The sequence below is a fragment of the Lepeophtheirus salmonis genome, chromosome 14 (genome assembly GCF_016086655.4).
Source record: "Lepeophtheirus salmonis chromosome 14, UVic_Lsal_1.4, whole genome shotgun sequence".
Taxonomy (NCBI): Eukaryota; Metazoa; Arthropoda; class Copepoda; order Siphonostomatoida; family Caligidae; genus Lepeophtheirus; species Lepeophtheirus salmonis.
In genome coordinates, this window is record NC_052144.2 from 16,093,122 (window position 1) to 16,336,914 (window position 243,793).

Here is a 243,793-nt window from a genome sequence, read left to right on the forward strand (position 1 = left end):
TTTAAAATTCCTATTCTTGAAACTAATACAAGTAGTCGTTCTACTTTTTTTTTTTTTTTTTTTTTTTTCAATAAGATTTGGAATCCTTTTTCCATCCAATGAATAACATGGGGAACCCTACGTTGGATTGCTGTCTTAATATCAAAATTTAAAAAATATAAAAGTATATAAAATATATCAATTAACTATGCATTCTAAAGGTGGTGCTATTGTAAACTTTCGAATGGTTAGGGTGTTAGATTCCAAAATGTTGTTTTTGTCTAAAAATATAATTTGTAAATTTTGAACTGTTTTAAAAAATGAATATTAAATGATGATATTAAAACAAAATCACGTTTTTTTTACAAAAATATGTAAAATTTTGAAACTTTAGGGTCATTGAGCTGCCTCTAAATATTCATCAAAACTGTTCAAACTTTGCAAATTGTATTTTTTTTTAATCAAAAGGAACGTATTTGAATCCTCAATATTTTTTTTTTCACTAAATTTGATTTTTTTTTCAATTAAATATAACATTCACAATATATGTCAGTAACATGCCTATATTTCATATTAAATTAACGTGACCATTATTGGATCAAACAAACTATCTTCCAGAAAAAAACCCAGTAAAATAAGTATTAGTTGGCCAATTCTTCCTAACTAAGAAACTATTGTTGAATAAAGTTGGAAATTATTTATAGCTTACAAAGAGCTATTTCCTATTTAAACAATCAACGTATCTAAATACTGATTTGTAAAATCTCTCTATATATATATTGTATATTTTTTTAGAGATGTAATGCAATCTAATATTATAATTTAGGGAGTTGTGGACGATTTGAGGACACCATTTAAAAAACCTGTTTTTTTTATCAAGATTACAAAATGGTAGCTTATTAAAGATAGAGTAGTTTATCAAAAAAACTCGTTGGTTTGGTCTCTCACCTTATTTGAAAAACGTGATTTTTATGGAATCAAAAAAGTTATCTTAAAAAAAATTTATGACATGTTTAAATACTAGACTTAGTTGTATTTTTTATTCAATATGTCCTCCTGAATAAGCAATAATAGTCTTGACACGGTGGAGAACAGATTGACAGCTCTAGACGATGAAGGCCGTTTCTATGGCTTATCATGCTGTCATGAATATAAATTTGAAAAAAAGTGGCAGACATTTTTCTCCAATACCCTTCTAACTGTAAACTGCAGAGGGCTGAGGTCAGGGCTGGAGGAGGTCCTCATGGATGCAAACCAGAAGTCCGCTGTATTGTTGCTGGAGAAGTTTTGGTTATTCATGGCTGTATCAAACTGCAATGGAATTCTTTATGTTGTAGACAGTCTGCATTGATGAAAAAAGACTGCAGCGTTTTTGACAATGACTCTGGCGTGGAGGAGACATGAGTTGCCTTTTTTGTTGTTGCTCCGACATTTTTCAATGCAATAGATATTGTAATTTCAGAGGCTCTAGGGATCACTTTTTCGAGTGAAGGGGTAAAGGGCCTAATTTAAATAATTAATTCATAAAAAGAATAGACATCAACTATTTTTTAAAAATGGTCTTCTACACAAAAAGCTTAAGATTAAATATAATTAACTTTGTGTTCTTATGAACATATAAAAATCTTTGAATGAATATGAACTATAAATAGTTGAAAAAAAAAAACCTATAACTTTTCTTGGTGGTTCACTAAATTGTACAGAAACAGGAAAATTTAGGAACAAAATAGGGCAATAAGTAACAAGTTGTCTTTCATACTGAAATTTATAAATTTACATAAAATTGATCGAAGGATGAAGGAGCTCTTCAAATAAATGTGAAGAAAATTGAAAGACACAAACTGAAATAGTGAGGATATACCAGACCCAAATTTCGACGTTCCTTCTAGTGGTGGAATGGTATGATTTTACAAAGAAGGTCGACTCCGATTTTTTTTGAAAAGTTACATATTGATTAGATTTGTAAGTCCATATGTGTTCATGATTTATCACTTTTTAAAAATAATTAATTCTGTCAAGGATGTTGTGTGGCTAGTGCCTATCCAGATGTTAATTAACCTATGATCCTTCATACAAAAAAAATATATAAAAAAGTTTGCAAATTATGTCAATTTACTCAATTGTAGGAACTATCGAATAAATAAATTTAAGAGATACGTTCATGGAACCAAGTTCAATATTTGTATTATATACTAAATGACGTTTTTTCGCTAACATAACAATTTACACTGTATCCTTTCATCCCTGTTGATTTTTCAATTACTTATGCCCCTTATGAGTGTTCTAAACATTAAATATGTTCATTTTAACAAGTGAATTTTTAGAATTGTGCGAGAAAAGGAGTTTAATACGGGCAATGCACTTGAAAGAATATATACTCCTGAAATGAGGGTGCAGAGTTCAAAATTAGGTAATTCTTTGAGAAAGATATATATTTCTGTTATGTGTAGAATGTCAAATAGTTTAATTACAAACTACAATGTCTACTTAAATCTAATTTATAAACTCTATCTGACCAATGAAGGGGGAAAAGAACAACAAATGGATAGTTGGTAAAAATTGATAAATTGTAAGTGCCAAGTGATGTTCGTCCTTTTATTTCCTTATCCTTTTGGAAAAAAGGTTAATGGATATGATAAATATGACGTCGCGACAAATGTAATCAACAGCTTACACAAAAAATAAAAATATTTTTATAGTATTGGGAAAATGCAAGAAGTATGATTGGTTATCAAACTTTTGTGTGGAATTGGTATTATGGATAGAAATAAGTACATTTCTTGTGAGTCAACAGTAAAGGAATTTTGAACAAAAATCAAGAAATGAAGAATAATCCAATTTATTTTTTATTTCATATATACATACATCCCAACATTTCATAGGCCTATTGTAGTCAATTATAGGCATTTAAAAAAATTGTGGGATGAGTTAAGAAACTGAAGAGTTATAGATCCAGTTTAGAACTTTTATTTTATTTAAGATACTTATATTGGCCCCGATATGGCCTTTCCAATATAATCTGTCAACTTCTTCTTTATTAATTGTTGTGATCAATTTTGGCTATTTGAAGTTCAATTTACAGCGCCATCAACAAATAATTTGTTTATAGAAATATACAGAAAAATACAAACAAAATCAATTTCTATTTTGTTTTAATAAGAAAACTATAACACATAAAAAATATGGACTCATCATTTATTTGAATATTAAAAATTGGGCTTTAGACTTTAATTGGGTGATATCGTTAAAGGAGTTAACAAAACCCTTAAATTTCTCACATAAGGAAAAACTTTATATTTCAAAGAGGCTTTTCTTTTAAATAAGATGTGTGTTTCTTTATTCTAGCTTCTCATCTAATTTAATGATTATGTCTTTCTATTCTAAACATGGTCGGTTGAAAAATGTGAAGACATTCCTTAAAATAATTCCATTGATTTTCTTTCAGTTTTATTTCTTTCAATTGTTATATAACTATCTATACACAAAATAACATTTAATACTGAATTTTATCAATTTAGAGGATACACATTACACATATTCACAGTATTCTACATACATAGGATATTTAAAGGTGACAAATATTTATACGTTTAATTTATTACTATTTCAACTTTTTATATATCTAAGTTGCAATAAATTTCCTTGAAATATTTTATGCATTTTAAACTTTTATTTCTCCTTTATATCGATTTCTTTCTACTTTCTCACTAATTCCATGATCAATAAATATGACGTGGAATGGTGTTCAAGTCATTCAATGCATTCTAATCTTTTATTCTTCATCACTTTCATAATATATTTCCTTCAGTATGTAAATTAGTGATTTATTAAATATCAAAAGTGCATGTAGGCAATTATGCAAGCAAAAAGGCTTAGACATAGATATGGATGCATCACGACCCTATATTTTATATTTTTGTTATCCCAATATTCTATTTGCGTATCCATTCGTGTTATAAAGTTTGTATCGGTGTTTCAATACTTTTTTGACTAGAAATATATGTACAGTAAGAATTTCCTTAAGGAAAATTCTTATTCACTATTTGGGTTTTTGTTTGAGGTGGGGAAAGTGTGTATGTGGAAATTATGACGTCTTCTTTTATAAGAAATGATTTTTATTCTTGCTTCTTATATGTGGTGGGTTGAATAGAAATGAAGAAAAGGAAACAATCGTAATTAATTTTTTATTTTAAAAATAAACAGAGCCAAATATTTCATAGACATACTTTAGTTTATTATAGGGCTTGTATTCAAATTTGTTGGATGAGTTAAGATACCCTAGAGTTTATACATAGTTTTGAACCTTTATTTGATTTGAGAGACTTATATTGGCCCCGAAATTGTACTTCAAATAAAATTCATCAATTTCTTCTTCTTTTATTGTGACGATCAATTTTGGCTACTGTTTTTTTTCTTTGAATTGGTAAGATAGAGTTGTGCTGATTAAGTAAATATAAATGTTACAGTATATTAAATTTACTCCATCTGACCTAAAAATCGTCTATGAATTCCGTATACATTGAGTTCAAGAGAATAATTTATCCCTAGAGTGCTGTCCATTCTTCTATATTTGGCTACTTTCAGTTCAATTTGCAACACACACAAAGGGTAAAATAAAATAATTTGTTGGTGGAAATCGACAAATGAACTGTTCCGAGAAATGTACTGTTGTAACTGACTTTGTTTTTAATAATCATATATAAATTGTATAATTTTCTTAAGGTTACAACTTATCTCCCAAGATTTTGAAACAACTTATTTTTTTCTTTTTTTAAATTTTTATACTGGAAATTCCTTGTTGTAGTGTGCTCAAAATTTAAGCAAATATCTATATAATTGTAAATAATATATTTATGCATAGTTTTCAAAAAAAAAAATTCAAATTTTAAGAGATATTCAAAACTAGTTTTAGAATATATTATCAAATATTTAGATTGAGGGAAAAAAGGGGATCAACAAAAAGAAGGTATCAGATTTGCTGTTGTTTTTTGTAGCACCATTGTAATGACATCCTTAAAAAGGGATAGAGTACCAAAGTCTATTAAGCTTCTATCTTGCAAAAGTAAATAAGCATAGGATATTAAAATATTCTTTGCCCATCGTCAAAAGTTTATTTTCAAGTTCTTTTATAAATGGATTCTAAATTTGTTGATTACACAAATAATGTCATACCGTAAAATTTTAAAAATAGATTTAAAACTTTATAAATCAGTTAAATTTCTTATCTAACACAAATTAGATCATGGGATAGTATATTCACATGATCTAATTTGTGATAAATATAATCTTTTTTTTTCTTCAAAATGTTGTATATGCCAAAAATGAAATTGAGAAAACTCAATTGATAATGAGTAAAGCAACTGATTAAAGTAAAACTGCTTAGGTATAAATTAGGAAATAAATATTCCTTCATCCCCCCGCCCCATATTCCCATTGGTTAATATACTTTATCATCTAGATTAAATTTAAAAAACAAAGAAACAAAAAAACCCCAGAAAAATCAAATAAATGCCTTTAGGTAAAATGTATTATTCAATTCTGTTTTTTAGGTATGAAGTATAATCAACTGTTATCGCTCATAGCTTAATATCTTATTAATATATAATATATTCTCAGAGTTATCTCCATATTAATATATAATTTTTCTCACATTTCGAATGTACCGATAAGAAATTTGAACAACTACTGACTAGTTGGCTTATTATTTACTAATTCTTAGTAAACGTCATTTCATTTCAACAGTTCATAATTTTTTTTAAATCTTGTAACCATATTTCATACATTTTGTTCATTTTTAAACCATTAGTTTAAATTAATAAGAATAGATTCTGTGCAAAACTTCTACCGAATATCTGTATTAAAAAAGAAGGTATAATCCCTTCAAAATTAGAAAATTTTAGTCTAGAATCAAAATAAAAATCTTCTCTTCCAAACTCCCTCTTTTCTTCAAATCCCTATAATCCTAACTTTTCAAGAAGGAATCATTTTTATTTTATAGAATTTAATTAACAATGTCAAATATAACAATGGGTATTTAAACAAATGACAAATGATAACGAATTAATATAATTGTCAATACAAAATAGCATGAGACAACTAAGATATTGATTACTCCATTATGATTTCTATTTGTGAGGCTACAATATTGTAGTTCTTGCACTGAAAGGCATAATACAACGCTAATAACAATTTAGTCAAATGTTGAAGTAACCAACACATTTTCGGTAGATAAATTCTGGATGGCTCTGTTCGTTATCTTATACTATATGTTAACTTTTGTTAATATCTGTTGGGTCTAAATTTGTTGAAAATTACATTCTTATTTATTTTAATTCTGACTTTAAAGCTTTGTTTTATTGGGTGTAATGATGAAAAATAGTCCTTATATTTGATTTAATTACAAGAAATTCTTTTTAATTTACGATATTACCGGCCTGTTTAATATATATAAAACAAAATATACAATTTATAGTACCTTCGAGGGTGTTCTTTTTATGATATATTATTTGTTAAATTAAATACATGATATCATTGCCAAATTTTGCTCTTAAGAAGTGATGCCACACATTTTTTAATAGTACACCTCAAGCGATTTTTAGTTAATTCTTTTTTTGTGGGACATGTGTATATATATATTCCTTAAATTTTTGGTATTCTATGTAACGTTGGTTTTTTTTTCTTTTTACTGTCACGTTATTTTAAAAATTTTAATATTTGTATTTTAAATGATTAACTTTTATTAAGAATGATAATTTTTATATTTTACAAGCATTAAATATAAGTCAACCTCTATAGGCTTTGTTTATCGCAACTGGTTGAAATAAATGAATTTATATGGCAAGAATAATCATCAAAATCACGAACCAAATTCACTGATATGATATTTTATGTCTCATAAACTAAAATATAAATTAATAATGTTTACTTATTTCAAATTTGAAGATTATAAAAATAAGGACTTTATAGGGATTTAAAGTAACAGTTCGTTTTTTGGAGGGGATTCTCTAATTTTCCAATCTTTAAACACACATATCTTAATTATTAATAAATATATTGGCTTGAAATTTTATTCGTTAGGTGCAAAAATAAATTAAATCAATGAGATAAATACTAAATACAGTTAAAACAAGCCCAGTAAATGGTAGTAATACCTTTAAAATGATAAAAACGTACTGATTGTACACCCTTCTAGTGTTGAATAATTTCTCACTTAGTTAATTTCTAGCTATTGAAAGATAGCTACTACACATTCTGCCTGATCCTTAACTTGCATCTATAGCGTACATTTTTTTATGTAGTTGGATATCTAACCTTTGTTTTTACTTTTAAGACTTAATTAACGGAATTTACCGCACACCAATGAAGGCCTCAATAGATTTTAGACGGATATTCTGATTACAATTTCTATTTTTTTTTTTTTTTTTGTGCAGCAGACGCTTAAAGGGGAAAATTAACTAATATAGAGGATGAAAAATTTCAGCAATCCTATACTGGGATTTGAGAGAAACATTTGTTATAGATTGAATTGAAATAAAGAGTCCTTAATACGTCAAGTTGACTAATTAGATAAGGCCGGGGCTATGAAGTGAAAGGGAGTTCATAAACTTCAGGGGCGCTTTAATCAATGATCTATGACCAGGATAATTTCCACAGGTATAAACAAAAGGTATTCTTAAATTGATTTAAAGAAGTAGCCTTCCAAGAGGATCGATAATTGAACCAAGATCCATATGTCTTCGAATTCATCAGGATTCTTCTCTCGCAGTAGATTGATGGTGAGTGATGACTCATCTTCTCACACAAAATTCAAAATTCGACAGCTGATATACTGTCTGTCAGTAATAAGGGTTACCATTTTTATTTCTTATTATCTTATTTCTATATATTTAAAAAAAAGGAGTTATTTTTTTAATTTATTTCCCCAAGAAATTGATATGTTTTTGAAAAATAGATCAATCATTAATGAGGCCGGTTACCGATTAGTTGCTAATCAATGGTTGCATAATTTGTTAGAATCAAACAATTACTTCTTTGATCTTTTAGAGCATATCACAGACGTCATAAATTCCACCATAATTGAATTAGACGCTATCATGTTGGTATCTGAGATAATCTTTTTATTAATCGAAATGAGCCAATTTAATTCAAACCAAATATAAATATAAAAGAAAAACCATCAAATGGTTTTAAAAAAGAGAAGAAAAAAACAACAACTACTGAACGCCTATATATGTAGAATACAGTTTGATACCAAAAATAAAAAGTGATAACCAGGTTATTTGGTACAAATCCCTACAAAATGACTAGATTTTGTACTGTTCATTTTGTCTCAGAACGATTAAGGACTAGGAAAGTTGGATAGTTAATCAGAAATTGATATATTTCTATGCAATATTTAAAAAAAAATTCTATGTAAATGTAAAATGATGTAATAAATTTAAAAAAAAATACATTTTGGGTTTGATATATTGTACTCAAACTAAACGTTAGAGGGACATATTGTTGATAGACGTTAAAATTTTAAGTTTTATTTTTATTTTCAGCCCAATTTTGTATCTAAATACGCAGTAGTTCATCATTTCCTTCATTCTAATGAAAAGTAATTCTATTCTATCAAACCTTGATTTTTTTAGTCCATCAAGAAGACCGGCATCAACAATACTGACGTCACGTGAAAACTAAGTGCAAGAATCTTTCCGTACATTTCAGCAACTTTTTTTATATAATTAGGATTGTATAGATAAGATCAATAACATCGTTATTATAAACAGGGTGCTCGGGGATTTCGTCCTAATTTTTTTAATGCAGTCATTTTCTTCTTGGTATTTTCGTCCCCTAATTTCTTCATCATGTAAATTAAATTCCCAAAATTTTATATTCATTTATCCAACACTTTAAAGTCAATTGGGCATTACTTTTCTATTTTACGTATGAGTATGGTCATTATACTTTAAAAGATCTTAAAGCTAAGTATAGGGAGGTTCTTGCAATTTCTTTTCTCTGAATAACACTATCTGATCCAAAGAACATTTTTACACAATAGTTATAAATTATAAAAAAAGTTGAAATAATCAAACATATTGAACAAACAAAACGGAAAATGTATAAATATTATACATAATATTTGCAATGTTCTCAGCTGTTTATATTTTGTACAATGAATTTTGTATATACAATTGTATTATTTTGTTAAATTTTTAATTATTTTATACTATAATACAAATTATAGTAAACTATAAAAAAATTCATAGGAAACATTTAACTATAGTCGGTGAATACATGTGTTGGATACAATATCCTCGTACGGGTAGTATGTATATATTTGAAAGCTATTTATTAATTATGAAGATGATTCCAAATGCTTTCAAATTATAATGATACTCAGATCTTCCAATGAAAGACTATTGAGTTAATAAGTCATTTATATTTTCTCCCTCACATAATCATGTAACAGTTCCCAAGAAATATTAAATGAATATAATAGCAAAATAAAATTTGCAAGAATGACTCCAGTATGGTTTTTCAATTATACTCTGAGTCGAACAAGTACTTACAATTATAACTACGAACCAAATCCTCAGGTACTTTCCGTCTTTTATGAACACATACAAATGCTCAATCCGGCTTCATATATATCAATAATAGTTGTTGTTTTTTTTTGTATAAAACGAAGTTTACTCCTCTTGAATTAAGTAATAATGAAAGCAGATTAGGAAAAGAAAATTCACTGTTTGGGTGAGAAAAAAAAACGGGTGATTTATTTAATACTACACTGTGCATACGAATATATCACTTGCATACTTGCAGAAGTATCTGGCATTGCTCAGAGTTATTTGTCAAATTATAACACTTTCATTGTAATGTCGATTGGAAAAATTTCACTTTTTTTAATAGGTCAAGTAAAAAGAAATCCATTATTTTTTCGATAGATAGTTTTAGTTGTATCGTGTTGTATAACTCTGATCTTATTACGCTAGATGGTATTAGAAAGATAAGATTTTGTATTAAAAGTACTTCTCAAACAATTTTATTATTGCTTGACTCCGTATTGTTTAATCGAGCATTAAAGATGGACACAAACAAATATAAAATCCGCTATATTTTCTGTTTTTCTTTGATAAAGGCAAAAACACAAGCCAGGTGGCTAAAAATGTAAATGATGTCTATGGTCCGTATACTGTAACGACCAATCACATTTAATTGATTGTTTTCTTCGATTCCGTTCCGGTAATGTTGATGTCAAAGATGCACCAGGCTCTGGAAGTCCAATTATCGAAAACATCGATAAATTTATGGAAATAGTCTAAGTCGACCGTCATGTAAGCATGTTTTCAATTGCTTAAGAGCTTATTATGTACAAAAACCGTTTACAACTACTTTAATTAGGCTGGATACAAAAAGAAGCTCGATGTATGGATACCACACGAGTTAATTCAAAAAACCTCATGGTCCAAATTTTCATATGTGAATCCCTTCTAATCGCAACAAATCGATCTATGTCTGAAGCATACATAATTTTGGTGAAAAGTGGGTCACTTATGACAAAATCAAGCGAAAACGGTCGTGGTTCAATCGCGGTGAGCCGATATAAACGGTGGCAAAGCCAAGATCAAGGGCCAGGAAGATTTTACTCTGTATTTGATGGGATTGGTAGGGAATCATCTAGTATGAGCTACTCCCCTGTGGCCAAAATCTTAATTCGGAGTTACAATTTCAACAGTTGGACCATCTGAAGAAATCAATATCCCTAAAGCGGCCATATTCGGTCAATCGGAGAGGAATTGTGTTCCATCAGGACAACACCAGGCCACAAGCATCGATATTGACTCGCCAGCAGCTCCAGGGGCTTGTTTGAGAGGTTCTTATGCATCCACCTTATAGCCTGGACCTGGTACCAAAGTGATTACCCCCTGTTCCTCTCTATGACGAATTATTATGTCGCTGAAAAATTAGTCTCAAAAGAAACTTGTAAATATTGAGTCTCCCAGTTTATTGCCGATATGAACGAGGGTTTCTGTGAAAGAGACAGGGTAAAATTACCTTCAAAATGGCAACAAGTTATAGAACAAAACAGTGCATATTTTACCTAAATCTTACTATTTCTTACAATGATAAATAAAACATTGAAATAAAAGAAAAAATAATTGATTTCTTTTACTAGACCTTATATGTATGAACAGCTATGCCAAGTTCTCATTTAAGCATGTAGTTAAAAATTACATTATTTTCAAGAAGATTAATAAATATTTCAAATAAAATTATTTAAAATTGACGACACAGTACTAAAGTCTTTCTTTTTAAACAATATTTTAGTGCTTCCATCTTGTACTAAAATATATAAGTCTATTTAGTTCATTACTCTGACCCCATTTTAATATATTTTTTACGGAAACTGCAAAACACGTGTCTTAATATCCTTTTTTCCTCCTTTCCTCTAACCATTTTTATCAAACAACCTTCAATTAATTATGTATGCTTTAACTCATTATTCTTAAAGGAACATTTATTATTTATTTATGAAATATTTATTTTATACATATTTTAATATCCTAGTTCGAATAGAAATCTTTTGCACAAAATGGAATGCCAAGTTACATAACGTATGGGTTTTAGACCTGTCAAGTATATCAAAATTTATTTTTTAAAATAACATAAAATATAGTGCATAACAAAAGTGAAAGCCTTTATATATGCTGACCGTTGCTATTAGCTCTAATTTGTACATTTACAATATTTTATTGAATATTTGTAGCTATTTTATATGTACCGGGAGTGGATATTCAATCTTTACAAATGAATTCATTAACTTCAACTAGATGTATTTCTGTGCTACAACATCTCCAAATTTAATAAAACTTTTTAAAATCATTATTTTCAGACATTGAAATAACAAATTTACTACATTTAATCTACCTCAGCCTCGATGTCAGCAGTTAGCCTCCTCCTGAATGAATGGCAGTACTTCTTTGTGAAGTTTACGTTCCTGGTACACCAACACTCATCAAGAGAGGCTCTCAAGGCGTCAAAATTGGGGTGACAAATTTTACAGGCTTTTGATTCAATGTGCAGACAGAAGCCAAAGTCCAACGGGCTCGGGTCTAGCCTGCATGAGGGTCACATCTCCTTAGGCCAGAAGTCCATCTTGAAAACATTCTTTCCACTTTTGCCGTGTGTACAGGGGCCTGTACTGCTGTATTACCACATTTATCTCTGTAAATGTTGTATTTACCTAAGGGATGAACTGTGTTCTTGGGATGTCTATATTGTCAGCCTCAGTGAAGTTGTAAGCGATGGTAAATAAAAGGAGGAGTCATTAGATGTCTCTAAGCCCCAAGACATTACGCTGCTGGCTGGTTTCTTGGTGGTTATAAGAATTCTCCTTTTGTCATTATCATTGCTTAATGCAAGGACCTGTCATTCCGCCTGTTCGTGTCTCTGTCACACTCATCCCTGCAAGATATAATGCTGACCTCTTAATCATATTGTCTTTATCAGTGCTCATCTTAAAATGAAGGGGAAAATGCTATTGTTAAAGCACTCTAGCTGATTCATTATGGAGTCCTATGTATTTCAGACTTTACGAAATAAATGTCTCAAAACACCTCAAGAAAGAAGGTTAACTTTTTATAAAGATTGAAAATTTGTACTACTTATTATCAAGTTATGACCTCATATTGTAAGGTATTTGGCTATATTAGATGTGAGCGAAACAATGAAAAACGTTTGGTGCATTCGATATTTTTTCTTTTTTGTTCATTCTTTAATTTATCATCGATCGAGGTATTAACATTTCTCTCTGAATGATGAATTTCTCCCTAGTTTTGTTCAATCTTAAAAATATCCATTATAAAATATTTTTTTAATAAATAAAAGTTTGCTTCGATTAAGTTATGTGCAAAAGGCTGCCCCAGATTACAAAAATATGCTTGAAACCCTCTCAGCTTTTGACAAAGGCTGTGCATAACCAATCTCATGAAAAAAAATTAATAATCTAATTGTATATCTTACGTGGTAACCATTTTTTATGATTATTCAGTCGCCACAACTAGTTGCCTGCTAAAACACTTTTTTATGCATGTATTGTACATGCATTGCTATCACTAAAAGAATTCTCAGCCTATTGTTTAGTATCATTTTCATAAAATTAAAAAAAAACTATCCCCATGCTCTTCTTTTATAAACAACTTTTTTCAAAATTATTTATCTTTCCAAAATCTAATTAGCTGTAAACTAAATATTTTAATTAAAAATCTCTCTCAAAGACAATATCTTTATTTGATTGACGTATCTGATATATATGACAATCTGCTATTTTCTTAAAGTGGTCCCTTCCATTCCATTCTTTTTAGAACCTATTTAGCTTATTTCCCATTAATTACTTCATTTTTTCCCCAGACTGGGCTTATATCCTTAGTTATCCGACAAATTAATTAATCATCCTACGACTAACACGATAATTACATCAATAATAATAATATTTAAATTACATTTATTAAGTTATTTGAAGAATATAAGGTTATCTATAAATGATAAACAACATTATTCAAGTTATATTAAAATAGTAACTCTTATAGGTTTGATAATTGTAAATAGAGTAGTAATTCTTGTGTATATCCCTACTTGATCCCACATCTCTATATTAATTGTGTCAATATATACGTAAATAATAACAATGATTATTCATATAATATTTCACATGCTGCAGTCGAAAAGGAAGAACCGTATTAATTAAAATTCAGAAAATTTGTATTAGTATTTAATTATAAGTGAAATAACAATAATAATAGTCCCAGAAGAAGTCAAAGATGGACGACCAAAGGTCCAAATCTATCAAGACTCTTCGTCGGAATATTGGGTAAGGATGTAATCAGATATCAATGTCCATAGCGAGTCTTAAAGAAACTAGTAGTGAAGTTACAAGTATCCCAATTACAGATCAGGGTATTCAAGCTAAATTAGCTGTTTATGAGCATGGATATAGTGAGGCTGACTCTAAATTAAATAAATGCAAGGATCTCATAGAGGAGCGTGCAGAATGGGAGAATATGTCAATAGAAGATCTTTGATAATCTCAAAATTACAAAAAGTGTGTTGAATTAGAAAAATCCATTCAAATTCATTGTGGAACGTTTTAAATCATACAGTTAAAAATAGGATGAATGATTTTCAACATATTACTACAGAGTCAAGTATAAGTACACAAATATATGTTTCATTAAAACCAGAACCTCTAGAAGTCAACGACAGTCTTATAGAATTCAAAAACTGGATGAAGGCGTTCTGGAGATTTTATTCTTTGAATTAATGTGAAAATTACCATTGGATGAGCAGTGAGGACATCTTTCTTGGTTTTGTCGGGGTAATCTCGAACAATTCTTAGATATGGGCAACCCTCAAAGTATTGATGCTTGTTTAGATGCGTTGAATGGGCATTACAAAGGAAAATACTCCGTCTTGAATCGGAGAGTTTACTTCAATACGCTTCAAACGCAGCAGAAGAAGACTAAGACTATATAATGGTATGCCAGTCATTACTAGAAGGAAAAGAGGTAAGGAAGTTAAATCTAAGCCATCCATTGTATCTTTACAAGAAAATGTGGAACCATTTACCTTTGAGAAAGAAGCTAGTGGAAAATTAATATTAATGGACAATTGTAGAATTATAGTGCAACGGAAATTATTCAAAAAATTCAGACTTCTGAAAAATGTCAACGATTTCGTCTCCTGAGACAATTATTGAGGAATTTGTAAAGAGACCATAGGATGAGATGTTGGCAGACATTTTCGATTATGGACGGAAATATTTTCAAGTTTATGTAGATCGATACAGTGGACGACCCTCCGTGATCTAATTTCACAAAGCTCCGAACAAAAAAGTGTAGTCCGTGACATAAAAGGCAACATATTGATATTTGGAATTTCAAACCGTTTGAGAACTGATGGGGAACTTCAATACAAATCTGTAGAATTCAAAGAATTTTGTAATGATTTTAAAATTCAACATGAAAAATCAAGTTCACACTATCCCCAAAGCAACAGACATGTTGAAGCAGCTGTTAAAGGAATGAAAGATCTGGTAAAAAAGTAAAACACCAAAGTGGCGTGGTCTATCACCTGCAGAGTGGTTATTTGGAAGAAAAATCCGAACTTTGATTCCTGCACATGAATCACAATAGCGAAGAATATCTTACTCTATAATTAAGATCGCGGAGAGAAAACGTTAGCAGATTGGAGATAAGAATTCTATGGGTGCTCGGGATTTACCAATACTTGAAGTTGGACAATAGGTCTGAGTCCTAAATCTTATTAAAAGAGAGTGGGATTCTATTGGGATTATCGATTCTATTGGCGAAAATTATCGGTCACATATTGTCAAAGGTGAAAGTGGACGTATGCATTTTATAAATTGGAGGATACTCAAACCCAAATACTGATCAAATCTAAAGGGATGATGTTATATGTTTCATAATTGTAAATCTCGAAATTAATTGTGTCAATACATATGTAAATAATAATAATGATTATTCAGAAAAAAAAATTGAATTACAGGTGCTGACGAGAGCTTAATATCAATTTGATACCTTGATCGCTACTTCAAATGAAGATTACACAAATATTAATTTTCATAAATACATTTCAACTCGTTTCACAATTAGCAAATATAGGTATGTCTGTTGTGTGAGAGTTTGGTTTGTCTAATTTGAAGTATCTCCAAGTAATTCATTTAAACGCGTTTCAACATGCCCTTGTCCATTTTACTCTGTATAAAGTGAAAAACTTTCAGCTTATCTTTCAGAATTGATAAATAATAGGACTATGTTTCATATACTTATTAGGATCATTTTTAATTAATAACACAATAAAATTATGTTTTAGGATATATTTTCTTTTAAGTGTCTTTATTTTAGTCGGAATATATATTTTTATGTACAAGAACGCAACGTAGTAGAAATGTTTTTTGTTCCTCATTTGCTGTAATTAAACCATGAAAGTCTTTCGTCAACTACTTGACGGTTCTAATCATTCAGAACTTTTTTGGGCTATATCTGTAAGCAGAATGACTATTCCATAAAGATGGAGCTTGACGGGAAAAGAATCATTTATTTTGAAACGGGAAAACGATGACATGCTTTTGTCCGATATGAAATCACATATTTTTTTATCCGAAATCAAATTTAATATAATGATAAATGATGAAACAATAATCTAAGTTATCACTAGATATAAACATTCACGTACCAAACAAAGAATCATCAAATATGCAATTTTATGCAACGTATCGTTTGCCATGTGTTTATTAGTCAAATTTACGACCATTTTTTGGTTAGTTTCTTGATCAATATCATCATCTAAGAATGAAGGGGCAGCAGCTTTATCAGTCAAATAATATAAATCTCTATAAAATCTATGTATCTTTAAAGCAGCTTTTGACATTGTTTTGTATATATTTTTTTTGGAAACTTTCAATGATTTTAACAAGTATAGGTAAATCATTATATAGTGCTTTGACTGCTAAAGTACATTGAAGCCAAGGCTTAACCTATAAAGTTACAATAAATAAATATATATATCTAATATCGTTTTTTTATCATTTTTATTTATTTTAAGCTGGGAACTTAAGAATGATATTTTTAGAGAGTATATTGCTCTTTCTATCCAACGAACTTGGTTCATAACAACAAAAGGTAGAATCTTTTTTATCATTGTATCCCTTAAAAATATGATACGCAGGTTTATGAGCTCCATATAATCATCTCTCACAAATTATTTTGATAATTCACTCCGATAATATTTTAATAAATCTTCAATTTCCGAATATGATGGGTTACTTTGTACTAATGATTGCAAGGAGTCTATTTGAAGGATTCTATTTTAAAATCAATTGATGAAAATGAATGAAGACAAGCAAATATAAGCATTTATCTTTTTAATTTTTGCTCCAACAGGATAACGGTACCATTAATACGACCAGTATTTAAAACTTTGATATGGCATCAGAGAACTTGCAAATTTTTCTTTGTTGTTTAATTTGATGGCATGTCACATGATTATTCGATCATAGCTGTTTGAAAATCTAAATGAAAATCATATTTTCTTCTACAAATGAATTTAATCCCAAAATATAATTTATTTTATATCAAATAGTTGATCAATTTTACAGTGCATATATATATATATATATGCACATACATTAAACAAATATTGTTTATTTGCAATAATATCACTAATTTTTATATATTGACTATAAAATGGAATAAAAATTACCTATATATATATATATGAATCTAGGTACGCAAAAAGTTCTATTGATGGTATATACTTTTTACGAATGGTTTCTGGTTCTAAAGACTTCCCAACAATATAATGAAATTGTGTATACTATGGTATCAGAGATAAGTGTATTTTTGATATTCTCAGAAGAGCAAAAGCGTTATTTTCCTCTATTAAGATAAGAACCTATCTATAAATGTATATATGATATGTGTAGTTAATTATTTTTAAATAGAAGTGACTTTAATAATGTGTATTTCGCATTATACAAGTGTTAATGGCTCATTCTAGTTAGTGTTAAAAAAATAAGATCTTGTACTAAAACAAAGTCTTTTCAGTTTTGTTACTGTTTACTTCAGTATTGTATGAGTACACCAGCAAAGACAACATAATACGCAATATTTAATAATTTTTCTTTGATAATCGAATAACGTAAAATAGGTGTTTTTAAATGTGAATAATGTTTATGGTTTTGATATTGTAACAGCCAATTACGAGCAATTTTGGTTTGTTGATTCTATTTTGGTAGTTTGGATATCCAAGATGCACTACACTCTGGAAGTCCAATTGTAGAAAATTTGGATCAATAATGGAAATAGTCTAGTTCGGCCGTCATTTAAGGCCTGTTTCGATAGTAAAGGAGATAAACTTTATTGGGAAAAAATAAATCCATTAATAATACTTTATTTGTACTCACTACATCGAATATATAGTTACAAGAATTAATAATATCAGGTGTCTTTCCTTTCATACATTTTATCTATCTTAAAAACATTTGGGTTTAAGTACCTATTCTAGGAACTACTTAGAAAAAAGTTTCTTTCAACATTAAAGACATACATACAATCTTTGCGTTATCTTTTTTTATATAACTACCATTTATTTAGGACCTATCTTTAACTTGATACAAAACAGTTATAACAAATTGACAATTGTAATGTAAGATAGAACAATTTTAATTATATTAAAAGTGGAAACATAATAATAATTTAATACATCATTACCTTAAAAACTTCAAAGACTCCTATCTGAGATAAAAATAAAAAAGAAGTAATAAACAACAGGTTTAACAGGCACGCGCGTGTGAATAAAATAAATATTATAAAATTAATCACAGGGTATAAAAAGTGATGTGCATCATAGAAGGGTCATTATGTTAATATAATTTGGTAATGAGTTTACTAAGAGTGGCGTGGGACAGCTTGTTTATGTTCATAAATTAAGTGTTTGTTATGATGCTCTCCAACTTCATATTTTCTTCCAATGCCGGCTTCATCATTATGAGTCAGTCGCTCTCTAAAAATCATAACTCTAAAAGCGCTGAACACTAAACATTCTCCTGCCTTACAGAAGGGGACCACCCTAAGGCAACTATAGAATAGATGGCTAGAGGACTCTACTTCAATTTTACAGAATGTACAATATTTCCCCAGTGGGTTCAAGGTCTTATTATTTGTAAATAATGACCCAGTAGCTAATTTATAGCGCGACCACTTTTGTTTTTAATCTGTGAAGGGATTTTGAAGAATGGATCCCCCATTATTTAGAATAGGGGGGTTTGGGGAGAAACCTTACTGTTTTTTATTAAATATATCTGGTTATTCTCGGTCCCAATTTCATGTAGTCCCCATGTTTGTTACTTCGTTGCTTAATGTTGTGGGATGTCAAGGAGGGCTTCCTACCCTTTAATTGTCCCTATAGTTTTTCATTACAATGTATCCTTATATTATAATTTAGGGGCTCGTATGATCTAATAAAGGAAGGACCGACGGGAAAACGGAATTCCAAGAGTGCACTATTTTGGCCAGAAGGAGTCGAAAGTCTTTATTGTTTTTGTAAGTTCTAATGGACCCATATGAGTTCTTTAGTTCAGCTGATATTTTGTCCTCATAAAGAAGTTATTTTTTATCCTTAGAGCCCAAATTTTAATCATTTTTCAACAGCCTTAAAAACCATGAGTAGTTGAAGGATTTTCATAGAGATTCAGCATTAAAACATCCTAACCCTCAATCGTGAATAGATGCATCAATTTTGCATTTTGATATGTACGGTCTTATTTTACTCCAGAAGAAGTCATCCCGACTACGATATATTTTTCGACAAGTGTCTTCGTTATATGGAATAAATCTTAGCAGATGTATAACTTTTGGAATAATAACTCTGCAACAAAAAACAAAAGAGTATTGGTCCTGTATACATCAGCTTTTGGCGTATTTTTCCTTTTTCAGGTAGTAAAAATGTAAAATATAGCGAATTTCTTCCTTTGAGACCTCCATACTTGACGCACGATAATTCACGACTATACCAGACAAGTGCAATACTATCCAAAAAACTTTGGAGTATACACTTACACCTTTACAACACCTTATCGTATGATCCCATGTGATCCATAATGAACAAGATATACTTAGTTAAAAAAACGGATAGGAATTACGCAATTACTTTTACCCCAACCTAATATATTGGGTTTAGATAGTATTCTGTGAGTTTTATATGATTGCAAAAAAGAATTCGGGAATTTTTACCGATTCTTCAATATATTTGAAAGCAGCATAGATGTTTTGACATTTTATTAGATTAGCTACAAACAACTACGAGAGGAGAAACTTAAGAAACTTAGGAAATAAACTAGCAAATCTAGCAAAGCCATATGCAGAAATTACTTTAATATCCGTCCTCAGTTCTATCATAAGTACAACAAGGACAAAACTTATAACTCCCCAAAAAATATGTCTTTCATAGGCACACACACTTGTTACTTGATTAGATTATTACTATAGTTTTAGTTCTATATTTATAAAGCATAAATAATTGGTCATACTATATTTTTTTAAGGAAAGGTTTTTTTTGATTTTGTTTTAAAACAATAAAGCTAGAATTTAATTTTTTGACCTTAAAATTTTCCAGGTAAGTAATTTCTGCTTTTTTAGAATTTTAACTGTCTAAAGATAGATCACGTATAAATCTTTAATTTAAAAAATAATCAAAAAGTACCAACACTGTTAAAACCTGGATATTTCATAAATAAAAAAATAATCAAAATGCATTTTTCTTCATATTTGAGACCTCAAAACTGAAGGTTGCATTGAGTTACAGATCAAATATTTTATTTCTTATTAGCACTATTGCCAATTATACCACATATCAAATTTGAGCAAAATCTGTGTACTTCAGATAATTTTTCGTTTAATAACAAAATGTTAAAAATTTCCAAATACTATTTCTCCAAGCGGTGATGTTTCTGCCGGTAAAAAAGCGCGATAAACTTTCTTGTAATCCTCTTTTTACTCCTTATTATCAAACACTAGTAATGGCTACGATAAAGCGAGTAAGGTAAAAAGAGCACGGTAACATTCATTTAATTAAAGACCAAAAATCTTTATATGAAAGTTCACATTAATCATAAAACTCTACTAACTTTTTTTTTTTTGCATATATCTAAATAAAGATGTTCCAATTTACATTTTATATTATGTTAACGAAACGGATGAAAAAAGTTTTTATAGCATTAATAATTGTTGAATAAAAAGAAAATTGAAGGTTGATTTAATTTGTTACTAAATATTGCCAATAAATTTATAGAAATTTAAATCATACTATTGAAAAAATCATAAAAATGACTGTAGTTTACGCCTCGAAATAAATTATGTGAATTAGAAAGACAAAAACCATATGCATTTGCAAATTTTTGACATAAATTTATGAACCTCAAAGAAAGCACTGTTGTACAGGGTGTAAAAATCAAATCAGCACTTGCATCTGTCTCATGGAGTCTCTTTTTTTTTTTTTTTTTGGCCAGCAGAAGCGTTGTCGTAGCAGCAAACTTGAATGAATTTTGGGGTATCATGGCGACAGCTACTACAGATATAAAAGAAGATTGATTTGGAAGTAATGATGATTTTTGTCCACAACAACATGGAGATCGGCCTTGGGTCTGGCAACAATACTCAGTACCTTTTCATGTCTCAGATATGTCGATGAAGTGGTTGAGTAAGCACTACTCTGGCTTCATTGGAAAAGACATATATCCCTCAGAAAGTCTGGATCTTGATCCGATGAATTATTTTTTTCTGGGGCTCTGTTCATATAATAAGATCAAGGACTTTCTTATTTCCTCTATCAAGGAGACATTGACCAACTTGCCAAAGAACTACCTGAACGCCTACTTCAGGTCCAGATCCAGGCTGTGATCGATACTAGAAACAAATATACCAAACGAGCTCTTTTTCGAAATTCATATGTACAATTTAAGCCAATTTTTAATTAAATACGCAGAAAAATGTGGCCTTATTTAAAAATTAAGATTTTTGAAAATTGATTCGATTTGATCTAAACACCCTGTATACAAAAATACATTTCGTAACTGACTGACATTTCCCATGTATTTTATGAATTATCACTTAAATATATGTAAATTACAAATAATTTCCAGGCAGAAAATATATAAACGATAACAATGAAATTTATGTCTTGCACATAGGACTCAATTTCTTCCTAGTTCTAAGATAATAGTAAAAACGAGAGAAGTAACAGCTATTTGATGCGTAAACCTAAAAACAATCTTGTACAAAAATCAAGAAAAAGAGAAATTTCCAAATTTTTTTTCTTCTTGTATACATACGGCCCAATATTTCATAAACATATTTGAGCCAAATGAGAGCTTTGTATTCAAATTTATGGTTTGAGCTAAGATACCTATTATTTTTATTTATCGTTTTAAGTGCAACTTGTTATACCTCCAAAGGACTAATAATTATAATCCACAATAAACACTGAGAAATAGAACGACGTAGCGCAATGTATATTTGCTCAGAAAAAACTATTCTCTTGAACTCAATTCGCATCTAGGTCATTCCTAGAAAAGGAAAGATATTTTTATGTATATGGACTTCAAAGACATTTCCTAGGTCAGACGGTAAAAAAATTTACTCTAGCTTACTTTTGTGTTAACGGGCCACATATATTTCTTTACAAATGATAATTAATTTCTTGTCAAATGAACCTGTATTATATTACATAAGTATAATGTCCACCAAAATATTTTTTTCAAACTTTTAACATAAATACGCCAATGAATAAAATAAGAAGTATATTATCATATTAAAAAAAAAACCGTCATATCCAGCCGTCATTATTGGTTTCTTTTCTTTGAAAAATAATACTTTTATTTAATATTAAATAAATTGGTGTAATAATAAGTATAAGTGATAATTAATTTAACACCTTTTGTAATTATGTTTAATACCAATTTGTAAGAAATACTGAGTAATCAATTATACAAGTCAGCAAACAAATAATTGTTTTTGCTGCTGAGCTAGACTTTTTACAATCTTTTGTAAACGAAACTCATATTATTCACGCTTCATATGAACCCCTTTGGCGTATAAACAATTGAAAAAGGTTTTTTTGGTTTTTTTTTTCCAAACAAAACCCATAAAATATCCTGGGTTTTTCATCTATAAAATCCAACTTTTTCAAAAATAAATAATCGTATTTTAAAAAATAGGTACATATTTGAAATAAGTATAGAATAATCAAATAATATGTTGGTTATTGATTTTTTTTCTACTTAGAATTTGTCTAAAATCTATAAAAAGGAGAAAAATAGAATGGAAAAATTCAAATCGAAAATTCTAGAAAAACAGATTGGATACGGAAAAATTGATTACAGATTCGTAACGCGACAAGTATTGTTAAAATTGAATATGAAATTTGAATTGATTTTAAAAAAAATAGTTTCACTTTTAATTATTAAATCTGTTTATTAGCTGTATACTCTGAAAATAAATTTTATTTAGACAGGAAGTGATAGAATAGTAACACTTGAAAAAAGAAAAATAAACTAATAAAATTTTCGAAAATTGGTAGATTAACCTTTTTTTAGGCTAGTGGTACTAAATTTTTTAATAGTGGGTACATCAAGAGAAAAAATAATTATCTCCAAGTACCATTATGACTCAGCTGAATTTACAAAAGCAAAAGCTTAAATTTTTTTTGAGAGGGGATGGGGGAAACTTTTGAAGGTCGTCAATTTTTGGCCCGGAATATTATTAAAAAAAATTGAATATCATTTTTTTTTAATATGAATATCTTTTTTTGTTAATCCCAAATAAAGATATAAAAAAGTTGGCAAGGACTCAGAATATAATTGGCCTATTAACAGTTGAGAGAAGACTGATAGGATAAAGCGGTTCCAGGGAGGACGTCAATGACCACAAACTGTTATGTGAAGCATTTTTTCAAACTCAAAACAAAGATGGTTTTGTTATTGGAAGTTGACTTCGAGCCTCTTAACTTACAAATCGAATCCATAAAGGGGTATTTAGAGTTGTTCATTTCTAAAGACTTCTACGACTACTCAAGGATACTCGGAATCTGTTCATTCTAGAAAAAACAGTTAAAGAAGACCAAATTCTGGGTGGATGTGAGTATACTAGACTGGATGATCACTATCTCTAGTTAACATACAACTCATCTAAAATAGTCTTTTTAACTACACGTGTCTTGAAGATAATTTACACTTTTAGATGTCAAGGCGGATGACTTTCTATTTGCTTCGAAACTTTTATTTAACTGAGTAATTTTTAGATGAGGATGTTTGACAATATATGTTAACAAAAATTTATTATTTTGTATTTTTTATATAATAACTATAATGAAACTTAAACAGAAAAATTCAATGCTGCAAAAATAGGTAAAACCTTTTACCTCAACAATCGTTACACTTTTCATAAGTATTTTTTGTTTAGTCTGTTTGAACTGTAGATGGTCCATCAAATTTCAAAATATCGTCATAACAAACATAACAACGCATACTTACATATTAATACTAAATAATTTATCTTGCAGTCGACATTGACTATTGAGATTCAGTATAGCACAATAAAATTTGGCCACTTAATAGATAAAAGACCAAAGTTTACCCAAGATATATTCAAATATTCTTCAGACCAACCAGTGAGACTCGGAATTCGAAAAATATAAAACATATCTGGTACACGAATTGGACAACTGGTCTTGCATTTGACATTATGTCTATTGAAAATCAGTATAGTATGATAAAATTTGGCTACTTAATGGATAAAAGACTATAGTTTACCTCAAATATTCCTCAAATCAGCCAACAAGACTCGGAAGTCGAAAAATATAAAATATATTAGATATAAGCAATACTTAAATAATAAAATATTCACTGAATAACTAGTTTGAAAAATAAACGTATGGTAGAGCTACTAAACCTAACTGTGAAATTTTTTGTAGTGGTGCCTTCTAAGTTTTTAACATATTAATGTAATACTTAGTTAACTTTACTAATGTTGTTGTTTGCTTCTTTCTTTCTTTTAATAATAATAGCACCGTAACTAATCAACAATTAATATCATATTAATATACGAGGATTGTTTGAAAAGTCAAAGCAAAGTTCAATAGATGACACTAATGGCGCGTAGTGAGGTTATGTTTAGCTATTAACATCTCTTGGAAGAACACTCACCAACTTTCAGCCAGATCGATTAATTTCTTTCTGTTTGGCATTCATTTGAATAGACAAATCGGCCGAAAATAACATTTTTTTGATGACGTTACACCAGATCCAAGTTCAGTGTTACTGACTTGTGTTAACTTATATTATTCCAAGAATTATATTAATTGTTAACAATTGGAATGATTGCATGAATACAAGTACTATTTACAACAAGCCAAAACTTTCATATGGATTCGGTTAACATTTTGAAGAACAACTCCATGCATTGAATAAAATATAAAGATTAGTTTTGGGAATGAATGTAATTGGTAATTCTTATCAGCTTCCATTTCAAAAGTGAATATTGATCTCAATTAGGTCAATAAGAGCATTGTTTCAATGCATGAAAAATGAAGGACTGAGCTTTATTTTAACACATCACTTAAATCAAGTCTGTTTAGAGAATATTTTCTCCCGAATTCGTGCCCTCACAGGAAGTAATGAGCACTCGTCTCCAGTTGAGGTCCTTAGAAGATTAAAAGTTATCATGATTGCCAAAAATCATAACTTAATCTTTCGAAATCTAGCAATTGAGGAAGAAGCTAATGAAAATCATCAAACAGCTTTCAGAGATGATGTCAAAGTTGTTACAAAATCTTTGACTCTTGACTTCTCTGTCTGTACAATTAATCATCTTTATGAATCATATTAAGAAATATTAGAAATAATTGAATGTTAGTAAGTTTTGGAACATTCTGAAAATTTAGAAAATAAAAAAATGTTCCAGCAAAAATGTTTCAAAGCTTCCAGAATTCAAAGTGATTTCTCAGACCAGGGCCTTGCCAACATTGCTGATTTTTTATCAAAAAAAAAAAAAAAAAAAAAAATTCTTTATATCCGCATCTTGGACAGAAGACAAGTAAAAAAGAAACTTACGTGTAAACATCTATTTTTTGGACTATGCTTGTTTCTTGGGGAGGACTGACCATTCCTTCGGAGGAATTATTGAAATTTTGACAACAATTAGAATGTAAATTCCAAGAATTTCACAATATTTATGAGGGCGGCATTGACAAAATAGCAAACGCTTTTTACAAGACTATCTGATCCTCTTGTTGTACTTTATCCTAGTTGGCCTAAGGTATTGATTGTCTTTTTTGTGAAAACTAGTGCAAGAATAAGAGTAAAGTACCTAAATTACAAACTTCAACTCAAAAATGCAAATGTTAATTTGAGAAGATTGAAACAAATTGGCAAATTTACAAATTAGTAATTACAAAGGTATTTAGTTCATGAATAGTATAAAAAATAATTTTAATGAGTGAAAGATTGTGTTTAAATATTATCATTATTAAATTTGGGATCTTTACAGAAATAAATCAATTACAATGTGCCATACGTGCTTGTGATAAGTTGTTTGATTGAAACCAATATTATATATGTATCAAAATTATATTAAGATTATTTGATTCATTCAGCATTATTTTGGACTTGCAAATGCTATTTCGTTATTAAATTCTTGCCAGGCGAGTAGTAACTTAAAAATAATTGTTATTATAAGTTTAATAACTATTATTGGTTTGTATTACTAACTAAATAATAGTGAGGATGCTTTAGAAAACATGATTTTCCTACTATTTATCTGTAGAGAGAAGAGTCAAAATCACAAATTAATATTTTCTTGTTAATTTATGTTTTTTAACTTATTCGCTGAACTATATTTAATGGAAAATGTATGTTCTGATCTATTTTTTAATTTTTTATTTCAAACAACTAAATTAATTTTAGAACTGTAATTGTCGGAGGGTAAAAATTTAACCTAATATAATTGTTTGATTAGAAAATAAAATACTATTATATTATTAATAGCCAGTACAGTTGTAAACAAAAGTTATCAAAACACCTTATATATAGTCACCTTGCAAAAAAGGAAAGAGGAGACAAAATGGTTCAAATAAAAAGTAAGTAAAAACTATGTATATGAATTATGTTCAAGATTCACGTAACCTCGATCAAGAACAAAATATATGTTATAAAGATAAGGACGCACTAATTTTCAAGTATATATTATATTATTTTTATAGGAGAAAAAAGTTTTACATTGATCAATAGAGATACTTATTTATGAAAAAAATGTACAAGTATTTAGTTTGTTGCAAATTAGATGGTGCAACTCCTCTTTACAGAAGTTCTTATAAATGCCTTATTGTCAAAAGTGATTTTAAAATGTTTCATCCAAATTATAAGAAATTGATTGTAAATTTTTTTTTTTCTTTGGGAGTGAAACTTTTTTTTATTTTTGACACTCAAGTTCCAATTTTGGGATATACTCTACAATTGATTATCCAAAAAAAGATAGAGAAAGTGATAAATTTTATTTGAAAGGCCATATTGTGACCAATATAAGTCTCTGAAACCAAATAAAGGTTTTAATTTATAGTTAAACGTCTTGGTTATCTTCACTTATCCAACAAATTTGAGTACATAGCCTTTAAGACTCAAATATGTCTATGAATATTTGTCTGTATCCATATATAAAATCAAAAATATATATTGGGACTTTCTCATTTTCTTGATTTATCTTTAAAATTGATTTTATGTTGACACACCACATATGTTCTATTCAATTCTACTTCCAAAAAGTAACAACAAAAATAAATGGAATGAATATCATTTGGTTGTGAAATTTATCCATTTTCATACAAATATATCTCTGGTACATCTCATTTGTCCAAACATTTAAATATTTAGAAAATAAATACTACTGTCAACTTATATTTGACGGATAAATTCAGGAATGTGTATGTATTAGAGTGGTCCTTAAAAATCAATCTTTTACTTTTACTTGTTTCTACTTTTTATTTTGTTCCCTTTAACATAAAACTTTGCCTTGCAAAATATTATTGGCTATAATTAGTATTTATTGGTGGTCCTCGCTTCTTAATTTTTTTCTCTATATTAAAAATTTAACGAAAAAAAATCGATATCTCTAATTTTTTCTAATAAGATAAAGTTACAATATCAACTTTGTCCTTATTGGCATAAAAATCATTTTATGCTAATACCAATAATTTTACTGGTTTCTGTTTATGTAGTTTCAATATTCAATCTACTTTAACATCAATTAGATGAATAATTGTGTATTTTATTACAAAGTATTTTATCTGCAAAACTAATCATTAATTGATGCACTCATTTATTCTCAGTATCGGTAAAATTTTAATTTATTCTACTTTTTATTATTATCAAGGTTAATATTTATATGTATTGGTATATATACTTGACATAATAGATAAATGAAGGAGGAAGGATCATGTAAAAAATATAACATAAATAAATATTTAAGTTTATAATTATCCCGCCCCTTAAAACCTGGCTTATCATTATGAACATACCACAAAGCAAAAACAACTCATTAATATCCGTCAATATACATAATTTGGAAGATAAATACAAGTATACAACAAGAAATGCACGAGCAAATAAGACTAAAATACACTAAGTAATTCACCATTAAAAATATAAATAGTTCCCACAATCCACTTTAAAGAGTCCAAATATTTTGATGACATTGAGGAGTAATACTTAATAGCAGTAGTAACATATTTCAATCCAGATCCTGATATGTCCAGAATCTTCAAAGAGAAGGGAGCATATATGGCAATAACTGATATGATAAATGCTCTTATACCCTCTGCAGCTAAGTGTTCATAAATGGTAATTTTGCTGGCAATAAAAAAGTTTGCAATTTTAAGAACGCTAATTCCAACACTGTCGTCTTTCTCCTTTTTGTCTCTTCGTTTTGAAAGTACCAACAAAACCATTCATGAATCAATATTCATTCCAGATCATCTATATATCTATATACTATATTTATGGCAATAAATTGTTTTAAAATTTGGACACTGGGACAATTCAAGAAAGCTTCTATAGAAGAGTTGTTTTTCCACAGTTCATTACATAGAGCGTTATAAAAAATAAACCCAGCTGAGATATGAAACTGTGCAGTAAATTATTTGTTGTCATAAATATATAGTAAGTACCACTCAATTTTTTATCCCAAGATTTTGGGAGATCTAAAATTTACAGATATCTCAATTATATTATCTTTACAAAACCCTATAATAAGTCAATTTCAAATGCCATGGTGTAAGAGAAAATGTGGTCTTAAGCACTATTTTTAAATGTAAATTAAAATTTATCCTCCACAAATACATAACCAGAATATTTTTGAAAGTAATGAACGGTCAAAACAGAACAACGTGTAGCCATTTCTTCTTGACAGCTCAGTCCCTAAGTAATGTTGAAGAAATATTTTCTTGCTCGATTTAATAAATTACATCTATGGTAGTGTTCGACTTATACGTTGATGTTCAATTTCATAAAACACGATGAATATTTTTATTTCAAAAAAAAAAAAATCTAATGTTTCAGAAACAAGGGTCACACCTCTGAATGTCGGTCAAATCATACAATTTTTGGAACTTGAATATGCTTTCCTTACTAGAACCATTGAGAGAGTGACAAAACAGAAATAAAATATTGGTTTTTAAAGTAGATAATGACAACTTCCTTGGTATGTATATTATATATTTACCAGTTGCAAGAAATTTTTTAAATAATTGACCATAAAATTCTAGACACATAGAATAATCACGCATGCAGATTAGCTTGTTTTTCTCTATTTTTCCTCTTCAAGAATTGAAATAAAATATGACGTTGACTCTTTTTTTTCAACAAATCACTTTTTTTATATTCCCCTTATGTGGGTATAAAAACTATATATGATTTTCCAGATTTCTAGAATTCCATGACTTGAAACATTAAAACTTCAACGATCATTACTTTTTTGTAATTTTATAAACACAACCTTACAGAAAATATATCTAAGCAATAATATCTTAACAAGTAAGAATAAGAGGGTTTGTGTAACCTCTCTTATCCAAATAACTCTAAAGGATAAAAAAACAATAATAACAAAAAAACTAAAAAAATCAAAATAAATCAAACATATTGAACAAACTAAACGGAGAGTGCATAAATATTAAATAATAACTGTGTAATGTTCTAAATTGAATCAAATTTGACCAATAAATAATAAAATAATTATATTATTTTATATTACCCAATATGATGTCTAGGCAGTTCCTGAATTTGTATGGGAAAATCACGTCTCAATTATTTATATAATCAGAATATATTTCCTCTCAGCATTTGATCAAAGTGTCTTTGAAAACTTCGATGTTAGGGGCTATCCACTAAGCCTTCCCAAGGCTTATAAAGGATACTTTTGCTTCTAAATCTGAAATGTATACACAAATATTCATTTTTTTCTCTCACTAGAACAAGGATAACAGATGCCGATTTGAAGCTAGAAGGAACAGGACATTTTATACATAAATACAAACATATGTTATTGAATTATAAACTTATTTTTAAAAAAAGAAGTTTGTTTATTTTTTGTGTAATAATTTAGTATTCTTATATGAAGAATCTCAGAGTAATTGAACAAAATATCTAGAGTTTCAACATTTCATGTATTATAAAGAAATTATAGTGAGTTTTTATTTTTATTTTTAATCATTCACTTTCATGATATTCCAAAAACATTTCAAGATAGTGAAGAAAACATTAGAATTAGTTCATTTTTAAGAAAATAAAATTTTATCAATTAATTAATTATTTTAAAATGTTTTTAAAACAGAAATAATGGAACCTTTGATACATATTTGATTTATATTCGAAAACACTTTTGAAAATCAATGTGTACAATGAATTCAACCTATTGTAATTACTTTTGTAGGCAAACGTCAAGTTATTTTTTTGTATTGAAGCTGGAAAAATCTACAGGAAAATAATAGCCATGAGCTCTTGGGAAGGTAATCTTAGAGTCAAAATACAAAACATTAATTTTCATTAAGCACATTTTTTAGCATTTGTTGAATTTATAAAACTATTTGTGAACTATTAGGCAGCTTCGTAAACGTGATAACAACAAGCCAATATCGCATTTCTCTTTCAAATTTCCCTTAAGCTTAACTAATTTCATAGATTGTTCCATATTTTGCGTCAGAATAATTCCAAATACCACGTGATGCAAAATCTGTAGTGATTAAAAACGTTTTTTGCATGGATTTCCTGTATGTTTCATAATAATATGTATAATCATAAATATTTTTAAAGGTTTTAAACTCCAGGATTAAAATAATTTTTCCTGTATTCTTTTTTTTCCTAATTACAATTTACTAAAAATGCTTTTTCATTTCTTTACTTCCTATGTTTTTCAAAATGATACTTTAACAATTGTGTATAACTCAGATTTTTGTACGATTAGTCCTAATAGATATATTACAATGGTTTTTTAGTATTATTGTTTTTCTTCCTTAACATTCTTCTAATTGAATTGAGTATATACAAGTGTTAAAACATCAACACTTTTGGGGATTAATTATTTTCATGAAAAAAACAAGGTTAGATAAGGTTGGAAGTTTTACTTATGATCATTTGAAAAATTGTAAAAAGTATTAAGTTTGATTCAAGCAAAAACCAAATAAGTTGAAGAAAAAATATTATTTTACTTTTTGTGTTTTTTGGTAGAGTTTTTTTGCTCATTCATTTTCCAACCCCTTATCATATAAGTATGAACTATGAAAATCAATTATTTGTCCATCAAAATATTATATATGTGTAATTCCATAAAATTATAACCACAAGGACACCCACTCAATACACACAGATTTAAATGAAATTAGAGATAGTGTTGAATATATGTATATCTAATTGTTTTAAGTTTATAATTTCAGGGCCTAATTTGATTCGAAACAAGAGTCATGAACAACGGAAATTTGACACAATTTTTTTTTGCTTTAAGACGGGGGATTTGATCTGTCTGTACAGAGAAACTTAGGAAATTCCACAAGAAGCATAACCAGGGAGCAGAGGTAACTTTGCATTTTGCGAGGAAGGTCGACCCAAAAGTTACGAATCAGCAATTGGAAAACTTCGTGAAGGATTGTAAGAAAGCATAGATCCACACTCAACTACTACATTCAGAGGGTATCTCGGTGTTCACAGGGACTGGAAACGTTTGGCTATTGACTTTACACATTATGAATGGAAGAATTTTCTCACTGTATTAATTGTGGTACGAGTCGTCTTGCCGTATAGAGGGAGGTAGTGAGAGAAAGTGAGGAGGAGATAACAAGAATGGTAAACCATATATTAAGTGAATTAAGCCCGCCTAACGAGATCATCTTTGATAACGGCTGCAGTTTCAGGTCGACAATGCTTAGAAATTTATGTTCAAAATGGTTGGTGAAAGTTCTTTGCTTATTGCCAGTTTTGTAATTAAATTATTAAGAGGTACCATCGATCCGTGAAAACAATGGCAGCGAGTATAATAACAACCATTGAGGAGTGTCTATTTTGGTACCATGAGATATCAACATGTAGGAACAGAGAGACGCCAGCAGAACCTATTCAAGAGGAAATGGAGTAACCCATACTTGGAGGAAAGTGTTCATGGAACCGGTGAAAGAGCACCCTATAACATCTATTTGAAAGGAGACAAAGTATAGTTTAAACCTACAGGGCTCGATTATCGACTAGTAGGAATAGAGGGATAATAACAAAAATAAATTCTAAGTTCAGTATATACGTAAACGGTGTACCAAGGTATATTTACGGCATGAGAAAAATGGTTGAGTCATCATCTCAAGTCCAATGAGCCACAGAAGTCTACAAGATCGGACAGAGGAGACTAAGCAAGGCCTTTCAAAGTAGGCCCAGCCGCTACCGAAGATTCCTGGTTATTTTAAGGTTTAATTACCATGACAAGTTATTATCGGTGTTTGATATTTTTTGTTTGTTTGTGAATTATTAGTTTCATTATTTGATGTTTCTTTTGATAGTATTTGTAAATATGATTTTAAATGTGATATTGAGATCACAGTGAGAACTCAAGAGAGGAAGATATACTAAATCAGTTGGTTAGAGCATATTTATTTAGAGCGCCACATTGTCCAAGATGAACAAAAATGAAGAAGATCATTCTGACTTGCTTGTTGTATATAATATACCTATATTTGTAGTTATAAGTCCCCTACACTTGTTTTTTTCTTTTGTAAAGATTAATTTCACTATTTATTATTGTATATATTTTATAGAATATATATATCCTTATATTGCTTTCAATATGGTGAAAAAGATGGTGTGTCCAATCTATGTAATAACAATATCTATCCTAAGGGAAATTGGTTTTTTGAAAGAGGGTTTTCATAAATCCCCTCTCTTTCGATCTAGCACTGATAGTGCATCTCAGACAGACATACTGGATACTGTTATCTTCTTCCTGTAAATGTTGTATCTGCTTATTTGGGTAAGAATTCAGTTTCTACTCTGAAACGATGTTCAGTAGCTGAAAAAATGCATAATGTTTGTTGTTCATTTTCCTGGAATTGTGAAAGAATACTATAAGAACACGGGGGGGGGGGCCTAATAGATATGCTTGTGTCTCTGTACAGAACAAAAATAGGTGTGAAAAGATTCCATCTCAGAATATTATATCATTTTTTGGATGCAGCAATGGTCAATATATGTTTTTTTGGAAAAAAATCAAAAAACATACTTTACTTCATGACATTCTACAAAAATTAACTATAAAATAATCTTTCCATATGTATAAGGTACAATAATATAACACTTTCTAGAAGAGGAATTAAAAGGAATTTACTGTTTTACATTTGTATTATTTGAATTATATTATTTGGAACTATAAATATTTTTTGCTTTATTTTGCCTTTCAATTATGCCATATCCTTTCCCAATAATGCCATATGGAATCATTCTAGTTTTGTTTTTTAAGCTCAAAATTTAACATAGAAATGTGTATATATGCGTTATATGATGTCATTCCAATAAGATTTTGTTGCTAAATATTTTTTTTCCACGCATAAATTAATTCGGGAAAGAAAGGGTTATTTGAATTTTGAAAGGTTTTGATTAATTTTATCCAAGGTGAACATCTTTAAAAAAAAACAGTTGGGTGGAAATTTGAAATTTACACTCTGTGACAAAAAAAAATCGGAGAATCGGGTTTTTTTCTGGAACTAAAATCGGGATCAGCATCAGGGGAAAAGAATGTTTAATTTGTTATTCTGTTTATTTATTACTGGTATTTAACTTTTTATTAGGTTTTTAAGTTATAAAAAAAATAGCCTCCCACAATTTAAGGAATTTTTGCTTTTTACTAGAAAAACTTAATATTTAAATCTTTTTTTTTTACATTTTATATTTGCAAATTTAATTTTTCAAATTTTTTTCCAAAAAATTTAATATTCGAAATTTTATTTAATTTTGCATTTTTTTTTTTTTTAATCCGAAAATAAAATTCTGTAATATATCCTGTGGACACCCTTGATAGTAAAATGGTATTTTTTAACTATTATTTAAAATATTAAATATTCAAAATTGGGAATGTTTATTAGAATCGCATGGGAATTGTGATATGGATTATTTTTTTAATCGTCCCATCACTAGTGTTCGTTGTGAAAAATATAGTTATTCACAGAAAATTAGTTTATTTGGAAAAGTAAATTTGCAAATATTGAATTATTTGAATAAAAAATTCAAATTCGAATTTTCTAGTAAAAAGCAAAAGTACCTTAATTTGGGAAGAGGGGGTGATATTTTTATCAAATGAGCTGAGATGCCAAAAACGCTATTCTAAAAGATTATTTTTCTAGTTGTTAACTGAATCCAGAAGTTCTTACTTTAATTCTTACGTTTTTTATTTAACAAAGCTGTCATTAATATCTTTTCTTATTCTCACTACGCCATTACAAAGTCAAAGAAGTCCTAAATTAACGTAGTGTTGTTAAAGGTTAAGAAAGAACTTGTGAGAAAGTATCTTTTTCTTACCTTAGACGAGGCTAAAGGTAGATCCGGACATTACTTATTTTTCCCAGAATCCGGAACATGATGACTTACACTCGGTACTAGAAAAACCCACGGCACATAGACTCGGAACCAGAAAGACCTGGATCATGAAAAGACGGACTCGAATACAGCTCTGAATATTTGACCTAATGGATTTTTCTCTTTCCTTTAATTATATTTAGAATGAGTATATCATCCATATCAAGATATGTTCGAATTCAGATTCCAAATTCTACGAGGAACGATGGTAGGATAGTTCATCCAAGGAAAAACACTACACCTCACAAAGGAGTAGAATGGACTCTTTCCTTGGGGATGAGATACCAGGATCGTAACAATTATACAATCAATTCATGATGAGTAGATAATTTTAATATTCCAAAAAAAAGAAAACCCTACCGAGATTGGCTACCTGGAGGATCTGGCGACCTGACAGATTGGTAGAACGCTAGTAGAGAGGAAAGTTTGAGGGGAGATCTTGTTTGAGTTAGCTTTCAGTAAGCTTTCCTCCATCTGAACGTGGGATGGGCGTCTGGAGACGTTTGTCAGTATAAAATCACCAGAACAAGATGGGATCAGGTCACTCATTGTAGCATTGACAATTTGGTATTTTCATTTCGGTCACATTTTTGTGAGAATTTTAGAAAATCTTGCAATCAGATCTGGAGAAGCTTGGGAGATGTGTCAGGGAGGGTTTTGGGTATGCTGAGACGAATAAAGAAAAACATTTTTTTTTTGTTTGACTTGCGTAACTCAAAAATGTAACCGTAACAGTCAACTTTAGGGTTAGGGTTGTCCCTTGTGGGGATGGAAAGGTTGTTGAAGTAATCTATAATCTCCAAGAACTAAAAAGCCGGATGGAACTTCCCTGCTCAGCCCACTTCCACAGGAAGAAACGGGATGAATTGCAGATCGAAGATGGAAGACAGTCGTGATGGTCCATGTAGCCACTGAAAATTAAATAATTTATCTTTAGCTTTTGCTCCTCTGAGAGAGGCCATAAGCTAGCTTTTCTCCAGTATGCCACAAAAACATTGGCACAATGTACCTTGTGATCTCCTTTTGAAGGCATCTTGTTTCTTAGTGCTTATTATATTCTTCTAAAAAAATCAAAAAACATGGCGTCTAATACACTTATTTACGTATTTTAAAATTGAGTTAGCTGGTTCTGTCACTTTCAGTGCGCATCTACTACGCTATAAGATGCCTGGAGATGACATTGTTAATTAATAAGTAATAATACAGGAACAAAGGATACTAAATATACACATTTAGTATCCTATATTTTGAATTGTTATAAAGCCCCACATGTGAGATTTTATAGCAATTCTGATAAAATCATAATACACCAAAAAATTTATAATCCTATGGCGACCAGAAGCTTCACTAGATTACAAAAGCCATTCTGTATGTTGGTTAAAATCATATTTTTAACCACATTTAGAAATTGAAAAGATGACAAGTATATTTCCTTACCAAGAATATTTTATTCTCGATATATTTTGAAAGCTAGATGTCACAGGGTATGAGTTTCTTGTGTCATTTTGATGATTAATTTTGGAGTAAGACAACCAACAATTCTCTTAGTTGGACTTAAAAGACAAAAACACAATTTTTTAATATACAAAACAAAAGAAATACATAATCTGACAACTAAATATTTTAATAGTAAAAAAAAATGAAACTATTATACAGCTCATCTTTTAAAAAAACTAAATTGATCTAGCTCACTGTGACGGGCAATGTTGAAAAATGGGAATTTGCATAATGCCCTGGCAATGCGCAAACAGGTTGTGCAGGTAGAAACCTGGTACCTAAGCTCGGTTGAAACCTATCGCCACCACTATCTTGAGTATCAAAATATTATCAAGGATTGTACAAGTGCCCTACTGGTCCGAAATTTGGATCATCATGCACCACCACCACTTCCCTCAGCATCAAAGACGCAGGATGACAATAGCAAATATAAAAGACCTAACAAAAATTTAATATCCTATAATACAGGGGTTCCCAAACTTTTCATCCTGCTACACTACACTGAAGGTAGCTTATAATAATGCACACAACCGAGCACATGTAAGAGTCCCATTTGTCAGCAGCACTGATTCTAGCTCACAGGTTAATTTATCTCCATGCCTGCCCGACTCATAGTTGTAGCAGCAGGTTCAATTAAGGTTTCACTATTTGTGTGGGGCTTTTTAGCCTGTGCAATTAAATATCCCACTTCATATTATGCCATTTCACCTTTGGCTAGAATTCTTGTTCGGTCGGTAAGGACTTGCTTTTGGCATTTGAACCTCTCGCTCCTATCTACAGAAAAAATCTGATGGCTTATCAGCAAGTGATCGATGCATGATATTCAAGTGTCGGAGCATTTTTGTCGGCTTGAGTCTCTCATGTGCCAGTATCTCAGTGCATATCAGACATCGGGAATTTTGTCGTTCGTTGATTATTAAGCATGTAAATTTATACTGAATAAATGCATCTCGATATTTTCGATCCTTGGTGTGTTGTTCAGACTAGAGATGGATATTGCCACGGAGGCCTCCACCTCTGCCGATGGTAGACGCACTTGAGGACGGGAAGCTTGTCTACTGTCTCTGCTGACCTCTCCTGCTCCGCTTGCATCTAAAGCTACACGGGCCTCTCCTTCTCTCTCATTTTGTCAAGCTCAGACAGAATCTCCTTCTCCGCTAGCCTCTCCTGTTCCTGTGGCCTCCTCGATTTTGTTTGTATTAGTTTTCAGTTGCTTCCAAAAGAGTTTTAGCCAACTGCCGTGAGACTAGTGCTGCTGTAATTTGAACTGTAAGTACCTGTGCCGTAAGATTAATTTTTTTTTTTTTTTTTTGTGGAGGAAAAAAGGGAAAAAAAAAGAAACTGATGGGAAATGTATATGTCTCATATGTCTTCTTTAGGCTGATGCCTTATTCAATACTACAACTACCGCTAGGCCACAATTGCATGATTTGATTCTAATATCAACTCATATGTATTTTATTATACAAAAAATTTTCTAAACATCTTTTTTAGAAAATAAATAAATAATTGTATTTGGTTATTGGAATGTATTTAGCTGCCCCACATCTATGTGTCACAATCCCCCCCCCTTTGGAGCCCCTCCTACAATACACCCCAATCACGAGTTATGCAATTGAACCGCTTGTCCACAAGCTATCCTGAGTATCAAGGACCCCTTCTAATATCCTAGGATACATCCCGGCCCACGGGTTGTAGAAGTGAACCTCTGGTCCAAAAGGTGAATAATTACCCACTGCTACTACTTCCTTGAGTATCAAGGACCCCTTTGGATATCGTATAATATACCCCACCCACGGGCTGTACAAGTGATCTGTAGGTTCAAGAAGTGGATGATTACACGACACTTCTGCTTCCCTGAACATCAAGGATCCCTTTCATTATCCTATAATACACCCCAGCCCATGGATTGGGCAAGTTAATTGATTGTCGAAAAGGTGGGTCATTAATTACCCACTGCTACCGCTTCATTGAGCATCAAGAACCTTGGTTATTATCACAACTCAAGGGATTTAACTTTTTTTGGTATATTACTTAGTGGGGTCAGTAAAGATATGTGTACTTGTGGTGGTAGCTAATGGCTGTCATGCGACTCCTCTGCAACTGGAGGGTTCAGGTGAGTAAGCGTAAGCAAAAACGGTGAGCAACTTGAAAGAACGTGATAAAATGTGGGCATTTCAGGATGACAATAGCAAATATAAAAGACCTAACAAAAATTTACACTAGAATTCTTGATCCTATTTAATAATATTCGACCAAAACGGTTGCATATTTATTATAAATTTTATTAGTTACTTCAAAATAGATTAAGCAAAAAACTTATTTAAATATAATTCAAATCAAAATAAAATGTAGTAATTTCAAAAAATCATCTTTTTGAACATATCTAACATACCTAAAATTACTTATTTTTTTACGTAAATATTTCTACCTAATATATTTTTAACATAAACAGATTCACCAAAAAAGATATTTTTGCATCAATTTGTGCTATTATGGTATTAGCTATTACCTAGGTGTCTCTTTTTTGCAGATTAACTTATTTGTTTTGAGTCTGTACAATTGCACCATTTAAGGCCTTGTTCATTTCCATCCGACTGAATTGATAAAATAAGTCGCAATGTACTTCTTTCTGAGAACTTCATGAAAACAGAAGAATGACTCATTGCAAGTTATATACTGGTTTCTTACATTGGACTATTTAAAGAAACCATTTTTTGGTCACTAATCTATAATATCTGTTGTTAACTACTTGATATCACAAAAGCCAAGACAAATTACATTGAAAATGGTCAATTTCTTCTAAATGATATGATGCGGTGCGGGCGAGCATTATAATTTGGCGTTTGTATAATATTGTATTTTTATATATGTAATGTGTTATAAATTTCAAATAATATAGTAACATATGCATGAAATAATTTGTCTAGATGAGAAGTGCATCTTTTATTTTTGTCAAAAATTGCCAAATAAGAAATTTGCCAAAAAAATGGAAAACACTGTTTTGCAAAATTTTGCCAAAAAAAATGGTAATAGTATTTATTGGCATTGTAAAGAAGAACACAAACCTACAAAGATTTTTTCGTAAATGCAGATCCAAAAATTTTATGGAGAATAATGTCGTCGAAAAAATAACCCTCGAAAACTGGTTCCTTTGTGCAAATATTGCAAAAATTATCGAATAATATTTTCTGGAAATTGCACATACTCTCTTGAACTGATGTGGTTAAAATTATTATTTCCAAAAAGCATCTTTTTGTGGCATTACTTCTTCAAAATTGAAAATTGACGTTTGATGAATAAAAGAGAAAAGAAATGGAAAAATTACAGATATTTCGTTGTAACATCAATTTCTATGAGTCAAATTTATATGCAAACAAATTTGAGGAGAAATTTTTAAAAACTTTTTTTTTATCTGAAAAAATAAAAGTTCATTTTCACCGATTTTATTTACGCATAACTTTTAAACGTACTTAGTCATTTTTTCTTTACACTATAGTCATTTTATGATTTTTAAATTAACGCCCTATCTAGTCTCTTTGAGCTCTAAAGAACACTTTTTGTGTTTTGGGTACAGAATAAGCCCCACTTATACATGACCCCCCCCGAAAATCAGCACCTGCATCTTGGCCAAACCAGGCTAAAAAAAGAACCCCATGCAAAGTTTCATACTTCTTAGCCCAACAGTGTGGACACACATAAACCATCACAAATTGTATTTTATATATGTTTACAGATTAAGGAAGACTTCAAGCAATACAGTTAATTAAATTTTTATTTTTTAAATTGGACATCTTTCTTATTTAATTTTAATAAAACATTGCTAACATCCATCACAATTGTACATTTAAACATTTTGGGTTGCCTTTTTTTGGTTATTGATGATGACAATGAAACTATTCTATGGCGTCCAACAGATATTGAATATGATTCTTGGTAATAACAACTTTTTTAATTAAGAAGCTTATATGATTTTAATTTTAAAAGGACATGGCAGTTTAATATTTTAATATCAAGGATCCATATCGTCAACTGTTCTCATGATTTGATTGAGAGCATTGCCATTTTAGGACGCAAATTTTAGGACTGGATCATTTCCTCAAATTTGAACATTTAGTGAGATATTCAACTTTGATAAAAACTAAGTAAGATAATGGATTAATATTGTAAGTGTTCTTGGCTATAAAACATTGGTTGAGAAGTTATGGTTGCAGTTGCGAAATAAAGTTCTTGTTGGAATAATTCCAAAGTTTAGGATCCGTTTCGAAGTAATTATGACAATACTTTTATTAGACAAGGAGTAATGTGTTTACTTTTTTACACATTCCTCTTAGGGCTGCTGTCAGCTAATTAAATAACACATCATGACAGTTGACTTGCTCTTCTTCAAAAAATTCTTCCAATTTTCAGGGTTACCACGCTAATTGTCAGTTTTTTTTAACATACCATTTAGCATTATTTCCATTTCTGATAATAGTTAATAAGAAAGATATAAAGTAGAGTGCCTCTTAGAGAAGTGAAGAGTCGCTTGGTGAGCAATTTTATGTGTTTCTGTTTTTCCTTGAATTTTGGGGATTTTTTGTTTTGTTTTAGTACAGCTTTGTAAGTATGCCTGCTAATTTCTCTTTAAATTAATATCTGAAAAGGAATGAATACTCAGATAGGTCTCCCCTCCCATCAATATCATTAAAAAAATATTTTAAAAAGGGATCTAGGAGCAAAAGTTATTAAAAGTAATGTTATAATACTAATACATATACTAAATGCTAATAAAGGTTACATATGTACTACTAAATTACGTTACGTTTTTTCACACTCAACATCCCTCAAAACAGGAGAATGGAAGAGGAAAGATAAAAAAAAAGCAAAGGAAGAGTTCCCACGTAGCAAAGATAATTTCAACTAACAACACAATTCCCATCATTTATTCATACTTTTATCCAATAATAAAAATACATTATTCGTAAATAAAAAATCAACATTAAGACATTAAAAATCCCGAACACTAAATTCCCATCGCACTAAATGAATTAAATGTCCGGTTATATTCCAGTTGATTTAAACACGTCAAGAGCCAACTCCACCAATCTTGATGAAGGGCGGATACCACTAAAACATACTGCAGAGATAAGAGTCTGGAGCATGTATATTACTTTCGACACCAAACAGAGTCCCTCGTTGGTTCCTTCAGAACCGTACAGAAGCTCATCTGGTTGAGGGTTTCTCCCTATTTTTTCTCTTCAACCCTTCCCAAACTTATCTATGATGTCACTCAGAGTTCTACAGTCCCAAGAAAATGTGAAAGGTTGTCTTTACTTGATTGAAAGCGAAATAGAGCGTCCGAGTGTCATTAAGTTGTATTAAGGAAATGATAAAAGGTGCTTCAGAAGTCTTCTCCTTTTACGTGAGTCCTAAAATTCTAAAAAGATTTCCAAAATATTTTTCAGTCGAGAGGAAGATTCAATGGAGCAGAGATCAAGGGAGAAGTTCAAGTTTATCTGAATAGCTATTATACAGTGGAAACAGGAGTTTTTATGTATTAGTGACTTTGTAATTACAATTATTTATACTTTTATCAGCTATGCAATATACATTTGAAAAAAAAAAAAAAAAAAAAAACAACACCACCAAGGCTTACTGAGTTCAAAGAAAGCTTAGGAATAGATCATATAGTTTCATCCGCGGGGGAAAGTTAATTAAAGTCAGACACACTCTTATGAAAAGACTAATTAATGACCATAAATCCAGATTTCATCAGTCTGCAGCATATTAGAAGTCTACTTTCCTCTGATAAGAATTTAGATTATCAGGATTTGGTTGTGGATAGGTGAAAAAGTTACTTATCCATTTTTTCAGTTTATCTTCGTTTATTCTTTTGAAAGTATTAAAGGTTTTATTTTCATCTTTCTCCTACGATCGAATTAGAAGTTATCTATCCCATTAGTTCTCATTGTTATATTTTTAGATTTGTCTCTTTATCTTTCCACTTCAGTGGTGTATTATCTCTTCAAATTTTCCATACGTACTTGACAGACTAACTTTTTATGTATCCAACGATGTAAAAACCATGTTATACAGCCTATGTCCAAAGGAAAATCCTTTGGACACTGGAGCGAAAAATAATTTTCTATATTTCTTGAAAACTATATAAGTCAATCCAGTTTGCAATACTTAACGGTAAGTCTACTTGGTATAAAAAATGACTTTGAATGATCAAATGAATAGCATTGAGTTAAATGGCATACTTATACTAGATGTTTTGAGATATATGGCTTTATATTTGAAAATTTCTGCGGTCATTACATCAAAGTTTGCCCGGTGGATATTGTACGGTATTTTCCGGATAACACTATAAAGTACATTAAAATTTTCAATCCCATTATCAGGGTCTTCAATAGGCATAAAAATAGGCCTATTCTAGTTCCCCATTTTTACATTTCTGACTTTTTGGGTAATTTATGATTTTTTTTTGTTTTTAGTATTTTTTTAATTAATAATTATAGACACATAAATTTATACAAGGTAACATTTTTAAATCAATAATTTTTGGCCGATTTAAGTGTGGATCATCCCTATTTTTATTTCAATACAAGCAGGTAATATTCCACACAACTCTTATTTATCGCTCAAATCATCAAAAACCGAAAAAGAAGCAAAATAAATTTAAAAATTCATAATTTTAAAGGCATATATTAAATTAAATTATTTTAATATTAAATTCAGGTTTATAATAAAAGAGATGCTCATAAAATTTGTGCAGTATAAAAATCAGAAAACATACTTTCTATCAAAATTAAATGAGATAAAAAGGTAAAACTTATTCAGTATGCATCAATTTGGAATATCTTGAAAATGGAAATAAAGTAACGTTGGGCTAATGACAATCGATATTTTACGTATAACAGAAGTATATTTTTAATATATAAATATTTTCTCGCGTCTTTGTAATGTACATATATATAACATATTCGTAAGCAACAATGGAAGTCTTACCATACTCTAATATTATATACTCATATATAAAGATTTTTCTATTTATGATACTTCGAGTTTCAAGCGTATCAACTCATATCCACTTCTCTTTCCATTAGAACCACATAAAATATATTTTTCCTACTCTTCTCTTTCAATATACACATTTCAAGGAGAAAGGAAATGCTTTCAAACATTGGATCAACAGTTGAGTACACTTGAGGGAATATTGTACATACAAATGTTCATACATATTTATGTAGAGACATCAAATAACATTTGTATTACTCATTCAGTTTTTTAAAAGTTCCCAGGGCTCAATAATCAATATATAACAATTCTTGTCTTAGTCTTTGTTGAAAAAACAAGAATGCATTCACTGCCACAGATTAATATAGTCGTTTGTATACTTTTTGGGAAAGTGATAAAACCATATCTTTCTTTGCAGTAAGAGTAAACCGTAAAGACATGTTTTTTTCTATAATTTTATATTCTGGTCTGCACGCCAATTACGACATTTTTCATCTATTTCAAATAAATAACCGGTGTTCAGCATTTCTCTCAAATAATAATATTGTAGCATACGTTTTAAATATGGTTTCATTACCTTCTTCACAATCGATTAAACTTAAGTACTCCAATATCTCACAATTCGACGCTCAAGATGAAATTTTCTCTTATTGTAACACTAAATTCAAGCTGAGTTTATTCAAAGTAGAATAAGTTTCTCCATTATGTTTTTATCCAACATTACTGGCCTCAATCCACGCCCAGTGGTCTCTTAGTCTTTAAAGACGACATTATTTAATCAAAATTATTACTAAAACTATGTATCGCATGATTTGAAGAAAAAAAAGAAGTTTTGAGTCCGCAAAACCCTAAATAAGTTAATTACTCTCACATAAGGATACATACATTTGCTGGGCTTCAGACGACCTCCAGGATTTTATATTCGACTAAACACTTCATTAAAATTTGAAAATGTTTCTCTTTACTTTTGGAGAATATGAGAATATCATAACAAAACAAGGGTTTCCTTTTCACCGATCTCCTACTAAAGGCAAAGTTATTTTCTGACAAACTTATTAAGGACTGTAAGAATGATGAAGTTATTGGAACGTGCATTTAGAGGACAGTTAGGGCTTCTTAAAAGATTTTTTTATAGGTAGGGTATGACATCATCAGCCAATCAGTCTTGGATATCTATGTTTGAAACAAAGGCTCTAAGAGCCTCACAGTACCGATTATAAAGTGGCTTACTTACGAACATTTGTAAAAGGACTGATAAAAGGTTTCCTCTTCTAAGTAACAGAAGGAACAATTTTTCATCACTGTCTCTTTCAAAGATTTATTTGTGAATATAAAGAGGTCACTACCCTGTAGGAAAACCAATTTTCCTCTTGATTTGTGAAGAGGTTACCAAAGAATTAGCTCGAGTCCTTTGCAACAGTTTCATTAGCAAGGGATCCAAAACGTTGGAGCCTCATCTTGACTAAGTTTACGGGAGTTTCCTTTATAAGGCAATCTCCAAATAATATACAAGGGAGTTGGATGAAAAAGGATGTATCCATTAAATCTTTTTTTAATCTAATTAATTCCGTTAAATTATAGAAATGTCTTGGAGCACCTCTTCACAGATTTTTGTATGGTTGGCCAAGAGAAATAAGCTACAGGTTGGCATAAACTTGTTTATTAATAATAATACATATATGGCTGTGCGCATGTTGCTTTGTATAATAATTTATCAATTTAACCAACATATGTAGCTAGAGTTGTATAAAATATGACCTTTATGCCCCAAGCATTTTCCTTGGAAAATGCATTATCCCCTGAGGGTGTCCATGGCACGGAATATGGCTATCGAAGTTACAACTTCAGCTTCATTATACTAATATTTCCTGATTATTTTCTTCCTGTTAATTTTGTTTTCCTTTTTTTGTTCTTTTTTGAAGATCTCTTTGTTGCTAGCGGGTTGTACTCTTTTTACTTCTATATTATTATTTGTGTGTGTTAAAGTTGACACGTAGTTACGTTATATAAAATCATAATTATAGTAAATTAATTATTTGTGTTGTGAATTTGATCTATCATTGCCTACGAAAGGAAAGAAAATGTTTGACAAAGGTTATAAACAGAAAACTGCACAAAAAGAAATACATTTTTACTGTTGAGAATAAAATGTTTATTAATTAAAGTTATACATTACGAATCGCATTATTATGTTATTTGTAATTAAAAGTATCTTTATTTTGTATTCTTTGGAGCGGAGATGAAAAAAAAATAATAATAAGGTTTTTGTACTTTTAAAAATGTATAACAAATAAATATATAAGGGGGAACTTGATAAACAATATACAATTTAAGACTTCCCAAATCATCTGCAAAACAAGAATCGTTAATTTTCAAAAACACTCGAAGGAAGAATAATATTATTGTTCTTCTTGTTTGTTTGTTTTTTCATTCATTTTTTCAATCAACTCAGTGTAAAAAAAATATTTAAAAAAAATACACAACAGATATATATGTTATAAACACAATTTTCAAAGTTTGAAATTGATCACTAAAAAATGAAAAGATATATACACGATGCAATATAATATACAACCACAAAGACGAAATAGATCAGTAACAAAAAAAGGAAAGAAAACACACGCAAAAGAGGGAGGGAGTATAAACTGGATTATTACTTACTTTTTTTTTTCGTAAACATTTTGTATCAGTATTTAGCATCGATGGAGAGGGAGTTTAAGATTATAATTGTATGAGTGAGGAAGGGAGCTCTTGGTTGTTGTGCTTCACTGAATATATTATGCATCTTAATTTGGAGATGAACCCCTCAATTTTCCACCTATCTTTATATCGTGAGGACGCTACAATGAGCCAATCCGAAGGACATAGTCTCGCCTCAAAGTTCCTCCAGATCTTTTTTTCCACCATCTTAAGGATTGGGGTAATTTGATGTAGAATAGATGAAACGAGGTCTCCAAATCATTTTGGCAAAAATAACAGTTTAGATTTTCAGGATATTCCCATGACTAATTTTTAAAAATATAGGACGTTCCTAATCTATATCTAAACCATTTTTGACGTGTATCAGTGGATAGATTCTTCAAAATAACTGATCCCAAATGTTAAATATATGCATATGTAAAGAAACTATATCAAGTAAGAAAATCAGCAAATTATATAAAAATTGGTTAACTCTTGCGGTTATTTTGACGGTGAATAAACTAGAAGCAAACTTTACTACTCTCATATTTTAATAAATATGTGCATCTATGATAGGTTTATTTTTACAAAAAGATATATAATCAGGAGATGACAGCACATAATGCTGAAAAGATAAAACGAATTACTTAACTATGAAAATCATCCAAATTTTTCTTACATTCTTTTTAGAAAAATATGTTTCTCAAGATGCCCTAAAGAGATACTAAACGGCTCCTGAAACGTTGCTTATTGGGTTTTCTTTAAAAATATGTTATTGTAAGAGGATAAATATCAAAGAATCTTCATAAATATGTGTTTTGGCAACACCCTGGAAAAAAGTTAAACACGTGATATATATAAATAATAAGCAAATTTAAATTTATTTATTTTAACTAAATGTTGCTAGATTATGCATAATAAAAAATATCTTTGCTTAATGGAATCGTATTTATTTCGATGTAATATTATATTGAGTGAACACCATAAATAAATGGTAGTACGGTAATTAGTATGAAACAACCAAAAACACATTACAGGCAGTTTTGTGTGGATCTAGCATCGTGTACAATGTCAAAGCGCACTATGACTTAGAAATGAACTTTTAGAGAGCGCAAAGAGAAGGAGGGAGCGAGATTTATGGTATTACTCAATAATTTTGTTAATATCATTGTTTATATGATTTTTGATGAGAAAATGAACATGAATTACTACTTTAAAGAAGAGAACCCTGTGAATTTAAAATACCAATTATATTTGAATTCATATATGTATATTTATTTTATAATATATTTTTTAATACAATGTAGACCAGGGTTTCCTAAACATTTTCTGACTGGCACTCCCCTTGACTTTAATTTAAACTTCTGATGCCCCCTCCCCCAATAAACACATACATGTTTATTTTTTTTCCAAAATGAACATATTTGGTGTATGGACAGTAATAATAGTTTCTCTTTATCAGGTTTAAACTTACTAAACAGAAAAAGTAGCGTTTGGTCATTCTAAGCTTGTTCATTTGATTGAAAAAAAGGGCTAAAAGAACTCTGCCCTAAAAAATTATCGCCTTTAAAGGGCTATTAACAAAAGTTATATAAAAAATATTATAATTGCAGGTTTTAATTAATTATTTGAGTAGAATTGGAGAGGAGGGTGGGGGTCATTGATAGGGATTTAAAATTGTTGAGCATGTTAGTATTAATTGGTAACCTCCAAGATATAAGTGATCGTATAGATTTTTTCTCTGTATTTTAAAAATGCAAACGTATTCGCAAACAAGGAGCACTAAAGTTTTAATAATGATCCTTTCAGCAGATATGTCGTCTATTAAAGTTCCTAACATATAATATTACTATTTCATTTATACTCACAAGGATATAGCCAACTTTCATATCCTTACTCATCGACTCTTAATTTATGTAAAAAATTTCTACAGTTTAAAATAAACTGCAGTGCAAAAAAAAAAAAGTGGAAAAATCTTTTTCTTAAAAAAGAAAAGGTTTCCTCCGAGAAGGAAAATGCTGGTGAATTTACTCCAATGGAATCAAAAGATTTGTACACCGGATTTGAATTTCCTTTCTTCTTGGGTGGTGAAGAACGTCCCAAACTTCTTTTCGACTTTGATGGAAAAGAGGCTCCGGAGGAACATCCTTCTTCAATATTGTAGTAGTCATCTTTCTCAGGGACATCATTATGATATGAATAAAACTCCTCCAAAACATGGAAACAAGAATGTTCGACTAGGTCTCCGAAACTGGGAAATAGCTCATTACAATTCGTACAGAAGAATTGATCGGAGTTCGACGAAGCTTTTTTGTTCCCTTCAAAATGTGTCTTTACACAATCAAAAAGATCGTAGGCTCCCTTGAAGGACCGGTTGCAGACGTTACAGATTAAAACATTATCCGAAGACTCCAAAAGATTATTCTTGTCATCTGACATAAGTTATATATATTTAAAAAGCAATATAATTAACTAAATATATAACTTTTTAAAGACTAGAACATGAATATATATATTTATAAACAATCAACACGTTTTATCGTCTTCAGTATAAATTTATGAATGACTTCATAGGAAAAGGGACATCAAGCAAACAAATATGAAAAATACTGAGTATAATATTTTCTCAACACATTCACTTCGTACGTACGCGCAGGCTGAATAAGGATGTGTGAGAGACAGAGAACGAAGAAGAAGTGGGGAGAGAAAAAAAAAGTGAATCTCCTTCGTACTTTAAATGTGAATTAGATTGTAATAATTTGTATAAAATTCACTCCAGTTCCATAGTGTGATGTGAATTTCCCAGCATTTATTTTGGCAGAAAATATACACACCAAAAATCTGCCCTGTATAAGGAAATCTTTTGATTGGCCCATTTATTTTTAGTCTCCAAAAAGAGTGCAGAAAATCTTGTTGTCTTTTTGGAACATAAAATTGGTAGGTCATTTTTGTAATGTCAGCTATAAAATGTGTTTGAGATCAAGTTGTATATCTGGACCTCCATGGAGATCATCAATAAGCGATTTACAATGATTCAATTTCATTGATGTGTCAAAAAACAATCTTTAATTTAGTTGTAGTAGATATTTCTTTAATCACACTTTGAAGTGGTAAATAACATACCATAATATCTTTGACTGCTACTTCATCATATGGTATCACTTCAAAGAAAAACAAATTGAAATTAATTTACATAGGATTCCGATATGCATTTCCAAATTCAGTTTTCCTACGAAATAATGACTGTAGTTTATTAGAGCTATATCTTTTGACTTCGACATGTCTAAAAAGTCATCCACCAAAAGTAAAGGAGCCTCAATGTGACCATTTTCTATCACTTTAACCTTAGAACGAAAAACTTGGTCAGATTTCAATTCATTTATCATACAATTTTCTTATTAGAGATAATAATAATTTATTCAAATTTCCAAAATAGGGAAACATCATTTGAAAAAAAAAAAAAATCGTATATTTTTTAAAGGATTCTCTTCTTTAAAGCAGTAATTCATGTTCATTATCTCACCCAATATCATATAAAAGATAGATGATATTAACAAAGTTCTTAATTAATTAATAACATAAGTTTCGCTTATGCGTTCTCCTTGCGATCTTTAAAAGTTCATTTCTAAGTCATAATGCGCTCTGGCATCGTACACGATGCTAGAGGCCGCATCAAAACTGCATGTAGTGTGTTTTTGGTGGTTTCATACTAATTAACGCAATACTATTTATTTATTGAGTTCACTCAATATAATATTACATCGAAATAAATGCGATTCCATTAAGCAAAATCAATTTTTTTTTATGAATAATCTAGCAACATTTGGTTAAAATAAATAAATTTCAATTTGTTCATTATTTATATACTTGCTCAACTTTTTTTACAGGGTGTTGCCAAACACATATTTAATAACAATCTTTGATATTTATTCTCTTACAATAAGATATTTTTTAAACAAAAATTGATAAACGACGGTTCAGGAGCCGTTTAGTATCTCTTTAGGGCATCTTGAGAAACATGTTTTTTTAAAAAAAAAAAGAAGGAAACCACCATCTGAGATGTAAGAAAAATTTCGATGATTTTCATAGTATAAGTAATTCATTTTATCTTTCAGCATTTTATGGTGTCATCTCCTGATTATATATTTTTTTTGAAAAAACAAAACAAAACCATCATAGATGCACATATTTATTTAAATATGAGAGTAGTATAGTTTACTTCTAGGCTATTCACCGTAAAAATAACCGCAAGAGTTCACCAATTTTTATATAATTTGCTGATTTTCTTACTTGATATAGTTTATTTACATATTCAAATACTAAATATTTTGGATCAGTACGTTACAAAAAGACACCGAGATAGCCTTATGTTCTATTTTTCACATCAATAGTTTGCTCAATGATGATCAAATTATGTTCAAAATTCGTGTGTTAATTAACTAAAGTAGATTTTTTCCACAAATTTAAGTATCATGCAAAGTCATAGGAGTATTTTATACGTATAATCTCTGAAATTAAGCTTGTAGTAATTTACAACAAAAAGTTCAATACTAATTTTAAGTATGTGGAGGAAAATCGTAAATAAAATTATATTTTCGTAAACTTCACAAACTTTTGTACTCAATGTTGAAAAATTATCTAAGGAATCCAACGTGTCCAGCACTTAGTCAAGTTGAAATAAAATTCATATTTGTATATAATACGCAACAAAAAATTTGTTTAATAAGTAACACATGTCACGTTATTTTAATATTCAATTTCTCATGTCTTTATAATGTATACATATATAACATATTCTTAAGCAACTATGAAAGGTCTTTCAATACTCTAATATTATATAAATAAAGATTTTCTATTTTATGATACTGGAAATTTCAAATATATCAACTCATATTCAGTTCTTTTTACATTAGAACCACATAAAATAAATTCTTCCTTTTCATCTCCCTCAATATACATATGTCAAGGAGAAAGGAAATGCTTTCAAAATTGGATCAACAGTTGAGTATACTTGAGGGAATATTGTACATACAAATTTTCATACATATTTATGTAGGAACATCAAATAAGATTAGTATTACCTATTCCAATTGTTTAAAAAGTTTTAAGGGCTTAATATATATTTGTTCACAAAACGTGAATACATTCACGCCCACAGATAAGTTTAATCGTTTATATGCCTTGTGGGAAATTGATAAAAACACATCTTTCTTATTTTTATCTATAGTTTTATATCCTGGTTTGCACGCCCTAATTAAATTTTTCCACTATTTCACAATACACTACAGGTATTCAGCACATATCTGGAAAAATACGTTCCAAACGTTTTAAAAATGATTTATATGTTTTCATTACCTTCTTCACAGACGATTAAAGTTAAATCTTTTTGTTCTTGCGCAATTCGAAACTCAAGATAAACTGTTTTCCAATTGTAATACTATATTTAGACTGAAATTATACGAGGTAGAATTTGTTTTTGCACAGAAACTCGTTAAATTTTTTTCCAAGTCCCTGCTCTGGCACATACGAACTGGACTTGAAAATTTGTGTTAGAAATTACTGGAAGCTATTAGATTTTGTAGAATTAAAATGCATTCATTAACTACGAGACAAATACTCATAGAAATTGAGTGAGTTATTGATATTGAAATGATAATCATGTAAAATTAATTTTTTGGGAAAGTATATTTAAGTTTGCTAACTTTGACTAATTAGTAAATTAATTTCAAATCTTCGGTATTGTTCACCTAAGTAGTATCTATATTTTTTAAAAATCAACAAACTCTTAAGAATTGTAACTATTTCCTTAAAATTTTTAATGCCTGAATATAAGGTTGTTTTTTATACCCGTAGATCATATCATTTACAATTAACTATACTACAAAAAATATCACTACAGGGTTATAACTTATGCTCTGTTATTGACTTGTAATTACCTAAAATGGGAAAAATTGATTAAATTATTATAATCATTTATGATAATAATCTTAAAAATTTTATATACAATAAAGTTTACAGATACAGAAATTATCTTCACAGGGCTTTGTTGGAATAGCCTTGATAAAGGCTAAACACTATTTCTTGATATTTCATTCGATTTTTTAAATGAATTCGTAAAAAAATTAAGGTTAGACAATAATGAAAAATAATTTAGACCATTTTTGTTTTTTTTAAATAATCTTTTTAATTCTTTTCAGAGCATGCTTGGTTATATATTTTTAATCTTGAAATATTTGTTGAACCCATAACAGTAAGTCATTCTAAACCCTCTTTGATTTTATACAACCTAAGGTATATAATAATACTTTTTATACCTTTGAATTTACATTTTATAGACAAAGCTCCTGTATGCTCTTAAAACGTTAACTCTAATTATGTACAATTTTGAACTTATCTTAATAATGCATTGGATGGGGTTTATTTGTATATTTAGCAGTTTCAAATTGAGACTTAGTTATTTTAATTGACTGTTTTCCCTTTTGATTTTTGGATTCTTTCTTTATATTTGATATGAAGGGTAAGGCGTATATCTGTACTTACATAAATCTAATATTGTATGCATTATTTTATATAATACACACTACCTCATCAAAACTTGCATAAAGTAATAAACATTTAAAGAATTTTGTATCCAAAATAAAAAAATTATGTTATTAAGATTATTTTAAAACCAGGATGTATTTAGATTGATATAAGAATGTTTAGGATTCAGTTAATATTTATGAGTGAAAAAAGGATTGAATAGTTAAAAAATGATACAAAATATTAATGAGGTAATTAGTATAATCGTCCAACAGGTTATCATGTAATAAAATACGTTATATTTTTGGGGTTTCTTTCTTACCCAGTTCACAAACTGCGTAATTAAATAGATGTTCAATAATGGTTGTTTTGTGTATTAGAGTTAAGTAAGAATCCTGTAGTAGGCAGTAAAATCATAATTAAACCTACTTATAAACCTAGAACATATGTAACTTTTAATCTTTTAAATGTATAAATATGATACGGATTATAAAAAAAATCTTTTAATCAAGAAACTTCTCAGAAATTAATATCATAGCGCATGTATATCTTTTTTTATTACTTATTAAATAAACATTAATAGTTGTAATTATCCCTCGAGTAAGTCTTTACATAAATTGAATTTAAAAGGATTCTCAGCTTACTTTCCTAGAAAGTCATACTTATATGACATATTATGTAAAAATAAAACGATTATCGCAGGAAAATGATTCTTTTTTGTCTTTTCAAACAAAAAGTATAGATTTCTGCAGGGTGATGGGAAAATCTATCGATTTGCGCACAACCTAATATATTGAAAAAAAGTTAGTTTTTCTGGGTAGGTAATTCATTAGTGGTCTCTTGAATGACAATTATCGTGATAAAAATCAGAAGTTAAGAAAATATCGAAACACAGTTCAAGATATGAGACGAGTGAATTTGACACTAATGAAGTGTTTAAGTACTATCAAGAATTGTACAGATGCCGCGACTGTGTGTTAGGTATTAAGTGAAAAAAAGTTTGAATTGAATAATGCCAGCTTTGCCTATTATATTCGTGTTGAACTTCCAGAATACATCAGGAAACTGAGAAACACTTCACGGAGGAAGAAATTGTAGGTGCAATAGGAAGGTGTGGCAAAGAAGGTAATCTCCTGGTTTATCAGGCTTTAGTTTTGAAATATATCAACTTTATGCAGATGAACTTACACCGATTCTAAAGGAATTACTTGAGTGGATACTGATGATGGGTCCCTTTCCATCATATACAAACGGTGGTCTACTTATTACAATACCCAAAAAAGGAAAAGAATTCATTAAGAATTTGAAGCCAATCACACTTCATAACACTTCGTACAAAGTATTTTCACATGTAATTGTGGAAAGACTTAAGAAGACACTGCAAGATACAGTACATAATTACTAGAGTGGATTTATAGCTGGTCCGAGAATGGAATACATTGTTGCACACTTACAGACTGCTTTAGGTAATTTTGCCAATTGTACTAAATTGACCATTGACTTGGACAAGACTTTTGACTATGTCTCGCATACTCACATTATAAGAACACTGAAAGGAAAAGGATTTGGAGAATTCATGTTAAGAGCCGTTGCTACAATGCTTGTAAACTACAATATAAGTTATGGGTCAGGAAACATATTAAGATCTTTCCAGGTAGAACGTGGATACAAGTAAGGAGATCCTATAGCAACAATTATTTTTATAGTTGCTCTGGATTATTGTTACAAATGAGGGATAACGAAGTATTGAAAAAAAAACAAGGATTAGTGGCTGTGGATTCATTTATGCTTATGCAGATGATACATCAGAAATCATAGCGGCTGGAAGAGTTTTAACGATAGCATCCATCATTGAAATATATAGGTTTCTGTCATGGATCAAATTAACTTGTCAGGTCTAACAATTAATATAAAAAAATACGACCTAATATTAAATAATAATGACATCAACTCAATATATTCCCCGCATGCCAAATCAAGAATTAAGGTACTTGGAGCTATTATTTGGAAGGATTCCATTGACTACAATAAGCAGAAAATTATTTCCCGAATAAAGAAAAATACAAATCTAATGAAATCATGGATGGGAGCGAGTTCAGATTTAGAACTCATATATAGTTCCAAAGGTAACTCATCTTCTACGTATATGTATGTATGACATCGAAATCTGCTCAGAGATAGATGATACATTGAGGAACTTCCTAGACCTTCGACGCAAACAGAATATAAAAAGAACCACTACTCCTAAAAGCCTTTGTGGGCTTGGAGCAATAGATTTAAGAAGCTTTTGGAAATCTCTTTTAGCTAAATGGATTCTGAAATATTTAAGAAGAGAGGACTTTTGGAAATCTACAGTATCTTCTGATTGTTTTAATCTCCATATTCCAACTATGAGGTACGTTAAATAATAAGTAATTTGTGTAAACTCAAATATTGGTGCTCCCTTCTTAACACAGTAAAGGATACTTTTTATACTCTTGAACTAGTCATGGATGGGTGGGTACGCTCCGTTAAAAGGTGCCTTGATTGAAATTCCCGTTTCTCTCCAGAAAATGCCAGGTTTTTTTATTGGATGCTCTTCTTGATTACAGGAATGATCTTATAGCTATGATGACGCATAAAAAAAGTTCTAAAATGCAGAAAATACGAAATGGGCATACTTATGATTTTAGTAAGGAGCTTTGTTTAAGGCAGCAGCTCGCTAAGATAAAAGTTGTAAGAAAAATGTGGTGTGGATCATCATTACTACTGATGAAAAGTGTTTTAAAGAGGAGAAGCATACAGTTAACTGAAGGACATAGTTTTCAGAACCATTTGCTGACTCCTTCTGAAAGATGGTTTTCTTACCGTGTGATTACTGGATCCCTGGAAGAGTCAGCTTTTTTAAGCAACGACAAACTTTGCTACTTTTGTAGGAAGAGCAAGAAACAACATCTCACATCTATATGAATGTAAAACAATGCGGCCAATATATGACACATTGGCAGAAGAACTAGAAGTGGTTTTTGGAAGCCCAAGAAAGCAACAGTATTTTTTTGTTCTAATATCAAAAAGTGACGTAAACTTGCATGCAGTAATCGTAAAATTACAATACTGTGAGTATGCAATCAAAGCAAAGAAAATGGAAATTGGTACATGTATTTTAAACATTGCAAGAAATTATTTAAAAAATTTAATGAACTTGGGTTTTTACTTATTTGGTTTCTTTTCTGTGTGTGTCGTTTTATTTTTCCTGGAAAGTTTATATGGTTTTTATATTTTTCTATGTACTTAGATACTTTTAGTGTTCTTGTATTGTTATTAGTTGAGCACCAGAATAAATTGATACAGGCTATAAAAAAAGTATTTTTACATCTGGAAAGAATGGAAGAATATAATACATTTATAAAAAAAGTATTCATAAGTAGATTTGTATGTTTAAATAAAATTGAATATTCTAAATGCAAATCGATCTTTAAGAGAGTTTTGATATTTAAATATTTATATTCTTCCATTCTTTCCAGATGTAAAAATACTTTTTTTATAGCCTGTATCAATTTATTCTGGTGATAATAAAACAATAAAATAAATATAATATTATATTTGTAAATTTTCTTCCCTGAAAAACGATTAAAAATGGAACTTTTGAGATAAACATATATACAATGGAATTATTTCTTTAGTTGTCATCATTTTCCCTTTTTCTAACTTAAAAAATAAAATGCTACAGATTATAACTCTTATTATATATTTTTCTCTTGCCCTATAGTCACAACTCAATATCTCACATATTTTCATTAAAAATCATTTCTCTTTTAAAAGTCAAAATTTCAAAAATCAAAAATCCCTCAGTGATAACAACAGAGGGTCGTCTCTTTTTGTCAAGAGAAGATTATTGATACTGGGCATGAAAAAATGTAAAGGTATTAAACACTAAAAAAACAACTAAACAGATTCCCTGTCAAAACTGTGATTAAACTGCAGTTTACTATTATTAATAACCGGTATTTTTTTTATTTATTTTTGTTCATCTTTTATTATTTTTTCATTATAGGATTTTAGAGGAACAGTTATTTTACCCAAAAAGACGAGAAGTTATTTTTACAAAAGCTTGTGTATAATTGTGGATCCGAAATTTCTAAAAATTTATAAGTCTTTAGCTTTTCCGGAACAAATCACATCAATTTATAACCCTTCCATGATAACAAATTTTTAGTTCTTGAGCATAATTATACGTTGAGCTATTTGCGCTCAAACATTATAAAAATTTCAAATTATGATAAATGAATTGTTGAGAATTGAAGCAGTAAACAGATAGAAAAAATTCAATTTATTTTTATTTTGAAAATATTCTGTCATACCCCTTCAAAGACAATATATTGATTTTCGATGGTAAATTCAAGTTTTTCAATACTCCAACACCTGATAGCAACTTACTGTATAATAGAAAAGAAAGTTATGTTGCTGCAGCCTGTATAAATGAAGTTTTATATAACACACCATTACTTCCAGTTCCATAACTTAACCCCTCAACAGTTAAAAAAAAAAAATTAAGTGTTGTATTTTCTTATGGTTAAAATTTCGAAAAAAATAAAATAATAATGACCACCAACATTACTATAATTAAGGCCAGAAACTTAAGATTATTGACCATAACAAAAATCAAAAAAATTGTAGGCTAGTTTTTTAAGCTATTTAATAGCTTTTAATAGTGTTTTAAAGGTATTTATCATTGCTTTGGTTTACGCTTTATAACTAATTAAAATGCTAATTTCTTCATCTTTATCACCTCAGAGTTGAATTGAGTTACGGATTCAATATCTTGTTACAGAGTAGGACTACTATCAATGGTTCCACGTATAAAATTTAGTCAAATCTGTTTCTTCGTCTTATGACCCATATATATTTTATATACACTAAGATTTTCTTGCTTAAAGGGGGGGGGGGCAGTGTTATGTATTTCATATTTCCTTTCTTGTTCTTATTTTCTTGTATGTTCTTTAGTGTATTAAAGTACTGTGTTTTACGTATTATAAATAGTCTCTTATTTTGTAAATAAAATAGAGTAGGGTTTTGTATTAATAAGAAGACAGTTGTTCTTGTAAAGGTGTTTACTCCTCCACGCATTTCATCATCTCATCTCTCCCGGTCATCCTGCATCTATTGGTTTAAAGAATTGGAACCTCCTTACCTTCGTCAAGACACAACACTGGCGACGAGGATGGGATCAGGATCACGTGACCTCCCTGCTGTGGGATCGTCGGCGAAGCTAGCCCTGTTGGAGTTGGGTAGCCCTTTTTCGTCGATAGGGAGAACGCTCGTTCGTCTGCGGAAGGCGGAGCAATATGGACTGTGCCTCAGTTTGGGCCTCGTGGAGAAAGGAAGAGAACCGTGGTCACTTACAAGAAGTGAAGTGTGTGTCCGTGTCAGGGACCACATCATTAAAAGTGGATATAATCCTTCGAAGTTTTGGTTCTCTGTTGTTCCTACTCTCCCATTCACATCATTGGTTAATGGATGTGCAACGGTCTCTCCTCTGGATCATCCCGAGTTGGATGAGGGTACATCGAGCAAGATGTCTCCCAGGGACGAGCAGGGTGCTCGTGTCTCTGAAACTTCGTTAAGGGTGAAGGTTATTTCTCCCAGGGACGAGCAGGGTGATCGGGTCCTTAAAACCTCAATAAGGGTGAACGGTATGTCTCCCAGGGACGAGCAGGGTGCTCGGGTCCTTAAAACCTCAATAAGGGTGAATGTTATTTCTCCCAGGGACGAGCAGGGTGCTCGGGTCCTTAAAACCTCTATGAGGAGTATTGTCCTCCTTTCTCCGGTGCGCGTGCTGAGAGCACGGCTCGTCTATGGAGATAAAAATTTTTATGTGCAAGGACAAACGGTTTGTCCGCGCCTGGACATGGATGGAGCGGATCTATAGGTTGCTGTTCATGGAGAGGAACTTGTGTAAGCACCGCCATGGATTTGGTGCTTGGGGGGTGATGTTATGTATTTCATATTTCCTTTCTTGTTCTTATTTTCTTGTATGTTCTTTAGTGTATTAAAGTACTATGTTTTACGTATTATAAATAGTCTCTCATTTTGTAAATAAATTACGAGTATTTTTTTGTATTATAAACAGTGTAGTCTTATTCCTCCACGCCATTTCTTCTTCTCATTTGTCTCTCGGTCATCCTGGATTTCTCCACCTTATAAATAAATTTGTGTCTCTCCCTCGTCAAGCGCAACAGGGAGTATTTGATTGAAAATTAATCAAATACAAAATTACAAGAAATTGTTTGTTTATTCTTTTAAAAAGTGATATTTTCAAGATTTAAAGCAGCACTGATAATTGATAACATCCATTTTGAATTTGTCTGTTCTTTGAACTTGATAGTTCTTATTTTGAACTAATTTATGTCCCATTTTCAATTAGTGATGGTATAGAAATACAAGTTCAATGGCTTACCATATTACATTATAATAGATTGTTTTTGTTATTAAAATAATATTTAATGTTAAATAGGTAGGTGAATAGAAAAAAATCATAGTAATGCCGTTGGTTATTTTATACGTCTACTTCTTAAATTTCAGACTGATTTTTTTGACCATTTTGGCTTCCACGAATAAAAAAATATATACTTATTATATGTAATATTTAATAAGAAAATTAAAAGTTAAAGAGAGGTTATGCTTTAGTTTTAGCTATAATATCAAGCAGTAGTTAAAATATTTGCTTTCAATTAAAAAATTTCATTTAATTGCAGTTTTGATTAGACACATTTAAAAAAAGTTAAAATCATGATAACATAATAAATCATTTATTTTGCATATAATAGAATGTTCTTTGTTTTTAATTGATTTTTTTAATAGTTATTTCATGTTTATATACATATTATATTTCTACCCTAAAAAACGTATTTAAAAAAAAGTATCTAAAGGCTATGTATCTATGTAGGTTAATGGTTTGAATAGACATTTTTGTGTTTTACGCCTTAGATAACAATAACCAAGCGGGTTTCAACCGGCAGGTAATAATGCTGTTGTATATATTCAATATTTATTTGCATCAATATTTAAGCCATATTGTATATTTCCAGGAGAAAAGTAAATGAATGTTTTTCTATTGAATAATAACTTATTAAGATTCAGTCTTAAAAAACCACAAAAATAAATATTCAAAAATAAATGACATAAGCTATTTAACTATAAATGAATAAAAATTATCTACTATATATGTATATATCCTATAAACCAATTGAATGGAAATTATATTTTACACATATTGAAAAATAAATATTATATAAACTGCCGTATTTATATTTATTTATTTTTGAAAAAATAAGCATTTAATATAGCTTTTCTCTTATAAAATGTGTGAATAAGGTATAACGAGGTGTTCAAATAGTATTGTAATGTTATTACAATGAAAATTTAATAAGTTTTGTAGGCAGATTTTTGTAAACACCTAGTTCAAACTAATTGGCAGAATTGTTACAATAGTGAAGCCAGCTGATCAGTCAGATTAAATAATCTTAAGTAGAAAATGGAAGCCAAAAGAAGGAGAATTACCCTTCTTTTCTGCACCGGTCAACAACTTGCTCTCAATTAGCAATCAGCCGGTCTAGAGGATCTGGAAACAACTTAAAGCTGGGAATAACATTGAAGACACGCCTCAAACTGGCTAACCAACCAAGTTAACTTCAAAAGCTTATATTGCTAACTCCACAATGTCAAGAGTCGTATAAATTACAATGGAAATTTACGAATTACTTTTACTTGGTCAGGTCAAAAAAAAAAAAAAATTGTCGTCTCAAGTACTGTAAACGCATCAACAATCATAAACATAATAAAAACGGGGGTTTTCCCGTAGTGATGAATAAGCCTGCACTCTTCAGACAAAATGATAGATATAACCCTTGAGAGAATCCCGTTTCCCTACCTTTCAGAATAAGTGTACTATATAAAAGGTCTGGCAATTAGAGATTTCTTTGCTTTTGTTTACAATTCTACTGGCTATTTTGAGGACATCACAGTAGTGTTAATATAGGAGGAAATTCAAATTTATAAAATTAAATGTATCAATAATAAAATAGTGTTTAATTTTCTTATCAGACAATGCTATTTGTATAAATTGTTACTATCAAGTCCAGAAATAGCTTGATCTGTACGAAATAAATATTTATCATTTGAAGAGAGAAACACATTGAGATCCGGAGATGTCTGTATTTTTGCTTTGTAGTGAGAAATGCAGTAAGATATTTACTGTTTTCATCATGAAATGTAAGAAAATTAACTTTCTATGCGTCAAATTTTGCAATACCTTCGATCCTGTAGGAACTGAAGATACGATGTCTGAAGCAGAGGGAAATGAATGTACAGGACATTCCACGACTTTAATCAGTTTAGTGTAGTCCATAATTATTCGTATTTTTCTTTCTATCTTGCTTGGGAATAAAAAAATCCTGAAGATATCCAATCCGTTACTTCTCCAATAACTCCTATCTTTTCATAACTGTACAAATCCTTAGTTTCCAGGTCCTCGTATTGGATCGGAATCTTGAGGGTAGTTAAACATTTGAAGGGTATGACTAGTTCATCTTTGAGTTGTATTTTCATCAAAGGACCCTGCCTTGCTTTCAAATCATTCGAATAATAATTTTAGCACTATATGAGTAGAGGTGAAGTTTTCCTTGAATTTGTAAATTTGGCACTAATATTTTTAACTTTTTGAGTGAATTGGGATTTGAAGTATTCAATGAAGAATATCCAATTTACCGAAGTTTCCCAATCATGTCAAATTTGAGATGTAGTTTTCCTCAAATTTTTAAATTTAGCACTTGTACTTTTAGAGTTAATTAGGATTGAAAATTCCCCGTGAAGAATGTCTAATTTACTTACGTCTTCCAAGCATGTAGTTTATCATTTTGTAAATGATCTATCACAGCTGCCTTGATGTGGTTCAGTAGATTTGTAACTGTTTACTCCAAGAGTTTTGTATTGAGGTTCTGGAGATTTGTACTAATGTTTTGGAACTAGATTTAGAGTAATAGTTAGGTGAATTATATCTATCAAATTATTCGAGTATTCGTTGACTTTTTCATGATAATTTTATCAGTAGAGGAGTGTTCAACTACCTTTTGACCAGTTTCTTCCAAATATACCAAACTTCTTTGGGCTTTTTCTATCCTATTTTTAATATTTTTGGTATCCTCATGGTTAGGTCGTTTATTAACAAAATCAATTAACCTTTTAATCCTTGTAATTCCTCTCGTTACAGTGCACTTGTGTGCATAAAAGCTCTTACTTATAAAATCTATACTCTTGGCCATTGTAGTAAATAAATAATAAGTAATCTCTCTTCTCGAAAAGAAGGGAGGTCACATCAAGAAGTATTTGTCGTGAAGGGAAAAGGGGAGGAACGTGAAGAAGTACTCATGTAGACGTAATGGAGGATATCACCAGGAATTTCAAATATATATAATTAACTCCAATTAATTATATATGCAATAAATATGATAGATAAGTGTAAAGGTAAGTTCACGAGTAGAAGTGTATAAAGAAAGAAGGATTTCAATATAGATCTTGTTATTTGTAAAGAGTATTGAAGAAAGAGAAGAAAAAAACCACTTTGGTTGTAATCGTTTTTTAATATCATTGCACTTAATATAATATTAGAAGTGTATGTAGAAGGTTCGTAGTTGTCCCGTATTAATGATATCACTCCTTCAACATTCATTACTCTTAAAACTCAAATCCTTGGAAATAGATTCTTTTCGACCACTGCGGCATATTGGATAGTGCAAAGAGTATTGAAGAACGTGTAGAATATAAAAATCCTGTGATCAAATCAGTAATAAACATAACTTCGTAATTTAATACTACTGTGTAGGTTCGAACCCAGCCGACTGTGTCATGTTGCATAGCGTATGTATAACTGAATGCATTACCATATGAAAAAGGAAATAAATATAAACAATAGCTATAAATACGTAAATATGGCGACCACAAGTTAATCACGAATCTGTAATTAATATATCGTATAAAAATTGATTTTAGATCATTGTCAATTATAATTTTTTTGTATCTTGACCCTTTTGTAGGTTTGAGCCAACTTTTGTATATGTAAAAATCAATAATTCATAAAAAAATATATTTATGCAAAATGTAATGATAATTTCAAAAATGCGTATTGTGTTTATATTTGATATACAGGGAGCGGGGATTAAATTCTCGCCAAAATATTTTTCTACAAAAAACAACACAAAATATACATTTTTTAACTTTTTTATTGAAAATCAAAACTATGACGAGCATATAGGTATAGAGTAGCCATTCATTCGATATAATCACCGTTGGCATCAATAAAGGCCTCAATACGGCCTCTGAACCGGCCACAGGCTCTTCTGACCATCTCATTGTCCATGTTGCCGAATACCTCCTTGATGGAGTCCATCAGGCTGGCCTTGGTGCTATGGGGATCTCTGTTGGTATGTCTCTCGACATAGCCCCAGACAAAATAGTCCAAAGGATTAAGATCGGGATAGTTAGGAGGCCACAAGTTCTTGGTTACGACGTCATAACAGTTCTCGGTTAACCACTGCATGGAGATTTTGGACACATGGCAGGGTGCTGAGTCCTGTTGCCACTCCCAGGGCCTGTCTCCGGCCACCCCTTAGATCCAGGGCAGAACCACCTTCTCCATAACATCCAGGTAGACCTCTGTATTGAACTTTAGACCTGTTTCAAACATGTGGGGAGGCATAACACGACCTTCACTACTGACCACCCCGAACACCATCACCGTTGCAGGGAACTTGGTCTTCATTACCTTCCTCACATGGCTGGTGCAGGTGGCTATCCACCTGTTGTTCTGCTTGTTGACCTTCTGATCTTGACAGAAATTCTTTTCATCAGAGAAAAACCACAGCATTCCGGGCTGCTTTGGGTGCTTGAGCTTGTTGAGCAATTTTGTTGACTTCATCAGCCTGTTGTCCTTTGCCTTCTGGGTCAAGATCTGGCCCACCTGCATCTTGTAGCTCCTGCAACTTAAATCCTCAGATACACAGTCCCTTTTTTTTTCTCATGGCAGCCCAGATCCCTCGCCATGGCCTTCATGGACCTGGTAGGGTCATCCTCAACCATCTTCTTCACCTTGTCGACAAAGTCGGTGTCCCTGACCTTCCTATCGGCGCCCTCCTCCTTGGGCGCCCTCTTTATGGTGGCATCAACATCCCAGGTGTCCTCTAGCTTCTTACGGATAAGCTCAAAAGTCCGTAAATTCACTCCTAAGGTTGAAGCAATCGTTGAATTGGAGATTTCACCTCCATTATTAACCAATGCCATGACTACGGCGGACCTCGAAAGCTCCTCGTTCCACTTATAGCTCTTTATCTCCTCATATGATGACAACATGATGCTAACTGAACTGCGTATCGTCAGCTGACCAAAATAGCTTTCCTATTTGGTAACCGGTTTTTTATTTGATAATGTCGTCTTCAAGTTATCAAGGTTTAAAGTAGGCAACAATTTGATCCCCAATCCCTGTAGATCATACAATCTTGAAAAAATCCAATTTAAAGGTTAAAATACCAATTTATATTGAGAGTTTTGATATAAAAGGAATAAAGCCAAGTTTTTCAAATGTTCTTACGTGAACATAATTCATTTTAAGAATAAATATTTTGTGTTTCATATAAAAAAGAGTTTATAAAAAGCCTAGTTTAGAAGTTTTTTGTTTTTTTCATTTTTATTGAGGGAAAAATCCTTTCAGGTTCATATAATAATATATAAAAACTCTAGTGCTTAACACTTCATATTTTTGCTTTTTTATTCAATATAAATAATTTTATCGGAATATTAAAACTCTAGCTCTAGAATCCGATCAGTTTTTGCTTCAAAAAAATTAAAATCATATTAATACTTCTACTGAACCAAATACTTAACCCTTATTATTTTATCCTTAACTAGAACTTTTTTAGCGCAAAAACAATATATATATAACAAAAACATAGCATTTTATCATAATTGTATAATTACAGATAAAATCAAAAAAGAACATATTTGAAATTCACACAAAATTTTGCACTAAATATACTAAATTTGATGTGGGTTTTTATTTTATTACTTACACAAAAAATTAAAAAAATCAAATAGAAAATTATCAAAAACCAGATTTACTGTGAAAAGAGTAATTACTAATTTTTTTAATTAATGCGCCAAGTACCATTGGAATTACATATAAAGTTTAAAAGATTTCTGGTGTTGTCATGTTTTATTGTGAACTAATAAGCTACACAGAAAAGTACATCAAAGATTATGATAATTGTTCAGAAAAAAAGTTTTCTTGACTAAATTTGTTTGATATATCTGTATTGTTACAATAAAAATGCTCAACTAAAGAAATCACATGACATGTGACAACATCCTTAGAGAAAGTTTTTTTTTCACTTCAATCATCTTATATCACGCTCAAATCAAATATCGAATATAGAACCTTAGAAGTGAATAAACTTGAACAATTTGTTCTATTAACAGGGTGTGCAAGTTCTCTTTTTTTTCTAATACAATTTTCTCTCCGACCAGTTATAAGATTTTTTTTTAAATTAGAAAATGTAAGCTTATTCAATAAAACCACTCTCAATTACAGTATCTATACGAGGTCGAAACCGCATACAAGCCTTCTCATCTTGGTCCCTGAAGAATATTTTTCATTCAGCAATGCTGCCATCATAACTTTTGAAGATAAAACAATAAGTATAAAGTAATCTCTAGTGCGTTAAAGACGAAAAGTATTGATGAGGATATATTATAGAGTTATCTTGATTAGAATTTTGATAAAATTGAGGAAAAACATCGGAGTAAATCCAATATAAATCATTACTAGATACAGATTAGAATTTGGGTTTAATTTGCTCCCATTTAACTTAATCAAACATTATGATAGCTGCTTTGCTCTCCTCCCCAGCATTCTTGAAATTGTCGAGGTGACCACTCTCATTTTTGTTTTCCTTTTTAACCTTATCGGTATTTTATTTCAGGGGAATTTACAATACATAAAAAAATAAAGGTTATTTAACATGAATGTATGCATCTTCAAAGTATTATAATAGCTATCTAAAAAAATATAAAGGAATATATTAGAGGATATAATGAGAAAATTCATTAAATGAAAAAAATATTTGCATCAGAATATATGTACATGTATATTCAACGATAAAAAAAAAGGTCTTTCATAGACGCGTTTGAATTTGAAAATCTGTAAAATGTCAAAAAAAAAAAAAAAAACGACATTTTATGTATTTTTTTTTTTTTTAATTATCGATTTGAATCTAGTTACAAGTTTTTTATTTTATTAAGTGTTATAGATGAAACATATATTTACAACAATATTTTAACAATTTTTATCTAACTTGTCTCGTGGTATGAGTATTTCAGTTCCAAATATGTTACAAATAAATATTTTTTTTGAAATTGCATATTAACCGCATATATTTTAAAACTTTTTTTCATTTTTACTATTCAAATCTAGTTTTTTGATATCAAGTGTTGTTCATTTATACCAAATAAGAGACCCTATATTATCAATTTATAATTTTAAACTACAAAAACTGTCAATTAAACTCTTAAAAATACTACCTTTTATATATTATTACTTAATATCTAGGGTTGATTTATTTTTATTTAATCATATTTCTATTTTTATATTCTATAAGTTTGATACTTTTTCAGTTATTATGAATATTTAATACCTTCTTATTTCGATAACCTTTCAAAAAGAAACTATGAATGAATAATTACTATTAATTATTTTTTGAAATGCTGTCAGCTACTACGAAAAGGTTATATATGACCTTTAAACAAGTACAATACTCCATCTATGATGACTGATTCCATTTGATTCATGAAAGTGAGCAAATGTTAATCTTATCACGATCATTATTGACACAATTAAATGATTGAAAGAGCAAAGTTTACATAGGATATTCTTAAAAAAATAAATAGCAAAATAGGGAGATATTATTAAAAAGCTTTGGAAAATTATTGCTATATTGGTTTGTTTTTTTTCGTTTTCAGTCAGTTGTCGAGATAGAGAAACACGATCACTCCTCGAGTAGTATTTTGCTAATTTGAAATTCTTAAAGTTATTTGAACACAAATAACTCAAAAATTGCGATAATTGATGCCATCTGAGCTCCCATTAATCAAAAATTTGAAATTGATACAGTTGGTCCCGATCAAGTTATTGGAAACAACTGTGGGACTGTTTATGGAAGATTCAGTTTTTTCTTTATAAAATAAAACGGTTTTGATCTTTTTTACTTTATAAATTCATATAAACGTAAATATTGACATGTAAGAGTTGAAATATTACAAAATTTCAGCAATACCAACTATTTTAAGTGATACCATACAACCAAATAAAGTTTTAGAATTTATATTTCTATAAAAGGATGCATTTCTTGAAATAGTGCGGCACAGAAAAAAATAAAAAGCTACTCCAGGTAATGTTAAAAACTGTGTATATAAAAAATATTTACTAATGCTAAAAACCATTAGTTGGCTGTAAAATAAATAATACAAACTCTGGAGCTGCTGATGCAAGATTAATATTTTTCTTTCTGTAGTGAAATTGTGATTTCGTGAGAAAACTGAATTAGTTGTTGAGGCCCACGGAGGTCGTATTAAAAATTAATATGTTATTGCTATCTATTGCACCATTGAGTAAATCCAAAAATTTGTCACAATTCATTTGTTCAGGATCTGGATAGGATCAAAGTTTGTTCCAATTGTTGTGCACGACCCCGTAAATTTAATTGTTGAATTAAAGCGGTCATAAAATTCCAATATGAGTAGGCTGTTAGGCACCTAAAGAACCGGCCTTTATTAAAACACTCTGGTGTTTCTGTAACTACTTTCATTTTTAAAATATACATAGAAAATCATTTAGTAAGATACACACATTATTAAATTTCGAATAAACATGTCTTGAGAAGGACTTCTTAAGTTTATTTATTAGCATCACCTCTTGTTATAAGAGATGATTGCAACTATTAATTATATTATTAATCTAACTTTTTAATTAAAAACTTGTACTTGAACCTTAATAACTTCATAATTTTTTACCTCATAAAGATATATCAACAAAGTTTAGTGTTCTAAACGTTTATTTGTTGAATTCCATCAAATTTCATTAATTAGGACACATGCCCCAACAGCTGAGGAGTAGATATAGGGCGAATAGGGCCTACTATTATGTGACTATGTGTCTTCTTTATTTATTTTTATAGAAAAGTAAAAATATATATTGAGCATTCCTTGTTCTTATCAGCTGCAGGATAAACGGCAGTCTGACTTGTAAACTAAGGGGACACTCCCCCAAATCATTAAATTTATTTTTAATGGTTACTTTAATAACTCAATTTAATGAACTCGTATCTTATGGATAAGTTGTATTTTACATTAGGACAGAATGGAAATTTGAATAATACATAAACATTAGAGCTCAAAACATAGCCATTTTGTCTTCTTATGATATAAATTTAATCAATCTATGTAGAATAATAATATTCTGGAGTTTTAATAGTTAGTTTATATTTTCTTTTATGACAAAAACACATAAATCGACATTTTAATCTTTATAGAAAGTTTTTGTGTTCTATATATGGATTTATTGGAAAAGTTATATTTATAATCGTTTTATAACTTAAAGAAAAGAAGAAAATAAAAAAAACCTTAAATAGGAGTGCCCTAGACAGTAGCAACAGTCCCTCTTCCTAGAACATAAAACAAACTCGCAGTCATATTTAAGTCAAAAATGGTATTTTTGTGGTTTGAATAGGAAAATAGCATATTCAAACCTCTAAGTTAGACTAAAGTCATTGAAATGTTAAAGGACCAGCTACTTGAAGTGATACATTTTTCGTGGTATGGACGATAATTATCTAGATGTACAGATTGATAATAAGAAGTATGATTTGAATCTACCTCATTTCGCAGAATGTACTTAATTGATTGGAAGAGTTCACAAATCAAATTATGCAGATGTCGTCTATGTATAAACATAATACATATCTCTCTTCAATAACATTTTTTTAATATTTTAAGCTTCAATGAATCCTATTATATTATTATTTAATATTTATTTAAAGTCTTATCAATTTCATTGATAAATTATATGTTTTTATAAATATTAAATTCCCAAAGGGAAATTTCTTTCTTCATAGGGATAGTACAAGATGAATAAATCGTTGATATTATTAATTAAAAAATCAGTAAACGACAAAAAAAAGTTGTAATAATTCCACTATACTTTTATCGATGCACTTAACAAATTTTATATCATGACTCCTTCAACCTTTGACTAAAGCGTTATTACGCCTTAAAAACCTACTGCTAAATAATTTTTTATGATTTTTACCTCAAAGATAATATAAAACAAATATAAGCTCATTCTCATATTTTATTAATTTAAATTCTCAAATAACATTAAAATATTTTATCATATTACCGGATAAGTCTTCCATTATCTTGTATGTAGTGCTTCATTTTAATCCGAATGACGTAATATAAATCCAGGCATGATAGATGTCAAAGAAAGACTTATTCACCCATAGAGACGAAAATTATTTGTGAGCTTGGCCAAAATGTGAGCCTCCATGTGATGCCAGGAGGCCGAGCACACATCTGAAATATGTTGCTATGGAGAACTCGGTATGCTTTTAAATCCATTTGCCACCTGATACTGTAATCCAATGTGTTAAGTTCCGGGCAATCGGGTTGTAAGAAATTATTAAGAAGACTCATATTTCCGTCCGTAGGGAACGGTTGATGCTTTTGGGTTAATATTAGCCTCTCAAAACTTAAAATTCTTTGACTAGCATACAACTTCAAGGATAATTCTAAAGCCGATCTCATCTTCGAGACGCTTGCAAATGTGGTAAGTGGTGTGGCTGTTAAACCCAAGCTGTTTGATGATATTCGAGATATCATTTCTGGCACTTTAATTTTGCAATCACTGATCTTTTTGTTTTCATCTGTATCCAGAAGTATTATATATTTGTTTGCAATTTCTAATATCCTTGTATATTGAATTTGTTCTTGATATTATGAGAATATACCTTATATTAATATATTTTATTCGTAACTTTTTTTAATGATTTAAGATTCAATAATTGCAATTATCTCAAGCACTTAAATTTGGCAAACGTTTGCCCATTTTGACTCCTTATATAAGAAGATTTAAACTATTATTCATTTAACTTTAAACTTAAGTAACACAACTCCATATTAGTCTCAAACACTAACAATATTTTCTAAAATAATAATAATTTGTTTATACTACCGAAATATAGATAAAGGATTGTATTACAGTCTCTTAAACAATAAGTAGATTTAATTTTTGAGTGCATACATCTACAGATTAGAATTATTTGATTGATTTAACAAACTATTTCCTAAGTGTAATACAACACTAACAACATTCCAGACAAAGTTGAAGTAGTCCTCACACTTTGGTTAGATAAATTCTTAATTGCTCTGTTGGTCATCATTCACTATATTTTTCTTTTACTTGGTATACGCCAATGAAATGAGACGTTCGGCTTTTGGTCCCTAGGTGTCACCAGTTAGACATTATAAGCCGGTCCAAAAATGTAAATGCTTATTTCAACATGTGTAAACAATATTTAATTCATTGTTTGGATAGTTTCATTCAACAATACACCTTTTTCACTCGTAAAGTTGTCTTATTTTGTGCCTACAAACTACGAGTTGCTGACATTTTCTATTATCAATTGAAGAAAAAGCTTCTCAAGCCCATCAAATACTTGTGGAAGCTTACGGTGAACATGCTTTAAGCAGAACACAGTACTTCAGGTGGTTTGAAAAATTCCTATATGGTGATTTTGACGTAAGAAATGAAGAGCGCAGCCGGCCACTGAAAAAGTTTGAAGACACCGAATTGCAAGCATAGTGCATTGATAAAAAATAATCATATTACTTCGTTTAATTATTCGAATTTTTTTGTGATATTATCTGTCTCTTTCATATTAAAAAAAAATCCCAATTACACTTTCTAATAGCTTAATTAAGTATAGGGCTAACCGTTATTGATTACTCATATCTATTATGCAAGTTTTCAAAAGTTGATCTTCAAGAAAAAACCGAATCCCCCAACTGCTAACAAGACTAAGAAGATGAACAATTCCCAATCAGTACTGTCCAGGGCTAAAAAAAGGCAAGAAGAATGCCATTGAATAATGATGACTAGTCAACGATTTACCAGTATTCTAAGTTTGAATATTGTACCTTGAAAAATAAGTATTTTATGGAGATTTCAAGTGGGAGTATGTTTTCAGAAGTTGACTTTCATTTTCATCCAGGACTAGAATTTTCCAATTTTGAACGCTTACATCTCTGTTGTTAATGAAGGTATTGTTTTCAATTTTTAAATTTAGTCTCGTCTTATTATTATAAAAAAAAAGTTATAAAATATAACCAAATTTGTAATATAGGATTACAAAATTGTGTGTAGGATTTTATGTTATTTGTCCACAAAAATACAAAAAATCGCAAAATTTTAAATCATGTAAAACTACTGTTCTAAACTTCATTTTTGCACTATTTGAATTTAAAGATAGAATATACGACGAATTGAATTAGTTAAACAATTATTCTTTAAAAATAATAATCCTTAATTAATTATCTTGTAATTATTTCACCTTTATACATGTCTTAAAAAAATACTATTCATTATCTATAAATAGTTTTTTTTTTCTCAAGCAAATGAAAAAATCAAATTAGAAGAACATGATTCCTCAAGCAAGTTCCACTATTTCAAAATAGATTCAATCAAAAATAACTCATGTATGTATATTGTTTGAATACTCAACTTAAAAATAAAATTTTAAATTATGCCACACTTAACTATTTTATTATTTATCTAAAACTTTTTTAAATCAATAATATATAAGTATTTACATAAAGGCATATTTGAAGAGTCGTGGGCAAGTATTTACATATTCCAAATTATTTTTGAATGGAGAATATAGCTCAAAACCAAAATGATTTTATACGGACGGTTCTATTTTTATCTCTTTTTTAAACATTTCCAATATTTATAAAAACACTTATATTAAAATAAATGGATTTTCGTATGTATTTAATCGTAAATTTGTAAATTTAGTATAAGAAAAGTAAAAATTTTTAAGTAGAAAATTCAATAGTTTCTATTATAAAAATATGAGCGAATTAATTTAAAAACAGACTCATTACAAAATGGTTTTTTATAAAATGTACTAAAAAAATCAATATTTAAAGTAACTAGAATATGAACTCAGCAGAGTGCAAACATTCGTTTGAAATATTGTATATAAACGATGGTTAATGATGTGTCTTTAATGTTTTTGGCAACTTTGACCTCTCAAAATTTCATAACCTTTTACTATTAATTTATTTATTCTACCTACAAAGTTTTACCATAATCTGTAAGTTACTTTTTCCCTAATCTTGGTTAGAGACAGACACACAAACAAACAAATGGGGCACTTACATAAACTTTGTTCAATGTCGTTGGTTGAAGTAATGAAAAAAAAGATCAAGGAGAAGGATACTTTGATATCAGCTCAATTATTTTTACTAAACAGCATCACTTTTGCCTTTATTATAAAGTAGAACTCTGCATCTTATTTTAAATGTATGAAAGTCAATTTTTTTGTTTAAATCGACATAACCCAAAAAATTTCATTCAATGGATTGATAAAAGATTATATAGAAAGTTTGTAAAAACGACATGCAAAGGAGGACAGTTGGTCACTCAAGACTAAAAAAAAGTTAAAGTTATTGCCCCCTTCACTTTCAAAAACAATGTGTATAATTTTTGTATGTGCATAACTTTGGCTTAATATTTTATCTCTATGTACAAACTCTTCTGCACTGGACAATAAAAACTAACTTTTGCAATGTTTAGGCCTCTACAGCCTTTTTTGGCGTAGTACAGGGCATATAGCTTGAAAAAAATATATGTTATTTTTGTATCATAATTGGCCATTTTTAGACCTCTTGCACCATCCCAAATATGATAATATGAAAAAAAATTGTACTTTTTATATTTTGAAGTATTTGGTCAAGAGTTAAAAATATTATCTTATGTTGGATAATAAAAGGCATAAAATGTACTTAATGAGTTGTGGTTTCTCTGTTTTATCTAACATAACATATCAGATTTTAATCCTAGTTGAAATTATGGTTGTTTAAACAAAAAGAGGAACATTATCTCGTGTTATTTTTGATAGAACAAGGAAACTGCAAACCATTGAGAACATCTTAGATGGTACAAGAGGACTAAAAATGGGCAATGTAATATTTTCTCTCGTTTATATTATTATAAAATTAGCAATTTGTTTACTTGATCCAATAAAAGATGGAAAATTGTACTTAATTCCTTAAATTTTGGAAGGAAAAAAATTCGGACCATCTATAATTAACACTATCTAACTAAATTAAACTTTTTTAAACACACATATGCTCAACTTAGTAGAGTTTTATCACTTGATTCCAAGTATGGCCTTATTTTTTCTCTGTTTGCCTCATTGCCTTCAGAAAAAGGCAATAAAGCTTGGTCTATTTTTTTCTAATTTTTAAGGTTCAAAGCTTTTTTAAACCCTTGGTGTTGAAGATAAAGATAAATCATGTGAATATATATTTAAAAACCTAATGTTGAAAAATCATGCTTATAACTCGAGTTTACTTAAGGTTGAAATTGGTAATTGTTATTCAGATTTTCATAGCTTTAAGACGAATATATTCAAAAAGTTTAAAAGTATCTCGTCTGATAAAAGTCTGAGCTTTAATTTTAAAAAACCGCTCTATATCTTTGTCAATTTAAGATAAGACCACGACGATATTTTAAGCATAAAACTCGTTTTTAAATTGATCCTATAAGGAAAGTCCATAAATTTAGACTTAGGAAGAAAGGGGACAACACCAAATAAAGGTAAAGAAATAGAAAGAGAGAAACTAAGCGATAAAGCTTTGAAATGTAATACTTCTTGGCTCTTGAGGTTAGGATAAATAATTCTATATTGTTGCTCATCAATGAAGATGAAAATGTACAGTATAGAATTCCTGGTAAACAGTCACTGGACACTAGGATTTTATTTTGTGGGGGTCTGCTCCAGACTCCATCGAATGTACGTCTCTTGCAACACCTCACTCACTACGAGTCATCTTGTGTCTATGGAGCTTGAAATAAGGATGCATGAACAGTATAACTTAAACTAAGGAATTTTATTATAAATATAAAATGAAAAAACTTTTTTCTAAGTTTAATCTTGGATCTGTGTTAATAGATAGGGGTGTGCTGCAGAAATTATAACGTAACTTTTCATTCAATTATCAATGTGGAGGCATCTAATCATAACCACAGAAGGAACCCTTGATACGTGATAACAAAATTTCCAGATAACGGCTCGTTCTTACTCAGATAAGAAAGTTGGAGGCACCTCTTCCATATCAACTTCTATTGAGCCTTTTTACTAACTTTATAATTTGGAGATGCCATTTTGAGGACGCAAAATTGATATTTTTATTAAATAGAATGGACAAATTTTCAATAAATCTTGATGAAATTCCTTCAAATCGGCTCTAAAAATAAAAATGCTTAATATCTGCATTGAATACTAATTGATATCAATGATAACAAGTTATATTTTAATTTATTATTATAATTATAAAATTTAGTTATTTCAGCCCCCAAATGGTTGATATTAACAATGTCAAAAGATTGACCATTTATTTTTTTCCTAAATTAGCCTCATACTTTCAAGGGTTTCTTTCATACCCAATGCATGCAAAAGAGGAACAGATGGAAGTATATTGCCGTTTGCAGTGGTAAATCTTTGAGGCATGTATCAGAAAAGTCAACAAATAAACACAACTACTTTATTTATATTTAAAACAATGCTCCTTCATTATGGAATTAATGTCATTACAGTAAACAATGCCTTCTTCAAGTGAGAATTTCTATTGGAAATCCAAATCTCATTTCCTCTAAAAACTGATTTTAGTCTCTTTTTTCATAAGATTCCTTTAATCTTAAAATTAAAATTTAGGAAGATTATTTTGTTAATGTAAATCTCGAATGAGATCATTTAGCTCTTCTTGTCCCAATAAATGAAGTTTGGTGAAACAGTTTCATGGAACTTTAATATATTGATCTTCCATGTCCTTACTGGGATGGTCAATTATTTCAATTTAATTTAATGGCGTAAAACGTTGTTTTAAACCATTAATCAATTCACTACAAATAAAACAAAAATTGTCCCAATTGTTTTAGCAGTCTCTTTGCTTGTTGAGTTTGTACTGAACAGAAATTATAAATACTTATTTTTCACCAGCATATAACCTAAGCGTCATTTTTGAAATTTTGAACTTATCACAATTTCAAAAATGGTAACATTTGATTTTAGTGTTACAGTAAAGTGCATATTTAATATATTTTGACTATGATATAAGGTGTTTAGGTATTTTTCTCAGCCGGACATGATCTTATAAGGATCAAAGTTTTGAAAAATAAAAGTAAATTTGTGCATCCTTGACTGTAAGGTTCATATTATAATCTTATGATCATATACACATGTCGTTCCGTTCAAATATAGGTGGATGTCAAAGTTACTTGGCAATTGATAATATTCATGTCAGACTGAATTATAATTGTTATTCGTAAATAGTATTTGATATCATTTAAACTCTTGTTGATTCGAATATTAATTTTTTTTTTGTTGTTTAAGAGTAACTTTCTCTCTGACAAACAAAAATATATTATTCTATAAACCAATTCAGAAGTAAGAAATTTGAAGTTAAATTATTCGAATTATAGCAACTATAACAAATTTATGAAGGTAGATACTAACTCATATCTTCTGAATAAAAATAATGAAAGATGATTGCCAAGAAATTTAGAACGACAAAATATTCAAAGGGTAAACTCTCAAGAAAAAGCTTATTATGATCAACACAATTCATGAATTAGGTATAACAATCCCTGTTGATGAAATTGATTAAAAAATGTCAAATTAATTTGTATTGGCAAAACTATATTAAATCGATATGCTATGAAATCAATAATATATTGACTTACTATATTATGGTGGTCTACGAAAAATAAGATTTTCTTGGCACTTTGGAAAATACATGTCTGGATCAAAGCAATAGTTTTGTTCGTATCAAAGAGATTCTTAAATCTGGATTTATTTATAAAGGTTAATAAATAAATAATATTTTAATTACAAATTATGTAAAATACCTTTATTTTCGCTTAAACTGTTACATACTATTTACAATTTATAGAAATTATGTTAAACATATTTCAAATTCAATGGCTTAAACATTGCACAATTATCACATTCGCCATAGGTAAACGCATATTTATCAATATTTGAAACTATGATAAGTGGTGATGCATCCAGATAATCAAAGACTTTTAAGCAAATTATAGAAGGAAGATCCAAAAGAAAAATTAACTTTTCTTCAGAAGTAAGAACATTCTTCGTCTAGACATTCATTTTGTCTTGATTTCAAAGAAAATATACCAAACACATTTCTAACTCAATGGCATGAAACATTTTATCATTTTCATCATTGGCTAAAAATATATTATTTGATTTATCAGTATCTGAAACTCTGGTGTTTCATCAGGATAAGTAAAGTCTATTAAGCAAATCATAGAATTAATATTCCAATGAATAATTAACTTTTTATTCTGTGCTATGAGGATCCCTTTTCTAGACATCCATAAATTATGACTTGATTTCATACATGCCTATTTTAAGCTCCCTCGAAAACCTAATTACTCGTTGCAGACCCGTAGTGATTGGGGGATTTCAAAAATCAGACGTTTAATGGAGTCCTCTTAGCAAATCCTCACAAAATCAAAATTCTTGTAGTTAGGGGCAGTTCAGCAGGGATTCCTCACTACAAATTCAATCTTCTCTATTGACGAAACCCGTACCAGAGTTCAGGATCCTCATCTTAAAAGGATATCATTTCAAAGCTTTGGGACTTAGTTTCTCTCTTTTTCCCTCTCTTTCCTTCTCTCTCTTTCAGCTAGGTCAGTCTAAATTTATGGATTTTTATCATGAGATCACTTCAAAAATGAGTTTTACCCATAAAATATTATGGTGGCCTGGTATCTCAAATTGACAACCATATAGAGCATTTTTGGGGAAGCTCTTTTTTTTTAATTAAAGCTCAGACTTCAGCGATCAAATGAGGTACTTTTAAACTTTTTAAATATGAGCATCTTAATAAAAATAATATATTTTTAACTTTAAACAATCACAAATCAAGTTATAAGAATGGTACAGACATTTCAAAAGTATTTTTATAATTTTTAAACATTAGGTTTTAAAACATATTCAGATAATTTATCTCTAATTTCAATTGCTTACAAAATCTTTCAACCTTAAAAATTAAAAAAAATGGATGGCTTTTTTCTTAAGGTCGAGCCTAGTAGAGAAAAATAAGGCCATATTTGGAGTCAGGGGATCAAACTCAATTAAACTGAGCATATAATGTTTTTGTACCATTTTTGGTGTTGGACAGTGTTAATTTAGGTAAATTAATATCCATGATTTCATGAGATCACAATATTGAAATTTTAAACATGAATAGTGTTTTCTTGATACCATCCAACAGAAAAGACAGGAATTATTATTTTTTGTAAAAATAGGACACTCTAATATACACATAAGGTGGGATCGCCGAAGCGCTTACGCACACATATACAGGCTGATAAAACGAAAAGAAGACTGTTTTTAACTGTTAAAAATGAGGATTTAAACCCAATGAACCTTGCAATATTGAGTATCTTGATTAAGCCTGTTCTTCAAATAATTCAAGTCTTGAAGTTCTGATGGTAATATTACTATAAGTCCCTCATGCAGTAAACTTCATGACAGATTAAGGTGTGAAGGCAATGGGAGGATATATTGAAAACTAAATTTAGTTTACTTTTCTCTGTATTTTTCTTTCAATGTTTCGTTTTTTTCTGATTGACTGTATTATTATTTATAATTATATCCCTACACTTGGTTTGATCACCCTATAGTATGCATATCTTCTTCCTTTTTATTATTAAGTAAGTGCAATGATAATAATAAAAAAGGAGAAATTATACGTACATAAGCAATTCTGTGAACCCACCTTTAATGTTATTGTTGAGGTTATATCTCATGTTTATTATCTAACCTTGGATAATGAACATTATTCATTTTCATTTATTGAAAGAAGACTGATGTAGAAGGCCTATTGTAGTTGTAATTTGATAATATTTGGAGACATCTGGTTGCAAATACACATATATTAGAAGGTTTCATATCAATAGAAAAAATGGTATACATAACTAATTAAATTGGTAAACTACAGATTATTTTTTATATAATTTTCCATTAACAAGAGATAAATGACACTGTTATGTAGAACGTCAAACGTACTATTAAGTGTTAACTACCTGAAAAAAAACTTTTAACAACTAGGCCGTCGGTTTGTTCTAAATTTTTGTTAATTATTTATTGTTTTCAAACAAAACTTTAGTGCCATTTATGAAATTCATGTAAATGCCATTGTAATTTTTATTTTAGTACTTTTTACATACTGCTCATGAATCTCTAATTAGTTACTCTGTATCATATCTTTTTTCGATAATTTACGATTTTCATGTTTTTGAGACTTTTGAGACATTTTCAGGTTCTATAGACGTTTTATCTAAGAGTCAAATCAATAATACAAATTAAAATATACCCTATATCTACACTAATTATGTACACTAATTTCTAATAGGGTTTTATATTAAAATTGGTAAGCCATGGCCTTTTTTAGAAATTAATGCATCAAACTCGAGTGATTTTGCGTTAATAAAATTTAAAACAAACCAATATTGCTGCTGAATACTCCTTTGTTAATGATAATAATGAAATGTGGTGTTATCAATAGAATTAAAAACAATATATTGGCTGACGGTTATAATAAGAAATTACTTTGATATAATATCCAATAAGTAAATATTTATAAAATGATGTTTTGTGAAGTGGTAGGAAACAAAAATATTTATCAATGTTATATAAGAAAGAAGTTTTTAAATTTCAAAGCAATTTTGGGATAATCCATAAGTTTCACAAGTTAATCAACTCTTCCTTATACTTTACTTTATCCTATTACATACTTACAATTGGTTATATTATATTACAATATCAAATCAAAATTATATAACCTTATCTCTTGTTCAATTTAATTTTGATTTCTCCAGGCTATTATTTCATTACATAAATGTATCAAAAAAGATTGATAAATCTATTTAAAAACCCCGTGACCACAAAGGTGGGTTAAGGCATAAAACCAAGTCAATCCTTGTTAGGGAGGAAAAGGAGATATTAACATAAAACCTTAGAGATTTAAACAATATGCCATATATGCTGTCATAAGGAAAAAAGGACAAACATTTAAAATAAAAAAGTAAGGCCTTTTTCCTGTATGGAAAAAGAGTGCCCTCTTCTAAAAAAGATAATTTTAGCATTTGAAAGAAATATTTCCTCCTTTCCAAAATAAGAGTCCTTAGATTAAATTAGTTCAAATAGGTCCCAAGAAGACTTTTCAACTATGTGGAGTTGAAAATAAAATTTAACATAATAAAAAAATAAGAACCTCATTTGGTTTTTTTTTTTTTTTGGGGGAGGTTATTTCAAAACACGTGGTTTGAGAGGGGTGGGGAATTAAAACACAGAACAATGTAAGTCAACTTAATAAAAATTACATTAAAATATCCAAAGTGTCTTATGAATGAACACCTCGATTTGACTTCTTTTCTTGGCCTTGTTTTTGAAAAAGTCATCATTTTATATATTTGAGACAGTTATAAACATAAAAAATTATACCTGAAAATCAGCCAAGCTTACTTAAAATCTATTATTACTAGTAGGTGTAGTTAAAGAAAATCCATCATTTTTTCCATAGATGCCTTTAGTTATTTGTATTTTGCATTATATAAGTGTGATTAGTGTATGCTAGATTGTGTTAGAAAGTTAAGAAGATATTGTAGTAATAAAACTTATAAGATAGTTTTCTGATGGTTTCACTTAGTATTGTTTGAGTGTACGTCAAAGGTGAACAACAGCAATGAGAACATATCCCAATTTTTTTTCTTCAATAAACTCTAAAATGCAAGCCAACGGCTGAAAATGTAAATAGAGGTTATAGTCCTCCTGATACTGTAAAATCCATAAATATGCAATTTTTGTTTCGTTTATTCTGGTCTGGTAATTTTGATGTCAAAGAACAAACACCAATTGCAGAAAATGTGGATAAAATAATGAAGTCTGACCGTCATGTATGCGCTTTTTTCAACGTGTGTGGATGGAAGTCGCAGAATAATGCATTTTAGTTCAAATTTGGCCTCTCTCTTCACCTGATCTTAGTCCTGTTGAATTATCACTGTAATATATCTAAAAAAAAAGGTCTATACTGAAGAGTCCACGTAGGTAAAATATTCCGAACTAATATTGAGCCTACTAGTTGCAGGTCAGTCGACTAAAAGATATTGTTCAATTGTAGGACAATACTAACCACGTAAAATATTGATACATATTTATCTACAAATCATAATCTATGAGTTATTTAACCATTTTGATGATTTGAATTCAAGATCACCCTGTATATGTAAATTTGACTTTTGATACGTAATAATTAATAATGTATTGGTTTTTGATGTATTTATAATTGCTGATAAATAAATATAATAACTGTTAATAAATCAATAATATTCCTTCTTGTAAATTTTATGTAGACCACAAAATGCATTTTCTTAGAAATTTAACATAAAATAATATAAATAATTATTTGTAAAGGACATTTTAACTGAAAGTTATTTTTTGTTTGAAGAAATTTTAAATGACTTTTTTATATAAACACAAATATAAAATTTCAATATACCGTGACTTTTTGACAAAATATTTTAAAGTTTGACAGAAACCGTAATGCTTCACGAAATCTATTTTAATATTAAGAAAGAAAAAAAGAAAAGATGTTTTTATCTAGGTATGCTTTTTTTTATAAATTTGTTTGTTTTAAAAGAAACATATGATATCATACCTGGACCTTTTTTTTTAAAGTAATTCGAAATGTAAATAAAATGTTCGTTAGCGTTTTTATTATAAAAAAATATTTCAACAATATTTATAAAAACATTAGTACTGTCATTTCCAATCTCGAGGAGAAGACTGAGACAATGGCCGTGACTTGTGACTCAGAAAACTATATTTCCGATATGTCCTACAACCCAAACACCAAATATCTAACAAAAAATCAAAAAACAAATGTAATTATAAAAACTGTGAATATTTGTATGTATCATGGTTTTGTTCTTTGGGTTAAAATAGAAAAGGAGAACACCGAGTAACCTAAAATTTGGTAATTGAATATTTGGCTACAACCCTGGTAATTTGGTTAAATATCATTTGCCATTCTTATTGCAATACACTCTAAGAATAGTAATATATAATTTTTGTTTTTTTTGACCTTTTATTTTTATTACAAGAGAGTCCAAAAATTTATTAAATTTAGAAAGAATAGGTAGAAAGTTTCAAAAATCCAATGACCTTCTTATAGATCTGAATTACGCAAGGGAAATTATTAGAGGCAAAAATATACGGAAAAGTTTGAAAAACTTGCATACAAAAGTCTTGAAGATTTCAAGGATTTTGTTTTTTATCATCACATAATTGGGAGTCTTTTATATCCTTTAAACGAGCCAAAAAATATATCTGAACAAATCGGTTCGTAAAATCTACTGTAAGTAAGGAACGACGTTGTAGCATTGAAGGTTATTGGTAATTGGTTATCTATACAATACCCAATATTTTTAACATTACATAATTTATATCATCGCAGCTAATGTATTCTACACCAAACCATTCTTGTCAGGGTGACTTGTTGGTTTCGTATATTTTTTCTAATAGACTAACGGGCTTTCATGTTATTTGAATTTCTGTCTGTTTTGTTTAGGGACTACATTACAACTTCTCTAACTACTGGAAGCGTATAAAAGGAACATCACAAATAGATTTTCATCATTAATCTTTTAAAAATGTTATAAAGACATTTTCCATTTCTTTTTTCCTTATTTACATATAACATCTTTATATGTAATATCTGTAGACCCATTATTGTGAACCCCTTTTTTTGCTCGTATATAATGATATATACATATCTCCGTTCCACCATTTATCTTTACTATCCTCCTTTTCTTTGTTATACAGTCTGATTACCATAACCAGATACAAATATAGAATGTGCGGTATTTTGATTATTTAATTAAGATCAAGGCTGGATTCAATTTTGACCTTGTAGTATAAATTGTCGGTAGAATAGTTAATCTTGAGTGGTCATGATTGGGCATTAAAAACACACTGCTGTTGAAATTAAGAACAAAGAAAATAAGCCTGCAGAAATTGCACGGTGTTTAGAGGGATTTATTACTTTATTTACTTGTATATACATTTTCAAAATATATTGAAGAACTGGAACCCCCCTTCTCAAATCCAAGGTAAAAAATAATTGGGAGGTTGGAACTCCAAGATAGGATAAAATTGCGTTACATTGAGAACGTCGCAGAATCCAGTAAGATCTATGGAAGCTCTCCAGTAGAATAACCGACATGAAATTTAGACTAAATACATCAATCACGTCCTGGGAGACAAAAAAGTGACAAGACGAGTCAAACCTCCTGCTTTAATAGTCTGAAATTAAATGAAATCAAAACATACATATATCGAAATGACTGACTTTGAAACAAAGACTCTGCAGCAAGAGACATGATGGCTCGGGATATTATATTCCAAATTAAAGAATGAGAAAGCAAAAACAATTAGTTGGTATTTAATAATTGATGAATTGTTTTTGTATTTATATGTGTAAATTAGTTACTAATTTAATTACAATTATAAAAATAATATACAGAAAATAACTAAAAGGAAAAACTATTATTATTTTTCTTTTTGTTTTCTCAACTGAAGTTTAATAATTTCTTCTATATTTAATAAATAGTATATGCGGGATTGGTTATTGTTTGGTACACTCAAGGAAAGTGAAGTGATAAAAGAAGATATGACACAAAATAATCTTTATTTGGTTATAAAAATATGTTATATTTCAACATGCTTCTTATAAAACCCATAATATTTTTTTTTCCTTCATACACGTTTAGAAATTGCAATTGTGCTAGAAGTAAACATTAACCAAATTTGCTAAAATATTTATTACACAGTTGTTATACTAAAATTAGGTTCAGCTGATTCTAATAATTTTGGGGCAACTGCATCACTCCAGCATATATATGACATAATACGTAGAGTCAACTGCTTTAAATCTTTCAAAAGTCAACTAATAAAAACAGCTGAAACGAAAATGCGTTGTATCTTTGTTTATTTTAAAAAGTGAGTTGTCTATATTAACAATATAATCCTAAATAGGCTCCCCAATAGGATGATCGAAGACAGCCTCTTTGTAAACTGAAGAGAAAAAAATAAATGATAATAAAGAATTTTTCGTAAATAATTACCTACAATTAAAACTCCTGTTTATTTTTAATAAAAGTTTTTCTACCATTATTGTTGTGTTAATAGAAAGTCCATACTCACTACATATATAAAATAGTTTAACTAGATATAAATTTGCCTGTGTTTACAAGTAATTAATATTGTCTGAGAACTCTTTCTCTAAAAGAAAAAGAAAAAATCAGATTTTACCACTTACAAATAAACAATAACATGCCATTGCCCTACATTGAGGGTCTTTTTGTACAAAATGTGAATCTATGAAATTAATGTTTTATATTTGACATCTCATTTACTGTTGTAATATGAAAAAAGATATTGACAACAGGAGTTCAATTGAATGTACATATATAATTGAAAATAGTACTTTATGATATATGGCATGTACATAGTAAATATGTACATATATACATTTAGTTGCTACAGCAACAATTTAAGGAGGATTTTTTTTATATATCTAAAATATTGAGTCAATTTAAAAATTGAAGGAGAATTTTCTTGTAATTTACCTATATTTTATAATTATTTTTCATTTTAGTTATATATTGGCTTGATAAGCACATAAAAAATCATTTTTGCTGAGCTTTTATAACAAAAAAAGGAAAACAATACCCTAAGAGATATGTAAAACGTAAAAACTTATTGAAAAATGTTTTACGTTTGTAGATATAGATAACTGAATAACCTTTAAAATTTACGTTTTTGTAACATTTTCAAAAAGAATGCCAAAACTATATCCCGTACAAATAAAATTATTTTTTAAGGTGTCTGAAGGTAACTTAATGGTAAATTTTGTCCAAATAAAAAAAAAACTCTTTACAAAATTCACACATATTAGCAATTGTTTCAATGTGGGATTATTTTGTTTTGCATGTACAATTTAAATACATCAAAAAAGCTCTACACCTTGTTTTTGGTTCTTCTTATGTTACAACTGGATTAAAAAAAGAGATTCACGGTGTCAGAAAGTTCTTAATTTACATATAATTACTAACAAAAACCCAGAAAGATCAAAAATGTAATCCTTTTTTCATTTAAATTATAAAATGTATATATATTTATATTTGTACCTTGGTTTCCCAAATTTAATATTAGAATTGTAAAAAAATCTTAATGTACATTTTTGAATTAGTTAATTTAGCAACATGAGCAAGTAAGGCTATTTTGGTATATAAATCATATAATTTTATATTAGTCATTTAATATACCAGATGGTTTTATATTAAAGTCCTAAAAAAAAAATGTACTAAAAACAGCTTATGTTTTGTATTGAAATATGTATGTATTTAATTTTTTTTTAAATTTAATACTGCCCTACAATTGACCTATATATCGGTCAATTTGCTTGCTTTTATTACGTATAAATTGGCTTAAACGCCTCGTCACTGACTCGCAACTAGTTAATACTGCGTTTTTTCTTAGTTATTCAGTCTTGTCTTATCTTAGATCCAACTTATCGGTCCTTGGAATTATCCCTAAAAATGTCGATGTTTTATTAACCTAAATAATATATATATATTAAATGCATTGTACATATCTTTCAAAAAAAATTATTTTTTATTAAATTGCTATAGTTATATATATATTATTCCATTTTATAACAGGAAATTAAAAAAAAAAGGAAATTAAAAAAAAAAAGGAAAAACACCCTCAATGCTGTCATAAATGATCAATTGGACTATCTTTCAGGACCAAAAAGTGGAATTGAACTAGATTGTAATACCGTCCTCAGTCCTAAATAAGGATTGAAGCAACACAACAAGTAATATCTTCCGGAATTTTTGCCCAAAACGCTTCCGCTCCTGCATCAATGAATTTTTGCTGAGCCTGGAAACTGCATTGCCCACCCCATCGATCATAACCTACATTGAAAAGTTAAAAGCTTAAGATCAAGTGAAGAGTAAAACTAAAAGAACACAAAATTATCTTTTTACTATTATTACACTTAATTTGAACTATTGATTTGGTTCCACACTGATATATTTCTTCTGACAAAACGTCATTGCAATACTTCTGAATTGGATAAGGAAATTTTTACACACAATATTATTAATTTAATTACGTTGAAGCTAATAGGACTCTATTTCTGTACCAGTTTGTACTTATATTTATAATGCCGGGGAAGTAGATCATTATGAATTTGTATATCTCAGATATATAATGTTCAAGATAAAAAAACTACATATCAATATAATTTTTTTTTAGTTATTTATAATCAAAAAATTAAAAAAGTATAACAGAAATTTGATACAATTTTTATTTGGGTAGCATTATCAAACAATGCATGATCAGGATTATCCTAAATATTAAAAAAATATTTATATTAACTTCTAACTTCATCTTTAACTTTTCTTGATTATGCATTAGGTACAAAATTATTTTTTGTAAAGGACATATTTGCAATTGACGTAAGTAAAAGTTTATTTCCTTAAACGATAAGTTAACTGCAAGCAATAAATAGGACAGCTGACTTAAAAAATACGGTTTAAAATTTGCTGTGAGAGAAAACGCCGTGATAATTAAATCTATATGTTTGAAAATAATTGATTATATACAATGAATATGTTTTAAACAGTATTCTGAAGTTTTTAAAAATAGTCCAAATGCCGAAATTTAAAAAAATACGATTCAAAAACCTTCTCATAGTTGTTCTATCAGTCACTATGTAATATGCATGTATTCACTGAATACTATTGATCATTGCATTTTTAAAAAGTAGATATTAATAACCAAATTTTATTTATGAAACATTCTATATACATTCAGGCATATACAAAAATATACCATTTAAGTTATACTGTTTTTTATTCTCAATTTATAAGTTATGACTCGAAAAAAAAAGTCTACTCGGTATATTTCAAATATCAACATAATATTTATTAACGCTTTATAAAGGACCTTATTTCATACTGCAAAATGTACTGTAGGTTCCCCTGGATTTTATCATTTTTCAAGAAATGGAAAGTTATATTAGTTTTGACAAACTACTCTCCTCTTACTGAAGTTGTATATAATAAATTAATCTATTTTAATTTATGTTATTTGTGAAGGTGTGTGTCTCTTCAACAGTGCATAAATAATTTGAAAAGTGTGTTTCAGATATTGTTTCTCAAACGGAAAATTATATATCTCAAATTGTAAGTTTCAGTGTTTATTTTAGTGTAATATAAGTGCTCTGGCTTTGTGCTAAATCTATAATTTGCTAATTTTCTTCATGGATTTTCAAAGTCTCATTACTTAATATAATCTTTTGTTTCTTCCTTTTGTCTGAAAAAGTGTCGACGCCTTCAATCGAGTGCACTTGCTCTTCTTCCTTATCAATATAATAAATACTTGAGTATATATATGGGTCATTCCACGTAAAGTGTACAAACCCTCACGGCATGACCATTGCCGATTTGTATGATTTTTTGTGAGCTGGATTTTCTATATGAAATAAGAGAGTGTGTGAAATATTAGGGTTCTGTGACTCACCTGGACCGTTCTAGGCCCGCTCAAATTTGGGCCTGATGCGTTGGATTTGTTGTGTAGAAGGCCACAATTCGGCTCGCAGATTTTAACACAAATTACGTCAAAATATGTAGAAGAACACAGTTTTTATATTGGGCCGCACACCCGTCGGAAAAGTAATATGTTTTTTTAATATGACTCAATTTTTCCTTTAAATGATCTACAAGTCATTTCTGGTAAAAATGCACGGCTACAACATCGTGATAGTTGTTATCGGATATAATAGTGCAAGAGTGGTGACATAGCTTACTATTATTCTTATAATAGTAAACCCAAGGATGTATTGTTGCCTGTGCTTTATTCCAATGAAATGCTTGAGCCACATCCTGGACAATAAAACTGTAACTTTCTGATAAGTCACCAATTACCACAACTTCTTCCTCCATAATTTCTTCTTTGTTAAGAAATTGCTTTGGGCCTTTGCATTTAAGTCGTGTTTTGCTAGCTTGACTGCTTTTTCAAAGAAACGCTCAACAAAATCTTGTATTGGAAGTACTGTAGAAGTTAATTCTCATCTATCAATGAATACCCACTGTTGAAATTGTACCTCGTCGATGTTGTTCTTTTCAAATTTGCTGAGTAATATATTTTCATGATCCTCAGTACTTTTGCAGGAATCACAAGTATGCATACAATAGATACAATAACATGACTGTACGTTTGGTAAGTTGTTATTTCGGTCATTCCCGATCCTTTTGATGAAAAGTGCAAGCACATACAGAGTGTGTACCACTAGTACCAGCAAGAACACATTCTGCTGGTCGAAGGAAAGCGAATTTTGAAAATTCAATGCTCAAATTTGGGCTAGTATCTTTATATCTCTGATAAAGTTATCTTAAATTGTTCATAATTAATCACTTTTGTATGTATTTCTTGCCAGTAGGCTCTCGTATTACAACATAATCTTTTTTTACAAGGTACTTGAACTCTACTTGAATCATCACAACGATAAAATTCGGCCACTTTTTTTTATTAAATCAGGTGCTAGTGGCTTGTCCTCCTTTAGATTAGGAGATGACAACATGCCTCTTTCATAGAGTAATTTATTTGTCTGAACTGCCATTCGTTGTGAGTAATTGAAATTCTGCATCATTAATCTGATGCTAAAGTCTTGGCGAAAATTGTCAAAATCTGAATTTTCTGTTTATTATTTTAAACTTCATAGTTTTATTTTAGGCCTTTAATCACTTCAGACATGCAGTATTCCTTACATATCGGAACATTCGATCTATTTTCTTCAGGAGAAATAATGACTAAGTCTAGTTTTCTTTTTATGGATTCCTGTACTTTTTTCGCTTTGATAATGCATAGGTTTTTGATTTATCAGCTTGTTGTTGGTCAAATGTTGGTCCTCTAAAAGAGTCAGTGACTGATTTAATGTATCCATTTCAATATTTTTCTCCAAAATTTCATCCTCAGTAAATATCTTATTAATTTCCGTTGCTATTGGAGAAACAATGATTTCTGTTTCTGTTGGTGATATAGGATAATCTGTTTTATTGAGTGTTTTCCTGCATTCACTGCAAAGTCTATCACCTGCCTTTAATAACGAAGAAAGCTTCATAAAAAGGGGATTTGAAACATCCCGTAATACTTCTTTTTGTGTGCTTTTATAGGATCTGCACAATACTTACGAAAATCCTTTTTATTTGTAGATGCCATTTTATCAGCTGGTTATATCAATTTTAGAATGTGTCTGACTTAATAGTTTTCGTCAAAATGCATCATCAATTAAAGTACAATAATACATTTTGATGTTCCAATTATTTAATGCACAATAAAACTATGTGGGGATTTAAAGTACTTTGAGTACGTAATTTCTTTGTTATGAGTACTAACTTATTGATTTTATCAATATCATAGTGTTATTTTATAAAATATATAAATTTTCAATTATATTATACTCAAATAAGAATGATATTTTATTTTATTAATCATCAGAAAATATGTATATTATATATAATAACAGTTTAAATATAGAACAATAATACCAATATGCTACATTTTCTAAATAATTCTCTTGTTGGAAGTGATCCCATTAAGATCCCACTCTGAATTTAGGATATATTTGAAAATATATACTGATACATTTTCAACAAAAATTAAAGCAAAATCAGTTTTTCTGCTTGGCAGGGGCGCCATTTTGAAGGCCACACCAGATCCCAAAACTTTTATTTTTGATTAAATAGGATTATGATTGAATATAAGTTAAAATTTGGGTGTTCTTGTGCATATTTTAACGTATTTTTTTTTTTAATTGAGCAATTCGAAGCGGAATTATGCCCTTCTAAACAACACTGATCCAACGCATTAGGTTCAACTTCGAGCGGCGCTAGAACGGCCCAGGTGAGTCACAAAACCCTAATATTTCACACACTATCTTATTTTATATAAGAGGCCAGTTCACCAAAAATCATCAAAATCAGAGATGATCATGCCATAAATTGCAAAAAGGTGTGTACACTTGACGTAAATATAATCATACATATAAATCTGGTGATCACGTTTTTCATTTAGTTATTCAAAGGTTATTTTCTATAACTGGTGTGATACTTTGGACTTCTAATAATGCCACTAATTACATGTTCAACACTCGTAAAAAGTAAAAAAATGTATATTTTTGAACAATAAAAAGTCCCTGTTTCTTCCCCGAGGTGGATAATTATCTACATTCTGTCAAAAAAAAGTAACGGGAACTGTTAAATAAAACTCAGATTTCACAGTTAATCATTGAAATTTATTTTGTCACCTTCAAAGTAATGTCCACTGGATGCAATACAAATATATCAAAGTTTTCCACTTCTCGGAACATATTTATTGGCATGACCTTTAATTCCTTACACGAATTTTGTTTTATCAATTCAATAGACACAAAACAGGTTCCACAAAGCGGCAATTTAAGTTTGAAGAACAAAAAAAAGTCACAAGGAGCTAAATCAGATGAATAGGATTACTGATCGATTGTATTTATTGGGTGTTTAGATTTGAATTCACTCACAATCGTGGCTCTGTGCGATGGTAAATTATCGTTTTGTAAAATCCACGAGTTGTTCTTCAATAATTGGCCGTTTTTGACGGATTTTCTCACGCAAATGCCTTACTAAACTGACATAGTACTCCTTATTGACCGTTTGTTCCTTTGGAACGAATTCATGATGTATCAGACCCCAGATATCAAATAAAATGTCGTACAGAACACGTCATGTCTTCGACAATATCCTTCAACGCTTTTCATCACTCATATGCACGGATTTTTCTCTATAAGACTGATTCACCAAAAGCTTTTTCTAACATTTTCAACGCGTCAGTATATGAAATTTTGTTCGCAATACAAAATTTAAGGCAAACTCTTTATGCAATAATTTCGTTCATTGTAAAAATTGTGGAGCACTAGTGAAGTAAACTGACATATCCAGCTATGGTAATAAAATTGTTCCACAGAATGTGCTCAAACTTAGCATAATAATGAAAGGCAGTGTTGCTGACCTAGAAAAAAAACATTTTTGAATCCCTTCAGCACCGCAATTTAAATTAACAAATTCACGATAATTTTTTGACAGAATGTACTTCATTGTCGTCATATGGATTTAAAATGTCAAATTTAGCTCCGAAACATCAAATGTATATCTTTCACTGTGGCTGAGGACATCCCCGTCCTTGTGGAAGAACTTTTATGAGAGGAAAAGAACATGTACCAAAGTGATACCTCATTAGTTAGAAAGGGAATTTCTGACTCCAGGATTAATAATAGGAAATGAGTTTTTTTTCATTTGCATAATACGAGGGATTGACCAAAGAATACATGTACTAATCACTAGAACATATATCTACGATATCGGAAATGTCAAGTACGGAGAGGTTTTGGAGGAAAAGTTATTAGCATAAGCTTGCTAGTTTAATATGAAATTTATTGCTGAAGAAAAAACATTGATATTATACTATAAGAATATTGACAATGATTTGAAATTAGCTTCAACTGTTCTGCTATAAACAAAATGCAGTCATTTTGTATTTCTTGCGCCAATCCATGCACAATAACAGTATAACTTCAAATAATTAATATCATATCTTTATTTGTATTATTTTCATATTTTGGAATAAAAAAAGCAAGAAAATTTAAGACTGAAGTATATGAACTAAATAAGAAGGTGAAAACTTCTTTTACAGGAACCTTCATATTTGATCAATAAATTTTCAATTAATTGATATGATCAAAATTGTCTAATGATTGGAGATCTTGAAAAAATTTAATAGAAGTCTATAATAAGCTAGATATTATTTAATATGATAGTGTAAAACTATTGATTGAATTGAAAAATGTCAAATGAGCTAAATAGCTTCCGATTCTTTTTTATACTTTCACTTTGATAATACAACTATTAAAAGCTTAATATAAATTTGAAACTTCTTGTTGGTTGTGTTTGACTTTTTATTATTGGATTTTTACTATTATTATATAAAACAAGACATAATGAATGTTTTCAATACTTTATGTGAATTGGTTATATTTATATCAATTTACATTTTTTTTTTATCCAACATATTCCAATTTATGACTGTTTAAGAATTCAAATACAGCTGTTTCTTTATATCCATGTTTTTATGAAGGACTACTAAAGAGATTATATAGTTGTCCTTTGTTATAATTAATAAAAAATGTGAGGTTCTGTTGAACTTAAATATTTCAGCTCATCCATATCATAAAAATTAGGATAAAAGGCTCTGAGCAACTAAATGCGACCAACATTAAAAATATAAAATTGAAGTGGTAAATAAAATTGGGAGAATCAAAGATAGCTACATGGCTATCTCAGTTCAGATAGGTTATGGACCATGATTGAATGATGTGCCCGCTTGGAGGGAGAATGTTGAGGGCTCTGACATCAGACTCAATCTCTTGTCAGGGGCATCCAACTGAATACCAAGAATGAAGTTGAACTAGAATGGTCCGTACAAACCGCTGAAGAGGTCTCAACAAACATAGAAAGTTGGATCTCAGTAGAAGGGTTAAAGGGTGTACAATACAATTCAAATATACAAGAGGAAGTTACATATTCCGTTTGTAAATCTACAAACGCTATGTGTCTTAGAGATGACAGGAAATAGTAGCGATAAATCTAAATGAGTAGGTTCAGTAACCTACCTTAAATCCAAAACCACTTAATATTGAAATATCAAAAAGACCATCAAGCTTGTGTGAAGAGTTAATGGAAAAGAGATAAAAAAAAAGCCTCTGAAGATGCATCCAGAAAGGGGCCCACACCCTGTTTTGTAAATAAAATGTATAGAACTGTGTTAGAACTAGGAAGTTGATTCACCTATATTTTAAAATTAAGCTTTGAGATAAAAAAAATGCAAACCAAAATGGCGTACTTCTGTCCTGTCAGAATTTACAATGAATTAAAAATAAATATGGGCATGAATCAAATATGTCTATAACTTAAACCAATATAAATATGTACAACCTCTATTTCATATCTAACATATGACCCCCCCGATGTTTACTACTCTTCTTTTATCTAGGCAAGGACTACTAGTAGTCCTTGACTACTAGAAGTAGTCCTTGATATTATATATGTATATTATAAATAACAAATGGAACAATTGAAATATTTATCACATTCACTTTTCCAAATTATACCATTGTATCTTTCAACTTGTTCGTTGGGGATGATAAGGAGTTGTTCTACTTATTGCGATTCATTTTTCTACTAAAAATTGTTTTAACTCTTTAGACATGAACAATACTCCTTGGCCACTATGAATGTAGGACTGCATTTCAAATAATAAAAATAATTCGGCAAGACAATTAATTACCGTAGATGAGGTCATTTCTCGACATGGAAAAACAAATGGGAAGCGTGAATATTCATCTATGATTGTCAAAATGTATCTGTTTGAAGATCTGGAAATAGGTAAAGGACCCTTAAAATCGATTCCAATCCGCTCCATAGGTTGAGTTGCTTTGACTAATGTCGAACTATGACCTTTATAAAAAATTGGTTTAAGTTCTAGACATACTTTACACCCATTTACTACTCCTCTTATCTCTTCTAGGGAATAGGGTAGATTCTAAGACCGGACAAAGTGAGCTAATCTACTTATTCTACGATGAGCTAAGCTTTCATGTAAGATTTTGAGGTCATCAATTGTTTGAGTTGAAACACATATTCTGGAAAATAAGTCTGCTGTAGCATTCATCTTGCCTGATCTGTATGTAATATCATCTGAAAAAAACGAAAGCTCGAGTCTCCATCGAAGACATTTATCATTTTTTATTCTACTTGAGGCTTTGAACATAAAAGAGACAGCTTCTTGACCAGTGATTACCATAAAGAGTTTTCCTATCAGAAAATGTCGCCACTTACAAATAGTCTCTACGATGGCATAGGCTTCTTTTTCTATAGATGAATCTCTAATTATCCTTTTATTTAAAGTTCGTGAATAGAAGGCTACAGGTTTTGATTTAGATCAGCTCCAATTGTGAGTTCAGAAGCATCAGTCTCGACTGTGATTAACTCTTCTGGGTATACTGTACCAAGAATAGAATTTGCCATTTCTTTTTTTTATTGTATTAAATGCTTCATAGGCTTTTCCCCCTATCGGAAAACGATTGATATTTATAAGTGGTCTTAGCTTTTCAGAAAAATTATGTACCCATTTGGAACGGTAAGCAAACATTCCTAGTACTGGTCTCTATTTAGAAATATCGGGATACGGCTGAACAGACTGATTTTCTATTAAATATCCCAGCAGAGTTATTTTCGATAGAATATATTTACTTTTTTTCTTCATTAATTACCAGAAAATACTTTTTAACGGCTTGTTTAAATTTGCTTAAGTTATTTTCATGTTCTTCTTCACAATTTCCACATACTGTAATATCATCTATGTATACATACGTTCATTCCAATTTTTCAGTAGAAAGGATATAACCTATAGCCCTTTGGAAACCAGACACTCCATTGGTAACGCCAAAAGGAATTCATGTGAGTTGATACAGTTTCCCACAAGCTTCAAAAGGTATGAAAATATTCTCTATTTTTTCAATGGCTATATGATGATATGCTCTTTTCAAGAGTCAATTGTGCTGAACACCGAATATGCATCTAATAAAGTATATTTATTTATAGTTTTTGAATAATCTATCACAAGTCGTTTTTTTTACGATCGTTTGTAGTAACAAGGACCTGAGTCCTCCATGGGTATTTAATTTCTTCGATATTTCCTTCAATTAACATTATTTCAATATCTGGGTCTATAAATATTTGATCAGGTTCTGAGAATCGCTGTGATTTGATAGTTTTCGGTCGACAATCAGGAGTTATGTTTCCGAAAAGCTTTCAACTGTTCTTTTCCAATGCGTCCATTCCTTGTCAGCACTTGAGGAGCTGGGATCAACATTGAAACGGTCGAACTTCAGGTATTTATCCAGTTTAAGAATAGTTGAATAAATTGTCTAAACCGAATGTAGGCTGTATTCAACTATATCTACAATGGTTTAATAATAATAACTATTAACAAACATAATTAATATAAATATGTACAGCCTCTATTTCATATCTGGCACATGACCCCCCTATGTTTACTACTCTTCTTTTATCTAGGAAATATTATATATGTATATTACAAATAAGAAACGGAACAATTGAAATATTGTTTATATTAACTTATTGTTGTGATAGAAGTTTTAAGTATATTTTTGGCTTCATCACCAAGATATGTGGTCATATTGCTAAAAATTCCAAAGATAGGAAGGGATACATTGTCCACAGCATCAGAAGTGATCAAGTATATTCTATCTATGTTATCCAATAAGAGAAGAATTTTTTTGCAGAATAATTAAGAATTTTAGAGCTTGTCATAGTATCTTATTTTATCATTTCACTTGCTTTTAATTTTGATATTTCAGTGAATTTGTTCTGCATGTATATTTGAGTAAATATGGTGCAACTCCTGGGCACTAAATTTAAAATATAATGTTTTTTTTTTAAATTTATCTACACGTTTATTTATACGTAATTACCCTGTAATTTATTATTATTTTATTTATATGATCTTTTTTGTATATATTTATATTAATATAAAGGAACTGAATAAAAAAGTAAAATATGCTCACATTGGCAATGTTGACAATATTTATGTGGCTTTGAATGACAGTTTTTCTAATGAATATCCGTTTTTTATGTATCCAAAATTAAGTTATATATTTTTATACTTATTAAAAAAATTGTATTGATCATTTTCCCTGGGAAAGGATTCCACTATTCACATACATAAATTCAAAATATGTATAGAACTTATCCTGCAGATAAGTGGGGAATCAGTGTTATGGGATAAAACGGCATCTACCTTTTTAAAAAAGAAGACACTAATATATTATATTACTAAAGATTCTAAAAAAAAAGTCGATATTTTTTTTTATAAAAATATATAAATAGTCTTATGAAATCCTTTCAAATCGACAGGACACTGGTGTCCCATACTTTGATTCCTTCTTCATTGCATTATTTTTCATTATAGTTAAGATATTTTTAAAATATTAGAAAGAATAATAGTAGATCTCTTAAATTAATAAAAAATATTTTATTATAGGACTTATGTTCGTGATATACAAATCTTCAAACTATTTCATTTTTTGGAATCCGATAAAATGCACTTCTTCCAATCAAATACTTTTCATGTATAGATTTAAATTTTTTATTGCTTATTAAATATTTGTCTAGTATATAAGGAATAATTGTTGAAAATTTCGCTCTGTTTTGAAGAAAAATACAAAAGTTTAAAATTGTGGGGACACTTGCACTCTGGATATGGAAATGGAAATAAAATAAAGAATCAGACATCTTAATATTTTTAGCAGCACTATGAGGGACCAAATTTATAGCATACGAATTAGACAGTGCTGATGAAGAGGACATAAGACAATTTATTAAATGACTCTAATACTGAATTTATAGGTGATGAAGCCAGTATTCACGTTATTACAAAGATAATAAGAGCGAAAAAGCATATAAAGTATGACTACTGATGGTCTATCTGAACAAAAGGTTAATAAATGTTTTGTCCTACAACTGTAATTCTCTACAAATACAGGCAAAGGGGAATAGATCTAATAGATTCAAGAAACACTTTATACCAATTAGATTGCAAGTATTCAATACGACTTTATCTAATAATCTTCTTTGATTTTCTAGATATAGGTATATTGTTTATAACTTTAAATATCCAAATAAATTATCACTTCTTGACTGCAAAGTTGTAATTGTGAAGAGTCTGATTGAATATTATGAAGGACATCAGAGGGCAATCCAATCACATAGAATAACTAAAAGAAAACAATTATCTGTAATAATGGACAATCATGGTGGACATTTACCAGATTTTGAACAAAAAATCAAAAATACTATGCAAGCAAAAATAAATATAATCGAACCTTGTGCATTTGTATAGCTTGTAATCTTGCTTTATCCTTTGTAAGAGATGGGAATTGCTTCGTAATGTTTCACATATAAATTAATATTAATCAATTTTCCATGGTAGAATTACTACTTGTTTGTATTAGAAATAAAATGTATATCAAAAGAATTAATAAATGTTAAGAATTCAACTTTATAGCCAACTAAGTATTTTTTTTATACAAAACAAAGAATTACCGTTCACACCCAGAGGAACACGAGTATCCTTTAAAATTTTGGCGAATCTATTAAAAGTTATTAAAAAAATATTTTTATTTAGTTCTAATATGATTAAAAAGATCAAGAATTGACTGTAGTTATCTTCGATATTTTTAACAATCCATTGGGTTATTAGAAAAACTCATTAAATTTCTGAGCAAAAAATATGGAACGGAATTGATTTATTGAGAATCTGAAATTAGGTAATTTAGGCAAAAAAGTTAACAACTGCTCTAGATACTTTCCCAGCAAATACTGTCCGTGAAAATTATCTAGTATTTTTCTTTTTTTAAACAAATTGTCTATAAAAGATATTCCAGATCAATGTATAGGGTGGGGATTTTCAATCTGGAACAAGTTTAGACCTCAATATCATAATAACCCTGAAATCAATATTTATAAAAGCGTTTACATTAGATTTTACTGACAAAACTGTATAAGAAAAAATAAGAAATCCTTGATATGTCTTCCGAATTCAAACGCTATGCTGCCATTATTGGGTACCGCCGTGCTAGGCACACACAAAAGAGTGCAAATAACTCCATAAATAATTATGCAATAGGTCTTAAATTAATATTAAAAGATCCGATATTACGTTAGAATTTTATATTGTTGCGGTTTGTTCAAATCGGTTAATTGAAATCGGATTATTCCAGTAAAACCAACATTTTTAATACCTTATAACTCGCCAAATCTGAACCCCTTGGACAACTATATGTGGGAAATCTTGGAAAGAGAGTCCAATAAACATGTACACAACATTATTGCCCCCTTGCAGGTTTCTATTCTCGAGGCAGTGGCTAACATGGACAAGGAATTCCTCATCAAGGCTTATGCCAGGGTCAAAACAAGGTTGAAGGTTGTGAAAGAAGCTGGTGGTGGTTGGTTTGAATGATTGACTTCAATATGGATCCTTACAATATGTGAGAGCAACAGGTTTGTAAAATGCTTAATTAAGTTTCGAAAATAAGTTGTTACATACATTATCTTTCAATTTTCTGGATTTAAATTCCCACCCTGTATGTGTATTGAAAAACATTGGGAACATTTCTTATGTTTTTATATCACATATTTTGATGAAAAAGGTTTCCACAAATTGTAACACCTTCAAATATGAACAATAATATTGAATACAATATTTAGGGTCTTTTTTTATGTTCTGTTAATTAGTTAGATGGAGTTGCACTGATAAAGTATAAGTAAACATGATAGTATTACATTTACTCCATCTAACCTAGGAATCTTTTGATGAAATCCATAAACATGAAGTATATTTCTTTCTCTAGGAATCACCTGAGCGCGAACTTACACACATTAAGTTCAAGAGAATAACTTCTCCCGAGTACGTTGTCGATGAGATACGGCGATTACATATGGTTTTTCTGATTAATTTAAGAGATTTTATTGTAATTGACTGAATTTTATCATACTCATGTTTTCGGATGGGGTGCCATTTAAGTGGTTAAAAAAAATATTCGAGAAAAGGGCATCCGAGCTGGGTTTATCCTCTTCTTTATTAGCGCTATAAACAGTGATTGGTTGAACTCGAATATAACTTTTTAACCCTTTGGGACGAACATCCTGTGTCATATGTTTAGAGGATGATCATAGTTATATTATATTTTTGTAATTTTTTACAAAATGGTGGTTTTATTTTATAAATATCTATCTCTATTATTATACCTAAAAAAAATGATAAATTGTATATAATCAATAATATTGATATTATAAAATAAAGATATATCACAGATATGATAGAATATAAATTTAGGCTTTTGGATCAAAATATACAAAAAAAATTTTTTTAAATATAAAAAGAAACACAACAAAACATAGGTGTATTGATACTTATAATAAAATTGTATACAATATCCCTATATATGTCAAAAAAGTATCTCATATATGTACGTATATATTTAGGATGGTTATACATTAAAAAAATTCTCCTACACCTTTTGGATGCATGTCGATGAGAAGGCTTGCAGTGTCCGTCATCCATACACCAAGGGCCTGAAAGCCAGAACTGGAACGCCATAACAGATGAATACATCTGCAGCGGGTTTCAGTCCCACCACCACCGCCTGGAAGCCATCATTGCCGCTGAGAGCCGTTTCTTTAATGATTAAGAGAGCTCAGAGACACATCTATTTTTTGTATTAATTTTTTTGAGTTTTTATTTTTAATTAAAAGATTATATCTTGTCGGAAGTTTAAATTCAAATTGTTCTGATTTTAATAAACCACTCGGTACTCACAAATTTGTTACCATAATAAAAAATAAAAAGATAATTTCTTGTTACAAATTCAATTCTCAAATTTATGTTTTATCATATTGGTACCAGTGTTAAAAATATTAAATTTTTTGTGAATAGCTATGGATTTTGGAAATTTTTTCAAAAAATTCCAAAAACCAAGCCCCCTCAAAATATAATCCTGCGGACACTCCTGAGTCATCATCAATAATGGGGGTCTCAGCCCTAGAAACGTTTAAGTGCAAATAGCACTTGTTGAAGTTAAAAAGTAAAATACGTTAAAAATTTTGTCTAGTTAGTAAATCATTCATGAATCTGTGAGAAAAAATATATTTTTTTTTTTACAGACATTATCATTCTTTGTGGCCAGTATTCCTTTTTATTTGTATTCGTAGTCGTAATAGACGAATATTTACATATTTAATTTGTTTGGTGTTCTATAATTTATTAATTACCAACAGCAAAAATGGTATAAAAACAGTATATGCTCAATTTAATTGAGTTTGATACCCTGATTCCTAATATGGCCTTATTTTTTCTCTCAGAGCCTCGTAGCCTTCAGAAAAAGGCCATAATTTTTATTTATTTTGGGCTCTTTTAATGTTCAAAGCTGTTTTAAGACCTCGGTGTGGAAGATAAGGATAAGTTATGTAAATATGTTTTACAACCAAATGTTAAAAAATTATAAAATCATTTTCAAAATGTCTGCATCATACTTATAGCTCGAATTATCATTGTTTAAAGTAGAAAACTTATTTTCACGATTTTATTCAGAGGCTCATAGTTTCAAGACAAATAGATTCAAAAAGTTTAAAAGTATATCATTGGATAGCTGAAAGTATGAACTTTAATTTTTAAAAACAAAGGATATCTCCAAAAATGCTCTTTATCGTTGTCAATTAGAGATAAGGCAATGACAATATTTCAAGGAAAAACCTCATTTTTGAATTGATCACATAATAAATATTTATTGAAATGCCCCAGCTAGAAGTGATAGAAAAAGAACAGAGATAGAAACAAAGAGAGGGAAAAAGAAATAAAATACAATTTATTTTAACATATGTTAACCTGTATAAATAAATTATTTCAAGCTCCATAGACACAAGATGACTCGTTACATAACCGTAGTGAGTGAGGAATTCCAAAAGGCGTACATTCAAGGGTGTCCTAGGAGTAAGCAAAAATACGACGCTTTGAAAGAAAAAATAAGGACATATTTGGAATTAGGGTATCAAACTGAACTAAGTTGAGCGTATGCTGTTCTAGTGCATAAAAAAAGTGTGATTTTGTTGGATAGTGTTAATTAAAATAGAGTACACTATCTTTTGAGATGTAATGATTTTACAAAAAAAGCGTACAGATAATAAAAATATCGGTGCCAGTGATCGGAAAAAACTTTGTAAGAAATATTCATTTCATTTTTCACCTGCTAATTACGAATTAATATGCAGTTTATTCAAAAACCATTACATACAAATTCATTGACTATCCTAGTTCACAATCTTCAAGTTCGAATCCATGAGGTGTATAATTTGAAAAAAAATACGTACAGATAAATATCATTCTAATTCATTATTGTTATATTCACGACTTTTTCTTCAGATTCCCCCTTCCAAAATAAGAAAAACGTTAAAGAGGTATTTAGTGCCTATTTACTGTAATGATAGATACCAGATGTACACTCATTACCAAATATTATCTAGTTAGTAATTCAAAATTATATGAGACCATTGTTATTAAACAATATTGCAAAACACCTGGGCCTTCAATGAATTAATTGAAATGAATTAAATACGTAAATATTCACGTATTACGACTACGAATACAAAGAAACGCGAATAAAGAATGTGAATGTTTGTAAGAAAAAAATTATTTTTCTCACAGAACCATGAATGATTCGCAAGGTACTAAAATTTATCAGATTTTGTATATTTTACTTTACAAATATAAAAAATGCTACTTTGCAATTTATAGTTATTGCTCTTAAATGTTTCTACGCCTGAGCCCCCCAATCTTGATGTTGACAGCCTTAGCATAAACAGCATGAAGTCAAATGGATCATATAAGTAAAATTTTTAGTTAAACTCTAGAGGTTATATCCAAAAGCAGTGAATTAGCGTTGGGTTATGAGCCCACTACATGCTCCGCTGGAAAAAGTAAATAGAGTCACGCATAAGGGGTTTATTCCCCAATTACAACGATTTGGCAGTGGGTTATGAAACTACTCCAGGTCATACTTATATATTGAACAACTTGTGGACTGATGAAATACATATGTTGCGGGCAATGTGGAAATTTGGGCATTTTGCTCATTGACCATGCCCGTTAGAGTAGGCAATATATAAAATTTCCAATAGTGTGGTCATTTTACGTTCATTAACATTGTCAGGTAAAATGAGTGTGGGTAATTTGATTATTAAACAATTCATTGCAACCAATTTGATAATTAAGGATATTATTATGGTACAACTTCATTGCAAGCAATTTAATAATCCAGTGCATTGCGGCCCGCCTAATGTTTAGTTGTTGCCCACTACTCATTCCCACATATCCAGAGAATCAAATTATAGTATGAAAAGAAAATATCAGAAGAGAATCAATTTTATTTTAAAAATATAACTATATTACCTACCTCTACCGCTTCCCTTAAAATAGATCCCCACTACGTCTTTGGTTGTTTGATCCATGTAGCAGATTATAGATGAGGGACAAAAAATGATGTATTAAAACAGTTCAATGTAAGAAAGAAGTCTGATCCTTGTAAAGAATCATCCCTCAGTGTTGATGGAAGTTCCAGAGACTGGAACTTACATTGCGACTGACCACATCAATTCTGTCGGATGAAAATGAACAAGGCTGTAACAGGTGGAATTGCACAGACTCTCAACAAATAAGTTCATCTGCAAAAAAAAGGGACACCTTTGTAATATCAAATGCTATAATAGCATAACATGGGGCAAAAGTAGTTTATTTGGTGAATGTGTTTATGTTTAAGATATATTTAGGTAACATTAGTTATGTTAGGTATGTTCAAAAAGATGATTTTTTGAAATTATTACATTTTATGTTGAAAAGTATATTTAAATAATTTATTTCTATTTTGAAAAAACTAATAATATTTATATGAAATATATAACTGGGTAGTTCAAATATTATGAAATAGGATCATCAATTCTAATGTAATTTTTATTAGATCTTTACTTGTTGCTATAGTCATCCTGATATGCCCAAATTTTATCACGTCCATTCAAATTGCTCATCTTTTTGGCTTGCATTTTAGTATTAAAAAATATCTGAACCTTTGGCTGCAGAAAAGCTGCATACCAGTCATAAACCACCAACAAAGTTACACATACCTTTACAGAGACCAGTAAGTATAATAACAAAAAAAGTTCAAGAGTTCAGCAAATAACCACCCACCTTTTTGACCAGCGTTAACTTGCCCAAACCATGAGCCGGGGTGGGGTGTATTATAGGATATTGAAAGGGATCCTTAATGCTCAGGGAAGCGGTGGCAGTGGGCAATGATCCACTTTTTGATCTGGCAATTATTTTGCACAACCCGTGGGTGGATTGTATAATAGGATATCAAAAGAGGTCCTTGATCCTCAGGGAAGTGGTGGGTAATGATCCGCTTTTTGGACCAGTAGTTCACTTGTACAACTGGGTTGCTTTATAATATATTATAAGGGGTACTTGACACTAAGGATAGTGATGGGGATAGGTTTTGATCCCTCTTAAGGACCAGCTGTCCACCTGCACAACATGTTGGCCTAGGTATATTTTACTAAATATAGATAAGTCTCGCGTGAAAATTTCTTATCTTGCAATTATGTAACACTATATCTATTTCAATGAAAATATACCGGAGTATCAAATTCATAGTAATCAAATTGTATCATAATCATTTGACCTGACAATGTAAATGAAGTAAATATGAGAATTGACCACACATTGCACAATGCCCACATTGATGCGAATTTTGCATATTGCCCACTCTGACGTACATTTTGCACATTGCCGGTAACACTTACATACAAATTACACAGAAACTTAATTATTAATTAAATTTAATACACTTTAAGAAAAGTTTTGTGTTATCAATTTGTATTAAGACCATGGGGCATGTTGCACGAACCATCAGCATCAGTAATTGCATTGGTATTTTTTTGGGTTCGTAATCGTAAGTCATTATATTTTGTGAGAGTTTTGCCAGTGTCATATATTGATTTTCGTCAGACATCCTCATGTTTCGTCGTAGATATCTTTTATTTGGTCTTTGTCTCCTCTTTGTCAGATTTTTGTCTTCGTCCGAATTTTGTCTTGGTCAGAATTTTATAGTATTGTGCTTTTCAAATTTAACTAACGAAAAAACTGGAACAAAATGATAATTTTTTTTAAAAAAAAGCAATACAAAAAAGAGTCCCTAGAAATAATTTATTTTTTAATTTTTTTTCAATACAAAAAATCGAAAAGCACACCACTAAACGTTTAACTTTTTTTCCTTAGTAAAAAACAATCTAAGAATCCAAACCTTCTGTACATGAAATTTGAAAATTGAATGATAATTGAATTTGAAATTAGTATAACTATTTTTTTTTATATCAAACCTAGACATATTGGTGTTGAAAGATGCTAAGGAAAACTTAAGGGCCTAGGTGGGGACGTATTGTGTTGTGTTGATCCTTATTTAGGACTGAAGACTGCTGTCTAGTCGAGTTCAGTCTCTGTCCATGATGACGACACTGAACTTTATTTTTTTATTCATTTCTAGTACTTGCAATGGAAGAATACAGTCCAAAAAACTGATAGGACTTGTTCTAAGGCTGGACTGGACAGAATTAAAAATGACCAACACAAAATTAGGAATGTATACAGAGTATCTAGGTGTCAACTTTAAGATGTACATTGATATTTAGCCAATAGCATCATTCTCTCCGCCTATTTCAATTATTTATATTGAATAGTCGAGATATATACATCTTAAGAAGATAGAATTCGAGATCAACAATCAATGTTGAAAATACTAATCTCAAATAGCTTATTTGAGATAAAGCAGCAAAATAATGACATTATCTTTTCCCTCCTCTCTTTTTTAAGATCCAAACGTCCTTAACTTATATACCTAGTAATGAGTCCGTAGTAGTGATCGTAAGAAAGATCTTATTTTGGTCAGCCTTGATCTCTCTAGCAAGGATGTCTGTTGACAAACTGTATTATATATTTATGTTTGCATCATAATTTCTAAATTCTCGTGGATGAATCATCTATTTAGCAAATATGTTTCGGTACTAAAATAATTTAAAAAAACTTTAATCATATCCTTCATAACAAAAAAATGCCAAATAATACATATTTTACATTATTTGGATTTTGCTTATTTTTGTGGCGATATGCTCAAATTTGTTAAAAATAATCTGCTTTAGGATAAAGAAGCAAAATAATAAAAGACTCTTTATACCTTCAGCTAACTATATAAACTATATTAGTTGATATGATGTCTCACCATATTATTGGACGTCATCTAACACATTGTTTTTACTAACGACGATAATTCTTCTTTTTTTAAATCTCTACATAAACATCACAAGATATTTGAAAATGGTTATAATCCTGTTGATTGTAAAAAAAGGGTAATATATTTATATATAGAAAAAAAAAATCTATGTTGATAACCTGCTGATAATTTGTGCTCTTATTAATTATTATTTCCTATTTTGAAGATACAAATTTCATCAGCAAACAATGAACTATCTTCCCGTGTACCATTTTTCTTGTGATTAGGGATTTGAAAATTACTGTAATCCGGGTGAGCGTTAAACCAATTTTAAGATATTTTGCATATAGTCATAGATGCATATATGGTCATATATGGTACTACGAAAAATGGGATTGGGAAAATTTCCAGTGGAATATTGCTATGGAGAAAATTGCCCTGGAGGAAAATTATCAGGGAGAAAATTGCCCGTATTTTGATCAAACTTCATGATGAATAATAACACATTATCAATTCGTTTAATATAATTTGTGACAAATATCTCAACATATTTGTTTGTTCCATCCCCCGAGGGATTACAATTTCATTGCATTTTTTGAAATTCAATTCAATCTTCTTATAAATGGATGGAGAGGAGTGGTAAGGGGAGGGGGGATAAACAGCTTAGGGCCTCTTGAAATCCTCGGCCAATGTCCCGGAGGAAGTGTGGGATTGTTAAAAACTACCGCAAATTCATCCAATACATCCAAGGAACCCCTCTAACGCCAGAAACTAGTTCAAAGCCCACGACTTGGAAGGGGTCCCGAGGGTAGTGTAGTATTGTTAAGAACCACCGCCAAAGCATCAAAGACATCCAAGGAACCCCTCTAATATCAAAAAATAGTTCCAAGCCTTCGGGTTGCGCAGGGTAATTGAGGGTACCTCTTGATTCCAAAAAAAAACACCGCCAAACCATCACATACATCCAAAGAACCCCTCTAATACCAAAAAATAGTTTAATTGAGTACACTTTATTTTAAATTATTTTTTTGTTTTTCTTTTTGGAAAGGCTAAAGTATCAAACTGATTTCTGTTGAAAATAATGTATCTAATTCTATGAGTAATGGTAAATGAAATAAAATTTTAATAATTATAATTTTATTCAAACAAATATCTATATTTTAAAAAATCCTACAAAAAAATTATACAATAAATCTCTTACAATAATTTTTGAAGACCTAAAATAAATGCAAATTATACGATAAATCTTTTAAGTATAAAATTTTATCATCATATTCGTCATATTTTCAAACAATATTGAGAATACGCATATTAATTTCTTTATATTTTTTAGTTTATTTAAAAATTTCACCTCTATCGTGTTGAATAAGCTTCGATCTGGACATATTCCTCTTTTTTAAATATTTCAATTAGATGCCAAAGATTAGGATGCGAAGATGTAACACACTTATTAATTGCATTATGGAATCCCTCCAACCCATTGTTCGTCCTGGGCTCACCATTCTTTGTTCGATCAAACACATTCCATAATTAGACGGGGTATCTTGGTGTATCTCTTCACATGTTGTTTCTTCTTCCTCTTAATTTTCAAAGTGTCCTCCAATTCGAAATATACAACAAATTCAATGGGGACTGTTTCATCTTCAGTTAGTTCTTCAAATATATCGATCATATTATTTGGTGGTAGAAATGCAGTGAAGAAAATTATCTAAATTTTAAACTGAAGTCACTTTCTCTTTGATAACGCTGTTTTTAGTCAAGATCGACAATTTTTTTGTTTAAATTTTGAGAGAAATGGAAAAAACAACCATTCAATTTACAATTAGCGAAAATAGTCTGAAGTGCATTGATAGGGGCCATTTCAAAATCAACTAAAACAGAGTCAAGAGATTCTGAAATCATTTCCTCTAATTTTTGATAAAATTTCAAGTATATCTCTTCTGTTTTACTTGGTAGGAGTGCAAATATTCTTGGGATAGAAGTGCTTTGAACAAGTGCATGAATTGTAACGATTTGTTAGTATATATCTTGTGCAATTTTAAAATTCCCATCTATTGCCAATTTTTTATGCATTGCAAGGTCTTCCAATCCTGGAATTATACAAAATATAAGAATCCGATTTTGGTCATTTACCCCAAAATTGTATAGTAGAAAATTTTCTCAATTCTCTTGCAATGCTGCAAACTGGGGTGGAATGAAATGTCCTGTCCGAGAGAGAGGATCAGATGTAAAATTGTGAGTCTCTTGTTTCCAGCTTCTAACACATCTGGATATGTTTTTTAATGCAAGTTCCCCGAGTAAAATTTGACATGTTCTTGGAGACAAGATAGCTTTTGGATTGATGAGGATTGGTTTTAGAATTTTCTTTCAGATCTCTTTTGAATTCAATAGTCTTCAATTTATCATTTCTCGCCTTATGACAGTGTTCATCAATAGATTTATGAAATTTGACATTTTCTAAGTCTGAATTAGTATGAACTCTGGCCTTGCAATGCTTAAACTTTCTTCGAGAGAATTTCCAATAAGTTTTTCCTTCATTCGAATTTTCGCCATTCTTGTAATAAATGTATTGAAATTCATCCACAAGGAACAAACTGTTTCTTTCACTTTTGCAATTTCGTAGAAATAAGTAATATGATAGTAGAGCAACCAAAAGAAAACTGAATATTAATTTGAATGATGCGTGGCAAATATAAAGAAGATTAATAACAGAATGCCCAATAAATTTATGCGTCAAACGTGCAACAAAGAAAGAATCCAGTGTTCAGATTTCACTCAAAAGTATTTCGATGTATTTACTTTGAAAAAATTCAGTGCTCAGATCGCACTGAAAAGTGCATTGAAGATATTATTTATGTGTATGTTAGAAACAAATATGTTTAGAAATTTATTATTACACAAGTTCTCGGATTTTGTGGGGGTACCATGAGAGTCAGGAGGTTGTAAAAGGACAGGTACTGAGGTAATGCCAGATCCATCTCATGGATTGGACAAAATATAGAATACGAAAGGGCCTCACGCTTTTAATCTTTAAAAAAATTGCATAGTGATTATATTGCATATGCCTTGAAGGAGGGTTGAATAAAATGTAACCAATATGTGCGTGCTGAAGTAATATTACAGAAGTATACATTGAACTAACATAGATTTAAAAAAAAAATAGCGAATGTGAGACATGCACCTTGTTGATTCGGGCCGTAATACTTGACTTTTAACAGTACCAAGACTTCCAAGCCCAGCCCGAGGTCTTGAAACTATTTTTTGGTATTAGAGGGGTTCTTCGGATGTATGGGATGCTATGGCGGTAGTTTTTAAGGATCCAGGCTTACCCTCAATTACCCCGCGCAACCCAACGTCTTGGCACTATTTTTTTGATATTAGAGGGGTTCCTTGGATGTATATGATGATTGGCGGTGGTATTTAACTATCCCAGACAACTCCGGGAGCCCCAGCCAACACGAGGGCTTTGAACTAGTTTGTAGTTTTAAAGGGGTTCCTTAGATGTATTGGATGAGTTGGCGGTAGTTTTTAACAATCCCACACTTCCTCCGGGACATTGGCCGAGGATTTCAAGAGGCCCTAAGCTGTTTATCCCCTCCCCCCTTACCAATCCTCTTGATCAATTTATTTCAAAAAATGCAATGAAATTGTATTGCAATAATATTATTCAAACTTGAAGGTACTCCCTTGGAGGATGGAACAAACCAATATGTTTATATATTTGTCATATATAATGTGTTGTTATTCATCATGAAGTTTGATCGAAATACGGGCAATTTTCCTACATGGAAATTTTCTCCGTACAATTTTCCCTAGAGCAGTTTTCCGCGGATGGTCATATATATATATATATATATAGAAGGGAATTTATCATAGTTCAAACAAATATATATATTTATATACAAATAAGTAAACTTATCTATAATTTCATTTTTGATAATTAATTGAAATAGATTATTACTATGGAGCAGTATATGTACATAAAACTCATGTTTATAATTTTTAATTATTTATACATTAATCAAAAAATAATTATTATACTGATAGATTTTCAAGTTTCATACCTCTTAAATACTATCTAGATTTTCTCATTAACAGTCATAAGCTTATCTAGATTAGAAGTATTCAAACATTTTTTAACATCAAATTAATAATAATAATTTGAGCTATATTACCTTAGGCTATAAGCAAATATATATTTGTAAATTATTTATTCGGAAAATCTATGACAAGGTCATTTTTTAAAATTGATAATTTATTACCTCTGCAACTAAGCATTTGTTTGTTTGTTACCAGGATTACGGAAAAATTTCAGATCTAAACTACCATTACTAAATATTTGTTAAGGTTGGTGAACCGAATGCAAAATTGAACAGCGTTCCATGGAACGTGCGTTCATTGAACGGACCGCAATTTTTTTTTTTTGAACGCTGAACGCTAAAAATGAGATTTTAGCGTTCCGTTCCAATATATAATAGTAATTTCGGAAGGGGTGTAGGTGTCCACGGGATAAGTATCCTAGAAACTATGCAAATTCAGGGGCAATTTTTGAAATGGGGAGGTATCTAAGGATTTCACCCCGGCAGACCCCTGATATTAATATTCGAGTAAATGTGAATTAACAATTCTAAAAAGTACATAATTATTATTTATATCCCTTTTATGCAGTAATAATTTAATTTCTCTTGTACTCAATGAAACGAATTCTCACGCTCTTACTTTTTTTTTTGTTTTTTTTTTTTTTTTTTTGTAATTTTTCGAAGGGATTTAAAGTACTTCACATTGAGTGGATATTTGAGTTAGATAATATGTTTAACGTTACTGGCTGCAATCCAGAGTAATATTATTTCTATTGCTCTTGGCTGCAATGTGTTTTTTCAATGTCGCCTAGTCGAAAAAACAGTGGTACTGATCGTTTGAGTATATGAAGTATTTTGTTGGGCTAAACTTTCTTTTTCTTCAAAATGAAAATTAAACTTTTCAAATTCAGCAACATAACTTTAACATTGCCAATTCTGAAGTTGAGCAACATAACTATAAAGTTGAAACTTCTGAATGACTATAATAGAAGACAAATAAGGCCTTTTGAAGACTGAAACTTAACAAACATAATTTTTTCATTAAAATACAACAAAAAATCGAATTAACATGTTACCCAAAAAATTGGACAGTTTCGTCCACACGAAAAAATAAATTTTATAAATAAGTTTACCTTTTTGTGATAACTGAACTTTTATACGATCTTAAAACTGTACTTTAAAAACTGAAAATGTTCTATAACTACACATATAACCGTAAAAAGGGTTTAATGAGCACGACATTCGAGAGTTTCTTCTTAATACTTTGAAAATAGATTTAAAAAATACACATTCATGGATGAAACAGTAATTAATTAAATTAATTTTAGCTGATTTTTTTTTTCCAATTGCACTCGAAAAGTTGAGCTTAAATTTATTTGCTCATTTCCATGAATTAACATCCCCCCCCCCCGTATTATTAATGGTAGTCATAGATTTGTTGTCTCACAAAAGACAATATCGTAGTGCATAAATATTGTTAGTATATACCAACTTAAAGATTTCGATTTTGTTATAAGTTTTAACTTGTAAAAGTAGATTAAAGAAGTTGCTAATATTTTATTTCATTATAACACCAACCGTTTTAATAAACTACTAAACATGGATCCTATCGTTTCATTTTTATACGTTAAAATTATTTATTTGGATGTAATTTGACTATCAGCATTTGTACAGAAATATAATGTGCTAGCGAGTAAATATCATCCAAAAACCTCAAATATTTTAATTACATATATTAATCATCTATTGAAACTTAAATACTATAATTGTCACAAGGGACTTTTATAAAATCTTGTAAAGATCTTAATGCAATTCCAGCTGATGACTCTTAATTGAAACCGAAATGAAGTATATTTAAATACACAAAGTCTGATACTAAATTCATTCTGTAGAGTTTAATAATGATGTCTATTTAATCTATCTTTGAAAATTTCAAAGAAAAATGTAATGACTGAGTATAGATTTATATTGCTCATAAAAGACGAAGAATAACCTTGAGGATTTGTTGCGGATTGTAGGTTCTTGTTGCGGATTGTAGGTTCTTGTTGGACTAAATATTGTGTCAAACCATTTTTTACCAATATTTATCTTCAATGTCAAACTAACGTTCCTGACTACTCAAACGTATGATAGCCACTGACTGTATTTTTAAGAAAACTTTAGAATCTTGCCTTAAGAATGAAACCACTTCCACTCTGATACCAGCCTGCACTGTGCCAAGCACTGTATAAAATAAATTTAATTTGTCGCACTATATAAATCGTTACTATGGTCGAATTTTGCCCAAAAAATATATGTGGGCCTCCTCAACATATTTTGTACCTCTCTAGCTAAAAATTGATTCCTACGATCCTGAAAATTTCTCACTATTTTCAGAAATTTTTAAATATTTACACCTAACTGGAAAAAGAACGTGCTGCAGCCATCAATAAGTACCTAGTAGAGTTGTAGAATATAGGAACTACTGATATGGTAAAACAGGGGCGTCCACAGGATTATATTTTTCTGTAAAAGGGAGTTGGATTTTGGATTTTTTTTTTGGAAAAAATTCAAAAATTCAAATTTGTTGGAAAAAAATAAATTTCACATATTCATTTTTTGTGGATAAAAATTTGAAAAATTCATTGTTTTTTATGAAAAAAATCGAAATATTAAATTTTTTGGGAAAAATTTCAAGAATCCATAGTTATTCACAAGAAATTGTATTTTTGATTTTTTTTTTCAAAAATCCACAGCTTTTCATAAAATTTTCTTATTTTTTTGAAAATTAAATCGGAAAATTTATTATTTTTTTAAGGGGAGGGGGAGTGCTACAGCCCTTCGAGCCCATCCCCTAAAGTAAACTAAACTAACTAAAAGTAGGATACTTGATACACCAGGAGGAAAACATGATACAGGGTACATCATTATACATGTTACAAGAGGACTGCATTTGTTATATTCAAGAATTTATTTTACTTTTTATTACAGTTTGTCAGCATAAAGCATAATTCCGTATACTTATAAGATAAACAAATAAGACATTTGCAGAAATATACCATAGTTAATAATAAAATTTAAAAGATAATTTTTTGCACTATTTACTGTGATTAATAATTAAAGTATAACATGAAATTACACAAAAACTAAACACCCTCCTCCCAGCTATTGTGGGCGAGAAGAAGAAAGAACAATGTTCAGCCATTTTGGAGGATATTATTTATATATATTATATTGGTGACCAGCCTGCAGGCTAGTTGCGGGACAAACTGCCTCCTTTTTTCTTTCACTTCACCACCTAGGAAGCATATCGCCGCCATTTTGACTGTGAAGAATATTTATTACTTTACGCACCACTGTGATAGTATGACATTGATCCTTTCCTCCTTTTCTCTGCTTCAATATCCACACGTCACACAACCAATAAGATTACATAGACGCTTCGTAGCTAATATGACTAGGATTCATCAGTAGTAATGTTTATAACGTGATTAATAGTTCTATGTTCAGGTACTTTGTTATAACCAGTGTCCATGGATTCGGAAGGTAGGGCTTTGATTTTAATATAGCTCACTAATTTTTAGGGTTATAAACTCACTAAATTTTATACTTGTATAATCTCTTTCTAAGACGGGATCCCTCGCATCTGTGTTAATACTAAATAGCATATGAATCGAATAGATAATTTATATTAAGATGTATTTATAAACTGTACCTAAACTACACGATCTGGTTAATACATAGCTCCTTTAGCACTAAGAATGATTTTTCAAATAGTACACCTGACCAATTATAAAGAATTTAATTTTGGAATCCGTAATTAGTTTGCTGAGCATTTCATTCTATACTTTTGCATTATATGTCTAGCATATCAGTTTTATGGTTGAGTCAAGGTCTTCCCTCCTTTAGTTACTATCATGTCTGGCTTCATTAGTACTCCATCGACCTCAAAAATAGCCTCAGAAATGGTAATGCTTTACATAACCAACTAATTGATCATGTCTTAATATCCGGAACCCATGCGTCGTGACACATGACTGTTGAATGTGGTCAATATTTTTAACCCTATCACTGCACCATTCACACTTGTTACCCCCCACGTCATCTCTGAACTTACTTTCTTTAGACTTGGTTAGAAGGTTACTAGCCATTACTTTACAAGAGCGTCTAAATTCATAATTCGACTTAGGAATTGTTATATCCGTGAACTATTTCCTAAGGCTATTGCTTGTGGAGAGTATTTATAAATTTTGGTGTCGACAGATCCAATAAGATTTTTATGTTCCTCCTTCTCATAATCATCTTTACTTGAGCCCCAAAAAAAAAGTCTTATAACTCCAGGGCTTTTGCAGGTATGGGCTGGAGTGGGTGTAGCCCCCTCCTCCGAAATTAAAGATTTATTTTATTATGCAAGATTTATTTTTCCCGAAAAATTTAATATTTGTATTTTTATTCAAAAAAATTTAATATTTGCATTTTTATTCCAAAAAATTTATTTTTCGTATTTAGTAATGAAGTCTATAATATCTTTTGTACAAAATTTAATTTTTCAAAATTTTTTTCAAAAAATTTTAATCTTTGAAAATATAACTTGATCTTTGAAATTTTTTCAAAAAATTTAATATTTGGAACAGTATTTTTGAAAAAATTAAAAAAAAAAAATGTTAATAGTTATACATTTTAGAATTTTTTTTCCAAAAAAATTATTCTTTGAAAATGGCACTTGATTTTTGAATTTAAAAAAAAATTATATTGGAACATTTTTCCAAAAATGTTATTTCATGTGAATAGCAATAAACTTGATTTTTTTTTTCCAAAAATTTTATATTTGAAATTTTTTGTGGGTGGCTATGGTTGTAGTAGCACCTCCTCCTAAATCAAGGATTTTTTTATTTTCTCGAAAAATTTTATATATGCATTTTTATTCAAAAAAATTATTTTTCTTCTTTTGAGATTTTATTCAAAAAAATTATCTTTATTCTTTAGAGATTTTTTCAAAAAATTATCTTTATTCTTTAGAGATTTTTTTCAAAAAAAATTTAATATTCAAATTTTTTTTCCAAAAATTTAATTCTTTGAAAATAGTACTTGATTTTTGAAATTTGATTTTGAATTTTGATACTTTGATAATAAGACATATAAAAAGTGTTATTCGAAAATGGTTATATTTTAGTCTAATGTTTTTTTTTCATAAAACGATGTGCTTTATCTATACTTTTTGTCCAAAAACTACGCAAAATTATAAAAAAAAAGCATTTGGGAAAATTTAAAGCAGGTTACATACATATTTAGATCTCTATATAATGATTTTCGAGCTTCCCACATCTTAAAGCATGTGAAAAAATGAACAAACTTATCAAAATTCTAAAAATTATATTTTTGAATAGGTCTACAGTGATAGGCAGTTAGTTGGGCTTTACAATTAATAATTAAAAAGTTGGGGTTCTTGTTACTTCAGAAGTTCCATTATTTTTCTTCCAAATTCCAAAAAGAACCAGACTTTTTACGATTGTTATCTTCCTATTTGTCAACCACTGCAGGTTGATGGGTTTCAAATTATTAAAGGATGGAGATGACAAGGCTGTTTACAAGCACATGAATATATAATATTATTATAGAGTCTTTGTGGGGCTAACTATTTAATACAATCTTTAGAGCTTTTTAAATGTACTGTGAATGTTTTGGCACTAAATAGATATCGAACGATAAAATGAACAACACTTCATCCCTCCTTTGCCTTTATTCACACTTTAATGGACTCATGTTCACATGACATTGTTGTTATTTATTTTTGTTAGTCCACAAAAAGAGTAACCCTTCAACAGAAAGAAGAAAAGTAAAGGAATATTTTCATTCCTTAAATAGGCCAAAGTATAAAATAAGGGCGGATTCCATGTAGTATAGTATTCCCTGTCTAATCCCACCCTAAGTTTGCTGATATTATCCCTCCTTTAAATTTGCTAATCCTTCCATCTAAGACTTGATATCAGGTCCGCCACAAAAAAAAAAGTAGAAATTGTAAAAAAGATATATCATGTAAAAATTCGTTAAATTGTTCAAGTACTCATTATAAGATTTTTTTATTTCTATTATCTATTTCATTTCATAAATATTCTAATACAACTAACTTAAAAATTGGCTGTAAGTGTTGAAAAAAAAAGGAAGAGGTAGAAAAAAAAGTATAGAGTTTATTCTACCTGTAATTTTCATATATTTTGAAAATTAAGCTATGGAACACATAAACTCAATTTTAGAATGATTTACTTAATTTATAGCATCTAAAAATATGTTGAGAGAAAGAGAATAAAAACTTTAAAATAACACAAACTTGATATGATATTAAAAAGAGCTCATACAAAAGATTTATTGTTGCTATGCAATTCTCATAAATTTAACCTTCAGTTCTTACGTAACTACAATTGACTAAGCTAACTTTTGAGTCGCATATGTAACAACTTCTTGATAGGTATGTACATATTTACCATTAGGCATTTTTTGTTCTCTAAGGAAATATTTAAAAAAAATAAAAATATTTTGCACATATCTCTCATGAGTTTAAAAAAATAATTTTAAAAGCTATATTTCTCATAATTTATTAATATTTGTGTATTTTTATTAATATTAATAAGAAATAATATAATTTTAAATATATGTATGTTGTTAGTTGTTTGTTGAAATTGATATTTAATAATAACGTCAGGTGTTGACTAAATGAAATAAATTATTTAAAAAAGAAAAAAAAAAGCTTAAAGCAATTTTGAAATAACTATGGATTTATTAAAAATACATTGCAATTTTTTCATCAATAGAAAGTTTACTGCGAGGCGAGGAAATAGATACAGTCTAATCTCAATTTAAGGGATTTTTTCGTCAGGGTATAAAAATTATTATATCAAAACAAAAAAAATATTGTCCAATACCTAGATAAAATAAATCTTATAATCCTCACTATAATCCCTAAATGTCTTACTATTTATGAAGCAACATTTTTTATCTTATTTTGTTCAAATATAGATACTAAAACTGCTATTATTCTTCTTAAAACACCTACCAGTTAAATAAATTCTAATACAATCTAATTAATCTATGATAAAAGCAAATTAACAAATAAACCCAAGTAGTTACTAAACTTGATATATGTATTAATAAAGTAACTTGATTCGGGGCATCTTAGCTGCTGGAAACCAAGATTTAAAGAGTAACTGAGCCCTTTAGGTACAAGTAACAAAAATAATCATAAACTATTGATAATAATCGTTTATTATTAGGGTGAATCCTCCAGCATTAGAAGAGTAACTCTTATTACAGTAACACACTAATAAATAATATTCAGAATTTTTGTAGCTCATCATAGTTTTATGTTTGTATTACTAGAAATAGTAAGATACTTTCTTAATCAACTTATATTAGTGTGGGATGAATAAGCATATTAAGCATTGTTAATAAAAAAAACTTCAATTAATTAAAATTAAAAATCCTTTAAATCGATATCTATCATGAAGTAAAAATTCGGCCAGTCTCAACTAATTCCTTCAATTGTATTCATCCATTAAATCGAGATTGTACTGATTAGAATTGAAAAAAAAAAATAGGGAAATGAAAATAACAGTTGCTACTACTTTAATAAATTAAATTGTGTAACAATTTGTTTAACAACACTCACGTTGAGAAACCTTGTTTGTCAAATGGGACAGGAAAAAATCCTACAACACATATTGTAGATACTGTTCTGATTTTGCTTATTTTCAACTGTTAATTATTATTAAGACATTGAATTGATCATTTTATCAATATAAAAATCAATGACTGAGTAGAAATGACTCGAGTTCTAAGTAGAGTGCTTTGATTTGTAAAAATTAAAATAAAGGAAAAAAAATCATATTCTTATAATATTCTTTTTGATTTCTTAATACGTAAAGTAAGCCACTTTAAATCAAACAAGAGTCAACTAATGAAAGGAGTGGGAGTCGTTGACATTTACAATTCTAGTCTTATTTGGGCATTTTATAGACTGACTCTGCAGCCTTATTTTTAACGAAAAGAAATGTTATTAGATTTTTGGTACCAAAATTGATTTCGGTATTTCAATACTTGCGACTTAAAATATAAAACAAAACGTCAGAAAATGCAATTGACATGCATTTACAAAAGTGTAAGAAGCATTCTCAAGAGTAGAAAATATATTAGAACTCTGCACTTTTAGCATTGGATGGAGTCTAGAATATTATAATAATTGGCTTGAAATTAACTCATAAGGGATCTAAGGACTCGATATTAATATTAAAGGACATGGATTTGTGGTATAAATACTTTTCCGTACCTCTGCTAATGACAAGCAAAATTTACAGCACAACAACTAACAAAACAATGAATATTTTTTATAATGTAGGTAGGTCGTTATGATATACATAATATGATTCCTGAAATTTATTAAGGCCCCGTGTACTTTGAATTTTAAATCGAGAAAAAATATATCTTTATTTTAAAATAGTCTAAAAAAAATTAGTTTGGAATATCATTAATATATAATTTCTAATTCTTATAGTAAAAATGAAATTTTGACTCCATGAAATACTCATTACTCTATGCAAATTTTGAGAATCATATAAGTACTCATTAGTTGTGATGAGGTTGTATGTATTATCTAAAATAACATTAACAATATGCCATTTTTTTAGATCAAGGCGTTGTACGCCTAAGTCCTGACATTGAAAAAAAGAAAAATCCAAGAAAAAAATAAAGGAACGACTTTTAAGCAAAATAGTCAATAAAATATACTAAAACTCAATTAAAAATGACTAAATCTACGAATGAATTCTAAATAAGCCATTATTAAGATTAATAAAGGATTGCATATATCTTAATTTCATCTTTGAGGAGCATGATAAAAAGTATCGATAAAAAATGTAGATTTAAGGGAATAAAAAACAGTTTTATAATCTCGAGTTGTATAATTGAGAGGTGTACTAAGGGAGAGTTGAAATAACCGTATTGTTTGAAGAATATAAAATATTTTATACAAGCATAGTAATAGGCATAAGTGAAACTATATTTACATATAGTTAAGGACTATTTAATAATGAAATTGAGAAGAATAATTTGTGATAAAAGTATCATTATTTTCAGAAAATATATATTTTTTGAAAAGGACATCTTTAAAAGATTTCAAACAAATACTGATTGGTCCATTGAAATCTGAACACTTTATAATTGAATAATTAATGTAGGTTGATTGGTTATAATTAATTCATATTTCAATATATTAAAGCATAAACAATTTGTTACAAAACAAAACAAACCTTAGCTCTTAGCTTACGTACAATTCGAGAAAAAGGAACTTTAATGTGATGGACTAGTTTCGATTCACACACTCCAAGCATTTGGCGTCTCGTAAGACAACCGTCTACGCCGTCAGAAAATCAGAAACGTTGGAGATGAAGGAGGGGTCTAAGTAAAAGGCCAAACTGTACCTGGAGGAGCTGAAGAAAACAGCCTAGCCAATCCTATCAAGTTCATGAGAGCCCATACATGAGATATCGGGGTTGCAAACCAGATTGTACAGAGGGCTATCAAAAAAGTGGACGAAAAGAGCCTTGTGAGGGAGGAACAGCAACATTTGGCACCAGTAATGGAAGAAACTCCTTTGCAAGATTCTTTTGAATAAGTCTTTGAAACTTATTTTTTATACTTTTGGCCCCCCACAGCCCTGATGCCAACCCCCTCGACTATATCTGTGTCCGTCATCCAAACACTGAAGCCCTCAAATCCATTGTCAGCTATCACTAAGACGCCATGACATATGACTACATACGCAGTGGTTGCCAGGTCTTCCGCCGCCGCTGCATTGAAGAAATCATTGCCCCTATGAGCGGTTAAAATAATGATTTAAAAGAACTCAGACACACATATATTTCGTAGTATTAATTTTCTTGAAATTGTATTACTAATGAATGGATTAAATCTTGATAAAGCTTAAAATTCAAAGTGTTCATATTTGAATGGTATTTCTGTACTTTCGTCCGTCTCTCTATTAGGTAAAAACTCAAAAACTACAGAATGTATTAAGCTAAACTTTGTAGTGTAACTTCTTTTAAGACATTTCACTTACCAAATATATATTTTATAAGCTACAAACTTTAGGACTCCTTTAAATTCAATTTTTGCTCCACTTTAAGCTATAATCTTGGTGTCAATGTATAAACTTATTTTTACAAAACCTATTGTTTAAGCTTTGGCCTGAGATTTGAGATTTATAAACTGATAATTGAGGTTTTTAATCTAAAGATGTAATTCCAAATAATGTAGGTATTCAAATTACTATTTTTTTTTTGGAAGGTAGTTTTGTTAAATTGGAGCAAGAAAAGAGGTAAAAATATGTGTTGTCCAGTCTATTGATTTATGAATCATTCTGTGCTAAATTTTAGTTGGTATATAGGAGGTATAAGTTAAAGTGCAGGACAATGTTGGCTATGGGGTTGCATGTTTTCACAGCGTTTTAAAGACTATATGCTAATGTTACTTTGTTATTAGTTATTATTTTTTTTGCAATGCTTTTGAAAGCTAGCATATAGTTAGTAGTTTTTTGCCAAGCATTTATAAGCTAGTATATAGTTCGTATTTTTTGTTTGTTTAGGGTTTAAACACTTGCGAATATGTATTAATACGCTACCTTTCAAAAACGTGTATGCTATATTAGTTACTTGTATAATGTTAGCTATGTTTCAGTGTTGGACATCTAGCAAAAAACAAAACATATATATATATATATATACTGTTAGCTGGAACTAAAAAAGCAACAAGAGGTTTACATGGTCGGTAATTTTTGATTAAATCTAATTTTTATTGAGACACCAAAAGGAAAATATCCCATTTTTTGCATTGTCAAATATGTGTTGGCTATACTTAATTTAAAAGCCATATTAATATTTTAATTTTTCCAATATATAAAAAAGTGTAGAATCCTATGTCTATAATTGATTTATTTTAGAGAACTATTTAAGTCTGAGTAAATATTAAAGAATAATTAACTAGTCTTTTGTTGATTTAAATAAAAAAAAAGATTCGGAAATTGAAATTATTCATCTAATATATGTTGAGAGAAGGTACACCGTTTGGTAAAATTATAGTTTATGTCAAAAAAAAAAAAGATGGAGAAAAGAAAAGAAGTAGGTATTGTATCATTTAAATAAAATATGTTCATTTGTGTTAGTTCGTAAAGCTGAAAGCATTTCACAATAAAAGAATAATTAAAAATTTACACCTACCTCTGTCGTAAATTTGGTAAAAAATACATCATAATGTATGTAATGTCTATGCTATGTTATACACATTGATTACATTATGCTATACTATTTAAAATGTAAAAGTATACCATTTTCCCTTTCAAAATCATAAAACAGAAAACTCAAAATGACTAAGGGTCTTTAATCAATAAAATAACAGTTATATACATACATTTTTAGAAAATATTACCTTTGATATACATGAAATTTTTTGTAGTTACAATCTAAACAGTGTTTTTTATTTTCCTAAGCTACCTCTTTTATTCTTGATAAGAAAACATCTAAGTATAAACCAATCACAAGTCTGTGTGCTGTGTGTGTGACGGAGAGTTAATGCCAAAGATTTGTTTGAGAGTTATTAAGTCCATTTATAATTAAAGTAGGATTAAGAATTAACAAGGGGGTAATTCCTGTCTATGCCTTTGAAAGATAAGGAGTGGGGTTCTTGTTTATTTTCTTCATCTTCTAGCTAATCGTAGCTAAACTACTGCAACGTCATGAAAACTAAGCTGCTCTTTTCCAAAGCATGCTTTAAATTGTCAGGATTACTATGTAAATGTTCCGTTTCATTTTTTAACATAACAGCAGGTCATATTTTCAATACTTCTATTGATGAATAGTCTTTCACATTTTTTCTCCTCATAATATGTACAAGTCCCATCAATCTAAATATGAATATGAAATATGGATCTAAATCTTCATGAAGATATGAACAAAGGTCAAATCCAGAGGAACTTACATTTAAAAAAAAAGTTTGTTGCAACATGTACAATATATTTTTTTTCAACAGAGCTTGTGTAATAATCATAATGATAAGTTAAAGGAAGAACATAACACAAAACACATTACACACCACAAAAATAAGCTAGAATTATTTTTATCAAAAAACACAATTGTATTTTTGACTAATTACTCTCCATTTTTATCAATGAATTAGAATTTTATCCCATACATGAGTTTTATAAAGATTGTTTTTTTGTTGACGCATTAAATATTGCAACTTAGGGCTTAATTTCGTTTTTTTAATAGTTTCAATATGCTACATAGAAAAGACTGCGAAAAAATACAAGAAGTAAATTAAATAGACACAAACTCGGATATTTGTACTCGTAATAAAAGTGTATTCAAATGAGTATGTATTTTTTTAGCGCGCCCATTTTTTTGAGTTAGTAAACTGAAGAGTACATTTACTCTTCCTAAACTGTTATAATTATTTTTTAATTTGCTATGAGTGAACGAACTTCCCTTTTTAATTCATAAAAATATATATAAATCCGTATAGAACATTGAAAATAGATAGAGAGTAATCTTGAGGTTCTCTTTGTGGAGTCATAAGTATAAGTCATAGTTGGACTCAGAGTAGAATTGGGATGGATATTGGAATAATTATTGACTATGTCGTTGTATATTTCCTTCTATCTTTTCCCCTCGTCAATTATGCTTGTTCTTATCTAATGAAGTTTCTTGTAATCTAAGCTGTTTTACTCCAAAATATTCGTCATATTGTTAAGGATACATTGTTGATTTTCAGTTTCTTTATTTTTGAAACCGTTCAAAATTCTCTCGATTTTAAACTATTAGCATAATTTTATGTTTTAGTAAAGATTAAACAACGTGGGTTTATTTTTTATTTTTTTAATCGACAATTAATATAATTAAAAATTGGTAATAACCATTTGTATTGAGAATTCAGCTCTCGTTCGTTTTATACTTGGCAAACTACAAAAATTAGAAAATATTTACGCACCATAGACATATGTATTGTATATGTAAATAAAGCTTCAAGTTCAAGTATCTAAAAGGATCACTGCATTTAGAAAATAAAATCTATAGAGGAAACTATACTAAGAATTTTTTTTCTCAATACAATTTCCAAACATTTTTTACACCCTCAATAAATAATTTTATTTATTTCTTTTATTTAAATTAAAGTGTGATAAAAGTTATACAAATAAAAGGCACAGAATATGAATTCAATCATTAAAGTTTGAAAAATAATTGTACGTACGTACATATATTGCAATAGAGAAAATGGTTTGCAGAGAGAAAGAGTAATAAAAAACTGTTGCTTCACCAACTCTCCATATATATTTCCATTGCAAACAACGAGTGTTCTTCATGTCCTCTCTTATGTATTCATGGAGTGGTATTCAAAAGCTTTCTATTTAACAAAATAACAAAAAAAGTTTTTTAATCATTTCAATTTTTCAATATACATTCATATGTACATACTTAACCAAACCTTCCCATCACTTTTATGTATGAATATAATTTTTTCCCTCTTTATTTCTCTGAGTGATGCTTTTTGGATATGTTCAGCATCATCATAAGAAAAAAGAAGAAAAAAAGAACTGCTACCGGAGTAAGAAAGAAGGACTCAAGAGGAAAGGTAATTTTTTGTGCGAGAATAGAGATGCGTCCCTGCTTTCTTCTCTTAAACCTTCTCCGCCAGAATGAATCCTACTCAAAGTACCCTCCTTCCCCCTTCAATCTATTTTTGTTCATCATCCGTGTGATAAGTCCAAATATCTTTTACAATTTTTTTAGTCCTTATTTGTAGGTCCAACCCTTTAAAAGATTTTTTACCTTTAAAAAAAAAATCAATTCAAAATACACCACTAGAAAATTTAACAACCTAAATATCACAAAGTGCCATTCCACGTGTTTCCAATTTCCTTCATGTACAAAATATAACATGATTTAAAAAAGGTAGGTTAGTTTATTAATCTATATATTTCTGCCTCTCAATATTTTTTGTCTTCAACCATGAAAACTAGAATCCAATCAACAAGTTACTTTTTTTCCTCTTTCATATAAAAAAGAGCATTTTTACCACCTTTTTGAGTTATTTTATCAAAAGAATTTTATAACCACTTTTCCCCTAAATTATATACCCAAAATAAATATATATCACCATTGATTAAAGGGACATCTATTTTTATATACATATTGCATAAAGAACAACTAATTTTAAAATGAAAATTAATGTATTTTTTTATGTCTTATAATGTTACGTTAAAAAACTGTTCATTCAAAATAAGTTTCTTCCCTCAATTATTGTTTATTTATGTTTGACATGAAAATACAATCTTCACAAAAATATTATGGAGAGGTCCCTAGCAAATTGAAGGGAAATATATTTTATGAATAGTAAGGGTTAGAGTATTATTTGTATAAATGTAGTATCGTATCTCTACCAAATTTTAGACCCCAAATCAATCACTTTTTGATTGAATAGTGTCCCTAAATAATAAAATATAACTTCATATAGAACCCGTATCTCATGTACGACTGATTATAGTGAACTAAAATTTGGCACAGATCTTTTCACATAAGTAAGAGCTTCCCTAATAGCAATCATAAAATTATTGATAATTCAGTTGTTGTAAATGTTTTGTGTAAAATACTGTTCTTTCTTTGTAAATACATACGTAGGATTACCCAGGGTCAAAAATGATTTTTTTCTATGAAAGTTCAAAGTTTATAGAGATTTATAGGGGTTACTTTTCAAGGGGATTTGTGTTGTCATATTATTGTTTCTAGCTCTCAATTTTCTAAAAGTGTTGTTTTTTCTGTATACATATATTCGTACTTAGATAATTAATATTCCTTGTTGTGAAACAAGTTATTTTTTAAAAGAAAGTTAACCACTTTTTCTTCGCATAAAGGAAGTATTTATTCTTAAGTGAATAAAGTTAAACAATTATTTTACCCAAGATTTCTGGCGAGGAGGATAAAAAGTATTTTAAGAAAAGTATACAATATAATTTCGTGAAAATACTTACATTAGGTTCAACAGATTTATTGACAACTTAATGCCAAGGGCCTTACTGAAGTTTATTTCTGGTCGAGGCTACTCTTCCACTTATAGGTGATAATGAGCAATAATTTTATCAGTGGAAACCATACTTTTGTAATGTGACGGATAAGAAATGTAAAAACGAGTAAAAGTCCACATATCCCTTTCTATATCACACTTGAAGCTCTCAAGGTGAGACTGATTAGCAAATAAATCGAAAAAATAGAGTCACAACCCTACGGTACTCTTAGTTTCCAATCCTCTCCGGATGCTTGGAAGGTACATTGAGAAATCAAGATGGAAATCAGTCAGGAGGAACCCGTTTACCAACTCCAGGGAGAAATGGTTGATATATCGCCTTGCAATATGTACTATCTTCACAAATAAATCTAAAGAAAATGAGTCTGATAAAGTTTAAGAAGCGCATCGAATCCTCCTTCCATTTGATAAATGAAAAGTTTAGATCTAAACCTTTCAGGAAAATTGGTGAAAAAAAGTAGAAGAAGAATATAATATATTAATTCAGGAGAAAGATTGACTTGTGACAATGCTCCCTACAGCTCCGGTTCACCTAAAAGCAGAATCAGTTATAACCAAAATTTTGTGCAATATATATTTCAACCGAACAAAATTTCCTTTATAAGAACATCTAGCCTCGATGGCTAACTTCCATTTGCTATTTTTAGTTATAGTAGCTAATCACTTTTATTATAGAAATTAAACTCGTAATTTCGAACTTATATTGATAACATTTAGTTGAAAAAATTTCACATTAAAATAAACAATTGTCTTTTAAAATTTATTTATTAGCCAATAATTCAATAATTGCATTCACACATTTTACATTTGCCAAAGTCTTAACTTTTTTCTTTAATAATCCCAATATTAAATCGTAGCGAAATAACACTAAATTTTTTGCATTAAATAACTTAAAGACATTAAAATAAAACTTATTTTTTATTTATGTTGTAGAACAATCGTATATGAAGAGCCAAAAGTTTATATTTATTTATCGTTTAATTTTTATCGACATTAAAGCTATAAGTTTTTGAACAAATGTTTCTTCACAGACAGTCAAGACAGAATAAAAAATATGAAAGGGTTCTATCAGTTGTTAATAATAAATTAGTCAGAAAGGTTGTCCCACTCCACACTAGGGTTAAAGGGGTCCTATTCGTCTCGGACTCCAAAACGACACAAACAGCATAATATGATGGATTAATGTTGGGCTATTATTAGGGGAGAAGTTTGGGCAAGAAATCAGCCATAAAGAAAAATATTCGACTTTTACTTTATCTACGATTCCTGACTGTGTTCTCTAACTTTAATCTTCATCAAAATAATTTCTGATGCTTAAGACATACCATCAATCTGAAGTCGTTTTTGGTTGCAGTTGTTCGCAGACATTTTTTTTTTTGTTTAGACGTTTTCAGTTTACGTGAACATTAAGTGCATCAACAAAAAATAAATATCTTTGTTGAAAATGTTTTTTTTTAAAATAACCTCTTAATATGAATATTAACAATAATCATAATATTTAAATTACATTCTAAGTTTTTGGTCCGCTCTCTGTACATACTTAATTTTACTTCAAAGCCTAACTTTGACCATCAAACTATTGATTTGTCAAAAGCTTTTAAAATTTATGACCATAATACTATAAGCAAAAAAATGTACAATTTTACAAAATTAAACATAATAAGTATATTTTATTCAATAATAAAACACCCAATGAATAAAATGTTGGTCATTGGGACGTTATTGGACCATCTTAGTAGCATTTAATACGACTTTAATCCTGGTAATGGAGGATATTCTTTTTTCTTTTAAATGAAGAACCTTCCAACTGATTATACGTATATATCTTGAGACCAACGCAAAGTGATCGCAATTAACAAAATTAAATAAATTGCTAATTCAAGGCAATAATAGGTAATTCTTTATAATTTTACAAAAAAAAGAAGAAAAAATCATTATCATTTAAGAAACAAAAACCCTTTTTTACTTGCCTAGAATAGTAAATCAGAAAACTATAACCAAAAGTTAATTTCATTTTTGTATCAAACACTATAAACACAATAATAAATCCAATGGTTTATCATATAAGTACTAGCTGATTCAATAAAGAAGAAAAAATCTATTACCTTTCCTAAACCTTTGTTTTTATTTTGTTTTATTAATAGAAAGTTTGTCAACAAAAATAATTGAAAAATCGTTTTTGTGTGTGTTTGTATAGGATAAAAGTAAAAAACAAAACAAAAAAATCTTCTTTTTTTTAATATAAAGTATATGAAACATTATATAAAATGAAATTTTGTTCAATTTTCTGACCATTTTGGTGAAAAATTTGAATAATCATAAATTATTGATAAAAAAAACGACATAAAACACAGATACATTCTTTTAGATCTTCATATATGACATAGTGATATCTTAATTAGGATTTGCCCGTTAGATTGGTAAGTCGATTAAATTGATCGATCATAGCAAGGTCTATATGATAAATTATGGACAGAAAAAAAGAAAACAATAGCTTTGTTTTTATAAAATGACGTCACTGGGGTATGAAGTGTGTAATATATTTAAAGTGTTAAGTATGAAGATAAAAATTGGCATAAATGTATTGATCTTCTCAAAATAATATTTTATTTATTATATTCTTTATCAATGGCCAGCTCAACTTAATTAATAATATATTTCAAAGTTCATAACCCAGCGACGTCATTATATAGTGACAGGACTAGAAATTATTATTTCCCAGTCTACTGCATACACTTTTTTATGAACCTCGTATTATAGACCCTTTGATAAAAATAGATAGATGACCAACTTTTTCATATTATTATCGATTTATTAATATTTCTGATTACTTACGTATACTAATCAGTAAAATTATTTTCAAAGGCCACAAATAGCTAATATTTTTGAACCAGTGTTGGATATGATTTTTCAGACCAAAAAAATCTATGAGAAAGTACAAAGTGTAATAAATTTATTACAATGATATTACATTTGATACATTGATCATGAGAGTCATTTTCAAATAATGGGCTGATTTTTGCACAGAATTGTTATTTGCTTACAATAAAAATCTGCATTGGTCAGCTTCGAGTATAATTGACTTTACCGAAGAATGAATAATTTTCGTCAATAAAATCGTATATTTTTAGAAATATCACTAATATAATGATTCTATAAATAATATTAATGCAGGAAAATATAAGAAAACTGAAAAGTGCTGTAGCTTATTTACATATTACACAAGGCAGTGCTTCTTTCCCCCTCCCCTCATTTCTATGAGAGTGTTTGATACAAGGGAGAACATGCATTAATATGCAAAAAGTTATTTTGTAGTTTAGCCAATATCTCTTACAGAAAAAAAAAGTTCTGGGTGGGTGACATGAAAAATGTTACTCGTATATAAATAAATATGAAAAACTTTTTCCGTAATATTTCATGTCAACAAAAAAATAATGTCCTTTTATTTATATATATTATTGTATTACTATAATAGTAAGACACCTCTCTTAATTTTCTGGCGTGTTTATTCACCCAAGAAATTGAAATATCTTTGAAATTTATTTTGTGCATCCAATTATTGCTAGACAATTTATTTTAATTCTTAACTTATGATATAATTCCGGTGTGAATTTATTTTTATTTTTTGAGTAATTAACCAATTTGGGAATTAATTATCGAGAATTGAAATAATTTTAATTAAGCCTTTCTATTATTTATCTATCGAAAATATGGTTATGGAAAAGGGGGATATAAGATGTCTAGTATCGGAGATGTCTTGTTTGATAATAATTTATTAATGTAGTAGTAAAATATTCTCTACAGTCTACAAACTTCATTTTCATTTTTTCTATAAATAATGGGGAAAGTTGAAGCATTTATAATGGCATTTGTAAAAACCATTTTATCCAAAAATGAAGTGCTTTACTTTTTACACAGACAATATTTATGTAACTACCTAAAACCTAATTTGTTCATCACTCACTAATTAATTTTTTAAACATCCGGCTCACTATAATTCATAACTATAGAAATGAACTAGAGGAGAATTGAGAATTTAAAATGTAATATTTCCTTATGAAATATGCTTAAATTATACTTTATTTATTGTTTAGTAACTGAATAATTAGAAAAATTACTTTTCCGGATCCCACTCTAAAAAAATTCACGGATTATTATATACCCTTACAGTTTATGAGCGAGAAATAAACTTAGACAAGGTTCAATCGTGAAATACAAAGTTTTAATTGAATTATATTCAAAATGATATAGGGGAAAAATTCTTGTAAAAACGATGTTCTATAATATTGACGATACATTTTTTTAGAAAAATAAATAAATACACAATTTAGCCATTTAAATTTTTCATTTAAAATAGTGGCACTGGATTAGAAGAATTTTCTAAGAACCCTTGTGAATAATATACCTAAGTACAATTAACTTAATGAAAACAAAAAAACTTTAAAAAAAATTTGTTTATTTAATAGTTTAAAAAAGTATGTTTTAGTTACTATTGGCTATTTTTTCTGGATATAGTCACCATTTGTCCAGACAAATTAGCTACAACTCCCATATTCATTATGTGTTTGAAGAAGTGTTTTTACAACAAAAGAACCAGATAATTGTTAAGTTGTACTGAATGACCAGACTACACTTCTTTGTTTTGTTAGAAAGATAGAAAAGTTTGCATTTTTATTGATGTGGATTATGTGACAATTTGCAGAAAAATAGTACAAATTGTTTTTTTACTCAATCGAGGCAACTAGGTTTATCCAATTCCTTCATTACTATGGGTAATATAATTTTCCATTTAGTAATGTTTATAAGTGAGTATTTTGGAACAAATATACTACGAAAAAAGAGTATAGACATAGCCTAGTAGACAAAACTCTTGAGAGAAATTATTATTTTTTGAAATTATGAGCTTAGGTTTACGGTCACTCCAAGATATATACTTATCTGACCAATAAAAGAAATATTTAAAAAAGTTAATAAAACATAGTTTGGAAGTTATTGGAACAAAATTTCATTTATTTATAGTTTGTAATTTTTTTCGTCCGATATTCATAGCCTTTTAAATGGTTTTTAGAAGGAAATTGGAGAAGATATAAAAATTGTTTGAAGATTAGTTTAAAAATGTGTATTCCTTGAAATCTATTAGATATGTGCATGTGTTTAGAATTTATGGGAATATAGAATCAAACTTTTATGCGTGTTCCTATATACAAATAATCTAAAATCAGTAAAAATTGAGCCTCCCATTCAAAATAAAAGAGTTTTTTTTCTTTCATCCTAAGATTCCTCAGTCTAAAATTACAATGAGTTTGGTGTTTTTCAATATTATGAAGATTCAAAGCTTATTAAACCGTTTGTTGTTGATATGAGCATATTTAAAGTCCAAATTAAAAAAAATCCAAATCCTTTTTTATAATGTATTTATCATGCTTAGAACTCGAGTAATCTTTATTTTAATAAGAAAATTAAAAAAAAATTTCTTCAGAAGTCCATTAACAATGAATTTAAAAAGTTTTCAAAATCACATTTGATAAATAACAGCTTGTATTTTAATTTTTAATAGATAAACAACTCTCAATTTAAGATAAAAAGTCATCAATGGACGATAAAATACAAACCCCGATTGCACTAACTTTATTTGAATTAAAGTCGACTTGGTGCAACAGAGGATTAAAGAAACAAAGTAAATCCCTAATAATAATAAAATCGTGAATATTATGAGGTTTTTAACTATTAAGACTACGCAACGCTAGATGTAAAAAAATAAAAATTCTTAACGATATGTCTAGTCGATATGTCTTTTTTCCTCAATGTAATCGTCTATATAGAAAAGTTGCAAGATGCAATTATTACTTCCATTTTTTTAAGATAAATAATATTTTTTTCCATAAACTTACAATTATTTGACCAATATCCTTTCATTCTAAAATAATTTTTGTTTAAATGCTTAACATTTTTTTTAAATCGTATTTTACTCATACATACTCAACTATACATTTTTCGTAACCACGGATTTTTTTTTCTAACAAAGAAATTTGGATATATATAAGTATTCATTTTTTTATTTAGAAGAATTATTTTCTTACACTCCTAAAAACCTTATCTTATTCCATTGTGTTCTCTCTTTCATTGTAAAGAAAAGTTTTTATTTTCATTATATGGTCATTAATGATGGAAATTTTTTTTTCATTTATATATAAATACCTATTAAATGTATACTCATTATAACTTCAAATTTTTGATGGGTAAATCTTTGTGTGTTCCTACATAAAATAAAATATTTTATGATTTGTAAAAATAGTGTAAGAAAAAATAGAACTAAATTTAATTTAACAAAGTTTACATAAACCATTACATTACATATTTGATGCAACATTCGAAGAATTTCTTGGTTAGTTCAATAATTATTTTTATAAAATATTTGTCAAAAACTCTAAATAATTATCTTCAACTCCTTCTCAATGAATAAAAATGTATACCTGAATCTTTTAAAGTTTCTGGATGATTTTTTTATCGGTTCATTAATTATTTACAGGAATAACAATCAAAAATTCTTCGTATAACTTTTCTCTTGAGAAAAGTGTCTGCAGTTACACCTTTTAGAGTTTTATTTTAAAAACTTAGGGATGTTGAAACTAAATTAAAGACAGAATTTTCTAAGTTCTGGTTATTTTTTTTTTTTTATAGCTGATATGTCGGTCCAGACCGTTATTTGAAACCGATAACTGAGGGAAAAAATGAAATTATCTTAAGAAAATTCCAAAAAATTCCAAAAATATATATATATTTATTTTTATCAAATTTATTATTTATACATTTGTATTTTGTGAGATCGATCAATAACGTTTTTTTTCTTCAGGGTAGACCTAATTTTACTACAAGACCAGTCTACATCTAAGTTATTCGGCCTTTCCAAAAATTATTAAGGTATCAGACAAGACCCGGATTGAAAAACCGAAACTCAACACTATATATTGCTTAGCAGGGTTGTTGCTAGTTTTCTTTCATCAAATAGGTGGGGAGGAGGGGTCTCACCCCCCAAAAAAATTCAACAACGTTATATAATTACTTATATAAATACTTTTATTTTATAAAACATTTTGGGGCTAGCAACGACTTTGTTCTTAGTTATGAAATTGTAATACTAATTTCAATCAGAAAGTCAATATATTTACATTCTAAACAGATCATACATTGGTTTATGAAGGTGAATACTTATCATAACTTAAAATATTGAAAAAATAATTTTGATAGGATATGCAAAATATTTTTGGACAACATAAAAATTAGACCTATGTAAATATAGTGTTTCTCAGGGAATCGTGAATTAAATTTTGATCATAAAAAACACTTTTACATGAGTTTATTAATACTATTTTTGATTTTGGGATTGTTTTAAGATTAAAAATGATAATAATTCCGAATTACTATAATCCAGATATTCAAAATTCAGGTGACTTAAGGAAAAACTAAGATCAGTTTTGGATTTTGCAAAAATAAATAAAATCAATTATTGTCTTAAATTAATTTGTACAAAATTCCCCCCCCCCTAATATTTTCCCTTTCCATCTCATTTTTCATACTAATAATAAGTATTTGGTTATACCCCATCTAATTCGTTCGTTATAAACCTTTGAAGATTTTCCCAATTTATCTGGAGTACCCTATGATTAAATAGTCACAACCAATATTTGAACTTATTGTCAATAATTTTGTACCTAAATGCATTTATTTACATACAATATACACCTTGCCAACATCTAATTATCATTATTCATACATACATACGAATTAAGATAATATTAAAAATGTAACCATTGCCAAATATTGTCATTTAAACAAGTTGTATGTATATCCCTCAAAAATATTTTTAATGATATGTACTCCTTTTAAAATATGTAAAGCAAAATCAAGAGACTTTATATTAAAGTTAATTGATATCAAACATAGGAACGAAAGTGAAACTATGGATGAATAGTCATTAATATATCCAAGGAATACGCTACATATATAATTCCGAATTATTATTCATTATTCATAGTAATATGTTTTTCTTCACTTTTTCGGCCATTATTATTATTATTTTTTACATATTTAGAGTAGATTAGATATAAAATGGAAATAACAATTGAAGCAATGGAATAATTAATGTTTTAAGTAGTTATTTTATATCATAAAAGCTTAAAAAAAAGTTATTTTAATTCTTAAGAACTTTCATTAGAAATAGTTTAATTAAATTATATCTTTCATTTCATCAATATTCTACTAATAAAAAAACTAGTCCTTAGTTTGTCAAAAAAAAAAAAAAAAGGAAAAGAAAAGAAAATTGTACTGCACGTTCCATTATATTCTTTGATCTATCCCAATGGAGATCATACTTCTCTAATTGTAGATTATAAATCTCATAGATAGTTGTAAATTATTCGTTTCTTAAAAAAGTCGATAAATATATGATATTTATCTTAGTAAGTTATTATTTAAAAATAAAATAAAATTACCTGAATAAATAGTACCTATGTGATAAAAATGGTCTAGCATTACTTAGATACATACACTTTATAAAAGCAAATATATTGAAACATTCCGGACAATGTATTCTATTAAATTGTGCTATATTTTATTTAGTACATACTTTATAAATATATAAAACACTAATTTTCTCTTTTAAAAACCTCTGAAAATTTGGAATAAATACAATACATAAACTTAAGCAATTGATAGAAATCAGTTTTTTTAATAATATTAGCAAGGTATTAGAGCAATTCTTTCAATGTAGATATCCCATTTTTTTCACTCGCTGTTAATGTTACTTTGAACACCTGCAACAGTTGTGCATGAAGAGCTAGAACCTTGTTTGTTATTTTGGTGGCTAGGCAGAAGTGTTCGGCGTTGTTTAAAAAAAATAACATCGATAAACGGAGTATTTATTTCACAATCGTGAAAAAAGCTGAGTGTTCTTGTTGCAATCTACGTCGGATGTACCTTATTTTGGAGAGTCTGGAAGGAAAAGGAAGAACCTGTAGGTGATTATAGATTAACAGCAAAGCGTCTTAATCACAAGAAAATGTTGGACACTGTGTTTGGCCTCCAATCTCTCTGGACCTTCACACAATGGACTTCTTTGTGTGGTGTTCAGTTGAGCCACACACTAACAGATCCTCCTGCAATACAAAATCCGAGCAGATATACAGGATTCCGGAATCTATCAAATGAGACTGTCAGCAAGACCTGCTACTTCTTCTTTCATCCGTTGAGGCCGTTTTAAAAGTTAAAGGGGATTAATTTTTTTTATTTCCAGCTTCATTAAAATTGGGTGATTAGTTAAGGAGAAAATCTTTTTAAAAAATGTGTTGGTTGTTTATATTCAAAGTTGCACCCTATACACTGTACAGTAAAACATAATATGAAAAAAGGCTATTTCTAATATAGTTAATTAGGAAAAAGAAATATTCTATTGTCTAACGCTTAAGTAAAAAGGATTGATTGTTAATTTATCGACTTTTTAATGTGTGTTAATAGTAATGATATTACCCTATTACAGACAATAGGTTAATTAGTTTACCACAATATATAAGTTTGTATTTTTTTAATCTAAATGTATCATTTATTAATTAATCCCTATTTGTTTATCGACTTGACTACTTTACTTAAATATTATGTAAGAAATATAAGTAAACATTATTTAGGGGTAGTGGACCTACATTAATCAAGAGACCTGCTCGAATCTATAGTCCAGCTTAAATCAAAATTATGGCTGTAAGGGAAAGGCAAATATCTCTTTAAGTATAAGGTATAAATATTAAGTATTGATTGATATGTTTTTGGTTTTTATAGTTAAAAAATTAACTTCTTGACAGTAGACATATAGTGATTTATAATAACTTTTTTCATTGGAAATATCTTACTGTTAACAAAATTTTAGAAACAGTTCAAAATATATGTAATTTTCTCTGGCAAAAGGATAAAATACAATTGAAAATTTGTATGTGTACCTAACATTTTCAAATAACGTTTCTAAATGTAACAAGGGCATAGGAGTATTAATCTCATGGATAGATTTACAGCTGTCTATGGAGAAATGATTAGAGAAAATAATGTATTTGGCATTCTCTACAGTTTCAATCAGTTTGGCAAATTCATGGAATCAATTATCCCACTTTCCCAAGCTGAATTAATGAAGCAGATGTAAGTTTTTGATTAACTTCAACATAATTATGCCCAAATGTATAATGGGAACCCTGTTACTTCTACATATATATAAATTAGCAACGTTTGTTGCTTTTCATTGCTATATATATTTATATATCTATATTTATCAAGCAAAGTTTGTCTGTTTGATTGTCTTGTGAAAACTTAATTTTAACAACAAGCGGGTGTTGCTATTGTTCTATGTGTCATATCAAAGGAGAAAAATGAATTACATATTAAAAATAATAAATAATGAAAGTTACTAAAGATAAATTTTAGCAATGAGCGTGAGTAGGGGCAGCAGATCATATTAAAAAAGAATAGAAAAGAAAAGGACATAGATTTAAGGCTGTAAGGAAAAAATATTTATTAGGATGGTAGTTTTTTTGTTGTTGGCCTCTTAAAGATTTTTTTTTGATTTTTTCAAGCTTTTATTATTATTCTTCTATTCTTAAACAAAGGGCATCTTAATATTGAGAAACTATGTGTTGGTTTGCTTATGAAAAACAGAGAGTGGCACTGATCATTTGTTTGGGAGTTATTTTCTATATTAATAATGCCAATATATATTATTAAAGAAAAACATTGTTGTTCGCGACGCCTAATAACTCCAGGCAATGTCGAGTACTACCACAAGTAAATATATATGACCCATTTTATTGCATATTAAAACTCAATTTTTTATTCGATTTAATCTGTAACTCAATTCCTCTTTGAGTTTTGTAATCCATTTCATGATTAATTTGGTCAAAGATCGTCTTGTGTTCATAAACAACAAAGCTGATTGATTTATATAATAATTTCTTAAATAGATTTTGCTATAGAAATAAATTCTTTTTTGGTGATATTTAAAAAAATGTGTAATGTTGACCTCGGCCATATTTTGTAAATCATAATCCCTGATTTTTATAAGAAAATTATCAGAACAACATAAAACCAATACCTCAGAGCTAAAAAACGATTACAGTAGAAGGTATATGGGCTTGGGCAATATTAGAGTTGTAATATGTTTTATATATAAAATTATATAACAGCATTTCCTATTTAATTGTTTTAGAGGTGTAATGTTTTGGAAAAATAGGCAAACGTTGTGATTTTTAACATAATTACGTGAAATATTCATTCACATAAATTGTTATGTTAAAATATATTTCTCGATATATAATCGAGTGTAAATGATCCATGGAATGACCCATATGCAAATGTTTCTCTCTTAATTATTAAAAAATAACTAATTTATGAATAAGTACCTTGTATACCCTTAGGTGTTATGCCTCAGAATTAGAAAATTTTCTAACTAAAAATAACAGAACAAAAAATATGGGGTAAATTGAATTGGATCTGGATATATTTATTCCCAAAAGAAAAAGAAAAATAACATATTGATGGAGTTCACTTTTTGAAATATTTTTATAAACATTTTTTTTAAATTTTTCTAACATTTTTAAGTCTTAACATAATATTATTCCTTAAAGTGTACATGCATACATAAAAATCTTATTTTTTAAGATCCATAAATGGTCCACCAAAAGGAATAATTCAAACTAAATAATTTAAGACCTAATATTACAGTAATTATTTCTCAAAATATATTGATATACTTTTTAATAATGGAATTTAAATTACTTTTATATCTAATGAAATTAAACCATACGTTATTTTAAAATATGTATGCCTTTTGTGAAGAGGAAAAGTCGTTAAATATCTCACCGGCTTCAAGAATCAATATCCGGGTAGTGATAATAAAAGGTGTATACAAAGATATCCCAAAAAACATACTTGATCTCAGCTACACAAATGTGATTTTTTTTTTTTGGGGGGAGATTATGCTTGCCAACTTGAGCATAAAATTAAACTACGAGTTAAGTGTTAACGATACCCAAATATTTCAAAACTAAATGCAAGTAACAGAAAAAGTATATACGGAGTGGGGATTTTAAATACGAAAAATTTAAAAATAGTGTATACTACAATTATTTCTGGAAATTAATTTAGCAATTCTTAAATATTTTGTTCATAAAAATAAGGGTTCATGGTGAAGTAAACCACTCATAGTAATAACTTTCACAATTGTTATATGTATAATTACTTTTTCTGTAGTAAATAGAGGTCAATTTATGGTATATAAATTTGGTATGTTGTATCAGTATTCTCGTAGAGTAATTGAACAACACGTAGATTTTAGCTCTTTATGTCTCCCCATAAATATAATAAATAAATTATTTTTAACGTATTTTATTATATTCATTAGAATGGCAATTTCCAAGAAGTCTTCAATTTTATAAACTGTTCGAAAACGGTAGAAAAAAGAATTAAATTAGTCCATTTTAAAGACATTGATTTTGGATCAATTAATTAAATATCTTATAATTTTTAAAAGAGATAAATTATTGCTACTTATTGAACAAAATATACTTATTGTAATTGTATATGAAGACAAAATCAATTATTTTTTGTTTTGAGGTTGATCAATACTATAGGAAAATAACAAGAATAGCTACTTAGAAGAACTAACTTATAATAATGAGTATGGGTACTTCTTATTATACCTCATCAGACATTTTTTTAATTAATATCCAGGATAGTAATGGATGCAAAATGCAAATTTCCTTCGTAATTTATCATGTATTGAAGTAGAGAGTCTCTTGATCAGCTTGTTTTCATCTATAGATGACTTCAAATCAAGTAATTCATATCTCCCGTTTTGAAAAATTGATTCTATCTCCCTTTACTAATTGATTAAAGTATTCAAAATAGTGTTTCAAATTTGATTTCTAAGATGTTTGTGGTTCATTTTTGAAGAATTTATTATCATTTCCTCTGTACATATATATATATATATATATGTACAGGATATCTGCTTGAGCATTTACCTTTAACCTCAAGAATTTTAAACTTATATTATAATTTATGAACCTAAGTGTGGATTACTCAACATGTTAAGCATGAATTAGTCCATCTTTTTCCTATTTTAATGCAATGAATCATCGTCACTACTCAAACTGAAGACACGGCAAAAAATTATGTTGGGTAGACATTTCTTTTATTTCAAATTGATATTGATAATTTATTGTTCAACTATTACCTCCTGTTACTTTTTACATTATATTTAGATATGTATACTACGAATCTTCTTTAAATGGAAAAACTCATGACTACATTGGTCAATGAATACTGATTTCCCTCTAAAATAACATGTTAGAATAAACTTATAATTTAATTCAAATTTTAAATTCCCAAAATATTATATTTATAAAAAAATTCTATTTATTTATTATAAATGTTAATGGTAAATTAATTCATAGATTTTAACTTCCATTATTTTTTTTCACTGGGATACTGAGTCTTTATTTTTCTTAATTGAACAACAATTATCTTATTATTTCATTTTGTGCTATTGCAAAGTTTTCATCATAATATTGAAATGTTTAGTGGATATTTTATCATTTTTTCACTGAAATTATACTAGTCCTTTGTTTAATTGTCCCTTCTGTTTTTTATCCTAAAGAGGGTATATAATTTTTTTTAAGATACGTGTTTTGAGTTTTCAATTTGTCCATCTAGCTTATGTTTCATAATCTTCATGTTTAAAACGAAGAGTGTAAACAACTTTTTTAGAGCTATCATGGATTTACCATCTATACAAACAACAATAATTGTACATATAAAAATTCATCAGATATTACTAGAATAAATATATAGTACTTTTTAACAGGTATCTAATAAATTTGTATAGCTGATTTTCATTTAAGAATTTCCATGTTTGATGTTGGAAATTGATGCGTAGGAGTTCTTATTTTATTATCCTTGAGCTTTCAACCAGATGCTTTACCAGTGTTGAAACAAAGAATCAAGCAAAATGAAGTCATATTTCACATCTAGGAAGAATAATCACTTTCTATGCAAATTATATATTTATTTTTAACTAATTGACGATAAAATAATAAACTTATTGAATCTTAACTGTAATGATTATAATGGAGAGATTGTATGATCTTAAAAGTGAATAGTTTATCCATATATTAATTAATCCATGATTATTATGAGCAGCCAGAACGCTCATTTAAAATTATTTTGGATTTAGTCGGCTCTAAGGCGCCTTGATATAGCCGTTTTGTAACGCTTTGAATTATAATTTTACTATTATTTAAACATTTTTTTAAATAAAATTATGTACGTTGAAAGGAAATAAAATTCTGTATAACTAGCTTTATTTATCACTGCAAAAATATTGATGATACCCTAATATAACTCAATGAGTGTAGAGAGAGAGAGAGGAAGATTATATGACTTTTATAATGATTCTAAGTAGGAGCTTAATATGGATTAAGTTTGTAATCTATTTGCTGTGAAAACGGATAAAGAAAATATCAAGGGTAATGAATGTAAATCGACGTCATTTTTTGTTTTCGTGTGAGATTAGTTTAACAGGATTAATCCAGATTCGAAAATCATATTGGATCTCATTTATGATACATTTCTATTTTTTTATATTTTTAGTTATGAGAAGAAAAACAAAATTATATAATCGTATATATATATATATAAAGGTCTAATGAGGCTAGAAAAAACATATTGTAAGAGTGATGACTAAAGATTTTAACACTTGATCGATGGTAGTATAGCACCTCCATTTGTGGACTGTTGGTACCGAAAATGGTTCAGGCTTTTTTTAAACAAGACAAATAAGTAATTTTGGCAGCAAACTTATTTCGAAAAAAAAGAAAGATGTTAGAATATGTTCTGATTAATATTAACTCACTGCTAATCATCAAAAGAATTAATTCCAAGATGCCTGAGTATGATATTTGAGTAAGTAAAATTTGTGGTGCAAAAATTATTCTAACATCTGCTGAGGTAAAATAAGCTGTTATAAGAAAATCAAAACACAGCTCCAAAACTTGGATGCCACGTATTTATCACATGCTTTATCACACACCTTGTTTTAAATTGACAGCATTGTATGAAGATACCTATCATACGACCCAAATTCAGTGTTTAACTAATTCAAAACTGATAAAAAATTTGCAGAGCCAAAAATAGATTTTGTGAATATTTTTCGTTTTGAAATACTAACATCAGAGGACATGGATCGCTCAAATAATATTTCAGGTAAATTTGAGCATCAATTTTGTGAAGGACAACTTAGATATTAAGAAATCCTTTTTAGATGGAACACTTCATTTAATGTAAGACACTCAAGAACTCAAACTTTAATATTTAGATTCAAATCAAACACTTGAGAAATTAGCAAGATATCCAAGTTCAACTATTAAAAACTAAACTGAATATAAATGCAGCGGAGTTTTTTTTTTTAAACTGTAAGAGGTAGTGTGGTACTACTTGAAACCGTTGGTATTATTTTCATTTGATCACATTTCAAATCTTACAATCCAATATTTGAATTTATGAAGAAAAAAAACCCCATTACAATTTTAGATATAAAATAAAATTAAACCATGAACGGTCCCAGAGTTATTTCAGTTCTAAGACTCTAGCATAATTAATTATAAAGTTATCACATTAGCAAAATATTACTTGATGAGTGATCGTGTTTCTCCATCTCGATAACTGACTAAAAATGAAAACAAACTTAACCATACTTAGTATCCCTTAACTTCTTGTTCGACCAGAAAAAAATCGTCTCTGATCCACTCATACTGTATCTTGATGAGGTTAAATTTTGTTCCCATTGTAGAATACAACCCTGTATTATACTATTAATTCGAAAAAAAGAGAATTATTTTTTGGTTATGTTATGGAGAGGAGAGTTGGGTTACTCAACTGCCATTCAAGTTCAATTTTCAAGAAAATTTCTAGTAGTTGTGTTCCAAAACATGTGAGTGAGTAATAACCAACAAGATCCCTTTAAAGTTGTTGAATATTATATTGCTTTGTTTTTTAGATATTTATATTTTCCAGTATAATTAATTGACTTAAAAAAAAAAAATTGACTAAAATAATGGACTAAAAATCTATCAGTAATTTGTACATAATGTTACAAGAAAGGGCACATTTTGTATTTCTATGATTTAATTATGTTAGCTATTGTTGTTTTAAAAGATATAAAATATCATCTTTGTATGATGTTATACGGAAAGGATTTTGGACTGCAATTTTTTTTTAATATTTAGAACTTGTACAATAATAAATACAGATGAAAAGTGTCTACGACAAAAGTCAAGACAAAGAAAAAATCCTAATTTATATTTTTACTTCATATATTTGTAATTATAAATACACCCAAAATTTAGTAGACATATTTGAGTCAATTTTAGGCTTTGTATTCAAATTTTTGTGACGAATAAAGATACCAAAGTGTTTTAACTATAGTTTAGAAACTTCATTTGATTAGCAATACCTATATTGGTACCAATATCCCCTTTTCAAAGAATATATATTAGTTGATTATTATTTTATAATTGTTATTTTGACTACTTAAAGTACAGTTCCAGGGGCCTCCAAAGGGTTGATTTAAATTGTTTGTTTTTTTAGAAATTGTCGATAATTTGTAAAACTGTGGATTTTGATTTTTTTTCCCCAATACAAATGAAATCTAAACTTAATTCATAAAAAAGTCATTCAAAGCTGATCTTGTGTTGACACACTACATTTTTTTTTACTTGGAGCAAAGCAAGTAGTAATTTTTTTAAAGTATATTTATTATTTACTTTTCTTGTAAAGAGGATATTTTATGAATATAGAATTGTATGCTTCCTTATTATTAATTATATATGATTATATAAGCGCGAGGTAAAAAATTGAATACTTTTTCTCAAATATACTTTATATCGGTTAATTCATCATCTAAATTAGTAGTTGAAGAAAATAATATTAAATAGTGTAGACTCTAGAGAATGGACAATTCATTCTACATATATATATATATATAAGGAGAATATTCGCTTACAACTTCTTAAGTAGGAAAAGTTTCTTTTTCCTTGACATTGTATTAATAAGGACTATTAAAAGTATTAATAATTAGTATGTATAATTTACTAGTATGAGCCTATTTGTTTCACGAACGCGTGGGGGGGATTTGGACACAAAATGCTGGTGGTGTATAGTTCATGTCTAATTATTTAAAAATTCAAATAAATAATGTTATTTATAATTTACCTAATTTATTCCAAGACAATAAAAAAAAAAAAAAGAAAGAGTCGAATCATTTTATCAATAAAACTCAAGTTAAACATTTTGAGTGGTGTCCTTCTAAGTTTGTTAAAAATAAAGTTTAAGTTTGTCATAATTACCTGAACAGGTATTGTGTACGGTGATACTTCAATTATGGCTGATTTGAAGATGACCGAATAATTTTGCACTTTAAAAGTGAAAATGACAAGATACAAATTGCTAAAGTTCGGTAAATCAAATAATCAGTAACAGTAAACAGTATGTTGATAAACGCAAGGTTAATAGAAATATAAGGTTAGACCATCATATAATTAGACTTGCTATAATTTTCTATTTGATTAATCGTACCGACTATTATGTGTAAAAAAGACAGATTTGGACAAACCACGCAACCACTCATACACTATGACGTCAATATTAAAAAGCGTGATGGAAAGTCAAACATCAGTCGTACACGCGTTATTTTATAACGATTATATTTCTTTTTTCTTTGAGATTAAATTAATGGAGTCCACTAATAATTATAATGGTCTCAGAACGTCCTAGGATTTTCGGACTTAACCCCAACACCAATTATGATGTACTGTTCTGTAACTTCTCTTTCAATACTTTTATTTTGGCTCCCTCTTACTCCTTATAATTATTTATATTATACTGTTGTAATGATTACAATCAATTTTTTTGTCTATATATGAAAGTTATTTCGTGCAGATAACTTTTCCGAAAAAAAGTTGTTGTTTTATCACTTGTTATAACTCACTCGCACATAACTTTTTTTTCATAATAAATAATCATTCTTCCTTGAGATAATATTATATAAAAAAGGAAATTTATGTTTCATAAATATATATAATAAATAATTCGGAAGAAAGAATTCATCGTAAAGACGATGATGAAGAAAAAAGACACCCCTCTACCTAAATTTACAATCTCACTATCCTTGATGGGATGATTTTTAATACATATTGATGAAAAAGGGTTTCTCTATACTTACATACTGGGTGCGTAAACCTATCTTAGCGTAGAAAAGGATCTTTTTTTCTCCAAACAGTTTTAAGATTTAAAAAATAAAGCCAGATTCTAAAACTTGATGGAGTTCCATTTACTTAATTTTATTAAATCACATCCAGTCTCAATTACAGTCTCTATACTATGCCGAAATTGGGAGAAGGCATTCGGCTTTTCTTCCCGTAGTAAATCCAGGAATTCCTTCGTGATTCCACTTATAAGTTTGTCTTTGGTATTGCAGGGGGTTCTGTGGGGTTTGTTTCACCCCACACAACTAGGATTTAGATCCGGCGAGTTGGGAGACCAAAAGTCCGGAGAGATGAATTCGTAAAAATTGTCTGGGAGCCATTTGATAATTGCCTCAAAATTACCTTCACAGGCCTTAAATTCCCTCGGACCCTTGAGAACATACGTCTTATTGAGTCCCAGAGTTGGAGGAATTTTTATGTTGCCGCTCCCAGTGCGGATTCCAAAGATGTCTCCCTGCCTTTTCCAAATATTTGGAATAACGAATTCGTCAAATGATTCTATTTAACAAAAAAAAAATCAGCTGCCTAAATTCCTGCATTTTCCTAAGAGAGCGCACCAAAAAAGCAGCATAGATAGCTTGCGCACCCTGTATCTTTTTGAACTAATTTTTCTCATTACATGTACAAAAGAATGAATAATCAATATATATCCCTATTATTAGAAAAAAATTATATAGCATTAATGACCTGCCCCTTTTTTTGTTAACATTTTGAAATTTAAAGGATGTAATCATTGTATAAGTAGTACAGATAATTCCTTGTGCAATCGACAGAAACAAAAATAATTGTCACTACAATTATAAATAATCAGATTATTCTTGAATAATTTTATGGTTTTCATGGGTTTCGTTCTCTCCTCTATGACATAATGCGTGGCTTTTTGACCTACACTCACAATATGGCGTTCTTTATTAGTTCCCACGGAAGGCTAAAAATGTATTTGTATGTTTTTTTTTTTATTTTAAATTTATTATTATTATTATTTACAGTTCCTATCATGCTCTGTTCATTACTGTGCCTAAATAAACAAGACATTTGTATTTTTAAACCTTGAGGTTTTATACAAAAATAAAAGTTGCTCTGATTGAAAAAGTTTAAGCAACGTTGTTCTACATATTAGTTCTTAATTATAAACAAAAATCATTCTAATTTGTTATCGTATTATCGTTTTTGTTATCGTACTTGAGGGAGTTGTGAAATTTTTATTAATGTTCTGTTCTTCATGGATTGTTTCAAATTTGAAACTAATAGATAAAAATTTCGTGTAACGGATTAAGTATTAATATCTAAGAACAAAGAGTATTGCCAGTGTGCAACGTTAACTAAAATAATTTGAAAATAACTACCTAGTTTAAGAAAATGTAAACTTAAGAAAGTCTAATTCAATTTAAAAAATACAATATTAATATTATTTGTACCAAGTGTGCTTCATGACATTATTCAAATTCAATATTGAATAATTTTTTTCTTATTAGAAAAATAATGTATGACTTTAAACTTTTCAAGGTATATGGACTTATATTTTTTTAAATCATACCCAATAATTTCAATACTTTTTCAACTCAAAATGAGCTCAAACCTTTTTATTGTATTCTCAAATAAAACTATCAGCGAACAAAAAAGAATACTATTGAGAATACGAAAAAGGAAATACAATTAAATATAAAGCTGAAATAATTTTTAGAAACAAAATGGTACATGTGAATAAATATATTTAACAATCTGATAAGAAGCTAATATATACATATATATTATGTAATATTTGTAGAATATATGTAAAAGTTATGAATAAATATCAATTTTAATAATATATATAAAATTATTTATTTAGTCAGCATAATTTAATGTTGTTCCTATACATATGTATATATATTTGTTTGGCATCAGTGGATATTTAAACAGTTTTCGTCTCTTCATCAAAACTTATGTGGGTACATACTCATTGCTTACATATAGACTTACCACGTGCGTAATTGAAAACTAGACATTTGAATCTGGAATTTCACCAAGTTTATATTCACAAACTAAAGGGGCTGCATTTACTAAACTTTGTACATGTGTTGCCATTTCTAATTTTCAATGCTCCCTCCATCGACTTTGATATTGACATTAATATGAGCTAGAAGCTCTGCCAGGTGGTTATAATGTAAAGAAGGGTTACCATATCTATCGTGCGTGTACACGTCTAAGTACATATTTAGTTAGATATATAAATAAATGATATCGTGAGAAAAGTTGCTCTCACAAAAATATCATTTATTTTTATGTAAATAGTTTTAGGCCTGTAATCAACACCCCCGGTCTCCTTGTACCCTTTATCTTGTAATGGACCAATGACTTTGACACTTAGAGGTCTTTCAGGGCCTTGATAATGACCCTACAGGTCTTCCTTTCCAAATGAAGTAAAATGATGGTGCGCTTTGTGTTATTATGTTGTCATCAGAGGCTCAAGAACACGTTTTACAAAAAAGTTAGTTTACAACAAACAAATATGAAAGTTGCATAAATCATATGCAAAAAAACATAATTTAAAAATGTACACATATTTGGAAGAAATATTAGGTTGAAGTTGCTGTTCTAAGACTTATGGGTCATATATACCTATATACACTTACCCGTGTACACCCACTGTAGATGTGGTAACCAGCCTTAATTGGGGCACATGGAGCTCAAATGCTCATTCATAGAAGCCTTGAGTGCTTCAAGATTCGTTGCCTTTGTCCGGCAAGTCCTGGCCTCGAAATACGGACAGAAAGAAAATTCGAGGTGGTTGATATCTGGCAAGTGCCCATACTACCATTCATTACCTTCTTGTCGTTGTAAATAGTCTGTCTATTTTCCGAAGTTAAGTTTTGAATCGATCTCTCGTGCAATTTGAATTATTTTGTCTCTTTGTCAGGTCCTTCTTCGATTAATTATGTTTTTTTGGAGAGGCGTCTCAATACACACAGTTTGTGAGCTGATTGGAGGAATTATCAATTTCTTTCATTTGTGTTCCTGATTTCTCTCCTTTATAAATGTCCAAAATTCAACTACGCACCCTTTATATATAATAGTTTAACTTTATTAACGAATATAAAAAGAAAGCAAATTGAAAGACGCGGGATGAGCAGTGAAATATGATGTTCGCACTTTTCTATTCCTCATGAAAGTTTAATGGGAATTCCAAATAATATATCAATATTTATACAAATGATGTTCTAACGTTCAAACCTGTAGCTTATCTTTTGATTACATTTATACGTACTTACAAAATTTTATTTATGTAAATGTCATTTCAATAATGAAAAAAAAAAAAAAAAATATCCGTCCATTTAATGGTTACATACAATCTCATGAGATTACAATGATTAAATTAGGATAAAGGAAGAAGAAAAAATGATGGCCACTTCCATTATCTATTATTACCATTAACTAGAAAGAAAGGATTATAAACCTCGATGTACTTCCTACATATAATTATATTTATAAGGTATGAACACGTGATTCAATTAGGTATAAATAGATCCAAGGATATTGATATTAACGCACGGTTGTTCATTTCTTATCTCTCCATGCATTTACGATAATGGTATGTATCTACAACCATAAGATTATCATGAAGCTGTTATTACTAAGCAACATATTTCAGTAGAAAACACGCTCGAGAGAAGTTATTCACTGGATCTCAATGTGTATTGTTTCGATTCAGACTCACTCAAAACGAAGACAATATAAACAATGTATATTATATTGATTATATTTTTGATATTGATATTTGATAGGTAATGACTGAGGTTATAAATCGTTAGCAGGTTTAGCATAATTGTTTTTCGTGTGTGGGCAACTTGAATAGTGTTGTTTATTTTCTAAAGCTGTTATTATTATAATTTCCTTCTTGAGGAAAGGCATAAAAGTATCAAGTGTAAGCACGAGTTTGTGAGTTTATAAATGACAAATAACAAATCTAAGGATTTTTTTGGGACGCTTCGAGTTAGTACCTCTGGAAGTTGGAGTAGAAATGGGGAGTTATTCCTGCCTATGCTCTTGCTTGATACGGAATAAGACTTATTTTCTTCCTCTTGAAGCTGCTCATAGCTAATTTAATAAAAAATCATTACAGCTAAGCTGCTCTTCTTTCAAACATTCTTTAAATTATAAGGGTTACCATTATAATTTTCGTTTTTATATATATATATATACTGAAAATCCTTACAATTTACAATCCTTAAAATGACTACAAAACCATTGAACAAATTAGAAATATATTTTGGCTTTTTTCTATAAAATAATTATATATTAGTCTTTAAATTACATTATATCTATGTATTTCGGTGCCCAGTAATTTTGCCTGAAGCCGTTTTGCCTCAATGATACTTTGCCTTAATATTTAAATAAATGAAGTTTATAAGTCGTTATTGTTTATTTTTGGTTGAAGTTGATGTTCCCTTCGATTTTTAAAAATCAAAATATGCAATATTTATCACTATAAAACGCATTAAATTTTTATTTGTTGTTGGGAGTATGCACTTGCCTCATATTATGCTTGTTTTCCAATCTATGAGTCTTTTCTAGGATGAAAAATCATGTCTAATGATAATTACCAACGGAGAAGTGATTATCAATTCTTCTATTCGAATCGTTCTGTGTTTATTTTTATTTTTTCTTAATATACTAATTTCATTACCTATTTTGTCTCTCGTTCGAATTCATAAGATTGTAAAATTTTGTTGGTGTATGCATTGAACTTTTGGGTATGATTCCATCATTTTTTCAACCGTGAGCAACCATTTAATGCATTTAATAGTATTACACATTACATTTTTTGATTAAAAATTTGCAACGGAAGATCAAATTTAATCAAAAATCTTAAAAACGAAGTATAGATCTTATTTAATTATATATTAAGGCAATCCTTGTGGCAAAATGGTAAGGGAAAATGTCCTGAGGCAGAATAGTTTAAGGCAAAATTATATAGCGCCATATTTATTTCATCAGAATGACACGAAGTTATTTAATTACAACCTATTGTAAATATGATATTCATATGTGCTAGTAGTCAATTTAGTGAAAAAAATCGACCCAAAGTTGAATAATAGTCAAATAGTTTTTCAATACACATTGATAGATTGAACTAAAACTAAGAAAAAAAAATTAAAAATTGTCATTCTATGACTTTTTGTGTTGAGGTGTTGAAATGCGACAAAAAGTTTTCATCGTTCGAATGTGAAGGATGATGAATATATTGAGTGGCTAACTACCGCATAACGTTGGGTCATTATTTTTTTCCTTTTAGTAGGAAAGGTTAAGTGAGATAAATATTTATTTTGATAAAAAGTACCGGACATAATAAAGAATTTTTTTTCGATTCTTTGTATAATTGGCTTTTTTATATCATTTTTATTATTATTTACTTTATCCCCATAATACTTTTAAAGCCATTGCTTAGCTTGAATGATGTTTTTTTGCAAAGCTAATCATGTAGTATTGCAGTATTTAAACAATAAATTTTTTTTGATCCATTGTTTTGTAAATTACTAAAGTAGCGTCACACTTAGCTCACATCCTAAAAAACAGAATGTAATACATTTTTGACAACTGTCGTTTGAAAGTTGGTACAAACTTAAAATGAGGTAAACTAATAAAAATGCACCATCTATATGTGAAGCCCAGGACTTTTCAGACCATATGGGTTTGACCAATCGGATTATTCTATTTTAAGAAAAGACGTATGAAGATTTCGAAAATTTGAGATCAATTTAGAATTAATTTTAAATATATGGGTGTGGACATATACATTGTTAGAAATAAAATGGAGTGACGCAGCTCAGTAGACAACGCGGATGGAAAAATTATTCTCTTGAACTCAATATGCATAGGTTTAATTTACGGTCGCTTTTAATTGTGCAACTATAATCTATACTCATTCTTCGTCGGTGTAACTCCATTTGACGAATTAGAGAAAAAATTATGAAAAGTTAATAAGAGTTGTTCTTCAGGTTCATCCGTAAGTCCACGAATGGACTCCACCTGATACTTTTAATTTAACTATGAAATTAAAAATGAAATTTAATATATATAATGATACTTATAGCTATATTTTTTATCTACTTTTACGATTTCCTAATGGCTTTATCCTGCTTCAAGACTCAAAATATAGATACATAGATTCAACTAATTAACATTAAAAATAATATAATGATAAAAAGAGCTCAAGAGACAAGATAAAGTTTTTGTTTATCCTAAAAACTGAGTCATGATGAAGAATAGTATCAATTAGAAAAAGTTAAATAGATTATGCAAGCAAGTATTACATGGTACATGCAATATTTTCTCTAAATATATATAATTAAGGTTTGTACGGGTTTATTTTATTATTGTAAATTGACAAATTGTATTTATTTTGAAGTTATCCCTTGACTCTTTTTTAATTGTATTAATAAATAATTATTTAATGGATTATTTTATTATTATTTTAGGTAAGTGGATGTTTATTGTCGTTTGATAATTATTTTATCTTTCTACTAATTCTTAAAGATATATCAAGTAAGTATAAAGTAATTACTTGTGAATGATATCATAACAGACGGTGACTAAGAATTAGGGGGTACTTGACAGATGTAAGTATAAGTTCCTATTGGACTTAGTGTAAAACTGAATATCGAAATTTAAGTCCATCCAGCATATATTTCTTTGGTATATACAGAGTGGAATTTCTGTTTATTTCCTTCCTCTAATGACTGCTTGCAGCCGGTCTAATAAAATATGACAGCTAAGCTGCTCTCCTCTTTAACATTTTCCAAACTGTAATATTATAGCTTCTTTTTTTTGTGTCTTTTATTTTTACATACCGGTAAAACATATTTTATGCATCACTGGCCATGAAAGGGATAAAACATGACAAAATGGTGATCAAACATAGTAAAACTCCGTACATACTCATATGCGGTATAAAATAAAAGAAGGTTTCATCTCTCATAGCCTGGTTATAAATCATAATGAATGTATGAGTAAATAAAAACAAAAAAGGAAAAACATGAGACATAAGTTGCAAGCTTACAAATGATTTATAAAAGAATTCTAAACAAAAATATACTTTTGTCAATAGAAACGATGAATACCTCATCTCATATATAATATTTATATATTCACTTTCTATTGGAAATGTCTATGTGTTTTTTAATTATGCTAAAAATTAAATTCTAACCTTTTCAATCCATATTCATTTCATTCTAAAATGATAGGCTAAAAAATATAACTTTTCACTAGTAGGGTAAGAAAAGGGATTTAAACAATATAAAAAATATCCAAATCCTATATAATATGTGTAGCAAAAAAAAACAACATTATTTTTCTTATAGAAATCTTTAGTAATTTGTTTCTTCCGCTGTACAATCACAATCTCTTTACACTAGATGACGTTAGAAAGATAAAAATTTATACTTAAAAAAACTTATTTGACATTTTTGATTCTTTGTCTCTGAATTGTTTAAGATGTCTTCAAAGATGGACACCATGAGAATACACCATGATTTAGAGTTTTTCTTTTCCAACACCTATCAAGGTCTTGTGTGTATTTAATAACACAGTGCAACAATATTTTTTGCCCGCTGGATGAAACCCACATTTATTAATGTTATTTAAGGGGTAGAATACGAATATGATCATTAAAACTTTCAATCTATGCGTTCGGCGTTTAAAGCCTTTTTTTTAAATCAATTTTTTGGGTATAACTAAGATTCATAAGATGCAATATTTCGACATGAAAAAACGATATATATGAAAATCGAAGTAAATAATAAATTAATAAAAACATTTCAGGATTTAAAAAATTAATTATTTATTACGTTATCTTGATTAATTTTAATAAAAAATGTATATAACCACCAAAAAATCGAGTAAAATTTAGGACTTACATTAGATGCTAATATTTATTTTTATTTTTTCTTCAAATGCTTTATATTATTACTGAACTTATGGAATAGACCTTATAGACTTAAAAAAAATTACCTTTAAAAAAGGTCAATTAAGTTTATAATATTTTTTTAAATATTTAAATATAATAAGCTGGTTAGGTTGCATGAATATAGATAACAATAATTCACTAATATATAATTATTAACAGTAAGTAAATACTAATAAATTAATTTGAATATGAAGCATCTATTAACTTGTTTTGATTCCCTTACATATAAATTATGTAATTATATAGACACATAACTAATTAAGAATATTTATTATATGCATTCACACAACCTAACCACTTTATTATATTTAATTAGTTGAATAAATATTATAAACTTAATTGAGCATAATTATAGATTTCAAAATAATTTGTTTGCTTTATAGTTTATTTTTAGTATTTTTTTACTAATTTATACTAGTGTCAATATACAAATTTGAATTGGGGATAAAGGGAAAAAATACTAATAGTACGTTATTTATTTGATAGTTGCACATTATTGTGGAATTGATTATGATTTCCCTTCTTTTAAAAATAAAAACAAGGTTGCTCTTCTCCCTTTTCAATTCCTTTTTTAATTAAAAATACGATCAAGTAATATAATTACGTGAATAACAGATTGTTTTCTAAGTCAATCTGATTTTGTACTATATTTTGTTAGAAAAAAACCCGACTAGAATGTAGCATTTAGTTATGGAATTGACAGTAAATATATTTAAACAAATTATTGTTGTAAAAACCATACAATTTCTTGGAAAAAAGGTAACAAAAATTAACAAAAGTCAACTTTTTATTTATTGGAAAATCTTTTATCTGGCTATTTACCGTTTCGATATAAATTAAATCTCATTAAGCTCCGACAAATGTACAAAGAAAATAAAAAAATGATAAAGAGATGCTACAAAATTGTAAAAAGTATAACAAATCTGCGTTCTTACATCCAAGGCCAAGCGTAATTACATACAAAATTATGACTTGTGGGAGCTCGTGTCTAATAAATATATATTTTGGAAAAAAGACCAATTTGACAGAGCGACTTAAAGGAAGGAGGTACTATTTGAAAATATAAGTGTGTATACTATATATGAAAACAAAAAAACAGGAGAGAGGGATTTTCTCATAATTAATTCTGGGTTATCTTGAATTTATATCAAGAAATTATCCCTTGGAGGTGCTACAAATTACATTGTAGATAAAGTTTATATATTTATTAATCAGATCATTTTTTTAACACATTACACTATGTAACAAAATGAAGGTCTTGGAACGCCGCAGAACGAAACCCACATTTATTAATGTTATTTAAGGCGTAGAACACGAATATGACCATAAAAGCTCTATAATATAAAGCTCTTTTGTCTCCAATTTTGAATATATTTTTTAACTTTTCTGTATGTGCAATTTTTAGCTAAGTAAGTGTGAATATTTATATTTCCAGAACCAATAACCAAACATCAACAAAATAAGTATATTTGATTGTCTGAATATTTAATTTAAAAAAAATATTTTTATTCAATTTATACCTATTTTAATACTTTTACTTGGGTGTGAAAATAATTTTTCTCGAGCTCATAATGTGTTCAATTTTTCCTCTGATGTTTTGAAAAAAAAGAATATAATTTTTTAGAGAAAAATTGAACATAAGTCTATATAATCGAGTGAAAAAAATTAAAAAGGTAAAAATCGTGTTCTGACTTTTTAATAACTTTTTTGATAATGAATTAGTGAATGTAGTTTTGTTGTCAGGAAATGAATTTCCTGTATTACTATTACTATTTGGCATTTCGATACTATTTCCAGTAAAGTAAAAATGTCACTCCTAGTTTGTTTATTTTAACATTAAAAGCTTTTCCTATGTACACAATTTCTTTAAACAAAACATATAATTGAAAAAGTATACATATCTATTGCGGTAAAAACTCGAATAACTTTATTAATGTTGTTTCCTATAAATAAAAGGCATCAAGTTTAAACAATTAAAAAAAGCTGTTTCTTATTCTTTTTTACATAAACTTTTAAATTTTAATTAAACATATATGTATTCCATTAGTATGTGGGACAAAAAATAATATAAAAGTATGTGTTTTATCAAATTTTCTATACTATTCAATTTGGATAAAATGTTGCGGGTGAAGTTCAATAATTCAAAAGATACATGCCCCCGCCCCCAGGCTCAAATTAACCAACTTGTGCGCCAAAGTAACGCAGAAACATATATGCTTATAATAAATTTGGACCATTTTTCAAAATACATTTATGGGAAAACTTCATGCAACTTTTAAATTTCGACACTAAAACAGAACTTTACATTATTTATTTCTTATCCAGTATTAAATGACAGGTTAGGAAAACATTGACCTCCTCTACAAAAAAAAAAAAAAAAAACACCTTTTTTTATCATTTGAAAATGATGTATATCCTTTTGTTACGTTTTTGCGAATTTGTTAACTTTGTGTTACGCATGAACGAGAGTTATAAGTAGGAATTAATGGCTGGCGATGTATATTTGTTAAATAAAACAGAATTCAATAATCATACAATAGAGTCATATATCAATATGAACTTAGTTTGCAGGAATTGAGACCACCTTTCCGTTCGAACAGCATATACACTGTATTAACTACTCTCGCGTGGTCACTTAATTGGGAATAAAAAGCCCTGTATAATATACTCAATCAATGAAATGCTTTTTGAAATAAATTCCTTGCTTATATATCCTGTAAAGATGATGAATTGTTAAACTTTTACATTTAGAACGCAGCATAAAAAGGTTATTGTAACTTTAGCTCCATTGGAGTAGCATTCATTATATTATGAACATTCAAAAGAAAGATTAAAGCTCGTTTCTTTGTAGAATAAAAGCATAGATTGAAAGAAGATGGATAGGTTGTCAAAAATCTTCAATAATCCTTTGGGTATTTATGTTGATAAAGAAGTATATGTTCTCAAAAAGGCAATGCTTTTTATCTCGAAATCCTATTTGCATCGAAATAATACACTGGGATTCTTAATTCATACAAATAAAGATAAGTTATGGTGTAAACTTAACGCCACAGGGTTATGTGTTTATGTTATATAATTTACCAATAAACAAGTTTTTTAAGTAGGTAAATCAAAAAAAGGTATTAACTGTGAAAAACTCTAAGAACATATATTTTTGAGGACATAGTCATAAATTTTAAATGATTTCTTCTTCTCTACATTTCCCTTTAGACAAACTAGAAATTCATCATATGTATACATTTGTATGATGAACGTATGACCTTTTTGCTGTAATATTTGAAAAAAAAAAGAAAAATGTACATCCAAATTCAAATTATTTTATGAGTGTTTAGCTTTTATTAGCAAATATAATTGCGACATCTCACGTTAAATCCACCATGTTTTCTATAAGGACAATTTATGGACGTTGATTTTAAATTTGTTAAAATCAATTAGCATTTTTTAAGCAATATCATTATTGGTTTCAAAAATATGTCTTTTTTTTGTCATCAAAAATATTCATCGATAAAATTATCACATCAATTTTTAAACACACTTTTTTATAATAATATGAGTTAAATACGTTTACAACTAATTAATATTGTAGACTACAATATATAATAATTAATTAAGCACCTTCGCAACATTAATTGCTACCAATTGTTTTCACCAGTGCTTTGTAATAACTAATATCAAATTTTTTTTCATAACATGTCTTTATATCAACAATATTACCAACACGCCAAATTATTCACCAGTAAATTGATTAAACGACCAATTTCAGCATTCCCTTGTTTGATACTACATTTATATTTATTAAAGATGTTATTATGGAGTTATATTAAACTCAATCAAAGGGCATCAATACAAATAAATGGAGACTCCTCAAACAGGCTTCTCCTCTCTTTGCCAAGCTTGTTATTTTGTTTGTGTGACATAGATGGGGATATTTATATATTTTTATCATTTAAAGAAAGCTATTTATAAATCCCTGGAACATATTCATGTTCCAGCGATTCGACGTCATATGAGAAAGACCATTTCTAAGAAACCTATAAATAACTAGTTTTACATAGATCCTTTATTTTTTGATCCTTTTTAATACTTTCTATTTTTGAAGCTAATTGATAGATTTTATTAGATCGTTTTTTTAACTGTTTCTTGAATTTCGATGACGGCTAGTTCGGAGAACTTATGATATGTTATGAAACTTACCTATGAAAAATTGCATTGTCTGTCCTACTAGGTCATCTTTGGGTAGTACATCTAGTTCAAAGTTTCAAAGGAGAGTTATTTATCTCGTCTATAAAGATTATAATACAGCATTAATCATTATTTTTAATTAACTAACTATGACATACATTATTCTAACCTATAATAAACATGAATATATATTTTTTAAACTACCCTATGGAGTAAAAATAGAGCATAATTAAAAAAAAAATTTGTTTTTTCCTTTATGAAAATGTAAACAAGGCTGTATGTTTTTCTAATTTTCTAAACTTTTTTCTTTTGTTTTAGAATTGAATTCTGTATAAACTTTTTACAGGTTAATAAAATGTCTTAACAAAATTATATCATGCAAAATCACGCGTCTTATTATTATTTTTTTAACTAAGTAAAGAGTTTTGTCTTTTTTCATAATTTGATCGATATGTGCGACTTAAAAATGACCTTGCTAGACAATACAATTTTGCATAAATAATTTTAATACCATATGATATCTTTTCTGATAAAAAGAATGCTTGATGATAGCAGGGCAGACATTCTTTACAGATGACAGAATACACAACCAATTAAGAAAGATTCCCTTGTCCAACATACAAAATACACAGCCAACTTAAAAACATAGTGCAGACATAACCGTAACTCCAATTGGAAAAAATTAAATAAACTTTATTTATTTGTATTGATGAAAGTTTGGGTAATACGGACATAACACAATAGCAAATATTGGATCCATTTTTTCGATTTCAACAGTTTATCCATTTGGGAGGAACTTCTTTCAATATTGCCCATGCAAAGGATTACAGCCGGCCAGGAATTTTTTGCAAAAAACATTCAATTCTTGTGGCGAAAATAAATACATTAATTAACGGTGGTGCCCCATCAATGATGGCCATAGAGCAAAGTGTTGCTTCGAGAAGAAATACAGTTTGCCTTGACTTACTATTATATAATTGTATCATACATATATAATTGTCTCTTGAGCTGTAAAATTAGAGATAAATATTATAAATTATTTAAAGAAGGAAGTTTTCTCTTTGCATCGTCCAATTAAAACTTTGTTGATGGAATATTATGAATAGAAGAAAGTTTTAAAATCATTTTCCACTAAGATAGGATTGTAAACCAGATTCGAGTTTCAAAAATAATTCGGTCTTTGTGTTTGTAAGGATAAAAAGTATAAAATAGATAAGAGATAAAAGGTTATCTCCCATCATAAATTTTAGCTTTCCAAGAGACAATGATGGAAGGAAGTTGTAGGATATCCCATAAAACGTTTAAATTGTACTCCAATTAATCAACTTGATATGTGAATTTGCAATTAATTGTTTAAAGGAAGTATACTTTTAATTATCTTTTAATTTTAGTTAAGTTTATTATAACAAATTATGATTTTAAAGTGTTTGTAATATTTCAGAAAGTAAATCAGTTATTTTTTATCTTTGAATATAATCTAGAATAAACATAACAAAACGAAATATTAATAACTGTTTTATAAAAAAGAACAATTTTATTTTATGAATATTAAAAGAAGAACAATTATCTTTCGGTGCAATAGTTAGTAGATGAGACATATTTTTCCCTTTTATTTATGTTGCTGTAGTTGATTTTTATATATATGCTATTTCCCTTTAGTTCTTAAGTAAATACTATATCCATGAAATATAAACTTTTTTCTATTCTTTTATCTTATATTTGAAGTATAGTAATGAAATTAAATGCAGATTTGAATTATAATCATCGTATGATGATTGTTTTAAGAAATGAAAATATTTTTATTCATATATTTATTGTATATTTTTATAATAATTAGTAAAGCTTTATAACACAATAGCTTTAATTAAAATTTATCCTTCATTTCATAGCTATTTTAATATTTGTAAGATAAAATGAATAGCCTTTAGGTTGTCAAAGAATAAAAAAGAAAGTCAAAATGAGTACGAGTTGAATGTAAAAATTATACCTTAATTTCTAATTCAAATCGTAATATTGCATGAACTTAAAACTAAAAATACAAACCCATCTCTACGATGATATAGTTTGATTTACGAGTTCAAAGTTCATAATATTAGTTTATGGTGCAGAAAAAAGCTAGCATGGAAACTAGTTATATATTTAACTTGTTATTAGATATATATTTTTTTCAAAAATAATACTTAAAGTCTTAAAATTGTATTTCAGAAGATATCACTATTTGAAATTTGGTGTGTATATCATCATAGCCTTCTCAAAAATCATATCAATAATGAAATACGTATAAAAGGAACAAATTATTTGATTTCAAAAAAATATTTATTTTAAAATACTTTATGTATTCCATACTTTATCTAATCCTGAGTGTTTGTTGTAAAAACCTTAGGAAAATGTTTTAAGGAATGACCTTATCATATCCATAAAGATATGTAAGGAGAATAGGCCATAATAATCCCTGTATAAGATTTTGGGATGAGCTCCCTTCCCTCCCTCATTGTAGGAAATTCCAGTTTGAGTAGATGTTTGTTTAAGGGAATAATACATCAAAAAACCTTTTTGATGGAAGATGTTGACAATATAGAAATACTCCAAGATACTGACATCCTTGTCTTTGCCTATACTTCGTGACGTCGCGGCATGTAAGTTACACCACAAAGATACTTTTAGAGGAAGTGTGGCAATTATCAATTTTTACCAAGTTAGACAGACTTGACGCATGGAAAATTGACTTTAACTCCTACCTTGGGTATCCCAAGGTGGATAAGATATGTATATATACTTTATATTTGTTAAATGTATACTTATTACGTCACACAATTTGCTTGTTTTTTTTCATGAAAATAGTGTTTCTGATATACCTTGATTCTAGGTTTCTTGAGGTAAACTATAAAAACGTTTATGAACACTAAGACATGACGGGTGAAATAATAATTCAACAATATGATTACATCGTCAAGTTGAAAAAACCACACGAGTCACCCACCTACATTCTAGATTTAAAAAAAAATCCATCACAAGTCGGATCTCTCGACTAATGGAGAAGCTAATCAATTCTGAAGTGAGAAACTTTTTTGACAAACACAATTTGATATCTCCCAGAAAATATGGAGTCCGAAGTGGAAGGTCTTGTGTTACATACCTGTTATCATTCTGGGATGATGTCGCTCGAAGTAGGGACTCCTCACTGGATACATGTGTATTTTACTTTTACTTCAGCAATGCGTTCGACAAGGCGCTGCATGGTGAGCTCGAACACAAACTATATTGCATTGGGATTGGGGGTTAACTATTGCAGTGGATTTCATCTTTTCTCAGAAATCGAGAACAGCGAGTTCTGATAAACGGCATTGGATCAGCTTCAATAGGTATGTAATCCTCTTTATCTCAGGGTATCCTTGGACCTACCCTCTTCTCGGTCTATATTAAAGACCTGTGTAACAACCTCAAATACAAATATATGAGTTTGCTGAAGACACAAAGCTTGTTTGCCACTCAGAAGAGGAGGCCAAACATGACCTCAGAGAATTTCTGAGGTGGGGCAACCGTTGGATAATTTTTGTAAATCTTGAGAAGAGCCCCTTTATGATATTTTTGGCGGCTCTGTTGATCTTGGAGGGATGTCTTTAAGGATCTTGGAGTGGTGACATCTTCTTATAGAAATTCAGCACTCACATTTACAATATTGTTGGGAAAGCAAACAGAAGGCTTGGGTTTATTAAAAGGAGTTTTAAAACCAGAAATATGAAGCTGATGAAGAAGCTTTATTAAGCATATGTTATGCTTATTTTAAACTATGCTTCTCAGTTGTGGAATCCAATGTATAGAAAGGAAATCAGAGCTCTTGGAAGTGTACAGAAACGCTTTATTAAGATAGTATGTGGCGATATATCCTATGAGGTTGGTTTACATCTAGTCGGGCTATTGTCGCTTGAAAAGAGGAGGAAACTTCAGGGTGTGGTTATGATGTTCAAAGTTATTAATGGACTGACTAATTGTAATATCAAGCCCAAAGTATGTAGTAAGGTGTACAACACTAGGTTGTCTTCTGATTTTTACTTAGTTCATACATCGGCAAATACTAATTACTTCCAAAATAGCCTTTTCATTCGAACTATATGGATATGGAACAGCCTCCCCGGAGAGGTGTGAAGAACGTCTTCACTTTACGTTTTTAAGAGACTTAAAAAAATAATCTGCACCACATTATATCATTTCATTTTACCATATTATTTCATTAGATTTTATCCTATTATTTTATCCTAATGTTTTATTATATTTTATAATGAGTCGACAATATTGGGCTTTTTTTTAGCCTCGAAACCAAACAAATAAAAATATAAAAGGTATGAAAATTATGTTTACTCTTGTACACACCCTCGATCAAAAAATGAATAGACTTGGAACTTTTATATTACGTTGAGAAAATAAATGTAGTTTTTGTACCCATTCCTTAACAATGCCGGGAGTACAAAGATGAAAAATGTGTAGTAGGCAATCTTATATCTATCAGAGTTCAAGGTGACATTTTTTTGCGTAGATATTTCCCCCCTTTTCCACAAAAGTTTCTTTAAAAAAATTATTATATCTGAAATAAATAATATATTATTGTATATTGGTATAGACTGAGTAAGGTTGTCCTATATATATGTTTGTATGGTATGTATATACTTGAAGCAAAAGTAGATATGTATCAATATAAAGAGAGTATTTGGAATTCGTATTGAAACAGCTTCTGATGCGAGTTTGTGAATGGGTTATTTAAAATACGTCAAGAACACCGTGACTATGAAGTAGCCGTTTTTTAAAGGAAATCTCTCTGGGGTTGTTTTTGCTTTATACTCCTGGCTGTTACCATTTTAACCGAAATTCTGGTAACATTTTTTGGAGTATAGCCAGCTTTAAATCATTTTCTAACAAACTTCCAAAATTAAAGCAGGATCTTTTAAGGGATTAAACAGGTACTAATTTTCGAAGAATACATATTAAATGATTATAAACATCCTACTTTTCTCTGTTACAATCATTATCAATAAAAATTACAAATATATATTTTTTAACTTCCACAATCAACACTTTTCATAATTAAATACAATTACACAATTAAATATTTTTAAACCTTTGAGTTAACTTCTTCCCAATAAAAGAGCCCAGACCACTAATGTTCCACTAGTGATCTCCATGAGGGACTGTATAACCTATATATCCATTAATATTGCCATGATAACATTTTCATCTTTCTGCACTTGCGTTATTACAGCTTGTGAAGGTTAACAAATGTTGAAAAAGATCAGATGTTTTTTTTAAATTCTAATTCAGCTGGATAAAATCTACTACCTCCCAGGCAAGAATTCTGTTAATTTTATTACTTTGTAATTTTGCAAGGCAAATTAAATTTGTAGCAATAAACTAACAAACCAAAAATGCCCAAAGCTTACACACAAAACTTATTTGGTTACTTCTAATATATTGTCTCAAAATGTTATTGTATACCTTTTCACTATCATCTCATTTACTACAAAATGATCTTCAAAAACTCTATATCTCATAAATGAACCTTTTTCATGCAGAAATTAGCTTCCTTACTCTAAAACCTTAATTAGATCTATAGCAATCGGCTTTAGTATCATTACAAAAATGTATAATGGTTTTTATTTCCTGAAATTCAAATGCTATCATCGATCTTTTACAATTTATACCTTCTAAATTTTCATCATTTGACCAGTAATGAGTTTTCGAAGATATGGAGTGATATCTATGAAATATGATAATCCCACTAAATAATTTGATACCATTTGAGTTTTTGGAGATTTGCATATCTTTATACTCACTTTCTTCCAGTGATCTAATTTCAGATTAGTCATTTCTGTATGGTTTTCACAGAGATGATATCATCAATTACTTCTTTTTTATTATCCATAAATAAGTTTGATATAATACTTTTTGCAATTAATAGAGTATGGAATCGTAAAATTTATATAAACAATTATTATTTAAAAAATACCTTTTCAGTCCTGATAAGTCCATTATTGAGATTTCTAATAATGTAATATAAAATCAATATTAGCTATTCATGTGATTTTTTAAGGATTCAGAAGTTTTATTATTAAGATTTATTTTTTTATATATATACTAAATATACAAAACTTAGACAGTTAATTAATGTTTATTATCTCATTATTTTGAAAAGTTTTAGCGATTATTTTTTGATATTCTGTTTCCACTGTCCTTTTTACAAAAACAAACTATACTAAACGAATCGCCCCGTCAACGACTTCTTTTTGGTCCTAGCCATTATGAGGGATATAAAGCACAACTTGGGATTACTTTATTTCACAAGGATCCCACGCCACCTTCTGACAGAGGACATGAAAGCCAGGAGGCTCCAGAGGTGCAAGAAAATCCTCACATGGATTAAGGGAAATGGTTCGATTGTGAAAATTTTCTCGCACAAGAATATCTTCATAAAAATTCAATAAACTTTTTATTAATCCGGCTTACTCCTCACTAAAAATAAAATATTAGGCTGCAATGAACCATCAATATTAAACTACATTTATATTATGAGAATCCACTTAAAAAATGAAATGCGTAGATATATTTATCTTTTTTTTGGTTCTATGTAAGACATTTCAATTTAGGTATATTCTATGAAATTTTTTCACCAATATTTCATTATAATTACTGGGGGTCCCCGCATAATGGGATTTGGAACACTATGGATGCCGCATAATGCGTCGTTTAGAACAATTCAGATTCCCCACATGGTGCGGTATACACTATAACTATTTATTACGGCAAACAAGAATTTGTATCTTATTTGACATACATTATTTTAAATAATTTATAATGATGAATAAAATGTTTTTTATTGTCCTAATAAATATTGAAAAAAATAGTGATAGGACATTGAAATATATTTTCTCCCCTTTTAAGGTTTTAGTACTAGAAAACTCCCTGTACAGTGCAGATATTATATATTGTATATTTTTTTGTTCTCAAAAACCGCAATAAGCAGGGATTCCCCTGTAATTGTATGTACAATGCATAAAGAGTTTTTCAAAAATGTATTTATAATACTTCTGTCTAAGTATTTGGATAGTACAAACTTCAAAAAAGATATCTAAGTTGTCTTTACTTTCATTTTTGTGGAAGATGGAAGCAAAAATTTCTACAATATCCTGCATATTATGTATGCTATATAAAATTCCATTTTAAACTTATCTTGCACTATTTCCTTCAGATGGCCTGAAATCAAATGTTTTATTAGCAAACAAAGAGTTTCAACACATTAATAAAGCCCTGTATTGTATATAAGCAAATTTGTAAGGTTTTTTGTAATCAATTTTCTTCTTTTTTTTCGTTTATTCGTGTTTAGAAAGTTGATTGATAGAACTTGAATTAACTTTAAACAGTAATGTACAAAAGTTATATTACAATATTATTTCGGGAAGCATTTGCTTATTACAACAAATTTTGAGCCCTTTCAATATATATTTTTTTAGAAAGAAAATTGCTATATACAATAATGATAGCCACTTGGAACATTTTTATAGTTAAAGTAATAGAATCCATTTATTTGAATCTCAAATAAAAAGTTAGTTTGTTTCTTCAATACAATATACATTCATTTTTATAAACAGTCTTAGTCATTTATAACTTTAATTATAATTTAAAAGATTGAGGCTAAGTTAAAAAATATGGGTCATACACATTTTTCACAATTATTAATAGCTTCTTTATTTAAAGTGATATTTAAAAAATATATTTGAAGGGTATATATACCCCAAAAGCAATAATTAAATATTTTTTGTGTAGAATTTGGTTGTATATAATGTTTTTTTGTTTTTTTTTACATAAAATATAAAATAAAAACATTTTTTTATACTTAAAATCATTCCCCAGGCACTAAATCAATTATTTAAACATGCAACGATTTTGAAAGAAGGAAATATATTGCACAAAATATTTCAAAACTTGACTAATTTTATTCAAGATTTCTTTATACTTTCAAATTTAACTTTCCGGTAATATTTCACAATGGTATAAACATACATAGAAATACAAAGACAAATATGTATTTATGTATATTTCCATCTATAAATCAAATTTGTATGTTTGCAGATGTAACCTTAAAAGGTATAATAGTAGTTGCCCGGAATATACAAAATATAATTGAAAGTCCTAAATTTTCTTTTTATTATGTTTACTTCAACGAAACACATTTTCTTATAAATATAATTTTATCACTGTCTACAAAACGATCAATGATCATTCACTAAGTATGAAACAAGTATTGTCTTGTTGAATCAAGATATCAAATCTGTCTAAAATTACTTTTGAACAAATTTAAGGTATAACACATCTCTGAGAACTCTGTTTTGTTTGTCTTTCGTCTGAAGGTTCCAAGGAGAGTTAACAATCAAATACTTATATGAACTACAACAAATATTTAGATAACGAATTTATTAAGATTTTACCTATAGATATTACTTTAATATGGCAGTACATGGGAAATACAAATTTAATTCCTTCAAAGAATTTCTTATATTGTATCAAATCACTTTGTTACATTTTAATTGTAAATTTAGATTAAGAAATACATTTATATCAGAGCCTATTTCCCCAAAGATTCATCAGTCAAACCACTGTTGATGTATGTATAGGTTCATATATTTGATTTTATTTACTGCCATTGAAGAATCTATAATAATTGATTCATTTTTTTAAGGAGAAAAAGTCTATATAAAATTGCATCATTTAATCCTTAAATCATTTATGTATATTCAATTTAGACAACTTCAGACACCAAGATTTAACTTTTCAAATAACTTTACTACTGTTCAATCTGTGCTTTAAATAATTGGCTAATTTTAACTGTTGTAATTCCAAAATGATTATATTTCATAATTTAGGAAAGTATACTTGTATGTAATTTCGACAATATAAATTTATTTTTCCGTTCTGCCTTGCCACTTGCTTAAAATTTTGGCTAAAAAGTTTGAGTAGGAAATTATGAAAAGCTTTTTTATGTAATACTTAATAAAAAATATCTTCTTTTTTTAAAAATTATCATACTCTAATAAACCTTTATACAAATTTTAATTTATAATAAAATGAAAATAGATTGATCTTTTGAAGTTGAAGTGAGTATTTTGTTTTATTTTAATATCTTTCGTTAAGGAAAATACATTTATTTTTATTTGTCCATATTGATCGATTAAACCAATTAAATTATCCCAAATTTTCTTAGTAATCTACCTGCTGTAAAAAATAACAAATAAATAGTTCTTAAATATATGCATTTTTATATGCTAATGTTTTGTCGTGGAATTACTCTGTAGAAGATACAGTTTCAAATGAGGAAATATCAAATAATAGTCTAATAATTTTTTGCATAAAACTATATATGTTGAATATAATGAAATAGAATGCTTATGAAAATATATTATTGTCGAAAATTTCGTTCTGCCTCAAGAAATACAAATTAATTTACATTGAAAAAATATATAAGGCCAATTATCAATGTTATGTATATGATTCTTGTGTAAGGTGAAAGGCTTGACTCAGAAATAGTGTTGTAATCGGTAAAAAATTATATTCCCTTCTGGAAACAAGAATTATACATTTTTTTACTAATTTTATCTGGTTTACTTAAGTAGTTTGCTTACACGAACTATTTTGAAAACCTATTTCGTATTTTTGTTAAAATTGAATTCTTTGATTTGGATAAATTAACCCTAGGGAAGTTAAAAAAGTTTCCGGGGATTCTGCTTCTTCTACGTTAACTATTAAAAAGTGGGCCGTAAAATTTATACCTGGTTACAAATCCATTGAAGATAGCCCTAGTGAAGTAAGACCATAGTAAGCATGCTTATTAGTTATCTTGAAAATGGTATAACCATTTTAGGCAAATGTTACTCCAAGCTTCTTGGCCAGCTGGACGCCAAAACTCGTTAAAGTAGGTATTGCTTAAAGAGGAAACAACCATCTTGGAACCTAGGTTTCATTTGAAAATTTATGATTGAAGGTGTTTTAAATTTGATAGTAATGAAGGACAAAGAAAAACTGAATTTATCAAATTATAGTCCGATATCCTTCTAAATACAATGTACAAAATTCTAAACGGGATAATCGACAATAGAATAGTCCTTCTATTATCCCAAAATCACTAAAGCGCTTTAGAAAAGGAAGACGAGCAGAAGAAATACCAAGATCCATACAAGATGCTATTGATATTGATAAGGTTTCATGAAACTTTATAGTGATACTGGTGGACTTTCAGAAAGTCTTAGACTCCATCTCACATAAATATAAAAACATCGGAATTTCCCTTAAAATTATTAATATGTTATGAACACTATTAAGATACATATATTTTAAAAAGGGGATACAAGCAAGAAGATCCTTTATCACCAATCCTTTTTCTTATAACATTAGACTATTTACATGAAACCCTCCGTTCCATTTATACAAATGAAATGCCAACTATGGCTTTCTTTTACGCGGATGACTTAACTGTCTACTGCACGGGTTCTTTGAAAGAGATAACTACGTATATGAGAGCAGTGTTTGAGATCCTGCAATAATTTTGTAGCCATCGGATCTAATGGTCAACACCATCAATACTCAAAGTCTTATCTTAATCTCTGAAGCTATGTTTTGTGTTCTTTGAGTCTTAGTAACAAAAAAGGATGGAATGATTGGCATCAACACTAAAGTAGAGGGAGTAATAGATTCTATATCAAGTACTATGTTGTGCTATGATAAGTACCATATAAATGTCTTAGATATGGTTTAAAATGTTGAATGAGGTAAGAATACCTCATGTAGTCCACAAACTTTTGTATACCCTTTATTCAGATAAAATTAAAGACAATATATAGATTATCCATGGAAAATTTATATGGGGCTCAAAGCGAGCTTATATTTTAAAAAGCCATGAGTATATTTCAATTTTATCGTGTGGTATAGATATAAAAACTATGAAAAAATCTATTAACTTTACATGGGTGATTACACACAGAATTGTTCGTATTTCCGGGAAATTGCTGGATAGATAATTTTGTATAGTTTCAAGTATAATGCTACGAGTAAAAATTGTTAAATCATAATTCGTGGTATTCGATTTATCATTTCAAAATAATATGCACCTTTTTAAAATAATTTAAGATGTGTTCAATGATTTACAGTTTTCCTGTTTTATCAAACATAATTTTCTTTCTTGTTATTCTACAAATACCACTTCAACTATGGTAATCATTTGATAAATTATGTTTGATAAAAAATGGGAACTGCAAATCCCCAGACCAATGTCTATTTGACACTTTACATCAGCAACAAATAATGACAATAATTTACACCAATATACTGGTCAATTGTTTCTATAAAACCATAAACAATATAGTCATTGAAAAACAAGATATAAAACATTTATAATGCGTTTTAATGATTTAAAAATGAAAAAAATATTAATACAAAAATCATTCAACTTTGAAACACGACTTCCTAAAAGAAATATTAATCGATATACATTTCAACCTAATCAATCACAATTCTTGAAATTAAAATACAAATATTATATTTTTAAATTATTAATTCAGTCAACCCGGTTATATTTACAAATTGTATAACTTTGAAAAAAAAGAAGATTAAATATACAAAGAAAAAAAAACAAGTCATAAGATGATTTTTTTAATAGCTGGATTTGAAAGTTATACTCTTGGGTAATACATGAATTCGATGTTGTAAAGAATTTGCTGTCATAAGTAAAATACAAAAAGGCTGAAATATTATATATGTAGGACGTATTTACATTAGGGTTGTTTGTTTTAAACTTCATTCAAATTTCGATTACGTTTTGTTCGGAAAAAAGGATTTGAAATAATTTATCTTTTTTTATTTCATAAGACAAATTAAAAAAAAACAACTTAGTATATCTTTTTTATTGACTTAAAAAATGTCTATCAAAGTTTTTTTATTCAAAATAAGTAAAACGTCTTTTTGTATCTATATTCACAGAAGATACGAGGATCCTCATATTTTTTTTCACTTTGTTCTTTCTTTTTTTGTCCCATAAAACAATTTTAGAAAAAACTTTTTTTTACACCTTAAATTTGTTAAAAAAAATTTCTATCAAAATTACTTACTGCAAGATGACTTAAAATGTCTTTTTAGTTCACTACGTAAAGAGATTTTGTCTTTTTCATAATTTGATCGAGATTTGTGACCTAAACATCACTCTGAAGGACGTGAAATGGAAAATCAACTCACATTAATGTACATCTTATTTAATTAACATTAAGTGATTTACGTTTTTATTGTTCTACCAATAGAAAAATTCCAGCATTTTTAAAATATAAGTATTTCCTTATACAAATTGAAATGAATCATTTTAATGTCCTTTACCCTATGTGTATATATATTGGAAGAACAGATAATTTAGTTAGCTAAATGTAAATGTATGAACGAATATAAAATTCGTAGACTCACAAAAAATTATGAAATAAGGTTGCAAGATCGATTTAAAGGCTTTAATACTCCTAACTTTACTTTTTATGAAGCCAATGTTATTGCTTTTTAAATCAATTTGTCAAATTTAATATCACAGGCATGTATTTCCAAAAACTTTATCTATTTTTTTATTCAATTCCCTTCTTAAGGCAATTTCTTACAATAAACAAGGGAAAAATTTGCCGTCATAAAACCCTTTTTCAGGGTCAAAATATCTTAACAAACTGCGTATTGTTAAGGTTTTAAATTTTATAATTATTTGTATTTGAAAAAAAATAAATAATTAAAATTAATATGTAATTTTCACAATCTAAAGAATTTTAAAGAGGAAATGAGCTTAGCTGTCATTGTGTCATTTTAAATTAGCTGTGAGATGAATGAAATAAATATCAAGTTCCACCCTGTATCAAGCATGAATATAGGTAAGATCGACTTTGTTTTAGATCATCAATTCAGCTATGGGTCCAACAAGGTATGATTCCTTAGTATTACTCTCTTCATCAGTACATACACTCGTGGTTACACTTTATGATAGTTTGTTCTTTCCTCAAGAATGAAAGAATAATTATTTGAACTTTATGAAATAAAAACACCACTCAAATTATCAAAGACAACAAAGCTACGACGCTAAAAATGTACAGGACTAACAAAACTATTCATTAAAAAAATATTACTTTTGAAGAGAACAAGACTTTTTGAATTTACAACCTAAATAGGGTATTTTATTTTCCAAAGCTGTTATTATTATTAATTAAATTCATGAAGGGAAAACATTTATGTATAAAGTGCGTGAGCTCATTGATAATGAAGAGTAAAACTGAAGATAGTTGAGATGGTTATAAGAGTAAGTTTTTGTTGGACTAACTAAGACTATAATTAAGGTTGGATATAAAAGTAATATAAATATATATTTTGATAGATACGGAGTGATTATTACACTTGTTTTCTTCCTCTCATGGCTCATTGCAGCTAATCAAATTCGATTTCATGGGAGCTAAGCTACTGTCCTCTCATAAATTCTACAAATTGTAAATTTTTAGATTTGTGGACAGGTTATATTGTTAACAATTACAACTATGTGAATTTTCAACATAACTACCATCATAATAATATAATTATTGTTTCTATTTTACTATCTTCACATTAGTTGCATTTGATTTTCTTTTACTTTCCTGGAGTATGTTTTTGTTCACCGTGTATCCTTGTTTCTCCTTGAAGAAATATTCCTGTATCATCTTCATAATCTAGTCTATTTCTGTTTGTTTTTTCTCCGAATATTTTAGAAGTTTTTAGAAGTCATTATTTTAGCTCATTATGACCGATGTAAAATAGGATAAAAATATTTCATTTTTAACTGACCTTGGATGTTAAAACTTTAAAAAAAAAAGATTTAAAGAGGAAAGAAGAAAAAAAGTGCAAATAATGTAATGACCACAAAACCTTTTTATAGATGGGGAATTTATTTTTTATTTCATACATTTTTCATGGGGTCATCAATTTTTTCTTTCTTTTAATAAAAGTTAATGATACAAACTCTAGCCTATATAATATATTTTTATTTCTTTATAAAAATAGAGTTGTATTATAATAAAGACCAATTATTTTTCTTTGTATATGCTCGGTGTTACAATATAAAATAAGGGAGATAGAATCTTGAAAATGCTCCAACTGCTGAATATAAAAGTTGGAGATTTTAAATCCGGAACAAGTTTAGAATTCAATAATTTAGCAACCTAAAACACAAGTTTATAAAAGTGTGCTCATAGGACTAAGCTCACAAAACTGTATACGAAAAAATACAAAACATTTAATAAGTCTGTGGTGAACAAGCTCAGTCCTCCTTATATGAATCCCGTGCAGACATTATTGCGTGCCTCCGTGCGAGTTTCACCCCAAGGCGATTATTGATTTTACGAAGCTGCCAAATCAACTGTTAACGATATTGCCAAGGATTTGAAGGAGACCGATGGGTCAGGAACACCTGCAAGGAAGACTGATCATACATTAATGGAATCACGATTACAATTAATGGAAATCTGTCCACGAAGTTCGCTAGATCTGAACTCCTTGGACTACTATGTGGAAGCTTGCAAATAACACTGTTCACTCTTTGAGTGCTTCCATTCTTGAAGCACTGAACAACATGGACAAGGAGCTCCTCATCTAGGCTTGAGCAAGGCTCAAGGACTGATTAAAGGCTTTCGATAAAACTGGAGGTGGTTGGTTAGAGTTATTGATTTGATACGGGACCTTACATATTTAAGAGAAAAATATTAATTTTGAGAGATAAATTGTAATATATATTATCCCTAAATTTTCCCCACCTGTACGTATCTATAGTATATTTTAAGGATATTTTTTGAAATTGTCATACGATAACTTTTTGTAATGAAATGTTTAAACCTCTTAGGAAAGTATACACGCCATGATTTGAAGTGGAAGTAACAGAAAGTTAAAAAGTTTTCTTTTTATCAAAAGTTATGAAGATAAAAAAAAAGTTGATTCACGCATATACAATATGACTTAAGTCAATACAATAACATGGATATATCCTACTTACATTGATGGTTCTTAAATATGTATATATTTAAGTATCGGCATTCAAAACTATTTTATGTAAATGATTTATTACAATATGTATTACTGTTACTGTATGTTATTTTATGATTTATTACAGTAAAAAGTAATTTAGTTTTTTTGAACCTGTGTTAAGTTAATAATAAATAAAAAAACTCGTAATAGGAGTATACTTTCAATTATATTATTCTGTAGGCTATAAAAGGAATCAACTCTTTTTTGTCTAATCAAGTCTTGAATACATCAATATAACATAAAAAATATTTAAATCCGTATTATTTAGGTCCTAAGAAATTTAAAAAGGATTAATTTACAACAGGTGAACCCCAAGTACTCATAAATTTCTCATAGAAATTAAAGATATCGTCATAAAATTTTTGGTGATAAGATATATACTAATTGCTTACAAAGTTTACGTACACATTTGTTGGCGATCTTTCATATATAAGAGAAGAAAGTTTCAACAGAAGCAAGAATTTCGACCGTTTGTTGATGCCTCACAACATTGTTTTTAGTCATGACTTAGTTTTTTCTATTGAAGCTAAATTCAATAAATAAAATTATCAAGTTTTGGCCTAAGAATAATCTGGTTTACTCAGTAGAATCTGCTGGAAGCCAAAAAAAAAAAAAAGTGTCAGTGATGATATCTAATGTTATCAGTGTATCTATTAAGTCTCTTATTGTCTTTGACCCCTCTCGGATTAAAATTGACAGTATTGAGTACTTGATCACAAACCGTGAAATAAGGTCTTTTGGCATGGGCCAATTCCCTCTTAAAGGGGAGGCTTAGATCTTTCAACTAGATCATACTCCGGCTCACTCGTTTAATATGACGCAAAAGTGGTGCAAGACATATCTTCCAAGGTTGAGGAACAACAAATTCATAAAATCTAAATTTGAATTCATTGGATTTTGCATTATGCTCCATTTTAGAGAAAAGGTCTCTGTTAAACCCCATACAATTTTACATGTACTAAGCACCTTCCTAATTATGAATTGGAGTAGCATCCCTTTGAATATGGTTATGCCTACTTCGATGCATTGGCTAACAGATTAAAGGCTGTATTTGCTGCAAAAGGCAATATTTTTTACTATTTTTTTTTCTTTTTTTTCCACAAAATATTAGGATTATAATTATAGAAACCAAAAAAATATATATAATTATTCATTTTAGGAAAGTAAAAATTGTCAGCTTTCTATTAAGGGGATATATGTATACCTTCATTTAATTTTATTACATAAATAGTCAATAATTGCAAAATATTATTCATAATGCTCATTTGTAGTCTAAAATCGATCAGCTACGGATCTCTAAGCTTATCGCCCATAAAATGTATAGTTTTATGAAAAAAAAAAAAATCGAAGAAAAATAAATCAATGCCATGAAAGGTGCGAATTTTACTCCATCCAACTTGACATATTATCTGATTTGATGATATTTGATTATTTAGACTATTATGTTCATAATTACTTTTTAATATTAGTAAAATATATTTCCCTGGAATATCTACATATGACACACTCGATATCAATATATCTACATACTTACTTGGTAATAAAATAATAAGGCTTGAAAAAATTATTGTACATATTCATATGTGTGATTCAAACCGATACAAAACCGATTTTTCGTTTTTTGAAGAAGAAAAAAAGAAGACTGTTCCTTCTTCTTTTATTCATCGACTAAGCCATTTTAAGGCATTTTAGTGAATATCATATACACTACTTAAATATATATATTCAATTATCAGAATGTTATAATAAAGGCTACATATAGAACAATACAACTGTAAAATTTATATTCTCATAATTATACAAATGAATAAACAAAAATTCCCATGGTTTGAAACAAATCACTATTTTTTACATATCACATAATACTCAATGATGTGTGAATTTAAAAAAAATGAATTTGAGGGTTTTAAAATATCATAAGATAATCATCCTATTACATTTATGTTAAAAAGAGTTTTCTTCTAACTCTATAATCAATTCCATTGATTTTGCTACAACTCAATCAATTTTATGTAGATAATATTTCAAGTTACCTTATTCATCATTGAATTAGTATACCTGATATTTGCATTAGTATTTGATTTACAATATTTTTTTCACATTAAGTAATTTACGATATTTATCCATTTGTGAATTTATGAGCCATAAAGTTTGAATTATAACCGTATAATATTTTAAAGAATGCGCTAAGTATTAGACATATAGCTGCGGGTGGAGTGTGACGGATGAGTAAACAAGAGCCCTTAAAAATAATCTATAATTATTTTAACCATTTTTGGTTTTTGTATATACATATGTATAGTAGGCTTAAAAAGATTAATGATTCCATATTTGGAGTAAATTGTCAATACAAGAATTAGTTATAATATCATAGAAATGGATTCTATGACTCACTCAAATCTATTTTTTATGCAAGGTTGCGACAATTTTATGCAATACACAAAATGCAGTCAGTTTATTATGTAAAGTAGGTAACTTTAGGATCTATATACCTACATATATGAGTTGTCCTCATACTATTTTTATAAAGACTGCACGGCGGTCTCTTTACATATAACATTTTAGATGGCTTAATAAATAAGTCCTACCGAAAAATCTGCAAAAATCTCTCAAATCACTTTTTCCAATCCTCTGAAGGACCACTAACCCCAATTTGAGGAACAACGTTATATATGATAACATATAGTTTATGTCTTCTCCAATACAGAATGAGGATTTGACTGATATACACTAATAGAGCTCAAGACAAAATACTGATTAAACATTTAATGCCCTAGTTGTCTGTCCAAAACAGCTTTTAGACCAAATTGGCAATGGGAAATAAATATTTAATGTGTATATATTTTTTCAAACAATTTAGTGAGGTCTTGTCTGTTTTGCAGACGTAACTTCTCTAAATTAGAACGCACCCTCCCTCTTTAGGTATGCTTCCCTATAACATTGAGTATTATTATAAAGGTTTATTAAATTTATATATTCAGTATATACAACACATTCTTAAATATGGATACAAGAATCATACAATGGAATCTTATTTGACAAAATAATCACATTTATCCTTGTCATTCCAATGATTAATTTGTTAAACAAAGCTGCCTTTTAAAAAAATAGATAGGTATACATAATTTATTTAAAATCAAAGTGACGTGCAGACAATAGAGGCTGGCTGATATATATTTAAATATCCTAATGATATTATTAATGTATTTTAATGAATTGTTGAACATTTGTGCATATTATATACATCACTAAATATGGTACAAATTTATTCTAAATAATATTTATTATAATAATTTTAATTAAAAGATGTTATCCCACATTGACATAAAATAAAAACATTTGTTTTAGTCAATTCAACTGTTCATATAAAATATTAAAAAAATATATATCGGAAATTGGATTCAATCTTCTCATATTTCATTTTATTATGTCCATTTAATAACAGTAATTTTGTATTTCTGTATTTTTCAAAAGCTTTTAATCAAAAAAACTAAAATGAAAGAAAAAAGTCAAAATAAAATTAATTAATCACTTTATTTAAGACGAAAATACTATTTACAAATTCTCAATCTTCTTCATTTTTATGTCGATATCCCACTAAGATTTTTATTGGATTTATTTTTCAGCCGTCCATTGTTTACTTTTCTTGAAATGTATTAGTGTTCCGATCAAAAAAATTATTAAACTCGAATGAGCTCTGGCTCCATTGTAAACAATTCCCATACTTAATGAAGAATATTCCTACATTTTTCCTACTACCTACTGATTTTGAGTCATTTTTTCTTTCAATCGGTAGGAAAAAAGGATGTGGTACATATACTTACTATAAGGTTAATATTGTGAAGTAATATCGAGAATATGTATTGAAATATATATAAAGAAATAAAATATACTATTTGAAAAATGAAATTGTTGTACTTATTAAAGATGTATATCTTATGATTAGAGATGTTCATTAGGCCGGATTTATTTTCAACTTTTTTTGAATTTCGATTACAAATAGGACAGAAGATTGCCTTGGTGTATGAAAATAAGGTGTGCAAAATTTCCTCACTTTACGATTTCATCTTCAGGATGCACATTCTGTTCAAAGTTTTTGAAAAAATGATAACTTTCCCTCATTTTGGGTATATTTTTTAATAAATGCATAGATCATATTTTTTAAATATACAATTGTTAGATGTTAGTACATTCTACATATAGTATTTAGTAAACTTTTTCATAAAATGATAGTTTATCCCTCGAAAAGGGAAAATTCATATCAATTTTTTGATGACTCGCATATAACGCGCACCTATTTTAATTAATTATTTAAATAGTAATTCATCAAAAATTTAAATTTCCTCACATTCACTCGTGAAATTCGAGTAGAAAGATAGTTAAATGTATAATTTTGATAAATATCTATTTAATGACTTGCACCGAAAATGCCATTTTAATTAACATGTTTTTCCCTTTTAAGTAAAAGGTTGCGTCAGTTAACTTCAACCTTCTACTTACGATTTCTCAAATTTCCAGATAGAAATAGAAAAATAGACCTACAGGCAAATTTGTAAACCTTTATGCGAGGGATGTCATTTTGATGACGATCTATCAAAGAATGATAATAATTTCAAAAAAGAAAAAAACTATCTATTGTTTTTCTACTACTATCTTAATGTTTTGCCCATCACTAATAATGATGATCAAATTTTTTCAATGAAGAAAGGAATTGCCACTGTACTTTTTATTGATTTTACAGAACAAAAAAATATTTTGTTACATTAATTAATTCCTAACTTTTGGAAATGGGTAGAAAATATTTTCCATTAGATCTACTTCCTTTCCCCTCTTTTTAATATATTCTTAAATTATGTTTCTGAGGGGAGAATATATTACGTACATAATATGTATATTCACATATCCATTTCTTTCAAATAATGAATTATCTTCAGAAAGTTGTATAACTTTAACATACACATCTGTATTTGATCCGATATCCCATCTCTGCTCTCCAATAAGAACAAAAAAAAACTATCCATACTTTGTCAAATAATACCTAGATATATGTAACATACCCTGAATATTCATAACTCAATTATATATGTTCATATTCTTAAGAATGAGGCTGCAATAGATCTAATTACATTATGATTAGATATAAAATTTATAGAATAAATCAATATTTGTTAGAGCTGTATAGAAGTACTGAATAAAAGTGAGTGTAAAATAATATATTAAATATTTCTATTAAAATCTCTTTTACACTTTGTCTGCGAAGATTTGGAAAAACTGTATTAGTATTTCTACACGTCATTCTTTCTATCTCGAAATTGGAGAACACTCAAACAGAAAGTTGAAATTCAATTATTGCACCCTTTTAATAATAAGGAAATTACTTATGGAAATAGAAATTTGGAAGATCATGAAAGTGTATGGAAGGTCTTATTACCTATGTGGAGGAGCAGGGGCGTTTAAAGCTTAGTGCCATTATAAAAGTATTAGTAGGGACTATTACTAAGGAGGATATTGTGACTTTCTTGTGGAGTATTAAGAGAGGGGGCTCGTAGTGGATCTATGGACTGAGGGATCAGGCCAGAGGAGATGACATCTCAATATGAAAGACCTTTCGACTTTTTTGTGCATATATTGGTCTTATTCATCAGACCACGGATATATTTTAAGTCTATTTCATCCTGCCTGCTTGCGAATTATTCGTTAGAGACTAAATAACAACATCCTCAACATAATGATATTTTTGTTATTCCTTCATGATCCTACTTTTGTGCCAATTGTCCGAATATGTCCTTCTCCTACTCCAATTGTATACTTTTTGTGACACGTCGGTTCTCTTAGCAGAGTTATTTTCTTTATTATTATGATGATCTAATAATTGAATTTCAACTTTTCCACTTGAGCAGTCTCCAATTTTGAGATAGAAAGTATGACTTGCTGGCAAACTGTTACAATATATCTTTAGAGTTGTAAAAAATATGTGCTACTGTTATGTAAATAAATAAAAAAGCGAGATGACATAATGAATACAATCTTCTTTTCAATATTTTTAAAGGTATTTTTCTTCTTTTTCTTTTTCACATACCGGCAGAGCTTATTATTTACAAATCTAAATATATTTCTGTTTCCTTTATGATTCGATGTAAGAATATGACAGGAATAACAATAAGGCAAGATAACTTATGCACATTTAAGCGTGCGAAGAGACCTCAAAACAAATGTCAGTTGATACCCTGCAAAATAGAAATAAAATATTAATTCATCAAGCTGCTGTTATTTTTTTGTTTGTTCTTCCCAAAGCTATAAAACCAAGGGGTGATAATGAATTTTAGCTTTAATTGATTCCTTGGGTGGTACTAAAATCCTTTTTCTGGGCAAATGTTTTTTTTCTTAGGCACCAAATGACGTGACTTTATCGTACTCTTTCATGACGTGTCTAATTTTTTCTTCCCTTTAACAGAATTTACTATGTTAATTCATTCTAAGGGATGAAATAATAGAAGTTAGTTATTACTTATGTTGGATATGGATATATCAGTAATGACGAGTAAGATAATTACTTTAATTTTTTCTTTATTATAGAACAACACGTCCTTTATATATTTATAGATATGGGTATTATATCATTTACATTCGGGTTTAGCTAGACGTAAATATAAGTAATAGCAAGAATGGATGAAAAGTGTTATGAGTAATTTGAGAGTACTTGAAGTATTTGAGTTAATCGTCAACAAGTTATAAAGAAAGTTTCAACACATTTAGCGTACAAAAAAAAGTGTTGCATAGAGGTACAAATATTGATCACGTAGACTTTGTTTCGACATTTGTTCTATAGATGTGGTTCTTTGTGTAAGGTTATGAATATGACAGCCATTTTAGTAGTGTTGCATCGACAGCATTTAGGTTGCCCACCATGGTTTTCATATCATTTTTGATGTCGTTAAGAGGAAGGACTAATTTTCAAACACCCAATTTTTCTTTGTAATTAACATCCCTCTAGAATATGAAAGTTATCATGTTTAATTTATATAGACCTATATTATGTGTTTTCATCATCGTTTACTTTGGCAAAAGATGAAAACACATAAGAATTATATTTAAAAATATATCTTATATTTGGATATAGCTATCCGACTACCTATGGAGTAACTTTACTACGAAATAATATTTTTTTACTTAACTATATTGAAAATAAAAAATACTTTTTATTCTATTTGTGCCTTTTTGATTAGAATATTAATGTATTTTGTATGGAAAAAGAAGGAAAATAAGGTATAGAATCGTGAATTTATCACTTTATTATTTATCAATCATTAAAAGTATTTCTTTTATGTTGTACAAGATTAAAGATAGAAGGGGCTAAAGTATTATTTATATTATAATAATAATCGAACTGTATGAAGAGGTAGGGGGAATTGGTGAGTTTGAAAAAACTCTGAATGTAACAAATATTTTTATATCACTGTAGGACCTCAAGAGATAGAGTAAACCAGTTAACTCTGAGAAAATACTTTTGCTTTTGTCCTCAATATCCAGAGTGAATTATACAGGGTCTTGTATTACAGTTAGTTATAAATTTGATCTCATCCAAAATCTTGTATAAAAGTCCATCACAGGCAATTTTTTCCTGTTCATATGGAAGTTATGTGACTGCTAATATAAATTTACGTATGTTTTTATTTTTGGTAAATTGTTGAGATAGAAAAACACGATCACTCATCAGGTAGTGATTTGCTAATTAAAAATTTTCAAAACTCTTTGAACGCAATTAACTCCAAAATTAATTATGATAAGTACTAGAGTTTGTAATATTTGATTTCCACACATTTAAGAATTTCAAATTAATGTGTGTATAATTTCATATGGAACCGCTTATGGAAGACTTTATAAACTAAAATGGTTACGACCCTTTTTACTTCATAAATGCATATAAATGCAAATGTTGAGCTATCAGAGTTGAAATAGAATAAAATATCAGTAATACCGACGGTTCCAAATTGTAATACAAAGCCGATTACAGCTTTTATTTTTTTGAAAATTTGAAATTATTTCCTAAACTCTATTTCATTGTTATTTATTAAGATCTACTAATTCCAAAAGTACAAATTGACTGTAAAACCAATATTACCAACTTTGGGACTGTTTATTCAAGATTAATATTTTTCTTTATGAATGAAAAAGACTACCATTGGATAATTGAGGGAGTGATTGAGGCTCATGAAGATCATATTCAAAGTAAATATTCGATTACCATCTATGCTACTAAATAATAAAAATCGTCATAATAAATTTGTTCTGGATGTTCATGAGGTCAAAGCTTATTCCAATTATTGTACTGACCCTATAATGTTTTTCTCATATTTTTGTTTAACATCATCTTCATTAAAAAGTGTTAAGACAATGAATAGTTCATAATAACTCCTAGAATATTACAGAAATTGCTAAGAAAAACTATATATATATATATAGATTAATCCAGATAAGTAAATAAATAATTTCAAGAAGAAACCAGAAATTTATAAAAATAGAGGTTTTCTTATAACTGATATTATCAAACATCTTAATAAGGTAACAGCAGATTTATTATTGTAAAAACAAAATAACCAAATGTAACAACTGAATTTTTTATCTAATAAACTAATTTGAATGCAGAAGTACCTATCTTTCACATCGATAAAAAAACATACGGCCTATTTTTGAAAAATAATAAATGGATTTCCAATTTTTGAGGCTAATGAGCTAAAATCAGAATTGTTCCGTAAATTACAATTCTGGACCATGTTTATATCAAATTTTAGTCCATATACATATTTATAATATACTTATATATATAGTCATTTTTCTTTTTATTCAATATAAAGAAAGTCATGTTTTTTTCTGGTCTTTGATCTTTTTGCCCGCATTAATGTTATTTACAAAAACTCAATTTGTTATATGGGTGTTCAAAGAACGGCAAATGTAGGTTTACACTGAAGTGTAGTGTAGACTTATACGTCGAGTCTTTTGTAGTTGTTAAACAAAATGAAAAAATAGAGGCTCGATGTAAAAATTGATCTAAGTTGGTTGTTATGTGAGCATGCTTTTAAGCAGTTTACGTATTTCTACTATCCAATGTAGAGTGGTTTACCAGTGTGGAAGAATGACGTAGCTGGCCAACCTTCATTTTATTTTTTTGGGGAAAGTCTATGAGACATTATAGATAAGGTTGTAGAAAATATAACCTGTTGTTATACCGAAGAAAAAAACTCGAAAAAGGACTTAGTAACCCTGACAAGTATAAGAATATTTTAGAAGAACAGTTCTTGACGGGTTTTAGATTAGATGGGAGTAGCTATGAGAGTATGTAAATAAACATTTTATATCAATCAAGTATATAGGCAGTATTTACTCCTTTTCTAAATTAAAATTAATTCTAAACTAAATTTCGACAGAAGCTTCAACGTCCAGAATGACAGGTGGCTTGCCAAGGTGCAGTCTTCACCACATAGTTCCCGGGTTCCATTACGAGGGAGTGGAATGCTGTTGATTCCGCGGAAGTCATCAGGGCATGCAAATCCTTAGGGGCAGGATGGAGAAGATGGTGGCTGCTGAGGGAGGACATGTTGAATAAATTTATTGTTTAATATCATGTCTAACTTTTTCATATTAACAAATACACTCCAAATTCCATTTTTATCAAGCAGGTTGAATTTTAAGATAGTTCCAATTTATCGTGGACGCCCGCCCTATATTTGTGCAGGCCAGGCAACAATAAATCCGAATAAAAAAAGTAAAAAAAAATTAAAACTATAAAGTGTTAAATTAAGTATGTATAAAATAGCAAACTATTGCATGTATTATAAGGAATTTGCGGTAAATGATCACAGTTAATATATTACTCAACAAATTAATAAATAAAACTAGATTAATAAACGAAATTATCTTCAGATGTGTTTTAATTTCAAATTATATTACCACAAATACATAAGAACTATGCTGTTACATTTATAGAATACTGTTTTAATTAAACAGGAAACACGGGTTAAACAAATTTAAATGAAATAATTTTAATGCGTTAAAGTAAAAATGTAACAAAATATAGAGACACTCCTTAGATCTAAAGATTTTTCTATTCAAAAGATACACACAAAACTATAAATAAAATAAAAAAATTTTAAAAATTAAATTATATTTCGTGTCCAAAATAGCAAAAATGTTTTGTTTTTATTTCTAATAATTTAATATCAATTTTTGTTTTAACGTCAATACTCAATAATTTTATTATTTTAGTATAAATCCATTGAATCAATTTTAAATTGCTTGTTTGACTTTTAAAGTAACTCTTTTAATATATTTACGAATCTTATTTGTCAATAAAAACATCAAAATAAATATAACCAAAATATTCAAGTTTCAAAACAAAGAATTATTTATAAATATGTCACATTTGCCATTTAGTGTCGTTAAATATATATTTCAATATTTAAGTTAATAGATTTCTAATGATGTTGACTCAAAGTTGCCAAAAGGGAAAAAAAATTTTTTGGGATCCTGGAGAAAAAAGGGAAAAAAACACATCACTTCCGCTATCAAATTCCAACCAAATTTATAATTGTACACTACATTTAATGTAAAAATCATTTAAATAAATATTAAAAGAGTCAAAATCTTCTTTTTTTCCCCCCGCAAAAATGTATTTCAAATAAAACTGAAATTATGATATATGCTATAAATTATTAATTAAAATCATTAGAAAATAGCATTACTAACGTTATATCATAAATTGATATTAAAAAATATTTTCACTGTAATCAATGATATCCAGACGTGGAGATGGTTGAAAAAAATAAAGTGTTAATTTACGAATTATAAATTTTATCATTTTATCAAATTTTTGCCTTATTTATTTAATTTTTTTATTCACTTAAGTTATTATATACATATATGTGTTCGTGTAACTTAAAAAGTATAACTATTTCAGTGTGAAGAATTTTTTTTTCAATAACGAAGCAAAGAATAAATTGTTAAAAAAATACAATAACTTTCATTCAGTAAAAGTCTTCCCACTGACTTCTTTCTCCAAATTACAAGAGAAATACTTGAAAAAGTGTACATATACGTTGTTAGATATAAATTATAATCTAGACTGATAATTTTATTTATTGACTTTTATTCTTGATAAGATGTGTGCATAAAAATATAAATATTGGCAAAAAGTTGATAAATATTTTTAGTAATAAAGATAAAATTTTAAGAAATGTTTATATTGATTCTATTATACCCTTCCTCAATTTTTATTTCCATTGATCTTCGTATTCAAAATGCATACAATATTTTGTTCTTTCGTCAAGATATTTTTTTATTTCTAACTTTTATTTTGTTTGTAAGTAAATATAATATATTCGCTTTTATTAATACGGTTGGGATTTCAAATGAACAAAAAGTTAAGAAAAAACACAATTATTGACAGTACAGATGATATTTCGATTAGCAAACTGTTATTGATAATTTCTTTTTTGCTTTGATTTTATGAAAGCAATATATCTGTCGTATCAATATGTGAATAAAAACTAACGTATCTTTTTTTGATATGTAATTACCAATCACTTATATCACTTTGATTTAAAAACAAAGGCTTTCATCAGAAGCTGTTAGTTATCAGATTTATATTATATATCATTTTTTAAACTTATATGTACGATATTTATTTAAACTGTACAAACTACAAGTTGTTAGTTCATTTATAACCATTCTTAATTAGAGAATCTAAATCCTATCGTGTAATTTAATAAACAATCGTAAAATATTAAATAATTTTAGCACGTACATTTTTATTTTCTTGAGTGGAGCAATTACAATAAAGAAAAAATTATCTAAATAATAGATTCTTGATTGACACTTCCCACCCAATAAATATATATTTTCAACTACAAAATTTACATAATAGATCTGCCTATATTAAATAAGGACTAAAAATGTCCATAGTTATATACATAGGAATTTGAAAAAGAGCGTAAATTTCCCAAAATGCACATTGAAAATTAACAAATAAAACAAACATTTTGTTGGTATCTAGCAATTCATATGAAAATAGAGAGCAATGCTATGAGCTAATATATTTGTACAAAGTTTTTGAAGATATTAGCCTCATGGGTTGAATTTAAGTGTACTATTATTTTGTATATTTAATTCAATTGACAGTACATAGTATCTAGTTTTTTACTAAGCATTTAAACGCTTTTGTTCAAAGTTTTTAAACTACCAAATATATATCAATAAATTACCTTTCAGCTTTGAACAATTAACCTTTTGAAGGTTTGTATTTCTCAACTTTAAAAAAAAAATGTCGTAAATTATGTGATAGTTTGCAAATTAAGTAACTTTTCAAATCTTTTGGGCCATTACTTTTTTTTTAATATATGGAATATATTTAAAGATTAATTATGTTATATTTAATTTTATCAAATCAGTGTTAAAAGACTTATAAGAGACAAGTATTATTTTTCAATTACGGACAAATGAACAACTGATCACATTATCATCTTAATATTTAATTGATTGATTATACCGAAAACTATGTATTTTTTATTTATTATTTCATCATAATTTAAATTTTTTATTGTATCCAATATATATTCTGTTTCTTACAGTTAGCATATTTTTATGACGGTATCTCAAGTGTAGTTTTTAACATAGCAAAACTTCATCTTTTTCACATCTTTCGTTTTTTAACATATTCTTTAATTTTTTTATCTTTGGAAAGAATCTAGACAGAATTGGATACATGAAGTGGATATTACATAAATTATGAATTGAAAAAGAAGATGGAACAAAAATAAGATATACACAATATGATACAATTATACAGGTGTGCGCGTCTAAAACTGAACACTCCTTTAAATTTTACGGCTTGAGGGCTTGACGAGGGGTTCTCTTGTAGACCTTAAGGCCAAGATCTTTCTTAACTAGCCGGTCCATGGTCCTTCTGCTGACGTTGAACTCCCTGGAGAGGCCGCTGACGGTGACTTTGCCTCTCTTGTCCCCGACAGACTTTTTCACGAGCAACCATTTCGTCCGACCTTCGAGGGCTTGACTTAGATCTTGTGGTCACCTCATTTGTCCCTTTGGCTACCACGCTGTAAATGGTGGTGCGGCTGCAGTTTAGAACCTTGGTAATTTCAGTGGGAGTTTTTCCCCGCGCGGAAAGTTCCAAAATTGCGACTCAACGTATCTCCATATTATCGGCTGTTGTTTCACTTTTGCTATTTAGATTTTGCTGGAGTTTTGTTTATAACTAGTCAGGACCCTTGTCTTAAAGTATAAACCAGTTTCAACTCAATAAAATCACGAATATGTGCTTGGCGTAAAATTTAAAGGAGTGTTCAGTTTTAGACGCGCACACCTGTATAATAGTCTCTGGATTAAATTAACAAACCATAAAAGTAAGAAAGGTGATAATCATCGAATATATTGATTACTATCTGAAAAATAGTTGAATAAATTTTGATTCAAAAATAAAAAAGTATTTGTACATAATCCCATATATACAAATATATATAGTAAAACAAATTTATTTTATTTCTGCTTGAATTCATTCATTTTTTTGGCAAGTATGTATTTATGTTATATAAAAATATAAATACATACATTTTTCAATTTATTTACATGGGATAATAATAAAATGTTATGTCGACAATTTTTGGCAGGGAATTCTGATTCCACTTTGTACGTTTGATATAATACTAAGTGTCGTTGTGAAGGATGAAAAATACATATAAAACCATTACTCAGCCGTCTGTATTAACCGTTTAGCCTAAAAAGCAATGTACTTAATGAATTAATGTTGAAATCAATACTGGTAAATTGTTAAATATAGTAGGTAACTATTTGAAAAGTAAATTAATATATATATATATAGGTACTTTTGGTAAGTCCAGGCTTTTACGTCAGTTTTTGAGTAATGATCGTTGGAAAAGAGATGAACCAAATAATATTAAAATTATATGGTACAAAAAAACTAAAGCTTAATCCATCATGAACTTACTTGATACGATTTGAAATAATATCATTAATAAAAACACGACTGTGGATAAATTCGTTGAAGAGCAGGTGGCCAATTATAACCATAATTATTGGTAGGCCCATAGACCAAGGAATAATAAATGATAATATATATATTCATGGAACGCACACTTTTTTTTCTTTTACTAATAAGAGCCTCTTTTCAATTTTTGTATTTGTGAAATAGTTATGAAATGAAAAAAGGAATGGATTTAAAACAGTCGTGTAATGAATGTCTTAAGTAATTTAGATTTTGTATTTATTAATTATTATTTTGATGAAAAAAATGTGTCAACTCTAAAAAAATTTATTACTTGGTAAAAAAAACACAATAAAAAATAGTGCATCTTCCATGTATAGAGTATTCTTTGCGTAGATGTGATGTATGTTTTTTGTATTTAAGAAAGAGATCATTTTTTTACTGACAGAAGTAAAATTAAAGTTCATTAATTAATTTTAATTAAGTGAATATAACTAATTAACATTATGCGTAATGAGTTAATCATGAACTTTACTATGCATGAGTTAATAGAGGGGAGTAAAGGCTGGCGGTTGGATTGATGTCTTGGAAAAAATTGGTTAACATATTCAAAAGAACAATGCATCAAAATTATTAAAATTTGAACACTTCAAATCTTGTAAATGTTTGTAAAAACAATAAATCACAATACATCAACTACAATTCAATGTGTAAATATAAGAATACAAAATATTTCTTATAATTAAGTGTGGATTACATTTGTTGTTTTTACAAACATTTACAAGATTTGAAGTAACCCTTTATGTGCGCAGTAAATCTGGGAATAGCTTATAGGTCATAGCTTGAATACTGTCCATAACCCTCAAATTAAAGCATTTTTGTAAGACAATAATTTGACCTTACTAAATTTAAAATAAAATATATTTTATAATAATTTCTAAAAAAAATAATGTATACATGTTCAAAATAACGTAACAAAAAAAATTTAATTAAAGAATTATGGACAGTATTCAAGCAAATACTCAATATTTTATTTAAAAATGTAAATTTTCAAAACTTTAGAGCCGTTGAGCTACCTTTAAAATTTTTTCAAAACTGTTCAAACTTTTTTTAAATCTTTTTGTAAAATTAGGAACTATTTTTTAACCTAAGCTACTTACTTTTCAAAAAAAAAAAAGATTTTATTGTCACTTTACTATATATACATTATCTTATCCAACTTTAAAAAGATGTTCTTGTATAAATTTATATGTAAATATCAAGTTACATTCATTCTGTCCTTTATGTTTTTTGATTTTTTTTATTATTATTAAATTTTTGGGTCCAAGATCTTAAAATATTGAATTTTTACTTGTGTATACGTCTTTTGTATGTCTCTAATATATGGAATATGCGCCTAAAACCACAAAAGTAAAAAATAAAAGATTCACTCTAATCCCTTAAGTATATTGGAGCATAAGTCAAAAATAGACTGTTGAGATTTAATACTGACCTTTCACAGACAAAATGTGTATGTTGTTCGGGAAAAAAATTATAACCCTTTTAACTTAATTAAAAATTGTCAGAGATAAATATCTTGGTTTACTTGTTCTTGACAATTTAATTTATTATGAGTTTTTCAACAGAATTTTTCTTCATTATGAAATGGGTAGATTGATATACTTGTATGTTTTATACCTCATGTAAGCTCAAAGTCATGTCATTTGAAAATAAAAAATATCTAATTTAGTGGCTTTTTTAAATGCTAGATTATGAAGATGAAATTATTTACAAAATATAACATAAAATAATAACATAATACAGAAAAGATAATCTGACCTGTATGGTAATCTAGGATTACTTAGAAACATATTATTAAATAGCATTCATTAATGTTTCCCACTATTTTCTTTTAAAAGTTAATATAAAAATTATTAATAAAGAAAAGTATATATAATATATTTATTTAACAAACTTAAGAGATATGCTAGAAGATAAATTAGAAAACACAGATTAATTTGGCCAATAATAAGATAAGAAGTAAAATGAGAACAAGAGTTGACAACAAAATGCAGCTTAATTTATTATCATCATAAAATGATGTTGTGCCATTGAAATGTGTACAGTACATAACTCAAGGTTTCCTTCGAAAATTAACATTTGCAACATGGCAAGATTTGAGTTTGATGAACTGAATGCATTAAAATACTAATTTTAATACTATTTCCACCAAAATATAATGAGTTACAATGCTCAACGTTGATCAATTAAACTCAAATTTACTTAATTTAAGTTGATTATAACCAGTGATGAAAATTATGTGTATTTATTCTTTTCCAATTTTTTTTTAATTGCCAAACTGAAGAGTGGATTTTCTTATCTTGAGTTATTGTTATTATTATTTAATTTCTAAGAAGTTAATTTCCTTTTTTACTATATAGAACATATCTTTTATACTAGGTATAAATTCAATGTAGCTGTAGATTTGTATCATTTCCTCCGTCATTTTATATTTTACTTTTAAATGATAATTCTATAAGAATCATAAACCATAGGACGGTTGCGACTAATTGTATCTAGAACAACGAAAATAGATATTTTGACAAATTTTATTAATATATTAATTATTAAACTTAGAGGGATGAGTCGATCCTAGGCCTAAATTATCAACGTTCTTTTTTTTACTAATTTGCAACCCCTTCCTTTTTAGTGAGAAAAAGACAAAATACGTTAACAACTACGAAACTAATTCTTTAAAGTCACTGTTGCTTTTAGTCCGTTGTAAATGGAGAAAAAAGATGGTTTTGAAATGTATATACATAGGTTCTACTCCACTAATAAAATAATTAATGCTTTAGAATTGGTATATCTCAGTTAATTAGAAAATAATTTACAATTATCTTACTAAGAACTCACGTTTTCACTAAATTTGAATTTTATTTTTTCCTGAAATTGTTATCGTAGAAAGTACTTAAATATAAATATATGTTGGAAACATAAGAAATAAAGTTCTACCATGCAGCAATAAAAGTAACAAGTCATAAGTTGTCAAAATTAGGTCTACTTCATTGGGAAAGTTTCCAAATTAAATTATCTAATTTTATAAGCCTCTGATGTCAATAACTATCTATATATTAGATAATTATTGACATTATTTAAAAAATACAAATAAGTATTTTACTATTGTTAAACATCCATGTTGAATGTAGTATTACCCTAAATAAAATAAAAAAAAGATGGGGAACATATATAAACACAACATCTCAGGGATCAGTGAATTATTTGATCAATATATTTTATTTTTAATGTGTAGGGGTTCTTCCTCAAGATCCCGGGATTTCTCGGGGTAACACCTACAGAAAATCACTGGGAAATATTACATTCAATTATTTTATAGTATATTATAACCTTTATTTAATTATATTTTATTTTTAGTATTATATGTTTCTAATGTAGCATTTTAGTTGTTTCGTATTTTTATAAAAAAAGAGTTACATGGATTCTATCTCTGCACAAGTTGACTTTTAACCACAAGGGTAGGATTGTGCATTTCAAAATTATTAAACTGCCAGCTCCATCAAAAGTTAATTCGTTCATTACTTACTATGTAAGTTTTCTTTAAGTTCAGTTGGAGTAACAGAACAAAAAAAGGAACCGGAGGTTCTAAAAAAACAACAACCCCAACATAAATATTTACAATTATATAAATAAAGCGAAATAAGATTTGAGACAATACATTATTTTCTTTCTTGAAATAGAAAATAAACAATTAAATTTCAAAGAATTTATTATTAATTAACAGGATCCAGCTATTTCTTGAAATCCCTTAATTTAAAAACTTGTTTCCCGGGATCCCGTTCAAGACAATTTCCCGGGAAATACACATTCCTTGTTAAATGTATTTGTTTATATTATCTACATATAATAAGTAACGAAAAAAGGGAATGGGACATCTGACATAAACATTTATCTTCTTTCTAATTTGGGAGGATAAAGCAAATAATCGTCGAATAATAGATATTGTATACATATATCTTTATAAGTCAATTTATTTCCTTACAAGAGATTTAAAAAAAACAATTTAAATACTATCTATTCATTCCCTATTTTTATTCTTTAAATGATTTTGACTTACAGAACAAAGCTTTTTCATTCTTATTTTTCTATTCATTCCTCTTTCCTTTGAACTTGCATCTTATTAATTAACAAAGTTAATTTCGTTTTTTAATATAAAGTTGTAAACATTGTTACTTTTATTGAATTGCACAACCTTTAACTAAAAAAAAACTCTTGAAATTTATCAGGATAACTTATTTATCTAGAATTTTTAGAATGAATTATATATATATATATATATTGAAATCTTACATAGTTATTATTCAATACTGTATTACTATATAATATTATATATTCGTAAAAATCGATATCAAAATATATAGGATATTTTGTGTAAGTGAGGTAACGCCGTGTGTTATATCTTACTAAAAATATTGTAAAATAAGTAGTCCTTGATAGACAATATATATCCAACGGGGAACCAAATTGGCTTCATTTTGTGATCTTCAGATGAAACAATGCCTAGCATCATTACTCAGGACAGATGTTGGGTGGTGGACACTTCAAGGAGGTTGCAGTTGACTTTTCCAAAACATACGACTCAATCATTTTGCCTTTTGTACACAGGATCCACGGTAAATTTCTTCTCGTCCAAGATATACAATATTAGGTTTCCATGATTCCTTAGATCATTTTAAGGGTTTGTGAACGGAGCAAAACTCAACAATTATTTTTCTTGTTGAGTGAACAAGGGTCACTCAATATTTTTGAGGGAATTTCCTTCAGCTTTTTACGGTATTGTACACCGTGGAACTGCTCACCGACCGCTTTTTCGCCAAGTTTTCGGATTAAAAAAAAAGCTTTTTTTTCCGTTTCGTGCTTTAATGGATCGGCCTTCCATTTTTATGATGACCTTCACCATTGAAACCCTGAGTATTTTTTCACAATGTGGTTTCTTTTTAACCTTTAAATTGTATTTCCTCAGATTAAATGATTACATACAACATGTAATCCCGTATACAATATAAACTAATAATTATGCAAATACAATTAAACTAATATTTATATGAATTATTGATTTTTTTGCCTTTAAAATAGAGAAAGTGTAATTATACATAATAAATACAAATAAAAAAATCCACAAATACCAGATCTGATACAAAAAAATAAATAATAATAAACACAGATTTGTGATCAACTCGTCAAGTACTACTAGAATTAAATAGTGAATTTAAAAATTTGTTTTGCCGAATTGTTTTATCAATAAATATTTGTTATAGGTATTTTTTATTTAATTTTATACAATATATCTATGAATTCTTGGATTTATAATTATTCGAATTGATAATATGCATAACTCTCTTTCTATTTTCTCATTTTTAAAGTAATTTAAGTCATTCTTTGCTGATTAAAATTGTAATTATTTGAGTAACAATGAATCTAAGAGATTGTCTTGTTTCAAAGAAAATAAATTTTATATTTTAATCTGATTAATTTATGTATGTAAAAGGAATTCTACCATTTTTATCACATTCTAATTATTCACCAACCATAAAATCCTTTAATCTACAAACAGTATATTTTTTTCTCATATGATGAGACACAGCTATCACTCTAAAATAATAAGAATAAAATTGAATTAAACAAGTTGTCTTTAAGAATTTGAAGAAAATAACTTATAGTGCTCGAAGATAAAATCAGCTCCCTTTCTCGTCCTTGTTCACAAGGTCGTAGCAGTTCTCCTCAAGACAGGCATGGACTTGTTGGACACATGGCAGGGCTGAGTCCTGCTGCCACACTCAGGGGTGGCTTCTGGTTACCTGGGTGATCCGGGGACCACAGTCTGCTCAATCACTTCCAAGTATATATTGGGGACCGACAAAGGATGTTTCATACCTTTTCAATTTCTCAGATCATCCTGTCACCTTTCAGGCCTTAAAATAGTCATCTGGTATTTCTTCGAATTCTCCAGTTTCTTCGTGGTTTCCTGGACGTAACTTATTGTCAGCCTGGTGGTGTTACATATGCCACAGTTGCTGATTTGTCCTTGATTATTAATTAAAAGCAAGTACAGCGCATCTCGTTTATCCTCTGGGAACTGAATCTTTGGCAGCTCTGAGTATAGTTCTTATTTGTTACAAAATTAGACTGTATGAATGGTTCTTGTCTATTTATTATGCAAAATTTAAAAAAAATTATATGACTATGATATTTGGTTGTAGGGCGACCCAAAGGAGGGGGGGGGCGAATTTTTATCTTATCTTCGAGTCCTGTATATCCTGAATGAGGAAACAAAAAGAGAATTAAAGAAGAGATATCCATTTTATGTATATTTAATGAGATAAACATTCAGAGAGTCTTGAACATAAATCTACATTGTTCGTACAAATACCCTTTCTAAAGTGTTTATCTTATTATATATACAAGTGTTTAGAGAAAGAGTGCTTTGTATTATGTTCATACACTTTGTTTGTGCGACAAGAAAGAGTACTAAATCTCTAATATGGGATTTCATACCCTAAACAATCTAAAGGCTTCTTTCAAAGAAAATACACAAAATATTTATTGGATGTCTTTGTTATTAATTCTTCAGTAAAAAATACTTTTGTGTGATTATATAGTTTGTAATAAAATACACCATTTTATTACAATTTAATTAAGTATTTGATTACTTTGAAATTTTACTTACTACATAGTAATTAAAAAAATACATATTCTAACTTTCTGAATTTAATTCATATTAAGAAAATTAATTTATATTTAATAATTATTAATTTTTTGGTTGAGTCAACAAAGGTGTTGCTCAACAACCAAAAATACATGGTTAAAGTATGAAAAGATCAAAATAGTCATTTATTTGACATTAGGATCAAACAAGATCATTACCTAACATGGCTTAGTTTAGGAACTCCCCATCAGCTCTCTCATAATTAAATACTGATTACTTCTTTGTACACATTAGGGATCTACCTGGTCATCTTCGCTACTATAGAAAAGTTTTTAACATTTTTCAGGGAAGGGAAAGCAAATTGGGCTTTGGCCGAAAATCTCCCAAATTCAATTTTTTCTGGCTAAAATATTTGTTTTAAATATAATATTTGAAGTTGAAACGACAGAAAAAGTGTTAAATTGTTATATTTTTAGAACCTGTAATTATTCATTCTTAACTATAAAGAAGAACACATCTACTAAATAATTATGTTTTGAGGCTACAAATGAGTTAAAATAATATTTACCTCATATATTATTGGCATTGAATAGATGCATATATATATACATTTGATTGGCAATGACTTCTTGCTTTTTTCTCATTGCAAGGTGGTTCAAATGAATTAACTAATAAAATTATTTACTAAAATATTTAAAATAATTAAATTTGAGAAGAAACCTGAAATATTAGATCTCATGACATAGTTCTCATATTTGTTACTAGCGGACGCACACGGCATTGCTCAGGTTATGAAGCGTCGATGATTTTTGTTTGAATGATATATACTAATCTACTTTTTTTTTTAATATGACGCATTGAGCTTTAACGACACACGCTCGTTACTAAACCTCATGTTATGTATGTTGCACTGAGCTTTATCTGCATAACCTCGTTGTTTAAAATGAGTCCTTCTCGACAAAAACAAAACCAAAACCATTGCTTTATTAATATAAATGCCTTCCTTTTAGGCGCTGTTTTTACCCAAACTAGAAATAACTCTCTTTCACACATGTCTAATTAAATATGTCTCTCACAATTGCATAAACTTTACACCAGTTGTGCTTATAAACAATGAAAGATATATAATCTCTCTTATTGACACCCATTACTTACAAAATCAGTAACCCTTATCATATTAAAAAAAAGACATTGATTTTGTTGTAATGAAGTAAAAAAAATTATCTTGTATTTTTTTTTTTTTTTTTCAATCTCTTTGAATGTACTCAGTACGGATATACCAAATTGACCAGTCAAATTTCGTCAATAATTCAACTATGAAAATAATCAGTAATTTAAAAAAAAATTAGTATCAATATACAAATGAACCCACACATGACACGATTTAAATATATTGATAGTGACATATATTAAGGTTATTTACATATATCTACAAAAGGCATACATTTTGAACATGTGTATGTCTATTAAAGAATAGAGAAGATAAATAAAAGACTTTCCAATAATTGAACATTTATTTATTTATATTTTAAAATAAATTTTACAGTTGAATAATTTAGTGGAAATCCTTGCAATTCTTTTTTAATTTGATGTCAATGGCAAATAAGCTAATGCTATTTTCTTATAAACCTATTTATATGTACTTTATATTTTTCAAATACTCCTTTACAAAAAAGGTTTTTAGATTATATGTATATGTTAAATATAGTTTTAGATTAATGTATATTGTAGTTTTGAAAGTTCTATGTTATGGAAATAATGGGATAAGACTCATCCAATGTTCTTTTTTACATAAGTATGTATGTACATTAGAAACGATTTTGGAATAAAACGAAAATATGAAGCAATCATATTTATTAAAAATCAATGAGATTTAATGTAAAGAAAAACACAAATGAATAAATATATTTAAGAAGAAATTGAAAAAAGGATATGTTTAATCTCGTTGAATATAAAAGTGTTTATAGGTTCAAAGTATTTAGGCTATTATAATATATTTTTTTTAAAACAATACACTATACAGATTAAGGTTCAATTTTTTGTGAAAGAAATACGGTACAACTACATTCCCACTTATTATTTTATAACAAAATTAATTTTAATTTTTGGTCATATAAATACAATATTTTACAAAGTTACAGTAAATCCGTAAGCAATGATGTTTTTGTGCATCTAAAGCTATAAATCAGAAATTGTACCTTCACAGTAATGTAATTAATTTCCTCTTGAAATGAGCCGCTATAAAAATATAAAGGCTATTTAATTCAAGTCTCAATCTAAACTTGGAACAAAAAAATCTTTATCAATAGGTACATTATAATGGCTATATTAGTACACTCGAACAAAAAATGTTGAAATGTCCTCAGGTATTGTTTACAAAAGGAACATGTTCTCTCTTCCGAAGTTCCACCATACCCATAGTTGATAAGTTTGTAACCACTCTGTACGTCATCTAAAATAAGGAATAGTATAGAATCATATCAAGCCCTCTGATTATATCTCTGACTGAGGCTTTAAAGCCAACTCTATCTTTTTTCTTGTTTATCTGATCTAAAAATTGATTTCTTTTTTATTTCCCCGCTAAAAGCATTATCAGCCTTTAGTTTTATTCTTTTCGAGCCTTTTTTCTTTCTCTTTTTGGTGGAAGGGCTGGGGTATACACTCAAACCATCACTTTTGATGTTAAATTCTTGTTGATAAATTCATATGAACTATATACATCTATAAAGCTCCAATATTAATTTTTGGTTGTAATTTTATATTATTATCAACAGAAGAGTAATGAAGACAAAGTTTCGTACGGAGGTAATATTTTTTTTAATGTACAATTTTCTAACCAAAGTTGACAAGAGGAAGCTCTTGATTGAGTATGATCGGAAGAGAAAAAGTTCCATAAGGAAAAATAGGTTTCTGGAGAGTGCGAGAGTAAATCCAAGATATATAAACAGGAGATCAATGACTAAGAGATGGTCCAGTATGATTATTTTACCGACTATCTGGGATAGAGATCATCTATAGTAGTTTGTCCTGATAAGATACTTTGGTGGTAAGAACACTAAGTGAAGTTGATGCAAGAAAAGAAATGGACCTTTGTTAGTTATTTAATACACTTGATAGTAAAAGTAGATATGGTAGAGAAATATGAGGCTACTCGGCATGAAAGAAAAATAAATATTTTGCACAAAATTGTGAGTCATCAAGAAATATTCCTTTATTTCTATTGATAAAGTTTCTCCATTTCTTCAAGCCTTAACTAAAACGACGACTATGATTAATTAATGTGCCATATGTCAATGAGTCCTTTCGAAATTGACTCATCATACCATAACCGTGATTTTTCATATATTATTTTATAACTCTTTTCCTTTGTTTTTGTTCACCTAGCAATTTATTAATGTAATTAGGATATAATAATCTGATCCAGATACCACAGTAAAATTCGAACCAATAATATTAATAGATAAAAAGGCGGCAAATATGTCATTTTGCAAAATCTCCTCAAGCCAAAATTACCAATAGCAAAATTATCGGTGCCGAATAAGTTCGCGGTAAAATAACTACTCGCACATATTTTCAACAATACAAGAACACCCAAAAGGGGTAATTTTAACTCGAAGGTTATAAGTTAGATAATTTTGCAAGGTATAAACCTAATTGGGAACTTAATGGAACCACCTTAGTCAAAAACTCTCCTCTCGAATCGTAGATTTTCTGGTCTTAAAATAAACATGACTTTATTCGAAAGTCCTTAGATCCACAGCTTTTTATACATTTTTCCTTTCTTTATTAGCTATCAACAAGCCAATTTTAGTTCCCCTATCTTCTAACATCTGAATAAAATATCCATGTTATAATTTTTTCTTTATAAAGGGACGAGATGATGATAAATCTGAGAAACTATGAATATATCAATATAATCACTGTATATTCATTTAAGATATCTTATTGACCAAAATAGGTTTAAAATTAATGGTATTTTTGTAACTTTTTATTCAATTTGACTTTATAAAACATTTAATTAAAAGTAAACATTCGGTAAACAAATAAAATAACTTTATATATGTATGTAGTTAATCAAATTACTAGATCTTCAAATTTCAAAATCATTGAAATGACTGTTTTGGTTGTTTTATTTGTTATTGGATTATAATAATGTCTGCACCTAATCTTACGTAAAAAAATTATTTTTAGATTTGGCTGCAGGAAATATGTCGTGAATGAAAATTGTTACTGCCAAAAGTTGTCTGTCGTTTACTAAGCTATTTAATTGATATATAAACACTGCAGTATTATTCAACTTGAAATTTTGAGTAGATGATGAACAATTTTCCACTCAGCAATTTTCTTCCAGATCAAATTAAAATATTTTATGCGAATCTAAAACTTAAATTAGTTCTATAAATATTACTAACAATATGTAATGTGTAAACTAAAAAACTAAACGAACAACACTAAGACACAATATATCGTACATTTATATTTTGGCCACGTCTTATTTTTATAAGGATATAAAAGATTTATGACAAATGATAATTATATTTCATGTATACATTTGTAATATTTGGACATTTACTATCAAAATCTAGGTTAGTTGTCGTCAAAAACATACATAAATATAATATGAAAATAAGGGATAAAGTATGCATAAAATAATTTGTATCTTCCTAAAATAGACCAAGGACACAGTCCTTCTTGTCCATCAAATTATTCCTTACAATCTATTCATCCAATGGCACAATCATAAAAGTATTTTCTAAGTATTAATTTTCCTATTTAAACCGTTAATCTATGCTTCCCATTCAAATTCTTGGACAGAATCATATATGAAAGGAACACGAAACTTGAGTAAAAATATGAACTTTAAAGATCTTTATACAGTATTACTCAAAAGAGGTTATATGTTATATATTTTTTAAATCAGCATGCACGCTTATTATAGGGCCATAGTTACCCAAAGGGTGCGATTTTAAATTGTATCTATATATAAATACTAATAAAAATATTCATCAGTCTTGGCCAGTGACGCGTTTTTGTAAGTTAGTGACACCATCATTTGTAAGACACATGCACTCAATGTATTTTTAAACTATATTACTTTTTTATATTTTTCTTATATAAAACGGATTTCCCCATCTTCTAACAAAAAGATAAATAAAGTAATTTCATGTCAAATTAGATCTTTTCTCATTTTTCAACTCAAATTTAGTTTTTCTATGTTTAAAAAAGTTAAAGTCAAATTGTTCTACAACCTTTTACTATTTAATGAATTAAATTCTGCATATTCAATTTAATACATTTAAAGGCTTCAAAAAATGTTTAATTCAACCAGTAATATTTTCTATAAGTTGTATACACTTTCGATACTTAATATAAACCTTTAAAAGTGCTTATAACTATTATTAAATAATATTACGAGCTTTAAAATTTTCAGTTGTTGATGTTATTTAAATCTTATCCAATAGAATTGGGTTCAAATTTGAGAAACACTTCAAATAAAATAGTTTTTGGAATACAGATATATATATATACACACATAATGAATACAATACATCCAAATTTAAAAAAAAAACATATATATAATTTTTATTTTGAAAAATAAATTATAATTTGAGCAGTAAAGGGTTAAAGATGAAGAACTATGATGTCAAATGTTCGGTCATTTCAAGCTATAGAATGACAAGTAATAAAGTATATACAATTTTTTCCTGGTGTAATTTCGTTTTGAGGGTCAATGTCAAATTGTTCAAAACAATCTTTAAAAACGAACACGTATAAAAATTGTGAATTGTAATAAATCTGTTTTAATACATAGAGACATATTATGTTCTTACAACTGATATCTTAAGATCTTTTTTCTGAAGATTGAATATCTCACAGTGCAAATTTAAGAGGGGCCGTACCAACGACAGATAAATTGTTAAAGAAACCATTTTTAAATTATCGGCACTTATGTTAACTAAATTAAATCTAATTCAGTTATTGTCATGAAAATGTAAAATATCATGTAAGGCTTGGATTTTTATTTTTAACATATTTATGCTCCTCTTAAAAAGACATACAATGAATAAATACAATTAAGGCAGCACAATTGTTGGTGGTAATAAAAATTGTTTCCAAATTTATATAAGCATATATTACATACCTGATAATTATAAAAAAATCTTCTTTTACTTACGTTTCTCTAAAATTAAAAAAAAATCTTTGTACTTTAGGCAATTATATTAATTGTAAGGACAGTTTTCTCATAAAATGTATGTATAGTAGGAAAAAAACATAGTTGGACCGCTTCCAATGTACATATATAAGTAATCCTATTTAATGAAAATAGTAATGTGTGAACACTAAGGGATATTTATATACTTCTATTCATAGTTACTCGAAGTGGTATTTATTATTAAGTAAATTTATTAATAATTGTATAGAGCAGACAAAAATTACCCATGTTTCAATTAAATAAATATTAAGTTCCAATAATACACAATTATCATAATTTAATTACGAGACTTCATTATAATTTGCACAAGGGTTAAAATTTCTTCTAAAATTCGGAGAAATGAACTGGTATCAACCTGTATTGAATACATTTCTTCAAATCTTACTAAAAGTAACAATTTTAGTTAGTGAATGGTGTAGATAGACGGGATCTATAAGTTTTTATAAATATTAATATCGAATTCAATCTTATAAAGTAGTGAACACATTAATGTCTTTCATCTAATTTAAGTCTTGTGTATATGCTTTGAATTACAATTTGATTTTTTTTTTTTTTTTTTTGAAAAATAGATGAGAAAGAAAGTTGATCTGGAATATTTTGTTAAGATAAATCATTATAAAAAAAAATTTAATATAATTTTTTTGTTAAGTGTTAAAAAAACCCAAATGTTTACACGTTAGGACTTGATGAAAAACAATGTGAAGATTTTATTGTTCTACCTACTTTCAATGTAATTTATTTACTATAGGTGTTAAAAACATATGTATAATATTATTAATGCTCGTAAAAATAATACTCATGAAATATTTATGTAGAAGTGTGTAACAATGAAAAAGAAGAATAGCAAAAAAAAAAAAAATTAAACTCGAATTTTAAATGAAAAAAACTTTTTTCAATAGGTAAAATAATTAAAAAAGAAAAAATAACATTTAAATTTATAAATAAATGAGGAAAAAAATTTTTTTTTCTCATTGTCACAAACATCATTTTCATTTCCTATTTCGATTTTTTCTTTTATAAAAATACATAATAAAATCCAATCATTTATATGCAACATTATTTACCACTTACAAAGTGGAAATTGCCACACAAAATATAATACTAACTTATAGGTATAAGCTTTTATTAGTTATTCTAAAAATCATTAAATTATTTGTATGGAGGAGTATAGTATATTAGTAGAAAATAAATGTTTTAGCCCTCTTTCCCCCACACAAGAATGATTTCCGAATAAATAATATTTAAAAAATTATTTATTCTTATAAAAATCAATATGAATAAAGAATTAAGCAATTCTTAATTCAATAGTTGTTGTTTTTTATACTCAAGGCTACAGACTTTAATAGTTTACTTATTTTTGTATTGGAGTTATGCCTAACAACTTCGAGTTTCAGAATGGTTTAGTGGCAAATCAAAAATAATCTATATGTACAGAGATGGGAACAAAAATTTGCAATAGTATGAATAAATTTTATGGAAAAAGACAACTCAAAACCAATTAATTTATGATATGTTAAAAAATACTATATTTAGCTATATATTTTTTTATTTAAAATGCCCATCTTTTGATGATGAAAGCCGTGTATGAGCCCTTTATATGAGCTGGCGCAAATTCAAATTTTGATTATATGTTTAGCAGTTCTACCCTTCCCGGTAGTGAAACCGATACGAAGGTGATGGGCCTCTTTTGTTCGCATATTTTTACACTTAGAAACATGGAATGAAACAAGTATTGTTAAATTTTGTTTGAACTGTTGTTGGGTTGCGTAATGAAACCTTGTTATTAAAAAATACGGGAATGAAATCCTGATTAAATGTAAGAGAAAGTTTTGTGTTCCACTCTGTATATATTTACAAAAGTTTTCATAAGTTTTTCCAAAAATAGAATATAAGGACATATTTGCTTCTACAAACAGAAGACGATTATAAATCGTAGAATCTCATTATTTTTAAATGGAACATTCTCAAAGTTTAAAAATTAAAATGTAGAAAAAATTTATAAATTAAATGTCTATTGGTCCGTTCCGGTCATATATGTAAAGAATGAACAAGAATTTTTTTTGTAAAATAAAGCTAAACTAGGAATTTATATTGAATAAGTAACATAGCACGCAGTAAACAAGTAAATACTTGCTCTTAAAAAATTAAAACTTGGTTTTCAAAGTACTCAAGCTAAGTAGTGAAAGCTTTAATAATTTCATTAATATTAGTTACATTATGATGTAACTTGCTTTTTATTTAAACTTATTTTTTTAATCTATTAAAAAGTTATACCATCATAGGTAGAAAAAAGATTATATAATGGAATTATATATTATATGAGCTATCGTTTCAGCACATGAAAACATATTAAAGTCATTCCTAAATGATGATGAATAAATAAGAATTATACATCATCATTAAGGTCACATCTCCTAACTAACACAATTGAGAGTTAATAATTTATAATTATTGGTTAATGATTACCAAAAATGTATGTACTTTATTTTTGAAAATCAAAAAGTATCTAAAATACACTAATCAATATAAATTAAACAATTTACAAATATGTATATCTTATGTAAAAATTGAGTTTAAAAATAAATAAATAAACAAATTGCAAACTATTATGGTGATTAATAATTTTAAATGAAGAGGTTACAATAATTGTTCAATGTGAATAATGTAACAATATTTTGATAGTTCATTTACATGGTGAAGCATCATAATTTCCTTTTTTATAACTCATTGCAATAAAGTTGTAGAAATAGAAGCGTGGTAGGCGTGATTTCATTTTAAAGGTAAAATTATAAAGTTTGCTTGAAAATACAGTCAGTTACTATCAAGTAGTGGAGTAGTAAGCCGTATGCCGTTGAAATAAATATTGGCAAAAAATGTTCTACAGAATATTTTATACAATTAAGCGAATTTTAATTAAGATTTTGAATATTTAGTTTTGCAATTTATAAAAATCAATTTAATGATTCAACTTCTAAAATTTAAAAAAAATGATATGAAATTGGCAAAATTCTTAGAACACATATAACTCTATGAATAATTATGCTAGAACTGGTTCCATCAAATTTGGTGTGATGTAAGAATGATAAATTGTTGATATTTATTTAAGCAGTGTATTGGAACCGTATTTATTTGAGAAAAACCAACATTATTTAGATCTTTGCAAAATACATAACTATAATATAACATATATTTTTATTATATTTTACATCTTTGCGACTAATAATTTTCCTTTTAAACCCCCCGGTCCTCTCCAATCCAATTTAGTAAATTGAGACATATCTATCTGATATGGGTTTCAAAAAATCAAGTTTAAATGTGTGTGTTATCATTGGAAAAAAAAAGATTATGAAGCTTGTTTAATTGCTGATTAAAGTTTATGATACTACCTTTGAGATTTTTTTGTCAATATTATTAATTAATTAGATCTGTTTAAAAAACAAACTAAAGAGTCTTATCAGTCCGATCTTAATAAAATTTGTTAGTCCTAGGACCGATCCTTTTCGGTCTTTAATGGTAACAATAACAGCTGCAATGACGTAATTATTAACTATGTCCTTTCAAATGTTCAACATAACCTCTTTCAAGAGACCAAATAGCTTAAGTTTAAGGTAGGAAGTGTGTGGTTAAAACTTATTATTATACGTCCTAGCTAAAATTTATTATTGTCTTCGTTTTTATATTAGATATGAGGGAAGAGTTCCTTCAAAAATATTTAGAACCCAAAACTGTAGGAGTGAAGTATCGGTCTTTAGGACCATTGAATGGTAAAAAAGATATGATCGATAAAAAAGGAGGGAAGAGAAATCAGTCCTAGGCATGTTCTAACACTTCTAACGATAATGGTATTATGTGGCACATTATATTCAAATACCCACTTATGTAACTACAAACTAAATAATAAATGCATTATTTAAGAAATTAAAATCAAGTGATAGTATCACTGAATAGTTGTTATTTAAAATGACTTTTATTGAAATAAACAAAATGAAATGAAACGTACACATTTTAAATTGTACAATCTGGTTATACAAGTTACAATTTGTACACAATATATAGATATAATTCCTTTTGTTAAACATTAGTTTAATAGTTAACAACTTTGTACATATATTTCAGTTTGGTATATTATCAATATGTATTCATATATACTCTCCTACATACTTCAATTTAGGCTATAATATTTTGATAAAAAATGAACCAATCGCGAATATTTGTAGATTTTATTTCTTTTCAATATACTTGTTGTTCAATCTTACAAAAGGATGTTAAATGGATGAGCAAACATAATAGATATAAATGATAAAAAGATCCTAATTCCGGTGAGTGTAAAAAAATACATCTGACAGAATGTAATACAAAATGTCAAGAGAGACAACATAATGCTTCTAGTCGGATGATAACATTTGAATTTGCAACATAGGAAGAAATAATTTTAATCTCGGCGTAACAATGTTCTTTATCGGATGTCATTTTTTTCCTGCTTATTTCCCCTTATCAGTCTTCTGAACATTAATAGAATGAATTCAAATAAGCTCTTGTTAAATTGTGAGCAATTCCTTACTAATGATAAACTCTCAAATTTGAAGAATTTGCAATCTACAAACATTTTTTTGATATTTTTTTATGTTTCTCAGAAGAAAGGTTGTGAAATATATAATGAATAAAGACATAAAATGGTAAAACACATATATTGTTCAACTAAGTTATCAATAATGTTGTAAAAAATATGAAAGGCGGCAAATTGAACAAGGTTTTTCTTCAATTTTCCAAAGCTGTTTTCATTATTCTATCATTTTTATAGAGGAAACATCAAGGTATAAGTGGATGTCCTTATGAATGACAGAGGGTAACAATGCGGATTTGTTAGGCTTAAAGTATAATTCAGGATCGACATCAGAGTAATATATCTTTGCTAGATACCGTGTGAAATTATTGTATATTATATTCCTCTTTTGGTATATGCTTGTAGCTAATCTAGTTAAGCCACATGAAAGCTAAGATGGTTTCATCCCAAAACATTTTTCAAAATATCATTGTTAATCTGTATTTTTTTTTGACATAGCGGTCATAAGACATAAAACTATAATAATCAACGTACAATTTCGTTTAAATCTTTTACGTGATTCTAATTTTTCTATATATATGAGTGTGGACTGTGGAGTTTTTGGAAAAAGGGTTCCAGGGATGTAAATATGTCAAAAACAAGATATTAGTAGCAACCTTGACCAACAATAATTATTTAAATATTTAATTTTCTCATACTTAAAAATACCTCCAATTAATTGAATACGCTGTTATACTCAGAAATAAAAATATATCTATATGATGAATATTAAAAAACTGGCACAAATACAAATAAAGTATTTCAATGCTTCATATGGGGACATAGGTGAATAATATGAACAGAAAAAATATTAATTTTCATGCTTGAAATGCTTATCATTTTTTAAAAAATCAATATTTTGAGGGTCATTGTTTTTTGTAAGAAATTTTAAAAAATATTGTCGTAGTGTGTTATAAAAATAATTTAACTATCAAAAATATGGTTGATTGTAAAACAAAAATTATAAATTTAGTGTTAGCTCGATAATAATACTTTTGTATAGGTTCTGATACAAAATTTGATATAAAAATTTAGATAATTTTTAGACTAAAAATATATTTTTAATTAAAATGTCAATGAAAGCAATGCACATGAAATTACAAATGCGTGCAATATACTTTTTTGTTTTTGGAAGAAGGTGGTTTTGTTTTTTTGTAGAATTGATGGTTTTAAAACAAAGACAATTTTCCTTATTATTTTATTACATACTCAAAAGTTTGAACGTTACAACATAGGCCATCAAATATCATCATGATTTTTTATTCAAGATCAATTACCAAATAATAACATTTTAAATAAATCTAGACCTTGATATCACTATAAACTTTATCTGCTGAACAGTATCATTTTACAGCTAATCAATCTATGTTTCCACATACCAACGTTAAAAAGACTATGAAGTATGAATAACTCATTTATTCAGCCCAATTGGATATTAGTCCATGACTTAATATTGCATAATACAATCATAGGGATATGTTATATAAAAGAAGGAACATTTTAATAAAATGTACATAAACCATTATTCAAATTCTTGAAATGGACAAAAACCTGTTTTAGTGGATTATATATGAGCAAGTTTATTATGTGACACGCAAGAATATTTTACGTTAGCTCGGTAAATGAAAAGAAAATTAGAATGTAAATAAAACAAGACTCCGATGAATAATAATAAAATAACTGTTGGTGCATATATATTGGTCTATATTAGTATAGTTCTATGTAAACAATTATTTTGGTATATTTGCAATGTTTATTTATTAAAATATAGTTATGATATTACATTATAAATAGGTTATATTTGTAAATTTAGTTATAACAGTTATTATTAACTATTCAATTACTTTTTTTAATATTCCATGATGTTTAAAACGTGACAATATCTTATGAATATATAAATAAATACACATGAAGTAGGGTTCGAAGATTAAATCCGCGCCTTGAACAAATGAAACACATACATTCAGTCTAATTTTGTCACAATCAAAGAACTATACTCGAAGGTACCGGAGATTCAGTTCACAGAGAAGGGACAAAGATGCACCGTAAGCAGACTCACAAGAGGACTCTAGGAAGGTCAAGAACGCGGAGCTCATCGATAATGTACACACCATCAATGACCAGTCTCCGTTAAGGTCATTTTTCTCAAGTATAAAGGAATTTGAAGTCATTAACAAAACAATTGAAGGATATGCTAACAAGGATCTCAAATATCAGTCTTAGAAGATGCAAATTGGCCAGATATTGAGGCCCCTGTATCTCTTTCTTTTTATTTGCTTAGAATTAAAAATTCTAGTTATCTATAATTATATAAGTACTGAACATTGATTTGTTTGAACTAAATCTTGTTAAGCTGTGTACATACAAAATCGTTTAAATGGCTAACTACTATAAAATTTGCGGACTTTATTATCTTTTTGGAGAAGGCTTGAGAGATACAACACTTAAACTGCTATATATACGCCCTTTAGTGATGTTATGAGTTATAGAGAAATTATTTTTATGTGATACTCCATTTAAGTCTGTATACATGTCCATAATGCAAAAAAATATACATAATTAAGAAATAGTTAATTAAAGCTTTTTGTCATTAAAAAAAGCAACTTAAGAATATCAAGTTAATTTCTTTATATATGGTATTAGCTTGAGTATGTTGCGTGTGTCGTACTTTGTTTCTTTATCAATTCATAACAAAAAATAATTATACTCATTTTTTCTTTTAGAAAATGACCGAAGTGCTTAGAGTTTATTAATAAATATATATATACTTTTTTCATGACAGGACAAAATATTTTTAGGACAGAAAGTGATGAGTTGTAATGTATGAAACTTATACAATTTCCCCCTTAAAATAAAGTATCTTATGTCATGTTTATACATGCTTATGTAAACCAAAATGATAATGATACTTTGTTGTAAGAGGGGAAGAGTAGATGGGGAGAGGGGGGGGGGGAAGGCTGTATGTATTGTAAATTTTGTTTAGAAAAGCACATAACTATAATTGAATGTATTGGAGGAAAGACTAATCAATGTAAAAGCCTATTTTTAATATTCTTTTATATTCATATACGGGGGTGGTTTAAAAAGTTGCTCACCTCAACGTGGAGATGTCGCCACTCGTAATTAAAAGCTAGTCACATCTATTTAGAATCTGATTTTCAGTAGCTCCACCAAAGTGTCATTCATTTTGGAACCGTATTTATTATAAAACAGTCGTTTGAGTGAGTGAGACGTGAGTGTATTTGAGAAAAAAAAATTCTGAATTTTGTATTTTTTTTTTTTTAAAGTCTCCTTGTAAGTCCGCACAATTCTCCAAGCGATGCACCCATCTCTGTAACTTTGTTGGGAGAAGTGCTTAGAGTTAGAAGGAGACTAGGTATGTTGAAAAAGGCAGATTTTTTTGTACAAACGTACTCACATTAACTCGCTAAAACGACAGTTACATAACAACTGTGCATCCAAAATGGCTGAAACTTTGGTGAGTAACTGTCAACATATGCTAAATAGATGTGAATAAAGAGACTATAAGGGAAAAATGCGTCGTTTATATCAATGAAGAATGTTTTTTTCTTCTTATCACTAATTCCGATTCGTCTGAAATTCTATATATGCACTATTTTCATCTTTTTTTCAGTTCATTGTTATCGCGTCTTTTGACTAAGATTCATCTAATGTACAATAATACAAGTCAAAGTTTCGGACAGGGTTGTGTATTTTTCTTTAAAATAAGCCAGAAATATAAAATATTAATTAAAACCATAGTTCATAGTATCTGAATTATGATTATGCTCTAAGAACTTTAAAACACAAATACATAGCCCTAATCATCTACGAAGGGTATTTACGTGTTACGTGAAGCATAAACATAATTAAATTAAATGGTTTAAAGTACTTTAAAAATCCAAATTGAAAAACAAATTCGTTGAAAAGAAAAAATTAATTACAGATTTTAGGATCAGCTCGTCAAGTACTAAGTAGAATTATACATAAAATAATATAAAAAAATCAGTTAAATTGTGTAATTGCTAAAATTTAATTTGCTTTTACGAGTATTTCTCAGTTTTATTATTCCAATAATCGTTTCTTTTTAAGCCATTCAAATATAATTGAATAATCAAAAACTTTAAAAAATACTGCATATTTGGAATTTTTTATTTGTTCTCATTGGAAACATTAAATTCAAAGGAATTTTTACATTTTAAAATATCCCTCCGAAATACTTACTCACAGTACAAGGTATAAATTAGTGTTGGGTTTTTGGTTATAACTATGAGTGGAACGAACTAATTCTGTCTTTTTGAGAATTTCGGCCTGGGCTGGTCTCAAAAAAAATTCGATATGGTTAGTCTTAGAAAAAACTGCAATTGGATCGGTCAAATTTAAAATTCGGTCCACACTGATACTATAAATGCATCGTTTACATGTGAGCTTCAAAATTATGAACATCAGCAAAATATGTTATTGTAATTAGAAAATGAATGTGTTGAATAAAATACTCTATAATATACAACTCATAGGTCAATATTAGTGAGAAAATGGCTCTAAATATTAAGACCGAAAAAATATATTTTTATATTGGGACCAAATGACTTGGTCTTTTGTTTGCATCAAAATATTGGTCTAATAACTTTTGACCGAACTGAAAAAAAAGTTCAGTCTTTGACAGAGTCTCAAAACCACGATTAATAAATAATTATTTCTCTAACTTGTCTAAATGATTATTAAATAAATGAAAGTAAACCATTTATACAGTGTTATAGTTCTACTTCCATTAGGGATTAATATATACTATATTTTTCTTCATTTCTCTTTTGGATCTTTTATATTATGAAGGTGTGTTATTAAATCTTCCCCTATTCTCTTTAACACAAAAAAAATATTTTATGTAATCTATTTATTCATACTTCTATATAAATATATGAACACCTACTTATATAAGAGGAGTAGTAAAAGGAAATTCATAAAAATCCATTATTTTGAATTATTTTTATTAATATGCAAAAAAAAAAATGATAAAGGTTTATCTCTAAGGCAATCAAAACAATACTTACATTACGGTCAGACCTTACAATTTCCAGTATTTGATGGACATTTTCGACAATTTGCATTTAAGAGTGTGGTAAATCTCGGACATCAAAATTGCCGAAAAAGAAACAAAGTAACCAAAATGGCGCGGGATTGGCTGTTAAATTATCGGGATCATAAACATTATGCACATTTTTAGTCACCTGGTTTGAATTTTTATCTTGTTAGAAGGCAAAACTATAAAATATGACGTATTTTATCATTGCTGGTGTCTATCTTTTTTTTTTTTTTTTTTTTTTTTTTTTTTTTGATAAAAACTGATATTTTTTTATTGTTAGCAAGAAATTAGAATTCTTCATATTTAAGTAAATGACTATACATGTTCCTGTTTTCTTTAATTCATCAATTCTTCCTTGTACCATCTCTAAAACTATATTTGTAAGTAAAAAAAAAGTAGTTTTAGCACTTTTTACGTTTTTAACACTAGAAATAGTACAAAAGAATCATATTATTATGGTTAACTAGAAAAAGGGTAAGCTGGCGTTACTCGGCCTAAGAAAGGAGTGGGAATGCATAGACACCCTTTGGTGTGGGCGAGCATTATAAAATAGAGCCTGCCTATTAAATGAAATGTATTATTACAAATCCAGTAATCCATGGGAAATACATTTTTTTGCTCCTAAAAATAAACGAAACTGCCATTTTTTACCGGATTTTTTTTTATGCAAATAACTTTTTTGATTTTGAATTTAGATAGAATACTAATTCGTATAGTTGGTTTGTGAAACGCCAGCCACTTTTAGATTTATATTTTAAACCCTTATCTAGCTTCTTTAGCTTCAAAAAAAAAAAAAAAAATGTCGTTCGGGCATAGAACCCCCTTATATGACCCCCCTCATAAAAAAAGCAACTGTGTCTAAGCCTGACTAGGTTTAATAAGGGAACACATACAAAGTTTCAGCCTCCTAGGACACACATAAACTCAATTATTTATATAAAAAACTGTATAGATAATTCATTGGTTATATGTTTATAATTGGCAACATGAAGCTTTAAAGATTTGAAAATGTAGAACTAATTAAATCAAGGATTTTAAAACTTTTGTTTCAAGTAGGATTTAAAAAATTGTTGAAGCTTAATTAGGTTCTTGAATGACTACAACCTCTAGCTAAATATGAGATAAAATTAATTCGTTTGACTGTATAACACTGAACTCATTAACTTTTATTTTTTCAACAATTTAGAGAACTCATCAATAATCATTCATTTTATTTTGCAGACTTGTGTATCAAACATGACTTCCATAACCCAAGAATGGTGCAATAATTGGAGGAAGTTTAAAAGGAAACATACAAATAACTAAAATTATTTCAATGCTTTTGAAGACCTTCTAATGGATTTCTAACAACATTATAAACATCGTCTTTTTCAATACTCGTGGACTTAATTAGTTAGATTGGATTAAATTTATAAGAAAAAACAAAAAAAATGAACCTCTACCAAAAAAAAAATGGAAACAGCAACAAAATAGGATTAATTATTTTTGAAATTTTATTCCTTATTCAAGGTAATTTTTGTATAAATTGTACCAAAACTGATAAAAATGTAGATGACTATAAAAGAATAGTAGAGTACTTGTATTTCTAAATAGTAAAAATATTGATGATTATTAATATAATATTATTTGATCCATAGATATGAAAATGTAATATTTAGAAAATAGAATTTGAACAAACTAACTGAATATTTTTTTGTTATAAAAAGAACTTTTATAAAAACAATTTAAAATGTATTTTCTGAAGAGAAAGTTTAAAAAAAGAATGATTACTGTAAAAAATTAAAAGACCACCTTTTTTACTCAAAATCATTCAATTATTGTAAGGCAAATACTTAAAAAGTTACGAAATTTGATTTTTTCGGATAATTTAACATCTCGACGCAAAAAATTTGAAACAATTGAAACACCTAATTTTTATTTAATTATTTCTTTATATTTATGAATTTTTAAAAACTATTATTTGCGTCATTTTTATTTATATATTCATAGTTCCATGGAAATTTTATATACTAATGTCTTTTTTTAAGTACTTATTTACAAAACGGTATTTCATTTAATTGAAGATGAAATATCAGCAAAAATATCAGCTGATTGGAGAATAAGCGCTAACATTCGGGATTTAGACGCCTATCAGTATCATTCTTCATTTAATGTAATTTTAATAAAAGGTTACTTTATATTTTAAAACAGAGGTAACTAAACCTCTGCCTTTGGAATCTCTCCTTTCATATTTTTATATATTATTTTGTGGAAATAGATATAAAAAAATTTCACTAAGAGAAACTTTACCATAACGAAAGTAATATTATGGAAATTGGTTGATATAAATAGATTAAGACTAAAATATGTTTTATTTACATTTTTAAATGTAATTGATATTATTTTAATACTAGATAATTTACATTTAATAATGTAAGATATACATAATTTTTAGCTTTTGGTTGCGTACCAAATTTGGGATCAAATTTGATATTTAGTTTCAATTTATAAAAATTATTAGTTTAGTTTACAAAGTATTAACTTTGTTTTCCTTTAGGATTGAGATTGTCTATTCCTGATTAATTTTATATCGAAAAGCATAAAATTACTTTTACCACATAATATTTAACATATTTCATTTCTTAAGGTGCTTATTTAAAGATTTACAATCTTTTATTTCTCCCTTTTATAACAAATCATGATTTTACTATTGTGACCAAAAATGACAAATTTATTAGACATTAAATTATTGTATTAAGAAAGTATTTTCTTTTATTCAAACAAAGATACAACAACATTTGTTAGGTTTTTTTTTAAATTTTGAAACATGTATCTACAAACAATAAATTATGTTTTTGTCTTTTATTAATACTTTTTAAGGCTATGTATATGATATGAAATAAAAAGTTCTAAAAAATACATTTGTATCCCACAAAAGTAAAAATTACTGTCTATAGAAATCATTTTCATGTTTCTTGAGGGGGAAAAACTACATCTATATCCATATACAAAAATTGGTTGACAAGTGTTTTTCAAAAAGATTGTTTAGCTAAAAAAATAACTAAAACAATATAGGTATTTTCTTTATTGATATTAATTTCAAATAAATTACAGAAAAAACATAATTATTTGTTATTATAATTTAAATTATGGTTGTTTTTTATTTATCAAATCGTTATGTTTTATGATTTAATATAAAGTATATCTTTATTGTTTAAGAGTAAGCATTAAGCAATTTTTTATTTGGAGTTTCTATAGTTCATCTTTAATTTTTCTTCTTTACTGTAATTCAACATTATCTCCAAGAAACAAATATGATAATCAATGAATACCTGTAAGTGGTATCGTTCAATCTTTATAAATACACTTGCCAAATATATACGATTAAGCAAATTATATAAAACGACAGATTTTTTTATTAATTATATCGAGTTACATAGTAAGTGCATTGATACAGTAATAGAAAACCTACATGGAAATAAATAAATTCACTTTTATCGATGTAAATATTGAAATACTTTTTTTTTAAATAATACCAATTCCATGTCCAATGTTTTAACAAACTTTATTATAGGCTATTAAATACAATAATTATAGTAATAGATGTTGATTTTAAGCCATTAAAGACTATACTTAGACAGTTAGAAAAAATTTAGATATATAACTTTTGGATACTTATTAAAAAATCTCAAAAGATCTTAGGACCCCGATAATTGCAGGCTAATTAATAAACCTATCTCCAGTATCAGGATACTTAAGATATAAAAGTAAATATATAAATATTTTTCCTGTTACTAAGATGATCATCAGTAAAGATCATTTTGGATGCGTTTAGAAGGGCTGAAGACGCGTGTATTTTGGACCTGACTATGTAAAGGTCGTTTTTAAATCCCTAAGGACTTTCTAACAATAATTGTTTTGACACTTTAGACTTCGAATTTTTTTTTTCTTGGACAGTTCAGTCATGTTTATTCTTAGGTTATCTTCAAAGGCCTCTGAGGTGGTTTCTTGAGTTAATTTGGTTATTTGACCACTTTGAAGTTTTTCTTCGATGTTATTTCCAGCTTCAAGCCGTTCATATCCCTCCAGACAGTCCGATTACTGACTTAGAGCATGTTTACGATATTGGTGTGAACTGCACGAACTAGAGCAGCAGCCTCCTTTCATTTGGCTTTCATTTTCCACTTAAGATTATTTAATATGACCTAAACATCAAAAAGTTTGAACCAAATCTTTACAAAAAAAAAAGCCTCAGAAATATTCAATCTATCTTTTTAATAACCTTTCAAGTCATTTTGAACACCTAGATCAAATTTGGATCTTTTTAATAACATTCAAGCTCCATCATAATGGCTCCAACACAAAATTTAATTAAAAAATTTAACTTTTGAATATTAAAATAGTAAATTTGTATTATTGAATTACATACTTCTTCGTTTTGAAATCAATGATTTTTTGATATTCGATAAAATATTCAATTAAATTACTCTTACAGAATGTATTTTATAAAAAAGGAAATTAAATTATGTTGTTGAAATCTAATAAAGAAGAAACATTTTCTATAGGCATATGGTACTTACACTGTACACGAAAGTAAATTCTTTTAAAAAAAATCAATATATATACTTCATAAGTAGGTAAAGTATTTATGCCAAAAAACAAACAAAATGGGGAAATATGTTCCTTTACAGATATTCTGTAGATATGTAGAAATAAGTTAAAAAGGAAGATAGGTTTATCTCCATAGAAAAAAAAATTGTAAAATAAGAAATGAAATAAAGATTTATGTACTTTATTTTGTGTATATGGAGATTAAAAAACGGTTGTTACTAAGTAGAAGAAAAAAAATGACTTGTAGACACTTACTTATTTTGTCAATTCTGTTTGGCTTTCTAATCTACAAAATACAACATCTTATTTTGAATGGAATTTAAGTATTATCTTTTTTTTTACAGAGATAATAGTTATCTTTGGGCAGGAGTTGGCAACCTAAAGCTTTTAAACTGATTAGGGTTCCTTCACATCTCTTTAAAAGCCAATTGACAAAATAAGTTATAGAATTTATTTTATCATAAATTACATATAAAGAAGAGGTAAATTCATTCTTTAAAAAAATGGGATCAAACTTTATTATAAACTATTTTTATATATCTATCAATAATTCCGACATACTTGTAAGGAAATGATGTTTTAGCGGATCTGAATTTGTAGAAGATACTCTGAACTTTTGTGGTATTAAAATTGATTTTTTTATTCGGGACAATATAAAAGCTTTAGTATTTAAAATTATTTTAAAGTTCAAATAAGGAGTTGACTTCTTACCTTTGTAATATGAACACGTCATTCGTGTTGTCTTGGAGTTTAATTCGTTTTAGAGGAGTTTAAAGTACATTTCCATATTTTTATTAAGTTAAAAAGTGTTATAAGGGCACATCCTTCTTCTTCTGAACCAGCATTGGACCTCAGGTATCTTCATTCCACCAATAAATGGATCAATCGAAAGCTAAGATAATATCATCTTCTTCTTAATAAGGGCGTTTCCAACTCTCTAATTGAGGGGAACATTTTTGCTTATCTGTCACTCAACCTTTGACAATGGCTGAAAATGAATAAAATAATACTGATGGATATCTGGATATAAATAGAAATGACGTCGACCTAAAATGGGAAACTGTCACATACAACAACTGGTGTAATAGAATAAGAGCTTCTCCTACGATGGAAGAACAAGTTTCCAAAGAACCTCAAAACAAAAATAACAAACTTGGAGTCAAAAATCCTTACTCCATAAAAAGTAATAATCAGAACATGAAACACCGTACATGAAAAAACTGAAAATCAAGCCCCTGGATGTAAGAAACGAGGTGGTGGCGGGGAGGGGGGGTCATTTTACTGAAACTCCTCCATCCAAAAGGCATCAAAGCTCAAAGAAGGAGTCTGCTGAGCAACAAAAGCTTCCACAATCAAAGCCTAAGCGTAAATTTCTATATGCAAAAATTGCCAAGGGGGCCACAGAAATCACCATTGTTAGAAAAAATGGTGATCACAAGTCCTTTGTTGAGTAGAACAAAGTAATAAAAATACTGGACACATGCTATACACATATCTTATCCACAACAGAATCCTCCACAAAACCGTTGTCTGACTATGAAGGTCGCCGCTACACCAACAAAAGGACATTGATCTATGTTAGTAATTACGCTACGGAACAATATGCCCGAAGGGTTATCTTGAACGATACACCTCTCTTGCCAGGCTCGTGGGGAGAGGTGGAGAAAATGAGAGAGGAAAAAGAGTGCCATGAAAAGGCTTACCGGCTTCATCAAAGAGGTCACTGGAAACAATTGCGATGAGATACTTGCTCAGATTATTGCATATCAATGTAACTCCCTTCGTGTTAGAGGTAAAGTCGAACTGACACAATCTGAAATAACAAAAGTTAGGAAAAGTCCTACACCTTGATGTGGATCAAGCATCATTTGATGATCTGCAAGCTATTGACTTCACCCTAAAAGTGAATTCAAAAGGAAAGGTGCGCTTTCAGGACCCTCGGAACGTGCCCGTAACTCTAGAAAGTGAGGAAACTGTGGAAAAGGTGATAGACCAAGATGAAATTTGTAACCCTGTGTTGATAAGTCTAATCAACACAAAACAACCACCATTGTTTATGATTGTGCAGGTAGTTCCACGGAGGAAATTGTAAATGTCTGTGTTGATGCTGGCACTTATAAAAATAATTGTAAAGATACTCCAAAGACCAAGGAAACTGGCAGTGTCAGAGAAACTGCTACTGAGGAACACGGAATGCCAGATGAGCCAAGAAAATACCTTCTAAATCAAGCAACAGGTGTAAAATACTCTTGAAAAAATTCAAATATATATTCAGAAAGTCGTGATGGCAAAAAGTAGTCCCAAATAGATATGTTCTTCGTTTTGGTTTCCAAACCAAAACGAAAAAGAAAAAAAAATGATTAGCTGCTCTTATATCAAGAGGATGAAGATCTCCGTAAATTTATGAAATGTACAAAAATATTAAACAAATTATTGATAATAACCATAAAATTAAGTAGGACTTAAGATCAACTTCTGATGTAATAGCACATATACCCCTTTGTGTGGTCGTGCTCTTTGCCGTATGTATGTACAGATTTTTTTGTAATGTATGCATATCTGTATTATTTTATAATGTATGTATGTATGTAAATTCTTAACTAACAAAAAAAAAGCTCAAATAAAAACACATCTTAAGTGTTCCCAGACATTTGCTATATGCTCACATTCAAGTAAAAATACTTAAAAGTTTATACTTATTAGTCTTCACATAAACGCTACCTAGAATTAATTTTTTTGCCTTAAGTGCATTATAGGGCCTTGAAAGGATTCATCAGAACTTTTTCTGTTTATATATATAAATTTACGTTATTTCCTTAAAAAGTACAAATCTAATCCTGACTCAATCCTGAAAAAAACGGACATTTTATCTTACATTTGAATATCAGACCTTTTAACGAAAAAAATACTCATGAAAGTAGTTCTATTTGGAAGAGTTTATTATTAGCGGAATTAGCATTTGATTTGTGTATTCAAAGCAGTTATTATATTATAGTTTACAAAATAATACACAAATGATGAATTACACATTAAGTGAAAAATTTATATATATCTATTAAGTCATTCCTAAAAAATCTTTAGTCCTAAAGGACGATTGGAATGTATATATATCATTTCAAAGAAAAGTAGATATAAGTTGAAATAACTTGTCGAACAAAAGTTTTACAATTGTATTAGTACTTTGTAATTGTATACTGTACAATATGTTAGCGTTCATCTTACGTCTTTTAATTTATCTATTTCATTGATTTCGAGGTAAGATATGGATAAAAAAAAAATTACTATAGTATGTTATAGCATTTAACTTATTTTGTCCTAAGCTACAAATTAGTAATTATATATGCTATTTAGAGGGAATATTTTTATCATCAAATTAGTACACATATGTTCCATTTTAATAAAAAGTGGATTATTTTTTTATCTTTTCTCCCAGTTATAAGAGTATAATAAATGACGCATATTAATGCTAAAAACATACTAAAAACACTTTCAAATTTGTCAGAAAATAATTGGGGCTTTATAGGGTTAATCAATCAAGTTATGAAATTAAAAACATACCTATATCATGTATAAAAACTGCCTTTTTCCATTAAAATCAGGCTTTAAAAGAAAATATTAGCATAATAGTACTATGTAAAACCATGTATATTGGTTGTTCCTTGACAAAATAAACATTATTTTTTTATTATAATAACTTATATATATTATAAATTGTAACTACTTATATGGATTTGTAAAAAAGTTTAATAAATTTATTATTAAATTCTGTATTTTCTAGTATAAAATTTACTCAACTAATTTTTGAATAAAAAGGATTATTTTTTAATATATTATGCCTATTTCAGCAATACTATATTTACAAAATGGGTATTCTTTTTTGTTAGTGGAAATTTTTTGAAATGAAAAATAATTAATTAAAACAATCGTATGAGGGGAGGATGGTGCGTGGAAGATAAATTGTTTGTAATTAAGTGAAAATAGAACAGGCAAATGCTACTAGTGTGAGTAGGAGATAAAATAAAAAAGAGTGGATTGTAGTTGTTTTATTTAAATTTAACATAAAAAAATACACTATACATGTCATATTTGTGCTCATGTTTAAATTATTAATATTGGGTTGTTTTTTTATATTAATTAGAAAATAGATTGTTTATAAAAAAAACTAACTATTGTTTAATAAATGTTTTAAATAATTTTATATATCATTTTGAGAGTATATATTAAATAAATCAATAAATAAGTTCGATTCACGGTTGCTCCTAGAAAATGATATGTGCATTATGTATATTTATTTCACTGACAATTCTTAGGTCAGATGGAGTAATTAAATGCTTAGAAGTTTTTTCTTTCTTTATCTTTTTGTTTTTTACTTAACATCGGATCAATTAAAGGAAATTGTAAAAAAAATATTTAAAATTGTTTTTAAATGTATTACTCTTACCTTTAATTGCTATTCTACAAATAAAACCATTTTTTCAACCTATCCTCCAAAAAAATAAAGAAAATGGATTGAAAAATATATAAGTCACCAATTCAGTCAGTTTTAACTTAACTGTTATATATTTTTTGGTGCCAATATGAAAGATATAAAAAAAACCGCCTATTTAATATAATATGATATTCAACAAAATTTGTTAAACATCCACATTTGTACATTTGGGAGGATCTTGTTGGATGTTTAATTATTTATTTTTATGATTTAACAGAAGTACACCCGCTAAATAGGTAACCATTAGCTTTGATATTACTAATTTTTTAATTCCTTAATTAACCTAACACACCTATTTGCTTAAGAGAAAATTGTTTTTTGACAACTTTTCCTACTAAAAATGTCACATTAGAACGGGAGGGGACTATTGGCTGAAAGTATTTTTCCCGAATGACATTTCGAAGGACAATTTGTCTAACGAACATTTCGCCGAATGTATATTTTGGTGAACTACATTTTTCCGAACAAACATTTCGCGGAAAACTATTTTTCTGCAAACTAACACTAATTTACCTATACGACATATATAGCATGTGAACAATACCTATTTATGTTAGTATCATTTTAAATTGAATTAAAAAATGCATTACATATATTAATAGAATATTTTTATTACTTTTCGACAAAATGTGCAAATGGTGTTTGGCAAAATGTCTTTCGGGAAAATGTTTTCGGCCAGTTGTTTTAGAACCACATTAGAAATACCATATATGACTTAACTTTATCAACATGATATTTTTTCCTCCCTTTCCTCCTTGTTAACTTGTTATTTAGTGAGTTCAGAGAAATTAATGGAAGTATCCGCGTCCTCAGTAGACAAAAAGGTAGTCATGTTGAAATTATAATTTTNGGAAATAAATTTAATTTGTCCTTATTATTGTTTACCACTTTAAAACGGCTTAGTACGAAGTAATTTGTGTTGGGCAATTCAACGTTTCGAAAACTAATTATTTATCCTGTATAATTAAAATAATTTATTAGTGTGTGTGTGTTTGATGTATATTTCACTTTGAAAAACAGTGATAAAAACGCATTTATCTGAAAAACAGAGAAAGAACATACTTTAGACATACATAAAAGTTGTTCAGAATTTTTAGTTACGTACGTAAGGCTATGTTTAACTCGGATCAACCCCGATTCATGGGCTCTGAAGGACAAGTTTTATTTTTCGCTAATAAGTTGATTTTTTTCATAAAACAAGATCGACTCCCCGTGTCTCAAAGTTTTTTTTAAAGGTATGGGTTGTAGATTCGAAAATACACACCAAATAATCAAAAAACGAATTATGTAACAAATTGAAAAAAGAGAGAATGTATATTATATACGAATAAAAAAAAGTGAATTATGTCTATGAGTACAGCACAGGAAGGAGCGGATTAACAAGTTAATCTTAGTATGTATATTCCATCTTCATTGTGGCTGAAGAAGGAACATGGCAAGCTAGCAATGGCAATAACAATAAATACATCACAAGGTATTTTTAATGGCTATCTTAAGATAGCCATTAAAAAGATTTTAAGATAGCGTGTTCGTGCTAGTATTGGTTTAAAGATATTGATTGCAGACAAAGTAAATAAAAGAGTACTTGATAGTTAAGGTATGCATATTGTGATCTGTTTATATCACAATATGTTATATTCCCAATGTAGAGCGTGGATGTATTTATACATTTGTGGGGTACACTGCAAAGGTTAATTCACTTATTTATATAGCACAATACGAATTAATGTTATCTTTTCCCCCTCAAATTGTATATTATTAATATTTTTACCAAGCAAGAATATTCATGATAAGTACAAAAATTTTCTTTCTATAGAAACAATATGTGGATATCACGAGAAGCGTTTGCTCTTTGCTCTAATCCAAAATTACAATCAGCTAGAACGGCCTGTAGTGAATGAATCCGAGCCACTAATGCTCACTTTTGGCATTACTCTTCAACAAATCATTGATGTGGTAAGTAATTCATTTATTTTCAAGTGGTGTATTTATATATATATATATATGTAATTATATGTCTTAAAAAAATTTCAATGCGCAATGCAAAGATCCACAGTTTTTCCTACATCATAATTAAATATACTTTTAAGAGTGCACTAACTGAATTACACTTTTTCATTCATGTTCATATATTATGTACAATGGGCGTGTATGAAAGAATTGAGATATTTTTGTTGTATGTAGTCTTTTCTAATATTTGATAACAAAAGAAAAACAACCAATATAAAAGTAGGTTGTTGCTTTGTATTGAAATTGATAATTTTATAAATATACATATATTCACATAAATTTTGATTAAATGTTTTATATATTTTCATTGATAACAGTATGTATTATTAAGTGTATATATTCGGGTTACCGTACTGATAAAAGTTGGGAGTTGGTGGGTCTTCCACTCATAGGTTTGTCCCCATAGGCCAAATGATTTCTGATCCGACAGGCAGTTGCCTTGCTGACGTTTAAGGCCTTCTTGATGCCCTCTGGGCGCAGATTAAAATGCCTATAATGGCTCTTCTTGCCTCCATCGCGACATATATAGATTTTTTGTTTAGAATATGTACATCAATCCTTTGTTTCAATTTGAAAGGCCACACCGGCCAAGAAATTTTCAGTGAAAATCTAGTTGTGTCCTCTACTTCCTGTCTTTTTGAAGAGTATCTGGCCAAAGTTAACAAGCTTCTTGACTTTTCGGATTGGCTCAGCAGAGCAATTCACAATGTTACAAACTCCTCTACAATGGGATGTCCGCTCCCAAAACCTACAACCCCTTGGCTTTTTTCCTCACTGTCGTTGTTTGTTGACGTATCACAGCCAATAATACAGCGTATGAAACCAAATAATTTTTGGAACAATTTTTCCTAATAAATTAACTTTTCAAGTAATAATGGCTATATGGAGCTCTAATAGCACTTTACTATTTCCTTACGTAACCGGGATTTGCAAGGCATTTTGTAAATATATAAGGATTAATTTTTAACAATAAAGGCAGAGAGCTTTAACATATGCATACTTATTCTAAAAAGTATCATTTTTTTAAATTCAAGTATATTTCTTTGTCTTATATTTAATGGTAAATAACATTATTATTCTAGCATGAATAGAAACGTATGCCATAAATTTTATTTTTGGTTGTCTTACCCCCAAATATAACTCATTGAAAACGTTTTTAACGAATCAAAGGTTCTTTTGTAAAAGTTAGATTTCATTTTATTTCATGATCAAAATTAAGCTATAACCTGTAAAAGTTTCCTAGATACATTAAAATTGTATTTATTTTAATAGACAGAAAAATGTATGTATTTGAATAGACGGGGGGAAACTTAATGTATTGACAATCGTAATTATCACTTCTTTGTAACGCTTGAACATTGGCTCATAAATTCAATTGTATGTAGTGCTAAAAGGCTTAAACGATACAAAATTAATTTTTTATTCGTTTCATACAATAGTATGATAAATACTACTAACAATTTTCACTTTGTATTTCAGGATGAGAAGAATCAGCTTTTGATAAGTTGCCTCTGGTTAAATTTGGTAAGTTTAATTATTTAATTCTCTTTTAAGTGTAATGATTATACGTTTAACTACATCAATTAATTAAGTAAGTTTTTTTTTGTATAATAATTTATTAGGATTCTCAAAAAAAAAAAAAAAAAAAAAAAAAAAAAAAAAAAAAATAGTGATTTTATTATTTGAATTAATCAATATATTTTGTATTTATTCTTTAGTCAAAGCTGCAACAAATAAAATGAATCATATTTGAGTTTGAAATTTAAGAAATTATAATAAATAATTTTTTTATGAATAATCAGCTAAGCCTTTCAATGTAGTATATTAGACTATGATATTATAACTGGTGCATAGTTGAAATATGGTCACTTATAGAAGAGATTAATAAGAAAAATACATGGAGGAATGGATAATTCCTACCATCAGCTGACAAATTGTGCGAAATTGCCCCCTCCCCCTGTCCCTCGAATATAAATAACGCAATCCCTCAAAAAATGGCTTCACAAAGAAACAAAAGAATCAATAGTGCTGCTCTATTGTGCACGGAACACACTCCAACAAGAATTCGAAACTTGACTTAATCAACCAAGAAGACACATTACAACCTCAAGAAGGCCATTAATGATGGTATTGACAACAAGATGATCCACCAACACACACAGCAGGGTTACACAGACCTTTTTGGAGTCCAACATTCAATTCTGGCGGAAAACAATGTGGCCACCATACTCATCAGATGCCAACCCACTCAATTTCCTTATAGCCTCATGTCGAGGCCTGGGTTTGCCGGAGAAGGGCACCGAATCTCAAAGGTCTCGAGGCTTCTGTTGATGAGCTTTGGAACTTTATGAGCCCCAATTACAAACTCCAGATTCAAAATGTCTAGTTTTCAATTATGCAACCGGTATATATTTAAAAAATAAAAAAGGATAACCATTAGGAAGAAAATTCCAAAGATATTCGATTGTTACTTTTACCCCTAAAAATAAGTATTATCTGGTATGTTACAGAAAAGTTAACATAAGTTATTTTACAATAATCTTTATTATATCATGATTTTTAAATATAAGTGTTATGGCTGTATGTAGTTTTTACAGGAGATATCTGCACCTGGTCTTTCTTAATTTACTGTATATAATATTAAATGATGATTTGTAGAAGCTTTGATATAATTTAAAACTTTTTAAAGGAAACACAGCTTGGAACCTGTTCGATTATAAGAATGGAGAGAATTCTATCAGCTATATTGATAAAATAATCAAGATAAGGTGAACTTGCATATCGGAGTTCAAGTATTGAAATAGAAGTGATTTTAGGTGTAAGCTTTAAAGACAGTCTGCTTAGAACATTTTAAAAAAATCCTAAAAATATCTAATATTATTGAATTAATATAAAGTGAAAGTGAGTAAGTCAGAATCAGAACATCTGCTGTCGTAACACTTATAATCACAAATTATAAAGATAAGTTAAACAATGTACTTTAAATGATACTGCTGCATTTTGAATCTACAATAAATAACTTAACACAAATAATTGATTAATTAAAGATTATCAAATTCACCCTTTTATCTCTTTTTATATCTCATAGAGGATATATGTAGAAACTATTAATATTGTTAAAAAAACTTCTTTTATACTCTTTGCAAACTTGTAGCTCCCTTAGCCTCAAGGAAATTATGAATTAAGAAATTTCTTTTTTTAGATCAAGACTTTTTCCTTTTGAAAAAAACAACGTCAACAACAAAAAAGAAGATTATTCTGTATACTTTGAAACAAAAAAAAAAAAAAAAAAAACAGTTGTAATAATAAAACATCTATGTATTTTTTTTTACAGAGCGTTTACAATATTTTTACACTATATTTTTATCGTGAGTAGTTTGGGAAAAAGTAATTTTGTATTTCCCACCTTTTTTAACCAAGTATATCTTGTTAATTATTTATCACATCGGTTCATACGATAAATTGTTGTAAATGTGGGAGGGTAGACTTCAAATAATTTGGACAGTATTGCGCTTGTCCGGTTTATTCGTGAATTATTGCTCGTACTGAAATAAGATCTTATTGAACATTAGCTGCCTGTTATATGCTCTTTTTCGAGTGGTGAATTAACAAAATTAAAAAACTCAAGGTTGGATACACCAACTGACATAAAATTTAGTCGAGTGAGGGGGGGGTCTCAAAAGAAAAAATCACCATATTTTATATTTTCACTATCTATAAAAAACATCCAAAGTGACCAAGAAAATTTAAAATGTTTTCGGGGACTAGCCTCTTTTGGTTATTGTTGCAGAGCAGTGGTTCGAGCGATTTCATTCTGGTGTAGTGGAGATGAATAATGTCCCAAGCAGCCTTGTTGTCGATAAGATTATAGACAGGACATATCGAAATAGACAGTTATGTTAGCAGTTGTAGCATGACTCTGGAGCTGAACATCGATTATAAAACCGTTTTGAAATTTTTGCAGAAGGCTGGATACAAAAATAAATTCGAATAAGAGAGAAATTGTGCTTTATCAAGAAAACGCTAGGTCGTACCTAGCACCAAGTGACGACTATATGTTCCTGTATATGGGCAACACGCTTGGGGATACGAATTTGGCCTCAATAGAGGCCTGTGAAAATTGGTTGTCAGAGTTTTTTGCCAATTAGAACATTGAATTCTATGAAAAGGGCATTATGAAGTTGGATTCTCGTTAGCAACAAGAATTATCAACAGGAAAACTTGGCTTAAATAGGAAGATTGTAACGTAACACATCTGAAAAAACATTCAAATGAAGCGAAAAATACGAAATTACTTTCATTTTGTGTTAACATTTATTAAGTATCAATTATTTCCATTTTGTATACAAACCTGGTTCATATTTGACTTGATAGTCGTTAATAATTCCTACTTGATCAACGACTATAATTTCGAAAATTGAGCCTAATTTATATATAGCTTTGCATAACTTTCTTTGTAAGACAAAATGTATTGGCATCAACCCCAAATCCAATTTTATAGTTGAGGAGTCGGAGGGAATTCAACATAATTCAATTTGGACCACTTATATATAGTAGGGGGTATCACGGGATCCTAAAAATGAGTCGTCACGCATTCTTACCCCTCACAAGTTGCAAATGGTAAATAAAATCCGTTTTTACTAAAAAAAAACTTGGAGAAAAATCCCCCCCTCCCCCTTCTTGTCCGGAAATTATGAAATAAACTTTTTTTTCCTTATGAAAAAGCTTTATGTGCTTTAAAAAATGATATTGCACGATATATAATTTTTTGATAAAGTTAAATCCCTTACTTCTACAGCGAAATAAACGTTGCGCGCCCCCAAATTTAGTGCGATAATAGACGAAAAAGATAAAAATTACTTATGAAAAGGAGAAAATTTTGTCAATATCTTATTTTTTAATTTTATATAAGTTAGTATATAATAATTTGGATATACTTATTCTTTGCTGAATGCTATTTTTAAACATATTATATGTAAATATATCAAACTGGGTACTGACACTTAGTTTTAAGCTTTATTGGTTTATCTCTTGATTTTAAAGATGACGAAATGTATCCGTGTCTTTAATTATATCCGTAAACCATACACGAAGCCTCTGAAACTAGTTTCACTGCCCTTTCTACAGATTGGGAATGGCATAGGTATTTCTCTAATTTCAAAGTTTTCTTCTTTGCTTTCATAAGTTCTTTATCTAACCAATATTGTAAGATTGGAGGAACTGAAATTACTATCTGACCATAATAAGGGGAGTTACCCTAATCTTGCAATAATGGCGGACAGATTTCGGTTGTCAGATACAGCAGTAGCTGCTATATGTAATTCTCTTTTAGAATATATATGGAATTAATTGCGCTTTCAAATATACTAGATTGCCAAAAAGTTAAAAGGGAAAGACATAAGTACAGGAAAATTCATGCAAAATCTTTAAAAGAAGAATCAATGAAAATCAAATGCATTGGTTTTGATGGCAAGATCGACCTTACCAAAATGGGTAAAATTGTTGAACATCAAGGGATAAGCAATGTCAGCTTCCTACCAAAAAATATATTTTGCACAGAAAAAGAGGAGCATATAGTCATTATTAAAGGTACTCTAACATGAAGTTGTTATAATTTTTATTCTTATAAAATATATATGGGTGGGGAATTGTAGCTTTCATGATTTGAAACTAAAAAATTAAATTAACTAGAATAAACTTTCTTATTCTTTTTTGAAATTTAAAATTATACAAACAAATTAATGTTTGTCTTTCCCCGATATAAGAACCCCAGTATGAATACATTGACCATGTTTCACCAAGAAGTGGGAAAGCGGAGGATCAGGCTAGAGAAATATAATCGGTTTTAGAAAATCATGAAAACTTAGAATCCATAGTTGCTATCATATGTGATGGTTGTAACACAAATGTAGGAATTTGGTCTGGCACTGTAAGGAGGCTTGAACTTTCCCTCTAAAGACCCCTGGTGTGCCAACTTCACATGAATGAATTGGAGGCATTCAAACTAATTGATGGTGGTCAGCAAGGACCTAATATTTATAGGGGATCCATTGGAAAACTAATAAATGAAGATTTACAAAAAATGTCAGTCGTCAATTTCAGGCCTGTGTAGGAAAAGTTATAAAAATTCATGAGGATATTTTAGCTGATCTAAGTCATGACCAACGCTACCTTTGCAACATTGTTTTATCAATTCAGTCCAAAAAAATTCCCAGGAACCTTGAACGAGGCTAGATGGCTTACTAAAAGATAATCACATTTTGCGATATTATATATTGAATAAAAAGCCTAGCAAAAACCTTTTTTTTTACTTCATACAGAAACCATTCTGGACCCAAAAAAGGGGGGGGTAAAAAAATTCTCCGGGATTTTTTTTTGTGTAAAACGGATTTCTATTTACCATTCGCAACTTTTTGGGTCAGAATGTTTGATAGCTCAATTTTGGACTCCTTTGATACCCCCTAATATGTAGTCTTTTAAGTGTAAATTTGTGTGCATTTCTTTCTTCATTACTTAGTGAGGTATAAACTATATATTTGTAAATTTTATGACTTTTATTTGGGATCAAAACATTTCTGTCTTTTAACAAAAAAAAAATCACATTTTTTTGTATTGCAATAATATTAAGCCACTATCATAGTCATCCCTAATGCCCCTCTTTACAAAGAATGTAACTACTATTCTTGATGAAAAATTAATAAATTATTTATTCGTTAAGCTATTTAAATTTTGATGTATCCATTGTTAAACGTATCAAATTTTCCACCAATAAATAGATACAATAATGTCTTGACATAGTTTAATTTGTTCCTCGACAGAGCACGTAAATCGCAAAAAAATATCCTTTAAAAAATTTAAAAAAAAAAGAACTTATAGCGACTTTCGTGTTCCATCGTCAACTCTTGACTAGCTCGTATTTAAAAGAAATCCTTGTCAGTTATTATAAACTTTTGCTCAAAATTCAGCTCATATCTCAAAATAACTTGTATATTCAAGCACTAAGTTCTAGAAGAGTTACTGTTTTTAAAACTTCGCTTCTGAGAAGTCGTTTATTGGTGATTCATTAAAAATCAAAGAATCATTATTAATTGAACCAAAATAACACGATAAAGACAAACATATGTGCATACTTTTATCACATTTTTAAATTGTCCCCTTCATCGGAAGCAAACTGTTACAGAATAAATCAAAGTATTTTTCTTCTGGAGACCCTCCAAAAATGACTATACTATGTACCATTTTTTACTCATAGCATCATCATATTTCGAATGTCCAATTTTAACCCAAAAAACTATGTTTTCCAAGCTAAAATGTGTTGTAATACACCAAAAATGATATGAGAGGCCTCAACATTGCCAAACTCATTTTTTTATCGTCCCTGGTAGAAATGATCTAAGTGCAAGGGGGGGGGGATATTAGTCCAAAAAAGGGTTAGTCGAAAGTACATGTACTGAACACGTATTAAAATTCAATATTGATCTCAAATAAGTGAAAATTCAAATCAATGCATACAGGATCTGTTATATTTTATGGAAATGGAATTGATATGTATATATATATATATATCTTCATTTAATCATCAATTTTAGGTATTCAAAATATATAGAGAGAGATAGGTATATACTAGCTTTTTTTATGTATTTATGAAGGTATATCAATTACGTTTTGGCCTGTTATTACTTTTTTTTAAATTAGGGAGGTTTAACTCAAATATTTTATAAGCTATATCGACATATCTTACTTTGCATTGAGAAAATAACTTTTATAACGTACTCACAGGTATGGAATGACTATAATTTAATTTGGAATAAATCGGAATATGGCAATGTCGATGCAGTTCGAATTCACCCACGGAAGATATGGACTCCTGATCTCTTGATGTACAACAGGTAAGAACACTTTTGCTGTACATATCAATAAGTAGATACAGTCAAACCTGGTACAAGGTACATCTGTTTTAAACGTATAAGCGGTCATATCTCATTTTCAAATTTTGAATCGTTTCAAACTAATATGAAAGTTGTTGTAAAAGGTCATCTGTACTAAGCAATCACTTTTCAGGGGTGTTTGCAGGGATTAGGCTGGAAGGGCTGTAGCCCCCACCCAAATTAAGGATTTTTCTCTTTTACTAGAAATTTAAATTTATGAAATTTTTTGAGGATTTTTTAAATTTTTTGCGAAAAAATTTAACTTTCTTTGAATAGTTGTGGGGTTTTGAAATTTTTTTCAAAACAAATTAAATTTTTTAATTTATTTACAAAAAAATTTTTTTTTTTTTTTCAAACCAAATTTTTATTTTTGGATTTACAAAAAAAAATTAAATATCAAGCCTCCCCCAAAAAAAAAAATTCGCTGTTACTATCGTAAAATAATTATCAACACAAAAGCAAGCCAGAAAAAAAAAAAAAAAAAAAAATTACAATTTTTTCTTCAACTAACTAATGATCCTTTATTTAATTAATAAATTGGAGTCATCGCACTTGCACTTTAAGGTCACTAGAATTTTTGTTAATAGACGAAAAAAAATAATTAAAATATATGTTATATTTGAGGAACCATTTCGGAGCAGCCAAATACACTATTATAAACAAAATAAGGCTCTGTACTATAGCTATTTTAGTCTATCACCGAAATTTAGATATTAATACAGTAAATATAACCATAATAATTTGTATATGAAATATTGATTGAAATTTTTAAAAAATAATAATAATTATGCTGTTTGATTTTTTTGTTCTTAACAATATGCTGCTGATTTTTAACCAAAAAAACAAAAATTCTTATCATTTTCATTCTTAATTTTGAATTCATCAGTGCGGACGAAAAATTTGATGGAACATTTCAAACCAACGTCGTCGTAAATCATGAGGGTAACTGTCTTTACGTACCGCCAGGGATCTTTAAAAGTACTTGCAAGATAGACATTACATGGTTCCCGTTTGATGATCAAAAATGCGAATTAAAATTTGGTAGTTGGACTTATTCGGGTTGGAAGGTATTTTTGAAACACAGATTGATGAGTTCGTTTCCCTCCTTTGATTTCCCCCTTTTTTTATGAGAAAGCCTTTTTTTATATATTTGTAAAATGGTCTCTTACAACCTCAAAATATTTTGATTTTTAAATGAACTTTTATCATACTTATTAATATATTGTATACATAGTAATACATAGTAATATCCAGTCTAGACCCGTAGACTCTAAAATAAATTGGAACAAAAATGTATATTTCAAAGTTAGAAGTATTTTTGACAACATAGTATTTGGGTCTGAAGCTGTAAGTATTAGAATATGTAGGCATGAACCATTATTCATGACAAATGACTTCAATGAAATACAAACAAAATATGTATATATAAATATATATTTTCTTCTGTATAAATCCATTGACGAAATATCGTTTCAAATATTTAATACTTACAACTACATTCAGATTAACCTTTATAATTAGGAATTGAAACAAGTATATAGGCCATAGACTTAGAGTATGTGTTTTAGATATATCTTAGCACAGCTCAGTTTTGATCAAACGGTAAACCATGTAAGTTTAATAGCAACGAATTATATATGAGAAAAAACATATTTGATAGATTCTTTATGACATTGATATATGATTCTCTATCTATAACTTTATTTTTTGACCAATGGCTGTATAGATATACAGTAGGAAGAAAAAATATTGTTATAAGATGGAAAATTGTAAAGAATCTACATCATCTGGCGAACATTTTATATATATCTTTGCTTAGAAATAGAATTAAGCTTTTATGTTAATTTATTATAAAATAAATAGAAAGTTCATATTTTCTCTATCATTTTGTAGTTTTAGTCTTTACTTAACATTTTTCTAGGAATTGCATGATTTTAACATTTAGGGTTGATGATTTAACGGAAAATATATATTCTTAAAAAATACATACTCGCCAAAGTGGACTCGCAACCTAAGGAAAATTTCATAAACTTGTATCTTCTTATTCTTACCTTCTACCTTTTCTTTCTTCTGTGCCTACTCGTAAACAAATATATATACATATATATACTTCACCCATTTTCAATAAAACCTTCTTTCTATGATGATATGCTCTGCAAATGTTCACAATATCTACTACGGCTTATATAGTAGAATTGTATAAAAACAAAGTCCTAAACTTAAATTATACAAAATCTACATCATTTTTAATTTAAGTATAATCATTGTTCCTTCAATTACTACAAAAAATTTGTAAAACCGTAAATTCAATCTCGTATTTCTTTTTTATCTTTTAAATGGGGCAAAAAATTCTGAAGAGCAGTGACGATTTTTCACAAAATCCCTTTGTATTTATAATTACTAGTACAAGATTTTTTGTGATAGATTTTTTTTAAATGATTGTAATGGTACTATAATATGTTTAAATGCTTCATAGTTTGTTTTGTAATACGAATTATAAATCTTTTACCCAGAGCGAAAACATACCATACGGACAAAAGTTTAAGTGGAGATACATAATTAAATTTCAATATTTTGGTAACTATGTCTTCGTCAATAATAAAACTAGGAGATTCAAAATTTTCTGCCATAATCGGCATAATTCAGTACATAGATTGACAGTTTTTTAATCATTTATGCCTTTTACTAATAAAAAGTTAGGAAAAACATTTAGCAGATTAAATTTTTACAGGGCAACATATATATCAAATTCAGTATTAAACATTGATTTGGATTTTATGATAAAGCTTAAATTTAAAAGACTTATAAATATTAAATTGAATTTATATACTTTAGTTTATAAACTTCGATATAGCAACACAAATAAAAATTATAAAATTTGCCAAGGTTATCAAGAAACTAGAAGCCTTTCCCAATGCCAATGTTAAGACATGGTTTAGGACCAAATAAATTTATTACAGTTTAAATTAAGCATATTTTCGGTTTGATGTATGGAAAAATATTGACTTCTTATCAAAAAAAAAAAAAAAAAAAAATGTACTATTCGAATTTATTTAACTCATTTTTTTCTATTTTGCCACTTAGTATGTTTTTGCACTAGGTCAACGAAATATACTGAGAAATCAGACTTTTGCTTCCAGAAATGTACTATATTTTTTTAAAGAAAATAGTAACATCTTATTTTTTATCAAATTTTGATAGTTGATTTAAAATCCTCATTATATATATATATTTTTAATTCATTTTTTTTAAAAGGAAGTCTAATATTGTACTTTTAAAAGTATTTTTTAAACTTTGATTATTGAGAGTTTTCATTTACGTAGTATTTCTAAAGTAACACCAAGTTTAATTACTTGATACATTAAATATATAAAGTACTCAAATACCTGCTATAAAAATATTAAGAAAAAATTATATATTTAGCATCTTAAAAAAATTGATATATATATATTTAATGGTGATATTAATTCCTATTAAACTGCTAAATTTTTATAATTATTTATGTTTTGATAAAATATTTACCAAAAAATAGAATAATTTGTGAAATATATCTGGTTTTTGTGAAAGTAATTACTAAATTATTAAGTTCAATCTGTAAATTTTGATCTAATAACATTTTTGGAAACAAATTGGTGTCTCGGATATTTGTCATAAGGAGAAATATATTTGTAAAGAAGGTATAATATAAATTATATTTTTTATATAGTCATATATATATTTTATATATGACATTCATATAATAGGGTAATTGTTCATCATTTTGCTAATTTAAAAAGGAGCTTTTATTCCTAATTTTATTGGTTGGTTATGCCTTCAAGCTGGCCAAAATTAACAATGATAGCATCGAGTGACTCACAGCGGCTCTCGCTCAATATATGTAAAAAAAAAAGTATATCTAAGGCACATTTGATTATTTATAGGCAGTTTTATTATAAATATGTTTATTTTAGATTTTACAGACGTTATTAGAATGCATATTTGTGTTATTTGGAGGATCTTTCTACAATTCATTATTTTATTATTCTTTTATGTAATAGTTATTGCAATTTAGTTGGTTTTTTTTAATTTTCAAAAATATATTTAAAAGTACAAACAAAAGTGTAAAAATTAAATATATTTTTGAATGATAGTTTTAGTTTGACAATATTGTATTTATTTTCAATATATTTTTCTTTTGTTATTATGTCATTTAAAGAATCATGTAAATAACAAAACTAATCCAAACTTATTTACATTTCAGATGAAGAAAGGTTTTTAAAAGAAATATTTTATTTGTTATAATCATTTTTAAAACAATATCAAAATTAATTTGATTTACTACCTAGTTATTCTAATTTTAAAAGTCAAGGGTTCAGGTGAGTCATTGAACATACGTAAGAGCTATCCACCTTAAATATCAACATTATTCGTTAATAAGTTTCGTTTTTCTGAAAACTTAATATTTAATATCTATAAAATTATGACTTTTTTTTACTTATATACATTAACACCGTGAAACAGGATTAGTAGATTTATTTATTTGTCATAAAACTATAAAATAATAAGTTGTAGTTGAATATTAACTAGTTGATTAGTGATTTTTCTTTTCATTACTAAATTAAAAATATTGATCGCATGCAGTGATATAAATTCTTATGTACGTATTAACTAAATTTGGATAGAAATACCAAAAATAAAATTAAATTGATAAGTTGCACATATTGTACACGCATTTAGATTAATTCGAAATTACATATATACAGTAAAACCTCAGTAAATGAACACTACTTCCTTGGTTTGTAATATTAAAAATTTAATTTTTAGATTGAATTAATATATTATATATGTTTTAATTAGTAAATACCACAATGAGTAAGTTGCTTATATACTGAGTATGTACTGAAAGGTTACTCAAAACAAAATTCCACTTTTTTTTTTTTTTTTTTTTTTTTTTTTTCGCTTATTTATTTATATTTATGTACAAATTTTTATTTTTTTATTTATTGCTTAATAAAATTTCGAGAAAAATAAAGGATTATTTTTATTCTTACATAAGATATTATTCTCTGCTATATGAATGATTTTTAAATCATATACCAAAGAATATTCAAACACATCTCCCGTAAGAATCAATTAATAAAAGATTGCTAAATTTGGTCCTTTTTTTTTCCTTCTAATTTACTTGTTTATAACAGCCATCATTTAAAATATTAATTTAATATTTAGCGTATCCTTAAATTAAATTTACTATTTTTAAAGTATTAAAATACATATTTTGAAAATTACGTAATTCATAAGAGCTTCAGAGTTCTAGTTGAACTATTTTTCTTAGTGGTGTCAATGAGCTCTGAAGACATTTATTTATATATATTTTGAGTTGAATTCTAATTTTCAGGATATTTTTTAATATAACCCTCTTTCCATTGTGTTGAGTAATGCTACAATGTTTTACTCCTTAGAGAAGAGGCGAAAGTTTTGATTTATTCTACTAATTCTTGGTAAAATACAACAAACAAAAGTAACTAAAAAAAACTTGGCTATTTTGTATATACTTACGTTAGTGTTACTGAGGGATTATTCCAAAGAGTAAAATAAATTAATTATCAGGGAGTCAAATATTAATGCGTGAGGTTAGGTTATTATATAAATTCGATTATTGCAATCCTAGTTTTTTAAGCCTCTAACCTTAAACGCTGTTGTTTTCTCTTATGTAATCTTAAAAAAAGATTTCAAAGTGTTTGGTAAGTGCTGCAAGGAGTGTTGGATCGGTCTTCGTACTTATTTCCTAATCAGCCTCCCCCTTTCAGTCTTTCTTTGATCGATACCATCTTTTTTACGATTCAAGCCCTGGATATCCTTTTATTTTATTCGCTCAGAACTTGGATTGAAGAATTTAAAAACGAAGAAACTAATAAATGCCACACACCTCTTTTTTATGTTCCTTTGATTGGTCAGATGGAGTTGCACTGATTAAGGATAAGTAAACACTATTGTGTTACAATTACTCCATCTAACCTAGGAATTTTCTTTGAATTCCATACACTTAAGTATATTTCCTTCCCTAGGAGGGCCGGGCGCGAATCTATGTACATTGAATTCATGAGAATTATTTATCCCGAGCGCGTTGTCCATTGAGCTACGTCGTTCTTTTTTTACTTCAGGTATCTTGTCAATAGCTAAAAAGACTTAATTAGTAAGTATACTATTCAGCTGCTGTAGTGACCATAAAAGACCAGTCCTACAACTGACATATTTTATTAGGACTAAACTGATAGAACTACAGTCTTTTTAGTTTTTTCTGACCAATCCAACACTAGCTGCAAGTAATAGAAATTCATTTAAAATATCACTAAATTAAAATTTGTATATCTGTAAAGTTGAAAAAAATTTCAATCTTTTTTGAGCTTCATTCCTGCTATCAACAGCTTTTATATAAAAAAGGAAACAAGTTTATATGGATAAAAATCACTTTGTTAAATCATTTCACTTTTAATGATGTTAATAGCGGTCAAGTGGAGCTCAATAACCAATGATTGTAGTTAAGAAAACTCTTTTTTTTGTATTATATGATTATTATTAACCCATTTGAATAGATTAGGTGTTTTTTCAGATAATAAATACATATCCCATTTTTGTATAAGATCTTCATAAACACTGAAACAAAAAAATAACCATTATCTTTTGGTACATGTACAACTTTAAAATTTAGCTTCGCCAATATTTTATAGTTATAGATAGATTATCAGCACAGCTAAGTTTGTAGATCGAAAATCTTAGCAACAAAGAAGGCATCATTTTTTAATAATTTTTGATTTTTTAAGAAAATTATATATTCTACTAATGAAAGAATATAAAAAAAAGGTAGAGACCATTTATTTTTTAATTACTTACAAACAAACAAACAAACAAAAAATGTATACACAAGGCTACCTCATCAAAAAGAAAAAAAAAAACAATTTTATTTTACAAAGACATAAACTAATGGATAATGTGTTTTGTATATTTAATTGGGAGAAACTAAATAATGAACACCGATTTTTTCAGCTGGACCTAACCTTGAAGGATGAGGGAAAAGGTGGAGACATTAGTAGTTTTATCCCGAATGGAGAGTGGGATCTTATAGGTAAAGGCATTGAATGCATATGGTGATGTAAAAAAGAAACATAGATGGTACAACTGTGGCATACGCTCAGTTCCATCTATGGTTTTAATCTTAACAATACTTTTTCCTTTCTATATTTTATTGTTTTTTTTTGCATGACATTTTTTGACACCTTCCTTGCACTCGCTTTCAAAAAAATAATCGTAATCATAAATAATTATTCATTGATTTGTGGAGTTCAATACTTATTATTGAATAAATATTGTCGACCTTTGCCTCAATAAAAAACGATACTATGAAATAATCATACCAGTGACAGTTTTCATATGTGTGTTACATTTCTATACTTTTCTGTTATAAGACATGATTTCTCATATACCACATACGAATTTGACCTGACGTATGGACTACATGTTTTTTTTTTTACTAGTATGGATTCACTTATTTAATTTTTCAAAAATTTAAAATGCCAGAAGGATCATTAGTGAGTTGATTAGGAATATAAGCATATGAATAGGGTGCAACAATAAAATTTCATTTTTATAATGCGTGGCAATCAGGCTTTGGAAGTAGTAGCGGAGTACACGTTGTTTAATTCTAGAGGGAGGATTCTAAAGTTTTCTTGGAAATACAGTAATTCGCCATCATATGATATGCGATATTTCCCAATAAGTTTAGTTTCTCCAAATTGGCAATAATTTTTTACTTACTCAATTAATTATATAAAGCTATTGATTAAGATATGTTAATAATTAAAGTTAGTTTTTTTTTTTTTGTATAAAATTACTAACTCTAAATCCTTTGAATAAAAACTAATCAAAAAAGAAAACCCGCTGAGTATTAAGATACCTAAGTTCATTCATTTCAAAACTGTGTAAAACATACTTTAAATGTTTAAATCATTATGAAACAAAAAATAAATTTTTATGATTTATTAAACTTGTTTCATTGCCCTTTGAAAAAAGAACTTATGTTGTTGCACTTAGTATAACACACAATTTTTCTAGTAGACTCTGCTTAATGGTCGAAGGTGTAACTTTGTAAATAAATTAAACATTCGCTTTTAAACTTTCACTTGATAAGATGTTAACAATGGGATAAAATAAATTATGGAAACGTAGGCATGATATACTCGTATTTGCTATTTTTTTCCTGAACAAAGTGAAAATAATTTTGTTACAAAAGATGAAATTAATATTTAAACTGATCATATAAACAGTAAATGTAACATACATGCAGTAAGTCTAGAGTGAATGTGTAGTAATTCACTTTTTGTCAAAATTTATATTTTTCATCTCATATTAACACTAAAATACCACCAAAAAATATTCAACACAATTTGCTCCAAATTAAAGGTGATTGCTTATAATGTAGCTGTGAAATCTAAAATACTAAAAACTTTAACGATTGGTTAGTTATGATATTTTCAAAAAAAAAAAAAATATTTTACATTTTACACCACTTTATAGTCCATTGAGCAGAATCGATTTATTGTATAATAAATTGTCTATGAATGTTTAATTTTATTATTTGCTTGAATATTACACTCAATAAAACATTTAAAAAAATTTTTAACATGATTTAGACTCTTTTTACTTTTGTGATGCAAATAATTAAAAAAAAATCTATTGACAATAATTTCATAAGCATGAGAATGATATTGTTTTAGTCTTCAATAATTTAAGACATACTTCAATTTCAAACATAATGCATTGCTTAAAAAAATGACATTTATTTCAAGTCTAAACATCATTATATGGCTTTATATGGACAGTTATACAAATTTGAAGTTATTTTATAATAGTTAGAATACTGTTGTATATTTGAATCCTCATTAGCGTTATATAATTCGTTTTTACTCAATTTTTGTATGATTATCAATTATCTGAAAACCAATATATCCTTTTCGCCTGATGGAATGAATTTTTAAGTTATGACTTTACTTTATTAGCAGAACTATCCTAACTTTTTCAGATTTTAAAAGGTTTATTTGAAACATGCAATAGAAATCTTTTAATTCAAACCTTTCAGGTCTATTTTAAGGACATAATGCGCCTTTAATTAAATATTTCTTCAAACAAAAGTTGCTTGAAAATATTCTTTTTTTTAAAGCTTAAATTTAACTCTACTCCTATATAGGTATATATATAGTTAAATTGAGTAGATTGAAAAAAAAAAGTAATAATTGAAGTTTTGAATTGACTGACATAAATATATAACACACCATGACTTGACTCACTAAATAAGTAAATTCTTTATTCAAGTTTTATTTTATTTAAGTTTTTTGGACATACACTTTTCCTGGACCGTTTTAATAGATATTTCAATCTATAGACATACTGGATTATTCTTTAGCAAAAATTTGAGTCAAAGTGCAACACCAAATACAATCATTCTTAACAAACGATAAAATTTTTACCTTATTTTAGGAGTTCCGGGCACACGACACGAATTATTTTATGAATGCTGTCCAGAGCCTTATGTGGACATAACATTTACTATACACATTAGAAGAAGAACTCTATATTACTTTTTCAATCTCATAGTACCCTGTGTTCTTATATCCTCAATGGCCCTTCTAGGCTTTACACTACCTCCGGATTCAGGAGAAAAATTGACTCTAGGTAAGGCATTCTATTTATTCTATATTAACATATACATCTTATAATTTGTCTTTCTGTCAAAAATATGCAAAGTTATTTTATAGGGTTAAGATCTTTTAGAACCAAGTGAAACATACAACTGTTAATTATTGATTTGAGTCAAAGAAAAATATACATTATTAAAATATAAAAATATATTTTGCAAAAAGCAGGTTACAAATAAATCAATTTGAATATTTTATCATGTTTACATACTTTTATTAAAAGGTAATATAATTTCATTTCATTCAAATTATTTTTATTGCTATTTATTCACCCAAAACTATAATGATTCCTCAAACTACAGAGTTAGATTAACCTGTTGATTGATTTGTACATATACACACTATAAAATATATTCTTCCAGACGTTACAGTTTTGCTTTCATTGACTATGTTCCTTAATACCGTATCAGAATCTATGCCAAGTACATCAGACGCCTTCCCATTATTAAGTACGAATCTTTTAGTCCATCGTATTTAAAAAAATCTTTATATATAGTTCAAGTTTTGTCAGTGTAAACATTTTGCTTCAAAACATAAATCTTTATATTTTTAATTTGTATACTCGTACACTAAGAAAAAAATAATCAGCTTTTTGTTAAAACTATTGCAATGGTTTAAAAATTATTTTATTAAATATATATAAACGCAGCAAAGAGGAAACCAAAGTAATAGTTTTCACAGATATCATTCAATTACTTACTAAATTAATCATTTGAAGTACTTATTAGAAGGCTCTACTTTTCTTCTTATTTGATATAAATTCTGTATAGTTATTATTTTTAAATTATTTTTTATTTATAATAATTTTTTTGTCGTTGATATATGAGCGCTAAAATTTAACATTTTTTTTTTACAATCTGCTTTTGACTAGTTACGTATAATAGAAAAAAAATGTCCGGGACTACAAAACGATTTATATGAACTAGGACTTTTTTAAGTATACAAAAATATTAAAAATATATTATATCAACATAAAAAAAAATATATTATGTCTATTAATTAAAGCTGTATTTAAACATAGTAGACAATTATACATTAAAACAAGTCATCCTACCTTGCAAACAAACAAATAGATGGTGTGTTACTTTCAAAATGCATAGTTAATATATTTTAAATAAGAATTACTTTATTAAAACGGCATATCAATAATAGAGCAAAAAAAAAAAAAATACTGAAGTCAAACTAATGATAAACATGTAAATAAACGATGGATAAAAAATAGAAGGGTGGGAATTATTAATTATAAAAAATTGAACGTGTACACAAAAATTGAACTTGGAAGCGTATCAAAACTTTGTGTAAATAATATTTTATTATGATATCCAAAAAATACATTCAGAGTATAAAAATAAAACAACTACTAAATTCCAATAATTTTTCGTTTATTTTTAATGTGTCATGCAACTTTTTAAAGTCCTTTTGAATTTTTTTATTATGTTAGTCAAGTCATCCCATGGTTCTTACGGTATTATTAGTGAAATAGGTCGATGAAAGCTTAATTTACTCAAATATGTTCTTAAAACGTTTAGTTATTGGAATTTGGTTTCTTTGGTTTATGTTTTGATATGGAGGGAGGGTTTTTAAGTCAAAATACATATATTCTTTGTCCAATAATGCCAAATGTTAGTTTATAATAAGAAACTACTTGACAAATTTGTATATACTATTCCAGATGTTACAGTTCTTCTATCACTAACCGTTTTCATGAATATTGTGTCACAAATAATGCCAACAACATCAGACGCTGTCCCTTTAATAGGTCAGAGCAATTACCATAAAAAAATATAGGATAAAAATTTTATCACTAAATTTCCGTAGAGCATTGTTTTCCTCTTCTTCGATATCTTCTTCTTAAAAAACACATTCTTTCAAAATTAAACAAATAAGCTGGACACTGAAATAACAAAGATTAATTCTAATTAAATTAAAAAAATATATATGTATATATGGTTTACAATCTTTTTTGTAAATTTATATTATAAATTGTTACAAAAAGGACAGTAACTTTAATTGATACTTGCTCAATTTATTAGATTTTTTAATGGGTAAACAAAAAACAAAAAATAACTAATAAAAAATGTGTTTTTTATTTTTAAATATTCATTTGTATTTTCGCACAAATTTTGTCAATTTTCTCTTTAACAATTTTTGATTTTTGTAAAAATCTAATTAATAATTAAAATATATTGTTCAAAGAAAATTTAGGACTTTGAATTTTTTTTCAAATTAGGATTTAATTTCTTTACAATAATGCATGAACCTTAAATCATTAGCATTTAAATACACCTTAGTTTTTTTTTTCTCTCTATCCATCTATATAAGACGCCGCTTCAACCTTTATGCTTTCTTTTTGTTCTACTCCTCTTGATTTTTCACTATGTGATTAGTTTTTTGGCTTTAAATTTGATTTTTATTACTGTCATTTCTGTGTATTTTTAAATACATAGAATTTTGGTTAAATGAAGTGAGCCACATGCACATGTGTAAATTCATCAAATACTTTCTCCATTGCTCTGCAATAATTTAGAAAGCCTTATATTCTCTTGAAATCAGGGGCTGTGTACACATATATACAAAAACGCATATATCAGGTCCACCAAACATTTTTTCTTAGATTATAAAACAATGCTTAACCATGATTTAAAAAAGCAAAAACACACACATTAAAAAAATTAAAACACTTTAAATTACATGGAACACTTTAAATTAAATGGATTTTCTCCATCTCATGCATGAAGGTCCCAAACTTACATATCATATGTAAATATATACTATAACACTATAAAATTTAGTACAAAGGAATCAAAACTATATTCATAGACAGATATATATTATTACACAATAATTTACAGTTCTTAAATTAGATTTAATTTTCCTCCTTAAATAGTAGTTTTGTTACATTTTTCAGGCGTTACAATTCTTCTCTCACTGACAGTGTTTCATAATATAGTCACTGAGACATTACCACAGGTGTCAGACGCTATGCCACTGTTAGGTACACTCAAATAAATGTATTTTATTTTTTATATATATATTTATTTTGTTCTTGTTGGTCAATATCTTTTCATTCACACCGAATCCCACCTATGATTTCACAGATTAGGTTTATCACACTAAAAAATCCTATTGGTTAAAAGGATCCAAGATCCAATCTGTTGAATTCATGGACGAGCCTGCTTTTAATAATTATTAAATATATTTTGATACATCTTTTACTCATAAAACTGTTGAAACGTTGGAAATATGAACAATGAAATCTTTTTTTATTTTAAATTGCAATTATCGTCCTTTCCGATCTATAAGCTACTACATACGACCTAAAACCTACAGTTTATACGACAACAGGGCAGATAACTCATATATTATGGGAGCTTGAACATTAAGTTTAAAAGACTGGTCTGGAGCTTCAAATGTATCCTTTAGTCTGGAAATTACAAGATTATTATCAAAACACACTCTTATAAAACATATTCTGTATCAAAACATATGGAACATGTTCTCGAATTGTTTTTCAATGTTTAAGAAGTAAAAAAAAAATGAAAGACATTATTCTGTAATAAAGAAATCTCATATAAATAACTATTTTATATATATATATATATAATAAATATTTATTGATTTCTAATGAATGTTTTTAAACAAAATATAAATAACACCCCGTAGTTAAAAATCACTAAAAAGAGATAAATAAAAAAATATTAAATGATATTGTTGATGGTTAAAAGAAAGTTCACTGCATTCTTTTCTTCAAAGGAAAATTAATCATACTCAACTTACCGTGAACAAATTTCACAATTGCGAAATTTCATTGTGAACATAAATTTATCAAAAATGATATTATTACTGATTCTAGTAGTAAAGGGAAATTTTCAAAAAATCACATAATGCTATCTTGTTAAAATTAAAATTTATTAGTTCTCAAACTGATGTACACAAAACCCCTCCAAATAATTTTTGGAATATTGACTCATATAATTTGTTATAAAATATCATCAAAAAAAAATTACATTATATTAGGACAAAAATAGACAAATTTTAAATAAATATTACCTGGAAGTATTGATATTTAATTAGGTGGTACATGAGACTTCCTTAGAGTATTGATAAGTTTTTAGTTTATCAGTAGGGTGTATATTTGGTAGGCCTCTGGCCTTCTGTCCAGATTACCCTTGCATTAAAGCAGTTCTGTTAATATGCAATGTTAAAATTTGGAGAATTACTGTTATAATTAATATAAAATAAATTAATTAAATTAGTTACCTAATAATGGGTCAGAAGTCCAAATGAATACAAATTGGTTTTGTATTTTTACTTAATATTTATCAGAATAATTTATCATCACTCGAAATATTTAATTCAGTCTTTTTTTTTGTTTTCTTTGTAATAGTAAATATGAGTAACTATACGTTTTCAAAATTACTTCTAAATATTATTGATTTCGAAATTTGATTGTCTTTTCCTAATCTTAATAGATTTTCAAAAACATCCTATCTGTCAAAAGAGAGTAGTGAATTTTATATGAAAATTTTTGAGCTAAGTTACCAACAATAATAAAAAGGTTTCATTGTTTTAAAAAATAAATTCCTATTTTGTCAAAAAAATCCATTTAATCAAAAATATTTTTAACAACATGTTTTATATTCTATAGCATTTAAGCAATCACACTTACAAGTTCAGCATATGCATGTTAGGGTTAAGAAATATTAATTTACAAGATGAAATTCCTTTATAGACCATTCGTTCTTTTACGTATACTACCTATTAGCTTAACATAACTAAATCAATTAAATTTCATTATTATTTTGTTCATATTTTAATTAAAAAATATATTGTAAAATCAGAAGGTCGTTTAATAAATTAAGAAATAACTAAAACGAAATTAATGACATTTTAATCTGAAAACTTTTTTTTTTTTTTGCATGATTCTATACTTTGAATTAATATATAAAAAAAATATTTAAACTGAATTTTTGAAATATTCATATTGCAAATAATCAAATTAATATTTCAAATAGCTACAAATTTTTAAAGGTACGATAGCTCTTTATAGTTTGAAAATATATTTCTTTGATTGTTTTAAATAGCTTTGTAACGCTTAAAGACCTACTTGAATATGAGCGTCAATGTACAAGATTTGAATCAAAAATCGTGCGTATAACAAAGACATGTTATTGAATTTTGAAATAAATTAATCTTCATCTTTGATTCTTTTTTGCATGTTACATCTCCTCATGTACCTATTTAGCTGTAAAATAAATATATTACAGATATGTACATATCGTGTTTTAATTTTAAATAAAAAGAACATTCAAAAACTTGCATTGTCTTTTTATCTTTTTGGTTAAAAATTGTTTTTGGATTGATAAGATTAGCGATGAAAACAATAAGTTTTTAATAGAGGATGAAGCAAAATTTTGTATTAGAGCCAAATTAATTAACCTCCCATTTTCTCGACGTATACATGTTTTTTTACTAAGTCGTTGTTTTCTTGAGAGGTAGAGCAGAAGTCTACTAGACACCTATTTCTTTATTGAAAAATTTGCATGACTTTTATTGAAAATGTGCCTCACATAGGAGCCATTAAATTTGGCATGATCTGATGTTAAAGACGGAGAGTCATTGATGCCAGTTACACTCCCCCAAAATCCCATCCCTCAATACCGCCTATAAAACCTAATTACTTAGCAACATTTTATTTTACATTTATAAGTAGAATTGCATGATATTGTGCTTTTTTTGTTCCTTCTCCGATAATAAAGCTATTCTTAAATGTTTGTTGCATGATGAAATCATAAGTAAATTTGTAGATGCACACAAAATGTTGTGAAAATAACGTTGTAGTTTGCCTTCTTATATGTACGTGCGTATATACAGAATATAACAAATATATTAATAGTCAAGTATTGGAATGCTAGTATGACTTATTGTTCTAATAAACAATTGAGTTTTTCGATTGGGATATAATGTAATTAATGTTTTTTTGTTTTTTTTTTTTTTAATATCGACATTTAGGTACATACTTCAATTGTATAATGATGATGGTTGCATCGTCTGTTGTTCTCACTGTGGTAGTCCTCAATTATCATCACCGAACTGCTGAAACTCATGATATGCCTCCTTGGGTATGTATATAATTAGTACTATTTCATATGGGGAAGAAATGATCTTTGTTGCTATATAGGTAAGAACAGCATTTCTACAGTGGCTTCCATGGATCCTACGAATGAACCGTCCTGGAAAGCCCATAACTAGGAAATCAATCCTTATGACAAATCGGATAAAAGAACTGGAACTGAAGGAAAAGACATCCAAAAGTCTTCTTGCTAATGTTTTAGATATGGATGACGACTTTAGGTATTGCCTATTTCTGACTTTTAGAAAATGATTTTAGAGTTCTAATTTTCCTGATAAAAAATTATCATTGGGAGGAGTTTTTAGAAATCTCTTATTATTACTTTTACAATAAAGAATTTTCATACTTGATTTGATTAAAAGAATGATTTTTTTATATGCCATTTTGCAGACCTTTTAGCAATTTAAATGTGAGAATAATTGACTGAATTCAAACAATTAGAAAGGTATATGAGAATCAATTTTTCATATCACATTATTTAGATATCAATCTTCATTTTTTTTTATTGGAGTCCAGCAAAAAACAGCTTTATTCTAATTAGATCAAATACACATACCAATGAGAAAAAAACAACATATGGGGTAGGAAATATGGATGTATTCATTTTTCCTTTGTTCATTCACAGATGATTAAAATTCAAAACTGAATTAAATCTGTTATTAATATACATTCTTTGCCCACTTTAAAATGAAATATATATATATTATTTGATGCAGAAGTTAATATCTGCTCTAAAAACCACATGAAAGATATATAACAGTCCGATACTTATAAATATTTTGATATTTTTCCTATATCCTAGGAGAATTATATTGAATCAATTACTCTTAGCTACATAATTTCTATTGAATGTAAGATAAAATATTTTTTTAAGTAGTTGTCATAAAAAATATATCTAAATCTTTAATATTCAACAATATGTAACCTTTGGGCCTCAATTATATAATACCGTTTTACGGTGGGGTTTTCTCCTTGATCGAATGTTCTCAAAATAACAAATCTATAATAATGAAAATAACAATAAAAACAATTTTACATGTATTAGGAAAACACAAAAAAATTTCAAAAATAAAATTGAATGTTTATATATTTTTAAACAAATTCATCACTAGTGTGGGATCAAATTTCAAAAAAAGGACTTGACATAAAATAAATTATATTATAATAAGAAAAGTATAATAAGAGCTTATTCTTTGTATTAAATACTTTACATGTTAATTTAATGTACTATCTGAAATAATTTGTACTTAAATGTGATATATTCCTCAGCTGTTATTTAGAGTATTATGATAATTTCATAATTAATGATAATCCTTAATACAGTAGCCCCTAAATGGGTTCATCGAAAAATTTCTAAATAAAAAACTAAAGAGCTCTAGATGAAGATTATATATGGATTGCGAAGGCACCCAATTTTATTTGAAAAGTCATTTCTTTTATGACAGTTCCATTCAAAATTTATACATATGTATAAAAATAAAAACACTTTTCAAGCATAATATCCAATTTATTTTCAGGCCAATGTCTGTTGCGGGTGGTTATGGAACTGGAGCGAACAGTGGTTCAACTCCAGGAGCTAGTGGATTCATGCGAGTGAATGGTAATCCTATGGATAGCAGTGGTGGCGCTCCTGTCACGGATAAAGCTCCTCCACCTCCAACTTCTTCTCCTTACCCAATCCACGGAGCTCCATCCGCCCCTCCTCCACCCCCTCCTCCAGGGTCATGTACATTTGGGACTGGTGGATCCAATAGAGAGCTACAATGTATCCTAAAAGAACTCAAATTTATTACGAATCGCATGAAAATTATGGATGAAGAAGAAGAAATTATGAGTGATTGGAAATTTGCGGCTATGGTGATTGATCGGTTCTGTCTAATTACATTTACTGCTTTTACTGTCATAACAACGGTTGCTGTTCTACTCTCTGCTCCTCACATTATTGTTGAATAAATATGTCTACAGCAAAGGAACAAATAATCAGCTACAGGAAATAAGAATATTTTAAATTATTAATGGATTTGTATATCGTAGTAATTTTTTTTAAATTTACAAATACTCATAAATGACACTTTACAATTGCTGTTTTTCATATAATATATTGAAAAGCAAAAAGAACAGAGCTAAAAATTTCGAAATGAGCATGAAAACTTAGGCAAAGCTTTAAATACAAAATCTTATTTCAATACATTATTAAGAAGAATAATATTTTTAATTATGCATGTTGAATGTAATATTAAGAAAAACTCATAATTTTCTCTGTAAAAAAAAATCTACCATAAAAAGAAGAAGAAAAAAAACTCTTTTTCGTTTATCATAAAAAATATTCCAAAAAAAAAAAAAAGATTTTTATATTTTAATTCACAACTTGCGTAAAATTAATATTACTTTTTTTTATGAACGACAATTTTACATATTACTTATGGAAAAAACATTAAAAATTTATGTTTTTAGAGAGTGTCATACTATGCATATTTATAAAAAACTTGTTTATATTGTAAAAATTATAAAAATGTTAACTGTTCAAAAAATAATTGTGAAATGATAAATGTCTATTCTCATTTACTGGTGCATATTAATTATAAACGTAAATAAAAGTAACATTATTTAAATGTAAAATAGGATAATTAATTAAGGAATGGTGATCATTAACAATCTAAGAATGTGTTTTGAAACTTTGTTTTGACATTAAACATGGGTTGATATATCGGATCGAAATCGAAAAACCAATATATGGGGCAAAATATCAAATATTATCATATTTGTCCGTTTTTGACACCCCACCACGTGTATCAGTGATAATATGCGCACAACATTCTTAGCAAAAAACAAACAATACAATTTCAAATAACAATTAAAAAATATAATGAATTTTTCTTAAATTATGGATATCTAACCTTTCACACGTGTCTATACTGTGGCTCACATGTTTATAAAAAGGAAACAATCAAATTAGATTCTGAATCTGAAGATTTAGAATCTAATTTGATTTTTTAAGCCTCCGCCCTGATCCGCACTCCAACAACCACAACTTTCATTTATTTTAGAACACACCTTCGGAAAAAATAATATTGTTTTAGACATGTATCAAGAATTAAAATTGTTTAATTACATTCTTTACCTTAGACCAAGAAAGCTTCAAACATCTCTATCTGTAGACCCTTTTTAAGTTATACTTAATACTGTCAAATATTGCAATATTGTTTCCAGGTAAAACGAACCTCCATCTACTGATGAATTCAGAGTAATTCCAGATGACGCCATACCAGCTCACACCACCCACACACCCTCCCATGCCCCTCAAAAATTACAATAATATATTGTAAGTATTTTTGATGTATTGAAAAGTGAAGGCGTGTCAGTCCTTTATTATGCATAAATAAATCTAAAAAGTGAGGTTAAAGGTTGTTCACATACTTAAAAAGTAAATATTTGGGATTATGAAGTTTTAAGTGCTTCAATTAGTGTTCACATATAGTGTTTATTTTATTTGAGGACTTTTAAACGAGGTTTTTAACCTCTCATAGGTTTCTACTCTCTGGAATCCTTATTCTTTGTAAATTCTGGATAAGATTGTTATCATCTTTTATGAAATAGCATTATTATTATTTAATATTATTCATATTTTTTCACTCTTTGCACTCGGA

At 28.5% G+C, this 243,793-nt stretch overlaps 1 protein-coding gene and 1 long non-coding RNA gene across 6 annotated transcripts; one reads left to right on the forward strand and one right to left on the reverse strand.

Moving 5' to 3' along the window:
• Positions 1-111,292: 111,292 nt before the first annotated feature.
• Positions 111,293-242,765, forward strand: LOC121129161 (neuronal acetylcholine receptor subunit alpha-7). Of its 5 annotated transcripts, none has more exons than XM_040724843.2 (12): positions 121,594-121,943; positions 206,490-206,777; positions 216,164-216,303; positions 217,837-217,881; positions 224,137-224,246; positions 225,172-225,352; positions 231,309-231,387; positions 233,796-233,990; positions 235,686-235,772; positions 240,026-240,135; positions 240,195-240,367; positions 241,664-242,765. In XM_040724843.2, exons 2-12 carry the CDS (start codon positions 206,699-206,701, stop codon positions 242,097-242,099), a joined length of 1,635 nt encoding a protein of 544 aa, XP_040580777.1. In that variant the 5' UTR covers positions 121,594-121,943; positions 206,490-206,698; the 3' UTR covers positions 242,100-242,765. The 5 variants fall into 5 exon arrangements, with proteins under 5 accessions (XP_071749440.1, XP_040580777.1, XP_071749437.1 ...); XM_071893336.1 differs by lacking the exon at positions 235,686-235,772 and adding an exon at positions 236,922-237,008 and having other exon boundaries at positions 121,722-121,943; XM_071893337.1 differs by lacking the exon at positions 235,686-235,772 and adding an exon at positions 234,376-234,462 and having other exon boundaries at positions 121,723-121,943.
• LOC121129162 (uncharacterized) lies at positions 178,016-179,707 on the reverse strand. Its single transcript, XR_005868356.2, has 2 exons — positions 178,282-179,707; positions 178,016-178,232 (listed from the first exon to the last, which is right to left on the reverse strand). It is a non-coding gene; the product is annotated as an uncharacterized lncRNA (long non-coding RNA).
• Positions 242,766-243,793: the final 1,028 nt, after the last annotated feature.

Excerpts from the sequence above, each read along its gene's own strand:
- LOC121129161 (XM_040724843.2), top strand. The coding sequence starts at position 206,699 with ATGAACCTCTACCAAAAAAAAAATGGAAACAGCAACAAAATAGGATTA. Across the intron at positions 206,778-216,163 it reads AATTTTATTCCTTATTCAAG|AAACAATATGTGGATATCAC; the intron begins GTAATTTTTGTA and ends TTCTTTCTATAG. Across the intron at positions 235,773-240,025 it reads AGACGCTGTCCCTTTAATAG|GTACATACTTCAATTGTATA; the intron begins GTCAGAGCAATT and ends ATCGACATTTAG.